Source organism: Colius striatus, chromosome 4 (genome assembly GCF_028858725.1).
Source record: "Colius striatus isolate bColStr4 chromosome 4, bColStr4.1.hap1, whole genome shotgun sequence".
Classification (NCBI taxonomy): Eukaryota; Metazoa; Chordata; class Aves; order Coliiformes; family Coliidae; genus Colius; species Colius striatus.
In genome coordinates, this window is record NC_084762.1 from 18,112,103 (window position 1) to 18,350,594 (window position 238,492).

The 238,492-nt window shown below is 39.8% G+C and overlaps 2 protein-coding genes across 4 annotated transcripts; one reads left to right on the plus strand and one right to left on the minus strand.

The window, feature by feature from the left end:
- Positions 1 to 47,896: 47,896 nt before the first annotated feature.
- Positions 47,897 to 181,156, plus strand: EXOC2 (exocyst complex component 2). Of its 2 annotated transcripts, XM_061995978.1 has the most exons (29): positions 47,897 to 47,977; positions 62,200 to 62,333; positions 66,840 to 67,016; positions 68,755 to 68,881; positions 78,952 to 79,065; positions 83,960 to 84,084; positions 96,000 to 96,080; positions 99,927 to 100,072; positions 100,172 to 100,253; positions 100,692 to 100,794; positions 103,646 to 103,764; positions 115,054 to 115,179; positions 119,098 to 119,222; positions 122,643 to 122,711; positions 122,966 to 123,123; positions 126,169 to 126,290; positions 129,495 to 129,556; positions 132,153 to 132,233; positions 133,163 to 133,222; positions 134,046 to 134,107; positions 134,977 to 135,043; positions 137,036 to 137,152; positions 141,037 to 141,178; positions 169,258 to 169,313; positions 172,443 to 172,565; positions 175,080 to 175,141; positions 177,073 to 177,132; positions 179,415 to 179,543; positions 180,435 to 181,156. In XM_061995978.1, exons 2-28 carry the CDS (start codon positions 62,216 to 62,218, stop codon positions 179,506 to 179,508), a joined length of 2,778 nt encoding a protein of 925 aa, XP_061851962.1. In that variant the 5' UTR covers positions 47,897 to 47,977; positions 62,200 to 62,215; the 3' UTR covers positions 179,509 to 179,543; positions 180,435 to 181,156. The 2 variants fall into 2 exon arrangements, with proteins under 2 accessions (XP_061851962.1, XP_061851961.1); XM_061995977.1 differs by having other exon boundaries at positions 179,415 to 181,156.
- A 31,191-nt stretch (positions 181,157 to 212,347) lies between these two features.
- On the minus strand, positions 212,348 to 227,410 carry IRF4 (interferon regulatory factor 4). 2 transcript variants are annotated; one of them, XM_061994998.1, is made up of 9 exons: positions 227,189 to 227,410; positions 225,484 to 225,761; positions 224,865 to 225,051; positions 223,958 to 224,046; positions 223,272 to 223,413; positions 221,412 to 221,519; positions 219,760 to 220,113; positions 216,224 to 216,336; positions 212,348 to 214,187 (listed from the first exon to the last, which is right to left on the minus strand). In XM_061994998.1, exons 1-9 carry the CDS (start codon positions 227,397 to 227,399, stop codon positions 214,044 to 214,046), a joined length of 1,626 nt encoding a protein of 541 aa, XP_061850982.1. In that variant the 5' UTR covers positions 227,400 to 227,410; the 3' UTR covers positions 212,348 to 214,043. The 2 variants fall into 2 exon arrangements, with proteins under 2 accessions (XP_061850982.1, XP_061850983.1); XM_061994999.1 differs by lacking the exon at positions 221,412 to 221,519.
- Between the last annotated feature and the right edge of the window lie 11,082 nt (positions 227,411 to 238,492).

Sequence of the window (238,492 nt, forward strand, 5' to 3'; positions counted from 1 at the left end):
TTATTCCTCCATCTAAGAGAATCAGACTTCAGTGTGGATTCTCCTTTCCGAAAAAACAAAGCAGAAGTATGTATACTACCTTCTGTCATCAACAAGCATCGCAAAATTGAGGGTCCATCATGAATAAAGATCAAATGCATTTTTCTATCTCTGCCGTCAGTGTCCATAAACTGGAAAATAGCTATTCCTGAGTGTTTATTTTAGGTTCTCTCCACACAAGCAGGGTGGCTTCTTTCACTCCCTGGGTCAAGGTTGGTGTTTTGAAAGCTGAAGGCTATTAGGAGTTCTGGTTATACATGGATGTCTTGTATGTGTGATGTCTATTTGTATGCTACGTGGTTATGGAGCGAGCCAACTGCATCTTGCCTGAAATGTTTTCCTAGCACAGATGATGGAGGCCAAATCATTTTGGGGTTACAAAAGAAGGCTAACCTACCTTGTAGAGTTTGTTACATACTGTACTTTAAAGTTGCTCTCAATTCAGATTCCAATAATTCAATACCTTGATAAATATTCTGTGGAATCCATCTAAGGGGCTGAAATGGATCAAGAAGCACAACTTGGAAAAACCTCTCTGCCCTATTTTTACTTTTATTAGTAATTCTAAAATGTTTTGATATCTCTGAAGGGCATTATTTTAAGTTCCTTTTTCTTGCTGCTCAAACTTCCCTTCAAAGTTACATGAGTCAAAGGAATCACTTTGGAAAGTCTGGAAAAGTAATCATAAGATCTGGAAGAAGGGCCTTAAGTAATGGAAGAATTTACCTTAAGGTAAAAGATAGAATTTTCAGTGTGCCATTTAAAAAAAAAAAAGTTGAAATAATGAATGGAACCTGTTCTTGGTTTTTAAAATGATTATTATTTATAATTATGGCTGAAGTGTATGCATCTCTAGTCAAAGTTATAAAGGAGGATGCATTCAAGATGTGCACCATGTCCAGGGCTGGACAGGTGAAATATGCACCTTGTGTGGCAGTCTCTAGTCTAACATCTAGCATTAAAGGCATCTCTTCATGAAACACCAGAGTTTTCTCCTAGAATACCTCTTAGAATCCATTGTGCTTCATAGAAACCTAGCAGTTCAGGGGCTATAACACAAAATTTCATGGACAGCAGCTCTCATAGGATCATAGAATCTTTTCAGATGAAAGAGACCTTTAAGATCATCAAGTCCAGCCTTTGTCCCAGCTCTATCAACTATTAGACCATTTCCCTAAGTGTAACATCCACCCATCTCTTAAACACCTTCAGGGACGATGATTCCATCACCTCCCTGGGCAGCCCATTCCAATGCCTGACAACCCTTTCAGTAAAGAAATTCTTCCTCATATCCAGCCCAAACCTCCTCTGGCACAACTTGAGGCCATTTCCTCTTGTTCTATTGCTTGTTACTAGGGAGAACAGACTGACCCCCACCTCACTAGAGAGCAATAAGGTCTTTCCTGAGCCTTCTTTTCTCCAGGCTAAACAGCCCCAGATCCCTCAGCTGTTCCTTACATGAGACGTGCTCCAAATCCTTTACTAGCCTGGTAGCCCGCCTGTGGATCCTCTCCAGCACCTCAATGCTCTTCTTGCAGAGAGGGGCCCAAACCTGGACACATGGTTTGAGGTGTGACCTCACCAGAGCCAAGTACAAGGGAATGATCACCTACCCACTCCTGCTTACAACAGGGTTCTCTGTTTCTGCTACCAAGAATTTCTGTCTTTCCATACTCTACAAGCTGCTGATACTCATGGTGAATAACTTACTCAATGCTTCAGTGCTGTATTCCTATTCCCTGTTTGAGATAACAACCCTCTGAAGTGTTGTTCTCAGGACTTATGATCAGTTTCTTTTTCAGCTCTTAATAAAGCCCCAGGCTGTTGGAATTAATACAAACTGTCTTGTGTAAAATTACAATTAAAAACACCACAGAAGGCTTTTTTTCCCACCCTCATGCAGTCTTCATTGATTGATTTGATTTTTACGTAGAATCCTATTTTGTTGAAGTGAACACAAAATCAAAGAGTTGCAGAGCAGACTGCTTGCTGCCCCATCCCTGTGCTGCAGACTTGCCCATGGTGGCAATCACAAGTTCTGCTTTCCCACTGTGACAGGGGCTGGGCAGGCATAGGCATTGCAAAATGTGAACTTTGCTCTGGCTGGCTCTACCTTAATAGGGTAGCCGCTCACTCTTCCTGTTCCTTCCCTTCTTCCCAGAAAATCTGTGCTGGTCATCATTGATACAAACTATTGTGTGCTGTGCCATAATGTCCCACCTGTATGAAAGCTTTGGAAATGCAAGTACAGCAGAATTAATTCTTCTTGATGTTGTTAGTCCTTTTCATCTATTTAGCACTGTCAAGGAGAGCTACTCGAAGTGCAGATCAGAGGCAAAGAGGATGTTTAGATATAGTTTAAGTCTGTCTGGGTTCATATGGTTCCTTCACAAATTCAAGATGAAAAAAAACCAGTCCTTTTGCTAGTTTGGTGGTCTTTGCAACATCATTCAGGAACTCAGGTAAGAAGATAGGTATGGTCCTGTGCCCACCTTGGAGAGCTGGGCTCCACTTTTTGGGAGCTAAGCTTGAGCATCTGCCACAAAAGAAGAAGTATTAAGATTTTAGGTGTGGTTATGGACTTTGTTGAATCAGGTTGTTGTTTTATATCTACTTTTTTTTTTTTTTCCCCATAAGAGAAGCATTTTGGTGTCTCCTACTTTGCTCAGTTTGAGTCAGAGAGCCTTTCAGAGCTGCTGAGCCGTCCTTCCTTGCAGGAAGATTCAGTAGGAACTGCAAGTGCAGAATACTTTAAAAAAGCACGTATTTCTCAGAAAACAACAACAAAAAAAAACCCAACCAAAACCTACTGGCATTTCTGAAAGTTTTGGTCTTAACAGAAACCAGGAAAAAAGAAATCTGGCAAACTCCACTCCTAATGTACAAACGGTCCCTCTGATTCCAGCCAAGCACAAATAAGCCTAAGAGGATGCGAGTTTCCTTGAAGTTGGCTTAGGGTAACAAGTGATTAATCACCATATTCAGGCAAAGTGGATTTGAATGAGCTTCCATGAGCTCAGACATCCTTTGGACTTGATTCAGGGCTTGCTGAGCCCAGGGGAAGTCTTACTGACCCTCACCAGGTCAGGTTCTCCTCCTATTAATGTCAATGGGAATTTTGCCTGGATTTAACTGGGAGCAGGTTCAGACACAGACTTACCACCTATAGGAAAACTCCCACATACATGTCCACGTACTACAAATACAATATAAATAGTAGTGAGCAGTTTAATTTCAGTATACATTTCCCAGCTCTTAAAAAACATTCTCATAAGAATAAAAAGTCCTAATTAGAGACATATGTTATTGTAAATAAATAAATAACATGCTTCAGTTGCTCTTCAGTCATATTTTAAGTAAGACTTGCCCTTTCCAGCACCCCAGCTTTCCAGGAATTTCTCAATTAATTGAAAAGAAGGGTGAGGTACAGCCTTGTGAAAGCCTTTTGTCCTGCACATCTTAGTGCTTTCCTCCGTTTCAGTGGTAATTGTGATTCCCAGATGCCAAGCTCTACTAGGTACATTTCTCCCCATGACGACATCTGGCTGCCAGGCAGAACCTCCCAGCCTGGTGCACTGACAGCTGTTAGGTCCCTTGGAGTTGCTTCATGCTCCAGTAGCAGCACAGCTTTACTATTCTTGATCTCTCAGCCACCACACTGAAGCGGGTGCCTTTTGATCCTCATAGCTCAGCTCTTGGTCATTTCCTAGTTCTCTCTAGAAGCACAAATCTCTCTTTGAAATTCTTGGGCAGCAGCTGTAATGCAAGAAATGCAGCAGCAGTCACTGTATACAAGCTGTAGTGTCCTTTTTTGTAGGGGCTTATGGATCAGCCCTGCCCATGGTCTCTTCAATCTCTAGTGCCACCGTGCTGCCCTCAAGTTCAGACTACATGGATAAAAGCAGTCCTGGGCAGCCATAGAAGGGTCCCTGTTTTTGGGGTACTGGGAAGCAGGGGTCAATCCGAAACAGAGCTTGTCCAAGGAATGCAGCTAGGAGCACTGACAGCAGCAAAAGAAGGGAGGAAAGTAAGCCCAACAGCATTTTCTTTTTAAAGAACAATTAAAATACATGCACACATACATAAATCTGTATATTTATATTTGTGCATGGATGCATTGCTGTAAGCTGACTTGCACTTCTCCAGCCTCCCGAAGGCTTTGGGTCATCTCTGCTGTTATCTTGAAGGAAAAAAAAAGAAAAAAAGAAAGTAGACTTGTCTGAAGTGCTCCTTTTCAGACCTTGATGGGCTTTTTCTCTTTGAAAGCTTCAGAGGTGCATTTGCAGCTTCCCTTTCCTCACCACCTCCTGGTTGCAATGAGCTGGAACAGGAGGGGAATGTTATAAGGAACAGGAGCAGTGCTGGTTGTGGAAGAAAGGGTTAAGGGAACTGAGAGGGAAGGTGCAAAGGAGCTGGAAGCAGAGCAGTATGGAGAAGAGCCAACTGAGTTCTCCAGCAGAAGAAAAATCTCATAACTTTTTGCCAGTAACGACTGCTGCGTCTCGTACCGTGTTTGGAAATAGAGGCACATGGCAGGCAGCAGAGAGGACGTGCCCTACCCTCGCAGCACTGCTGTGACCAAGCAGTTAAAATAAGAAAAACAAACTTTCTTCTTCAGCCGTTCAGCTGCTTCTGAACCCTGTTCCAAGCCCTGTGCACAGCAGCCCCATTGAAATCTCTCTGACACAAGTTTCTGCTCTGGCTCCGGTCCCCCAAAGTAAGAAAGCCTGCTTAATTTTATTTGAAAAGATCCTCAATTTTGAACAATTTCTTATGCAAACAACAATTCTCAATAAAGTTATGGAACCTCCCATGAAATGCGTCCTTCTAAAAATATTCTGGTCGTTTCCCTTGCCTTTGATTGGAAAAACAAAAAAAGTAGTCTGATTGGGAACATATTTGAGCCAACCCACGTGCTAATATTAATCAGCACAACTCCCCTGAACTGGCTTTGCCCCTTCTAGGAAAATATAACCTAGAACTTGGTTCCTCACCGTTGTTCCCAGAATCCAAGATTTATAGCAGTGCTCCAAGGTCACTGGAGAAATGGAGCCGCGTTTCAAAGTCTTGCCTGCTAGAATGTGAGATGCCCATGTTTTTCTGCAGGGCTCAAGCAACCTAAAGGTTGTGGATTTTCTTCTGGAAGTTTGGAAGGAAGGTATTCACTGTCTTTACTCATATACCTATGTGTGGAACAGCCACACACGTACGTATACAGACACGTCAAATGCGGAACGGCTGTGGAGGAAGTTTGAATTTGCAAATACCACAGTGAGCTGGATGGGACTTTTATGAGTGACGTCACCCCACTCTTTAACCTACTTAGTGTCGTTAGCTTTGAATTTATTCCCCATTTCGGCAGGTCGGTGCCTGATCCTACTAATCCTGTCTTTACCTTGGCAATTGCTACATTAATAGAATTATGTCTGTGAATTTTCTGCGATCTTCTGCACGCAGGGAAATTCTAGATACAGCATGAGGCTGACTCAAGCCCATATCACAACCATTACTCCTGGGGAAGAGGCAGGAATCTTTCTGAATTACAGACATTTTATGAGCACTCACAAAGACAGAACCTCACAATCTGAAGGTCATCTTTTGTTGTCTGCAACATTGAAGTTCTACAGCAATTATATGACTGGTTTTCTAGTTGAGACAGAATAAAACTGTGTGTGTTTAGATAGATACGCTATTGCTTCATCCTGTACAAACAAGCCATATAGCAAGCAATGTTTTATTCAGAGTAAGTAGATATTGTAACTGAGAGCAGAAAAAAAAAAGGTTGGATGTGGAAAAGTTCATCATATTGCAGATGTCTTATTAAGTACAGCAGCAGTGTAAATATAATAACAGTTTGTATCACAGCAAGAGGGAATATGTAAATGCTCTAAACTCTGGTAAAACTTGCAAGTAAGGTTTTTTCCAAGCAATTCTAGAGCTGGTCAGAAAATTAGAGAAATCTTATTTTGTGTTTACATCTGATTTTTTTTTTTTTCAATTTGATAGATTGTCACAAGTTGTAGTTGTGTTGTTGGACTTGTTCTTCTGATAAAAAGTTGTTGGGACACAAATCCTTCCTTAAAAATTTATGTAAGGGATAAAAAAAAAATATATGTGGAGGTCTGTTTATATGATATATTTTCTTTAGATGAAAAAGAAAACCATCTGAATATTAATTAAAATGTCCTGATTATAAAAATGCTCTAATTATTACCACAAACACTGGCCCTGGATCAGGAAAGCATTTAAATACATGTGAGGTTTTTTTATTTGGGTTGCTTTTTTTTTTCTTGTTTTGGTCTCAGGGACTTTCCTGGGTTCTAGTGCATGTGTGTAAGCCTTCTTCCCAATCTCAGACTCTCTCCTAGAATTAGCATTGGAAAAATCTTGTCTCCACATGCAAAGAGACCCAGGGTTCGCTACACAGGTTCAGGTACAATACACAACTTCTGTAGTCTGATTCTGTGACTTCTCAGGGAATGTCAGACCAAGACATTTTCATGTGATGCAAAGCTGCACGTTTAACTCACTATTGTTTTAACCCCCCTGGAAGCTCGAGCCTGAAGTCTGTTTCCTTGCTGCTGCAGAAGCTTTTCTTTTCTATTGTGTGAGTGTCCCGGGTTGTTATTGTAGGGTTGTGATCTCGGGCTGTTTGGCTAGCTGTGTTTCTTTTTTAGTTTTAGTTCAGTGAAGCATTTGATCTGAAACAAAGCGGGCTGTATGTGAACTGAATTAAAAGCAGCTCAAGTTTGTCCTCTGGTATCGCTATGTCCATAATTTGTGGATAAGCTTTTGGACCCACTCTATTCATAATTTCCAGATAAACTCTTGGATATAGACACACATTACATTGTGTGAACCTCACATAATTTGCTGGCTGGAGGGGTTGCTGTAGTTCCCACTCAGCCCAAAGAAATCCCCTGAAATGTGTTTCTCACCGGAGTTCCAAGGCTACAAGTAAAAATTGCTTTCTGGATCAGGTTGCTATCAGGCTGAGCACAAACTGAAACCCTTGAACTGCTGCACACATGCAGAAGGGATTAAAAGTATGCACTCACTCCCCTGTCAGAATACTTGTCACAAAAGTTTCCCAAATTTTCAAACTTGAAGGATGGCTAATTGCAGCCAGTTCAGTCAGAACCAGCTGGCACCAGGGATCTCTCTTACCTTTCCAGGGAATCCCCTCTGTCCATTCCCAGCTCCTTCAGACCCCTCAGGCCAGGCCTGCAGCCCCTCAGCCTGCTCCAAAGTCTTGCAGGCACTCAGTCCACTCCCTCCTCAGCCCATTCCCACTCTCCCAGCCCCTCAGCCTGCTCCCCTCAGCCCGTTCCTGCACCCTTCTCAGCCTGCTCCTGTCAGCCCGTTCCCGCAGCCCCCCAGCCCGCTCCCCCAGCCCGTTCCCGCAGCCCCCCAGCCTGCTCCCCCAGCCGGTTCCCGCAGCCCCTCGGCCCGCTCCCGCAGCTCCGCTCCCGCTGGCGGCGGTTTGGGGAGGTCTCGGCTGCCCCCTGGCGGCGGCGGGAGCTGCGCCCCGCGCGTGGGACCTGTGCTGTGTGCGTTGCCTTCCGTTTTCCCTCGCCAACACCTAAAAACCAACTCCAGACTCAATTCTTCGAACCTTTGCGCAGCTTTTTGTTGTCCCGATGGAAGGAATCTTATTATTATTTTTTAATGCTTTACAACTTCTTTTTAAACAGCTTGATATATGCAAGGAAAAAATGTTTAACATTTTAAAGAGATTGTCTCTAAACTATTCTACAGAGAAGGTAGTAATTTAATTACATCTGCTCCTAACAATTCCTATTACATAAACTCATTGCCTTCACTCAGTTTTTCTTTGAGAATACAGCAAAAATTAGGTGCTTTTCAGCACACCTAAGCTTTCTGACTCTCCAAAACAAGAGCTTTTCAGGTTTCCAACAGGTACTGTGTTTACGTTTTAAAAGAACACAAAGGAAACTCTGTCAGTGGCAATGTTTCAAAGGAAAGAAACTGATTTTGGAGAATTCTCATTGCTGCAAGTTCCTTGAATCAGAGAGGCGTTTGGTGCCCAGAAAAGGAAGAGGAAAAACAAGTTAAAGCAAGGAAAAAGAAATTAAGAGATTAAATGTAGAAAAAAGCCAGATGATTGATACAACTTGATAATGAGATTTGTTCTATGGATATGTTCTGAGTAATCTTGAAGAAAGGATTTGATTCTGTCTTGTTTTGGCCTAAGTCAGGAACGAATGGAATTACCCTGAGTGTTATATAGTGCTGGTCTCATACAAGTACTTGCAGATCCAATCCTGCTTCATTGCCCAGGACCTGAACACGTGTGTGACGCTTGGTTTTAGTTCCACATACACTAGTTTCAATGGATTTGCATACAACTTCCATGATGTGTGTATAAACAAAAGGAGAATTAAGCCTTTTGTTTATTTTTAATACAGCAGATCTGTAGAACTACACTGAAGCCAGTGGAATTCATGGTGGTTTAACATCAGTGAGCACAACAGCAGCGTGTTATATGCAAAAAGCATGTCCCTATTCTTTTTTTATTTCCCCTCAGGATTGCCAAGATACATGCAGTACGTGTAAGGAACACTTCCTCATCTGAATTAGCCAGGCCAATTTGTTATGTCACAGTCTCCCTCTACTTACTTCAGGGACTTGCTGAAAAGGAAATCCGACAATCTTGTCAGAATATACAGATAAGTAACATTCCTACTGGATTCCTGATCAAAGAGAGCAGTGCAGTTATATTCCCACATTCTTATTTCTCCTTTCAATGTATTCCAAGTTCTTTTCCTTTTTTTTTTTCCACTCTGAAAGTGTTGTATATTTTTCATGAGACCTTTCTGACCAATTCCCACTAAATCAAAAGGGTGAAGTGAACATGTCTGACTATGTTATAACCTTCTCTTAGTAGGCCATTTGAAAAATATCTGCATTTTTTGTATGAAACTTCTAGCTGTGTTAGAACTGCAGCACCAGTTACCCAATATCTGTGCTGAGTTTCCACACTGCTGCAGTTGCCTGCCTGACAGAAGCCATTAGAGCAAAGCAGCAATGGGCTCAAGCTGTAGACTGATCCAGAACTACGCCTTCTCAGGCCATGCAAGTCGAACTTAGGTTTCCACACTCCTGCTAATAGCACTGGAAAGTTTAGAGCATTTGGCACATTTTCCTCTATGGAGTGCTACCCGCTTCTTGCGTTCTCTCCCATTCCCTGGCTCGGATGCTCTAGAATCATAGATTTGCTTTGGTAGGAAAAGATCTTTAAGTTCAAATCCAACCACTAACCTCACACCACCGAGCCCACCACTAATCCATGTCACTCAGTACCTTATCTAAGCATCTTTTAAATATCTCCAGGGATGGTGACTCCACCACATCCCTGGGCAGCCTGTGCCAGTGTTTAACAATCCTTCCAGAGGAGAAGCTTTTCCTAATATCCAATCTAAACCTCACCTGGCACAACTTGAGGCCATTTCCTCTTGTTCTATCCCTTGTTACTTGGGGGAAGAGACTGACCCCCCCACCTTGCTACAACCTCCTTTCAGGGAGTTGTAGAGAGCAATAAGGTCTCCTCTGAGCCTCCTTTTCTCCAGGGTAAACATGCTCAGCCACTCCTCATCAGGTTTGTGCTCCAGACCATTCATCAGCTTAATTGCTCTAGAATTCTCTGTTTATGGACACAAGCTGGGACACAGGAAGTTCCACTTGAATCTGAGGACAAACTTCTTTCCTGTTCAGGTAAGTGAGCCCTGGCACAGGCAGTCCAGAGAGGTTGTGGAGTCTCCTTTTCTGGAGGTTTTCAAAGCCCATCTGGACATGTTCCTGTGTTACTTGATCTGGGTGAACCTGATTTAGCAGGGGGGTTGGACTAGATGATCTCTACAGGTCTCTTCCAACCTCAACCATTTTGTGTTTCTGTGATACACACTGCCAGTTACAGTGATGCAATTGACCTTAGCGTGAAGCTACCAGTCTTTGAGAGGAGAAGCCACACTGTGAACACATACCCACAGAGGTGTAAAGCTATGCAAGAAAAGCAGCCAAAATACCTGACAGAGGTTAGAGGGTTTTGTTGCAGCTCTTCCACTCTTTCAGTCATCTTTCATGCCTTCTCACCAATTCTCTTTTCTGCAAGTGATGAACTCAATCAATAGCATTATCTATTTAAATATTACTATTTAATATTTAAATATTAAACCATTAGAAAAGCTTGCTTATTGGTAGCTGTACCATTATTTTTCAATTGTTTGCTTAACAGATGGAGACAGACTTTTAGTTTCTGCAAGTTACAGAGCTTCATTGTCTTCTTGTATAATTTGTACCAAATAAGGATGGAGTAGAGACCTTTTGGGTTGATCTCTGCCAGGTGTCCCAGATGATGGGTTCCAGCTTGGTCCTTGTAAAGCGGGTAGGCTCTTATCTCAGCCATCACTTATGAGACATCACACCCACATTGCGTGGATAAAGGGTATCTTTGGGTGCTAAAAATTCTGGGTTTATAGTATCTGCTTGTCCTTTGATTTTGAAGAATTGTAATCTGTTACTTGTCTTCCTATGAATTGTATTGCTAAAATTTGATTTTCCGTATAAGCTAAGCTAAAATCCATGAGTCATGCCTTTGATTAGACTGTAGATCGTAATCACCATGTCGTTTCAAACCTGATATAGAAAAGGCTCTTTACCTCAAGCAAGCCTAAAGCTGCTTTAGCAGTAGCATTGAATAGTAGAATATGTGGTTGCACAAAAGTAAGACAATCTTCAGGTCCTTGTTAGGCTTTACCAAAGCTCATATCGGATGAAGTTGCACTCTGAGTAAAGTGGAGTGAAGAGCAGAATCAAAGATGACACGGTTCTCTCTGCTTCTTGTTTTAAACCAAATCTTCAAATAGCATGATTGAGTTGTTTTGTTGGGTTGTTTTGTTTGTTTGCTCTTGTAAGCAGCAAAAGTGGTTTGGCACTTAAAAAAACCAACAATCTGAACATGATTAGTTGGGGATCTATGTGGTGTGATATGATATGAAGAATGTCAGCTTCAGACTGAGGTGATTCCCTCTTGGCCTTAAAAAGTGTGAGAAGTTGTGTGCTCCCAGTGATCCTTGATGGTCATGATGAATAAAGTTAATAGAATTTTTAATAAAAGATACAGCAACTGGAAACGAATCCACCCCTGTTTTAAAACATGAAATAGATACCTGCCTTATAAAACTAGAATGCAGTTGGTCAGTAGCCATGGCAATTTACAGGTGTTAAATTAGCCACAATGGGGCTGCCTAGTTCCCTGATGCAACAGAAATATTTTGAGATGTACAATGAAAAAAAAAAATTAATAAAATCCTGCAATATAAAGAGTATAAAGTTCAAACAAGAACTGAGAGTGCAAAGTTATATCTGTATTTCTATGAAATTTCATAAAACAGGATTTTACACTGCGTAATACAACCTGCTGCTTCAACTGAAATAAAAGGACTTGGTTTGATATTTTCATTAAATGCAAAATATTTGTGGATAGCAGTGGCAATTAGGTGTTGCAAATACAGTCATCAGTTTGAAACTGAGCATATAAAAAAGTATTTTAATAAAATATACAGTCACCTTGGTACCTGAATCTACCCTTATTATGTTGTATGGCAGACACTCTTACCATTACACTGCAGCCACAAGTTAACAAGAGGGGAAATTTCAAGGCGCAGAATTAGCTATAGGAAAGCTCTCCTATTATTGAATGAATGCAATAAAGACACAGCAAAATTTACAAGGAAAAATTTAATAAAATATTTGACTATAAAGGCTGCAACATTTTATGTCTGTTCCGTAGCTTATAACCAAAACTGTGCGTGTTCAAAAGTCCATGCAAATTGGACTTAACCTATTTTGCTTTTTTCTTCTTCAGGAATATAAAGTGAGCACAATCATTTTCCTTTATTTTATCTGTAAATGATTTCCTAAATGGGAGCTTATTACAAAGGAGGCAGGGTTAGGCTGTCCAGGATGTTAGAGTGATTATGTCTTGGCAGGACCAGATGAGACGGAGTCCAAGGGCCTGACTGTTTGTTAGCATCTAGCCAGTACCCTGGATTCTTAATCAGCATAATAAACATATGGACAGTGACAAGTGAACTCTTTCTCAGCTTTATTTTCATCATTGCTGCCAGCTGACAGGTTTTGGGATGTTATTTATCTTTGGCTGTGTAGAGGGCTATTGGAATTATTATACTAAATTCTGCCAGGGATCCCTGAGATTATCTGTTATGCTTCCATACTAAAAATGTTAGTTTTATTGCAAATGTTTCTATTATTAAATAAAGAAGGAAAAAAGAGAGTTTCTAAGGGAGGCCATGCCTTCTGTACTCATAAGAGGCAGAGGACAATTTTAAGACTGTAAAGTTCCAATCCACAGACACAAAACCTAAACCAGTTTCATGTCACAACTCTCAGACCCATAATGAATTTAGACAGCTGTAGTTTACTAGTTGGTATAGTACTGCTTTTCCTATTGCTTTGCACAACTGCTCATCAGTGTGACTTGGACTGGACCTGGTTGTGGAGAACCAAGTTTGCCAGCTCTACCTGTGCACAGAACCACTCTCCAGTGTGCAGCTGTGGTGGAGTTTCTTCCTCTGGCACTCTTAGGAAGAGAGACACCAGCACACAATAACCTGTTGATTATGCTATTCCAGGCACTTAAACCCTAACTCTGTGTAAACACCACATACACATACACTTTGAATGTTTGAGAGAACACCTGTAAAGAGCAACAGATCCATCCAAAATGTCCCAGAGAGGTCTGGGCAGTGTTCTTATCTTATCAAAACTTTGCTCTGATTTAGTTTTCCTATGATCTCATAGTTTTCTGGAGGATTTGTACATCCAAGGACCTGCAGCTAGTTCATATCATTGTAGGAGGAGTCTTGCGAATATGAGAGGGGTCATATGTTAGGGGTAGCCATAGTACTTTGTCATCCATGGGCCCAGGTTTCAATATCTCCTTTCAGAAAAACATCCTTGGAAGACACAGGAAATTTTTGGCCCAAGGAAGACACTCGGTATGAAGTATTTCGCATGGCTTGCTTTCTGTAGTGGTTCATAGATGAATGGGGAAATAATGACAAGCAAAGCTGTATTACTTAAGTGTAGACTGGTGTGAATGTTCCAAGGGCTTATCTGCCATTTCCCTGCATCCTCGTTATCCTACAACCCATGGTGGTCCACAGTGAGTTTGTCTGTATCCTCAGCCACTAGACAAAGTAACTTTTATTTACTTTAAAACCTGTGGTGTTGGTGTGCCAGCATTGTCAGTGACTCAGGCAGTGATTAAACACAGAAGTATTTTTCCCTACATTTATGAAACATAAAGATATTTGTTTTGATTCCATCACTGTCACCTCATTAGGCACCAAGAAAGTTAGGTTATACATTTAATCAGTTTTGCACTTGGTTTTGTTTACTTTTCATAAATTAACACGGTAATTCACTGTAATAAAATTCTTCGTTTACACAAAGATATCAAAAGGCATCGTCCATTACTCTCCTTAATGTTACAGCTTTAGAATGTGCAGTGAAAAGCTCTGTTTATATTGCAGCTGGATGGAGCACTTGCTACAGAGTGTCACATCCCAGATATGCTCTGCTTTGAGAAGCAGCAGAGAAAAAAAACCCAAAACCAACAAAAAGCTACACCATCACCCCCACCTTTCCCCCCATATCCCTAAAACCCCATCTCCTCTGTTAAAATGTCCCCAATGTTACTGAATTATTTATCCTAAACTCTGCTTCCCTCAACTGACATGTGTTTTTCTTGATCTAGCAAAGTAGCAATGAGGTACACTCCTGTAGGCAAGAGAAGGCTGAGATCTATTTGCTGCAATGTACAGAAGGGCTGTCTACAGTCATTAGGGCAAGAAACATCTGCAGTGAATGCAGCACAGAGTTTGGACAGGCTCAGCTTTAATCACTGGCAAATAATTAATCCTTTGCTGTCACAAACCATGAACTGCCCTTCAGTCCCACTGTATCCTAGCAGGTTTTGGATTCTAGATGCCTTTCCCTACTAAACCAAGGTAATTGAGTTCCTTGAAGAGAAAATCTTTTGTACTGCCCCTAATCTCTGATGCTGCTTGGTGTTCTCCAACATGTTATTTCATCCTGCTGTGTAACCAGTACTGGAGTTGGAGACTATAGAAGAAATTATCCAGCTTACTCACTTCCCACATATGGAAGTGAGATATTGAGTGCGAATCAAAGTTTAGCTTAAGCTTCTGTTTCTTCTTTTCTCTCTCTTTCTTCTTTTTGGACTGTTCCTCTTTTAGGACTGTTTACATTTGCACAAGCTGCAGGGGAACTGGAAGTGCACTGGCTAATCGAGCAAGGCACAAAACTCCCACAAATATCTGTGTGCTTTGTGTGTCTTCTGAACTTTTGTGGAAAAAAAGGAAAACAGATAAAGGGAAGAGTCCAGTGGGTTAAAAATTTACTATTGTGCTTTGTGTCAGATAACATTCTGGCCTGTACTTGCACCATTCTCAGCTAATTTCATAGAATGGAGAACATGCAGGGGATCAGATCTGGCTCATTTGGAGTCCTGTGTCCAGTTCTGAGCTCCTCAGCTCAAGAGGGACAGGGAACTGCTGGAAAGAGTCCAGCGTAGGGTCACCAGGATGATCAGGGGACTGGAACATCTTTCATACAAGGAAAGACTGCGGGAACTGGGGCTGTTTAGTCTGGAGAAGAGGAGACTGAGGGGAGATCTTATTAACATTTATAAATATCTAAAGGGTGGGTGTCAGGAGATTGGGGCATCCCTTTTTTCTATAGTAGCTAGCAACAGGACAAGGGGTAATAGGATGAAGCTGGAACACAAAAAGTTCCACTTAAACATAAGAAAAAAACAATTTCACTGTTCAGGTGGTGGAGCCCTGGCACAGGCTGCCCAGAGGGGTTGTGGAGTCTCCTTCCTTGGAAGTCTTCAAGACCCACCTGGACATGTTCCTATGCGACCTGATCTAGATGAACCTGCTTCTGCAGGGGGGTTGGACTGGATGATCTCTAAAGGTCCCTACCAACCCCTACCATTCTATGATTCTCTGATTCTATGCTTTGCCATGCAGCAAAAGCACCTAGAAGAAAAGATCTGCTTCTGTGCAGTGAGCCCATGATGATTTTTAAACAAGTATTCTTTACCAGGTGTTATAAAGGGCTTTCCACATTGATATTTTAAAAATCAGGAGGGATATTTTGAAAGACCTTTTCTTTTTTTTTGTTTTTGCATGGTTCAGAAAATTTTTGCAGTTTTGTGAACATATATGGAACATATATCATTAGGAATCCATTCAAAAGTCTTGCAGGTTTAATTTGGGGATTAAAGAATAAACATTATGGCATTTAGAAACAGGTTAATAATGGAACCTTTCATCTAAAAGGTACAAAATTCTTGTCCCTTTTGTGTATTGATAGATGGCACGACAATGAACAGCAATTTTATTTAACTTTAATATTATGACTCATTCCAGATAAGGGGCAATAAATTAACTATTTTCCAGAAATCGACAAGTTGTACAAAGATCTATCACACCATTTCCAACATCTGGTCTATGGAGTGCATCAGTTACTAGCTGGTGGTCCTTCACCAAGACACAGGATTGCAGTGGCTGCAATGCAGTGTGGCTCTAACCCCTGCAGTGGGTAGAAATGAATGCAGTGGATGTGACAGACTGATGGAGGCTATCCTCACAACTGCTGCAGCTCTGCCTGTTGAGCTGCAAATGGAAGGGGAATCACTACACAGGGATCTTCAGCCAAGTTAGGAAAAACACAGAGCAAGAAGTATTGGGTTGTTACGGAGCAACTGTATCCAAGGAAAGCTCTCAGTGAAGGAAAAGGGTTAGTGTTTTGGCAAGCTCTCCTTGTAGAAGGAGCCTCCCCAGCCTTAGGGTCATGTCTCCGGGCTGTCCAGAGGCATATTAGCAGGTAGCTGGGGCTTTCCTTCTTCACTCAGATGATCTCTTATTGCCCTTCCATTTCCAGAGAGATTCTCCTTGCTATAAGAGCTTCTCATTTGACTTGAACCCAAATTCACACAGTTTATGAAAAGATTCCTGCTAAGGTCAACCATTTTGGTTTGAATCACTGCATGGAGACACTTATGAATTTTGGGAGTTCCAAGTAGTGTCCTGAGCCTCCATCAGGTGTCAACAGAGATGAGGGGGATGGTGATGGGCGTAGCAATGCCTGTGAAGGACCAGAGTTGCTTGAACTCATTCCCTACCTTCCCCCTCCTGCATTTTAGGGATTTTTATGAAAAACACATTTGTAACGTATGTGATTGCATCTACGCAGGGGAGAATTAGATTGGCATAAAGGTAAACAACTGGCAAATTATTCATAACTCAAAATCTGCCTGATGTCTTTTTGTTCCAAAACTTTAGAAATTAGAGACTGCTCACCAGATGTTATAAAAGAAATTACTAATTTAACTGCTAAACTGCTAAAAGGCTCACTCTGGTAATATTTTCCTGCAGAAAATGTCTGTGTCTTGTTAAATGTTTATTGAATACTGTAATTATATTACATTTGCTGTTAAACGATATTGACATTTTTGAATAAAAAGGAGGGTTTTGATGGTTGGTTTTCTTTTTTTAATCCAGTCAGGATCTGTAATGTGAACATCTGGTTGCAACCTAATGTGTGGCATTGAAACAAACAAAAAAAATCTCCCCACCCTCAAAGAAAAAAGCCTTCTGCCAATGTTTTTCTCTGTGTATTATTTTTTTCAAAGTAGCTCCAGCTTTTGTAGCACCAGCTATGATTAAGTACTGGGACTTTCTCCCTATCAGCAAATGTTTAAAGGCAAGTAACCAGCAAAGCTTCAGCAAACTGATGGCTGGAGAAATAAGGATATATTTAGCAACGAAACAGCTGTTTCTTGAGCAATAACCCAGCTGTTTGGCTTGGATAATACCTGTTAGAGTTATTAATCATATTAAAAAGTTTAAAAAAAAACCTGACTGTGGAAAGCATGAAACAGACATTTTAAAGGCTTTTTTTAATAAAAATGTGGCTTTGTCACTATAAGGAGTGCAAGGAAAAAAAAAAGGAGGTAGAGGAGTAAGGAATCTTTTAGAAGTATGTAGGTATTTAAGTAGATGCACTTAATATTCCTGCCGGCTACCAACCAAGTTACTTTTCCTTGTTTAGTGGAGTATGATCTTGTAAAACACTTGCAAAATGCTTTCTATTGTACTGTTTCCCATATCCATTCCCTCCCTTAACTCCTTCTGGTGAGTACTGCAAAGGGTTCAAATGTTGGCTAACTGCGCTGCTCAGAGTACATTTCTTTTTTCCTCGTTTCCTATTGGGTAATGGAAGGCAGAAATTTGGCTCCTTTTGGCCTTGGGACCTATCCATAACACAAAGAATGCAATTTCTACTGGAGGCTAGAGTAAGGAATACATATAAAATTCTAGTATCTAGCTGGAATGTTACAGACAGACTTTCTTTTATACGGTTTCCCTGTCACGCACTAGATTTAATCAAGACAATCAGTCAATTACAGTACACTTGCTCTGAACAGACTTGTGACACAACTCAAATATTTAAATTGAAGCTTGTGCTATTTATAAAGGTGTTGCTGGCTGGGAGCATCTTCTAAAGCATAAGTTTCCTTGTATGTAGATAGGACCTAATCCTGGCTGCTGTACACGCATAAAAAAACCCTAATTCTAGCTGCTTCCATTGTTATTCCAGGTGGTCCTACACTGCACAGTTGGAACCACCACAAGAAAGGCTTATATACCTACAAAGCACATGCTCTTTGGACAATGCATTAATTCACTAAAAAGTGGACAGATACATTCCTTTTGGCTAGGTTTGGGGGATTTTCTTCTTAGGGTATTTCAGTTTTCTTTTGCTTTACATCACTTTAAAGAGAAAATAAATAGAATAAAACTCATATATTTTAAACATCTCAGACCTGAGATACTTTTTCAGCTGGAAGTGAATATTGCAGTGTTTTTTAAACAGAATGGAACATTTTGGCCTCTCAAAATGAAATGTTTCTTTTAAGAGAATCTGAACCAGAAAGTAAAGGCAATCTAGGTAAGTTATACTTTCTTCTTTATTTCATCAATTTTTATAAAACCATCCATATGAACAGAAATATACCTGTCAAGAATGAAAATAGCTCCGACTTCCATCAGAGAATTAGTTTATGCACTGAAGGCTACATGGATTACCATAGCTAAAATCTGCTCCCATTTATCGTGGTTTACATTGTTCCATATTAGAGTAATCTGCCCGTTGTACTGCAGAATGACTCAAGGGTCTGGCATCGTTCCATCCCAGCCTCACGTGATATGGGATGAATGTGCATACTTTTTGCCCTAGGGTTGGACATTTGTCCGTTGTCTCATTGGACATAAGCTCACCTTTCTCCTTGCAATCCCTGTGATTTCTGCACATTTGAGAAGCTTTTTGGAAGGAAGCAATTAGGAGAGCAGGTCATAAGCACTTTTTTGGCCACCACCAGCATTAACCTGTCAATGGCTCTGTGGCATCCAGCAAATACATCGCTTCGACAACTATCATATGATTAAATTGTGGCTCAGTAATACTATGCCAGGATATCGTGTTCACATACACACAAACAGCTCGCAGTGAGATGAATCAGCACTAATACTAAGATAATTTAATAGATCAGTGGAATCATTCTTAGCTTGCAAAATATAGTTGTGTTTTCAGATTATCCTTTTCCCCCAGAACACCATAGCTTGCAGTTGTATTTTCATTGTAAGTGTTTACTGCAACTCAAAGAGATGGCAAAATCTGTATTGCAGGCAATGCAAAGGCTCACATTAACTTCAGGCATATGGATGAGTGGAGTTTAAATCTGGTCTTCATATTCAGGATGCCAAAAAGTCACAGTTTATCCAGTAGTGATTTATACATACTGGCATTATAGTACCTCATGTAAGGCTAACAGAAATGAGCCAGAGAAAATGATGCCATAGAAAAGACAGCAGTCAGTGAGGAAAAAAGCTTGTCTCAGTCACACAGGGTCTTGCTTCACATCTCTTTTCAGTTTTATGGTTTCATCTGAGGATGTGGGCCGCTGCTGCAGAGCAGAAGACATGCTTTCACAGCAGGTACTGGAGACCCTGGCAGGCTCAGTGTGAGTGTCCCACCAGCTTCTGGGAAGCTATAGGAATAGCAAAATTGGACTCAAGGTATCACCAATAGCAACAAGTCTGACATGTTGACTGTTTATCCATTTGTTTTTTCTCTCTTAGAGGAAAACTAAATGCTGGATATAATTTAACATTGTACACTGTGTTTCTGTGTCTCTAAGCACGATATGGGAGCATAAGTGGCTTGGAAAGATGCCATTCCTACCTCTACAGGTAGGTGTTCATCAGCATTGATATTCTACAATGTTTTTATTGAGTTGACGGTGAGTTTAAAGTGTGGTTTGCAAACTCAAACTTGTTACAGTGAGGCCTTACCAGGGAGGTTTTGACAGGCACCTGAGTCATCTTAACAATAAAAATGACTTCTGAGATACTACAAAAGTTCGTGGCTTATTCGTCAAGAACTACCAACCTCCTACAGACTCTTGTCTGACGTCTATGGTAGGGCAAGAAATAGATATGAAGTGGCAGGTCTGAAGTATAACCATGTTAACTGGATGATCAGCAGTGGTATGACAATCAATGAGCTGTGAAGTAGTCTGGGTCACATTACTGGCTTAGGTTTCTGTCCTCTGCATTTCGTGAAATTAATAGGAACACCATTGCCTGTGAAAGATTGAGTTGGATTGAAGATGGCTTAGGAATTATTGGGATAGGGGGAAGAAGGTGGTCTGACCAAGCAGACAGTTCATCTCAGAAGCTTAATTTCTTTAGGATGCCTCACTAAAAATACTGGGTTTTTATCAATGGCATATGATAAACATGGATGTAGATATACAATTCCATCATTTTTTTTCTTGGATTTTTAGATGTATAGGGAAAGATCTCACATAAATTCTCTTCATAGAAATTGTATTATAATAGTATTAAATTACAATATTATAATTATTATTACATATTATCTTGATTATGGTATTATAATTGTATTCCTATGTGTAAACTTATAATTATATTTTTATATATATGGATACACACATACATGCACACCAGAGATGTGTGTGTATGTATTTTATAGAAAGATACACAGAAAAATCTGGCTAACATTATCTACATAAAAGTGCTTAAAAAAAAAAAAAGAAAATATCTTCATTTACTGATTGTAATCCTTGATAAAATCTGTTGATTTGATTCTTTCAGATCTTGAGTTTGGTCCTGTCAACTTAAACAGGCCTGCCTACCTGTGAAAGAGGTAAGTAGTGGGGTTGTAGTGGAAAGATTCTCTTTGCCATCCCATGCCAACAGATGTGTTAGATACAGTGTGCCATACAAATGTGTATGGATCAGCAAGATGTCAGTCTGGCATAAAAATCCTGTCAAAAGCAACTTGTCATGCTTGACACTCAGAAAGAAGGGAGGGGGAAAAAAATTCCTATCCCCTTCAGTTTCTGGGGGCAGCAATCCCAAAACTCCATCCGAATCAGGAATTGTAACTAGGGTCTCCTCTTGGTGACACACAGATCAAGTGTCAACATAACAGAGAGGTTTTGTGCTTCTTTCTCTTGGTAAGGCTGTACAAGGAGATCAGTGATTGTAACCTTGTCATTCAGTTTTTTCCACAGTTTAGCTTGATGTGATTAAGGACATTTTATTCTTTTTACCTGAAGAGTAATTGCATGCTCTAAATTTTGTCTATTTTTTCAATTATTTTAGTCTAATAAAAGACAATACCTTTCTACACATGTGGCCTTGGTTATGCTCTTAGACCATCACAGCTACAGCACTACTTATAAAACGTAATGTATCTAAAGAATAACATGCCCGTTTTTCCTTTCAGTTTTCTTATCAAGTTGAAGTGAAATGTCAACATTTTTATAATCCATGAGTACCATGAGCAAAAGCAGGATGTAGAAATGCTGGTGGTCTGATTCATAATTGGTTTAAAAGGCAATAAAGATAAATTGTTTCTTTTAAGATACTGTAGTCACTTTCTTTTCCTAATTCCTAGTACTAATCTCCCACAATACTGATAGTTCTGCATGGGTTTGACTCCTTAAAAGGTCCTTATAAGGCTTTGTAGCTCCAAACCAACTTTCTCTTAGTACCTACTTGTTCTTGGAAGAATCTCTTTTGTCATTAAATCTCTCTTTTTCACACTCTCAGCCATTACATCTGAGTTAGGAGGACCAAGACATGTATGATATACTGTTAACTGTATTACTGTTGTAGTGTTATAAGAAGCAAGTGCTAAACAGTCCTTGAAGTTAACAGAAGGACCACTGAAAGTCCAGAGAAGTACTTGTTTTGTAGGCACTGGGACAGAGGCAAGTTTGCACCTGAAATGAAATGCAGCACACAGAGTAAGTATAAAGCAGTCATGACATCAGGAAATGTGAATGGAAACAACTCTTCCTGCTACCAAAACTAGTTCTGGGAGAACATCCTGCTAAAAGTCCATACGAAAAGTCTTTAAATTAGGGGTCACTCTCTCCTGCATCATGGCATTTGCTAGAAAGACAGAAGTAATTAAGTACTTTTGGTCCACAGTGGAAGTAATGGGAAGTTAGTGAAGGTTTAGAATGTTTGTTTGAGGAACAACTCTTCATGACAGCTGGAAGAAAAGAGCCTATTTTTTTAAGGCACTGAAATCAGGTCTGTATAGAAACTGATCTCTGAAACCATCTCTGGTTTGAATGCAACAGGTGTAAACTGAGACGACAAGAGTAAGTGAGATGTGTCTGGGTCATGCCAGGTTTATACTGTAGCTGAAGCAATAGCAGATAACCCAAAGGTAGAATTTTAAAAAATTCTGTCTTTTTTGGTTTAGGAATTTCAGGCATGAACACTAAATCTGATCTAACATTAGCCCTGTGTCCAAAGTTGCTTCCCAACTAAATCATTCTGTGATTCTAAGTGTGATCTTCTTATGCTGTAATGTCTTTTGCAACACTGGTGAGTTACAAAACTTTCTAAGTTACAGACATTATACATTACGAGGCATCAGTTTTGTTCAGTAGCCTATAGGATGGTAGCAGTAGCCTCATCAAATCCTATTTTGCTCTTTTATGATGCATGCTTCTTGTTGCAGAGTTGTTTTTTTTAAGTCTTAGAACTAAAACAATATTTTTCTCTGGAGTTTCTCATCTCCTCTTTTCTCCTGTTCCTTCTACTATGTTTTGTACATGCTTACACAAAATGAGCACCACTTACAATTATTCACTGCTGACACTGTCTATGCATAGACAGCTATCCACCAGTTTTTTAATAAAAACACAGTTGTTGTCTTTAGAAAGCTAATGCTAAGACTCATTTATTTATTTCAAGACTTGGAAGAGCGTACAAATCATCACAATGAGAGCTAGTAAAAACCATATCAAACCAGTATCAACCTGATATTAATATTTCTTTGACAAAGTCATAAGCCCTCAAACCATTATGCTTATTGCCTATCCTGTAGTATTGCAAAGCTATTTTGGGTATGTTATATGGAAAGCTACAAAAGTGCCTTTCACCTTATACTTTATGTAGAAGTGTGATCTCATGGTTCTAGCATGGGGAAAGAAGACAGAAGAGCTTGCTTCATTCCCAGACCTCACCCAGACTTTCTGCAAGACATCAAAAAAGTAATCAAATGCAGTGGAACTGGATGGTCAGTGGAGAGAGTAGACCAGAGTTCAGTATGCACAAATTCTGCAAGGGTAAGAAATGAGAGGGGTAAAATGTTCCCTGCCTTGGGCACCTACTCTCTTTCCCTTAAAAGTAACAGGATGTAGTTAAATGCTTCTAAAGATGATATTTAACGATTTCAGAGTTGTATCACTGTAGTATATACATGTTTTCTAGGTTGCACTTCATTTATGGCTTCCTATGAACTTCTGCAGATAACTACATGTGCCTTTTCCTTGTCTTTTTTCCCTTCTTTTCAAGTAATTCAGGAAACTCTCAAGAATCTTTAGACTTATGTCTCTAAAATATATTGCATTGTCTAGCATTAGAAAAATAAAATGCCTGAATCCATCAAAGTAACATTTCACCATGGACAAAATCAGCTGTATTGTTATTGGAGATTTACATATTTATCCGTTGCCGTTGCTCACACAAGTATATACATGTGGGTTTTTTTTCCTCAGTGCTTTTATAAACTTCTAAATGAGCTTGATTCCTTCTTCTGAGGGATTTAATTGTTGGTGTATGTTTTCTACAGGAACGATGAAAGCCAGCTAGAATTACTGCTGAGTGAACTGGAGCAATCCAAGGTTATGATGAATGGGGTAGTGAATGATCAGTGACTGATGTAAGCAAAACATTACTGAATTTGAAGCACCTGTAATTGGAGGGACATGATACTTCAACTAAACATTGTCATGTCAAGCATAGGCCAAACATAATATCCATCTTTTGGTACTGAAAGTTTTTGAGCAAGAAATTAGTTAATCACAAAATGGTGCATGATTCTTACACAGCAAGCTAACTCACCTATTGCATAGCTTCAGCAGAAGAGGTTGTATTTACATCAGTGCTCAATTTCATAGTCATAGAATCATTGAATCATTTCAGTTGGAAAAGACCATGATCCAGTCCAACCACTAACCTCACAAGCCCATCACTAAACCATGTCCCTCAGTACCTCAGCTACACAGCTTTTAAATATCTCTAGGGGTGGTGACTCCACCACCTCCCTAGGCAGCCTGTGCCAGTGTCTAACAACCCTCTCAGGGAAAAAAAATCTTCCTAATCTGCAATCTAGACCTCCCCTGATGCAACTTGAGGCCATATCCTCTTGTTCTACCATTCATTACCTGGGAGAAGAGACTGAACCTCACTTAACTACTGCCTTCTTTCAGGTAGTTTGAGAGAGTGATCATGTCTCCCCTCAGCCTACTCCAGGCTAAACACCCCATGTTCCCTCAGCTGCTCCTCATCAGACTTGTGATCCAGACCCTTCACCAGCTTTGTTGCCCATCTCAGGACACACTCCAGCACCTCAGCGTCTTTCTTGTAGTGAGGGACCCAAAACAGAACACAGTATCTGAGGTGCAGCCTCACCAGTGCTGAGTACAAGGAGACAATCACTGCCCTGGCCCTGCTAGTCACACTATTTCTGATACAAGCCAGGATGTTCTTGGCCTTCTTGGCCACCTAGGCATGCTGTTGGCTCCTATTCAGCCAGCTGTCAAACACCACCTCCAGGTCCTTTTCCACAGGACAGCTTTCCAGCCACTCTTCTTCCAGCCTGTAGCTTTGCCTGGGGTTGTTGTGGCCCAAGTACAGGGCCTGGCACTTGGCCTTGTTGAACCTCATACAACTGGGCTTGGCACATCGATCCAGCCTGAGCAGACCCCTGTGAAGAGCTTTCCTGAAATTTGGCAACTGAGAACTAAAACTTTAGGAAATATTCCTTCAGAGCTTGAGCTGACTGTGGTCACAGAAGGTCCATTACAAAGTTTTGGTCTTGTCACTAACCAAGAAATGACCCTTTTCTCATGTAGTTTCTCATACTTGCTGGGCTCACCTCTGAAATACCCCAGAAATATTACTCTGTGTGCCTTTTGCTGCCAGGAAGTAACTTATTTGTCCCCTTGAATTTGAATCAATAGCTTATTTTTTTATTTCTTTGCCTAGTAGAAGAGATGGTTCATAGACTACGGGGTAGTGAAATCAAGATATGTCAGGTGGCAGCTGGAAAGGTTACCTCTAAGGGTATTATTTATAGAGGTGATGATTGTACTTAAAAAGATGTGCCTCATATACAGGAAATCATATCTAAATAAATATCTATAAAGAAACTCTGTATTTCTAATAGAACTCGTTTCTATCAAAATCTAAGAGCTCCTGAGACATAACTCAAACCTGATTGTGGGCAGGAGTAGGTTGTAAAAGAACATCGCTTCTGAGACACCGAGTAGGTTAAAGTAATTGGCTTTAATTAGAGGAGATGGAAAGTGGGCAGGATATTGTTTTTTGAAGGCAGGACATCAGGAGTGCAGATCTTTACCTCCTGTACAAAGTAGTATGTATAATCAGAGTACTGGTGGCATACAGTGGACCTTAGGTTCACCTCAGTCCTCATTTCCTGAGGTTCTTTTGACACCACTGAAGTGTATTAAAGACAATCTTCTCTGGCAGTATTTCAAGAAAGAAGGGATATTATGAAATGCAGCAAGAGTGGAGAAAAATAAATGATCATCAGTGATGTCCTTTTAACACTGTGTGTGCAGAGGGGATATGTGAGCATGTCCACACATGTAAGTAATCTGGCTTTAAACTGATTTTTAGATTAAACGCTGTCAGATGCACAAAATGAGCAGGAAAAAAAATGTTTCTGTTCTGCGTTGCCCACATTTGGGTAAGCTCGGGTGGTAACAACTGTAAGTAAAGAAAAATATTAGAAGGGCAATTCATATCTGCCCTGCTCCTTTAGGACAAAGAACTGATAACTAGTTGTGGCGTATGAAATACAGGCTTTGTTACATGGCTTTTCCTTTCCCTCTCTAAAGGAAAATAGATCAGGGCCAGCACACTGTATATATTAGCAGGTTAACATACTGGGCCATACTTGCACTTTATTGTAAATGTTTTTGGTACTTCTTCTAAGTCTATGTTTACCTTGGGTATTTTCTTAGTTTGCACATGTGAAATAACAGCTGGGACTTGCCAAAATATAGCAGTCAAGTGCTGTACATGTAGTAGCTTTAAAACTAACACAGGTGTCCTAGATCCCTTACACAGAATAAACAGAAGCACACGATCAAGAGTGTGTCTAACTCCTCTCTTCTGGAAATGACGTGTCTTGAAATGCTTGATCTGACAATTGCTCTGCTTTCAAAAAAGACGCATTATATGGGTGAAATGCTGTTGATTTCTACAAAAAAAACCACATAATCTTTTTTACTATTTAATAGAAAAGTAGTATTGTAACCTGAATCTGCTGATTTCCATCCTTTCATATTTTTTTTTTTTTCAGAAGAAAGGCAAATACATTTCATGAGCATAGTTCACTCCTGGGTCACACCACGACTGGAAGGACAAGACCTCCATCACTGGAAAGACCACCCAGCAAGGAGGAAGCTGTGCTTGACCAGAAGGGAGGTAAGGCAAGAAGGTCTCAATGGCTTTCCTCCAGAGCCCAGGTCATGAGCACCAAGAGCCTCACTAGCAGAAGCCCAGGTGCCCTAGTTGTGCAGAAGGTGCCCGGGTGCCCATTTCTTTCCAGTGTGAGTATACCTCATTTCTTTTGTTCTGGCAAAGCTGCCTGTGAACAAGAAAATACAAGTGCAATAAGCCTCTCAGTTATTTTTTATGGTGGCTTTTTCTTTTTTTGAGAGTTTCTGTTTCCATGATTATACATTGTGCTGCTGCTTCTATATCTAAAAGAGAAATAAAATAGGATATAGCACAGCAATGGCAGCTACTATACACAGAGGAGAAACCACAGGTTAGTACAGTTGTAGCCAACTGGGATTGAGTAGACACCCAAGAATCCAGAGAAGTGGGAATTCAAGACAAAATTCAGGGAACTCTGTTCTCAGAGCAATTCTGTCTCCACAAAGATGATATACATAAAAGTGATATGCCTGTGGGGACACCTGTGCCATCTTGTTGCCTGCATAACTGACTGGAAGTAGATAAACAAGCCTAGACACATGAAAGAAGAGCAGCTAGTTGCTTCGACTAAAGCAGTATTGCTTTGCAAGGATACCATTCAGAATAGCATCTAAAGTATTATAAATGAAGACACTCTTTTGGCAAGTTCACTCAACAGGAAGTTGTATTTTGCATAGTAGTTTCATTGACTGAGACTTTCTCATGAAAGTGTATGATTCATATTGTCTGTAAGGATAGAAATTAAACTGCTGGAAAAGGACTGACAATTCTCTGGAATCAGTGTACTCAGCTTAAGAATTTGTGAGACTGAGGTTTCCAATACTAAAAATATAACTAATTCTGACAAATGTATTTGCATTATGAGCTCTAGCATATAAAATCCTATGGAAGCATCCAGGGTTTTTCTGTCATTAAAATTAAAGCTGGGAACAAAAATGTTTCCACAAAGAGTATTTTAAAAATACCTTACAGAACATTAATTATGTAAATGTCCAATGACAAGAGACTTGTTTTCACTGCAGGGCTGATCTAAACTAAACTTCAGGTACTGCCCATAGCAGCATAGGGTCTCCGTGCCTGAAAGGTTGTCTGCTTTTTCCAGTCTCATCTGTTGATCTGATGAAAGATACCACTTCTCCTCAGAGCTTACCTTGCTGTTTTTGTAGATATCACAGCTCACTAAATCTTATTGAGTCCTTTCGGTAGAGGTAAAAGTGTCTTGGATTCAGATCTAGATTCTTGAATACTTTTCTTGTAGATAATGCAACACATTTAGTTTTCAATATTGTGCCTTGCCAGAAGGGGATTAGCAGGGCATTAATCGATTGCAGGAGGATGAAGGAAGTGGATTAGAGCTGCTTTACAACCAAGAAAGTAAACTCCTCCACCTGGGGACATGAGATGAAGAAAGCAAGATTTAATTAACTGCTTGGAGAAAAAGGGTAAAGCCAGTCAACGTCCTGGTTTCCCAGTATATTCCAGGTATCCCTTGGGATAACTATACTTTAATACAATGTCAGCTTTCTTTTTAATATGGTCCTTGAAAATTTTTTAGGCCATCTAAAATGGCACAGCTTTTTCCTTCATCAATCACAACACATTTTTTTTTAACTGCAGGATGTTTGTTCAGTAGAGCCGACTGTTTTTCTTTCATTGATTTTTCTTTGTAACACACAGTTGTTGAAAACTTAATTTTGAGTTTAGTCAGCTTTGTTTAAGATGCATTGCTGTTCCAAGTAGAATTTGTTTTCTGCAGTCTGATGTAAGGGACGTACGACATGATGGATGGTGTTTGGAATGAAAAGCTGAATGAATGCAGGCATTACCAAAGCTGCTCACTTAATCTAAAAAGAGAAATCCCTTTCTTTGTTACTTCTTGATACGGAATTCACAGTGACAAGGTGGAAAAAATTCCCTCTGAAAAACAAGCACAACTTTAGATTTAGCATTAAGATGATGTTTGTGGGTTTTGTCTTTTGTACAAAACCCTTGTGATCATAAAAACATTTTAAAAGTATTGGTGGAGTTTTCCTGTTTTGACTTAATGGTCACTTATTAATCTTGCTGTGTAAAACTGACACATATTCCCCTGGAAAGTTTTGCTTCAGTCTATATTAGTGTTGCCCACCCAGTGTTAGTAGCAAGCACTGGTTATTGACTTTTTTTTGTTGTTGTTCCTGCCTAGGAAAGCCTATACAGTCCTCATATTAATTTGCTGCCTTAGAAAAGTGCATACAGTAACACAAAATGCAGTGCCAAGCTTTCAGCAAGGCAAGAAAGTATTATAATCATCCTGTGTGACCTGATCTAGGCAGACCTGCTTTAGCAGGGGGCTTGGACTAGAAGATCTTTAGAGGTCCAACTGTTCTGTGATCAGCTAAACTCCTGAAATTCAGCAATTTGGGGATTTTCTCTTATTCTCAGAATGGGAAAAAATGACCAGCTTTTCCTACGTCAGAGTTCAGGGATGTGTGGTCTGTGGGCAGAATGGCTCTGTGTTGTGTCAAAAACAGATTTTAGGTGATACGACATTCAAGGCTTTTGTGGGAATATTGAGTCACTAATTCATCCCATCCATCTAGTTTGGCTGCTGGGCTCTTCTTCTGGCAGTAGTTCGGAGCCAAGATCACAGCTGCAAAGGTGTTCTCTTTAGCAGTAGCAAAGGAGCACATATTCTCTGTGACTTACATTTGAGAGTTGTCCATATGCTGCTGGAAAATAAGCCAAAACTGCCCAAACACTATGCCAATGGGGCACAGCCTTATTGTCATTGCTGCTGTGGAGAGTGAGTAAAATGAATTTTAAAATAGATTTGCGTTGCCTCCATACTGTTAGCAGCTGGCATGCTCTGGAGAGAATATAGTTAATGTTCTTTAATCAGTGATTTTGATTTGATCTGTATTCCTAGGTCAAAAAGCAAGCGAGCATGATATCAGTAAGGCTAATGCTATGGTATCAGGTGTGTGCATCCAAAGAGGTGGCAGACTGGACAGAAGTAAAACTCACTGACCATCTTTGTAACTGCAGGATGGAAAAATATGGGAATCTATAAGAATTGTTTATTTTCTCCATATTCCCTCTCAGTTGTGTGGGTGTATTTGGCCACAAAAAGCATTGTAACGTTTGATAATGGAAGATACTAATGGAACAGTATCTTTCAACATCACATCAATTTGCATGCTTAATTTAAATACTGCAGTTGTCTGCCCAGTGACTTAATTCATGTGGCATGAAATTAGCATGAAAAACTGCAAGTCCCTCCTGTAAAAACAACCAAACAAATGATCTCTTGCAAACGCAAATTATTGTTATGACTTTGACAGGCAAAATTCTCAGCTAGCATGAACCTGCCTAGCCCCTGTTCTAGATGTGGTGCTACATAGGCTGAGAATCTGGCCCCAACTGCTTTATGCTTACTGCCCTGATAGTGCCAGGTAGTAAAGAAGTGATAAGAGCCTTACATCTAGGCAAAACATCAGACCATACCGTCTCAGAGGTCCTGGAGTAGAAAACATAGACTTCTAAGCAGTTCAAAGACTGGAGAAGACAAAGCACATGGATCCAACAGCAAAATCTAAAAATTACAGGGACAAATAGGAGAGTTATTTAGTGGCTTCATTCTGAATTGCTGAGCGTAAGAAGATTTGGCCTCCATACCTGGTTGTCAGCCAGTGTGATTATCTTGCTGATAACACAGAAGTCCCCCAGGGAAAAAGTTGTCCCCAAACCTACACTCAAACCCTAGCAGGTTTCACTACACCCCTCTCCCCTCACATTCACGCTCTCCTCTTCCTCTGTCTTTCCTGATGCTAGCTGACTGTGAAGGGCAGGAACATGTGAACTCTCTATTTCAAATGAGGGAGTGCTGCAAAGAGATGGAGCTTCCCAGGGATGGCACTAGTGGCTTGCTAGAGCAGCTCCTGTCATGGTTTTCAGGAGAGTCCACTGCTGATCTCCAAGAAACACATTTCTAACCCTGCAGACAAAGACCTTAAAACCAGAATTCTTGACAGCTCAGAAAACAGAGGATAAATTAAAAGACCCATTAAGTCAAAGCTGCCTTAATTTTACTTTCTTATTTTCCTTCTGGCTGCATCTGAACCCCAGGCCTGCTTCTCTATGAACAAGGGGCAGCTGCCAGGACTGGTGAGCAGAGATGAGCCTCTACTTCCTCTCCTTCTCCCTCTGTTTGCCCCACACCTGCAGGCAGGAGAAGGGGTGAGAAACTGCAGCACAAAGAAGCAGAGGACCTGAGGAGGTTACGACAGAGCTCTGTGCACCCGTGTGACAGGGACTGCGTGCTCTTGGCTGGACGTCATCAGACATGAGAACGTGATGCTTCCCAGAGGTGCTTTTGTCTGTGGATAAGTAAACCCAGTGCCTGGTTTCAGAAAAGGCTTTCAGATGTACCCTCATAAAGGAAAAAGGAAGTTTTGAAAGGTGGGATGTGAGCAGAGGAAGTGACTCATGGGCTCAAAGAGAGATGGGCAGTGAGCGACACTGAGCCGAGGCAGCAGAAGCGATCCCCAACTGTGCCGAGTCGTGGGAATGGGGGTGAGGAAGGAGCCTAAGGCTGGGGAAGCAGAGCTTCAGGAATAGCTACAGGCCTACGCTTGCCTCCTGGGCATAAGATTTGTCCTCACAATCCCTCACAGACAGCTCCCAGGTTTACCAGTGCCTGGCCATGCTACACGTGTTTTGTAGATGTCTCCAGCTGCCCTCCCAGCCTGCAGAGTATGGCGGGTCCCACGCAGTGCCAGGCGCAGAGCTGAGAGCACAGCACTCTGACATGGCAGCCCTGCTGGATTCCTCACCTGCGGGCCCAGCCCTGGCTGCAGCTCTACCCAGGAAGGGTCAAGGGGCAGGAAAGGTGGCTGCAATTTGGGTGAAGAACAAGAGATATTTGCCCTCATTTCACATTTTGCAAATAGCCATCTCTTGTCACTTTCAAGCAGCAAGAGCAGAGGTGGGATGGCTTCTATGTGGTTGCATGAGGGATGTGACATGAGAGTCATGTTTGGGACTCTCACACTGGCTCCTTACAGAGCTTCTTTGTCAGGGTGGACTTTTCTCCATTAATGGGATGTCCTTTTTTACTTGACTGAGACTTGAGCTCTTTTCCTGCACCCTCTTCCTTGTTATCTGTGTAGCCTTTAGTAGAATGAATTTTCTCTCCTAATGAGGAAGCTCAAACAGTCAGGACTTTGTGAAAACTAAACGAGGAATTTCCTGGCTTTCAAATAATTTCCCCCTTAATTATGATGTTCTAATAATTTTTTTTTAAATTAACTGATCTCTTCTTGATCCCTCACATGCGAATACTCAAATAATAATCTGGCTGCAATTCTGTACTGTGTCTCCTAGAAGGGAAGTGAGTCCAGAGAAATCATGATGTTACATTTTTCTTCTTTCATTTATTTATTTTTTATTTATCTTTAACAAGTTGTTCTGTACCAAGGCAGATCAGATGAGAGTACCCATTCTGAATGTTGAATTAGACCTTTTTTTTTGGTTGAGATCAGTAGTGTTACAAGCCTCACTCACCACTGTAGTTGAGATGTATACTGCAGGAATCTTATCAATCAAAGTTTTATTGGCTTTTGCTTTGTGGCATTGACTAGTCTATTTGTAAAGTGTGTGTAAACAGAACTGCAAATTAGTTAAGTACTTCAGGCATTGTTTAAAGCATCTTCTTTCCCAGAGGACTGCAGAGCTAGAACTGGGAAAGAACTATTTCCTCCATTGCTGAGGTCACAGGAGTGGAATTAAAACAAATGGTAAGAGTTTGCTGTAAAAGCTGAAAATAATGCTCTACGATTACGTCTGCAAAAGCTGTAGGTAATTACGTTCTGCGTGTGCACTTCGTGAACTGAAGTGTCACAGACACATAGCTTCTTGCAGACAGCTTTAGCCAGTTACTAATTGAAGCTTGGTTTGAAAAATGTTGCAATTAAGACTTGTGACTATTAGTCAAGAGAAAGATGTATGCAAGATGTCTTTTCTTGTATGCTTGTAAAAAAAATAGTACATTGTAGAGCCTTTCCCAAGAGTTGTTAAAAGTTCAGATTTAGTTTTTGCAACTGAAGGGTAGATGAAGACTCTAGTCTTCATTAACTCAGCTGGTCATTTAAACAAACGATATTTTCATCTGTCAAGTCTGGTAAGTCCCTTTGGACCAGCTGCACAGTTCCTTACTTATTTTATATTCCAGTCAAGGTAACAGTTAGTTAGATCATTCATCCACCAGTTGATTGATAGCCAAATTGATGGCAAGCATGCAGTATGTCAGACCAGGTTTTGAAGTAATTCTCCATGTCAGCAACTGTAATCACTAACATTCAAGGCCTCAGTGCTTCATGACACCTTGCTCCTCACTCTTTCATATGAAGAATCAGCTTTTCCCCAGTGATTTCCTTAGCCATCAGCATTTACAACAGGGGTAGACCCAGGCAATCATGGGAAGCAGTCTCTGAGGCCAGCTAGTAAATCATGTCACCATGTTTTCATACACCTGATGGTGTTACACAGATGCAGTAGCAGAGCTCGAAATTTTGTTCCTAAATGATTATGTATTGTGTGGCATTTGGCTGCCTACATCATTTCATTTGCATCTCTAATGTACCTTTTAGCATACCAGAACTATTATGAATTGTATTAATAATTCTCAGGACCATATCTAAATGACTCTTCTAATATATTTGCATGCATATCAAACATCATTGTCCAGAACTTCTGCATCTATGTGGATCTCGGTGAATCAGAAATTAGTGTATTTCTCTAAAATCCAAAGACAGTTTAATTCCTGCTCCACTTTTTCATTGCTAACCCCAGTGTGTCTTTACTTATAAGAGGTTACGGGCTCCCTCTGGCGGTGTTGAAAACCAGAAAACACCAGAGGAACATTATAAAAAATCCAAACCCAAACCAGTACTTTTCTGCATAAGAAGTTGTTGATTGTCTGCAGAAGGCTGCATTGCCTAATTTCTCCACTGTCTGTCACCAAACTTGTTTTTAAGCTGAGCTATTTTTTTTCATCAAGGCATGTTACTGGGGTATTGTATCTTGAGAGGAGAAATGCAGATTGATATACCTTAGAGCAATGAAGTAGATAATCCATGTTAAAGATTACTTTTAAAGTAGCCTTTTTTTTCACTGTAGCATTTATATCTGGAGACAGAAGGGGAAACAAACAAAAAAAGAAAACATTGACATCAACAAGGACTTTCTCCACAGGCTCAGGTACATGGATATGCCTTTTGCTGATGAAAAGCAAACTTATACAAGTACGTACTGCATTAATTCACAGCTAATTCCAAACATGCAGAACATGCAAGGTGAAAATTGCTTCTAATCACATTCTCCTTCTGTAGAAGTCATCAGCAGTTTGCAGGAGGTCTGGTGACAGGCTAGAGTTTCAGTGCAGGAGGATGTGTGGTGGCTGAAGCCCCAACTGTGCAACTGGGATGCTCAGATGCCAGTTGAGCATCCTCTGTGTGACTGCTGTGGGAGTGTGTGGGCAGCCGGGTGACTATCACAGGGATGTCTCTGGGACAATCTTCTCACTTTTTACTATGATCAATCTGCAGGGCAATTACATGATGGTCTGGAGAGGAGCACAGTGAACTACCTTTGATCTGCTAGAGTCCAGAGGCATCGTGGTTAAACTTCCTATAGATTTTCCTGCCTTTCAAAGTCGAAAAGCTGTTTGGTTTGGGTTTTTTTTCATTGTATCTGGAATAAACAATAGCTGTAGGGAAGAGGATTTAGAATTTAGAGTTTTAACTTTGCAAAGGTATGTGGTTGTGTTCAAAATGCCTCTGAATTACTGTAATATTTTAGCTGACTAATATGATCTTTCTGCCCTGTTTGATGTAAATTTGGGAGACAAATCAGTTGCATAAAAATAACATAACTTCCACTTTTTAATTTTTATTGTATTAAGCAGATATTATTGGATAATTTGCTCACTGGCTGTAGGAAATTGCCATTTAATTTAATATTAGAGTCAAATTAGGCATTAGAATGCTCCAAATCAGCCTATGTGTTATAATAACTGATGAGCAAAATCCTGGCCCTGTGACAAAAATGGCAATGCTCCCATTTTTGTTCCATGTAACGAGGATTTTTATCCAAATGACTTAGCTACATTGTTCAACTCTACATGTATAATTATATTTCTAAAATCTGATGATAGTTCCCATTAGGTGTCCCCCTACTTCTGAGGTCAAGTGTTAAAACAGGTGTTACTTGCATATTACCATTAGGAAATGTGGCTTGCTTTTTTTTTTTTTTAATAACTTTTATTCCTCCAAAGGAATTTGTTCAAAATTCAAAGTTTCTGTCCCAAGCACCAGCAAAGGGCTCAGTCCTGCAAGGTGCTGAACAATCTGACTCCCATGCAGCAAGGCACTTAGGTATGTCTTTAATCTGAAACACAGGTATGATCCCAAGGACTTCAGCAAATAGCAGCTAAAGAGCTCAGGGTACCCTGCATATGCAGCTCCCAAACCTCCTCTCCATTGGTCTTCTGCAGACCTTCCATAGTTTTGTTATAGTAATATGGTAAGAATTAAGCCAATGGCATTTAAGGTATTGTTTTAAAAATATTGCACAAAGATAATACATCCTATATCATCCACTAGATCAGTTTTCAAACTAGGAAAATGAAGTTTTCTGCAAGATTCATCTCCTTTATTTTTTCATACAATGGGGAACACTCTTGCAGCATCTGATATGGTTTTCATTATCGTATTTGTGATTCTTTAAATATTTATTCTTCAGCAGTTAAGAAACTTGGTAAAGGGGAACTTTATAAACATTTATAATGGATCAAGCCTTCACGTGGAAAGGAAATGAGGTGCTCTCTTCCTATATGGAAGAAGCACATTTTCATAAATGCTGTGGCTTCAATTCAGAAGAGCATTTTGATTCAGAACAACAAAGCATACACCAAGCCTTCAACAGGGGTCCAAGTAGTCTAGTAAAGTTGTTCAGACTCCCCAAAACAAATAAGTGCTGCCCTGAATTCATGCTTATTCCACTTAGTTGCCCACGAATCTCTTGAGCGATATTAGATGTGCTGTATGGCATTCACAGCATGCAGCTCTCCAGAACACAGATGAGTAAACTCTCCCGTCATCATCTGAAAGATTTGTTTGCTTTGTGGTGATTGGCAGCAGTGTCATGTGAAATACCACCGGGCAAATTCCATTTGATTAAATAATTATCACATATGACCAAAAAAATGCACCATTACATGTGAAAACAAAACTCCCCAGATTCCCTCCATTTCCTTCCTTGCTCTGTTAATTGCTCTTTCATAGGCAAGTGACACAATTACTGACTTCAAACTAAAAAGGTTCCAGGGTAGGTAGGTACAGTACTTGGAAATTAAAACACTCGGTGATGATTAAAACAGCTTCCCTGAGAAGAGGTGGGAAGTGCATCAATCAATGGACCCCAAATAGTTTTCAGCATTTTCAATCCCACAGAACTTTTCCTAGGAAAAGACTGGAACTGAAAGAACATTTCTGCCTCCCAGTGCAAATAATTAGGGTCTCTTTTTGTAGCCCAGCATTTCCAGGCTCTATCTGGGCAGAATTCCCAGTCACTTCAGTGAAATTAGGACTATTAAAACAACTTACAGGATGTCTTCCAGTTCTTTGAATGGTGAAAGATAATGAAAGTGGCATGTAGCTCTTAAATAAATATGATCTACCAGGTACAGCTGTGACTTAAATAGGTGCCTGGAGACATGGCAGCACAGCTAGGCACCACTGTCTGTTTGCTGTGCAATGGCATCATGCCCACAGTAGTAGCCTGGTAAAAACATAAGCATTGCCTGCTGATATTAAGATGGATACACAGAGAAATCTTGGCTCCACAGAGACCAGATGAAGACCCATCATCTCTTCCCCACTTCCACTCGTGGCTGCATTTGTTCTGTGTGCTCCTCTGCCAGGCACCCTTCCTAATAACAGTGGAGGAAGGTCATGGGTCTGGCTGGTGGGATGAGCGTCTCCTGTGATACTGCAGTGCCACCCTCAGCTGACAGTTGCAATATCAGTTGGACAGGGTGAAAACAGGACATCTGCAGGGAAAGGCTGGCTGGATTCTTTAGCTGGATTGGTCTTTCTCTTGAAGTTTATTTCCTTTTTCATTTTGTTCTCATGTTTTAGGCACTTGCTTTCAGGATGGAGGTCTGGCACAGCACCTTCTGCCATCAACAAGATCTCTTCCTCTGACTTGCAGAGAGAGATGTGTTGGCTTCCTTTGTGCTTTTTAGGTTTTTATTTTCTTAAGTGCTTTGTCCAACCGAGACTTCGGATATCTTCTAAATATTACTCTGTCTATTATAGCTGTGCTAAGTGTTTCATTCCTGATGCTGTGCATGTCTTCCTGATTGGACAATATCAGTAGATTTACTCTGAAAGTGGCATCACTCCACCTTGGTCAGTATCTGTTAATGGTATTACTCCGGACAAGCCTGACCTGTTGAAATCTAAAGTTTCTCATGATAGTTTACCAAACTAACAAGGCTGTTGCTGTTTCAGGTGGCTTAAAAATATGTGCCCAGTTTGTACTTTGAATGTTTAATAAGCTTAAAACATGAAATATATAATGCAGCTTGAACTTTCTAGTGTTATTTCATCACCAAAAAAGCAAAGTCTCGAGGCTCAGCAATTGCCTTTGTCAGAATGTAAATTCCAGCATGTAATACCCAGGCTGTATGTTTCAGGAAATCAGTATTAACCTATTAGCATGCAGTTTTCCTTGGAGAAGAGCCATCTTCACACTGAGCCTGTATTCCTGCTTCAGACCTTCCTGTCACTGTTCCGTATCCACGACCCAGCCTAAGGCTGCCTTTGACGGTTCTCCAGCCATTTCCTGCATACTGCACTAGCACTAATTGAAAATTTGGGTGGCCTTGCTTATTTATTTTCCTGGAATGTAGTGGGTTATATTTTCATGGCACTTTCTCAGCAGTGCAATGTTTCAATTTCAAAACCACTGCAATATGAGGAAAAGTACCCCCCAAAATTAAAAAATAACAATAAAAACCTGCATACCTTTGATTAATTTTTACAGTAGTTCTTTTGTAAAAAGATATAATAAAAAAAAGAGAATTCAGTGTTGCTTTTGTCTCTGAAGATCAGAGGCAAGAGCAGCAATTTAAATACATGTACAAGACGATCACAGGCAGACACAATGAGGCATGAAACTTTAAATGTACAGATGCTGTGGAAATGAAAAGATAATATAACGTATATTCTTTGCAAGTCTTGCAGAGTTCAATAGCTACATAAATATGTGTGGAGGGAAGAGAGAAGCAGCCACCCCTGCACTCTAGGAAAATTCCAACTATGTCTGGATGTGCCATTGGCACTAAAGCAATACTTCACCTCCGTGGATTTCTGCAGGGGTGAAATTCCACAGCAGGCAGGGTTAGTGTGTCACTGTTACCTCTGTGCTTGGAGGTGCATGTGCTTGCATATGACTATCTGTGTTACACTTCAAGTTTTCACCAAATATTTTCCCTGATCTCTCCCCAAAATTTCAAACCTACACATTTTTTTTCCTTTTCTTGCCTAATGATTTTGTCTTACTGTATTTTTTTTTCACATGTGCGCAAAAATTAAAGGTTGCTGCAACCAAGTCAACATTAACAAATATTATCCTGTTTGGGTTTCTCTTAATACACCAAGTGCAACTATTGGAGTCTTTTGGGAATCATATTCTGTTCCCCAGAATGCAGGCATAAGGACACATTTAACAATATCTATGACATCAAGATGCTTATTTGTATCTCAGAAATTATTTGGAGGAAGATGGATTCTGATTTTAATTAGGGGCATGCATCTTAAGGACAATGCAATGATCTGAATTTATACACATTTCAGAATAGTGACAAAACTGGAGGCTGAAAGAAAGACATTTTAAAAAAGGAAATGTCTGCTCCTATTGCTGAATTTGCAGGGAACTTATTGGGGTTTTACCTATAACTCTGAAATTTGAAGACTTTTTAGTCAAGCACCAAACCTTTTCTTGTAAGTGAGTAAACTAACAAAATAAGCAGGCTTTTTTTTAGTTGGTTGATTTGTTGTGGGGTTTTGTGGCTTGTTTGTTTTTTTCTTAACAGGGAGAGTCTTAAATCAAAGCATCAGCTCTAGCATTTCCTTGTGTCCATTTCCTAGCTTGAAAAGTCTAGATCTCCACACTGGGGAAGTTCAGATTTGGAGTGGACCTCTCCAGCCTGTTCTAAATCCTGTTTCCAAACTCTCTAACTATACATTTCCCAGAGAGAAGGTTGATTTTGGCAGTTATAAAGTGCCTCAAGCCAAGAGCAGTGTAGCAATCAATCAAAGTGTATCTTGCATGTGCATGTTGTGCCTCGTTACAACTAACAGTGAATTCTGATTCAGCTGGATGTTATAAATTCCCTGAAGTGGAACACAAGTGATTAAATGAACACTTCCCTTTGTATTTATGGATGGTTAATTGTGAATGTGAGCAATAATCAAATAGGGAAAATGAGTTAAAATCTTCCTCACTGAAGGTTTCTGCCCCTTGCTGTGGCACAGCATGGAACTATGTGGTGGGCACAAGGGGAAGTTTTAAAAGTGGGTTTGCTGCCCATAGAGCAAATTTTTGTTGTATAATCACCAGAGCATAATCTGCTTTAGAACATCCTTCCTCCAGGCTTTTTCTGTTACCACTGGTGAAGATACCATCAAGGGGTTCTGGGGTTTTGTGGTTATGCTCTGGAGGAGAGAGCAGATACTTTAGCTACGGACTAGATTTCTTTCAGTCGTGAACAATAACTCATGGCTACCACGTTCACAGATGGCCATCAATGTATTAACTCCTCTAATTCCGATTTTGTATTTTTCCTGCAAATAATCCTCTAAAGAAAACACCAGCATTTCTTTTAGATCGTGACCGATGTTGTCTTTGCCTGCAGCTGAAAGCTTTGGGAAATGGAAAAGGGAAATGGAAATTATTCTAGACAGTTTTTGCGTTCTTTCTGTTGCTAGAAATACTTGCACATGCCAAAAAATTGTCTAATCCTGCTGCTTGCTCATAACTGAATCAGGACACAGGTCTGAATGGAGCAAACACAAGGGTATCAGCAGCACAGAAGACCTGCTAGTACATAGTAAGAGCTAAATACAATCCTAATACTGATACTAATAGTTTGACAGGGCTAAAAGGTACCTTATGAACTTCCTGCCTCTTAAGGAAGAACTTAAGCGAGAACCAGGAGCAGGTTCCTGTAGGTGCTTTATCTAGCCAATTATTTAAGGCTTCCAGTGAAAGAGATTGAGTCTTTCTCCTAAACAACCTATGCCAGTATTTCATTGTCCCTAAAGTTCTTCCTAATGTCTCATGTGAAAGCTCTTTGCTACAGTGTCTCCTATTTATTGTCCTGCCCTCCCAGACATGGAAAACTGATTGATTTTTAAGTGCTGCTGAGGGAGTGAGTCCTTCAGAAGTGGGTGAACATTGCCCAGAAGTCAGACTTCCATGTACAAAACACAATGAATAATAATAACAATAAGAACAATAATCAGTGAGTAGAAACAGGATGGAATATTAGTTATAACAGCATTTTTAATTGGACCATGATGTATATTTTAAAATGTGTGTCTCAAAATAGGTTCTAAAAGTGCATCTGATGGGTACTTGGCCTTTTTAAATGAACAGCCCTGAAATTTGTAATGTGCTTGAGTGATTTCCCTGCTCTGACCTGTCCCATTCCCTGAACAGGGCAAGTCACGCAAATAAAGTGCATTAGGGTCTTAGCTGTGGGCAGAACAGGACTTGGGCTTGTATAAGGCTGAGTCCAACAGGCTACTTAATGTGCACACTAAATTTTAAGTATTTGAGTTCAGTTCTTTTGGTACAGTGAATAATAGACCTGAATGTGTTTTAAAGTTAATGGGAACGTGTAAGTGCTTTCTTGGATCACAGCCAGAGTGCTCAGCACATTGCAGGGCTAAACACAGATTTAACAGTCTAAATTTAGGCCCCTCTGTTTTAAAACACTGACCAACATTCTTCTCAGAAATTTTTGTGGAAATTTGAAGTAAAGATCTGAAGTAAAGGCCAAACACTTCTCTCATGTGAACGTCCTTCTGTGTTTAGGAATAAACGTCAATAAGAAACATTAAGGACTAGAACGGTGGTTCATTAAAATCAAGTATTGTCATGGATTTAATGGGTTTCAGATTAAGCTGCCTGATTTGGTACCTTTGATCGTACATTTAGGGCATAGATCAAAATCTACATTCTAATGTTAATTGCTTGCCTGATACATTAAAATGATTTCTGTCTCTAAAAGGAACTTCCTAATTACAGGTAATTGATGTCAAATTAAATCTCTTACTAATAGCATACAGTTGTGATACTAATTTGAACATATATTATCTAAAAAGTTAATTTTTGAAAGAACAATTATACTTGGCACAGATTGCATAGTATAATTAACCAATTTTTGCCGTTATTGTTCTCCTCATTATTGTTTTCCCTTCCCTTTTCACCACAGGAGAATTAGATATCAGGAAGATGGGAGGGAGAAGAGAGGAAAGGAGACAGACAGGAAAACTTAGGAAGAAAGACAAAAAAAAAATACAGTCAAGAAGAGGTTTTAGAAATAGTTGGAATCATTTGTAATATTAAACACAAAAACACCTCTATCTTTTCCTTTAAAATAAATGTGGTTTTGAGAGTATGTGTGTATGTGATACATTTACTCTGTTATCAGACCTGATTATTTATTGTTATGTATCAGTGGTAAAAAAAACAATCCCCATTGCATACTACATATCAAACAGTTGTAATGGCAAAATAAATCTGTCAATAAATTCATGTAAAATATACCATCCCCCCCAAAAAGCCACATTCCCCCAAGAAATTTTACATACACTTCAAATGGTGAGTTAATAAGCACTCTGGCAAGCAAACACTGGTGGTGGCAAAAGCCAGCTGAAAATAAGCCCAACTGATCACTGAATCATTGTTTTTTTACTCCAGGTGACTTTCACTTGGATGCACTGGGAAGTGCTGGCTGCTACTGGTGCAGAAGTATGTTTGCTTCCAGCGCAGAGGAGCTCAGGTCTGCAGGCAGCGATGAACTGTCTCACTGTTTAATTCAGAAGAAGAAATTTGATCTCGTATCATTCAACATGATTTCCAAAGTCTCTGAAAATATATCTAATGGACAGCTTTTCCCTGCTGATTCCCAAAAACATGGAAATGAAAACAGTTGTGCCAGAGTTTGGTCCTGTGGAAAAGAAGAACTGAATTTCACCTGAAATTTGAGGGACAAGAACTGTCAAATATTTTTTTAAGTTTTTAGAGTCTTTTTTTTTTTCCTTTGAGAAAGAAATGTGGCCAAAAGTTGGTTTAGGTTTCAACTTTCCCCTTCTCATTTACTGTTTTAAAACAGTAAATGCAGGTTGGTTCCAAGAAGTATTTAAACTGATGCAACTTAGTAGTGACACCCTTGACAGATCTACGGTATATAGCATTCTGTATTTTTAGCTGCATAAAGTAATTTAATAATTTGTTTCATTGGTACTGTTTAGAGAAGCAATGCCTCTGGGTCAGTAGTGCACAGATTCCTTGGATAGGCCTTGAAAGAGAATTAGAGTGGTGTTAGCCAAGAAAGTAAAAGAGTGAGAGAATTCTGTGTACTGCTGGAAATGGTTTAAAGTGCAAAAGACTGTATTTTTTGTTTGATGTGGAAAAAGTGACCGTACATGTTCTGGAAGGAAACTCAAAATATTGTGTGCGTTAATTTATATGTTGTTTCTCTTGAAGCATACCAGAAATCATCTGGGGGAAAACACTGATCAGTAAGTTGTTTCTTTCTCTCTCGCCTTTCAGCTAAGATAAATATATTTCACTTCATAATGAAGGTTTCTGGCTTAGACTCCTGGATAACAATCAAAATTGCTGCCAAGGTCAAAAAACTTATTTCTGCATCCACTTATTTAGAAAAGAAATAGAAGCATAAGATTTAAGTAGATCACTTCCTGGATGTTGGTTTGACAACACGGGTCCAGGTCATTTTCAACGCTGAAGAAAGCAGCTGGTTTTGGGAGCATACAGGAAATCTGCTTAGAAATTGAAATATCTGTATGAATTTTTCATAAATTCTATGGTAGCTGCTAGAAACCAACATCTGTGGGAACATTTCATCAATGGATCAAGAAAATAAAGCCAAGTGGAACCAATGAGGTGAAGAAAGGTTGTGCAGGGATTACAGATTTGTTAGAGCAGGCAAAGGCTTCTTGGCTCTGCTCCTGGTCCTATGGGCAAAGCTTTGGCAAGTTACTGATCTCAGGTTCAGAAGACACGTCTCATGGTCATGGAAGCAGTCCTCTTCATTTTAATCAGGCTTAAAGTTAAATACATATAGGAAAAAAGGAGCTTCTGGCGAGTTATAGATCAAGTAGCTTCAGTTTGTGGAAATCATCAAGCAAACCATCTGTAGGCATTAGAAGACAAACAGACAAGTAACAAAGAGCATGGATTTGCCAAAAACAAATCCTACTGATCTAATCTGATTTCCTAATTTTACAGTTAGATAATAGGTGTTATAAAAAGGAGAGAAGTATTAAAAAGTCGTGCATCTTCATTGTAATAAAGCTTTTGGTAATGTTTCCTATGAATAAACAAAGACAATATGGTTCAGACTGAAAATCCATGGGGTTAGAAAAAGCAAGGCTGAGGAACAGTTAGCAAAATGGAGCCACTATCAAAATGGAGAGATGTATTGAAAGAGGTTCTTTGAGGGTCTATCCCATATCTGATAATACTAGCATGGAGACTAAACTTGTTACATTTGGAGAGGACACGAAGAAGACAGCAGCTAAAAGTGTGTTACAGAACACAATTAGAATTCAGAGGGATTTTGTAAAATTGGAGATTTTTTTCTTAAGGAAAAGTACAAACGATAGTATTCAATAGGTGCAAGTGCAGTCTATTAGACATAGCATCATCACTTCCCCAGATAGAGGAAGAGGAAAAGTAAACAGGATTTCGGTTGCATAGAAAAAATGTAGAGTGAATCACAGGGTAAACACGAGTCACCGCTGCTATGCTGTTGTGAAAAGGCAAATACCATATGAGAGGGATGGGAATAGGAAGACTGCCTGAAATATAGGCAAAGCAATTATTTTGCTCTGCTAACACATGGTACAACTTCAGTTTTAGTTTTTTCCTTTTTAAAAAAATATTTTCTGCCTAGAGTATGCTTGGCTTGAGGCACTGCACTTCCAGAATGACAGTGAGTGACTGGAGAAGCATGCAGCTGAGATCAAGCTGCATCACCAGCCCAGAAAACATTAAATATCAGGATAATAATGGTACTGTTTTGATTACTGAGGAAAAAAACATACAGGGGACAGGGTCTTTAAATATGTAAAAGATTGCTACAGGGAGAGAGCAAACAGACTGTTCTCTGAGCCCAGCACAGATCTTTCACTAAGGGAATGAAATTTGCAGTAGGGGATATATTCAGAGTATACATTAGAAAAAAAAGACCTTTAGTGATAAGAGTAGGGAAACAGTGGGAAAGATTGCCTGAGGAGATGGCAAAAGCACCCTACTGGGAAGTCTTTAATAACAAGATTGAAAAAACAGTTAGGTTATAACAAAGGGGTAGTTGATCCTGTCTTGGGGCAAGGGAAAGGACTTGGAAGGGTGATTTCTTAAGGTCATTTTCAACCTTATGCTTCTTAGGTTTCCTCCGTTCCTTAGATTTCCCTGGTTATAATATTCATCTCACAAATTCAACCAAAAGTAGGGAGAGGTCTGATTTGGAAATCCACATGTCAAAAAAAGTAATGTGAAAGCTGTAAGCTTAAAGGCATTCAGAAGAGAGAACAGTTCTAGAATGGAAGTCATACAGTATAGAAACAAATTAATCCATACAGTCTAACAAGTGAAGGTGAAGGAGTAAATCCGCTTGTTTTACAAACACCTTCAAAAGGAAGATATTTTTGTTAACAAGAAGCAGGCTCCCAATGGATAGATGTTGCAACCAGATGAATTTACTTTTTCAAACACATTTATATTTTTATTTTTTATATCTTAGAGTAGCATGGTACACATTAGGGTAACTGCTGAGAACCTTCAAAAGTGAGTGCAGTGATGGATTTGCCATTTCTCCAACTCTTTAGAACAAAATGAAGATATTTTTCTATGAAACAACTACAGAAAGGTCTTGGTGTGGGTATGGCTGGAGGAAATTCTACAGCTTTCAATATTCAGGTTAGACAAGATCACAATAGTGTCTCAATTTTCAAATCCATTTACTCAACTTTGTAGACAGATTAAATGTTTACAAATCACTGACAAATCTGCATAAATAAATTAAAAAAGGCATGAATGAGCAATTACTCTTGTGACCTTTATGAGGTATAATACTATTTACCAAGATGTCATACTACAACTTGTCATTTTTTTCCTCAGTTTTAACAGAGTAGATGAATCACTTTAATGGGATCTGGAGTTCCATGGAGTAATATAGTTATATTAGCAGCATTATATGTGACAGCAAATATATACTATATATTATGGTATATACATTATAAGCTATATATATGATATACACATATTAATATCACTAGTTTTCCTCCTTTTGTTCTAGAGGTGTGTGGAGTGGTATTTCTTTTCTCCAATGGATGAAATCTACAATTGGTCACTGTAAGCTCTGTTCTAGAGTCACCAAAGGGATAGATGATGGTTACCACATGGCCACCACACTCAGAGCAGATTCAACAAAGTACAGCACACAGGAAGTTCTTCATCAACAATACTATCCAGGGCCCCTGCAGATCAATAGAGTGCTGGATGCTACTCTTGGCAATAGGAGGAGTTGCCTATATGGATGCCTGTGATGTACCTGCATACACCATTTATAAGGCTCCTTCCATCGCAGAGTTTGTGCTGATTGTGCTGTTTTTACAGGTTCCCAAGGACCAAGATCTGGATCTCAGCCACTGCTGAGTGGCTGTCTAGAAACAGCAGTGTAAAACCTCTAAAAGAAGAGGTTTTTTACTTTCAAAAGTAAAAGGCCTTGCAGCTTTTTCTCACTCCAGCTAACACTGGAAAGGATGTGTTTTCTCAAGATCAGGTTCCCTCTTAATGATTCACCTCTTTAGGTACTTTTATTTACAACAGGGGTGAAGATGCAGCCAACTATGCAACAAAACTTCAGTTTGGCACTAAAGTTTGTCACTTGAACCAAATATAAATTAATGGTTGTTTATTAGAAAATTGTATGGGTAGACAGTTACCTTTGAAGACCCTCCCACTAAAGTCAGTGGGCTTTTTGGGCACAGGCATCCACTCCCAGAGGGCATTGGGCAGGGCTGGGACCCAGGTGTGTAATCTGCTAGGTGGTGCCTTCTGTATCAAATAAACCTTTCAAGTCAGTGGTTTTACTTGGCACATCCAATGGCAGGCTTTTAATGGGAAAATGCAAACAAGCTGTCATAGAGGAAAAACAGAATTTTGAGATGCATGGCAAATAGTTAAACTTTTCTTTGTTTTTATGTAATGCCAACTTTAGTTTTCTTGGAGAACTAAAGAGCTCTCTTTCTTCATTGACAATCAGCAGAGTGACTAGTAACAACTTTGGAAATAATTACAGAATAGATAGGTATTGAAAGTTCTCATTTTCCCCTGGAGAGATGCTGTGTTACATTTTACAGAACCTAAAGGAAGGAGTCAGAAAAGTGCTGTTTCTTCATATGAAGCCATATTACAGTTTACTAATTTAACTTGGGCTACTTTAATCTCGGGGAAAAAAAAGTGAGGAAAATTGTGTTTCTTTTTATGGTGCTTAAGTTCTTTGAGATTTTATGAAAGGTAATTTGTTTTCTCACTAATGTCCTGGTTTAGGTCTGGGTTTGGCAAAACTGAGCAATGGATTCTTCCTTCTGTGTTTTTTCTCTTGTTGCTTTTCCTCTCCTTCCTACTGAGACTTTGAACTTGGCTTTCACAACTGAATTCTGAAGAATCCCAGCAAAAAAGGAGATCTGACCTTTTCCAAAAGGAAAATGAGCCTGTATTAGAGACTCCCTCAGGCAAATGGCAGGTTAGGTAAGAAATATTTTTATTTTTTTTCTTGGAAAAGGAAGGCTGATTCATGGTACTCAGTGCTAACAGCACCGCCCACCTGCTCATGTCTGGGCCTTTCTCAGTCACCTTACCTTTCCACCTTTGAGTGGAAAACTGTCTGGATGTCTTGGCTCAGGGAGTGGTAGTGAATGGAGTTGAATCCAGCTGGCGGCTGGTCACCACTCGTGTTCCCCAGGGCTCAGTGTTGGGGCCTGTTCTGTTTAACATCTTTATCCAAGATCTGGATGAGGGGCTTGAGTGCACCCTTGATAAGTTTGCTGATGACACTAAGTTAGGCCGATGTGTAGATCTGCTTGAGGGCAGGAAGGCTTTTCTGAAGGACATGTATAGACTGGAGGGCAATTGTATGAAGTTTAACAAAGCCAAGTGCCAGATCTTGCACTTGGGCCACAACAACCCCAGGCAAAGCTACGGGTTTGGGGCAGAGTGGCTGAAAAGCTGTTTGGTGGAAAAAGACCTGGGGGTGTTGGTCAACAGCCAGCTGAACACGAGACAGAATTGTACCCAGGTGTTCATGAAAGCCAATGGCATCCTGGCTTGTATCAGAAACAATGTGGCCAGCAGGACCAGGAAAGTGATTGTCCCTCTGCAGGTGGCACTGGTGAGGCTGTACCTTGTATGCCGTGTTCTGTTTTGAGTCCCTCACTACAAGAAAGACACTGAGTGGGTCATGAATGGGAAACAAATTGGTGATGTGTCTGGAGCACAGGTCTGATGAGGAGTGACTGAGAGATCTGGGGTAATTTAACCTGGAGGAGGCTGAGGGGAGACATGATCACTCTCTACAACTACCTGATAGGCGTTTGTATCGAGGTGGGAGTTGGTCTTTTCTCCCATGTAATGAATTATAGTACAAGATGAAATGTCCTCAAGTTGCACCAGGGGAGGTTTAGATCAGAGATTAGTTAAGAACTTTTTCCCCTGAGAGGGTTGTTAAGACACTGGCACAGGCTGCCCAGGGAGGTGGTGGAGTCCCCATCTCCGGAGATATTTCAAAGACACAGGTGCTGAGGGACATGGCTTAGTGATGGGCTTGGCACTGTGAGGTTAGGGGTTGGACTCAATCTTAAAGGTCTGTTCCAACCAAAAATATTTTATGATTTTGCTTCATCCACCCAGAGTGCCAACCACCCCCAGGCTGCCTTCTCCTCACACCACAGCACATGGGTCCCCCCCTGTTCTGCTGGGAGAGCTGTTGATAGAGCTCCCAGGGATGGTTTTATTATCATTTATTGTTTTTGTTGTCATTATGTTGTTGTTACCACTGTTACTGTGATTTCATTTTTCCCTTGCGCCTCCTCCAAGCGGGGAGCGTCTCCACAACCTCCACCTGGTGTGAAAGGGAGAGAGGCCTCGAGGGCGCGCGCAGCGCGGTGCCTTTAAGGAGGCGGTGCTCGGGGGCACGGCCGTGGCCGCGAGCGGCTTCTCTGCCCGCCCTTCAACTCGATCGCTCCGCGCTCCATCGATTTTCTCGGATAGCGTCTGGAGGTGCCTGTGTCCGGCGGACGCGGAGGCGCTGCCGGGAGCGGAGCTGCCCCAGGTGCCGGATACGAATGCGGCGGCGGCCGGTGAGTGGCAGTCTGCGGCCTCCCGCCCCGTTCTTCCTCCGCCGGGCTCCGTGGAGCCGGCTCGCAGCGGGGCAGCCCCGGCTCCTTCTCCTCTCCCCGGGGCGGAGGCCCTTCCTCTCCATTCCTCCTCCCGCGCTCCCCGGGGGAGCGAGGCTCTCGCCCGGCGGGCGGGGCCGAGTGTCGCTTCCCAGGCCCCGCCCCGGGAAGCAGCGGCGGAGCTGTCGTTTAGGGCCATGGGGGCGCGGGGGAATGTCAGTGGGCTCCCGCTGACTTGTTCTTCGTGGCCCCTCCCTCAGCCTCCTCGCAAGCACCTGCCGGTTCGCCGGTACAGGCCGCCGGGACGAGGGGCCGCCCCCCTTCCCGAGGCAGGGGGCCTGGGGCAGGACGGGGGCTGAGCGCCGGGCCCCACCGAGCCGCCTGCCGAGGGAAGAAGGTGGTGGCTTCCCGGCTGCAGAAGCTTGCATTTTCTCCTCCAGCTCATCTGAGAGGAGATGGGGCCCAGCCGGCGGGGCGAGGTGGGGAGGGTTTCCCCGTCACTCGTGACACCGCAACGCGGTGTCCCGCAGGCGGGCGGGTGTCTGCAGAATGACCGTGCCCGTGGGAGGTTGCTGTGGGGCCGCGGAGCACGGTGTCCCGGCCCGTCAGGGATCCCGCTGTGGTTCGGTGGCTTTTGCCTTTGTGTCTGTCCCTTGGTTGATAGCGGTTTGACGGAAGCTCCTAGGCCCGCTTGGTTATACCGTGAAATGAGGCTGGTCTAGAACGGTTTGAAATCGTTCAACTCATTGAAGTGTTTGTGTGTGGGTGGGGGAGTAGAGGAAATAAACGAGGGTGCGGCAGGATCTCACCTCTGAAGATCTGTTTACTTGCAGGTCTGATTTTATTATTTATTTATAAGCTTTGCATTCATGGTACTGCCAAGTTTCAGAGATCCTTCCCCAAAATGAGTGTGTCCTTAGGCATGTACGATGAGAAAGTTCCATGGAACAAATACAAAACCTGTATTCTAGATTAGAGTTGATTCCTAAGTGGAAGTTTTACACTTCCTCTGTGACTTAAATTATTTTATTAAAATTACTTTTTTTTACTTCGTACCCAGTTCTACATTTCTCACTCGCTTGGACACTTAGGTGACCAAATGTTTTTCCTTGTTGTCTCTTCTATGTCTTAATTACGAACTTGAAAAAGATATCTCATCAAGTGGAACAGATGTCTGAAGCTGGGGGCAATCCTATTTCCAAAGGAGAGTTTCCCGTTCTGTCCAGAATTAGGGGTTTTCAAAATAGCATTCCTTTTACATTACCAGTTTTTCCTTCTCTCCCTCCCTCCAGCTTTCTCTCCCGTGCAACTTACATGCTCATTGTGGATTAACAGATTTTATTTGTACACTCAAAATTGACTTGAAAGCCATTGAAATATTACAGTGACAAAATGTCAGATTAAAGCTAAGGTGCCAATACTCATTCTTTAAAATTTAATCTGAAATCTTAATCTCATTTCAATCTTACAGGCTTTCTGGTCATTCCTAAAATTAGTAAACTATGTCTTCTTTATTGATTTGTGTGCGTTTAAATGCTGTAAACATTGTTTTGCTTTTGATAAACAGTTGAAGGACTTCTGTTTGTTTGTTTTATTGTAAACTATAAATAAACGCATTTAGGAAAACAGGTCTATCTTCTTGCTTTACCACTTTACTCACCTGCAAAAGAAAAGCTCTGTAGTTCTTGATTCTCCTTTCTGTAGTATCTATCACAGGTTGCACTGACCCAGCAAGAAGTAGGAAAAGTCGTGTTCTGCTGCCAATTTCTTTTGCATAGACAGATTAGTTTACAGTTTTGTGATTTATGCCCAGACAGCAATGGTTTTGCTTAGATGGGATTTCTGTTGTCTTAAACACCATTTAAAAGAGGATGTAATTACTTTCATTATACTGGTATGACTTATCTCACTGAAAATACCATTAACGTACATTGTAATGGTACGAGGTTTTGCTGTATGGAGAATATAACTTTTTAGTATGTGTCAGAGTTGAAATAATTTAATTAAAACTATGTTACCAATCAAACTTGTGCGGTTTGTTTTAAATAAAATGTAAAGTTGTCTTGTGTTTCCATGACCTTTGTACAATAAATTAGAGTATTTTTACAGACTTGATAGGTTTTTAATGCTATAATTACTTTATCAGGTATTAGTGCTGAACATCAGTGTAAATTAACGGACATTTCAAATGAATTCTAAAAAAACTCTAAAGTCATGAACTTAAAAAAAATTTTAAAATAAGCATTTACAGTAAAATGTTTAACAGCTCGCCCTTTCAGCAGTGGATATTGTTGTATGGAGAAACTGTTTCAATTCAATATAACAAAGATATTCTTCAGTAAGTGTTTTTGAATCTGTAATATTTGGACTCTTTTACAGTTGTAGGATTTCTTGTGAATATAAGCAGAGGTTTTTTGCTATCGTGGAGAGCATTTGAGGTAAAAAGAGACAATAAAGATGCTAAAATATATAATCTACTGATTGTTTTCCCGTGGTCCTATTCAACAGAAACTATCCACCGATACAGTCCACTTTTTGTTATGCTCACTCCTCACAGTGACGCTGGACTAAAGCAAAATAAATGGATTCACTAGAAAGGCAGAGGCCACTGACCTCTTTTAGTGACAGAAACTTTTAGATACGTTTTGTTAAACAATACTTAATCAATTTCTTTCAATGTACTCATACATCTAGCTTCAAATCCAGTGTTAAGCACTGTACTTGAAACTAAACTGTGGTTTTGTGTAATTTTGATTTTGTTTATTCCGTACTTTTCTGCTTTCCTACTTCACTTAAAGAGAGAAAAAAGTAATGATGAGATTGGTGACAGAGGGCTGAATACAAAAGATGTTCTTAAAAACATGGATTCTGATTTTTATTGAAAGTATCTGTGGAATAATCCACAGTTAAAATTTTGTACTCCAGGTCAAAACAGCCTGTGGAGCCCATAGACACTGCCTGCATTGATTCTGAATGGTGCTACATCATTATTTATTTATATAAACAGGCGCAGGAGATCTTCCACAGGAGAAATCAGTAGTTTAACAATGAGGACCTGGAAAATAATACAGTGAATTTATTTTCTATGTTGTTGTTTTGTTTTGGTTTTTTTTTTTTCAGTAAGAGTGGAATCTCCTGCTGTACTTAAAAGTATAGTGAAGGTTCAAATCTGAGAACAGCTAAATTAACATCTAACAGAAGTCAGACATCAGTTTTTCAGCTTAACGTTGACCTTCTGTGTTGGACCACCTACATTCTGTAAATCTGTGCTGTGCAACATTGTCTTTCAAATTAATTTTCCCAGGGGAGGCATACAGTGCTTGGCAGTGGAGGAAATCTTGTTTGTAAAGGTGCTTGTAGGCTGAGGGATGATTGGACAGCACATGTATAGAGCAGTCATGTCAGATTGATGGTTCAATTTTTGCGCTGCATGTGAAAGCAGAGATCTGTGTTTACAGCTCTCAAAGTAGCAATTTAAAAATAAAGCTGATCTAAAATTTTTCTGCCTTAATGTGAAAATTATTTTGAATAATTCCTTTCAGTGTTTCAATTCAAAGGCAGTTGGATTCGTCTCCCAATGTCAAAGGTTAGAGGAGGAGGGAGAACTCATTTTTGTGATCTCTTGGAAAACAAACAAACCAATGCAAACCTGAAGGAGTTTTCCTGGAAACTGAGTACTGAGAGAAATGCCCAAAAATACGAATTGTGTGACTGATATGTTACACACTTTGAATAAGGAAAGGCAAGTTAATTATTTAATATTTTAAACAATACCAAGTCAGATGCCTCCCCTCCCTCCTCTGGAGAAATTGTTTGTACTTTTTATATTATTTTGTATTATTTAGTGCTTTTTCTTCAGAAGGAAACTGTATACTTTTTCTAACATCATAAATTTTTAATCTGCTGACAGTATATTCAGCATCTTCAGTAGGCGCTACCATGATTGCACTCAGTGATTGGTGTGAAAGCCCATGTTTAGTTTCTAATTGTATTTGGTTTGATTGTTTTTGGTTTTTTGGTTTTTTTTAAGGAAAACAGAATTTCTGAGACACCAAGCCCTTAATGGGCCTGGTTTTCTCTTGACTTTAAGAGAACTCCAGATTCCCAGATTTTCAGTTTAATTCTTAAAGGCAGACCTTAAGGCTGTATTATGCAGAAGTTGATGGGGACTTCAGCAGTGTGAAAGTGTCTGTGGATCAGATTACAATACAAATCAGTGGGGTTTTTTTCTAGATATATTTAGACTTGTATTTGTTCTTTAGCTTTGTGGCTGACCTGCAGGCAATGTTCCTTTCAATGTACCTGAGAGTTCATCAAAAAGCTTGTAGTAGTTAAAAGATTTCAGGCTATGCAAATGTTGCTTTTTGAATGCCCACTTCGTATTGAGGACAAACTAAACATTTTTTTTGCAATAATCCTAACATATCTCCTTTTAAAAAGTGATGACTTTAAATTTTCTTTTGAAGAATTCTGTGAGTCTTGTGAACATTAGATTTTTGGCAAAAGGTTCAGGAATTACATAAAGCTGATGGACTTTTCTCCTGTTTCCATCAGAGTAGAAGACAGGGAAGCTTCTGTTTCTGACAGGATGACTTCACTACTCTGAAAGCATCATAGTTCCATAGAGGAGATGGGATTTTATGTGGGTATGTGGAATTGATAAGAGTGTGCAAGACAGAAGCAGGATGGAATATGTCAAAAAAATACCTGTGCACGCAGGCTCTCAAACAGTGAAATGCTTCAGTATCTCACCACATGAATAGAGAAAGATGCTATAGCATATGTCTCAAGTGCTTCCCTGAGCAGAGGCAAAGAGGTATTGGGGAGAAAAAATGAAAAATACAGGAATCTCGGTAACACAAGTGAGCGTCTCATATTTTAAATATTTTTGAATTAAAAGGAACTGCCCAAAGAGACACATGGCAAATGGTAAATTTAGTGTTTAGGGTCCTACCTACAAGTACCCAAGTTAAAACTTCAAGCATGTGAACTGTGTAACTACGGTGGTTATACAGTGGTTTTTATAAAGGCTATTGTGTATAGTTACAGGACTTTGAAAAAAAATGTGGTGTTTCTTTTCCCTGGAAAAAAAAATCCCATCCCATGGGGATTTATTTCGTTTATTTTTCTGAACTTCTGGATCTTTCTGAATGTATTTGCATAAACACTTTGGGAAATTTCTGGTGCTTCAAGTATTATTTTAGAATTTCTGCCTGCGAATAACATAAGATAGAGGGATGATGAGAGTACTGAGACTTTTTACCAGTTTCGTAATAACTAAAATAATGCACAGAAAATTATGAATAACTTTAGAACAAGAGAAGAATGAGTGGTTTAACTGGACGACAGTTAGGAGAATGACTTGTTCATGAAGCAAACTTTGCTGGATGTCAGAGATAGCGGCAGATGTGGAAAAGCATTTGCTTTGTGAGAATTTAGAAATTAATGGGAGATTTATGGCCATCTGTGATATAGTTTTGTGTAAAGCTGAGTTGACTTTTTTCTGTATGTGTTTATATATAGATGTTCAAGGCTTTTCTTCACAATGTTGCTAGATTATAGTGATGTGTCACGTAATAAATACAGAAGCTTTTAACCAAGCAGATGACTTAATTTCTGAGGACTTGTAATGCAATTTATAAAGAAAATAGTGGAAATTTTGGGGAGAAACATCTGTTTTCAGACTTTCTGAAATTACTTTTGCTTTTACACTATTGCTTTTTTCTAGACAATTCAGTACAACCAGAACAGACCTTTACAAAGCTTAAATTGGTTTTATTTCTGTCTTGGTAATGAATAGGTGCTGTAACATTGAATATGTTAGCAAAAGTGATCATTCAAGAACTGGTATAAACCAGCACATAAACCTAATTAGAAAATTGGGATAAACCAGATTCAATTAATAAATTGGGAGAATAATTTCTTTTCAGCATGAGCTTTTGTAGCTTTAAAGCTAACTTAAAAAAATGTATTTGATAAGGTGAAACATTTTTTGCATATTTTTTTTCTTAAGGTTTTCCCTGATAAAAGTGACCTAGTCAAAATTTATAGGGCTAATGTTGACATTTGGATTATTGTAGTATCAGTGGTTTTGTTTAATGGTGGCACTTGCAGATTGTCATTGTCACTTAGGTAAATACATTTTGAGCTGAGGTGAAAATGTGACTGTGGTTCTGCGCTGTTCAGACTGTGTATGTGGATTAAATTAAATTCACGTGCTGGTGAGCTTGATGGAGGAGGTATGTGTGTTGGTGGTAGAAGAGTGGAGGGAAGGGAGTTTTAAAGTAGAGCGACTAAAATCAATTTTTTTAATTCTCCAAACATTCGGCTGCTTCTGTTTGAACAGGTGATGTAATTGACAGATGAAACAATATTCTAAACTAAAAGAAACAAAGAATTCCCTGTCCCCATTATAAAAGTGTCTGTTCATCAGTATCATACTTTTTTTTTTTTAATCTATTTTTAGAGGTTTGCAGTTTTTACTTCTTGCTGATGTATTGCAAACTGTGTTACATATAGGCTTGTTATCTTACACCATAATCCTGGAGGAAATTATAAATGAAAAAAACTTCATTTTACAACAGAATATTTGTGGCAAAATTCAGCGTTCTGTTGTAATGGCATTTGGGCAGTTAATTGTTCTTTGTGGGGAATCTCTCTCCTCTCCAAATAAATGATAAGTCAAAATTCCTGGTGTAAAAATGCATCAATATATAGGTATGCTGTATATCATAACTGATAAGATGCTGTCAGTATGTACAAGGAAATGGATTTATACTAGTCTAGATTTTTTTTTTCTGACAAGTGATAGATAGAAGGTTAATTGATGTTAAATGAGTGCTTTGTTAGCCCTTCATCAGCTACTAAACTAGTACTAGAGGAGTGCAAACCATTACTACAAAAGGCCAAGACCAGTATGTTTTCTTAGTGAGGTTTATAGGTCTTTTTTTTATCCCTCCCTTCTTTCCCTCCTTCCCAACCACACAAAACATAACCAGCTGTAATGATAGGAGGAGAGAGCAAGCAGCTTTTCTAAACACACACACTCACACTCCTGCCCCCTCTTTTTTCCTCCCTATACCTCAGCAGAGTGATAGCTTCTACATGTTGCGTGCGAGCGAGTTCAGCTGGTGCTGTGTGGTCTGGGTGTGTGGTCTCTAGCTCAACCGAGAGGCTGCTAACAGGGTGGATGAGAGAGAGCAACACTGTTTACTTTAATTTATTTCGGATGCCGGAACTGTGCCCAGAGTTTCTCCTGAGCTGGGTTCCAGTTAGTGGTGTCAATCCCTTGCAGCTGCAGCCCGAGCTGCAACGGACGCTGAACTTCTCTGCTGAGGGGCTCTCACAGCATCTGCCTTGGGTCCAGCCTTTTAATCCCTTGTGACTCAGAAATGTTAATGGCATTGCTGAGTGCTGTGATTATTTTGCTTTCACTCTGTCAAGATCTATAGCCATGAAGATGTACCTCACAGGGTTAAGGAAAGCAGGACCTCTGAGATACTGAGGAAATATGCTCATATGGCTATTGTGAAAGCAAAACTGCTGTGCTTATTCCTTGGCTACCCTAAAACCAAAATCTCGAGTATGTCCTTTGTGCCTGATGGGAATATTCAGAAGCCCTTTTAAAAGCAGCAGAGTATCCTATTATGTCATTTCATACTCCAAAGAAAGCTTTTTTTTCCTTTGTCATTTGCCCTCTCCGTCTCAAACCTTGTGCATCTTCCCAAATTGAAACTGATTCTGGCACGTAGTGCTGTCCTGTAGGTTAACGTGTTTGTCAGTGTTAATATTGGCTTGAATCAACACGCCGGATATGACAGGGCAAGACAAATGAGGCTTTGTTTTTCCTGTGTGACAGTGAAATTACCTCCTTTTTTTATGTTTGTTCATCTTTTCATTATAAGTAGCTTAGTGGTGTTTTGAAGAGTTTTTTCCCCCCCCAAATGTAAGAATCGTGAGCACTTCTTGTTTAAATTGACAAGTCTTCTTTTATTATTTAAATAAACATTCATAGATTCTTAATATCACTTGGAATTTCAGCATTGTTTAGCTTATTCACTTCCCAGTCTTTTCTGGCAGGCTTACAGGAATGGACTTTGTATTATTAATGCAGTGTTGAAGGCTGTGGAAATTCTAGGGCACTGAAGATCTCCAGAGGGGTTAATAAATGTCAGTTATTTTCACAGTGTTGCTTTTTGGACGCTTTTAAATCTTGGTTTATGTAGATTGTCTGTCTGAATTTATATTGTTGGAAAGATAAAGCACAGAAAAGGTTGCATCAGTGTTTTTCATCATTTTGTAATGGTTTGAGTACAAACATGTAGGAAGCTTTTTGCTGCGTCGTCCTTCTCGGGGTCATTTGCTGTGTCCCTTCACTGACTCTTTCATAGTGTGTTGTACTCAAGGGACTCTGGGTTTTCTAGTGAAAACAAATTATTAGATTTATTTAATAGAAGCACAAGTTTGTGTAGTGTAAGGTGAAAAGGCCATCACCTATGTTTTGGAATCCGAGTATTTATTGCTTGTTTAAAAAAGAGCGTTTCATAAATCTGTTCATTTGGAAGGCGTTTAATGCTGTGACGTTAGTGTGATAAGAATACCTCACCTACTGGTTTCTGGTTCCTTTTTTTTTTTTTTTAAGTAAACAACAACATCTGAGGCATAGTGTGATTAGAACATGGGTGATGCTTTGGTCATTCTTGCTGTTCCTGCCTCAGAATTTTAAGAATTGTATTCTGTCACACACACATGAGTGAGACCAAATAAATCTTTGATACCTGAAGACTTGTGTGCTTGCTTGGAGCTTAGAACTTCTCAGCAATAATAAATAGGCCTTTTCTTTCCTCCCAGCTTGGCAGCTTTAGACTCCCTTTGCTAGATGACCATAGCACTTGCATTGACCTTGAGTCTGTCATCTGAGAGAGTCTTAAGTTCGGTGTCCATGACAAATTACCACTGAAAATTTTAAATGTACTGAATTTTCAGTCACTGGAACCAACCTGCTGTCTTGTTTTAGAAGTCAGAAACTCCTTTTTTAAAAACATTTCAAATACCAATTTTTCCACTGGTGAAATTTCTAAGGTAACACCTGCTTGTTACTTATCTTCCAAAGTTCCATGCCATCATGGTGTTTGCACTTTTCCTTTGAGGCTTGAACTTAGCAGTATATTGAACGTTCTTAAATGCTGAATTTCCTCCAGAATGGTAAGCAGTATTCTGCTTTGCAGAAGAGATATGGTAGCTATTGGCATTTTACTTTGTGTTTCTTCTCTGCTTGCCACTGAATGTGGAAACTCGTTTGAGAGCTCTTGTTTTAAACCAACTGAAGGTATACAAAAGTCAAAAAAGCAACTAGACTTGTATTTTCCCTCATAATGGGCCATATTTCATCTCTTCATTAATTGTTTTTAAAATGTTTTTTCTTAGCATGAAGAGTGAAGATGTCTCCTCTCTAGCAAGCTTGAAATGCTCAGAATTGTCTGAATCTTTTTTTTTAACAAACTTTTGTGAGAGGACAGTTTATTTGAGAAGCTCATGTAAAGACAAAGATGATGTTTATGAAAGGCATTTTTCAAGCTGACTTTGTAGTAGGTGGTCTTTGCAGAGGCTTTCTAACATCTTGCACTTTCATAATAAGAATTATGACAGAATAATAGAATAATATGGGCAAGATCATGGGAGCAGTCAAACAAATGTCATCCCTGTTAAACCAGTGGGGAGATATTGTGAGGAAATGAAGTTTTTTAAAAAAAAAAGTATGGGGGAGTAAAGAGGGAAAGAGGCCTCTGTTAGTGTAGAAGATTGTACATTGCCAAAAAAAGCCCCCCAAAACCCAGTCTCATTAACACTTCTTTAGTGAGATTGCCTCCTTAGAGGAAGTATCTTGTAAAGAAAACTGCCTTTATGCAATCTCCCCTAGTCTGTGTAAGAGGCAGTATTTCAGTAAGAAGGCTGCTTTTTTACATTATTATTATTATTTTATACAAGAACTATGTTTTTAAAAAATAGAATTTCTCTTTAGGACAAGATATGGAATTGCAACAGAAGCTCTTAGATTATTGTAACTTTTTATGAATCAAAAAAGTAGCTTTGACTTAAATATTTTTTTTTTAATAAAAACTTTGGATTTTGGGTCACGGTAGTAAACTGATTAGACTTCCCAATCAGCCATTTCAACTACTGACGTTTGTCATAAGAAGGACAATGCTTCCAAGCATTTGTTTGATACTCATAGTAAGAACCGATTAGATAGTTCCTTCACTTATTCTTAGCAATTGGTCTCATTTATTTCAGTTTAAAAATAATAATAACAGGGCATCTCAGTGCTATAGTGCTTTTGTAATGTGTTGAGATTTACTGTGGTATTCTCATTCCAGTGAGGTATTGTAAAGCAATTCTGCAGTAATATGGAAATACTTTAGAAGAAATATTAGACCTCAGGAGGCTCAGCATTTTTATTACATTTATTTAGGTCATCATGAAGGGGAATCTAGTGCCAATTTCTGAAATCCAGAAAAATATGTTGTAATATTACTTTTGAGTTTTGATATTGATTCAAGCCAATTACCTGTGTCCCTAGGTATTTTAAAAAGAAACAATGGCTGCAATGCAAGGGAACCATAAAAAATTTGATGGGAGGGGGAGGGAGATGGGAGAGAAAATCAACCAAATAATACCAAAGTAGCTTCTGTTTTACTTGTTTTCGTCAAGATTTCTTTCTCACTATATTACCACTGAGTTCCTGAAGGTGACTTTTTTACATCTGTGTTACTGATTAACATTCTATATAAATCTTTATTAAAAATTATTTAAAGTAAAAGATGTGTTTTGTCTTACTGGTATCTACCAATGCTGCTTCCTGCAGAAGGTGACTAGGTCTGTATGTGGGGATACAAACGCGCTGCTTGTTGGGTATCTTTGAGATCTGCTGAGGATCTGTGAGAAAAGCTGCAAAGAATATATAGATAAGGAATAGATGCAGTTTGTCATCCTCACTCTAGGTAAACTTAAGCCCCAAATTCTTCTTTTTGCACAGGACTCCAGAGGAAACTTCAAATTCTGAAAGATCTGAACTTCTGTACACTCATATCTTTTAGTTATAGAGAAATAAACAAGACTTTCTCTGAAGTTTCCGATTCTGATTGCTCCAGGTAGTATTAAGTTTAGCAATGGGAACTGGTAAGCTTATTTTTATTGTGATGCCTGTTTTGTCAGGCAATGCTGTGGTAGTGTAGCTTTTAATGCAGCACAGATGAGAAGAGAGCTGATCAAGCCCTGTGACTCCAGGACTAGGGAACTTCACAGAAGACCACATCTAACATTTTTACCTGTGGTGAGGAAGTGGATCAACAGGAGTGTGGGTGGGCTATCTGGGCAAGAAGCCTTGGGGTAAGGAACAGGAGATAAGGAAGAGGAGTTACCAAGTTGTCCAGATTTGAAAGGAGAATTGGGATATCAACAGGTGTTTCCCTCCCTACTTGAGCTTACGGATAAGATTTCAGAGGGAAAATCTGCAGTATAGGAGAAGGCAAAAGTTTGGCTGCAAGACTAGGACCTGGCCTCGATTCTGAAGTGAGGCAGAGACTGTCTGCCTCCATCGGTGGAGGGGGCGAGGCGGGGAGGAACAATGCTAGGAAACAAATAGGAGTAGTGCAGGAGAGAACAAGAGGGAGGGGGCTCTGCCTGCCGGAGCACAACCTTCTCTTCCATAGCCGGAGTTGCCTGTCAGCTGTTTTCTTTGTAGACTCCCAAGACAGTCCTTCTTCAGTGCTGTTCTATCTATAAGGTTATAGACTACATCTGTTTACTACTGTTTTTCTCTACCTTCAGGTTGGCTTCATGTTAAAGATCCCAGTATTTTATAGACAGACTTACAAGAGCATCCATATGATATTATATAACTTAATTCCTTTCTCATCATTTTTTTTGTTTGTTTTGTTTTTCAAAAAAAAAAGGTAATGTTTATTTTAAAACATAATATAATCTTTAATGTTGATAAGTAAACCAGTCAGGAAATGTGGGGTTTGCCAGTTAAAAACACAAACCCTAAATCAACTACCTTAGTTTCAGATACATAAGTTGTAGTTGTTATCATGGGCTTTTACCATGTACTATTCATGTACTATATGTCAGTCATATACTACATTTATTATGTTCACACCTGTTCAACAGGAATCTGCATTTATTATTAACTGCACACTCTTCAAAGGTACTCTCAAAGGTTCTGTCAGGATACTAATAGTTCTGTGTTATTCAAATATCTAAATGTCTTTTCCATATTAATTTCTCTTCAAAATAACTTTTGAGATGTGTGATAGCATTTGTAGTTTAAGTATATGAAACTTCGAAACAGACATTTAAGATCAAGTGTATTTATAGCTTTGAGGTAGTTTTTAGGACCCGAATGTTTCAGAACACTATGCAACATTCCCTATGTTCAGAGCCCATGGCTATACCTGAAGTCAGTGTGAAATGTACTCTGGACACCCAGAAGCTGAGAAGAAAAAAAGGTTACTGTAAAGTTTTATTATAAGTGACCTGCTGTGCATCTGTAGTATAGCAAGAGACTGGATCCTCTCCTGGGAGCAGTATATGATTCCTTTCACCACAAGATCTTTCTCTGTATTCCTTTCTTTCTGATTTCCATCTTCGTTTGCACTGTGTTTTAACTGCAGAACATGAAGAAAAAAACTGGTTAATGGGAGCTTCTTAGATCTTCGTGGTTGATCTGTCTAGTAACACTGAAAAATTTTGGGAGGTTTTATAGAAGCATGGTGTATGATGGTACAAGGAATGTATTTCATAGATGCTGAAACAAAGATAGCTTACTTAGTTCTCGTATTTCCTAATTGCAGGTGCTTAGAAAGTGCAACCTTACTGCAGTTTATTGTTAGGGACGACTTACAAAGGTTCTGGATTTCATGGACTTGGCTATTTGCAAATAAAAAATAGCAATTATACCTTGATCCAAAATAAACATATGTGAGAGAAAACTTACGAAGCTCAGTTTATATTCCATTAATTTTTTTGTCAGCCTGAACTTTTAAAATTGCATATACCAAAGTGTTCTAAACGTGTATCCATATTTTTTTAATACTAATGGATTTCATCATTCCTGGATTTTCTCAGAAGTCAACCCCTTTCTTCCTATAGGTTATTTTTTGATTCCTACTTTTCCTGCAGATGAATTCCTATTAGAAACCAGTCATAGATAACTTCACAATGTTCTGGAATACCAAATGATTTTATTTTTACGAGGAATTTTTAAGGATGATATTATGTCTTAGTAGAATAATCAGGAGTCATGAAATGGAATACATGATGCAAAATTACTGTTGGAGGCCTTAAGAGAAACCTTTTTCCCTGACTAATGACTTCTGTAGGACCTGTGTACTGATGTGTAGGCTTCATGTTTAATAAGTGTAAATATGGAGAAGCTAATGGGAGCTAATGTGCTGCAGATTGTACTTACTGGCTTCTTATAGCTGCAGAGCTGCACAGAGGAAACTGCTAATAAGCCATAGGAATCAGTTGCATAGCAAACTACATGTTGTCTTTATTCTTTTGGAAATGCATCTTTGGTAATTTTATGTACATTTTTGTTGGTCTGTTGGTGTATAATCTGTTTTGTTGACATTTTCTGCTAGTGTAGTGTCTGTAAGTAAACTTCCCATTTTCTCAGTTTGGGTAAATGTTGATGCTCTATACAAGTAAGTGCTGGGGGCATCTTCCCATGGGAATATCTGTGCTAATAAGTCTAATTTTGACTGGGAAGTTACATGAAAACTTGATCATAGTCTGCTACCTAGCTTAGCAATTCTAAACTTTCTAAAGAGTACAATAACTTTCTAATAGAGTATTGAATAGACTCATTTGAATTCTGATGTAAGTGGTTTGGAGTGCGTGTATATGGTTTCATTAAACATTTTGAGGGTTTAATTATTTTTCCAAATATGCTGTTTCTTTACAGTTCAGAACCAGAGCTATGCTCATTTTTTAAAAATGGAAGTGCAAAGAAGGTACAGATATTCTTTATAGTTTTATGACTGGAAAAAAAGGCTCTGAGAGTAGTGTTCCATATCTACATTCATATTTCTCTACCATTTTAGAAGAACCACTTAAAAGATTTTTAATATTTTTTTACATAATTGTTGTTGTTAGATGATTGTTTCATGCTTTATTTTCAGTAACTGAGTAGACATCATGTCTCGAGCACGGCAGCCTCCACTTGTAACTGGCATCTCTCCCAATGAAGGCATCTCGTGGACAAAAGTGACAATTAGAGGAGAAAATTTGGGGACTGGGCCTACAGACCTCATAGGTAAGTTGAAAGAAACGCTTTGTTTTGAGGCCCTTCTTTTGTGTAGAATGTCACATTTAGGATATAATTAGAGAATTTTTTTTTTTCTTTTTGCATGTTCAGACCTGTGTTGCATATTGTGAGGACTGCCCTTTTCACCAATACACACTCAAATCCAGAAATTCGGGCATGCTGCCCAATGTCCAACTAATGAGTGACCATACTTTGTTAGATGAGCCCTTAACCTGACTTAACATGCTGTGCTGACTCTTAAGAAGGAATGCCTGTGGGAGTGTGCCAGAAGAGGGTAGATGAAACAAGATGCTCCTTTGTTACATTCCCAGGCATTGAGAATTTCAGCACGGAGACTTTCCTATCAGAAGTGTTTTCAATGTCACTGAACATTGCTATTCCCTGAATTATTGTAAAAGTCAGTTTGTGTATTTGCAACAGTTACGACAAAGCAAGATCAATGATTTAGCTACACATTTGGTGAAGAATAATTTCCTTCACTGTTTTGATTTTAACACAGTAACTTCATTTGAATTATTGTAATTCTTGCACTGAAAGAGGGAACAAGCAGTTTTCTCTGATTCTTATGACAACACAGATCTTGATCATCAGTGCTCTGATGCTTCTGTTCCAGGCTGAGTCATCATAGGACATTTTTCTACATATGTCTTTGACCCTTCTTGTTGCTCTTTAGTGAATCTTTTTTGGTTTCACATCATGAGTGAACAACATCTTAGTTACAGACAGTGTTGAGGATATGAATGCACTGTGGCATAATACTGCACTCTCACTTCTGTTTCGTATTTCATCCCTAGGATTCTGTTTCTGTGTAACTCCTACTAAACATCAAGTTAATGGTTTTTTTGTTGTTGTTTGCCTATTGTAGTCCCATGATTTAATACTCAAGGGTCAGTAGTCAGTTTGAGCCTGTCACCTGTGAATTTAAGGTTTTGCCTATGAGAATCGTATCTTCACTCATTGAATTTCACCTGCTATTTTTTAGCATCTACATTATAAAACATCCACGCATAAGGTCTATTATACATTTTTCCTAGTTTTAACTTTCTTGGTAAATTAATATTATCAGCAAACTTTGTAACCTCTTTAACTTGACATTTATGAGTATATTGACCATAAGTAATCGCAGCATATACTGTATGGAAACTTTCCTCCATGAGAACACAACATTTACTGTAACCTTGTCTTTATCCATTTGAGGATCATATCGTATAGCTGCTTAATTTTCTTAAGCCCTTTGAAAAAGACTTTGTAAAATCTTCTGGAAACCCAAGTTAATGGTAACTACTGAAATCTCCTCCTCCCCCCTGCCTTTTTTTTTTTTTTTTTTAGGAAGTTAAGCATACATATCCTTCAGTATTCATTTTAGAGACAATTTATCTAATTTGTTGTGGAATCATGACTCCTCTGAAGTCCACTGGAATTTTGTTTGGCTTTGCTAGAAACAATATTTCACTTCATGGCTGTAAACCAAGATTCCTGAATTCCATTCATGGCCACCTCCAATGAACTTTATGGCCAAGCATGAGCTACTATAATTTTCCCCTTCATTTGAGTTTGCTGTCTCTGAAAAGGGCAAGTAGCATTTTCCTGAGCTACCAGACAAGGTTCCAATACACTAATGAATCTTTATTGAGAAATAATCCAATAACTGATGATATTAGAGGTGAGTGTATTTCAGTGTATTTGTGTGTTTGATGTACTTTGATAAGCTCATTAGTTCATTGGTAGGAACCTCTTGGAAGTTATCAGTACTAAGTTCTTGGGATGAAGATGTCTCCTGAGCTATGCCTTAATACTGTGGCTGTCTGATAATATTTTTTCTAATGTTTTTTTTCAGAGTAACACATAGCTGCTAATACTATCATGCTTTGATGTAAAAATAAGTAATGGATTGCCTTATTTTTTCCTCAGCTCAATTCTCAGCTTTCTCCCATAAGTGACTAAGGCCCCAGGCATGTAAAGATTTCTTTTCATGGTTAAATTAGGCATGTAAATATTCCCTGTGACTTGAATGGAAATACTTGCAAATGTGAGCCTTTGTAGACATGTGATTTAAGCAAGTATGAGTGAGGGTTTTGTAAAGTTTATAATCTGCTATTTGAGATGCATTAGAGTAAAATGAAAAGCAAACTTTTTTTACATACATATAAACAGAATATCATGTAATAGAAGAACATGCCTTTTTGTTTCATTTAAGAGTGCCTTCTAGTAACATCTTTGTATCTTTGAAGTCAAGTAAACTTTTTATTCGTAACTCTACGGCTCATGTCATAAAAAGTCGAATTCAGGAGATACCTCCAACATTTGTGCTTTCAAGGTTTAATTTGTCTTTTAAGACATTTTCAGCTGTACAGATATCTCCAAGATCTTTATACCTTGTAGCAGATTAAAATGGAATTTTATTTAAAGCGAAGTTTTCTCTTTTTGGAGAAAAAAATTTGTTGTATCTGTACTATCAAAAGATCCTCCCCCAACATGCTCTAATTTGTTTTAGAAAGGCTTTGCTGTTACTATATTTAGTGAAATATGTAAAATTTTAATAGAGAATGACTTTCTTTTGCATTTTTAAGATTCAAAGGCCATTTCCCACCTTTGCAGAGGTTTCAGATCTTGTAGTCTTGTTTTCTTGAGAGCTTTAGGTACATCTGATGAGTAGAAAATACAGAAAGATACAGGGGTACAGTTATTCAAAAATCTTTACCCTACTAATTTTTTAGAGCTCAGATCTTGATTTCAGACCTGTTGAAATTCTAGGTTGAAAGTCTTTTATGAGTGATTCAGACAAATTCTTTCAGTTAGTCTTAGTTCCTACTGCAATCTTTTTTTCCTTCAGAGAAAACCAGGATAGATGTAGGAATACAGTCTAAGGTATCAAATATATGGGTTTTTTTCCTACTCTGAAAAAAAAAAAACCTTACCTGGATAAAATGATGCAAATAAGTAGCAATAAAAATATTTTTTTATTTTAAGGCTTTTTTTGTATGTATATATCTCATTTCTCTTCCCCTCCCCCACCTCCTCCCCCTTAATTCAGGCATCTTTTAAGAAACAAATCTACTGTCCTTGCACAAGTAAAAATAGTTTCAGTTGAAGAAAGGTTTAATGCCTTTCTGGTTTTTATTTTTCAATTTTTATTTTCAAAATAGTTTTGGCAGGGAGTAAGATATTCTTAAGTATGACAGCCATGAAAACGGCCAAATTTGTCTGCTGTTTAATCTCAGAGACTTAAATTGTGAGAAAAAGTGTGAAGCTTTAGTACTGAGCCACTTATGCTGACCTTTTTCTGTCTGTATTTTTTAAATTGGTCAGAGCTTTCTAGAAATTAAAAGCAAAAGCCAAGCCAACAGGGGAGAAAATGTTATGCCTGATTAATTTAGACTGCAGTACAGCCAACATACTTGTACATCCTTGTCCCTTTAGACATAAGACAATGTTTCTAGGTAAGGGTGTTATTTACGAAGAACCTGATGAACTTGTTCTCCAAATCAATACTATAGAAATTAGGATCTTCCCAAAACTTCAGGAAAGCACAACTCTGATTAGAAATATGGAAATTGTTCTTCTAGATCTGAGAAAACAATCCATCTGTTCCAGATACAGAGTCCCAATCCAACCAGAATTTATCAGATTGACTGGTCAGATGGATCAACTGGTTAAACTGATTTGACATGAAGCCCCAGGAAGCCTTGGACCTTATACTGCAGTTGTACCTTGATTCTTAAGTGTTAAGCTTAACATACTCTAATATGTTACAGTCTTTTCTTGCAAGAGAGGTTCATAGCTAAAATGCATGTTGTATTTTTATTTCATAGTTTGTCATTTATACTTCTGTTATGAGAAAGTCGGTGAGAATAAACAGCTGAATGTTACATGACTATTCTTTCATACAACAAGGGCAATTTATTTGGCAGAATCACAGTCTTGCACCACATATTTTGTACAGAAGAGATTGGGACAGAATATTTATCAATTAATATTTTTTTGACAAAGCCTTCTGTGTCTGAAAAAGAATTGCTAAACAAATAAGGTTGAAGAAACATTGTTCATCATGAATATTTTGCAGAGTTGTTATGCGTTTTTCTTGCTATACCAAATCATACAGGTAAACATGAAATACTTTTTGCATGCAGTTTTTGATGGAGTTTTCACCTAAGTACAATACTGAACAGTTCTCTAGTGTCTTAACAGACAGAAGATCTATTGTCTAACCTGAAGTAAAAGTTGCAGGAGCCCATAAGTAGTGAAAGAGATTAAAATAAGCTTCAAGCAGCACTGTGTGAGTCTCAAGAAGCGTCACCAGGACAAAAGACCTAAAATCACCTAGGGAACATCTGAAAAACATATTCCTAACTCTTTCAATGTAATTGACTGTCAGGGAGTGGAGAAGGGTCATATATTTCTGTAATATATATGGAGCATCATAAATGTATTTGCGTTATGGAAATTTCAAGAGATACTTCTGTTCACAGTAGGGTATTTTTTTCTTTTTCCCAGGTTTAACAATCTGTGGGCACAACTGTCTGCTGACTGCTGAATGGATGTCTGCCAGTAAAATTGTGTGTCGAGTCGGACAGGCTAAAAATGACAAGGGAGACATTATTGTTACTACTAAGTCTGGTGGCAAAGGAACTTCAACTGTTTCCTTCAAACTGCTTAAGCCTGAAAAAATAGGTATATTTTTCTTGTTCAAATATCCATCTGTTTTCCTTGCTAAACTAATTTATGACTGAGCACCTCTTTAAATAAAATTTATGTTTAAAATGGGTCCACCTCAGGAAAATCCTTTGTTGTGTGGCAAAAGTGGAATATATCAGTAAAATACGCAAATTTATTAATAAATTTATTATATATGCAAAATTAATCCTACTTCAATACCCTGATAAAATTCTCGAAGACTAATGAAAAATAGCCCTTTATTTTTCTGTAAGGAGTAGCACTAAAGTTCCAAAATATAAAAAAATTCATGACAGATTCAGTAATTACTCTCAAATGTACAGGTTAAGTACAAAATATAATCCATCTCATGAGCTTTACACGTAATCTTGATCTGATAGTTAATCAGTTAAAGATAGTTGAGTCCTCCATGCCATTTCTTGTCATTCTAACAAGATGGAAAGTCTGAAGTATTTCTCATGAGGTGCTTAACCATTGAAATGATGTTGCCAAGCAGTCTAGGACCTCTGCTTCATCCAGAATCCAGTCTAAATACCTTCTAGGTTGAAAATGTTTCTTTCTGAACACCTCATTGATGAAGCTGGATAGTTATCTTTTCTAACATGGAAGCTCCCACAAGGACAGTTTTAAGCTTTTGATCTCTGCAGTTCAGTGACCATTAAGTAACACAATTTCTCCTAAGCTGTACTAAGATCTTAATAATAGAAAAGTGAATCACAGAATCTTAAGGAATGAAAGGGACTTTGAAAGATCATCTAGTCCAACTCCCCTGCCATAGATGGACCAGCTGGACCTGTAGGTCATACAGGAACTCAGCCAGGTGGGTTTTGAATGTCCTCAGAGAAGGAGACTCAACAACCCATCTGGGCAGCCTGTTCCAGTGCTCCCTCACCTTCACAGTGAGGAAGTTTTTCCTTGTATTTCTTTGGAACCTCTTATGGTCCAGCTTATACCCATTGTCCCTTGTCCTGTCATTGGACATCAATGAGAACAGCCTGGCTCCATCCTCCTGACACCAACATCAAGTGCAATACACATTGAAGGTTTTGGTGATGAGAGAGGAGAATTGTTATTATTTTTATAAGCTAAGTGTGGAGATGAGGTAATTTCTGGTGTTCAGCACCAGAGTATCTGATGGGTGTGTTAAAAGAAGGGCATGGCTTAAAGAAGAGTATGGCTGGTTGCATTTTTATCTGAGGGCCAAGACCTATTGTGCCTCACCTTTATGCATTGTCTGTGTTAAAACTTTGGAAACAAAGTCAGTCCTGTGTCCTTCAAGTCATCTGGCTTGGCATGTGACCAAAGTTCACTTACTTTTTGGTTAGTGAGCAGCATAGAAAAGGAATCTTCTCTAAAATATGCAAACAAGAAGACCTCCAAGTAATTGCTCATTTTGAAAGCAATAGATTAGGAGATTTGGACATATAGCAAAATACTTAGAAGAATGAAAATTACTAATACTCTGTGATTTAGTAAAATACTTTTAGTGTACATGAAGCTGTTCACTCTGTAAGAGGGTAGTGATTGATGCCCGGCCACGAATACCTTTTCAGCAGCTATAATAAAATAATTTAGCATAATTGCATCCAGGTTGTTTTGCCGTGTATCTTCCAATATATTACCTAGGCATGCATTTTATATTTATCAGGATTTTTCAAATTAATTCAGTATGTTAGAAGTTGATGGTGCTGGACTACCCTTGTTGTTTTAAGGATCTGCACTTTGTTTTCTCTAGGTATCTTGGATCAGTCTGCTGTCTGGGTGGATGAAATGAACTATTATGACATGCGCACTGATAGGAACAAAGGGATTCCCCCCTTGTCCTTACGTCCAGCTAATCCACTTGGTATTGAGATAGACAAGTGAGTACCAAATGCCTTTAATCCACTTCTTTAGTGGTTTTCTCTGTATTTGCCTTTGTGAATTCCAGAAAAGTTTAATGGTTTACAGGGCAGGGAAAGATTTTAAAAATACATGCATCTGTTAGTTGTTGGTATGCTATGTGGTGCTCAGAGGACTTGTTGATGCAAATTCTATCCTGCTTCATAATCCTTATTTTTGGATCATCAATTAGAAGTGTAGATAATCTAAAAGCCTGGTATATTGAACCCCCATGATGTTTAGATTTTGAGGATTGGTAAATAACCTAAGGCTTTGGATTTATACGTTGTAGTTATGGAATACTTACTGTTGCATTTGAGTTTTATGGGGCTTTTAAGGATGTTTAGATTGCTATCTGTTGCTAAAATTGCACTGTAAAATGTGATTTATTATACCACATCAACGAGTTTATTTTATTGAAATATTAATCCTGTTTTCCAACCCACAGACTTCTTTAGTTTTGTACGTAAGTATGGTGGAATTTATGACATTTTTTTCTGAAATAGAAACTTTATAGTGAGTGATAAATGGAATTAGAGGGATTTAAGTGGGACAATCTTAGGGCTCCAAACCTGCTCAGTCCTAGACATAGCATCAGGAATAACATTTCTCTTGATCAAAATACCAGCTCTGCCCAAACCAAAGGCTATTTAAAATAAAACTATTTCTAAGTTTTAAATCAATGTTATGGAAGCAAGTCTCCTTTGAAATGATGATATATTCATTTTGTCTGTTTTTTTTTTGCAGTCAAGCACTTAATCTCAAAGCCCATGTAATATGTTCTGAAACACTGTAAGAAACAGTTGTGATGAGCTGACATAAAACCTGATTTTCTTTGCTTTAATTTTGTATTTGTTGAACCCCGTAAGAGCTATTGCAGTATTTTTTGAGATTTAAGTCAAGGTAATTAGTTCTGTTGTATAGTCCACTATCCATAGGTTTCTTGCAATACTTCTGTTTATGTAAATACAATGGTTATGTCATAATTACTTTTAATTTGTTCTTATTTTAGCAAAACTTCAAATGTAGTACTTGACTTCATAACCAAAATTTATAGTTCTTACAGTTAAGACAGTGTCTATGAGATAGATAATTCTTAATCTTCCAGAAACCTAAACAGCATTAGTTTAGGATTTATTTAATTTAGAATTGTCTGTTTGGGTGTTTGTTAAATAGGAAACCAATGATATTGTATTTTGAATATTGAAAGCATTAGAAAATATATTAATGAAACATCAGATTTTGTTGAAAATAAGTCAGAGAAATATAAGTACAGGTAGGAAATACCTTTTTTTAGTGAGGGTGGTGGAAATAGAGAAATCTTTGGGCAAATGTAATAGAAAGACTAGTTCGTTGTTCGTTCATATCCAAGTTACGGGAGATGGAGCATGAAGATTATGGTGGGCATAGTTGTTGAAAGTGATCAATTTGAGAGGAGTGCTAATCAACGGAACAAGTAAGTGTGCAGAGGGAGTGAGGGATAAGTTGTGGAGAGGGCAAAAAGGTAGGGGGAGAGACAGGAGAACCTAGTCTGCCCTTCATGCTATGGGTGACAGCACAGTGTTAATAGTTTTGCCTATAGATGGAACATTCTGTGTTTAAAAAGTGCCTCCCCAATAGAAAAGCTCTCATAATTTGCTTGAAAATTGAAGCAATGAGATTAATTTGTGAAAGTAAACATCACTAATACCATGTGGTTTAACTAAACTGACATATTTGCAAATACTTGATGTATGGCATGGGTGAGTAATGAGAACTTGTACATGGTAGTGAAAAAAGGCAATTATAAATGAAGAAAGAAAGTGGATACGGAAGATATTAGCATTAACCATTACTAGATATGGGAATAATTTGTCACTAGAAGTGAGAAAATTGTTAGAATTTTGAGATGCTTTAAAATAGAAGGAGGCCTGGTATGATAAACAACAGCTGTGCATACAAGGAGATAGGACTGAACAGAATGGATCTGTCCTTTATTAATACCTTGAGCTTCTTTAAACTATTGTTAAATGTGTGGAAACTGGGACGTATTTTAATTTTGAAGCTAAATGTTCTGCATTGATCTGACTTGGTGGGATCTACAACACTTGCAGCCTGATGGATGATAAGGATAGGAAAGGAGGACCTTTTATTGGTTATGTAAATTGTGGTAAACAAAAAAAATTTTTAAAGAGAAGGCCAGGGAGAAAAACAGTGGAAAAACTGATATGAGAAAATAGGATAGGAAGAAGTTAGATGGGAGCACACTGAAGAGAAGGTGGGAAGTGGATAGATTACAGACTGAAAGAGAGAATAAAATCCTCCCTCTAGATGATTGTCAGTCATCAGCAAATGATACAGAAAGACAGTCTGCAGCATGGAAAGAAATTAGATCCACCCATCTGTTGTGTGGAGTTGGGATTTTTTTTGTTTTTTAAATATGAGTTATGCTTAATTCCAAGAGTTCCTTTTGTGGCTTTTTTTAAACATTGTTTCTAGTATTTCATCCAATTAAAATGTGTTTAAAAATTAATCAGAGCTTTTGAATCATTCAGCTAGGTACTTTCTAGGTATTACAAATGAGACATTGAAATACCAGAAATAAAATCCTTTAACTTTTGAAGGGCTTTAGTACAACATTTCCTTAAACTGGCACAGGGACAAGAAAATATTCTGACTCAGTAGACTGAAGATTCGAGTTCAATTGGGAATGACTGGGATTTAAGTGAACAAAAGGTTTGAACTGTGAATTAAGGGAAATGGATAGTACTGGGTCTAACATATTCTATTAATAACTAGAATACTGCCTGTAGATTTGATAGTATTTGCTATATTGCAGGAGTAATATATATACAATCAAAATATGCACTGGAATTCTCCTATTTTATTCAAATGTTGCAAGGATGCAAAGAAAGAACTATGGATATACAGTCATTCTCCAGGTTCTTTTTCTGTCATCAAGATGATACTATGATACTTAAAATGTTATGTGTATACACAGTATGCAAGCCATCATCTTCCAGCCTGAAAGTTTAAGAAGAGTATAGCTAATTTCTGACTGATAAGTTCTTGCTGTTCGTGTGTCATAGAACAAACTAAGAATCTCAGTTGCCAAATAACCAAATTAATTTATATTGTAATGAAACTTGAATGTACTGGTTATTATGTTTCAGTGGTGATCCTTTTAAGTCACAAATGTTTTTGTAGAAGACTGTTAGTATACACTTGTTCTCCTGCCTTGCTAACTGTTGTTTGTTCATGTTCTAAAACGCTTAACTTGTCCAATAAGAGTTTCTTGCTACATTGCTATCATACATAGCATACACACAATATGCACCATTTCATTCACTCCAGAAAATAAGTATTAAAAATATTTCATTTTTGAGTGAAGACTGATGTAAAGCTTTAGTTTTCTCTCACCATCTTTATGTGAGCTTCAAGTGCAAAGCAAATCTGTGCCACCTTCCTCCAGGTATACAACATTCCTGGCTGTGGTATTATGCAGATGTAGCCAGAAACCCTTAAAGAAGGCTTAAATAGCTTGCTGCCAGAAAAAGAGTATACAGAGTAGTTGACCCAGTCTGAGAAATGTGGGAACTTAGAATTTTCATATCCACACCAACAGTGATGTTGCAGTATTTGGATTGGTTTAGAACAAGAGGAGATTGGTATGATACATCCTACCAACATGGGACTGTTCAGAATTTTTAACAGTTCTGGGAGGGAATGTGTGATGCCTGTTTCATAAAGGCACTGCTTGCAATCTGTTGGTAGAAAATTTAGATCCATGTAAGATTTGTGAATTAATTGCTTGTTCAAATGTACCACATACTTTTCCCCTACTATATGACAAGTCCATTTTTAATCAAAGGGTTCCCTGCTTCCTCTACCGACTGTGATCATATGAAGAAAATCCATCCTCTGCCAAGCAGTAACAGCAGTCAGACCTAGTGGTGGTTAGAAAGTTTTTTAATAATGTTTGTTGTTTTGCATGTAACAGAGGTCATCATGGTGGATCCATCTCGTACATGAAAGCAAATGCTGACATGCTAAGTACATTCCACATACTTCTGTATCCACCCACTCAATGCAGATGCTTCCCTCTTCCCACGCCAGCTTCCAAAGCAGTTCATCTGGGAGGAGGGAACAGATGATACCACGCTGCCACCTAATGGTAAACTTCAGCTTCCTACTGTGAATGAGGAGGCTTTATGGAGGCTTTGATATGTATTTCTGAAGTGTTGTCTATGGAAATTCTGTCAATGTCATCCTTGAATGTTACGGGCTTCCTGCATGCAGAAAAATTGGGCAACCTACGGGAGAGAGGTGCAGTGTACAGTCCTAGTATTATGACATTAAAAAGTGTAGTAACATTTACTGCTTATTAAGGCTGATGGAGCCATTGAAGCTGCCTATAATCTCTCAGTAAATTTCTCTTATCACATTCTGCCATTTCTCAAATATGATTGTCCTTTTGTTGTCATATTTCTGATAAACTCAATGCTGCTAAGGAGTAATTGCCAGACTACGTCCTTATTGGAGTGAGCTTTGTTAACACCTTCTAATTTGTCATGTTTAGTCTACTCCAGTGTCCCTTAGACTGGTCTTCTTGCATGCATTATTTACACAGTGCAGCTGGTACAAAGCCTGCTTCTAGGAGTCTGACTGGTACCAGACAGAGCGGGAGCAGTTCTAGTTGGAGCTTGTTTATGCTGGTTGCAATTCAGAATCTATGTTTATTTAAAGTTGCTCCTTCTGACCTATAAACTCCTGCAGAACTGAGGTTCAAGTTACCTTTTGGTGGCTGTATCCTGTTTTGGGACCTGCCTTTAATCTGCAGATATTGTTATGTATGCTGAAAAACATGCTATGAGATTTAGAAACTCTGGGAGCAAAATAATCTTTGCAGAAAAACAACAACTCAATAAGCTGCATTCATAGCCAGGCTCTGTCCATTACTATCCATTGCATTCTGTTGCTGTTACTCAGTTGAGTGCTTGGAGGCTGTGATTTACCTTTTAACTAATCTTAAACTTCTTGAGAATATAAATGCTCTGTATATGCAAAAGATCTGTGGTAGAGTTTGTAAGAGCCTTTGTATGCTGTGATGTTAAATTAGATTTACTAAATAGCAGGCTGTACAGAACCTAAAGTTTGGAGTGTCGGAAAAAGGGATTTGTATTGATGGACATATGTGGTGCATGTGAGTTGATTGTACCCTATGAGTTTTGAATCTGAAGTAGATGTGTATGTTCTTTACATGGAAGCAAGGACCACTGTATATGATATTGCATGACTGTATTACATACACTCAAAATATGTTTGAGGGAAGTGGAAGTATATAGAGGCTTCAAACCAGATTTATTTTTATTACGGTTCTTATGAATATAAACAGTATGTGAATTCTTAATTATTGTTATATTTAAAATTGTTGTTGAGAGGTGACCTACTCTAGGTGGCCCTACTCTGGCAGGGGGATTGGACTAGATGATCTTTCGAGGTCCCTTCCAGCCCTTGAGATTCTGTGGTTCTGTGAATAACACTAATTTAAAATGTTAGCTAGAGATCTAGTACCTTATGTGCTTCTATTTGAAATACTGTGCCTAGTAGAAAGCATTACTGTATAAAACCAATATGCATACCTTTACTGAAATTGTAAAGGTAGAAAAATAGGTAGAGTTGTCAAGGATGGTAAACTTTTCATTTTTCTGAGGTTTTCTGGATTCAAATTTTGATTCTCATTTTCTTTTACAGCGATTGCTTTTCAATCAATGTTTAAGTGTTCAGAGTTGCTTCCTGAAGTGATTCTTTTATAACAAGGAAATCAACAGGAAAATGATGAACAATTTCATGCATGCCATCATGGTTTCAGTTTTTGCCACTAGTTGATATTCACCCCATAATGTTGAAATGAGTAAAACGGGATTACTTTCTTGAGTCACATATGTGCTTGTTTATAAGTAAAAGGTAAGCAAGTTTTTCATGAAAACAACTTCCAAAGACTTATTTATTTAATTTACTAAAGGAAGTTGATGAAACAAGCTTGTGTGTATGTGGAATCAGTGTCTTTCTAGATGCATCTGGCCAGACACAGTTGCTTTTAGTTTGAAGCTTTTAGTGAGCAGCTTGTTCTGAAGACAGCTGTAGCAAGTCATTCCAAGCTCCCCATATCTGTTAGTGGAAAAACTACTGTTGAAATTTATGATAAAAATAAAGATACTACACCATAGAGTATAACGTATTGTTAACATACCACACACATTTACATTCATGTTTCCACTCTGTTGTGACTATGTCTAAAATATGTCCTCACAGATAAAAGTACTCATAAACGCTTTGCTAATTTATAGTTCTATACAAATACATCTGCTGGAAAAAAGCTCCTAGTAACTTTTCAATGCAGTCAAACATCAAACTGAAAAAACCCTTTCCTCTCTGCCCCACTGTCTGAGGGGAGAAACTCATTTGCAGGAATTTATTACATCTCTAGCTGAATTATGGGTCTTTGGGTTTTTTTTTTTCTCTTTTTCTCTGTCTATATATATATACATATATATATATATATATATAAAGGGAGGTTTCCCTATGAGTTCTGTAGTACATGCATAAGCTTAAACTGTCATGCATGTGTCTTAAAGTCTTGCAGTGATAAGTACCATTTGGTAATGGTACACTGATAAGCACTTTTTGCATTATATATGCTTTTGGCTTCTGAGAAAAGACACTGAAGTTCTGAACAAGAGAAACAAAATTCTGCTTTTTTTGTTTGCATGCACTTATATAGTGCTTGAACTGTTCTGAGTCTCTTCTGAGGTAACTGTAAATTGTTGGGGTTTTTTGGTTTTTACAATTTTTTACATTAAAAAATGTAGTTGACCACAAAAATGCCACCTTGCATGGATTTAATGTAAAAGCTTTTTTAGACACTCATGCCATCGATCACATGGGAAGTACTATCCTGCAAATCCATGTGCCTGATGGGTGCTTTTGACTACTTATGAATGAAAAATGCCTTAAAATGTATTTAAAGGCAGGATAAATTGAAATTTTCTTCTTACATCCATTAGTATTTTCTGCTTACTAATGGGCATTCATGAAATTCAAGGTCATTGGTAATCCTGTATCTCTTATGTTGATAAATTTCATATTATCACTTTTTCAATACAGAGAGATGTTAAGACATTCAGTTTTAGTTACATTATTTCTCACACTATTTTCCCTGTCTCTCTACTTTTCATATCTGTCATCACTTTTCCTTGCATTTAATTTCTTTTTTTTTTCTTGTTTTTAAAAAGTTTTGTTTCATGCCCCTGCTGTAGTCATGTGCTACTGATGAAAGTCCTCTGTGCCATGTCATTATGTATGTAGGTCCTTTGTACCTGCTTGTGCTAATGGCCATTTGGATATGAATAGCAACTTGCAGAAAACACCTCTTGTTTCTGTATATTTGTACTTTTTAATGTGTCTGCCTGTAGATCTGCTTCACTTAATCTGTTGTTTGCTTTTTGTAATAAAAACAGCTTTAGCTATCTTGAAACATGTTTAGATTACAGAAAAACCAAAAGTAATAAATCATTACTTTTGTGTCTGTTCAAATGGCTTTTCATACATATTAAAGGTAATTTAAATTATATTGGATTGCTACCACCACCCAAGCTTGATCTCAAATGCCAAGTACTACAGGTTTGCATTAGCATACAGTGTACTCTGTATAGCAGAGTTCACCTATGTTGTCAGCATCATAGAGGTATTTTATTGACTTTTGACTTCAATATTGTGATACAAAAGTGAGACGGGGAATTTTTGGAATAAAATATTTCATTTGGAAGGGACCTACAATGGTAATCTAGTCCAACTGCCTGACCAAAAGTAAACTTGTTTTCACAGAATCACAGAATGGCAGGGGTTGGAAGGAACATCTAGAGATCATCTAGTCCAACCTCTCTGCTGAATCAGTTTCACCCAGGTCAGGTTGCACAGGAACACATCCAGATGGGTTTGAAAACCTCTAGAGTAGGACACTGCCCACCCTCCCTGGGCAGCCTGTGCCAGGGCTCCATCACCTTTCCTTGTATTCAATTGAAACTTCTTGTGTTCCATCTTGTGTCCATACCCCCTTGTGCTGTCACTAGGCACCACAGAAAAAAGACTGGCCTCATCCTCTTGGCACTCACCCTTTAGGTATTCATAAATGTTGACAAGGTTCCCCCCCTCAGTCTTTTCCAGGCTAAACAGCCCCAGGTCTCCAGCCTTTCCTTGTAAGGAGAGATGTTCCAGTCTCCTGATTATCTCAGTAGCCCTTCACTGGACTTTCTTCAGAAGCTCCCTGTCCCTCTTGAGCTGAGGAGCCCGGAACTGGACACAGGACTCCAGATGAGGCCTCACCAGGGCAGAGTAGAGGGGGAGGAGAATCTCCCTCAACCTGCTGGCCACACTCTTCTTGATGCATCCCAGAATCCACAAGGGCATATTGCTGGCTCATTTTTAGTTTGCTGTCCACCAGAACTCCCAGATCTCTCTGCTGAGCTACTCTCCAGCAGGTCTCCCAGTGCATGGAGTTGTTCCTCCCAGATACAGGACTCTGCCCTTGCCCTTGTTGAACCTCATGAAGTTCCTCTCTGCCCAACTCTCAAGCTGGTCAAGATCCCATTGAATGGCAGCACAGCCTCTGGTCAATCAGCCAGTCCTCCCAGTTTGGTGTCATCAGCAAACTTGCTGAGGGTGCACTCTGTCCCCTCATCCAGATCGTTGATGATGTTGTTGAATAAGACTGGCCTCAGAAACAATCCCTGTGGAACTTCACTGGCCACAGGCCTCCAACTTGAGTTGGTGCCATTCATCATCACTCTCTGGTTTCTCTCATTCAGCCAGTTCTCAGTACACCTCACCAACCACTCATCCAAGCCACACTGTCTGAGCTTTCTGATGAGGATTTTATGGAAGACAGTGTCAAAAGCCTTGCTGAAGTCAAGGTAGTTGACATCCACTGCTCTTCCCTCATCTAGCCAGCCAATTATACCATTTTTCGTGAGTAGTTTCTGAAGGTGGGATGCAGCTGGTGGTAAAGAATAATGTGGAGAGTTTACCTGATGTGAGTGCTTGGTGGAGTTAATATGGCTGTTAAGTGTGTGTCTGGACTGAGGGATGAAGATTGTCATGTTTTTATCAAAAAGTGCTTAAATATTTTTATTATACTGACTTAAAATAAATGGAATACATTTTCTGTATTACTATTTTAGAAGCTACTTGTAGTTTAAGTACAGTTGTAGAGAATCTGCTTTCACAAGAATTGGCTTGCATGCTATCTTTATGCATTGTAATACCAAAGAAAACCAAGCAAAACATGCTGTTTCTTACTTGTGACATGACTACTTTTCCTGTGTTTTGTGTACTATAAATGGCTAGATCAGTGTATTTTATTTTGAAAGATAATGACATTAACTCGGGATTTCTTTCTGTGTTAATATATAATGGAACTGTGCTCCTTATACCTTTCTTTATGTTTCTGGGGAACCTCTTCTGCACATGGATCAGTAGATGATGGTGGTGCAAGATCACTTTCAAGCTGTCAACCTGGTGCCATCCTGTCATTTTAGTTACTTAGATACTTTAGATATTTTTGAGATATTTGTGGCTTATAGAGTGTATTCTCATTTACTTGACTTAGTGTACTTATTTTCCTGTTTAAAAGGTAGAGTCGACTTTGAGTACATTCAGCATTAGTGGTCCAGTATTTGAATATTAGTAGTATCATGGTGAGCCTGTCTAGTCTTATTTTCTGAAGGCAGCAATTCTCTTTCTTTAGAAGCATTTTGTACAGGCAACGTTTCTGTCACTGTGTGTAATGGTAAAATCAAAAGGATAGAATTAATTTTACTGAAGTTGGATGTCAGTCTCTGCTGGTCACACTACATGTGTCTGTAATACCAAATTTAATTTCATGGTGAAGTACAAGTGTTTGTATTTACATCTTTGGAACATAATTTGGTTTTTATGGGTTTTTTTTAATGTAACACTTGTAAGCTGTTAACAAGAATATGTCTCACTGAAGAAATGAATATTCATTTTTCAGAGGCAGATTTCCTCAGAAAGATTTAGAGGCGCTGTTTCCTGGGATGAGTGCTGATTTCACTAGTGAAAACTTTTCTGCTGCCTGGTACCTGATTGAGAATCATTCAACAACAAGGTTTGTTGCTATCATGTAAATAATAGTTATAAATGCAAGTCACTTAATGATACATCTATCATATGATTAAATAACATCAGTAATTGACATTTACAGTAATAGACCTGTAGTCTCTGCTGCCGGTGATGCTTCTGCTTGGCTAGAATCATTGAGCAAAATGGCTGATTCATGTGGTTATGAGGAAAATGTTTTTAACTAGATTCAGTTTTTGGCATCTTCTCCCCCCCTACTCCCTTGGTCTGGTGGAAGTTCTCTTTTTTTAGGCTAAAGCCCTTTATGAGTCAAGAAGTCAGGCAGCATAACCTTAAATGGAGACTCCAGGTGTTAAATCACGACTACAGGCTTAGGATACGTGCTCTGAACAGATGACTAAGATTAAAAACATTAGTAGTATCAGTTAGCTTTTAGTTAACTCGTGTGGAAAATGCTGTGATAAAAAAGTTGTACAAGTAGGTAAGATCTTTGAGGTAAATCTCTTAAAATCTTGACCACTACCTTCTTCATTTTTAAATGTAGTTCATAATATGTACTTACATGAATGCATTACCTACGTATGTTTTTGCATGTGTAATTGAGTTCTGAAACTTTTATCTGCAGATATTCAGATAATACTGGGACTTATTTTTAGTAGAGATGATGAGCTTTTTTTTCTTGCTGTTTTCAGCTGAGTATTCTGACTAGCATTTTGAAGGGAAGTACCATTTTGCAGATTTATCTTTTTGTTGTTATCGGTAGAAGTGGGTGTTGGTTGAGGTTTTTTGTTGTAGACTTATTTGTTTCATTTGGGGTTTTTAGGGGGGAATGAGTGATTTTAGGATTTTCAGAAATAACCATTAATCTACTTGAGGAGAACTTTAATTTCTTCTCAAAGTGGTGGTAGATTGAAGACTCAAATCAACAGCAAATGGACATTATTCTCTAATACAACGTCTTTTGAAATCAAGTGACTAAAAAGAGGACTGATTCAAAGTGAATTCTATCAATCTGATAGCTTTGGGGATCATTGGGTTTTTAAAGAACAACAGACAGCTTTTGATACAGCTGCTACTAAGAAATTTCCTTTATGTTTAGCCCTTGGACTGTTACCATTTTGTTACTCATTCATGTGGCACTGCCAAGAGGTACGTAGGACAGATGAAAAATAATTGCAGAGCCATAGGGACAGAAGTGATGAACATGGGAGTCCAAGTATTCTGTTTGGTTTACAAGTGAAGGGGAAGGTTCAGGGAGCAGTGGATGCATCCTTATATATACACAGATGGCTGTACCCCTGATTTCAAAGGCAGAATTTTATACTTCTGCAGCCATGGATCCATTACTAAAGAATAAGGACTGCTAGTGAGAAATTAAATTAGTTTGAAAATATGGAGCAAGAGCATCTTGTCACCAAAGTGCAAGCTTGTTGGAAAAGGAATTAGGAATATGAGGGGATGGTGATAACAGCTTGCAGTTAAATGAAGGGACAGAGTGCTACATATGTAGTTCCATGGTGGCATTGAGAATGCTGTTAGAAATTTCAAAACCAGAAGAGTCTGACCTCAACTACTTCTACACACTCACATGCAACCTGGGAAACGAGAGGAGCCAGAGCTCCACATGTAGGAGTAGACAAGCATATCACTGGAAAAAAGTGGGATAGCTTATGTGCCTGATGTTCTGTGATGGAATGAAAAAGGCATTCTGAAAAAGATACCCAAGAAAGATGGGTTGACCTTTGTGCGAAGGAACAGCAATTAAATGGGAAAGTGAACAAAATCTTCCTTAAGCAACTTGAGGAAATCTCCAGAGAGCAGAGCCTGGTTCTTGTACAAGACTTTAACCTGATATTTACAGGAAGGGCAGCACTCCAGGAGGCTTGTAGAGAGTTCTGGGAATGAACTCTAGTATATCTGTTAGGTAGGTAATCACTTGTGCTGCTCTCCTGAGCCTGGTTCTTGCAGGTAAGGCAGATGACCTGGTGACTGGTGGCAGCCTTGGCTGTAGCAATCATAAAATAGTTGAGTGTAAGGCTTTATGGGGTGTGGGGAAAGCAAGCATCAGAATACACATCTGACACTGGGCAACAGAACAGTAGTACAGAAGAGAATCTGGTGTTTGTAACATGCCATAAATACTGATTGACTCTCTAGTACAATTAATCTTCTGTGGTGTATCAGCAATACTATGTTAATGTAAGATATATGGTTAATAATTCTGCTTGGTGTTATTCAAGCTGCAGTTGAAGTGCTCTACCCTGGTTTGGACGCTGCTTTAAGAACTATGAGACCTCAGCCACAAAAATAGTAGTATATCAAAATCTCTGGTTGTACAGCTTGAATGAATCAGGTGCTGTTAGAAAAGAAACAAAATTAACACAGAACGCATATTCTGAAATAAATAGCGGGCAGTTCACAGAAAGACATCAATTGCTCTTGATTTATCAAGAATAGAACAAGCTGTCTGATTTGCAAAAAGGAAGCTTTAGAATTAAGAACAATATGAGATGGTTTAAGCCCTGGAATAGCGTAACTTGGAAAGCTACAGGATCACCATCACAGGATATTACTGAGATTTGATTTGATAGTTAGGCTTAGGTATGTTTAAGGATACTGTGGATCCAGAAAATGAATGAAATTCCTTCTTAAAACTGATTAAATGTCTCTCTTCAACAGAATTGCCCTGGAATATGAACAACAGTAGAGTATAATGGTTATATCTCTAATATGACAATATTAGTCAGTAATATGTCACTGATTTCTGATTGTCAGTACTAGAAATTGTAACTTAATTGTATTGTCTTGTATGGCTCTTTGCTAACTACTGTGACAATGAGGTCAGCACCTGAAAGTCCATTCTCATGTAAATTTAAAGCTTCTTACTAAGATAAAACCCCATTTTTAACACTTTGTCTAGTATCAGCTGAAGTACTGCAATCTCTCTAAGTGTAGGAACAAAAGCTTTCATCAATCTATGTGTTTGCATGTTAACAGTTTCAAGTCACCATCCCCTCAGTCCAGCGGAATAAGAAGTATTAATTTTGGTTTTCAATGAAAGTTGAATTTTTGCATGTTAATTCAAAAGTTTTAAGTTTTATAAACCAATGTAGTGTTGAAGGTGCAAAAGCTGTGCACATCCCACAGGAAGAAAGGCTCAAAGGGTAGAGTGAATCCAATCATGTTTTAAATCTAATCATAAATAGCTTTTTAAATAAAGAAGCACCAAAAATGTTGGTTTTTTCCTTCCCAAGTCCAAATGTGTAGTCTTAGAAATATTCTGGAATTGTATCACTTTCTGTCCTATATCATTTGTGCTGTTTTTCTGGAAACACACGTAAATGGTTTAGTTCTTGTCCTCAATGTAACCTCAGATATTAAGAGTGTGAAATGTGTGGTGCACTGATGTTTTGGTTAGCTTGTGTCTGTTTTTTCCTTGAAGGAAATTCTTTTTGTGCAGTAAAAATAACATCTTTTTTATTATTTTACCCTGGCAATATCCTGACAAATATAAATAAACTATTTAAACATACTGTTAGGTCATCAGGTAACATGAAACAGTGCTTAAAGAGAGAGCTGTACAGATTTATTACTAGTTTGAAAATGCTGCTAGTAAGTACTTCTTGTATATATCCAAGCAGACCAATCCGGCTATTGAGTAATGTGATTTTTGTCCAGCAGATGGAATTGGTAAATAAAGCAAAATGTTGTGTCATCATCAGTATATAAAGGAAAATGCCTGTAAGAACAGCCTTGTGTGTTGTCTCCCTGCAGATGATAATAGCCATCTCAATGCCTGGCTGAAACTCAAATTCATTTTATTCTCTTGATGTGTCTTTTTCTACTATTGTTTAATATGGGCAAGGAATACTGGGGAAATTGGCTTATGTGTTAATTTCCTTACGTCATTGTTTCCCTCTTTTCACTGAGGTATAGTGCAGTTTTTTGTTTGAGTTTGTGCATTGGTTTGTTTTGTATTAAAGCGATGGGTTTGGCTTCCAGGTAGGAGAAGAGGCTTTAAGGATTAAAAACATGTGGTATATTTGTATTTCTGAGCTTGTTTGTGACAGTGCTTTCATAACAAATCCAGTAGCATAACTACTGAGATCATACTCATCGTCAGCAACAAAAAATGATATACAAGTAATGAATTAGTCATGACCTGAGACTCCTAAAATAATTGCAGCTGCTTGCCAAAAAAAAACCAAACAAAAAGCAAAATCAAATGCAAACTGGCAATAATCTAGAAATATTAGAAAACTAAGGTTAAAAAGACCCCCTACTGTCCAAAACCCAATGATGAATTGGTGATTAATATTGCCCTATGAAGTGTCTTTTAAAAACAATTCTGTGGACTATGTATAAAACCCCCATACTTTCATAAAGCAGAAATCTGATCAGCTTTTCTTTAGTTTTGCACTAATATTGTGTTCAATTCTAAACTGTATGTCCAAACCAATGTAAAAATATTGAAGGAATTCAGAAACCTAAAGTGAAAAAGTATTGTGAGCTAAGGTGCAGAGTTAAACAAATGTCATTATTAAAGGTAATTCTAACACCCAATAATTCATCTAGTGTACTAAGTGTAGTGAATTGTAATATCACCTATTTAACATCATAAAGACACTTAATTAAGAGCAATATTGCATGTTTAGAAGAAATTTCTTGACTAACTTGTATTATAGATAAGTCTACTCCATAACAAGCAATAGAGTCCTCCTTTTAGAATTAAAACTGAAAAACAACAACTCTTTAGACTAAGAGTAAATGGTCATTATCAAGAAGCACACTTGTTAGCAGTTATTGTTTAATAGTTGTTGCAAAAGTAGCTGGCTTTATTTTCCGGGTAGCCTTTCTGTGCATTTATTAATTGACCTTATTCGTTATTTGAGTGTCACAGGAGTTTTCTTGTTCATTTTCAGTTTTGATCAGCTCAAAACGGCTGTTGTGAATTTGAAGAAACAAGCCAATAAGAAAAATGAGGGGAGTCTAGCTTATGTGAAAGGAGGTCTCAGCACGTTTTTTGAAGCACAGGATGCTCTGTCAGGTAAAGATGCTTTGTATGAACTAAATACAGTGTAAAAGAGGATATCTGCATGTATGCTTTAATATTAAAAATATTGTTTTTCTTCACAGTCTCTTCTAGAAGTGTATAATGAGCCCAATGTCTGTGTTGTGTGGGTCACAAGCTGGGACTGGCTAGCTGATTGTTGCAGTATATTTGTAAAAGATGACACAAATGCATCTTACAGGAATTGAAGGCATTTGATGAAACTGCTTAGACCATAAATCCAGAAAAAAGAAAATGTTAAACTGATGATAAGGTGACTTATAAACTGTAGCAACATAAAAACTTGATTTTATGATGCCCTATCTCATAGTCAGACTATAATACATGAATATTCAGTACACTCTGACTTGGGAAACCAGATGTCCTTTATATTCTTCTTGCCATAGGAAAAGTGCAACACAGTAGTGAGATAAGTTTAGTTGTCTGGACTGTGGTTTTTTAATATGTCTTTGTATTTATTATATATATGTATATGTATACACACACATACATACTCTTTAAACATAAAAGTGTCTCTCAGGTGAAAGCTTACTGTGGGCTGCCATAGTCCTATCTAGTTAGGGACTGTGCTGGATAAGAAAGTGTTCTTCACAGCTACTGTATATTGCAGGATTATCACTCCTGATTATTGATCCTGCGTTATAGGTACCATGGAGTAAGAGAACTTGTGTCTACTCATAGCCTCAGCCAAGCACTTCCATTGGCTTTAGGAACAGTGCATTGAAGAAGCACCCAATTTGCTCCTAACTTGTACGCTGCTTGCTCACTGTCTGTTAGCCACTTCCAAGTATCAGGGAAAAGTGAAGATAGTGCTGTCTCACCTGGTGATCTGCTTCTATTACTGCCCCAGGCAGGTTAACCTGTGACCTGCCTTTCAGATGACAGCATTTTCAAAAGTAGTTGATAGCTTTTGTCTACCTGCAGAATTGGTAGTTTTTGAGAGAACGTTTTCCACAAATAACATAGTACTTCGATAGGGAAGACTACTTTGTGAGACTTCTGAAGGTTCTTCCTGTGAAGAATCTGAATTCCTAAATATTTTTATTACCTCACTCAGAACTGAACTATTATTTATCAGTTTTAGAAGACCTTGGCCTAAATCTAGATAGGCTCAATAACAGAATTATTAAAAGATTTAGTGGAAATACTGTGACATTAGTCATGGGAAAAGACAGTTTATTAAATTAAAAAGACATTTTATGAAATGGTAGGAAAAATGACAATAAGCTATCTGTAAATCTTAAATGTCGAAGTACTAATTTCATAGAATCATGATAGAGTGCTAGGGATTGGAAGGGACCTTTAGCGATCATCCAGTCCAACCCCCTTGCCAAATCAGGTCCACCTAGATAGGTCACACAGGAACGTGTCCAGGTGAATCTTGAAGACCTCCAAGGAAGGAGACTCCACATCCTCCCTGGGCAGCCTGTGCCAGGGCTACCTCACCTGAACAGTCAAATAGTCTTATGTTTAAATAGAACTTCCTGTGTTCCAACTTCTTCCCATTACCCCTTGTCCTGTCACTAGATACAACAGAGAAAAAAGGATGCCCCAACCTCCTGACATCCACCATTTATATGCATATAAATATTAATGAGACCCCCCCTCAGTCTCCTCCAGGCTAAACAGCCCCAGTGTTCGCAGCCTTTCCTCATAAGGAAGATGCTTCAGTCCTCTGATCATCTTGGTGACCATGCACTGGACTCTCTCCAAAACTTCCTTGTCCCTCTTGAGCTGGGAAGCCCACAACTGGACACAGCAGTAGTATTTTTTTACATCTTTTATCTGTATCAGTGTTCTTTTAACCTGAAATTAAAGTTTATCAGTCAGTACTTTAGATAAATTATGAACTCAGAACTTGGGATGTCTCCTGTGGTTCTTGGTGACAGTTTTCATCTGTAACCAAAATGGCTTGGTTTTTGTCTTCCTCCCAGTGAACTCCCTTAAGTGCTCAAAAGGAAGCAGACATGTAGCTTGTGTTGTTATAAACAGTGAATTAAAATAGTTCTAAGAAAGAATGACCTTGATGCCTAGTAGAAGAAAATTAGACTCGAAGTCTTCACATTCTTCACATCTCTTACACATTCAAAGCTTTAACACTAGGGTTTAAAGGATTTATCAGTACAGTATTTAGCTCTTAAATTCTGAAACCAAATTGTTAATGAGGCTGCAGTAGAGGTCACAGCTGCCTTCTGTAACATTTTAATATGCACGTTTTTGAAATGTCCTATTAAAAGTGTGTGCAGATGTGTTTCTGATTATTTTCAGTCAAAAGAAACCTCTTATTGCATAGGAATTTCAGCTTTGTAATGCAGAATTGCTTATTTGCCCTTTCTTCCTTGGTTTACATAACGTTGTCATGGGAAAGTAGCTGGAAAAAATTCTGTAACTTTTGGAAGACTTGAACCTGTGATCATTACAGAATGGTAGGGGACCTTTAGAGACCATCTAGTCCAACCCCCCTGCAGAAGCAGGTTCACCTAGATCAGGTTGCATAGGAATGTGTCCAGGCAGGTCTTGAAGACCTTCAAGGAAGGAGACTCCACACCCTCCCTGGGCAGCCTGTGCCAGGACTCTATCACCTGAAGAGTGAAATAGTTTTTTCTTATGTTTAAATGGATAGGTACAATCAACAGTGCAGCTGGATATGGAGAGACTTCTAGTAGTAGCAAAAAAATGAAAGGCTTTAATGCCATTATCTGGCCTTCCTGACAGATGTCAAAGCTTTTCTCCAGAACATTTGATTGCTACAGTTTCACAAAGGGAAGATGACAAGAATTAAGTGCAAGTGTTATTATACCATTGCTCTAGAGAAACAGGTCAGATGCAAGTTTAAAAATGCCCATAAAACAACAAACAACTCCAACAAAACCACCAAACCAAGGCACAAAACCCAAACAACCAAATTCCCGTAAGTCTTAGGCAGGCAATTAAACTCTGTAACAGTAAAACATTAAACTAAAAATCCTGCCATACTCTATGGTGATTGTGCAAGATAAATAGAATGACAATTTTCTGTCTTACTTATGTAGGGATTAATTTGTATCTCTGGTTTTCTCCTTGAAAAACACACAACTAGAATTTGTGTGCATTTTAACAGAGCTACATGAAGAATAGTTTCTTTGTAAAAGCTGAAAGATTGTTTTAGAATAAACTCTTAGGCACGCAGCCTGGGCCTGCAAACTTTCCTTATTTGATGCTGAGCATGCAACTGTCACAGATGAAAAGTGACCCAAGGGAAAATCATTATAGAATGCATCTAAGTCTGTCTTCCAATATGATTTAAATTTCCTGAGCTATTTTGTTTGGGATTGGAGTTTATTTCTTTTCTTTTTTGTTTTGTTTTTTTTTTTACTCCTTTTTACTCCTTTTTTTACTCCTACTGCATTTTATAAAGATGCATTTGTGTTGGTGAGCAGAAGAGTAGGCTTCTAACCCCAATGGTTGTGCTTTTAAACTGCAGATCCATTCCATTGTTGTAGAGTGGAGCTATCTGTATATTTCTCCTAAATTCCATCCTTACATTTGTACAGGATGTTACTTTTTGTGGGAGGCTCATTTTCACTTGCTTTACTGGGTGCTTCATCTATGTGCATATCTGTCTACCCCTCCTTTTTGGAACTCATACACATTTAACAATGTTACACATACATGAACTTGACCTGGGAAACCCTGAATTACTGATTATGGTGCAGCTTTTTTCTTTAGTTGGGATAAGTAACATCAGTCTGATTCGGTGTGCTATCAGACTAAATTATTCATTTACATTACTATTAATATTTTCACAAGTAATCAACACAAAATGTAAAAACTTATTCTGAGATATTTCTTGTATTTTGTGATTTGGAAACTGTTCACTAAGAGCTCAAATAGGCTAGAACCATTGCTTGCTTGGTTTAATTTCTTGGAAAATAGAATTGCCTTATCAGATCCTCATGTCTCTCTGCTTGTTAGCTTGGCTGACAGTTTGACAGTGACTTTGCTGCGGAGGAGATGTTAAACAGGAAGTTTGTTTCGTCAGCTGAAGGGAGCTGTAAACTGAGCTGAGGGGATCTGGGCTCACCTCAACTTGACCCACTTGTCAATGTCGGGGAGTTCAGCTCATTCATTTCCCATAATTCTAATTGCAACCTAGAAAGTAGCATTCCTAAAAGGGCTGCTGTTTATATGCTTGTAGACAAGTAATGTTTTATTGTCCTGAGGAGGTCATATTCAGCACAGAAGTCTTTGGAAAGTTAGCAAATTAATTTACTTTCAATATACTTTTTCCAGAAGTACTCCTTGCAAGGAGCCTTAGGCTGCAGTTTCTTTTGTTTAAGTGAAAGGAAAAAGATCAGGAAATGCCCACTTCAGTTGCTCAATTATACAGAAACATGCAAGTATGTAATTTGTACTGGCAAGTAAAGAAGATACTGTGTTGTCTTTGAAACAGATAAGTTGAACAAATTTGAGGCTTAGATTTATTTGACTTTCCAGTTTGCCGTGGCAACAGTTTGTCTTGTGCAGTTACAACTACAAACTCCCTTGACGTGATTTTCAGAAAAAATCTATGCAAAAGAAGCACTGATGACTATTGCAGCACTGTTGTTTTGGTTTTTTTTTCCTTTTCCACTCCTGTTCAAATGTGTGGCCTGTGGGAATACCAGCCTGATGAGGAACTAAGACTGAAGTTGGCTTTTTTTCTAATATCTTAATACATAAGCTAGGATGATATTTACCTGGCTGAAATACTCCTATATCTAGTCAATGCCTGGGTTGGTTTGCTTGTGTTTGTGTTTTCATTTTCTATAGAATATTTTTACACTTCATCCTCTAAGGGGCAGAATAGGATGGATATGCCAGTGATCTAGGATCTGATTCAGTATGAGTAAGTGTATTCTGTTGCTGTTATGTCTGTTAAAATAATCTTCTCTGAAAGTAAAGCAATGGAAACCACTGAATCTATGTTCAATTCTGAGTCAGAATGGGAATTTGACAAACTAGAAACTGATGCTTTATGCAAAGTATCCCTTTGCTTCTGGCTTTTTAGGAGTTATGTCATGTTGGAATTTAAAGGGAGTACATACAGGCAAGTTTTCTATCGTGATTCTGTTTGCAGACTACACTGTCAAATTTTGAAGTGGTTTTACAGTGCTAGCTCTTATCATAGTTCCTTCTCTTTTGTCTTTTTGTCTACTTTTCCAATGAAGTGCTAGTCCGTGATTGGTTTTGCTAGGTAGTGTGACATGAGACTGTTATATCAGGGTTTGCTGTTGTAAGACACCTAATTAACATTTTTGCTTTACTTTAGTCTTTGATAGTTTGTAGAGGTTAAGAAAGAACAGGGCCATGGAAACAAGCTGGCAAGGATAAACTAGGATGCTTCATGTAACTGACAGCATATCAGTCCCTTCAGAGTAACAGTTTATGGGGACAGTAGAGAGGCAGGTTAGATTACTTCAGTTTCAGAATGAAGATCATGCCCCCAGGCAGTCACGAAGCAGTAGCTGATGTGGTGTAAGCTAACTAGCTTTCCCAGTGGATGCTCATGTCTGAAGGCTTGAGTTATCTTTGTGCTACACTTAGACAAAAGCTGAATGAGAAGCAGTAACACTATCATTGCTATGTATTTTGTGCTTAGTTTATGGGTCTTACAATATTTGTGTAATTTAAAGATAGGCATGCTGATTTAAGTTTACTTGTTGAAAACTTGTCTACTGATCTTGCATTGCTATTGAACAAGGGGGACATTGCAATGAGCAGTGTATGTTGAGAGAGAAATGACCTGACAAAGGAGTGATAGTGAAGTATCTTAAGTGGTAGTAGTATCTAAGTAGGTGTTAGTCTCAGGTGGATGTGTCATCTTCATGCAACATCTACAATCAGTGTCTGTACCGTACCAATTATTATCTTAACTTTTGCTGGTTTAGAGTTGCATTATGTGAACCTGATTGATAAAAGGCATAGCCTTGTGTAGAGAATGTTTTTTGTCTCATGCAAGAGATGATCTAATTTCAAAAAGTGTGAGAGACCAGGAGTTGTCTTAGTCCAGTGAAAAAATTCTGTGCCCAAGACTACCTGGTTTTATGCAGACTGCTCATATAGCTTCTTTTAAATCAGTAATTCTTTTAGAGACATAAGCTAATTGCTAGCAAATATCTCTAAGTGGACGTAGTCACGGCAGCTTTTTTAGCTACTATGTGGCTGTCATGTTTTATCAATCTGTGTTTTTCAGGTAAATGAAAAGGTTTTTTTGTTTGCATTCAAAAAATAGTACAGCATGAAAAAGAAGGAAAATTATTTTTGCAGTTGCAGTATCTTAAGTAGCAAATACTGGAGTCGTTTGTAAATGTGCAAAAAATTACTTGTCATTGAATTTGAGCCAGACTTGACCTACAAGCCATAAAACCTTCTTAATTTCATGTTATAGCATTCTGTTTTCATTTTTGTACCACTTTTAAAATACATCTGACATTTAAAAGCTACTTTCATTTCTGCCACTAGCTTTCATAGATCCAGAAGGTTAGCACTGTGTCAATAAAAAGAGAATAGCATTTCTCATGCTCTAAAATTCTGAAGTAAAATTCTGAAGGAAAAAGCCTGGGCCCAGTCTGGGAGTTTTTAGTGGATCCATAAGCAGAATAATAAACCATGTTTTCCTGTCTATTTCTGAGATATTTGCCTAGAAATATCACACTCACTTAAATATAAACTTCTGTGAGTACAAAGTTATTGGGCCTCACAATGTTGTTACACTGTAATTTTTTGTCTCCCATTTCCATAAAACTTGCCTTCCTAGTTGGGTTTTTTTTAATCTCTGTGTCTATTGTCTTTGATTTTTTTTTTTTTTTAATTTGTTTCTTGGCTACTGTAAACAAGCGTGAAAAAGTAATTGCCAGAGAAACAAAATTCAAAATGACAATTAAAGGCAGTACTACCTTTACTTCAATATTATGTATTTTTTACTTGGATTAGCAACGTTTACCAAAATGAAGCCAAGTTTGCCATGCTATTTGCAAAAATGTCTAAAAGTCTTTGGGGAAAAAAACCCCAACCCAAACCAGAAGAAACCTTAGCAGTATTGACTAATGGCCACAGTGCAGAAACTTTAGTTTTTCTCAGTTTTCAACTTGCAATTACTACTATTACCAGCTTTGTTCATGACATGCAGTCTTTATGTATTGCTTTGCTCATTACACACAGTTATGCACTCCTGTTGGATCAATCCAGAAGAGTTTTTACCCTACATAAGGGTGCTGTCCTCATCAACAATCTTCTTATGTTTGCTTCAAGTTACAGAAAATTGTTACTCTTTTGATAAAGGAAACCAGAAGTGTTTTTATTCATGCTTTGGCATGAATCCTGGCAGCATGTTAATATGTGTTCTTTCATCCCTCTGTGCTATGGTACCAGATTCTTCAGAAATATGTTGCTGAGTCAGTCTTTAATTTTTTTATATCTTTTTCCTCTTTATTTTTGGCATCTAACTAAAAGGCTTTGGTTCATTTTGGGTACTTTTGTTCTTTAAAAGTATGTCTATAGAAATGGGTAAGATTTTCAGGTATACCAAAATTCCTTTTTAGCCATCTTTTCATCAGAAAATGGTAGAGATCTTCCATCTGTATTGCTTTGAGCTTAGTTAGGCTGAGGAAATCTTTAGAATACCACTTTTGGTGCTTATCTCAAAATATGCTATAAAAATGCCTAATGAGTAAATCAAGAGTGAAACTTAGAAGTTAAAAACTGCATGATCCTGGCAAATGTGATTTAATTAGTTAGATTTACAGTTGCCAAGTAGACAACCATATCCTTCCTCAGATTAAATAAAATTATTTTTAACGCAAGCAGCAATGAATTAATAGCAGTTTTTTACCACAAGGCCTGTGCTATGGCTTATTTGCCAGATTGAACTTTGCATGTGTTTTGACCAAAAATAACCACTTCTGAAGCATTTAGTCACAGGTTAGAGATTGTGAGCTCTACAGTTATTTTCTTTACTATTACTACTTAGTATCTTACTGCAGCTCTGAAGTTTGCAAGCCTTTAAATATTTTGGCTTATCCAGGAAATTTGAATGCTTATTGGCAAAGATGATACAAAATACAGTTACTTTTTTAGCCTTAGCAGAAGCATCTAAACCTAGCCTCTCCTCATCTGTATTGATTGAATGCTTCTTGTGGTAAAGCTCCTCAAAAATGGTCAACAGACTCTCTGAAGTTTCCAACTGCTGTTCCAACATGTATAGTTTGTATTGGATAAGTCCAGAGTAACTGGCAATTAAGGAAGAATCTTGTCCATCCTTTCCTTCAGGTCTTCAAAAGCGTAAAATGTTCTCTTTGCTGTTTATACTGCAGCCAGCAATGAGTTGAGTCTATGAGGTTGCATTTGAAGGTAATCTTAACTGCTGGCCACTGTGAGAAGTGTAGGCTGGCTTTCCACCCATCCTTGGCCATGTGCTCCTTCCATTTCCATTATTGCAGTGGTGCAGGTGAGGCAAAGTTTAAACAAGCTCACTGTCCCAGTTTTGATTTGTGCTGAATACAGAGTTGATAACAGATGGATGCTTTCATTATTGCTGAGCAGTGCTTGCACAGTGTCAAGGCCTTTTCTGTCTGTGACACCACCCTACCAGTGAGTAGGATGGGAGTGCTCAAGAAGCTGGGAGGGGACACAGCTGGGTCAGCTGACCCCACCTACCACAGGGATATCCCGTACCGTATGACATCATGGTCAGCATATGAAGCAGGGGGAAGAAGGAAAGGGGGGATACTCAGAGTGATGGCATTTTGTAACTGATATGCATGATGGAGCCCTGCTTTCCTCAGGGTGCCTGAATACCTGCATGATGATGGGAAGTAGTGAATGAATTCTTGTTTTGCTTTACTTATGTGCATGGCTTTTGCTTTACCTATTAAACTGTCTTTGTCTCAATCCATGTGTTTTCTCATTTTTACTCCTCTAATTCTCTCCTGCATCGCACTATTGGAGAGTAAGTGAGCAAGTGTGTGGTGCTTAGTTGCCAACTGGGGTTAAACCATGATGCTCACTGATCAATAAAGAAAAATCTCTTACCGATTTAATTTTTCGCCACATCAGCTGGCTATGGCTGCCTTGCAGCTGTGTGATTGCAAGATCCTGCAAAAGGAAGCAGGTGGATGCAAGAGGACTTTAAAGCTATCTTTAAAAGCTGCCAGCATGAAAAGTTATATTCTATCCTCTGAAAGGAAAAGTAGGGAATGGTATTGCTATTGTATATCCTTACCTAAAGGAGATGAGGAAGAGAACTGCTTTGAAGGAGATATGTTTTAAAACTTTCAGGAAATGGTCAATGATCATTATCCAATTTCTAAATAAACTACCTTCAGAATAAAAAACTACAGTTCACGACGTGACATTTTTTAAACTGCTAACATGGTAAAACCTGCTCTTTCAAAGCTTCTTATTCTGTACATTGAAGGAAATCTCTGTCATGTTTTACCTTTTGTTGATAAGATGTGTTGCTGTGATAGAGGCTTAGACTATAAAGTTCAGTTTTGGGAATTCTTAGCTGTCCCCTTCAGGAGTAACATTATAGTTAATTGGTCAGCAATTAATGCTGGTGGTTCCAAAATACTGAATTTAAAAATATCTGAGGCAATCTATAGATTAAGTTTTTATCCACATCTGTTTAGAAAGTATCTTTCAGAAATGTACCTGATGGAATGATTTCAAACTATGTAAATTAAAATTATTACACTTTGCGGTTCCAATAGTACTTGTAACACTTGGTTTTAAAATATCTGTGTTGTGGTTGCTGTTCTGATGAACTTGCCTTTCAGCATGTATCATTAATTGCAGTACAATAATTGACTGCCCCTGACTGGAACTAATGTGTATAAATGGAATAGTATCATTAGAACCTTTAATGCTTTTATTATAAAATTGTAGAGCTGTTCTTGTAGATAAGTGATGTCCATGTCATATATAAAATGTGCTACAGTTAACAATACACTGTCTTTTAAGCTAAACCTCTCTTTCTTAAAATATGCAGGAATCTGTTTAGCTTTAGTTCATTTCATTTGTGTTGATTGTCTTAAGAAATGTGATGTCCTAAATTAGATCTATATTTTTCCCCTCTAATGACCTTAACTAAAATAGAGATGCTCTTGCATTTTCAAGAGAGCAAAGTTTCCAGAAATTCTTTGTGTAGGAGCAAGGGATTTAAGAGTTAAATTTAGATATTTGAGAATAATGGAATTTTCTCTCTATTTCCCCCCTCCCCCTAATCACACACAACCCCTCTTCCCACCAATGAAAATTCCCTCTTTGACTATCAAGGGTAATCCTATGAGCAGCCACCCTCTCTCATAGATTACTGTAGGGCTGAGGTCACAAGGCTCTCTTCTTAAAGATAGTTTCTGTCTTGTTTGCTGTTTCTTAACTTGCATCCATGTTAGCATGAGCAAGTAGAGATGGCATCGTAGAGGAAACCGGTCAATAATGACACAGAATCATAACATCATATGCACATCTGTCTATGCACATTATGTGTAATTTGGGGTTATATTTTAGGGTAGCTCAAGTATCACCAAGTGGTTTGAATTCCAGATATCTCCTGGAGCACACTGGTTATACTCATGGAGTGTACTCTTGTAGTTTTGTTTCATCTTAAAATAATCTCACTGAGGGACTCAGGTTGCTCTGCAATGCAAGTCAAAGCAAGTTGAGAGGCTGATTTCAAAACTGCTTTTGTCTTTTGAAGGGTAAAATATATTGTCTCTTGCTTTATTCAAAGCACTCAGCATCACTGTTTTCAAGGGTAGCTTAAGCTTCACTTCACTATATCAAGAACCAGGAGGATGCAGTAAGAGGTTTTTTTGAAGCCTTAATTTTATCTAAAGCAACAGGAACTGATGTCTCTTTGATAGATACATTAAGAGATGAAAAACTTGAAGCAAAATCATGTTTTAATCTTTTTTAATGTAAATACGTATATACATAAAAACTACCTTAAATTTTTTTTAAAAAATGAAAACAAAAAAAAAAAAAGAGAGAGAAACACTGATTTGTGCTGGTTGTACTGACCAGAGAAGAAGAGGGAAGGAAGATTGTGTAAGAGACAGGAAGTAGAAGAAGGGAGTATCTACCCTTCATTCACTGTTCATATTTCCAAAGTGGTATAGCCCAGTCAGGCTATGCTGGTAAATTTCTCTCCTCTTGAAAAAGAAATTACAATAAAACAAGAAATGAATGGCTATGTTATTGGTAATTGGGAAAATCTGAAAAGAAGATTTAGGGCTTTTGGCATTTTAGGGCAGGGAAAAAATAGCATCTTAGAAGTAAAGCAAACAGGTCTCCATTTTCCTAGTGTTTTGAGCACAAGCATCATAATGCTTCTGTGTAATGATTAATGCTGTGTGTTGCTTCACGATATTCTTTAAATTGTATATATTGAGAGTGCATTTTTATTGGTGAAAATCAGGGTATTCCAAATTCCCAGTGACTCTTTCTACCTTTTTATTATTTGTAATTCCTTTTTTGTGAGATAGGTGCGAAAACTGCATTACAAAGGCAGAAGTAATTTGGGCTTAAATTATACTTTTCAAAACACTAAATTGAATTAACACTTGTACTGTAAGATAGCTAAGTGGAGTTATTCTCTGCGCATTTTCTTTTTTCCTGAGCATTACTGCCTTGTTCAAGAAGATACAGGAAGTCTGTGTCAAATTAATGGTTAAACTTCTGCAATGTCTGGCTCTAAGCCCTGTCCTCTACTACACTCTGCTGCAATGAGGCATGTTTGTGTTTTTTATGTCTAACACGAAAAATATCACTTTATTTTTAATTTTAAAAATGTTTTAAAGTGTCACTTTGATGTAATGTATTCCCACCTATTAAAATGTTCTGCATTTTAACTAGACGCTTTCTTCCAGCAATCCATCAGAAACTGGAAGCGGATGGAACGGAAAAAGTAGAAGGATCCATGACGCAAAAACTGGAGAATGTACTGAACAGTAAGTTTTGTCCTTCCAGCAGCAACTATTTATGGACTTTGGACTTTCTAACAAGCTTTAATATGTTCCTAGGAATATGGTAGAAAGTAGAAAACAGTACAGTCTCTCTTGCCTTTTCCTGTTTGATGGTGGTGTGATTTCAGGGTGTGATATTACACCTTTTGAAATAAGCAGCAGCTTTTGCTATGATTTTTAGCAGTTTTTGTGATAAAGACAATAAATGTCAAAATAATGATGTTCTAAAGCATTTATTTTAAATTAGTTTTACTGGCATCTCAGTGTTGAGTGGAAAAAGAGAACAGAGGAGCTGTAGGAATAGACAGAACTGTAGAAGGATAAGCAAAGCTAAATACCAGAATTGCAAGAAGTTTGAACAAATGAGGGGAGAAAATACCAAACACAAGCTGGTTGCAGTAACAAGGTTTATTAACTTAATGTACTGCCATTTAGACTGGGTAGTATTAGCATTATTTTTTGAAACTTTGAGAATTTGTCAGTACTTTCTTTTCTGTTTCTCTGTATTAGCTGTAACTTGCATTGAGAGATGGCTTGAATTTGCTACAGTTGGGTATGTGTTTCATCAGATCAAAAAAGTTCCTTTTTTTTTTTAATTCTGGGACTTCTGCCAAGATAATTTTACTTTGTTTCATTGTGATTTTTTTCACAGAGGAAGGGATGTTTCCCTTAGTGCTGTATCAATAAGCAGGAATGACATGAAGATAGCTGACTCAGTGTTGGAAAGTCTGAGTGTGTTTTATGAAATCAAGAAAGTGACATGGAAGTTCACTGTTTTTCTTCTCTTGTAGGAAGAAAGCAGTGACTATATGTATGTTTGTATGGAGAGCACAAAGAAAGCAAGGGGGTTTTGTGAACAACTCTAAGTCTTTTCCATACAGATTATTTAATGCTCACAATAAAGCTGTGGTTTGAACATTGTTATTCCATCATCTTGCTTAGAATTAAAAAAGAATCCCCCCCTGCCAAAAAATACCAAAATTACCTACAACCCCTTCCCAAAACCTCACACTATATGAAGACTCCAGTGTGTATTTGTGTGCAGGATTTTTGATACATACCGGTTAGGAGATAAAAAAGCACTTGCTGAAATTTGCTAGTGCAATCCTCAATGCTCTGCACTCTGTATCTATGTCATGTCATGAAGCAATTGCAGATTCCTTGGAGAGCACTTTCCCCTTGGCAAAATTGTGTGACATTTTAAATTTAAAAAGTAGAAATTGAAGTCTGTGACATTTTCTACACACAGTAATATGAGACAAATCTAGCTATCATATATAATCGCTGTTTCATCAGATAAATGGTGGCCAAAATCTGTATGCAGATAGTGCAAGCTGTCTTTTAAAGCTGAATCTGAAGAGGAACTTGTGCCAGGCACTTCAGAGTGGTATTAAGTTTGGCTCAGCTGTGAAAAGAATTGGCTTCTTTTCCTCCCAATACTCTGCAAGTCATGATGGGTGGGAGGCAGGGAAGTAGGAATACAAGGATTTAAAAAGAATAAATAATATTATGCAAAGTAGTTTAGGATCAAAGCTTTGTTTCTTGTCTGACCATTGAAAAGCTTCCATAATCCATGAGTAACAGGGCTTGCTTTCAAAAATTACTTCAACTCTTTAGTTGAATTTTATGTTTCTATGGGCTATAGATGCCTGTTTTGAGAGACAAATGATAGCGTGATCCTAAAAATAAGGATGTTTTCCACAGCATCTGAATGTATGTTAAGAGTGTGACCAATTGAAATAGCATGGGCTAGTTGAAGCACATTTTGGTGTTACAGGTGGAATTACAAATGTTTGGAGTTTGCATTGAACTACTAAATTTAAGTACTAAAGAAGCTATTAAATGTATATTTATAAAAACATATGGTGTGCTGTCATGAATGTCATGATGAATTGTATCTTAAAGGAGATCTATCAAATTCCATTATGTGGTGTTTTTGTTGGGCTCTATGGAAAACAATTTTGGATAAGTAGAGTTTTATTTTGAGGTTAAAAAAAAAAGATATTGCACAGAGTAGATTAATGCATCAATTTTGAAAATATAGTTAGTCAATGTAGGACCAGAGTCTTTATCTATGCATTGTTTAGGTTTAGATTTTTCATCAGCAATCAAAAGATACATTGTTAATGTAGAAAGATTTTTAGAGGGGTGAGGAGGGAGGAAATTTCACATTTTTTAAGTTTAAAAAGACAGACTTGTTTTGTGTGAAACATTGAATTTCATTAAGACACTAGTAAGTAGTTTGATAGATTTCATTTTCTATGTAAAATTTTAAAGATGCCCACAGAAAACAGTAAAATCATTTACTTGAAGTGAGAATTTCCACAACAAATTAATTCATAAAGAGATGAAAGCATGTAGTTTTAAAACAAACATGGAAATCACTGTTCTCTTCTTGCAGCTGTCAATTACCTTTTAAAAACACGAATATAAATTTTTTATTTCCAAGTACAGTATGTTGCTTCTTGGCTGTTAAAAAATAGACAAGAAACATGAATGCAAACAAAAACTGTTGCTTACTAGAAGGATTTACAAAACAGGCATTTGTTATAACCTCAAGAGAAAAATCATACTTTATCAGTGGTCTGTATTTAAATGTCCAGCTAGCTGTTTTCATCGTGCACTTCTCCTTAATGGATTAAAGTATTCCATGCTAAATAGTATGCAGCAGAAATAGCTATCCCAACAAAACTTTTTTTTTACATCAAGGCTTCAAAATTTCAACAAAGTTTAAACATTATTTAGATATAACAATTATTTTACAAAGACTACATTTAACATGAGCAGGCCACCCACAGTGTTGACTAGAGAAAATGGCATGCAAGCCACCCAGCGAGACTGATGTAATTTTTCTCTTTTTTTTTCTTCTTTTGCTTAAAGTATAGTCACTAGACCAGATAATGTAGAAACTTCTACATGCAATGATCAAAAAAGCTAAAACAGTTCCACTACTCTTTTTTGGTTAATTAAAAATAAGTCACGAATTGAAAAATGCAAATATTTGCACGCAATGTAAATTTTCCCTACTATAAATTAAAATTTCTTCTTCTGTGTTAGGTAATAATTTTTAGTACAACATAGAAAGGTTTTTAGTCTGGATAGGAAAGGTTTTCAAGCTACATTTGATATATCTCTTGAAAAATATTCACAGATAGTATGAAAACTTAATTACATGAAACTATTGACCAGACTTGATCTGTATGTGATGAAGCCAATTAGACTTTTGATGCAACATGAAGTCAATTCATATTCATTCTGCTACACCGACCAGCTAGCTAAACTGTTTTCACTCATACCAGTGTCTTTGACTTAATCATTGATACCTTTCAGTGACTCACTTAATATCAGATATTGTTAATAATTTTTAAGGCTTCATTTGAAAACACAAAAAACCTGTTTGCAATGATACCAGTGATACCTTTTAAAGCCATGGCATTAATTAACATAATGAAATTGCACTTTTCTAAAAAGAAACCTTTCTATGGCTTTTTCTGTATCCTGAGATGCATAATTTCGTTGTAAAATGCAGATCTAGAGCCAAAGCAAACTATAAAATATCTACAGCAAAGTTAAGCATTTGAAATAGGAAAGAGTGATTGTTTTTAATTGCACAGAGATCTTACCACATTAAAATGCTAAGTGGTTTGCTTTGAAATAGTATTTCATCAGTTGTAAAATGTTTACATAGTTGAACAAAGAAGCATAAAAATTTAGCAATAATTACTAATTTGCTCTAAAAAACTTGAAGCTCATTAAAATGAGGGAAATATGTATGTAGGTTGAACTGATTACTTACTCTGCTTTTTCTTACTGTCATCCTTTTAAAAATAGAAGCCAGTAACACGGCAGATACCTTATTCCAAGAAGTGCTGGGTCGCAAGGACAAAGCTGATTCAACGAGAAACGCACTTAACGTTCTTCAGAGGTTTAAATTTCTTTTCAACCTTCCCTTGAATATTGAAAGAAATATCCAGAAGGTATAATCTTTTAATAATATTTTTCCATTTGCTGAAAATTGTCTGTTACCTTTTCCTTGAAAAAAGTAATTTTTATTTGTATGTTTGGGTTTTTTTAAGGGCGATTATGATGTGGTTATTAATGACTACGAAAAGGCCAAGTCACTCTTTGGAAAGACAGAGGTTCAAGTATTCAAAAAATGTAAGATATGGTTCTGTTATTTGTTTTTTCTTTTTAAAATAAAGAGCTTTATGTGGATTTTAAATGGATTTTAATCCATAAAAGTTATGGGTTTATAGGAACCAATTACTCTAAGCAGTACTTCTGGCAAGTTTTTTGGGTGGAGTGTATGCTACAGTATGTGAAATCACAGCCAACTTTATTTAATAAGGCTTGGTATTACTGGACATAAAAATAAGGTTACAGTAATTAAAATGTGACTTGGGGTATCTCTTGCTTCAAAGTCCATTTTTCTGATTTTGTAGAACTGTCATACACAAAAGTTTTCAAATATGACTTGTAATAAAATTACTTATATTGATTTCCGCATTAACTCAGAAATATTAGATGTCATAGAAAAACACCATAATTTTCAGTTCACTGCTGCAGACATACAATGGATTTCTTTCCTCTCCCTAGATTATGCTGAAGTTGAAACCAGAATTGAAGCTTTAAGAGAACTTCTGTTGGATAAGCTTCTTGAAACTCCATCAACATTGCACGATCAGAAACGTTATATAAGGTAATCATTTGACTAGTGTGTTACTTTGGTATTTAAAACAATTTTAAAGCTGTAAGTGGAGTATTTTGACATTTTAGGATTATATATATAATGGCAATTCTGTTGCTTCTTCTAAACCATCATATTGCAAGCTATGTCTGAAATGATTGGTCGCAGGTTGCAGATCTCAAAGTAGGTTCTTTATTAACTTGTCTTACACTTCAGCTTGACTTGCTATTGAAATGGAACCATCCAATGGATAATAGGGAGATTTTAATCTAGACTGTCACTTAAATTTGATTTTGACTCTTTTACTACTCAGTCTAAATAATGTAGTTTCTGTATATTTCATCAATATGAACCAGGTACTCAGTTTTCATTGGCATTCCTAAGTGTTCTGTCATCAACATCAGCTTTGTGAAAATCTACTGTATGACTGCTGGCATGAGATGATTAGACCTTTTTCTGCTCATAGACCTTAACCTATTTTACAGTCCTTGGAATCAAACTTTAGAGTGCTCTGGAACATTTGATGGCTTTACTTAGAAAGATTTTGAGTTTTAGATGTCACTAGGTCTTCTGGTGTGGCTTGACATTCTCAGTACTTCTTCAGTTGTCTTAAAAGATGTATATGAAATGTACTGTGTGAGAAGCATTCTTAAAATTCTGACACCTCCGTGAAGTCTTTGATGTACATTCACCAAGCCTAGTAATACAGTAAAAAGTAAGGTGTTGGTATTTTCAGTCCCTTTAGGTTATGCTAGTTTACAAAGACAATGACTAGTGTACATTTTTGTGGACTGCCTCTCATTATTCTTAGTGTTATATAAATATTACCTGTTTATTAGAATTGTGGTTTAAGGTGAATAGTTAAGCATTTTGTGTCTCTGAAGAAGGCATTAATGTTTCCTTTCTATGTCTTGAAAGCTTTAAAGAACAGCTTCTTTATATAAGCCAAGTCTTATGACCTCTTCTAAGGATTCTATGGAAGTGTCAGAGTTGTATATGTATTTGATTCTGGGTTGAGTTTTTGCGGGTTTTTTTGTTTCGGTTGGTGTTTTGGTTGTGGGTTTCAGGGAATTTTTAGGGATTTTTGTTTTTTGGTTTTTTTTTTTTAGTTCTATCCCTTTACCTTGAAGGGTTGAATCTTTAAAAATATCCCAGCCTGTTGTTAATATAACTACCAAACGTATTCCACATGTCTAATGGTATAAGGAAAGGGAGCAAGGAGTGAACAAATGTGGAATAATTTAGTTCTAATGAATTAACAGAATTCCAGCATACAAAGCAATTAAATTAGTTTCACACCTAGATATGATAATGTGATTATATGAGTGTAAATTTTTCTGGAGGCAAAGTATGACTTCAGAGCACTTAATCTAAGAGAAAATTAACAAAATCCTAATTGTAAAATTATTTGCAGAGAAACTGCTATTTTATGCGATTTTTTCCTTCTTTTATATGTGTATTTCTGTGTCTCCAATGTCTAAGGCTGAGCAAGACCTGAAATACTATGGTTTTCCACCTCAGATATTCAATATTTCTTTTTATCATTAGACTTCAATTTATATTTTCCCCTTATTCTGTCATGCCATTTACACTGCTAATTATTTTATACTGTTCAGAAACAGTTTACCAAATCTCTTAAAAGCCAAGTAGATATTTGGGTTTTTTTTCCATGACCAGTGCTAATTTTTATTTTGCGTCTAAGCAAAGGCTAAAGTTCCTCTTAACACTGAGGAAGGATTTGAGCTCATAATTTATGAATGTCACTTTGTCAAAATGCTTGTATAATGTTGTCATCCATCCAACCAATCCTACTTTGACAGTTTATTTTTTGTTCAAATACCACAGACAATTTTCAAAGAAGACAGAATTTTGTAACGTAGTTCTAATTAACATTAGGTGATACTGTAGTCATACAGCTTTTGTGAAGGGGTTAAACAGTCTCTGCACTACTTAAGATAATAAATCAGTGTACATCACCTTAAGCATCTTGAATTTTTTAATCTATCCTGGTTCTCATTAATGCAAAACGTAATGGAGCACATTAAATAGTAGAGCAGCTACTGCTTTTTGAAAATACTCTTTTGGTAAATACTGTTGTGAGATAGTCGTGAATGCCATACCTTAGATTGCAGTACTGCCGTGTTCTCTTCGAAGTCACAACAGCTGGCTTCTAATATTTCTTTCTCCCTAAAGACAGAGAGTGTTTTGCTTCTGTGTATTAGAAGTTCTCATCCTTTTCATTATGTCTCTATCCTAACTTTTTGGGTTTTTTCAGACTGTGTGTGCATAGTATAATGCACCAAGAATACCCAAAAACCTAGGAGTTTGATTTACATTTGTTTGTGCATGTGTGTGCTAAAATTAATGAGCTGACAAACATTAATTCCTTCTCTACTTACTTGTTAAGGTTACATGATGATACAATCGGGACATATAAAGTGGGAACTAAAAATACCATATTTTATGTGCTTGAGATGTCATTACTGATTCCAAGTGAAACGTGAATTACTGAACTGCAACCTTGGCAGATAAAGAGCTTGGTTTCCCAAGTACTATACTAGAGGCAGAACTGAAAATATGTATTAATATGATATTAAATATATATGGTTTTGTTTGTTGCTACAAGTTTTTTTAATTGAATCCTTCCTCACTGAACAAGGAAGGGAGAATGCAAAGCTTGTGCTTGTAGTGGGCATGAGTGTATCTTAAAAACTATTCTTGAATTTTTTAAATTATGTAGGACGAAAAAGTATCACTTAATACATCTTTGGTCTGTCTTAATGAGATATGTGAACTTTGGTATGTGAAGTCAGAGCTGTGATACTTTGGGTTTGATTTTTTTTTTTTGGACTGGATTTTACAGATATCTTTCTGATCTTCATGCACCTGGGGACCCTGCTTGGCAGTGCATTGGTGCTCAACATCAGTGGATTCTGCAGCTCATGCACAACTGCAAGGAGAGCTACGTTAAAGAACAAAAAGGCAAGGATGTATTTTTGTTTATAAATCTATATCTATATATATATATACATATTTGACATTTAGAAATTTGGCATTGGCTTTTATTTGACAAGCTTTAGTATATGAATGATATTTCCCTATTAATTCTGATAGCTTTTTACAAAGTTCAATACTGACTTGTATTTTTTTTTCTTTATTCTATTATAAAAACGAAACAGCAGTTGGAGGTTTCTTTTTGCTTAACTTATAACTTTTAAGCTCTTTACTTGGGAAAAACATTGAATTTCAATAATTTATATGAAGTTTACTGTCCTCTCCAAGTACTTTTTTGAGGTCACATGAAGTTTGAATTGTTGTCTGAAGCTACCAGTTAGATTTTTTTTACCACAACATGCCACTAGTCTGTGGATATGCAGAGCATTGGGACGTAGTGCAATAAGTGTAATATCTTGATATGCAATGAATTATAGTACGACGTTCTCTTGTTCTTTGTTCAAGTGTAGTTTCGAGATCGCACTTTTTGGTTACAGACCTGTTAGTTGTACACATGGGATGTTTAGACAATGTTAATATTAAGACTAATATGATAACTCAGTTGTGTTCTGTCTCTGCCAGCATTGCTCCTCGTAGAAATTTGCAGGTATTGCTTTCAGATGTGGCAGCAACTTAGCTACCAGTTTACATATCCATCATGTTAGTATATTTTTCAAAAAGGAATAGATGAGAGGCTGTTGGCCTGGCAGTTCTGTTAGTAAAATCTGAAAACTGGATTTTAAAATGAGAAAGTGACAATGAGTACCTTGTTTCTCAAGAAGTCAGCAAGTTTGCTGCTATTTCTGAAATGAGCAGGCATATTGGAGTCTGGCCTCTCTTGGCTTATAGGTAACTCCCATGTTTAGTGTTAATGCATGTATATCCCAAAACAAATAGTGTCTTCTGTTCTGAGAAACCACAAAAATTTTACCGACTTTTAGCTGCTGCAGAAATGTGCTGTGAAAGTGCTGCAGGAGGCTTAAGCTCTCTCTTTAGCAGAGGTTACAGCATCAGGTATAGAGTTCACAGAGTGCATTGTATGTGACGATATTGTTAGTAAGTTTCAGCTTAAAGTGTGTATGACCATCTTTGTTCCACAAAACAGTGTGAAGTGATATGGGACCAGCTGAAGCACCAGGTTGCTTTCTTCACCTGGTTGAAATTCAGAATATTTCCAAAACCTCTCCATCTTCCCTTCTTGTCAAAAACCTAAGACACCACTGCTCCCACCCCCACAACATACACCAATCAGGAACAAAACTCACTTGTGAAAACAACCATGATTGATAATTCTAAGCTTGCTTTTTCTCCTCTCACTTGCACAATGTATAGCCATCTCTCAGCATCTTAGCAAGAAAAATAGGGGCATGAAGGTACTAAGTGCTCAAAACTTTTTTGTTTTGGTAGCCTATATAATTTTGCTATGCACGTTCCAGTAAATGAGTGGAAAGTGTGTTTAAATTCCTGTGCTCATCTTGAAAATCTCAACTTGTTTGGTGTTTTTTCTTGTGACAAATCTGCTTACCTCAGCATTAATATCAAAAGGGCTGTTAGGTTAGCAGCTTTGTTTGGCTCACAGAAGAGGGAATTTAAAACACTTGAATGCCCACTAAACGTGCGTATAAATAGTTAATGTTTAGTGCAAGTATGAAACAAATGCTAATATATTGCCACTTTTATTAAAGGGCTCATTGAATTTCAGTATTTTTCTTTCAGCCTTTTATGTGGTCCTTACCAATGTAGTAGGAGAAGGAAAAATTTGGAAGAATTAGAACTGCCAAGTAGAACAATGCTGATTGTGATCAGAAACACAGAATGTATTTTAATTTAATAGATGTATGCTTCTCAAACAGAAAAAGTGTGGGTGTTACTCATAGATATCAAATTGAAGACTTTGAAGAATCTAATCAACTTAACCAAGTTGGAAGTGTAGTTTATACATTCCTAAATTCACAGGCTATTTTTAAGAGAAAATAGTAATGCATTTCCAAACACTGAAGTCCTTCACCTAAAAAACAGTTCCAAAAAAGATTCTTTTGTTTATTAAGTATTTGGAGGAAGAAGTGGGTCACAAGGATGATACTCCAGTGAAAAAGAGCACTAAAGCTTCTAGGTTTCCCTTTTCAAGAGGGATAATAGGCATTGATTCTAGCAGATGATAGTCTTTATATTGCATTATCCTGGAATAGTCAGTCAGCGATTACAGTTACACCTTGAACATAGTAATTTCTGGCTTATTCTTAGCTTAGTTCTGCTGATTGTAAATCTGTGAGTTCAAAGTGACTGAGTCAAAACCTTTCAGCATTGTAAACTTAAACCTCAGTAGCAGATTTTATCTATTTTTGCACTTGTGGACCATGTTGCAACTTTCATCTGAGTTTATACCAAAACATTTTGCTGCTTTTCTATTAGTTTTCTAACCAGAACTGTGCTCTGAGTCACTACACACATATTTCACTACCTGAAATAGATTTGGAATTAGACAAAAGCCTTTGCTTTTCTTACCTGGAAAAGTTTTTTGTAAACTCAGACATTCCAGACGGTTTGTGTAGCTGATTGTCAAACAGTAAGTCTTCTCAAAGAATTTATTTGCTGGTCATGATGTGTTCAGAAGGTAAGGTTAACATTGCAATTATTTGTGAAACAAGCTAAAAACCAAACCTAAGGAAAACTTACTCCAAATTCTGTCACTGATATACCAAGCAAACAGTGTACTCCCTGGACAAAATTGTATTGTCTCCACACTATTAGGAGGATGACCTAGTCATTGCCACTTAATTTCGTTTTCTTATATAGAAATAGCATCTTCTCCTGTCTTTTTTTAAGATATTTAGTCACATATCATGTCATCCGGGCAACTAGTAATGACAGTCAGGACAAATCCCCAGTATCAACAAGAAGTAAATCTACTTTTCTGCATCCTCTGTATAGATTCTTTATCTTTGATGATTTGTCCTCTTCTTAATAAGTGTACTTTCCAGGCTCTTCTAAGCAGACTTGAAGAGTGGAGTGAGCTAATGTATATACTGAGGTGGTTGGAGGTGCTATCAGAAAATTTTGTATTAGAGATGTATTTAAATACATTTTTTTGTTTTATATCTAACTATGTACTTTTGATCTAAATGTGAAACCTTCACTCTCAGTATTACCATCACATGAAAAGATTTGTTTGGTTTTGTTTTTTTTTAAGTAGCAAACTTCTATGCTTGAATTTACTGGAGATTAACTCAATTGTGTAGAAATGTTCTGCAGTTGTAAGCATGCCTGAGAACTGGGAAGTATCAACATAGTACAATCTCTGATGCAGCCTGAAAGAAGAAACAGTGGAAACTTTATAGAGCTGGAGCATTAGCAGAAGTCCTGTCCATTTCAAATACCCAACTTGTGTTAATTAACACTGCCAACAGCAAATTATTCAGTGGAATGTTTAATTTGATTTTAATAGACAATCATTGGTTGTAAAAGATGCAGTAATCTGATCATTAGTTAATTGGTTGCTTTTATTTTGATGAGTACTAATAGGGTGGGGAATTTTCTCAAGTCCTGTGTATGAAGTACTTTACAGCAGCATTTTCAATAGTCTCTTGAGAAATATCTCTGTATGCATATTAATGTACTGTTTTCCCTCAGTCTAAACAACCCTATTGGTCTGCTGCTTAGTCTTGAATTAGGTACGTTAGTGTTTCATTATACACTGGCTGTTGTTACTCACCTGTTATTGCCTTTAGCCCATCTATCTCTTGCTCTGTATAGCCATAGCAGGCCTTCCTCGTTTGTGAGGCAGAAAAAATTCAGGCAGATGATGCTCATGTTATGAGAAACTGTTGGAATCCACATGTTTTAAGGAGTGAGTGAATATGCACAAATGACAGCAGATCAAAAATTCTCATGCTCTGAACTGTGAGCAGCCGGACAAAGTGACCAAACAGCATAGCAGAAGCCACAGTGGATGCATGAAGCAGTACAGTGAATACACAAATCATAAAGCTCCCTGTGCTTGTGTTCTGACATTAAGACTTTCTTCTCCTTCTCCGATGGTTGTATTCTCCCATTAAAGGTACAACTGGAGCTTTGGGACCCACATGCAACTGTTCGGAGCTTTAGCTCTGCTGACAGGTAGTAGTGCTTGTAGATGCATAGATTTAGTAATATTTTGTGTTTTCTATTTAATGCATCTGACACACTAATGGAAAAGGTAGTTGTGGTTTTGAAACATTTTTTTTTTAATGATTAGGATGTTATTTCTTGAAGCATTGATGGATTCCTTTCATGAATCTGATCATATCCCACTATTGCTCTCCACTGGAAGGACCTGAATGAAGTAAACCCAGTTTGTTGCTGTTACTTAGTATGTAAATATGTTAGAGAGAGAGGAAGATGAGTGAGGCTGAATAGACAGGAAAAAGACCATTTTTGAAGGCTATGGATATCAGGTTTAACATGGAAGACCACTATGCTCACTCAAATCATTATTTCTGAAATCTCTAGTGAGAGATAGTTGAATGATAAACTGAATTGTGCTGGCGTTTTGATGCCTTGTATTGGTTAAAGTCTGAATTGCTGCTTCTGAACTTTGACCTTATGATTTGTAGAAGTCTACGGACTTTCAGACTTAGTAACTGGATAGTAAATGGTTTCCTTCAATCAAGATTTTACATATTTGTAATTTTTAACTTTACTTGGCAATTCCCCTATTATTAGGGCATAACTGTAGCTTTTCACTGTGGTTTATGCCTCCCAGACTCATTGGAATACAGGAAACATGAGGGATATAATGACGTAAAATGACATGAAAATAAATGTAAATAAATGAGGTTTAGTTTAAAATTTGCCTGGGGCACTGGGCAGATAGCCAAAATGAGTTAAGCAATGGGATTCTTAACGTAAGTATTGAGGAAAGAAGCTGTGGAGGTTAAGACTGTTTTCTGTGTGTCCGATGGTTATTTGCTTAGACTTTAATAATGACTTAGTAGGTTTCATGATACTTTCAGCTAAAATGAATAAATGGATAGGGGCTTTAATCCAGTTATTGTAAAACTGACTGAAAAAATCTTTTCTTAACAGGTCTGAGACGTTATGTAACATTGAAATAATCTATCCGTTAATACTCTTTAGAAACTAAAACTGTAAATGGAAACACCAACACAATTGTAGTGTGATCTTTATGCTGCCCTTTGGGTTGCTGAATATATATTACACAACCTGTTCCCAGTGTGGAGACAGCACTCAAAACAGGAGTATGCTAGTTCAGTCATTGTGATTTTTGTTGTGCTTCTTACTGCTGAGAAAACAACAACAAAACATCAGAATTCTTGCAGCACTCAAGTATGAAGCACAGCTCGCCATATATTGTAAAAAACCAAACAAACAACCAAAAACCTACACGGGGTTTTTCTACTCCAAAGTAATAGCAGCTGTATATAATGTGAAGGAGAGAGATGGATGCTTCGACCATGTTGCTCTTTCTTCTTTGCCACACTGAGATTCTATTCACCTTGCAATGAATGATCCATCTTTGTTAGATCAGACAGACCGGCAAGGCTTGTGTCAAAAGGGCCTTTTCAATTTGTTATCCTAGCAGCTGGTTCTCTTCCATTGCCTTTGCTTACTGTACATCTGGAAGAAGACTTCTTGCAGCTGGGAGCCATTTCATGTCTAAACCACATCCCCTGTCCATAGCAGAAATACCCTTTTGACAGCAGATGTCAAGCAAATCCTTAATGGATTATTAATTAAAAAGAAGAAAAAAAGAAGGAATAAAAATTAATCAGTACAAAATTTGACACTGGATTTGTTTTCCTCTTTTACGACCTGTATCTGTAACTTTGCTGATACTTAGAATTTTTAGTAGAATCTGACATGTTCAGAAATGCAGACAGCATTCTTATGTTATATAATATATTCAATAATATTTAAGGTATTTTAAAAACAATAAATGTTGTGACCAAAAAGGAAACAGTAAATATTGTGAGTAAAAAGCAGCCCAAGTAGTTTTCAAATCAAATTTTAAAAGATTAGTACTACTGAAGATAAAGCAAAACTCTTCCGTGGCCAGAATTTTGTCTGCTTTAGATGTTTAAGTCCTTATTTGGGCAATTAAGTAAAAGCAGGTTGTTTTCAAAGTTGCTGAAGATCTTAATGTCCACTGGTGCATTTTACTAGTGCTAGTAAAATGACATCATTTTTATTTATGTGCTGAGCTTGAGGTGTTTGGCTCTTGTTTAAGTATTTTTTGGCCAGCAAGCTGACAATACAACTTACCCTTAGGCTGTGAAACACTACTAGAAATAATAAGTCAAATTACACTTTTTGTGGTAAACTGAAAAAATAGTTTCAGTACAAATATATTTAGTATCATGAAGACTAGCCTAAAGATTTTTTAAAAGCATTCCTTTTTAAATGTGTTCCAAAAATGGGGTTTTTTTCGATGAAGCGCAGCACTTTTAATCTTTCACGCTCGTTTTTCTGCTAGAAACATATCCCATTTTCTTCTTGTTCATTTAAAAATGTCAAATTTCTAATAAATATAAGGTTAGAAACAGAAAGTCCTCATGAGAAAAGAGTAAAATGCAGTCATTCATCTGTTGAGCAGGTTAATTTTCAGTAATTTCTCCTGCTTGCCTGATTTCTTGCCTAGACAAATTGAAATTCTCAATGCGATGTCCTTGAAAGGAATCTTATCCTGGTTGTGTCGGTGCAGGCTTCAGGCACTGTGTGTTTGGTCAACAAGCAACAGTGGGTGGTCAGGCTGTAGCACAGGACAAGGGCCTGCTGTGCACAGGAAAAAATGTTCAAAGGTGTTTAAGGGTGGTAAGGAAGTCTGCTGCCCTTCAGAGAGTCCAGAGGCTATAGATCAGCCTTCCCTCACTATTGTAGCCTGTGAGAAAAATCACTGTAAGATACATAATGGATGAAAGAATACAGTAACTGCATTCACCTGGCTGCACATCTGTAGGATCTTTTTTTTTTTTACCCCATTATTTAATCTTGCTCATATACACGTTTGACTTAACATGGAAAATAGCACTGAAGTACTGCTCAGAGTTTGGTCACTTGTTAACAATTTTCTTTGTCACGGAAAAAGTACTGGTATTATATTATCCCCTGATCAACCAGCATCTTTTGTAAAAAGCTTTAGCTGAATGTCACATAAGTGATGCACAGGGCTAGTAGAATTGCAGAGTGGCTGAGGCCAAGTTACAGAAGTGAGGCGAGAAACGTGCAACTCCCATGAGAAACCTCCGCCTGCCAGACTGCTGAGGGAACAAGAAACTAAGCAGAGTTTTGGAGCGATGGGTATTGCTCAACAGTTTTTGCACTCAGTTTGGTAACAGCTTTGAAACAGGAAAACGAAGCTGCTTTTAAAGATTTTAATTGTTGACCTGTTGGCAGATCCTGCAGAAATCTATTTTAGATAAACTTCATGTTGGTTTTCTTTTTCACTGAGGTTGCAACATACTGTGTGCAAGTAACAAAAAAAAGATGTCAAAGTATCTATGTGAGTCAGGGGTACTGCAGACAAGGACACCGTAGCAACTCCAGTACTGATAAACTTAGAGAAAACCTGCAGTTGGGGGTAAGTATGGGTGACTTGGTTTGCAGAAAGAGAAAGTACCAGTTAAAGAAATGACCTCGGAAAGCATTGCACCTTTTTTCCCAGATCCTTATTTTGGTGAGATTTTACTGCACTAGAACAGAAAAGGTCTGAACAAAACCCTTGAACTCTTTAGACTTCACATAGTATCTGAATACTTTTATTTCAGTCTACATTTAAACTATCCATGCACCAAAAGTTGAAACCCAGTAGAATCGTTTTGGAAGAAAAAGTAAAAAAAACCTGAAAGCAATGTTAAGATCTGCAGAACTTCTTATTTGATCTTCTCGTGATTTTTACAGTTGTAAATGTAATAAGGCTTTAATTATACTTTTGGTTTGTCATAACTGTTTGGTAGAAGAAGAGAATGTAGTACATTTATTTTTCCTGCATTTCCCTGGTTAAATATACACTTGGCCCTGGAATCACTGACAGATATGCTTCATGTAGATGCCATATTTTGGAAAAAAATATTTCTGTAACTTCAAAGATGCAGTGTGTTTTTGAAAAAATGAAGCTCTGCCAGGAATGTATTGTTCATGCTCTTTATGCAACATTTAAATAGCTATTACCACAGTAAAAAGTTACTTTCTTGAAACTTTGGATCGTTACTATCCTATATTCAGGTTCAAGGAATGCTGAAATAGTACACAAATTAATAATGAATAGGCAGTATATTACCATTTGGGTAGTTTATTTGGGTTTATAAATATTATTATCTACTGTCTGTACTAATATGAATTAATCGTATTACATTATGCTGCTAAATTTAAGCTGCTGGCTCCAGAGAAGGAACAAGTTGGGATGGGAGGAAAATGATTTGTAAGTTAGCTCTCACTGTTTTACAAGATTTATGCATTAGTGTGCAGTCTTCAAGCGCTATCTTCTGGTCGGGTGAAAGCAAAATCAGCTTTGCTAATGTAGTCCAGATGTTTATTAGTCCTGAGGGTATATGTGCTGTTGTAGTTCCCTGCTGCTGTGTTATACTTGCTTGTAATGCTAGACAACCAATTAAGAAATTAGTTCATGTTAAACTTTCTTTTCCTGGCACGGCTGCAAACTGATGATGTGGTTTTTCTGGTGGAACAAGAGAGTATTCTTTACATGTTTTCTGTTACTGGTGAATATATAAACCATTTGGGCGGTGTGGGGTTAGTGCATCAGAAGCAATACAGAATTTTCAGGCTTTTCAGCTACCTCAGGCAAATGGGTTTAATTGAACTAATTCACATTAAGATGTTTTGGTAAGTGTGTCTGTTTTTCTTAATTCTGAGGTTTAATTGGCACCGTCATTTTTAGAAACCTTCTGTTTACAAGAAATTCCTTATATTAACAAGGTGTTTGAAGGGTGAAAGCCTAAATTCTATGTGAAGACATCAAAGAGAGAAGTTTTGGTGTATCATGACTTTTTCTAATTGCAGTTTTTGTGAAGACGGCATTGCTGCGCTTTTGGGGGCTTTGTTTTTTTAATTACATGGTGTTTTAAGTAGCAGTGCTTCTAACAGTTCTGATTTGTCCTTGACATAATTCTTTTTTTTTTGCCTGAATAACATGCAAATATGTAGAATCTGAGAGTCAAATTCTTATTGCAGCCTAATAACTCTGTGATGCACTTAACATTTCTACAGGTCTTCGATACAATTTTCTTTTTATTTTGGGTAGGATTTCTGCATGATATCAAATGCATGCTTAAATCCAGACAGAAAGAATCTTTGTTGTTGTTTTTACTTCATTCTGCAGCCTTTCTGGAATGTTTTCACAGAAGTTAATGTAAATTTGTAATAATAAAAATATGCTTTAGAAATAGTAGTTGTTTAAACCAGATGCAAAAGATGCGTGACATTACACAGATATGTTACATGGGCAGTGGCATGGTTTATGTCTATAATTAACTACTTGCACTTGCAGCACATGTACCTGTTTTAAAAGCTTCTGATAGCTTTAGGGTTTTTCCCTTGTTCTGTATTTTAGTTCATTCAGGAGGAACAGTCTTTCTTGAAATCTGTGTTTAAACTCATTTTAGAATTTCTCCATGGTAATGCTGAACAGTATACTTAAATTGCTGAAAACTCCCTAGTTTTAAAGGTGTCATAAAGATTAGTTGGTTTTAGTCATGTAGGATTTAAATAGTCGATAGAGTCATCATCCAGGCTAAAGATAGCACAGGTGGATTGAACAAGTCGGTTAGTGCAGTGTATATCACAATTGGATTGCTTTACTTAGGTGTGTTATAAGAAGAGTAGTAAGATGAAAGGAGGAGCCAACAGCTCATTAATGACAGTGTCTTGGTTAGGCTACAGGGAAAGGCCACAGGAAATCTCTTTAAAAACCGTTAAGGAATTACTGGAGGAAGAACTTCTTTTGAAAGGAACTAAAACTCAATACTGTCACCTCTTGGAAGATTATGATATCCTGTGATATTTAATACTGGTCTTCAAGCCTCAGCTATTGAAGTGACTAGGTATATCTTTACTGCTGTATTGGTCTGACAGCATCATAAATTCAGAATAAATATTCTTCAAATCCTTTTCACTTTGTGTTACTCTTGAATCTGAGTATTGCAATGTTGCAGCTGGTGCTCTTACTGTGTGGCCTGAGCAGGGTTCCATCTAGATGTAAGACAGACTTTTTTTTTTTTTTTACTATGAGAGCAATCAATCACTGGAGCAACCTTCCCAGGGACATGATAGAGTCCTCATCACTGGAGGTTTTCAAGACCCACTGGACAGGGTGCTAGATAACCTCACCAAACCTGTTTTCTCATTAAGGTTTGTGCCAGATAATCTTTTGAGACACCTTCCAACTAGTGCTTTTTTATAACTCTCTGAATTGCGATTAAATTTTAGCTGTTGCAGCTCAGTTGGCCAATGCTGAAGTTGTTTTTGATGATTGCTTTCAGAAATGTCTTTGATGCAATACATAAAGCAGTAATTTAGACTATAAGAGAAATACTGACAGTGTTACAGTACATTTAAAAATCATCATGGTCTGCTCATTATGATATGGTTGTTTTCCAAAACATACATTAGACTCCAAGTATCCACCTTGGACTTGCTAATAGTGACCTACAATATGGATGAGCATCCAAATTAAAAAAAAAAAAAACTAATTATTTGTTACACAAAGAAATAGTTTATATCTTTTGTAGATATGTGTAAGTATGGGGTGTTTTACTGACATGCACCATACAGTGCCATCAGGTCACCTGTCACATGACAGAGTATTTCTACCTGAACTCTGTAAAGGTTAAACAGCTAAGTGGTAGTTGAATGCTCTACCCCTAAGTGCTTCAGTGGAAGGCACAAAAAACTTTTGCTGAAAAGTGTATTTAGAGATACACTAGAAGAGTGTCACTATGTGTCACTAATGAAATAAATACGAATTTCAAGCAGTTAATTGTAGGACATTAATTAAGGTAAAACCAGAAAAACATACTAACCAAAGAATGATATTTCCCACATGGTGCTTGTGGTTTTGACTTTGCTACAGGAGTCAATACTGATGATACTGAGTAACATTGATACAAATGAATAAAGAGTAAATAAGCAAGATTAAGATGGTTTTACTAGATAACTCTTGTCTTGTGTCACTTCTGAATTAAATTAGAGTTCCACATACAGCATGCAGTTTTATGTCAATTGAATGTGCAAAATCATTATAACTTGTTTTTCCCCTCTCCCTAGGCAACTCCGTGCTCCACAGCCCCATGTTAGACCTGGACAGTGATGTGCGCCCATCACCAATTGGCCATCTCAGTCAGACTGCTTCATTGAAAAGGGGTAGCAGCTTTCAGTCTGGCCGTGACGATGGTAAGCCTCTGTTTTTATTTGGAAAAACAAAGCTGCAGTTCCCTGTGTCCCATGTGTAGATTAGTGAAAAAAACCTAAACAGAAACCCACACTCTGTGTGTTTGTTTTGGTCTGTTACCAAATAAAAGTCTTTCTTTTCTCATGCATTACCATTGCTTACCAAAGTGGTGCTCTGTTTTTTTGCAAGAAAAGAGCAGCTTATAACTGAAATATGCTTCTTAAAATGTAGTCACAGTAATGAGTCTTTTTTCTACAAAACCAGATGCTTCATTTTTTTTTAAGATACTTTTTTTTTCAATGCTTCTGCCTACTAATTTCTGCCATTATGTGTGCTTGCTAAGATGGCTGTCGTTGCTTCTCCTCCTTCCATCTCTTCACAGATCTGGTCCTTGTTCTCCAGTCCTGTAAACCCAGAAAGGGAAACAAAGTATGTGACTAAGCTTGAGCACAGTGTTGACAACCCAGCTGTGAACCCTTGTGCATCACAAGTATCTTAACACCATTGTCCAAACAACTTCATCTTCAGGAGTCTTTCAATGGTGACATCACAGGAGATAGAAAACATTTTTTTAACAGGATGGTACTTTTTTGTAAAGAGCAGGCTTTTATGAAGACCTTTCTGGCTTTAGTCTGTTTTGATGTTACTCTTCTCCCAGTTCTATGGTCTTCTTTGAAAAGCCATCTATAAATATCAGATTTTTTGAGCAAAAAGAGGATTGAAGGGAAACTTTCAAGAACATAAAACAAAGAATAATGAGAATTGTACGTTCTTGTGCTGCCATGGTGTATCTTCACATGAAGACAAATCATGTCGCAGTTTGAGGTTCAACGTTTGTATTTCAAAATGTAATTTACACAGACTCTTCAAAGTATACATGTTTATCAAGTAATTACATTACTACATTACCATTACCCTCGTCCTTTCTCAGCCCACAGCCTTGCATGAAGTTGATTAACACGTGTTACAGAGCAAACCAATAAATTGTTGGTTGTTGTTGGATACCATCCACTAACAATACACATGCCACACTTAATGTAGCAAAAAACATCCAGTTTCTTTTTTCCTGGTTAAATTCATATGTTTCTGCTTAAATAGTTGCATCTACAGAAGGCAATTCCGATTTGTTCAGTTATCTTTGCTTTTAGAGTCTTAGTTATGGATCCGTAACCTTATACAAACTGGAAACAATGAGTCTTCAGCAAGCTTTGCAGATTTTGTAGCCACCAGTTTAAACCAAGATTGAAAGGAAAACTGTAGGATTAAAGCATCATAAAAAACCACTACTAAGTCCCTAGAGTTAGGATGTTGTCTGTGAGCGGAGTTTGTTGGTACTATAAGTGCCCACTGCATGCTTAGGAACAGTTGAAAGCTCTACCATACTTGCTTTTCTGTGAGTGGAGAGCCAAAGCAAACTAACCACTTACGATACTTGTGCAGGAACTGCCATTCCAAATATCATGTGAAGTGCTTTGTGTCAGGTTGTTTGTGCGTCCTTTTGGTTTTTAGCAGATTTGAGGAATGCTGTCTGTTGGATTTTTATATGTTTTCGTGTGTGGGTTTTTTTTCCCTCCAATGTAATTGGCAGTGATTGTCTATAACTTTTTTTTTTAACAAATTATTTTGACTTCAAACCTTCAACATTCAAATAACATTCAGCCCTTACTTGAGCATATGTTCATGAGGATGTGTAAACAATATCTCTAGTTTCATCTTCTGGGATGTTATAGCAGAGATTCTCACAGAATAAAATAAAATTTCTACCTTAGTATAGATTGAAGCTTTCTCTAACAATAAAGTCAAAATATACTGAATTTATGGCCAGAATATCCTTTTGACGTGCTGTACAGTAGCTAGTTCTAGTAAACATCTGCTGTCTGGGGCTAAACCTAAAGTCTGCTTCGTGGAGGGGAAAAGAATTTCATAACTGAAGTAAATCTTGCCAACGAGTTTTCAGTTAGGAAAAGACATCCCTGGTTATAACCTTGGCTGGTGCTGTACCTTTTGGCAAAGATTAAATGATTTCTCACGGGAGCTGAAATCTTTTGGTTAGAACTTGGGGTTTGTTGTTACAGAGCTACTGTTGCTATAGCAGTGTTGGCAAAGCTGGATAGGATGCAACTGTTAGTAAGAGGCCTTTTTCTTCTAATGAGTCTGTATCAGTTCTCTGAGAACCATAAAGCAAATGGGCAAAAGTAGTGCTCTGACTAGTAATGCATCCTATCTGTGTCCACACTATGAGCTTTGCTAGTTGAGCTTTGAAGTTTTCACGCCTCCTAAACAGATGCATCACCATCAGCAGAGATACACTGGAGTTTTGTCAGTCGCTCTCCAAATTTTGGGCTTCCATTGTGATTTTTTTTTTATATTTTATGTTCAAATACTAATCCAAACTCCCTAAACTTTTTGGCCATGAGGAAAAAGAACATTCTGGATTAGTGCAGTTGTTTATTTGTCTGGTGAAGAAACGGACCAATGTTTGACCTTCACCTCAACAAATGGATGTCGCTGAACTCATGCTGTGCTTCAAGACTACCAACACAGTGAAACACTGAGGTTCTGGTGAAGCCTCCTAGTTACCTAATATGCTATTAGACAGCTAGTTTTGCATAACTGGTAAATTCCTATTCTGTGAGACAATATTCTCTAGCAGAGTAAAGTCAAAAAGTACTGTTTCAATCAACATTTTTCTGCATTTTCATAGTTACGTAGGATAATATCATGTTTTTAACTTTATCGTTTGTAGAAGACCAGAGTTTATACACAAAAAAACCCTACACCAACAAGCATAGACCCCTTTAAGTGTTTAGGTTTGTTTTTGGTTTGTTGGGTTTGTTGCTGTTGGTTTTGATTTTGTTTGTTTGTTTTTTTTAAATCTCTTATTTCTTTTCCCAAATGTTCTGAAAGTATACTGTAATTCTTGAAGTGAAAAATAAGTCTCTTAATCACTCTTGTACAGTACTTTGTTAAAATATCATAATAATGTCATAAGTGGACTCAGTTATTTTAAAGGTCTTTTCCAACCATAACGACTTGATGATTCTATTCAAAGAAATTTACAACAGAGAAGGCAGATAGTTATAGAAGAGTATTTCACAAAGTTTTCTTTATTTTCTATGTAATTAGTACTCTTCTTATGTCTCTGTTCAGTTTTCTCTTTACATCTCCCCCCAACCTCCCTTTGCCCCATTTTATAAGAAACTGAGAAAAGTTATTTGCTACCAAAATGACATTTTCCACTGTTTTAATAGCTAGTGTACCAGGAGCATAAATAGGTTTGAGAGATGAGAAATGCCACAGTGTTATATGTGATGACTGTTCTTCATCCAAGAATTTCATTATGCAATTACTGATACATTTATTGAGTTTAAACAAAAATGTAATCTACTCTCTTTTTCAGATAAAAGGTTTTACCAAACAAATGAAAATTATGATGAAAAGCTGTCAACTCACCCCAGGCCACAATGGAAAATTGTTTGAGCTGGAAATAAAGCAAATATTCCAGTTTCCATTGTTTGCCTTAATCGCTAGCCCATCCCAGCAGACCCATTTCTTCAGTATCACCACCTCATCCTTTGAAACTTCTAATGTCTTGATTGCTTTCCTGTTACTTTACCTTTAAATGGTTTTAAGACAGAAGACTGAATGGATTGTTAGGTGCATTGCATTAGATACTCCTACAAAGGGACCTATTCTTTATATACTGTCATAGTGCTAGTTCCTTGTAAGCCTATGAAAACAGAAGAAAGAGCTTATATATGTACCAATACATTTATTCATTCCTACCTGAAAGATTTTTTTAATATACTGTGTAGTCACTCATATAACACAAAGCAACAGCAAGCTAGTACTAATTTTTTTATTATTATTAATTCAAAATTGTTTAATCTTGCTTTTTCCTTCCTCTCTTCCCCTTTTAGCTTGGCGATACCAAGCTCCTCAGCAAGTTGTATTTGTTGAAAAGTTGACGAAACTTGTTGTAAGTCAGCTGCCCAACTTCTGGAAGCTCTGGATTTCTTATGTGAATGGAAGTTTATTCAGTGAGGTATGAGTTCTTATATATAAATCACTTTTAAGTGACAAAGCTCCAGAATAATTATATTTGAAGTGTTCGCTGGAAGAAGTGACAACTTATTTGAATCTGAGAGGTTTATAAAACAATGTGTAGAGTGTTACACGTTTTTTGAGGTGCTGCCTTGACTAGTAAGGTATCTTGCAAATACCAACCTATAGAGATTAGATTTTTATTTTTAAAATAATAAAAGCATACAGTGGATATAATAAAATACATACAGTGCTGTGTCTGTATGTATTCCAGGTGCTGGACTCAATATCTGTGTAGCTTAACCTCGGTAGCTGGCAAGCTACCTCTTATTGGTGAGCTGAAGAATTAGCAAATTAATGAAACATAAAGATGTTTAAAAGAAAAAGACATACAGATTAAAAAAAGTTTCCTTTCTGTGGAACAAGAGTACTCATTTCTTGAGCTTTAAATAATTGGGAAGTGAGGATAGGTTCAAAACCAGAGTGATATCCACAAACATACTACAGGGAATCTAGTCTGGAAGTACAGTCAGGTGCAATCACCTGTTCTCCTTGCTCAGGTGATCTATTTTTTCAAATAGTATATATGTAATTGTGATAATCCAAGAAGCAGGAAAAAATATAGTAATAATTCATGATATGTGGGGTTTTTTATGCACACTGTTAACAGATTTTGAAAGGATTACATTTCATAATTAATTGTATGTGGGTAGTATACAGCTTACTATCCTGATCATTACCAGATAAATATAATAGCTTTGAGATTTGTGTTATTGCTCAAATTTGGTCACCAAATTACCTTATTTTTTACAGAGGGTTCACTTCACATCCTCAAGCAATATTTTTCCTTTATCGGGAAGAGAACTATAGTGATTCATAGAATCACAGAATGGTAGGGGTTGCAAGGGACCTTTAGGGATCATCTGCCAGCACCCTGGCAGAAGCAGGTTCACCTAGATCAGGTCACACAGGAACGTGTCCAGGCAGGTCTTGAAGCCCTCCAAGGAGGGAGACTCCACACCCTCCCTGGGCAGCCTGTACCCGGGCTCCCTCACCTGAACAGTCAGATGCCCAGGGAGGGTGTGCAGTCTCCTTCTCTGGAGGTTTTCAGAACCTGCCTGGACACGTTCGTGTGTGACCTGATCTGGGTGAACCTGCTTTAGCAAGAGGTTGAACTGGATGATTTCTAGAAGTCCCTTCCAACCCTGACCATTCTGTGAAATCTTAGTACTGTTGACTTTCACAAAAATATTTACAACCTTTATCTTTGGCAACAGTACCACTGGAAATTAGACTTTATGAAGTTACTGTGGTATTTTTTTCTCCTCTAAGTGCAATGAAAAAGAAAGCAATTTCTAGAGAAACAGACTTGAACTGTAAACAATGTTGAGAAATTCTGCTCATGAAAATGACTGCAAATGGAAAATGTAATGATCTTATGTCATGTCTGAAAAAAACCCATTGTTTCCATGTACTGAAAATAAAGAGAAATGAAAAAAAAAAAAAGGATGTAGTTTTCCTAGTTTCAGGTATATCTATTCTTGTGTTAGACCAGATTCTGAGCTTATGAGAAATTAATCCCCACACATGTGATCCCTAATGTTCCTTTGGTACTTAGAGAAGCCCCCCTGAGTTCCTTGGGAAAGAGAAGAGATGGTACTTTCAGTTCCTTTTGTGTGTTCTGCATGACACAATCAACTGAGGAAAGTGGGAGGAGGGGGTGGCATAAGCTAGAAGACAGATTTGTATGGTTTTCTGTCAGAAACCATACAGATTTTAATTGTCTGTGAATAAATTTCTTTTACCATGTTGCTTGTTATTTATTGTCATTCCAGAAGCGAGATGATTGCTACACTTTTTTTTTTAAGAGAAGTCCTGTGAAAATGGTATAGGGAGTCATTTCAGTTCTCTTATTCAAGTTTTCAAGGCATCTTTAAAATGTGGGAAGAGAATCCCCACAGCCGAATTTCAAGTTGTATTTTCTCTGGTTCGTTTTGTAGGTTTTTGGGGGGCTGTTCTTAGTTCTGAAAGGTTAGCTATATGCCTAAAAATGTTTTCAGTTAAAGATTTACGTGGTATTTTCAACAGTTTAAAGAGTTGAGTTCTTTGAATCACTCTAGGTGAAGTTGCATATGTGAGTAGTAACCGTTGGTCTTACCACAAGATAGTTTTGGTCTGTCTGTGCAGGAAAGGTTTAAGATTGGTGTTCAGCAAAACCACTAAGAAAAAAAGATATCAAAGATCTGTAAAATTTTTTGTTATTCTTTAATCCACCTGTAAAACATCATGAATTTTGAGTTGTTATCTGAGGTTTAAAGGAGCACAGCTTACTTTCTTTTTAAGATATTAGAAGAGAGAAGTGAGTATTATACACAGCAGTAACTCAAGTCTTGTTCTTTTTGTCTGAAACTGTGTAATTCAGAGCTTTAAAGTACAAGAGTTACATAGCTATGCATTTTTCAAAACTGTGAAGCAGTTTGATTTTTCTTTAAGTTTTGCTTATTCAGATTATTTATTTTGCCTTAAAAGTCTGAAATGCTTTAGCTAAAGAGGGACTTTGAACAGCAGTTCAAATTAAGACTTGAAAGTAAACAGGTTCTCTTTGAGAATACTCTTGTCATGTTATTGCACGTCTTGTCCAGTAGATGTTGCTGCACAAACATAAAATAGGAGATTTTCATAGTGTGAAATTCCACATCTGCACTTAAACCAGTATTTGAAATCACTTTTTCGGCATATTTTACTCTATTGTGTTCTCAGTAGACTCCACAGAAGGCTAGAACTACAAACAGGAAGACTATTAGTCAAACCATGGTTTTCTTCAACTGTAACTCTCATGCAAAGTGTACTGAAGTCTCCTCAGTTTTCAAAGAAATGAACTGCCCATGAAGATTCTGATTATTTTGCAGAGTCTCTTTTAGTTAATTTAATTATTTAAAGATTATTCTCAACAACATGCTGTTCCTCAACCTAAAAACCCCTCAACCTTTCCCGTCATGTTACGATACCAAATTGCCGTGATGCCAGGAAGTGTCTCCCACTCCACATTGTCCTTCTCTCGGCAGCTTCCATGCTGAGAAAACAGTTTCTTCATATAAACTTGATGCACAAATGGAGTGTCAGTGCAGTGAGAGAACTTTGACCTCATGACATTTATATTGATTGAGCCGATCTTATGCTTCTCTCTGACTTTCTTAAATATATGTTGTTCTTCAGAATGAGACATTAGCGCTTTGACCTACGCAAGCAAAGTTTCTTTATATATATAGTCTTTGCTTATTGAAATGCCATGAATTGGTTTTTATAATTGCGTCATAAACTCATCAGTTTTCACTTCTTCACTTTGAAACCCCCTTTTTCATAATTATTTTAACAGTGGTTATGAGTTACTTACCCTTTTCCCTTTTCTTATTTTCACAAGACTGCTGAAAAATCTGGCCAAATGGAAAGATCAAAGAAAAATGCCAGGCAAAGACAGAATGATTTCAAGGTAAGTTATGGGGGGAAAACTTTGTGCTCTTTTCAAGTGTCCTTCTTAACAAGATGCTTTAGTGTCACCACCTTCAAAATCAGATTTCTTAAATCATCTGTGTGCCCTTATACCACCTTCTCTTCTACTGTCTACCATGTCAAGCCACCTCTAAGTCATACTTTCCAAGGTGTTGTGTATAGCAAGTACGTGACTGCTTGAGCACATTAATAAAGCTTTTTGTTTGATGTTTCTTTCCTTTCTTCTGATAACAGCAAATGATTCAGGAAGTGATGCACTCTCTGGTAAAACTTATCCGTGGAGCTTTGCTCCCATTCAGCCTCAGAGAAGGAGAATCAAGACAGTATGGTGGCTGGGAGATGAAGTCTGAACTTTCTGGCCAGTGGCTAACACATGTTATCCAGACTGTAAGGTAAATGGATCTACAAAATTATGATATTCCTAGAATATATGTACTTTCAGACAAATTGATTCTGTTTATTGCATTAAATATCCTGAGTGTTGAGATTGTTAACGTTTTCAAAAATAGGATTACAAAAAAATTACTCATGGCAGATTTAGGATTTTCTGTGCAAATAATGGCTCATAATATAGCATTATTTGTGTAATGATATGCTTATTTTTTTTCCATAGCATCTGGGAAAAACTTTCCATTAAATATTTGCTGACTCAGCATAGACACTTCATGAATGAAGCAAGATTTCATTCTTCAGGGTAGAAAGCAATTATGTGCTTCATTTGCAACACATTTCATCTCTGCCAAAATGAGTGAAAATATGATGTGTCCCACAGTATTATCATTATTAAATCATAATTTACAGTTGTTTTATGGAAGGTTATATTCTTGCTTATAATGTAATTTTACTTATAATTATGTTTGTTTATAAGCTTAGTAATGTGCACATAGTTAATTACAAAATGTCTCCTTCATATACAGGATTTGCTTCTATTTGTCTATGGAGGATATAAGAGTTTTCATTATCTTTTGGAAACCTGAGTAATACCTGGATGCGATGTTGTACTTTTTATCTACGGTTTTCCAAATAGGTAACAAGCAAAGAGGCAAAAAAGAAAGGGCTACAAACGCATACAGATATTCTTATTGTGGGTGGAGCTAACAGTGATACATACCTGTTGGCAAGCCTACTTAGGGCTTTCCCGTGTCTGTTGGCCGTTACATTATCTGTAACCATAATCTAATAACTACTTAGAAAAATTTTTAAAAGTCACATGAAGTTTCTTATTCAAACTGAATCTTATGGAAAGCTTCCAATTTAAGAAAGAACTGATTTTGCATTTGATGAAAAAAATGTAAAGGTGCAAGGGAAAAGGCTTTGGCACCAGTGTTGTCCTCTTATGAGAGGCAATCCATTCTCATTCAAATTATAAAGTTCTAGATTAACACTTGCCCATCGGTAATATTGACTTGGAAATTTAACCATCAAATTTTCTAAAAGTCAGTTGTGTTTAAGAGCCCTACCATCTGAAGTGTGATCCGGGCTGAGGTTATAGGGTATAAGAAGAGTCTTTTTCAGAGAATCTCCTCTTTCTTTCTGATCACTGCCCTGGTAATGAACAACTGAACTGAGCGCTGGGAAATTCTCTCTCCCTCCCACTCTTTTCCCCACCTCATGTTCTTACTGATACCTGGTCTGGCACTTTACTAAGTGAGATAGGTTTTAATGCAAAGCAGGCCAAAGTAGTCAATCTGGAAAATACAAACTGAACATACTATGGTGGGGTACCAACCAGTGATGACTAGGTCAGAAGTTTTTGCAAGTGCTGCAAATACTTTTTTTTTTGAGCCCCTACACTTCGACAATCTAAATTCTTGTGACTCACAACAACAATGAAGGTTGACTCTTCTCATGAAGACTATACACCATGTATAAAAGTCTTATTTGTTGCAAAGTTATATAATAGCTTAAGTCTTGTTTTTATAGTTTCTAATATAAAGTCATTGTTAAGTGTGGAATAGAATTTTACTCTTTTCAGTCATCTCACAAATAATTTACTGTTTTCTGCTTGTGTTTAAAAAGAACTTGTAAAATTAGATAACGAGGAGTTGTGGTTACATCTGTGCGATCTTAATTTTTCTGCTTGTTTTGATGCATCAGAGAGCTTAAAACATGGTGACTTCATAGTCTTTCTTTTGTACCCCATTCTGTCATTGTCCAATATGAATAGGTTTCTGAGGATAAATTATGTGATAAAGTGAAGCTGTTGTCAGCAAGGTTATTGCCTTATTGTAAGGACAGAAAGGTATGTACTTGTTAGGATGAGTTAGATGAGGAAAAAGGTGACCTTAGGGATGTGACAGCTGTTTGCTTCCTTAGAAATTGAGTCAATGAAGTACAGGACTTCTGTACAGTCAGAAGTCCCATAAACTTCTTACAGATAGATATTTACATCTGTGTTTCCTGGATGATTGAAATAGTATATTAAATAAATCTGCATTGATTTATTTAACTGTGCTGAGCAGATAGCAGTCTGGTTAAAGGAGTTTGTTAGTTTATGCCCAACACTAGGGATAAAAAAACTGGAGCCTATAGGTGGATGATTGGAAATTACTACCCAAACTCATTTGCTTGTGCCTTCCTACATCTGTTCTTTGATATCTTCTAGGACCTGTGCTTTGCTTGGTATTGGCAGTAGGGCAAACAGCAATGACTGATTTCAAATTGTCAGTACTTAAATATCTGAGAGTTGCATAAAAGCAGTGAACTTCATTTCATGCCCCTAACTGAAGTCTGTGCACAGCTACAGCCTCTTAGTTAAAAGCTGAAATGTTATTCCTTGTGAGCAGCTATTTCTATTTCTAAAGGAAAAGATGGAAATTAATGTTTCCGTCCTCAACTATAGTAGCTGGTGATTTGTGCCTGGTCAGAGTTGGGAGCAAAACAGTGAATGATTTTTCTCTTTGCTCTGCAGGTGATGCAGTAGCTGTATTTTGGCTTCTTAAATATGTATATTCTTGGCAATCTGATGCACGATTACAACACTGTTTATGGCAGATTGATGACTGTTACTGTTGTAATGTGGGCAAACAATATCTCAGAAACGCTGTTGTGAACCTAGGATTTGATCTAGGCATTCACATTAAAAAAACCCAGCAAAAATACTACTTCTGTTCCACAAGGATTAATCTTGGATCATAAGACAAGAGATGGGTGCAGAAAGACTGGCAGGGAAGAGCAAGAGGACAGTGGGAGAAGTTAGTGGGTTACTGTAATGACGTTATTGTAATGTTACAGGAAAACAAATCTGTACTTGCAAGCTTCTGAATTAAGTCAAGAATTAATCTCCTCTGAATGAGATAATCAGTTTTCAATGGTGCACTGCAGATGGTGCTACTGTATCCACACACACAGAAAACATCTAAAAAATTCAATGAAGTTGTATTAGTTTAAGTAAACTTGCAGATTTACACTTCAGTCTAACTTTATTTGCTTTCCAGGCTTAGTTCTGAGTCTCTTACTGCACTCGAGATACCCAATGATATGCTTCAGATTATCCAGGATCTTATTTTGGACCTTCGTGTACGTTGCATTATAGTGACCTTACAACACACAGCTGAAGGTAATGGAAGACTGCAGGTTTCTTTCCTTACAATAATTTTATTTTGCCTCAGATTAGGCCAGTCTGTGTTCTGGATGATAACCATGTTTATTACAGATATTGTAGTGGCAGTGGACTCCGAGTTCTGTAGTATCTCACAAGCGTTGCTCAAGTATTTCACTCTTCTGACAGGGAATGTGTGTTATGGGACTTTGTTTCCCTTAGTCTCATGAGTACAGTCATTTAGATAGATTTCCTTTGAGTTGAGACAGTCTTACAATGCAAGTGATTTATCCCGTGATGCAGCTTTTCCATAATCCACTGATTTACTTTATTGAGTTCTTCTATGAAGAATTAAATAAACAATGTCCCAACTCCAAGAATAAAAACAACTCCAAGAATAAAAAACAACTCCACAGCCCTTGATGAAGTATTTTAGTTGTGTGTTTTCCAAAGCCTTTTAGTAATATTATAATCACTGAGGCTTCCTGCTGTGAGCACAGCTTTTGCCATAAATGTCTAGATTGTCAAGGCCAGTAACACACTCTTTAAGTCTAATGCGACTCTGTTGGGCATCAGAGGCTGTTCATCTTACCATCTTGTGTGCAACTCTGAAACTTAAATGTGAATAAAGTAAATCTTCCAGAAATAAATGTGTCGCTTAAAATCAAGGCAGATTTATCTGCTAATTCACTTAGCAGGGTTTTTTTCCAAAGGGCTAATTACCTTCAATGTAAAAAAATAAATTCAAAATAGGGCTTTTTTAATCTTACAATTTAATCAGGTTTTTATCTTTAACATGGTTCATCATTATTTTGTAGGCTGACCTGAGGCAAAGTGTTTTCCTCAAGCCTTAAGCGTGCTAAGCACAGGTGGCTGTATTTCAAGGATGGTCCTATTGGACTGACTGCCCTCTATGAAGGAATTGGGAGTGATTCCTCAGATGTCCTGACTGTTTCAAAAGTTGGTGTGTAGCTCCAAATCATTCAATCTCTGACCTATCCACCTAGCTTTTCCAGTGCAGTCCAGAGAGTTCCAATACATGATTAAGGATGAAGCTCTCAGCTAAAAAGTCTACTATCTTTCTAGTTTTGCCGGCTTGCTGTATTATGACAGCTCAGTTCTTTGTTCAGAGTTTCTGTTTTTTACGTCCTGGTTGCAGGCTACATATATTCAGTGGAGGAAGGAACTCTTGTGGTAGTCTGTACATTAGATTTTTATTAAAGCAGATTTACCAGTCTATGTGTGAGTGATTTCCTCACTCTGGTCTGGACATGTTTATTCATGCTTTTCTTTCCCAAATCAAAAGAGATCAGATCCCTTAAATGCCAGTATGTTACATTTGGCTTGATAATGCATCTTCCTTTCATCTAGCCAGTAACAGCAGGATTCCTTGACAGCCACTTTGTCCCCTGTAAGTGATGCAGTTGTATGTATGGGCTGTAGCAGCAAACAGAAGAGAAAAGATGCCTGTCTGTGTGATGACTCCCATTCTGTATTGTTGTACTACATGCCTTATCTGTGGGACTCTGTTCTGTACCAGCTAAAACAAAATTACATCTCTTGAGTGTGTTATAGATAGTTTTTCTAGACAGGACTAGCTTGGAGAAACTGTTTAAGGAATGAGTAAAAGAGCAGTTAATGGATATTCTCATGGAGCTACTAAATGGATCTCTAATATGTCTGTAATATACAAGTCAAAAAGGCTCTGCCTGGACTTGAATCTCACCTCTGTAATTTCTTTGAAATATGAGCTGCATAGAGTGCTGATACAAAGTTCAAACTCATCTCTTGCTGCATGTTTTAAGTTTGTAAAAGCGTGTAGATCAATTAAAAAATTTAATAGAACTCTCTACCATTAGCTATTTAAACAGGCCAAAGCTGCCCACACTCAGGACTTTCTTGTCTTACGATAAACACCATATATGCTTGCTGGCCCTGAGAAGCGGTCTGTGTTCTTTCCCTTGTATGTGATCACTGGTCATAAAGTTCATGAAAGACAAATGGTGTGAATGCCAGACTAGATAGGGGGTTTACATTAATGTAATTGACTGGAATTTGGTGAGCAATGAAATATGAGAAAGACATTTATTTCTTTTGTATGAGCTCAGTACAAAATGCAAAAGTGAGCAGCCCTAAAAACGTGTAAATGCTGACCAAGGCAGTCCAAAGTCCTGCAAGAATATTAGTTGAACTAGGAGGTTTACTAAATATGGAAATGAATTGAATAATTTTTCTGCATAGTCAATACTTTTTATCCTCTCTAAGCCTATACTTCCATGAGATGCAGAATTGCAGGGCATGACACCGTAACTAATCTTTTTAATTTACCCAGTTGAAGTACTAAGATAGCAAAGATACATTTTAGCATGCATTCCTTATCCTCTTTTCTTGGACTTTGGGGAGAGATTAACCAAAGTTTTTGCTCATTTAAAAGGGAGTTTTCTGATATACAGACAGTTCTGATGAGCAAGTTGTGTGTGAAAAACTGTATGTCAAAGTCCCCATAAACTGCACACGGTTCACAAGTCAAGCCCAGAAAAAAGCAATGCCCAGAGTGTATGTGTCTGTTCAGGAATTATGTTCACAGTGCATGAGCTTTGGATTGATACCCTGACTTATCTCCTGTTAGGCTCAGTAAGCCTGTAGAAGTTGGCACCTTCTGGGTAGAAGAAGAGAGTGCTTTTTGCATATGCCTTCATATATTTTTTAAGAAAGTCTAGCACTATAGATCCTTGACCCTGAATGGGCACTCTGTGCCTCTTTTGTAGTTATTAAATATGAATTATATGCCATCCTTTCTGTCTTTGCTGAAACACTAGGCAGGTTTTCTTTCAATTTTAATTAAGAGCTGGAGTATAATAGAGACTTGGGTTCTTAAATGCAGCATTTTATGTTGTGATTACAAGTTTACAAAATTAAACCAAACCCAAAGCCTTCACAATATTCCATTAATTTTAAGCTTTCCAGTTAAAAGATGTGCTTCATGCAACTCTTGCCATGTATCAGATAGGCTTCTCTGTGTGGTGTCACCAGTATACCATGTATGACTTCCTTTCTTAGTCATTTGAGAATGCAGAAAGCTTTGAAGCTTTAAGTGCTCTTTGCTTGTATGCCTAGTCATTGCAGTCCCAATGTCTGTGGTTTAACTTTTCAAGTTGAAGGAGTTTTTAATAATGAAATTAATACCTTCTCCCTCCCCCCACTTCTTGTTCTGTCTTACAGATATAAAGAGGTTAGCTGAAAAGGAGGACTGGGTTGTTGACAATGAAGGTTTAACATCGTTGGTGGGTATACTAGATTGTCTTGTAGGCACTTGTTTTGCTGGATTTTTTTTATTAGTAGAATTTTTTGCAAGTGTAATGAAACTGGTTCCTGTATTCTCTATATGTGTGCATACTGGTGACTATAGTTTTATTAAAATATGAAAATACAGGAAGATAAAGAATACAATATTTTTTTTAATGAACTACTTGTTTACATCAGTGTTAACAGATCCCATGACTAAACACAAAGGTTTTGGTGTTTTTCTTTTCCAAAATTCTTATTTGTACTTCTTAATCTGTTGTATCTGAAATAACTTTAAGTAATAACGGTACTATTAGACAGCAATATTTTTGAAGATGCAAAATGGAGTAAAAAAAAAAAAGCGCAAATAAGTGCTTTGCAGAGTTGTGCCATGTATTAAGAGACAAAAATCAGTAAGAACTGGGCCTCAAGATGTACAGCATTTCTGCAAACCTCTAGCATGATTTTGCTGAGATAAACAATAATAACTTTTATTGTTAAGCATCATATTTTACAGATGATTTACTGGAGTAAAAAGTTATGTTTTTGAGGTCACAACAAGTTCAGTTCACATCAAAATGCTTCATAACTTACTAGGTGCACTACCATGGAATTGGTCTGTAGCTAAATAAATAGGTCACTTATCTGTTATAATGAGAAATTGAACTGAAAAGCAACTAATTTAGGAGATTGCCTACACACAAACAACGAATGACTTGAAACCAAGTTCAGATAAATTAGTGAGATGTTTTCTGGAAATAAACAGTAATGAGTAATGCCTAAAACACGGCAAGCACATTGTAGGTGTGACTTAAAAACAATCTGCGAAAGCAGAAAGGGCCTGTGGGAGGGAGAATTACTTTGTATATGTTGTCTAAGATAATGCTCCATAGACTTTTTTTGTTTTTTCTTATTTGTTTCTATAAATACATGTTTGAAGTTGAGTAGGAGGACATTAAGCAATCGCAGTATACACATTGTAGGAAGGAGTGTTGTTGGGCATTTGTAGTATTATAACCAGATTTACAGCTTCTGGTCTTGGTTTCAGTTGCCAAGGACTGGGCAAGTCCCTTAACTTTTCTGTTTTTCACTCTATTCATCTGTAAAATGGAGGGAGGGGGAAGGATCTTCCACAAAAGCTTTGTTTCTTTATGCCTTTGTGGTATCTTAACCCACTCTTGTTTAAAAACTGCTTAAATCTCTCTTATATTTAGAAATCACCCATGCATTCCTTGTGTACAGCATTTTCCTAGATACCTTTTGAGGCTGTGGTTGAAAGACATTTTTGTGGTAGTAGTTGACTATGTTTTGTCATAGCAGTTAATCATCTTCTTGAAGTAGAGTTCATTGTGGTAGTATAGCACAGATTGTAGCAAAAAATAACCAGTATAAACAAGGGCCAGGCAATCTCTTTGGAGACGCTTTAAGCTTAAGATAGAAAACTGTATCTTAACTTTGTAGGGACTACTGGTTGATAACTCCTTTAGTATTTATGTTCCAGGTAAAAGATACAGTAAGACACAGAACCAACTTTAATCAGTTTCGTAATACCCAAAGATAACATATTTGAACAACTTTCTTTTCCTGAGATGTGATATTTTATTATGTGGAAACAAAATAACAAGAACAGCACTTCACTGCCATTCTTTTTTTAAAAAGATACAAAATTAATGGCTTAATGTGTCTTAATGGCTTTTTTCATGATTTTCAGGTTGTTGAACCACTTTCATAATCCATCTCCAACCCAGCACTTTAAAAGTTAGTTGTAAACCTAAAGTCAGTGATGTGCCATAAACTATCTAGTGGATAAAAAGCAGATTTGCATGGCTTAGAAGCCTTTTTTTTTTGTCCACCTCTGGCCAAAATCCAATAGATGCTGTCTCTCTTTTCTAGAGCAGTGACACTTTAGTTCACGTTGTGCTGTTCAACAGCTTCCTGCCTAATACCAGCAGGCAGCCTCAATGAAAAAAAAAAAAAGTGTGACTTAACAGGGAAGAGAGAAAGACAAGGAAAAACTGACTAATTACACTGATGCTCTGAACTCATTTGCACTTTCAGAGTGAAATTGATACATGCAACAAGACGTTTGTACTTCAGGTTTGGTAACCTGAGGTAAAAAAGCCCCCCCAAACTAGTGGAAAGCAATTTCAGTCCATTTTTAATAAATCTTTTGCTGAAATGCTCTGCAAAAGTGTCATATATCCCAGGTGAAATTCTGTCCCAACTTAGAACAAGATGGGGGAGGAGGGAAGGTGTCACAGGCATCTGTAATGTAATTGTCAACAGATGCTAACACAAGCTGTAAAACTCTTTCATGACCCTTTTAGAGGAAGCTATTTGGTGTAGAAGTCTCTCATTCAGATAAAAATGTACATTTATTTCTGGTAAAAATTCTGTAGATAGATACAAAATTGCATCACTACAAGAAGGTACTTCCGTCCTATATTAATTGTTTTCCTTTTATTTCTTTCTTTTCCCCGAATTTGGGATAATTTGGTAATAAAGAGCTTACCAAACATCATGGAAGCTTTTATGTATTGGTGTGGTATACGTTTCACATGCTTACCTAAAGCTAACAAGTCATTTATCTTTCAGCCATCCCAGTTTGAACATTGTGTTATCCATTCTTTGCAATCTCTTAAAACTGTTCTGGACTGCAAACCTGGAGAGGCCAATGTAAGTTTTGATTCATGCTTTTTGTTTTCGTTCTTATTATGTAAGTTACTGTTGGGTTTCAGAACAAGAATTTTCACAGAATGATACAGGGATATGACTTTCCTCTTTTATTTTTTGCCATGTACATAGTTTTTCACTGCTGCTTACTTTTAGAATTCTGTTTGTTTCCTTTGTTAGGGGTAATTGTGTGTGCATGGGGCAGATTGGACCTATATTAGATCTTTTCTTTTGGAAAAGTACTTCTAACTTAATTTTCATATAGTAGTAGATGTGACTTCATTTACAGTTTTTTAAAGGGAGGGGGCGTTATTCCTAGGAGTTACTCTTCAGTTAGAGTTGCATACAAACAACTTTCAGAACTTTGATTCAGCTTTTTACTTCTGTAAACTTTAAATCAGGACTCCCAGTTGTCCCCATTCACTTAATACCTCAAGGCCCTGGTTGATTGCTATACTGTTTTTCTTTCAGGTTTCAGTAATCTAAGGAAGTTTAACAATTTTCTAAAGTCCCTTAGGACCCTCTCTATGGGCATTGTTTCTCTCTCCTCCCTTATTTTAATTCTGTTTAGTTTCTTAATTAACATTATTCAAGAAAAAACATTGTGCATGGTAAATCATTATTGTTAGGGTGCAAAGATCTTTGAATATCCTGGGATTTTTTACTACTTTTATTAGCCAACAATGATATGTATATCACATGTACTAGTGTGTTACCTCTTCAAGCTTGTCAGACTGTTTATTGAGACTTTTCTTCTCTCTCCTCATTTTTAGGATGGGTAAAAATTGAAAATGCTTTGTGAGAAAACCTTGTGTCCCAGCAACTGTTCCTATAATTGTGTCATCTCTTTAGGGATAGGTTACTCAGGCCTTCCTGGAGAATAAGGCCATGTGAAGCTTCTCTGCTAAAAAATAATATGCTTGCATCTTCAGGTTTTTCAGCAGCAGAAGACACAGGAGGATGTGTGCCAGCTAAGCATTGGGATCATGCAGGTAGCTCAAGGACTTTTAAGTATGAAATTGTGAACACAAGTGATCAGTAAAAATGTGTGCTTTCTACTATGTCCACTTCCCAAAAGGTAGCTTAAGTTGATGACTGTGGTATTCCTCTGATATACTCCGGGATACTTTAAGAGTATGTAGAGCTTACAGGCTGAATTTAATGATAGCAAATCCTCAGAGGGTAAGTGACATTCAAGTATTTTACCAATTGGGACTGTGTAAGATGTTACTGATTGAGACACACTTGCTGAGGTTGCTAAACATCGTTCAACTGCAGTAAAAGGAGCAACGCTGATTTTCATCAGTTGAAGATCTAGCTTGTCATTTTTATATCAGAAACCAATATCTTATTTACTTTTAAAAGATGTTTTAAGTTCAGAAATAGCATACTTCAGGCTTTTGAATCATTTTTATAGTCTTTTCAAATAAGAAATCATGAGCCAGTGCAAAAAAAAATCCAGGATTTTAGTGATGCTTCTGTGGTGCTTCCTTGGGATCAGTTGTTCATATTGACCGTGCTGTCTTTGCAAATCAGATTATCTGCATGATTTTAGCCATGCATGATGAGAATCAGTTCACAGGATTAAAAACTCCTGTGTTTTGCTACAAATAAACTGTGATGCGCATAAAATTGAAAATACACATTCAAAAGTTGCAACTAAAATGTTACTGTATTTATGTAAAGTTTAAGACAAAGAAAGGTGATGATGGTTGTTCTGCTTCTATTGAATATAGTGAAAGTGAATTAAGAATTTTATTTCTTTGGTTTTTTAATTCTGGTAGAAAAAGTAGATCTGTCTTTATTGTTTCCTAGGTCTTTATAGATTGTTTGGAACAGCTGAGCACCAAACCTGATGGTGATATAGACACAGCACAGTAAGTAAAATAAATGGGACGTAGATCTAGTATTTTATAATTGTGGGTTCAAGTCTCAAATGTCAATGGTGTGGTTTTATCCCCTCTGGTATTTCATATTTCTTGTGAATACTTTTGCCTCTGGTTAGCGATGCTTTGAAATGAGAGCAGACACATTTTATGCAAAGCAGTTGAGTGACATCATGTAATAAATATTGTATGGTAATGAATATGATATTACTTACACCATTTTATTCAATGACGGGAATTGTGTGCTGTTGAAGCAGATATGTTGGTTTTGATGTCACTTTACCTGGAATGAGTTGTCCTTGTCACTAAGTAACATGTAGCCATGGAGAAACAGCCCCTGCCTTTCTTTTCTTTTCTTTCCTTCCCTTCTATTTTGACTGGTTCTTTTGATATTTCAGCTAAATTCTCAAAAATTTGTTTGAGAATTGCTCATGAACCATCTATTTTACAGATCATAAGAAGTCAGAATAGCCTGAGTTTCCAAGGGTACCAATTATTTCTTTGTATAGAGCCAGAGACTTGGCAAATATTAGTACCTGTAATATGCATTAGAAAAATTAACTGTGTTGCCAATGCCACTTTTTTTTTCCTATTTGGATGACTTGACTGAATAAGTATAAAAACAAATCAGAACCTGTGGCAAACCAGAGAAATTATAGAAAATTAAAATGCCTTAAGAAGGAAGGGTCTTTACAAAGCTCTTGAAGGCTTTACGAACACCTTAGAAAAACTGAGCAAGCTTTATTATGTGGTGAGGGAGCTTGAAACAAAATTAGTCTTTTCTTCTAGCTGTTCATTTAAATCCACCATGTATCACATAATCCAAAGCACTGTACTCACTTTTTATCCAATATTCCTAGTCTTTCAGTTGATGTTTCATCTCCAGATTTGTTCGGAAGCATTCATGAAGACTCAAGCCTTTCTTCAGTAAGTTTGGCTTCTGTTTCTAAAACATGATGTGAAATTCAGTATTTCTCAAAGTTACATGAATGTCATCCTTTTTTTTTTTCTGAAGTGTTTCTTTCTGTTCCTTTAGAGAACAATTCCGTATTCTAGAGGAACTTCCTAGATACATGTGTATATAAGCATAGGAAAAGACAGGGATATGAATCTCTTTTTGCATTGTTAGTTTATGATATCTTAAGATATCTAGCGAGGACATTTTTTAAACCAGGTCCTCCTTCAAAACTAAAATGACATAATTGAAATCAGTGAAAACAGCACTGGTGTTAAGACAGGTGAGGATTTTACTTTTGGCTTATCAACTTATTCCAAATTATAAGAACTGGTCTGATTATTAGTCACTTTTTAAAAGTCGTGAAGATACAGATACTTATTAATGTAGCTTTTTGCCAGAAAAAGGTATTTTACTGAGAGTAAATATTGAGTATTTGGATTGTTTGGATTTAGTTTTGTTTTTTAGGAAATTGAAAAGAAAAAAGGTTTTCAATATTCTTGACACTTGGACTTTGACTAATAATGTTGCTCCTAATCTGATGGCTAATGGAAAAATGTACTTGTTCCCTGCAAGAAAGTTAGGGCAGTTAATATTCCTTGGTATAGGTTTTTTACATTGTCAGAAGCCCACCTTTGCCTCATTTACAAGAGCAATAAGCATTCCTGCTACAATAATCACAGCTTTCCAAATCAGGCCAAGTTTCTGAATTTGCAGACTATAATAATTAGTTTTTTATATCATTTTATTCTTGCAGCACAAAGATTTTCATATAAATTGTTGACAAAGTAATTTTTTGTGGGTATGACTTCCTCCCATATGTCATAGCTATGAATGTTTCAATAAAAAAGAAATCAACAGTTTTAGACAATGTTTGGTTTCCATGCTATCATATTAATTTTTTTCACAGAGCACTTTATCTTCTTTTTTCTGATTAAGTAATGGGAACAGAGAAAGTGAGTGATCAGAGTAAGATTTGTCACTATTTTTAAAATCCTACGTTTTTGAGTAGTATATATACCAACTGATTATAACTTAAAGTGGTAGGCAACTGAACATCTCAGTACTAGTCATCATATTACTGGAATACAAATCTATCAGAGTTCTTCTGAGTCTGAAAACCAACACTATTTTTAATCAGATCTGCAGTATTATGACTTCATCGCCAAATAATTTTGTTTGTCAAATATTTGCTGGTGTCGATTTTGAACTACTATCTGAAGTAGAAAAACATTTTCCCATTGAGAGAAGGATAGGGGAAAAGGGAAGATGGAAGACCAAATCTATTTAAGTAGTCGTTCTATCTTATCTGGTTCTTAGTCTCCTGGGTAACTACACCTTGTTAAACCAAGGTCAGGGAAAGGCAATTCTGGTATCTCAGGTCCAGAAGGTATTGGACCTTCTTGTAATAAAAAAAAACCAAACATTGAAGAACAAAAAAGAAATTATAACCTCTTAGAGCTTTTCCAAGATAACTGTTGAAATTTTATTATGTACTTCCTCAGAAGAATACTTCTGTATTTTAGAATAGGTAAATTTATTTGTTCAGTACCTATTTTGCTTCCCTTGTTTTAACCAGCTTCATGTGAAGGTGAAGATGATCTTCAGTTAATTTTGTGATGGTCATAACTCCTTATCTTGAAACAGAGAAAAATTGAGAAACAGCTTCCTGGAAAGCTGTCCAAACCTAATTTTCGTAAAGTCTTAACCACAGTTCTCTATTAGTCATAGCCATTCCAGTGAATGCTCCAGACCCTATAAGAATAAGTATTCATATTCAGTCATCATACTTGATACTTCGTAGCATTTCATTGACAAAAATATTTGTACAACTCCGCTTTATTTATCAGCATGTTTATCACATACAGAGAGTCAGTAGAATACTAATGTTTATAGTGCTGGTCATGTTGGTATTTCTTTTTTCTAACTATTATACTCTTTCTTCCCTTAAAACAAATTTTTAGGAACAGAGGCTTTTAATTGCACTCAGTAACTGCCGTTATCTGGAACGTCATACCTTCCTAAATATAGCTGAGCATTTTGAGAAACATGGCTTTCAAGGTGTTGAAAAAATAACTCAAGTAAGTGAGATCACTGGAATGAAGTATCATTGCTTGAAGGAAACAGTTTTTGTTTTACTTGCAATTAAGTGCAAGTGTTCAGATGGCCAGAAGGACTCTTGGGTGAACCTTCCACAAATGAGTGGGTTTCCAGACATCAGTTGGACTCCACAACAACAATATGGTTACGTCTGTTCCTATGAGGCTTAAATAGCTGACATAGAAAGTGTGACCTCCTATTCGGAAGTTGTGTGTTCAATGGCAATGCTTATCAGATTTCTTAGGAAAGCTGTTTAATGTCACTGTGTTTTCTTAAAGCAGAGAATAAAAGATTGTTATCTCAGAAATATACCTGATAAATTATTTAGTCTACCAATCTGCATTACTGATAGCTGGTTTTCATCAACTAGTTCAGGGGGTTTTGTTGTGTTTGTTTTTTTGTTGTTGGTTGGGTTTTTTCTTTTTTTTTCAAAGAACGAAAATGTCAAAGTGGGCGGCAGTAGCTGTCTCACTTTCCTGCCTTTTTGTAAAGATTAATCATTTTTTATGAGAAATGTTGTGACTTAATCCTTAGGACCATAAAGTTAGTTTATTTCCAGAAACATTTGTTGGTTGGAAGTAAAATGTTATCTTTTCCAGTACAGAGTACAGTCTTTCGCTCAAACTGATGTTTCTACTGTTTAGTTATATCCCTAGTCCCATTCTGCCAGAGTGTTGTTTGGATTTCTGTGGCTGTAGGTATTTTGAATAACATTTAAATGGGGTCAATACGTTTTGTGTGGTTAGTACAGCATACAAAATTACTCTGGCAATTACCATTCTTTGCTACTGAGACAGTTGAATGTTGAGCCAGTTTGAGTTGGCTACATAAGCAAATAAGACACCTATTTTGTATGTATGCAACACTCTGTCTTGTACAGCTGCATCAAAGTATTGCCATTAAAAGTCTGGTAGGTATATAAATGACAAAATTCACATGTTGAAGTTGCAGATTAATTTCAGATCTGTGTTAACTCCTTGAGAGTGCTGACTGGTGCAGTACTGCATATATGGGGCACGTGAATGAGTAATGCTAGCTGGGATGATTTGGATAATTAGGTTTTTTTGAAACCTTCATTAACTTTACGAGACACTGGAAGCTCACAGAGTTTTAGTGGGATTGACTGGTTGTTTCAGTTTTCTGATCTGTCACTTAAATTTCTGTAAGATTATTTATAAGATTTTTAAATGCTATAAAGTATTTATGTGATTTTTGAAAAAATAGATTTTGTTTTTGTCTGAGAGGACTGAAACAAAACTATACTTTTAAATTCTTGTAAAATTGTTAGCTTTATAAATTGAATTTTGAAGTGAATTTTTTTGTGTTTGTTGATAAAAACTATCTGTGGTTTGGTTTGTTTGGATTTTTCTTAAAGTTGCCTTTCTTAGAAGGGAAATCATTATTAGCTAACATTTTGAAAATACAGAAATCATTAAAGGGTAACCAAGAAAATGTCCTTACATTCTACATGCTTGTTATTTCCATTTTGTTATATGCTAAATGGACAAGCTTTACATTCTGCTTTAGCGCATGCCATCATAGCACATGCTTCTGGTACTCACCAGTAAGTATATTTAATTTCTACATTTCTGTTTTTCTGTGGAAATTCTTTAATCCAACTTTTTACCGTCAGTTTAGTCAATTAGCAAGTGGGAAAAAAAATTACATATCCATAAACTCCATCCTAGCTTGTTGATTAAACTTCTGAATAGAATTGTTTCCACAGTTCTGATACTCAGATAAAGCAGAGGGGTTACTAGGATAGGAGCTGTTCAATGGCTTTAATGTCTAGAATAGGAGTTTTCAAAATGCCTTTATTACAAAAATTGAAAACTGTAATTATAGGGAAGTTCACAGCAGAAAGATAACAATGAGAGAAATGCTGATTTGCATGAGTATTTACCCCACTTGAGAGTTAGGAAAATGTATACACGATGGGTGGTGTTGAGGACTTTTACTCTGCTTCACTCCCCCATTTAGGGCTCAAAATAACATTCATATGAATTGTTTGTTCTTTCTTGTAAACTTTCCACCATCTGAAAAACAAGGTTACCCACCACTACTACCACTACTGAATGTGGAGATGATCTTTTGTATTGAAGACTGTGGAAATAGAAGGGAGAATTACTTAATTCAAAAACACTTTGTTGAGGAGCAGTGAAGAAGTTGTTTCATAACCTAGTGCATGTTTGCGGGAACTTCCCACTGGAACTTATGCTTGAGGTTTGAGCTAGTGGCAAAAATTAAGAATAGCTTAAGGATAGTTTTTCTCCTTAATCATAAGAAACTGAAGGGAAAAATATCTTGAAACCTGTTCCATGTTTACAAATCTGCAGTCCTGTGAAAAGGGAGAAAGAGTGAGATATCTGTTCTTTTTTTGGATGTGAGCTTGTTTTTCAAGTTTTGAGTGTCAACAGGCTGTTATGTGCAAGGGAAACAAAAAGAAAAGAGCTTTAATCTCCTGGAGCCAAATTCTTAGTGCTTCAGGAAAATCATATCTTCTGGGTACAGATCCTTTTCAGATAAATTAAGGGAGATTCATGAGATAGAAAAGCAGGAAAGTGATTGTGTGTCTTATTTTAGAGCACCAACTTCACCATCCCAACTTTCCTGAATCTGACAGAAACTTTGACCTCAGTAATATCTCTATTTTCCCATGTACTTATGATCTCATCCCTGAAAGCTTATCGGTCTGTTCCTGACTTAAATATTACAGTTACCTTTTCTCTTCACTCAATAATAGAGGAGAACACAGTTGAGAGGTCCCTGCTCTAAGTAAGCTTCATTACTTTTTTTGCAGTTTGCAGCATTCAGCGTTTTGAAAAGAGTGATAAGATGTTAGTATACTTTTCTTTCTTCTGAATTCCTGACTTGATTTAGAGACCTTCCTTCTTCCTCACTTTTTAATAGCTTTGCTTCTATAAAGTTAAGGAAAATGAGTACTAGTTTAAAAGCTTCACTTTGCTATCACTTAAATATATTTATGTTTGTACGTAAGAGCATAGATAGAAGTCACATTACATTTTCAGCATTTTTTATTTGCATTTAGCATCTGTCATTGTCTGTTAAAACAGTTTATAATATGCATAGTGTTCCAGAATGGTTTTAGGGTTTTTAACTTTATAGTTTTAATAGTTTTAACTATGATTACAGGGGTTACCTAGGTTTAATAAAGTCTTGTATAAAATTTGAAGTGGTTCAGTTACAATGAACAAACTGCATGTATCCCGTGAGCCTTCAGTGTTGCGAAGTTGTGTGAATTACTGAAATATTACAGAGAGCGCTGTTAAAGGGAAAAATTCTACAGATGGTGAGCTGCAGCTTCTGCACCTGTATACAGAGATGCCTTAAAGTAGAACAGAGAAGTTAACATGTATGGTTTTAGAAAGGAGACGCTCCTAAATAAATCTATGGGGATTTTTTTTTTTCAAAAATAGAACAGATAATGAGAAATGGTAATATCACAATTGACAGGTCTTAAGGATTATATTAAAATCTTAATGTTTCAGGGTGGAAGTTGTTAAGGGCATATTTTAAAGCATTGACAAAATTCAGTTGTTTACTTGATGTAAGATCAAGACCTCTTGATATGAAGGAAAAAAAGAATCATGCCAGGCAGAGCTTTTCTCAAAAATACCTGTTGATGAGCACAATCAGAAAAAAAAAAATATTATACTGGGCAGGATGGACAGAAAATATGAATGTTCCTAGGTTTTCCTATCTGTAACTATGACCTAGAATGTTTAAGTAATTGCTGCTCTTTAACAAAAATTAAAGAAGACATGACGTAAATTTTTTCGGTATGTGATTTAATGCTTGTAGTTAATGACTATTTATTATGTTCTTTTTCTTTCCTTTTTTTTAGGTTAGTATGGAATCCTTGAAAGAGCTGGATCAAAGACTGTTTGAAATGTATATTGAATTCAAAGCAGATCCAATAGTTGGGTCATTAGAACCTGGCATTTATGCAGGATATTTTGATTGGAAAGATTGTCTTGTTCCTGCAGGTAAACATCTGCTTATTAAACTCTGAAATTATTTTAACAGTGATTGATAGGAGCTAAAATATACTGTACAATTACAAACTTTTTTGTAGTCTGTGTTTTTAACTTTTGACAAGTTCTTATTATAAGTTCTTTCTCACAGACTTTACTTAATTCCTAAATCATTTTTCAAATACCCCCAAGTGATTAAAGCAGCCTTTATCATTGCTAATCTCTTTAATACTTGTTTTTTGTGATTATTTTGCTTCATTGCTTATATATAATAGAAAGAATTATAAAAGACATCTTTGCTGTTTTCTTATGAAATTCATTGAGATTGTTTGGGATTTTTTTTTCCAAAGAATCTGGCTACTTTTGTAATAGATGTAATTATAGGTCTGAAAAAGTAAAATTATGAGAAAATGCATACTAGTAACAGTAGTTCAGCAATGAATGTTAAACCATTGAAGGAGGGCTGCTATATGGTATTTAGAATGACTGAGATGTTAGTCATTATTTAGATGCTTTAAGAGCTTCTGTTTTAAGGAAGAATTCTATAAATCAGTCTTTGTCTTTTTGAGTAGTGAATGCTGTGTGCATCTTAACATTTAGGTCATTGGAATATCTTATTTTCACATCTAAAACTAATACATCTAATTCACTTATCATGTGAAAGTCTGGTTAGTACCAAATAGAAATTAGTTGCAGTAACATGGTACATGGCATTTTGAAGGTGTTCTTTGATTTACCGAAAATTAATACGATTGACATGACCATTAGTTCTTGTTTCATGAAGTTGTATATAGCAAGTGCAGTAGAAGTTTTGTGGTAGGTTAGGAGATAATTGCAAAAAGCTCTGGTGCTTGCTTGCTGGACCTTGAAAACACAAAGATCTTAGGATTTATGACTTTAGAGAAAAGTATCTCTTCAATCTTTTGTTACTACTTTGTGCTTAGAATATATGAGTTGTTACAGTTTGCAGTGGAAATATATTTTAATCTTGCATGATCAGATTTATATCAATAATACATCACCTCTCATCATGTTTGAAGTATGTTTTTGCTTGGCATGTTTACATTCCCACTATCTAACAGAGAAACAAGTTGTTGTGTCAGCTTTTTACATGTATGTTTCTTGATCTAGTGCACTGGGATCTACTTACTACACTCGTGTTGCCTTTAGGATTATTCTGTAGTATTCCTTTGTTTAAAGGTAATATTGAATTTCTGTTAGGATGCCTTAGTCTGACTGTTCTCCAGTTTACCATTGGCTTTATGTACTTTCTTTGCAACCTTTTTCAAGATCAAAGTCAAGATGGTGAATGTTAAATACTACTCGTCAGGGTTACATGCCGTAGTATTGGAAAAGAGCTGCCAATTTGAGATATTAAAGTAGTTGTTTGGGTTTTTTTTTTTTTGTTAATCTCCAAGCTAGACATATTAAGAAGCAACATATAATCATTTTTTTTTGACTTCTCCATCTTGATGTACTATCTTTCTGATGGATAAATTCTGTCAAATGTAACCTGTTTACTATTGCTAGAAAAGAGTAACTTCAGTTTGGCTACTAAGAGCAATGGTTAGTTGACTTTGAAAATAGTTGGTGCTGTGAAAATTAGGAAGTGACTGGGAAAGCCTCCCACTTGGAGGAAGGAGGTGAACTTAATTATTTAAAAAGATTGGAGTGAAAAAAACCCACACCAACTCTTCATGGGGCATTTGAGAATCTGACCTTTCTGGTATTCAGTAAAGAAATAAATCACCCAACAAGCATATAATTCATTTTTTTACTGATAAATTTGTATTCACAAACATTACGTTGTACAGGAATATTATACTTGAGAAAATATACTTTCATAATCTAGAAGATGCAGTTAGTACTGCAGTATACATACTATCTTTTCATTGTCCTTTAGGAAAACAAAACAAGGCTCTACTTTACAGTTCATCTCCAAGTGCAGCATGGAAAGTGTCTACATTATTAAACTAAAGTACCATACAGATGACTGGGAGTGGGAACTGGGGCTGTTTAGTCCAGAAAAGAGAAGACTGAAGGGGAATCTTATTAACATTTACAAGTATCGAAATGGTGGGTGTCAGGAGGTTGGGGCATCCCTTTTTTCTATGGTATCTAGCAACAGGACAAGGGGAAATGGGATGAAGCTGGAACATAAAAAGTCCCATTTAAACATATGAAAAAACTATTTTACTGTTCAGATGATGGAGCCCTGGCACAGGCTGCCCAGGGAGGTTGTGGAGGCTCCTTCCTTGGAGGTCTGCAAGGTCCACCTGGACATGGTCCTATGCAATCTGATCTAGGTGAACCTGCTTCTGCAGGGGATTTGGACCAGATGATTTCTAAAGGTCCCTTCCAACCCCTACCATTCTATGGTTCTATATTCACACTGAGTCGAACACGCAGTTCACTCAAGGATTTGTGAAAGATTGACACATTGACTTGTTGAGGAAAACAAATTATTTGTATAGTAAAACTTATTATCTGTTCTTTGGTAATCTTCATGACTGCAAAATTTAGAGTCATTTGCCTCGTTTAGAAGTTGACTTTTTAAATTTAAAAAATTTTTAAAAATGTTGATGACGTTGGCAAAGCAAAACATTTAGGCCTCCCTTGTGTTCCTTAGTGGTACTACCAGTGATGTCTAATTAATTGTTGCATAGTTACATTCTTGAAATGTTGCATAATGAATGTTACTTGATGTTCCTTTAATGCATATAACTGTGCCAAATTACTGGCACGTAATAGTTTGGCCTGAAGTTGTTTTTATATTGTATTTCTGCATTACCTTTCAAATAGTATTTGTAATGGTAAAAATAAGTTTTGACAAGAGCAGTTCTGTTTTGAAAAGGAAGAAGAGGGCAAAGACATCAATTTGTCCATATGTAAAAGATAAGGTAAAAGGCAATTAATTTCCCTGATGCAGTCTGAAATTTTCAAGCATTCTATCTAGCGATGGAAAATTTGACCAGCGTGGAAGCATGTTGATGCTGTAGATATCTTTTACAAAGGATATTTTGGAAAAATGTGAAAATGAAAATACTCCGGAATTCATTAGGAATAACAATGAGACTTTTCTGAAGTTAGTCCAGCACAAAGCTTTATGACTGCCACTCTTTTGAACAATTGTACCAGTCAAGCGTTAGCAAGTATACTTTTATTGATTCTCCCCCTGCTATTACTGAGCAGAATGAAGATGCTAGAAGCCAGAATAAAATGCAGAAAACACCTAATCTGGACTGTCAGGAATACAGTGCTTTTGGGTAGGTGAAATTGTTCATGTGGAAGATACCAATGCTGACAGAAAATAGAGTAACTGCAAGAGAGGGAGCAGACTGAAGACTGAAGAGCTTGTGCTGAAGGCTGACATCAAGTAAGGAGTGAAGGTAGAATGAAGACAGAAACCAGGACTGGATGACCAAGGTAGAAATGTGAATTATAGTAGGATTTAGAAATAGAACTAACACATAACTGAATTCAAAGGAATTATACAAATAAAAGGGCAGAGAGGTCTGTTATTCACTAGATCAGTGAGCTTACCAGAAGCTGTGTTTTAGTCAAAGCAATCCCCTTAATCTTACTCTTTTGTCCTCTAGGAATGACAGCTTATTAAAGTTACTGATCACTTCCTTTGCACAGCTGGCAGATGTTATGTATATATTACAATATAGTAACACTACAGGCAGTTTTACATACTATATATAGGCAGTACCACTGAGAAACACGACAGTGGCTCAAATGTTTTGCCTTCCCAATGCCACCAACATTGTTTCCTTTTTAGAATCAAGGCTACAGAAGTCAAGCTCTACATCATACAAATGACTCAAATCCATATAAATCTAATGTACAGAAGTTACATGTATATATTGCCAATTGTGTTGTTGAGCCATATAGACGAATGCATTAGGAGAATTTTTTGGTTTTCATCATGATTTTTTGTTTGCTTTCTTTTCAATGTCAGTAAAAATTAAATACAGAAAAAAACTCCATGAAGACAATTAAGTACAATCCAATTGTTAAGAAATAACATTATTTAACAGTTCTGAAGAAGAGGTTAGAATAAAATTAAGAAGCCTGCATTTTGAGCAAGCTTCGAAAAACACAGAAAAGTTTTATGCCATGTTTCTGTCAGTGTAGAAGCAGCATGTGCCTTGCTCACATAGGTGATTGTCCTGTTATTATCAGGTATTTACTTACACGTGTTTTTTGTTACAATTTTAAATAGAAAGAAGGGCAAATTGTTTGCATGGGGCAAATTTTAATTTAGTCTATGTGCCAAAACTTTTATTGTTCTTTTTTTTCAACATACATGCTCTTTCCAATATGAAAGTTCTGAAAATCAGAAAGAACTTGCACATAATGTAATTATGCATTTGCCCCTTTATTTTGATCTCAAGTGTGACTGCTGGTGTTAGAAGGCAGTATTATTGACTTAATTAGATTTATTGTTAATAAATAACTTTCATTTAAATTCTAATCTCAATGTCAACTTGAGTCTTTACAAGACTTCCATTTTAACATGCAGCAACAATGAAATCTAGTTTGGTTCCTTTTTTCTGTTGGAAATGTTGTTCTAATTTAGTCTGCAGTATTAACAGAATGAAAAGAGATGAAAGGAATAATGAGAAACATAATGTTAATCGGTTGCTGAATATGTTTTTAGATTATTTTTGTATATGCTGGTCAATCTGTACACTTATTTTGTTTGTGTTCATTCTTCTCTCTTTCAGCAGTCGGTTGTGTTTTGTTGAGTTTTTTGTAAAAGGTTCTATTCTAAACGCATATATGTTGTCTTAGTCATGTGATAAAATTAAACTCTGTTATATCTTTTGGATTCCAAGCCTATAACTTTTTGGAAGGTGAACAAGGTGGTTGTATTGCTCTGACTTTGGATAGAAATTATTTCTGAGTATTGAAGCTTGTGTAGTACAAGCAAAAGTAGTTATAGTATTTGGGCATTCAGTCTTTTGGATTATTGATGTGAGCTTTTGCATGCAAATGTCAAAGTATTTTTTACCCTATGGCAGCTTTCATTATATTTTATATGTTTACATATACAACAACTACTTAAAGTTGAGACTATAATAAGTGTGGATTTCTTTACCACACATAAAGTGGGTGTTTATTTTTCTGAGGAATTCAGATCTAATGATCTCCCACCCTAAATTATTTTTTAAATGCTTGCTACAGTGCAGTCTAGCCAAGATTCACTCGAAGTTCACAGCATACAGAGTTGCAGCGGCTCGTGTAACAATCTTTTAAAATACCTGTCTTCTGTGTTTCACTGGTGTTGTCAGGTATTGGGTGATTGATTGTTTGTGGGGAGTTTTTTTGTAGCATTTACAATTTCACGTTGCATCGAAAGTTTCAGGTGATTTCGCACTTTCAGATGAAAGTTGATTGTGTTTTTTAGATACTCATTCTGTACTTGCCATCAATTGAATGTAGTAGAGTTAAATCTAAATTTCTTATTTGGCATGTTAAGGGAGCATTGTTTGAAACATTTCAAATATATCAAATGCCACTCTTTTACTATAAGATTAAGTGTGTCATATCAAATCCAGTTTAGCAGATCTACTTGTCACATCTCTTATCTGTTGTTTGTCTGATTTAAAAATTTAATAAAAAACTTCTAATGGCAGTAGCCGATGAAAAGGTACTCAACAGTTAAAAATGAAATATCAAAAGGCATATTTAATTTGTAGTTACACGGCGACATACTTGTCAACCCGAACTTTTCTTCTTTTGTTTCATTTGGGGCACCAGCACCCTGCTTACATGAAAGATGACAAGTGCATTTACATCTTAAAAACATTTGGATATAGTAGAAATCTTTTTTTTCTTTTTTGGGTTTTTTTTGAGAAATAGGCAATTACTTTTTGACTGAAATGTGCAAAATAATTTGGTTGGAAATTTCTGTAACCCTTTAGATTTCTTCTAACACTTTTAAGATATGGCTTCTTCCTAGATAGAGATGATTTCGAACTCCAACAGATCTCAAGCTATTCATGTCCTGTGTTTAGGAATTGTCTATCTTTTTATGCTTTAATAGGACTAAATTCTGCTATTTTGATGCGGGGATAGAACACGCCAGTTAGTCTTTGTATGTGAAGAGAAATAAAATTATGCTTTTACAGTTCTATTGCAGATAAGAAATAAATTACATAATATCAAACAAAAATAAATAAGAAGTGATCTGCATTCTCGAAGTTACTAATGAACTTGTCAGTTCATTATGGGCTTTTTGTTACAAAATGCCAGTTGTTTTAACTGTTCGTGACCCAGTCACAGATATATTCCATAAGCTAGTTATTGTCATCTAGCTACTGTAGTAGGAGGAAACGGTACAGGCTGAAGCCTCAACTGTCTTACATCTGGTGCATTCTTGCATTATATGGCATTATATTTTGGTTTTTTGCAGTGTTTCTCAGGTCACAGTTTAGAGTGCACAGGGCGTTCAGCTTGATGTGCCAACTTTAGCTCCTGAGAAGGGAACTTACCTTTAACTGCTAGCAATAGCAGCAGTAAAGGGATTTTTTTTTTCTTTCTGGAAGGTAAGTATAAGGTATAGCTGGGTCTCTTTTCAACATCCTGGAAAAACTGAGCTGCAGCAAGGTCATCTGGGACATGTGAAGGGAAAAAAAAAAGAGGAGGCCACATAAACATGGGGTTGCATGAAAGAGAATCAGCACTTGGAAGAAACAGCTGTGTATCCGTGCTGATCTGCTGTGCCTTTGTCAAGAAAATTTTCAAATCAGCAGAGTGTTTTTATACACAATAATCCAAGTGCTCCACTTAAATTATGCTATTTTTTTTTAATTCAAAATAACCACATTTGCAACATATATTAGTAAATTAGTACATTGTCATTGTAGTAAGTAAATACTATGTTCTATACCAACAATAAAATTTTTAAGAGAGTGAGTTATATTCAACATCCTTGAACTACCTGTTCAGCCAGCAAGTGTAACAATCTGTATGTTGTGGACTGCAGTTCTTGCATTTGGTGTACTAGAAAATTCTTTGCAGAGTAGAATCATGTACTAAAATTTACAATTCAGGTGTTCAATATCATAGCCTTAATTAATTCTGTAATACCTTCAATTGTGTAACTTTATTTTAACCTCCGATTTTTCTTCAATTTCACTTTCAGACATTCAGGTTTCAGGATATTTCTCACATCTGACAACAGTGAGATTTCTTTAACATACTACATTGGCATCTAAATTACAGATACTAAGGGTCATTCTGACTGGTCTTAGGAAACCATTGCACAAAATGAGAAGAAACTCTTTCTCTAGCTTCCTAAAGTTTCTGCCGCCAGCATATCTTTAATTTCTGACTATTATATGAAATCTCAGTAGAAACTCTCCTGACTGCATTTTTTGGTCCCAACCTGCTACATATTGAGTTGCATATAGACTTTATTAGATATTTTCTTTTGCTTCTGCACACTTCTTGCATGGAAGATTTTCTGCTGCTGGTTTTTAATCAAGTTTCTTGTTGCCTAGTCTCCACAAAACTTAGAATTCACATGTGCAAGCAAGCAGTAGAAGTTCATCTGCAACAGAACTATTTCTTTTTTTCTGCGTCCTCTTGCTTTGCACATATGTCTACCTCCACTGACTTCATAGTGTCTTCTGCTATCAAAACTAGCAGTAGTTGGTTGCTAGACTGTTGTCCATATCTCTTCCAGCTTCTCTTTGGCTTTACCAGTCAAACCCCTTCTTGCAAGACCTTGTGCGGTTAATGTCTCTGCTTTGCTAAAGACTATTTAAGCTTCATTAAGTTCGAAAATAATTTTTTCTTCAGTGTTTTTCATTAAAAGTTGGAAAACCTACTTTCTTCTCCTGCTATGAAATTAAGTGGCTGACAAAATTGTAAATTTCCTATTTAAATAAAGCAGGATGTATCTTAAAAAGGGAAATAATATGATAGGGGAAAAAAAATCTTTCTCTGAAAATTTCAAAGTCCTAAGACAAGCTTCATTTGTATTGCTTGAAAGATGGGAAGAGCATGAATGCGAAAGCCTTCTATCGCTGAAAAGAAGTCTTGCTGTGATTCCATAGTCAAACTGCCCTAGTCATGTTGTAGCTTGAGAATTATATCTGTCCACATATCTGTTCTAATTGATGGTATTAGAAATCACTGTAATACCTCAATGAGATTATAGTTATCACAACTCCAGAGGATTTACTTATCAGCGATGTCTGACAATTCAGAAGTCTTTTTTGTTGTCCAGCTAGCTGTAGGAAGATATACCATACTTGTTTCTGGTTTGACTTTTCAAAGACCAGTTTGATCTTTACCTGGGGAACTTGTCATCAGTTCAGTGTTTCCTAGTTCATGCAGGGTTAGCTCACAGTCCATCTCTCAGTGGACAAGTATTAATGTCAACTTTTTTTTTTTAATTTTTTTTTTCCAAGGAAACCTAAATATCTTTTTAGTCCCTCAAGCACACTCTTTGAGAAACAAGCTGTCTTGATATTATTAGTATTTTTATGACTGTCTTTGATAGTAGTGTTTGATCTCTACATTACTCAAAGCAGTAAATTGACTGGCAGTTGGAATCGATGATCATGCATAGAGAAGAAAGTGCAAGCACCATTTTATCTCTTAAGCTTGAGCTTATTCTCTTCCTACAAAGATTTATTTTCACAGGTGTGCTCACCATGGATGCTTTACTCTTTCTCTTGTAATATCCAATTGGGTAGTGTTTGCTGATAAAAGATCTTGGGACTCCTCTCTTTATGTACCCTGAGCTGTTATAAAGTCCCTTTTGACTATCTATAGCTAGAATCCAAAGGCATTTCATTCTTGGCCTTCTATCTTGACAGAATTAATGTTTTACTATATAGCATTTAACTGCTGAGAGATTAACTGTATTCTTAGGGCTATCTATTATTTTTATTTTATATTTATAATATGTTTGATCTATTGGAACTGTTGCATTTTTCATATTGAATTGGCCAACACATACAATTACATTTCCTGTTTTGAAGTTGTCATACTTCAGACAAGATCCCATGGAAATCAAGACATTCATTTTAAAAATTGAGTTCAAGGCAAAGTGAAATGCTGTAGAAACTGTGGAACCTTAAACTAGGGAAGAGCTTATTAGATCATACTGAGGTCTTAGCCACAGTTTTGGAAGCAAAAGTGTACATGGGAACACTGTGAGGTCAAGAAGCGTTTACAGTTCATGAATAGTATTTGTGAAACTCAAGTGTGTGTTGTTACATACTCTTAGGTAGCTGTGGCTCTCATTTAAGGCTGATCTGTAGTAGTGGTTTGTCTACTGCTGTTTGTAGCTAAGTCATAGTCCTGTAGCTCAAATTATAAGAGTTTTGTGTGTGATGCTTAAATGAGAAGTCTCAAATTAAAACTTTACTGTTGGTCTAAGTAAACTCAGCTGTATCAAAATTGCCAGAATTCTCTGTGTAGGGAACTGCCTATGTGGTTCATACTGCTGTGCTTAGAGAATGGTTTTGTCTTGTTAATCTTCAGCATGTAAGTACAAATTAGAAACAATCTCCATAACAGTGTGTGTCCTCTTCTGAGAAAGATACCTAAGGTCATTTGGTGGACTTTCTTCAAGGACCACACAAAATATAGCATTGGAGTACCTCCTGTACCACCTGTGCAGATGCAGAGAATCATCTTAAAATACCTTGGGTCTGCCCCAGACAACATATGGTCCAAAAGCCTTCATGCCCATAGTAAACCCACTGGTCAGTTCACATTCTTGGTTATGATTTGAAATGTTGCACAAAGGGCTTATGGTCAAGCATAAAGCAATACTGAATTCAAGGTGGAAGAGTGATGGAACCAGTTATTTTATGATCTCTGGATATTTGGAGTATTTGAGGATGCTGTACTTGTTAACATTTTAAAACACTGATGAAAATGCAGTCTCCAAGGTGTGCCTTCCACTTGACAATTAAACTAGCAGAGTGGGAAAATAGCTGTCTGCTTGCTGCTTCAGTGACACTTTCTGCCCAGGGGTATATGCCTGTTTTTAAGTTGAAGATTTTAGTGTAACAAAAAGTCACAGCTTTCTATACTAAATTTCTGTACGAAATTCAGCCTGGAGCATATTGTCTCTGTAGCCAAGTTATCAAGCCCTTGAACTCTTAATGTTTAAGTGGGAAAATATGACAGACTTCTAAGAGTACAGCAGATCCATTGTAATAAAAAGCATTTCATTAGCTTAAAATTTCTTTACATAATGAATAGCAATTTAAATTTAATGAAACACTTAAACTTTATCGATGTGTGGATGAAATTATAGTGTTGGACTTGTTCAGCAGTTGAAGTAATTCAAAATTATTAAAAGCTTTTACTTTGAACTGTGAAAAATCTTAAGCTTTCCAGTTATTGTGGGTCACTCCTGAGTCCAGATAGCTTCCAAATGTTAATTTTGGACTTGAATGATTTTTTTAAAGATCTATTGTTCAGGTCATGCAAAGACATTCTTCATTTCAAATCCGTGACCTTTTCAAAAAGCTTTAGGGATTCAGTGAAACTTGGAAGTGAAAAACTGTGAAACAGTAACACTGGAAGCCAGTGCAAATTCTCACCTTCAGTCTAACAAATAGGATAAATATGCAGTCTAACTGAACACTGTATCTGTCTTCTTGATCTCATTTTTTCCTTCTTCCTAGTAGAGTAGAAGGCAGTTATTTTTTTTGTTGTTGTTGCTCTGGTTTGGTTGTTGGGTTTTTGGGGGAGTTGTTTTTTGTTTTGTTTCATTGTTTGGGTTTGTTTACCGTGGGAACACCTTTAAAAGCTGCTGTGGTCTAGTTCCAGCTCACTGCTTATTTAAATAGACAAAATTCTACATGACAGTCAGTTTAAGGCACTTTTTGCAGTAAGTTTCCGCTACACTCTTGTGAGTAATTATTAGTGGTTTGCTGATTTACATGCATTTGATAGCAGTACATGGTGCAGCTTTAAACATGTACCTCGGTAGAAGTAAGGACTGGTTGAAAGTCAAAATGATGACTGCCTCTTCAGTGCCATTGTAAGTTACAAAGTCTGTGGAAAAATAATGTAGATTTTACTGTAGAATTCAAATCTGAGAATTTGGTGAAACGAAGCAGAGCATGACCTCCTTGCTATGTCTTCCAAAGAATCCACCAAATCTGTAACCAAGGTCATGTTCTTCAGTTATATTTTTCCCATGATTTGATGCTTCTACCATGCCAACAAATATACTGCTATCTATTTAGAATTTGCTTGTAAGTTAATACCTGGGCTTTCATTTGATTACCATCTTACTGAATATATTTACTAAGGACAAATAAAGATTCAGTGTGTACACAAAACAATTTGGAAGAAAATATGTAAAAAAATATTAACAGCCAGTCCTGTGGTTTCTTTCAGTGCGGTGACTGCTTACATTTTTTGAGTTAAGAATATTCACAGATCTTTCACAGAAACACAGAATGGTAGGGCTTAGAAGGCACCCCTAGAAATCATCCAGTCCAACCTCCTGGTAAAGCAGGTCCATCTAGATAAGGTCACACAAGAATACATCCAGACGGGTTTTGAAAACCTCCAGAGAAGGAGACTCCCTGGGCAGCCTGTGCCAGGGCTCCCTCACCTGAACAGTAAAGTTTTTCCACATGTTTAAGTTGAACTTTTGTGTTCCATCTTTTGTCCATTAATCCTTGTGCTATCACTGGACACTACAGAAAAAAGTGTTGCCCCATTCTCTTGATATACACCTTTTAAATACATTTAAGTATTAATGAGATGCCCACCAGTCTCTTCCATGCTAAACAGCCCCAGTTCCCGCAGCCTTTCCTCATAAGGAAGATGTTCCAGTTCCCTGATCATCTTGGTGGCCCTGTGCTGGACTCTCTCCAGAAGTTCTCTGCCCTTCTTGAGCTGGGGAGCCCAGAACTGGGCACAAGACTCCAGATGAGGCCTCACCAGGGCAGAGTAGAGGGGAAGTAGAATCTCCCTTGACCTGCTGCACCCGCTCTTCTTAACGCCCCCCAGGATGCCATTGGCCTCTTGGCCACAGGAACACCTTACTGGATCATGTTTAATTTGTTATCAACCAGAACTCCCAGGTCTCTCGCCGTAGAGCTGCTCTCCAGTGGGTCAACCCACAGCCTGTACTGGTGCATGGGGTTGTTCCTCCCCAGGTGTAGAACTCTGCCCTTGCCCTTGTTTAACCTCATGAGGTTTCTCTCTGCCCAGCTCTCCAGCCGATTGACATCCCGCTGAATGGCAGCACAGCCTTCTGGGGAATCCGCCAGTCCTCACAGTTTGGTGTCATCAGGGAACTTGCTGAGGGTACACTGTCCCCTATCAGGTTGTTGATGAAGATGTTGAACAAGACTGACCCCTGAACTGACTCCTGTGGCACCCCACTGGCCATAGGACTCCAACTTGGTGCCGTTGATCACCACCCTCTGGGCTCTGTCATTCAGCCAGCTCTCGATCCACCTCCCTATCCACTCATCGAAGCCACACTGCCTGAGGTTTCTGATGAGGATGTTATGGGAGACAGTGTCAAAAGCCTTATTGAAGTCAAGGTAGATGACATCCGCTGCTCTCCCATCATCTAGCCAGCCAGAATCATATTCCAAAAGTATTGGTGTTTTTTGTTGTATCTGTGCTGCTTGCCTTATTACCATTGTATTTCTGGTAAAATTTAATAGAAATAATTTTTAGAAAAGTCATTAATTGTACTAACAAAGCTCTACCATAAAAGACAGGAAAAATGCTACTAGTAATGTTTTTGCTCAAAGCACCACTTTTAAAGTTTCTTGCTTTAAAAAAAAAAAAAAAAAAAAAAAAACAAAGTCCCTCCTAAAACCTCTTTCCTTTTGCCATGTTTGCCTTTGCTTACCAAAGTAAATCTGTCTTCAGTTACTCTTATAAATGCAGGATCTACTTTACTGGTGTCTAAGTATTTTTCAGTAGCTTGAAGGCTACACAGTTGCAGGACATAACCGGACAATAAAGTTATTAGTGTCTGTATTGTTCCAAATACTTTCTTTGAATGATAGGACACAAGGCAGTGAGCTCAAGTTGCAACAGGGAAGACTGGAGAGTAGGAAGAACTTTTTCACCAAGAACATTAAAGTATTGGAAGAGGCTGTCCAGGGAAGTGCTGGGAGTCACCATCCCTAGAGATATTCAAGACACATAGATGAGGTGCTGAGGGTTTAGTGATGGACTTGGCAGTGTGAGGTCAGTGGTTGGATCTTAAAGGTCTTTTCCAACCGTAATAATTCTGTGATTTGTGAAATTGGTCTCTTTTGAATCAGTTGGCTTCAGTTTTCTCATTTCTTATAATAATACTATTTGAGTGACAACCAAAGTAAATTCATAAACACAGTATATCTCTAAGCCTATTCTTCATTTATGAAATTCCTGTCATTTTGCTTATGACAGCCTATCATTACAGTACCGGTGACTTCAGGAATTTTAAGAAGAACATGCAGTTTCCTGAGTGTGAGTCTGTGTTTTGAAAGGTTTTAATAATTTTAGGTTTTATAAAATCATGAAAGGACACCTTCAGGGTGCCTTAAAAATGATGTGTTTGAAAGAAATAAGTGAATATTCTTGCAGACTATGCTTGGTTTGTGTTAATGAAAGGAAATATTGCTTCAGATTTTTGGATTCAACTGTTCTCAGTTTTGATAGAGATGTTGATTTTTAGTATACCTTGCAATTAAAGAAATGACTTGCTTTTCCTATTGAATTGGTCATTCTCTGTCTTTACGGTGCATACAGCCACCCACTTTTATCTGTGGAGCACTTTTTAAATTGAGACTTCTTGCCATTACATAAACCCTCCTGTACTGGAATATGTGAGAGCAGTCTGAAGGGGTTAGTCTTTGTTGCTGACTTCAGCCCTCGTTGAAACCACTGGGCATGTGGCTGGACATTAACGTGTACATCTATGAAATGAGACGTGTTTGGGATTGGGAAGAATCACCAAATATGATGAGTTGTCCCATTCCAGCTTTTGGAAGCCTACATCAAACTTGTGAAGTACAATTGTGGGAGTCTTTTTCCCAAGTGTCTCAGTTCCGAAGGATTTGGAAAATGCTTTAGGTAAATGACAAACAGGGTACAGAACTGGAAACTAGATGAGTACCAGACTTCATAAAAATGTAGGTACTAATTTTAGAAGACGATGATACTCTTCGGATGCCCACCACCCACCAACTGCTCTGTTCCACAGTTTCTCTGTTTTTCTTAAGTCTGAAAAAATGGAAAGAGACCTTCATAGAATCGTAGAATGGTAGGGGTTGGAAGGGACCTTTAGAGATCATCTAGTCCAACTCCCCTGCAGATCCACCTAGATCAGGTCGCATAGGAACGTGTCCAGGTGGGTCTTGAAGACCTCCAAGGAAGGAGATTCAACACCCTCCCTGGGCAGCCTGTGCTCAACAGTAAAATAGTTTTTTCGTATGTTTAAATGGAACTTTTTGTGTTACAGCTTCATCCCATTACCCCTTGTCCTGTTGCTAGATAACATAGAAAAAAAGTGATGCCCCAACCTCCTGACACCTACCATTTAGGTATTTGTAAATATTAATAAGATTCCCCCTCAGTCTCCTCTTCTCTAGACTAAAAGCACTTTTAAGCAGCAGAGTTGTTTCTTGGTCAGTGTAGTCTGTTCCATGAGGAAACTGTTGATGCAGATGGCTTTTTAAAAAATATGTCAAATATATGTATCTACATAAAGCAGTCTGTCCCCTCTTATGTGCACAGTCTTGTCTCACTGTTTCTTTTGCTCACAGACATTGGAAACGTAAGAATGTTCTGTAGCCAGAAAACAGCCAATAAACTCCCACTCTGACAAATTTTGTAGGTATACACAGAAGGATCTTGATCCTGCTTTACAAAGTACTAAAATCCTGGTAGGAACCAGGGACATCTGTGCCCTGTTGATATTTCAGCACATGTTGAATATTAACACTCTCTGCTTTATCAAAGGAAAATCCTTCAGCATTAAAATTGTTCTTACAGTTGAAATCTAGTGTTCATAGAACTTACATACATAATGCTATGTCTGTTATATGCTAAAAATTATGGGGGACAGAGGGAGGGAATTCGTTAAAATTTTTCCTTGTGGAGAATGAAGCAGTGTTTGCCATACTACAGCTAATGGATCGCTGGTAGAAAAAGGCTGTATAATACTGAGGCATCTTTAGATGTATTCTTTTCATGTCAAGAAAGAGGGTTTATTATACCTAAGACTTTCATGGTGCAATGTTTTTTTCATCTATTTGAAACCAGCTACTTTAAATATCTGATAGTTGTAATTATTCAATACTGTTAGATTTCCCCTTAAGGGAAATATATATGTTCCCTTAAGGGAATATATAGCCACTTAAATGCAACCAAAATAAAATTCAACATCCCCAACACTAATGCCCAAGTATGTAAGTAGTAAAGTTTAGGGGTTAAGTGCTGCTCAGTCTGTAGGACAGCATACTGCTGGCTGTGAAGTGTTTGCGTTCTTACTTTGTCTCAAAGGTTGCATTTATATGTTACAGCAACATGTTGATGGGGATCTGTGCATGTATAGCACCATTTAGTGGCTGTAACTGTACCAGATGAGGTTGTTTAATTTGTCTTCTGGTTGTTCTCATTTCTGAGTCATGTATCTCAATTACTGGGCTCAGCTAAGGGTCAGTGATGCATTTGTCTACAAGTGGTGATTTGGATGAGCTGAAACTTTTGTATGCTTAGATGAAGAGGTATGGGTGGCTATAAACTCTAAAGCAGGTGTTTTTTTACATTAATGTGTAGGCTTTTTGTTTGATTTAGAAGGGCTTGATTTCTTTTTTCTTCTTTTGCCATTTACATTTCTTGTTACCACATCAACAGATTGAAATTTCACTTTCTCTGCAATAATTCAAGTCTGAGTGGTCCTGCTCTGGCAGCAGGTTGGACTAGATGATATTTCCAAGGTCCCTTCCAACCCTTAAGATACCATGATTCAGTTCTCAGTATGATATACAGCATCCTTTGCAGTTGACCTTCTGATCAGTGTTGGTAAAAGGTCCTGTACACTTTATGATGCTTACTGTATTTGGTGGAAGAAATGAAATGAAATGAAGTCCGTTTCTTAACAAAACTGTCCTGAGGAAATACATACATATCAAATTGGCCTTCAGCTACTTGCATATCTTTTAAGTATTAGATGCTAGCAAACATCTCTTCTTCACAAGCACTATTGGGCTTCACATTTCCTGTTGTAATCTTTGGCCTTTACAGGTTTTGCTCCTTCTTAATGATAAAGCATATTATATCCTGTCCCAAGAAGCAGTAAATTCTTATGTGTGTGGTAAGGATTAGAAAGCATCAAGTATTTGGATTACAGACTTTGTCAGCTGTCCCTCAGATACTTCTGGCAGTTGCGATGGAGTACCAGTAAGTTCTCAGCCATCTCCTTTTTAAAGACATCTTCATTTAGACCATGCACAAGGGCAGAGAGGCAGTATCATTTTCTTGGTGTTCTCCTCTTGTAGACTCAAGTTCATGCATAGGCAAAGATATTAATCACAATATTGGAAGTCTTTAGAGCTCTTGCTACTCCAAGCAAGCTGAAACACAGAAACTTTCAGGTTCTTTGAACATGATGATGTAATTTCTATTGCTTGAATTAAAGTAGCTCCAAAATGACAAGTACCATAATTCTCGAAAGTCTTCATGTTTAATGTTTTTGGAAAGTAGTTTTGTGGCTACTTATGTCAGTCCTTCAAGTAACATTCAGTGCATTACATCAACATAGTATTATGGCTGAAAGTAAGAGCAAGGCAACTAAGTGAAAGATGTAGTGCTCCAGCCTTCAGATCTCAAAATATTTAGCTAGATGCTGACTCTCAGCAATCAGGCTCTGCCCTCCCTTGCTTCAGAACTGTGCTTTGTAAAAGCATTTTGCCACACAGATTGCCAGTAATTTCTTCATTAAATTTCAATTACTAGCAGTTCTTACGACTTTTTCTCTGATTCCTAAGGTGCTGTATATTTATGATTACCATAAGCTATGCAGAGAAGAATTTCAAGGAAACATTAACCCAATTCACAGTTTAATTAGTATGGAGCTAGTAAGAACAATAGATTTATCAAAACATTTTCAGTTTTACCAATAAGACCTGCTAATGAGCTAATTATAGCACACTTGTATCTATTTTTGTCAGTAGTCTAAGGACTGACTTAGGACAAATGGGTTAAAAAACAGGAAATGTGGTTAAATAAGTGGGTAATCTCTCCAGAGAGTTTCCAGTTTGCCTACACATTTACATTTTCTTCTGAATGTACTCTCAAAACAACAGTAAGTACAGTACCTTGAAATCCATCGCCGTTTAAAGGAGGGAATGTTTCCAGCAATAGCAGGAAGTGGCTAGTGAAAAATTTTACATTCGTGTTTCAATTCAAATGAGGTTCTGGAGTCATTCTCTGTAAGTGGCCTTTTCTGCTTCAATAACATTGAAGCGCTTGTGTGACATTTCAATTGGTTTGGTTATATCATGAATCCATAAAAGTCTGTGAACACTGTAACTGTGTCTTCAGTTCTAGGCTGGTTTTAAATACCTTCCTCCAGCTGTCTTTTACATGGAGGTGTCTTTATTAGTTAGTGGGCTGGGCATATTTTTTAAATACATATCATCACGTTTGGATGTAGTGAAAATAATGCTATGAATCAGACTGCATAAATCCTACTGTGAAGTAAAGAATTTACTGAAGGTGATGATATCCATTTCATTCTTTAAGAGGTGGTGTCCATATCTCTTTCTCTGGGCAAAGCAGAAGCAATAACTAAATGACAGCCATTCTTTGCACTGCTCGTTAATCATTTTTTGGCAACTGCTAATTATTAACTTTTTAAAATCAGCATGATTTGTGGGTGCAAATGAGGAGGGGATCTAATAAATAAAGCAACTTGAGTGGTGTTAAAGGTTGTGACCTAGTGAAGTTCTATTTTAAGAGGTACTGTTCAGTTCTTAGCATCCTGCAGTGTGCTAAATATGTTTTTATCCAGGACAAACAACAAAGCCTGATAGCAAATACATTTTTTAGTAATTAGAAAGAAACAAACAGGCTTGTCTAGCTACCTTAATTTAGAAAACAGGCTACGGATAGTAGCGGTATTTGAAGCCGATTTCCTATCAACTGCCTTTGAAGAGAGAAACCTTTGTGCTGTTGTAAAGGGTAGAGGTGAGCTACTTTGTTATGTCCAAGGGGAAATTCCAAGCCACATCTCTACTTTTTTTTTAACCTTTAAAAAAAAAAAGAAAGAAAAACACATCTGCAGGGTGTCAGGTTAGATGATATCACTGTGTGGGTGGGGACACTTCAGTAAAATAGCATGACATACTCATATACCAGTGCTGGAGTTCATGAAAGACTCGTGCCTGCAAACAAGTGAGGTTTCTGTCTATTCCACAATCAGGAGACTATCTTGTAAGGTGTAGGCTTCTTGGAAATGAAAACACTACTTTTCTAAATGAGGTATTGCATTCATTATAGTAATTGCAAATAACAACAAGCTTTTAAAGTTATTTTCCAGAAATGTGAAATAAGGGCATTTTGTAATGAGGCAAATACAGTTTGTTGTTCTTGAAATAGACAGTTTTCATTCATAATGGAATTTTAATTATTTCTTTTAGTTCTTACATTTGAATTAAACAGATTGTCCGTTACATAAAGTTTCCTTTGATTGTAAATGTTAGATTGTCAAACAGTTTTGGGGGACAAAGGCTTTATTCAAATGCACTTCATGTAGCTTCAAGCATGCTCTTGGTCCTCATGTGTGACAGATACCACCTCCTTTTTTCCTGTCATCCAAGTTAAATGCTCTGAAATACTCAGTAAATAAATTATTCCAAATAACCTCACAACACCAACATAATGTAAAATGGCTTTTGCTATATTGGCTCCTCTGTAGCCTGAGTCTCTGAAATACTTTACATATAAGCTCTAGGTCCAGTTTATTTGGAATGCTACATACTGCAAATAAAAATATTTTGATGTTCATTTGAATTCTCACTTTTAGTCTGTACTGCCTCTTGTTCACTTCTTGGGATAAGGTAGTTGATGGATAGAGCTTTGTCGTGCTCTGGAAGGGCACTTACAGGCAGTCACCTGGAACTATGGGAAGCCTAGAGCTATTCTGTGGATCCCTCAAATTAAACTTTGTCTACCGAGGCATGTCTGCACAGGTATGATGGGGTTTTAAACAAATTCTTCTAGCAATTTCTGCCTGCAGACACTGCTGACTACTCTGCTGACCTGCTGTGACCTCAGTGTTTCACTTTTTAGTGCCTCTTCCCCCTCCCACCCATTCTGTCTCAACCTGTTTATATTTTTAGTTTTCAAAAACAGATTGCTTGATTTTAGTCGGAAGTTATCGGTTAGGTTAGATTGAAAAGTGAAATCCTGTGGTGTGTGTCGGGCAGTCGGGCAGCTTGGCTTGTGAGGAGGCATCTCTCTCACCTTGAAGTCCCAGAGCAGACCGTGCAGGGCAGCACGGTGCTCACTTGATCTATTCTGTGTCAAAGTCTGCCTTTCCAAATGTGGAGTCACCTTCCTTGGAGGTCTTTAAGATCCACCTGGACATGTTCCTGTGTGACCTGATCTAGGTGGACCTGCTTCTGCAAGGGGGGTAGACTAGATGGTCTCTAAAGGTCTCTTCCAACCCCTACCACTCTGTGATTATATGACTGCCATTCCACAAGGTATCCTGGTACCTCATAGTACTTTTTAACATGAGTTTCACAGAGGGGGGAAAAAAAATGCCCTGACCACACTAGAAATTGTGCTAGAATAATAGTAGTTAAAACAGTTGTTCAATTCTGCTATAGCTTCAGCTGTGATGCAGCCAGAACCCAAGAGGAAATTTAACAGTTAAAATCAGGCAGTTTAAAGAAGTTACATGGCTTTGTGGATACCATTCATTAGTTTCTTTTTTAATGTGCACTACACAGCACTGATTAACGACTTGCAGCAGACGTGTGCAGGGTTTTTTTTTTTCCAGCAGTTTCATATAGCAGGTTAAAAACTTAGAGAAGAGCTTAACTGACACACATTTCAAAACACTTTGAGTGTGACTTGCTGTCGAGTTTGGTACTGTATATCAGAAGCCTGGAGTTGAACATTTCCAATATCGATTCAGTTAAACCTGGCAGTAGAGTGTAGTGTAACTGAAAAGGATATATTTCAAATAATTTTAGAAGAATAGAGCAGATTAAATATTTTTTTTTCATTTGTTCTCCTTTGAATTGGCTATCATCATAGCAAATGAAACACCAAGGAACAGTCAAGTATCAGTGCTTCAGTGCTGTGCGACTAGGTATGAAAAATATTAATCTCTTTGGATCACCAAATTCTGTTTGTTGTTATTTTTTTGAGGAAAGTTTTTATTAAAAAGTGATCAGACAAAAAAAAAGAAAAAAGTTTTCAGACTGATGGATTGTTACTAGCATAATTCACCAAACAGAACAATAGACTGTAAAAATATCACATACAATTGGAGGAGCTTAAAAATTGAAATCTCAAACTCCCAGGCATCAGTTTTCCTAGTTCTACCAAGTTATGTTCAAGCCTCAAGGCCAAGAAATTTAGTGCTCTCTTTTCAGAAGCCCTAAGAAGTATTGCTACCACCAGCAGCAGCTGTCTGCCCATGCAAGTACTGACCTCCTGCAGAGGCCAGAATGCTCTCTCTTGTTTCCTAAATTGGTGGCTCTGTGCCTACCCAAGGCTCATTTCTGTTTCAGTCCCTCAGAACTCAGATTTCTAATAAGCCAGTCAGTTCAGTCTTGAAACAGGATTGGTAGCTTGGTTATAGTATAAAGGGCTATTCATTCCTCTTTGGTGAAGCCTCTTTCAAAAAGACAAAACAAAAAAAAAAGAATTGAGTGACAAATGTCAAGCTGTAGAACTTCCTGTGGATGACTTTTTTTCCACATCTTTTAATATTGCTTCCTGGTTTTTAATTGACTCTGAATTTGCCTCAAAACCTTTTTCCTTTGACCCTTCATAGCCTCTCATCCTCATGTCTGGTGTAGTTGACTACAAATAAGCAGAGGTACCTGCTGACACCACTTACTTTTTCTAAACATTTCATAGAATCATAGGGGTAGGAGTTGGAAGGGACCTTTAGAGATCATCTAGTCCAACCTCCCTGCAGAAGCAAGTCCACCTAAATCAGATTGCATAGGACCTTTTTTATCCTCCTTTTTTGCACAACAGGCAAGCTGAAAGGTCTGTTCAGTGAGAGGCAGCTGCGAGGTTAGCTTCCCAGTTGTCTAACTCAAATAAGGTTCCTATCTCACAAGAGTTCAGGCATGTTGAACCCAAGCTGCCTGGGTTAATGCTTCCTGTGTGTTTCAGTTGTCCTAGCTGAACTTCATTCTTTGAACTCTTTTGAGTCTACAGAAGATGTAAAAATGTTTGACACTCATATCTTCTCTCTCTGTCAAGTTGCTCTAGAAGAACTGGGAACACTTGAGCTGTGTAGGCTTCTGGCTGTCATGGTTTGACATGACAGCCATTTCTAGTAAGGGGGAAGGGGCTGTAAAGATGGCTCCTGTAAGTAGTTGCTTGAAACTCTCCCCCAGCTCTGAGACAGACCCACTTCTGGGGCTGAGCCAATTAGATGCCTCCACGGTCACTTTTTAAGAAGCCAGAAGAGGAGGTTTCTTCCTCCATTTTCTTCCTTCTTCTTTTGCCCCTTCTTCTTCTGACTGGTGGTGGTGCAAGGAGTAGGAACACGGACTCCAAGAGGACTCCAAGGTCAGTGATGAAAGAGAGGAGGAGGTGTGCTGGAGCAGAGACTCCCCTGCATTCTATGGAGAGACCCGGTGAAGCTGAGATTTATTTTCATTTCTTTAAAGCCTCCGAATCAGCGGTAGAGACTCATTTTGATAATGAGCCCACATCAGGAGCAGAGACTTCTTTTGCTAAAGCTGGTCCCAGTCCAGGGGCAGTGATTCACTTCAGTTAAGGCCCCAAGCCAGGGACAGTGACTATGGCTGGAGGAGGCTGTGTCCCATGGAGAAGAACCAATCACTTCACTGCAGACCCCGAGCCAGGGGCAGTGATTTTCTTCTTTAAAACTACGGCCGGAGGAGGCCGTGTCCCAAAGGAGGGGCCCTTTATCACTGTGGCCAGAGCAGGCCATGTCCCGAGGAAGGGACCCAATATCCATAGCTGTAACTGTGGGGAGGAACCCACAACAAAGCAGCTCATTAAACTTATGCCCAGAAGAGGCCTTGTCCCGAGAGAGGGACCCTGTAACTGCAGAAACTGTAACCGTGGCAAAGAAGTCACACCAGAGATATTCACCAAGGACTGCATCCCATATGAGGTACCCCGTATCGGCAGAAGCCACAGCTGTTGGGATCAATCCACACCAGAGAAGTTCGTTAAGGACTGTGTCCCGGGGGAGGAACCCCATGTTGGAGCAGGGGAAGAATGCCAAGAGTCATCCTCTTCTGAACAGAGAGAAGTGGCAAAGCCCATCTGTGAGATGCTGACCACATCCCCCATTCCCTGCCACCCTGAGCCATTGAGGAGGGAGGAGGTAGAGATATCAGGAGCAGTGAGCTGGGCCCGGGAAGAAAGGAGGGATAGGGGAGGGAGATCTTAAAGTGCTGGTTGTAATTTTCTCATCATCCTACTCCCTTTTTGCTTTTATTCCATTCTGTTTCCTGTAGAATAAACTTTCCTACTTTCCTCTCTAAGTCGAGTACTGGAGTCTGTTTTGTCCAGAACCGTAATTGACAGGAGCCCTCCCTGCCCTTGTCTTAATCCACAACAACCTTGCTTATCTTTTTACTCCCATTTTGCTCCCATTTTTCCACCATCCTAATGAGGGTGGGGGTGAATTTGGGCACCAAGCAAGAGACTGTCGTGGTGCTGCTGTGCTAGCTGGGCCAAACCACGACACTGGCATAGAAAAAGCATCGTGATGAGTTCAGCTTTGCTGCGTGTGCAACTTCTGCTCTGTTTGTGCGTGCAAGTTTTTGTAGCCTGTCTGTGTCTTAAAATTACACATGTGGTATTGCAGTTGCAGCTTTTGCATGCTTATGGAGGTTTCATAGTGGAGCGCTGTCATCTAAGTACTTGGGGGAAACATGTCCCACATATAGTTCTCAGAGATAACTGGTAGCACTACGCCATCTGAAGATCTCCCAAATGACTCCTACATTGGCAAACTAGAAGTTTAGTTTCTGTTACTCCTCAGAACCACAACTCTTTTTCCCTTCTGCTTTTCCCATAGTTCACACAGTCATCCTTGCTGCAGCTTTACGATATGGTTAAGATTGCTTGTAAATGTAGATTTTCCTGACAGGTTTCATTTATGCAAAAGAAAAATAAATTGCTAGGTGATGTAAACTGGAGATTAAATTTAATGGATAATCTTGTTAGGTGTTTCACCAGTAAAAAGTACAGTGGAGGGCCCAAAATTGGAAGGTGCTATTTTAAAGTTTCTCTCAGGAATTGTGATAGTTGATGGCTGAAACCATCCTTCATTTTTGTCTTCAGTTTTCTCATCCGTTTTTCTTTAGAGCATTAGTGGGGCTTTGTTAGTGGCAGCTAGAATTCCAGCAAGTCAGAGTCTTTGGTGTTAAGAAAAGAGAGGGAGTGGAATGCATTTATGCTGTAACAGAATAATAACATTTTCCTGAGAGAAATTGCAAGAGCTTGTTGAGACTTTCTTTAACACATTTCTGTCAGAAGCTATGGAAAAGCATTGTATTTGCACTTCAATATGCTAAATAAGAAGTATTTTAGACTTAAGAATGTTATGTTTCACTTGATTAGCCTAATAGTTGCAACCTACAGTTATATGGTGCATTAGCTTTCAGTGCTGTATAATAGGACTGGCAGCATGGTGTCCCAAAAACTGTAATTGCGTGGGCTGCTGAACAGTCGTAGAGAAAGCTGCACAAAAATTCTGTTCTAGACAGTATTTTTTCATTTTGAAATGAATTTCACAACAAATTCACAGTTGGATGCCACTGCTTGTATTTCCAGTGAATCATACTCCAGAAAAGTAATACTTTCCTCCAACAAAGCCTGCCACAAACAGCGCAGTGATATAAATCAGAAATTGGATATTTTTTTAATTGTAATTTTTCAAAATATAGTGCAGTTATTAACTATGCCTGCAGGTCCTGACATTCACATATCTTTGGCTTTGTCTCCACATGCAAAAATGAAAATCCTTCACAAACAAGAGAAAAAGAAGGGCTGGGGGGGAAAAACTCTTTTTACTTATGCCCTGTTTGTGATAGGAAACTTAACTCCCCAGCAGCAATGATTGTCACAACAGCACACATTTAATGTCATAATCAGAACAAACTTGTTATACGGCTACCTTTTAATTTCCAGCCTAAGTTTACTGATGGACAATTCATTTACACATTTCTTTCCTGTGCCAGTATTGTTCTTCAGTTTATCTAGTTCTCCCTTCTCTCCCTGTCTGGTTCCAGTTACTGGCATTTTTGAAGCACAATTGCGTATTCTTTACGTTTTTGGTTTGTTTAGCTCACCACGACAAGGTTTTCAAAACTATCAGATGCTGCAGTTAAGGCAACTGCATTTTCATGTACATGGACCTTCTCTAAACTGCATAGCTTTTCACAGTTTACCTTGAAATATCTGGTCTTAAATGGCAAAACCTGTCTAAGAAGCTGAGGAAATACATGAGCTTGTGCTAAACCCCCTGATCCTGCACTCATAGCAGGACTGGACTCACTCTGAAAAGCCGGGAACACCTAATTAGTGCTACCAGGGTTGCAAGAAATAGTCTTCTTTGAACTCTCAGATGACCCATTTGTCCTTGTGTGCGGTGCAAGGATACAACATAAAATAAGTCCGCCTGTGCCCTTTCACTAGGTTTGAGTTAACACTCAAGGCAATGCGCCATACTAAGCTATGCTGTCATTTCATTTTTACCACAAGCTCCATCCCAATCCCATTTAGTCAACTCATTCTGAATTCTTCAGTTAGAAGACATAAATGACCATTTTATATCTTAGCTGTACACAACTAGACAGTGGTATTTAACACCTGGTGCTGATGTTGCTGACGTATTTCATGCTTGTAGAACTTAATGATACCTAGTTACAGTAACTCAGTGACTGACTGACTAAGAAATATGTCATGAAAGGTTTCCACAGACATGGTTGATAGGCAACTTTTATTAGCACAGTCAAAAGTTGTTTAATTTGGGTGCTCTCAGCAGCAGCAGCAGGCAGAATCAGCAGCTCCTATGCTGAGCCAAGTGGCATGAATACATGAGAAGAGGCATGCTACCTCGGGAGCTTAGGTGAGATGTGTGGCTCTTACACAACCCACCTGCTTTGGTCTCTATACATACCAGCTTTCCACTCATCTCCTTGATAGCACTTTTTCCCAGCTGGGCATGCTGGTCTCCTCTCTGCAGGACACACACCTGCCCTCGCTGTTTGACATAGCAGCCTCCTCTCTCTGCTTTAATTATGGTGAGAAATTTCGTTAGAGAACAATCAGTTGGGGCAAAGAAATGCTCCTTAGTTCATGAGTGAAATTTTGGTTGACTAATGAACATGCTCTGGCAGTACTCAGATATCTATGGAGAAGGGAGACCGTCAAAGTCTTAACCTGGTGGGCATTTGTGCAAACCTAAAAACACAGAGTTTCCACATGAAAGATCCTGCTGTCACAAAGTGCAGTGGTAGGCAACGAAAAGATGAGTACCACGATGGTTTGCAGACCAAAATCAACACCTTGCACCCTGAGGTTAGCTGCAAACCAGCTCCCAAATTCACCCTTTACCTCTTGATGTGATTTACATACCACCGTTTGGTGCCTGGTCAAGTTGCATTTGTTTGTGGGACGTGATACAGACTTTTTCTCTGTGATGTGACACCTGCAGAGGATTTAAATTGGGGCAGAGTGAAGTAGAAGGAGGAAAACAATAGAAGAGGAAAAAGGAAGGGGGTGTTGCATTTCCACATATACCTGTGATCTTTTGGTGTGGTTCAAGTACTGGTGTGTAGCATTCTTTGTTTTGCAGGTTACAGGGGAGAAGAAAAAAAGTCAGTTTTAAAAAACTTCTGGTATTGTTCTATTCCTCTCTCCCTTCCTTGTTGAAAAAGATCACTAAGATAACAAGAAATTATAAGCTTGCAACCTCGAATACTGTGCTGTTTGACTTGTCATTAGTTTAGTTTAAATGGAAAAAGTGACTGAGATTTTTCAAGGAAAATAATAAAACAAGAGATACATTAGAAGTGTTTTGGAATGCGTGGGGGAAAATTTATATTTTTCTTTACCTTTTTCAGTTACTTTCATGTCTTCCAGAGTGAAAACAAAACATTCCCTCTAAGAAGGTCATATTTCTTTTATACGTTCAGAAACAAAACTGGTTTTAGCAAGGGCAGTTAAGATCTCCTGTGACACTTACTGCTTCGCTGTCAGTGTTTGAAGCAGAGACTGTCTTGATAAGCAGGCCTGAGTGCAGATCTCAGCTACGTCCTGACTGCACATTGAACCAGCAGCCACTGTTCACCGTCACTCCCTCCGCTTTCCCCCAAGCACCCTTGCTTCCAACAGGAGCCCCACTATGCCCCACAAAGCATCCTCCAATCTAAACTCCAGGCTACATCATGTCACAGTGTGTAGGTGATGAAAATGTTCATACCTCATGCGAGGAGGTCTTAGCATCCTTTCATCCTACCCTTACAAAACTTTTGCCCATCATTTTTCTAAGTAATAAAGAACAAGTGTTTTGGTTTTGGATCTTGAGGTAAGCTGTGGGACCAGCAGTTAAGGAAGTGAGCACAACTGAGATGGCAGCTGTGAGACACGACTCTGTTCTTGCGTAGAGTAATTCATTTTGTTGACCTCAGGTAACTCATTTTAAAGCTGTTTTACATGGCAGGATTAAGTCACTGCATCGGTGTTATCTGAGGAAAGGTGGGGCAAATAAGATGAAGTGATTAAAGGTTCACTTTGTAATTTTTATAACAGCAGCCCTAATCACACTGTGATCTCTGAGCTGTGTGGTCTAACCAGTCCTTGTCCACACTGATCTCTTACTGTCAACTGAATACACCAAAGGGAGTGATGGGATCATTGTACTTTCTCAGATCCGTGCTAGAGTAATTGAAACCAGAAGTTGAGGTCATGTGAATCGATATCCCTCTCTCATTGCTTTCTGTTGCACTTCCAACATTTATACATACTTTCATGAGTCAAATGCTTTCTAATTTGTCTTTGCCTACAAAGTAAAGGGTCTAGAAAAGCAAAGGGGGCAATGTAAGACGTTTACCTATTTTAGATCTTGCGGAAGTGGTATCCAGATCTGGGAAGTTACTCCAGAATCACGGCAGCATAGGGAACTCAAGAGCCTGTCTTAACTGAAGTGTACTTTGTTGGTTGTCCTTTTGATTAGAATTTCTTTTTTACTTCAAAATGACAAACATTTTGTGTGCTTAGTAAATAAAATGCTTATTTTACTTCTCCACCTTTCCAAAGAGGAAATTTTTACTAAGGCATGACATCTCCTCTAAACTGCCATGAGTAATACCTTCTGAACCACTTTCACAGAAACAAGTGTCTTTGCCATTTCTACCTATAATAATAATTTACAGTCAGAGAAACTGATAAAGTAATAATATCTTCTTGAAGACCATTGCACACACAAAACACCTTGTCTTCTCCCTTTCTTCGTGATTTACCAAGCTGCAGTGCATTTCCATGCCATGGTATTGGGTATTCCAGCAAGACATCCAGAATTTATTTTTTTAGTTGTGCTAAGTTTTCATTAAATTTCAAAGTTGGTGGAATCTGGTTGCCAGGGAAGATCAACACTGAAACAGGAACCTGCTGGCTTTTTTAACCTTTTACTGTAAGGAAATGTGCCTTTCTCCTTTTGATTTGAAAAAGGAAATAGACTGGTGGTGTGGCTATGGAACTTTCTCTTTCTGCCTCTGATCGCAAAAGTGCTAGTGAAAGAGTGAAAAGAAAAAGTGCAGTATTGAATGATAGAATATTATGGCTGTGTTCAGAAAACAGAGTGAAAGTAATTAGTTTTCCTGTTTGTTTTGTTTCAGGTGTCAGAAACTACTTGAAAGAAGCATTAGTGAATATCATCGCTGTGCACGCAGAGGTGAGAGAAACTTGAGATTGTTTCATGCTCACATTCATATGAACAATTTCAGTGTACTTTGCATAATCCTGGCTTTTGTCACCCCTGAAAATTGTACCACTATGTCATTTTAGATCCAAGTGCTTCAGGTTAGGTTTAGACAGCCATATGTGCAACTGCTAACTTTTTTAAGGGCAGGAGGAGATTAACAGTTCCTGTTTATCCTCTGTAACACTCCATTACACCTTTTTGTTTCCGCTATCTGATGAAGAGTAAAGACAAAGTGTAAAGCTCAATTCTTCCCTTTTCATGCAGATGAAATTTATAGAGAGGGAAATATATAGATAGATATGATGCAGCCTTCCTCTGATTAACTTTATTTTCCACGACATATGACAATGAGCTTGTGCTTTGCTTTGGGAGAAATGTTCAATATATACCACTCAGAGTGAAAAGGCAATAGACATCCTTCTTGTACGTAGGCTAAAAAGTGAAAACCTAAAAGCAGAAAGTTTTCTAGTCTCTTTACAGCACAAGTTGTGTGTGAAATGCTTAGGTGGGTAATGGATTATTATAAGGTGTGCATATATTAAAGTTAAAATTCTAATATTAAAATAATACACTTGCAGGTGTTTGGCCTTTTGTGATAATATGCAGCAATTTTCTGTAGTCCTTTAGATTACAACTTCTGTTCCACATACTCCTTCCTTCTAATCGTCAAGAGTTGTTACCAGATTACTGTTTCTCCTGGTATAAGTTTTGGTATTAATATCACACTTACCTTTCAAAATACCAGTAGTATAGCTGCTCTGGCTCTTCCTTCTACTTAAACTCTGATGAGATTCACTTGAGGGTTTTGTTTATTGCTCTGCAAATTACAAGAATTCATACAACTGAAAATGTTTTCAGAAGCTTTAAATATCACTTGCAATATTTTTTATTCAATTTCAGTATTTACTTACAGCAGTTTTTGCAGAAACATTCCTGATTTTTACCAAATGCTTCCAAATGAGGGAATAAGCAACACAAAAAATATGTACCAACATGACATAAGTTTTTAATGTTGTTCTTCAATCTGGCAGAAATTTTTAAAGCAAAACGTCTCATTTTAATTATTGTTAAAATCAAAGGCATTTGTGTCTTACTGAGCTAGTCCTGTCAACACACATACTTGTTAGATTGCTGCAGCAGAAAGGTGCACTGCCCTGCTGACTTCATTGAGACCGATACTGATTTTGGCCCCAATAGTGTTGCCTCATAAATTTCAAGATGTGAAATGTTACAGAAATATGAAAATATGTGTCAAGATGAAACTCCCATTTCCACTGTTTTCTGGTGAAATTCTGTAAGCTGGGTTGGGTTTAGGTAGCAAGGCTACAAGTTTCTGTAGGTTGAAACAGCAAAAACAACCCATCAGCTGTACAGCGATCATGGACTGAAGTGGAAAGAAAATTGTTTCTCTGCTTTTGAATTCAAATTTAACTGAAATAAAATTATTGTCTTCTTAATTGCAAATTCGTGATGATTCACCATTGCTGAGAATTTTTTTTTCCTGGATTCTGTATAGTAACTTCAAGAGTGCTCGTTGTGGGCACAAACATGCTTTTCTCAGTACAAGATTTTGGGACGTGTTCCTGGTATGCTTGTGTTTAATTGCTCAGCGATATTTGCTGCTGAATAAGGTCATCCCTTCCCAAATCATTATTGGTTTGGTTTGGTGTTTTTTGCTTACTGTACAGCTAAGTATGTCACTTAGCTTTTGTGTGTCAAAGTAGTTAAAACAGACTGTGTGTCTGAATTAGCAGTGATAGCAGCTGATAGCTGATGTATATGTGGTGAGGGCATTTCACCTAGTGTGCAGGCCTACCTTTTGGAAGTCAGCTATATAGGATACCTGACTCATTACTTAAATTACTGAAAACTGTTAAGAATCTTGCTTTTTTTTTTTTGCTTCCTTCAATTTTCTTTTACACTTGTATATGAATATCTTCTGTCAGTTACTACATTTCCTTGTGAGACATGACATCTAAACTTCATATAAAGCAAAGGTGTTCTAAAAAAAATCATTCCACTACTTCATTTTTTAGATAATTTTAAAACAGAAATGCAGGACAGTGAGAGGGAGGAAGTGTTTAAGAACTCTATGAAGTTTATTTTCCTTCTTGTACCATTCTGGTCACATCCTTCTTCAGTTCCTTGTGTTATCTTCTCCCCTTCACCCTTTGCAGTTTTACTGCAGCTTCATTCACCTTTAAGTCTTGACCCCAGTGCGGTCTTTCTAACCTATAATCTCACTTCCTCCTACTTTCCAACCTCTTGGCCTGCATTTTCCCCAATTCTCTCTATAAAAACTATACTTTTTTAATTTTCTTTTTAATTCACCATCAATTTTTCACTTCCTTAAAGTTCCCTTTAAGGAAGACTGGTTTCTTCATGCTTTCCTTCAGGCATAGATCTAAGTTAATTTTGTGTTGCCCTTGTATTGCAGTTGCTATTTTGAACCTCAAATGGAGGATCCAAATACCACTTCAAAAAGTTGTACAAATAAGCAGTTTAAAAGATGGTCTTAATGCATGGAAAAACAGTAAGAGGTAGTGTTTTTGCCAGGAAGATAATAAAGGGCAGCAGTGGAAGAATCTAAATGAAAATCCATTACACTTTCCTACTCTCAAACCTTTTCAAAGGCTTCTCTCTGACACAGATAAAGACACTGGCCACTTGACAGTGGTCAGATACAAAGGATTCTAGAGGAAATAGTAACATGTGTGGGTAAAAACTGGATGAATGTGTAATTGGGTCAGTCAGTCATACAATGCTGAATTAAAAGTGTTGTCTACAAAACAGCCTGAGTATCTGCATCCCTCAGCTGAGAGCACACGTTTTGAAGTCTAGCTGCTTTTAGGCATTGCAAGGAAGTTGTCATTATCATGTATCTTATAGCTAACATTGCTATTAACAGAGGTGATTGGTTAAAGCACAGGGCAAGCATCAAAAGAAGTCCTTCATATTCCAGTTACACATTCAAAATATTCATTGGTAAATATGAAGTGGTCCTCTCAATCAACATATTTAGTGCTTTTTATTGGAATGTTGCTGTAGAAAATATTGCTGTTAATAAAGCTATTGTGGTTCTTCTTTCCTAAAAATCAGGTGTTTACCATTTCCAAAGACTTAGTTCCTCGGGTAATGTCAAGGGTTGTAGAAGCAGTTTCTGAAGAACTGAGTCGACTGATGCAGTGTGTTTCATCCTTCAGCAAAAATGGAGCTTTACAGGTACCTGAATACTTCATACTGTCAGACATCTTAATCTAGAAAACTGATAATAACAGAGAGAGGTATAATCTGTGTATTTGTGTGATTTATATTAGCAGTTAAAGCAAGAGGATAAAAAGGATTAGTATTTCAGATTTATGGATGAATACCCTTTGGGATACTGGTTCTTGGGTTTGATTGCATTTTAGTGTTGTCTTTGTGTCTGAAATGCATACAAGGTTACCTTTATCCTACGAGATAAAAAGCATCTTAAAGGAATCTATTCTGAAATGTCATTAAGTACTGTCTTTGGCCTGTCATCAAAAAATACTTTAGCAGACAAAACAATTTTGTGATATTTTAAGATTTAAAATATCAGATTTAATGATCCAATCACAAGCCTTATTTTCCAATTGCTGGTAATAATTGCATCGAGCAGAGAACTAATGTAGGAAGATCACAGCCAAATAAAACTCAATGGATAGCAACAAAGCTACCCATATATAATTTTTGTTTCAGTAGACCATGTGAACTTGCTGTGTAAACCCATAACTGAAAGGATTTTCTCTCCCTACTGTAAATTTGTCACTCACATTCATTTTCTGTTGCTCTAAACGTAGAAAATCCTGTCTGGTAGGAAGCAGCAGTGTTGAGGGGGAGCTGGGCCAGGTTAGACTGATCAAAAATACCCATTCCTGAAGAAAAGCCTGAAACCTGTATTCCCACATCCCATGATCCACAGTTTTACAGAGTTTACCAAACTTCCACTATGTTTGTTTAGGCTGTAGTACTTGAGAATGAGACACTTCCCCAGCGTACTACTACCTCCTAAAATGTAGGAAAGACTCCAGAGTCTTATGTATAGGTCTTCAAAAAGTCCAAGGCTATTCAGCTTGGAGTCCCATACAAAAAGAGATGTAACATTCTGTGGTGAAAAAAGCATTTCTTAAAGAATATAAAGTTGGTGAGTGACTGTGTCATATATTGTGCCAGAAAGTTCTGGCACTAAAAAACATGTATTTCAGCTGGCTTCATACCTACAGGAGAGATGAGGGGAAGATGTGAAAGCCAAAACCTTTCATTATAACTGGGATTAGTTGTCTGTGGTGAAAGATGAGTGTCACGGAATCACAGCATGGTCAGGGTTGGAAGGGACCTCTAGAGATCATCTAGTCCAACCCCTCTGCTAAAGCCAGATCAATTCACAAAGGAATGTGTCCAGGCTGGTTTTGAAAACCTCCAGAGAAGGAGACTCCACACCTTCCCTGGGCAGCCTGTGCCAAGGCTCCCTCACCTGAACAGAAAAGAAATTTTTCCTTAAGTGCAACTTTTTGTGTTCCAGCTTTTGTCCATTACCCCTAGTCCCGTCATTGGACACTATAGAATAAAATGTTACCCCATCCCCTTGACACACACCTTTGAAATACTTGTAAGTATTAATGAGATCCCCCCTCAGTCCCCTGTTCTCCAGACTGAACAGCCCCAGTTCCCACAGCCTTTCCTCTTAAGAAACATGTTCAAGTCTCCTGATCATCTTGGTATCCCTGCACTGGACTCTGTCCAGAAGTTCCCTGTCCCTCTTGAGCTGAAGAGCCCAAAACTGTACTCCAGATGAGGCCTCACCAGCGCAGAGCAGAGGGGGAGGAGTGTCATATTAGTTGGATTTAAGTGTAAATCAGTTTCTGTAAGGGCTACCTGAATTAAAGTTTATATTTATTAATTTTTTGTCTTTATGATGAACAAGAATATAAATTGGGACAAAGCTCACTTTATTTTTTAATGAAAGGATTTAAATTATTGTTCATATGGAGAACTTTCCTATTTCATGTAATACTGTGATGACAATGATAGCTTTTTGAAGTCTAAAGGATGATGTATGAAATTAGTTTAGTTTTTGAGTCCATTCTCCACAATAGTTCGCATTTGTGAAAAGCACCTGGACACACAGTAGAGTGCAGGAGTAAAATCCCCAAGCTTGTGTGCCCACCAGGTGACAGACAAGAAGCAGAGCACAACCATTCTTCTTCCTCATCCGATGCAAACAAATAAATTCAACAGGAAAACCAAGAATAAAACATGTATCGACAGATTCTTGCGCTCTTGTGTTTCCTTCCTCCCTGGCCAAGCCATGCTGTGAGAAGTTAAGCTCATGGTATTTAGTGTACAAGAAAAAAAAGACACAAGTGAAGACTGCATCCCTCTATATTTTTATCACAGTGCAGAAAAAAATGGAACAGAATGGAAGGTTTATTACTGTTACTGAGAGACAAACCAATGTTTTTAGACTGCTACATAGTGACCGTACAAACAGTTTGACTTGAATCAAAAGTATAAAGTTGTTCTTTTAGCAGCCACCTGACATAGCAGCGTGGCAACGACAGATACAGGAAACAAACTGTTAAAAGCCAAAGCTGCTTACAGCTGCAGCATGCAATACCCTTTGCCTCTAAAAAAAGATGAAGCTTTGGGATACTGGTATTTGCTTGATGGAAGACTGTTGTGTCACTGTTTCAAGATTTGTGTTTCTGTCTTTAGGCGAGACTTGAAATCTGTGCATTGAGAGATACCGTGGCCATATACCTGACACCTGAAAGCAAGTAAGATGTGCTGTAATGTCTGTTGTTTCAGTGTAAGGTTATTCTTGGTGAACATGCAAAAGCAGGTGATGTACGTTATGGATTAAGAAATTGTGCTGTGAATACAATATGTGCTATACTAGGTACATATATGAAAAAGAGATTGCTAGCAAAGTTTTATCCATTTAAAGAAATACTTTTTGGTTTTTTTACTTGAATTTTTACACAGAAACTAGTATTTGCCACTCAAAAAAGTAAACTTCTCAGCAACTGAACTGCTGTTAAGCAAAATGAGGCTAATCCAACACAAAAGCAAATGTTGCCGTGTTTTGTCCAGTTTTTCACAGCAATCTCATAAAGCACACAACAAAAAACCTGCCAGACACATCAAAGAGGCTAAAGAACTGGACACTGGTAGGATTCCTGTATAGGGATATGGTAAAAGAGAACTCTCCACAAGCTTGTATGATACCCTACTCCTTTTTCACACACCTAATCAGGGAAAGTGAATTCAGTTTCACACCGACTCTTACAATGAAAGCCTTCAAAAGGCTTTCAGCAATTTCTCGTTTCTCTGAGGTGCCAGACCAAGTGTGGGACACACTGACACATGAACATAAAGGGAGAAGGATCAGCAGCATCAGTGGCTGATGCAGTCAAGGCATGTAAAAACAAATTATTGTTAGCTGTCAGCAGTTTTGAGTAAAATTGATTGACTGAAATTTCTGTGTGATTATGTCAGGGGTTGGATATGGGCAGGTTCATTCGTTATTTTAATTACCTAAGTTTCTGTGAGGGTTGGCATTGTATCTTCTGCAGATGGCAATTTGGTCATCTTACCTGCTCAACATTTTATAGGAGAAGTTGCAGGGCCTGAGGGCCAAATATGTCTTCATAGTGTAACAGATTGTGTCCTCTGGTGTTACTACGTTTCATTTCAAAAGACTTAATTCTCTAGTCTGTCTGACAATAGTAAAGACTTCTATTGAGAGCTACTTGGTACTGGCTCAGTTGGTTCATATGGAAGTGGTATTGTCTCTAATCAACATAGGGGCAAAGCATACTGAACTCTGGAAGCTGGAGCTTCATGGCTGCTTTTTTTGTTGCCCGACTTGTCAGTAGTAATCGTTGCCTCAAGTGAACATATTCATCTTTTACTGACAGATTATACCTATCTGTGCAGGTCTTGCATATTGTCCCTGCACATCTGTTCCACATCTGTTGCAGCGAGAGGGGTAGAAGCTCATCTTGTTTGGAGTTAAGTCAAAACTTGGCAGGATAATGCCCTAAAAACTTCCTCTAACCTTGAAGTTGGGCCCATTTTGAGAGGGAGGTTGGCTCTGAACACCTCCAGAGGTCCCTTCCAACCTAAATTGTTCTATGAATCTGCTACATTACCTCAGTGCAAACCTGTTGTGCTTTGCTCTGTAGGCTCCCTTCTGTAGGGGAGAATGCAGTGACCTGTCTACTGAGCACGGAAAGCTAAAATCAGTGCTTTATCTGTGCTTCATACAGAATTGTTTAGGTTTGAAGAGACCTTTAATATCATCAAGTCCAACTGTTAACTCAGCACAATCACATCCACCACTAAACTATGTTCCTAAGCACCACATGTACACGGTTTTTTAACATCTCCAGGGATGGTGACTGACAAGCTGGCAACTATATGTAATTCCTGAGGAGTGCAGGATGTCAAGCACAGTATTAAATCAGCAACTGATTTAACATTTACTGTTGATGTCTGGTACACGTCACATTAGGACTGTCAAGAGACCTGCTTGAACCCCTGACCAATTTATGCTCAATTTGCACATGAAGGTCAGGTGTCACGTTAATTCTTTTGTTAAAAAGAATGGGCAAAATGGGGCCTTTCTCTGTGGAATTTATGCAGAGAAACTGTGAATGCTAAAACCCGTACCAGTGGAATGTGAGTATTTTTATTTTCCTTGCAGCTCAAGCTTTAAGCAAGCTTTGGAAGCCTTGCCTCAGCTCTCAAGTGGAACTGACAAAAAGTGAGTATAATGCAACTTTTTGTCTCCTTTCTGATCTGTGGAGCCATTGCTTTTTACTCTCGTATCAGGACTTTTTCATAAGAAGGTTAACATTCGCTGTATTTGACCATTCTGAATTATAGAGCGGAAACCTCTTTGGCCGGAGTTAAGAATAAGCAAAGTCCTTGTTCATCATGGCCTATTAAATTACACAGAATTGCTGGTGGCTTTGCAGCATATCTCTTTTTTCCCCATCTTGGTCTTAGCAGTTCGGTGTAGCTTTGTATTTAGTTTGTAATCTATTTTAGCCTTCCTTGTTAAATTAATCTTAATCTTGTTAATCTCAAATTTCTGTGGGATCCATTGTCTTGTTTTGCTGAATTTAGCAGCAATTAAAAAAATGACCAAGGAACAAAGTCCAAACATTTCCCAGCAGATATATGAGGAACTCTCAAAATGAGCCTAATTCATTTTAGAACAAATAAGAAGAGTCTGTGGTTCATTCTTAACATCAGAATGACGAGGTTTGGGTTCCTCCTTCCCTACTGTAGCAACATTTGACAAGCAAGCTGCTTTGATGCATCCAACCTACTATTTGGAAGTCTGCTTCACCAACATAGCTTAATGAAGAGTAGTACAGTAAAATTAGGATAGATTTTTAATGAGTATATTAGGGTAAGTATAGATGTTCCAAACTTAATATGGGTACTGTGGTGCTTTCAGGAACTGGACTGCATCAAATCAGTTTGCACTTCATGTTTAGAGTTTAGAATATTTTGTAGACACATGAAGAGACAGTTTGTGCAGCCGTCGGTCTGCAGACTGTGCCTTCTTCCAGATGTTCTCTTTCTGTTCATTCAAACCTACTCCTTGCTAGCCACAACAAGTCTCAAGATACCTCCTTGCCACATTTAGTTCTTTATGCTTTATTAAAGATAGGAATCAGTTTTGAGTAAGGAGAGTGCTTTCAACTCAGACTTTCCGAAACACCTGTAGACATTTTTTTTTTCACGTAGTCACAAGCATTTGAGCTTCATAGGACAGAAGAAAAACTGCATCATTTTTACATTTGCCTCAGAGTTCTGAGCCCTAGACAGTGCAAAACTTGTTCTTTTTCCCAGATTGTTACACCATAATTGCCTTCATTACAGACAGCTCGTTGTAATCTGCACATATTTGTGTAAAATACACATTTCTGCACTGATTTAGAGATATTCATTTCTGTTTACAGTCATTACCCTGATACTAAGTGATGAATATGACAGTAGTCGTCTTCCAGAGGACTTACTGAGGAAGCAGATACTGATTTTGTGGTTGAAGTTATTGTTCTTGGGTTTGTTTGAGTTTTTTTTAAACATGAAGTGTGATTTCTTCTGTTACTGGCTGTTCAATAGTCACGGCTTGCCAAAAAGTCGAGGTGATACACGTCTGCCCTATATAGCTTGGTTTTGAAATTGAGCAAAAAGTTTGGAGAACATATTCATCCCTAGAATATGGGGAAAATAAAACACACAGGCAAGACTGTAAAACTTAATGATGCATCTCCACTGATACAATAAACATCTCTTACAACAGAGCCATCAACACCCTTGGTCCTATAACCTGCAGTTCGTGGGTTATCATACGTATTATAATAAATATTACCTGCTACACCAAGTAGCTTCTTGGCTGTTAGCTGTGTATATGCAAATGAACCATTGTTATGCTCCAAAGTGAGCTCGTACATAGGGTTTTTACCTATGAAGGACAAAAACACAGGGTTGCCAGTGAATGTTTCTCTTGAAACAGTCATACCACCTCTGATCTTTCAGCTGTGATGCTTAAGAGAAAATCAACAAAATTCCTTCCAAAGACAAGTTTGAGAATGGGAATTTGCAAATCACCTACACATGAAAAGCCAAAACCTTGATAAGGGATGCTGGTTCTCTACTATATAGTCTGGCAGTTCCTGAATTTTTCTTACAAAGTATCTGATGATGTTCTCTACCAGTCCTTTTGCCGTTGTGCTTTGCAAATGTGTTTCTCTCAAGAAGATGATCTTTATCTGGAAGGAAAGCCATATGAAGGGCTATTTTATCACCTTGATAAAATCTCTGTGGTTAAGTTCTCCTCTGGCCACAGATACCCCGACACATTGGTATACTCCTAAACATCTGTAATATTCAGGAATTTGAACAGACCCAATTTTAGGCCCTTTATTTAAGCAGACAATGTACTTGAAGTCACAGACAGAACAGAGAAAACTTTTGGTAGTTGTTCCCTTTTCAAAATCTGCTAAGGTTGTAACTATTTTCCTTTTACAGGTTGCTAGAAGAGTTACTAAACAAGTTTAAAAGCAGCATGCACTTGCAGCTAACCTGTTTTCAAGCTTCTTCATCAGCAATGATGAAAACGTAGACAAGGACACAATGCAGGCAACTCAAAAGACAAATGTACTTAAACCTCAGCCATTTTTTCTGTGCTTCCTCAGTTCCTTTGAAGACTAAAGAAAATTCACTGAAAAAAAAAATTGAGACACAACTCATTGAGTGATGATATGGAGGAATCCTGCTGAGTGAGATTTCTGGTCATAAATATCTAGATAAAATGGTTTTCTGTCTACTGTGTTTCATTCTGTGGAGATTAAGTCCATTTTGTTTACATACACACTTCTTGGCTGTATGTTCGTAGAGACATATTCATTGATGTGCTGCAGTCTGTTTCATTTGTTAAAAATACCTTGAAATGTATTTTTAGCAAATGTCACCTTAAATTTGAGTATTACTTATGTTGTTCAGTGTATCACTCTGTTACTTTCTAGATGTAGAGTGATACTGATGTGACTGGAAGACTTAACTTGTATAAACTATTGAGAAGTATGTAACAAAATTTACTGTATACAGTTGACTAATAAGTGTTGAGATACAATATGGAGAAGGACCCTGCTTTTGCATTTTTAAATTACCACTTTTTTTTCTGTTACCATCTACAGCTTTAGTGGTCCTAAGTCTGATTTCTTGGGTGGCTTTTATTTTCGTACTTCTTTTTTTTCTAAACATGTTCCTGCCTCTTTTGTTTCCTCCTTCTTTGGCATTTTGATTCATGATTGAAATAAGCTCATCTTTCATTGGCAGTTAACAGAAGAGCACCCCAAGTTTATAAGAGTAGTAGAAGGGGATGTTTTAAAATGATCAAGTAAAATATTCTTTGGTGTTAAGGAGCAATAGTTAATCACCTTGCATAGAAGTAAGGAGGAGCACAGTATGTCATTGGTTTTGCTGCTTTCTTCTTGTCTTTTGTTCTTAAAGTTTTATGGCCACTATCTTCCTCTTCTCTCTTGTTAGTCTTCACCACCATTCAGTTACTGAATTTGTGTGGAGGAGAACAGGGATGCAGGAGGATAGAACAGTTTTGCTGCCGTTAACGGATAGTTACACAACGATCAACTACGATCAAGAACCATCTTCCCAACAGAGAGGATTTGACACTGACTTTCGTTTTGGGATTTGATATAAAATGCAGGGAGCTATAACAAGAGAGCAACTGATAGAAAGTGGTCTTGTTTTGGAGGGTGAAGATGGGTTTAATTTTCCAACTGAAATCATGACTTGCAAGTAAATCACACAGTAATGATTTATGCTGTCTGTATTTAGGCAGAATTTACATTTACATTAGAGAATTTACATTTTGAGTGGGACTTTTCAGAAACAGTGCACTGAGTTTTCAAACATTTTTTTTAATGTCAACTGTTTTCTTTTGTCAGTTCAGTAAAAATACCATGTACAGTTCCTGTAATATGAAATACTGAAAAAACAGCTTGACGCACATGTGTTTATTCGTAAAAATAAATCTGTGTAGGAAGTAATAGCATGTCAAATGGAAGTCTGAAGCTTCAAACATACATCATTATTGGCTTTCAGGGAGAACTCTTAAACACCTGGAGCAATGTTGTTTTGTTAAGTGTTGTCCATTCTAAGCTGGTCCTACTCTCATCTGCTGGTATTAACTGAAATAGTCGTCCAGTTCACTCGATCTGTAAAGGATTTCACTTCGGAATAATAAAATACCAAGAAAAATAATAATAAGCTCTTCTTGAATTCCTTACTTTCTAAGAAATGTGATTTCTTTGAGTTTTGCAAGGCTACATTTTCTACATCTGTATCAGACACGTACTCGATTATTGAAAACATATCTCATCATCTGGACTGAATTAATATATTCTGGCATCTCTTTATTGTAACATCATGCTCTTACTCATCTTCTGTTGCAGGAGCTTATTGCTTGTCTTTAAAACCTGAAGTCAGATGTTTGTGTTTAGTTACATTTCTGAAGTAACACTTCAGAACACATCATTGACAGCAAACAGGAGAATAGTATGTAAGGGATCAAAATAGTCCTTGAATTCAATTCGATATGAAGTGCTCACAGTCAAGTCAGAGCATTGGATTTCGATGGATCCGCTTGGTGAGACTGAGGAAGTCAGTGAGCATTTGTGATGCAATAGGATTTACTGGAATCCCTTGGCGTCAAAGGAGAGTGGGGACTGCTAAGACTTCATAGACAACATACAGCAGGCTGCAATTCCTGTGAAAAGAAGATTGCAAAAAACAAGAAGTGGTCAGTGTGTGGTTTTTGCAAAAGAAAAAAAACCAAAACCTCAAACAAACACACACAAAACTGTTCAAAGATCCTGTGAGGTTTAAAAAACATTATTGGAAGTGGAAAAAGATGTGGAGACCACACCAAAAGACACAATCAGTTAGGGGTTGCAGAGGAAAGAGAGGCAGCAAGGAAATCAAAGTAAGAGAAGTGAAAGGCTCTGACATTTAAAGCAAAAGGTAAATGCTGAAAACAGTACAAAAGAAACTAAAGTGAATTCTTACATGAACTTTGAACCTCTAGAAAAATCTAAAATCAATACAGACTGAGGGGAAAAAAAGACAGTTAACACTGAAATAAAAACTTTTTTTCTCATTTAAGAGAGAAAAATAGGAAGTAAGGCTGTAAAATATATCTTGCTAAAAGCTAAAAGACCTATAGGAGAATCAGCTGAAATGTGCTGTGTGGAGATACTCAGCTTCTTGAGATGTTGAGGCATTGGCCTTTTGCTGTTATTTCAAACATTTTTTTTAAATAGTCAAGAGTAGTTGAAGCGGTAGGCAAAGAAGTAATAAAAAGCAAATGATCTATCAATGTAATGAGAGGGAGCCTCCAGTAAATTGATGGGGGAAAAAAATAGGGGAAAATTCATTACATAGCTGTGTGTTAACAAAATTGACAAGTTGCAAGAAACTGGGTGTTTACAAAATAGAAAACAAGTAGCATGAAACAGCAGAGAAATCCTGGTCCTTCTCAGCCACAAAATGTTTAATTTTTAAATTGATATTCTTCAGAAAATGTTTCTGAAATGTGCTCATAGCCAGTCACTGCTGAACACCTTCCTATAGCTTTTTAAAATAAAAAGAGCCGTAGTCCTGATAAGTTTCAAGCATGTGCTGAATTTCAGGCATATGAATAGACGTCAGAGTATGTGCTTAGGAGATCTTGAAATGTTGCACACATGTGGCTGTCTTCTGCACATCAGGAAAGATGTATCCTGTGGGTGAAACTCTTCTGCATGCATAAAAAGATCCAGGACTCCAAGCAGTTTAATTTCACTGTATGGCAGCAGAGAAGGAAATGGGAAATCCATGCTGCAGTTATGCTTTGTAGAGGCTAACGTGTGATTGTTGGCTTATAAAAGTAGATCCGGTCTCCCAACCTTTGCCAATGCTATTGCATCTCCCTTATATATATAATATAAAGAGAGGTTTCTTTATATTGAAGGTGAGATTTTGTTGCTTTCTACCAAGACAGCCTTTTGCCATCCAGAACTAAGGAAACATTTCTGAAGTCGTGGTGTATTTTTAAGGCTGTATTGGTAAGTAGAGAGATGCAGAGAGAATAGAGCCATAAAAACTAGTGTGAGAACATACTGAGTGCGGAGCTGGAAAAAAGATAAACTCAGTTATTGCTTATCCTGATTCTACTGTAATTAAAAATACTCTTATGCACATTCAGAGAGGAAAAAAAAAAGATAACAAACCCAGCATAAGAATTGATTACTGATATAAAGGAAGATGATTATTACAATAGCAATGTTTCATGGAGCTCTTTGCTGACCCTGCTAGATGACAGGAAGTCTGTCACCTGCGAAGGTCTAAGAGCTGGGCATAAACCCTAGGAAATATATCATCAAAAATATCCACAAATTGAACTCCTTTTTAACTTTGAATTTAGTGAAAGGTGTCTTCTGTTTGCAATCCAAGAGGAGCTAGAAAAGTGCAATTTCCTAGATACAATTTTGGCCTTATAAAGAAGGAAACATCAAGACAAGAATCTTCCTATGGTTACACATGATTATCACAGACATTGATGCACGTGGGATTTATACTTACAAACTACTGCTGTACCATATTTAAGTCAACTCCAACCAACTTCTTTCGGCCTGCCCTTCTAAAATACTCTTGAAGTGCTGTGATTTTCCTGAGAAATAGAACATTGATTGTATCAGTGGACAGAAATACTGATCTTTATGTCCAAATAGGTGTCTGAACTCACCAGCAATGAGGAGATTTACATGTTTTACTATAAACATGCAGCTATCTTATTCTTTTCAGTCTATAATATCTGTAAAAAGTAGAAGAAGATCCTTAACCTCATTGGAATGCACCAAGACTGAAAAAAATGAATGCAGTGCTCTTGCTGAAGCCCGAGGTTCAGAATTGAGGTTAGGATCTGATTGATCTGGTGCATCACACCCTAGGATAGAAAGGGGGATTCACAAGGTATCGAGCATCTGCAGTCTGTTTGTGTTAGGAAAGCAGTAGTTCCTGCATGGCACTTAAAATTTCAGCATCAGTCAGGAGTTAGTAATAAGCTCTGATTACTGCCAAAACAGGCAACTGCACATTAATTATTTAACAAGACACATGTATGTTTTGAATTTGTCAGGCTTACAGGTAGGTTGAAAGAATTGGGGATTTCTGAAACACGATGATGGACTTTGGTCCTTCAGGGTTTTGGCATTCCTGGCCTAGCCCTGCAGCTGGAGGAGTTCTGGGTGACAACCTTTATGCAAAAACCAAAAAAAAAGAAGAAAATAATAAATCATTGTAACTTTTAGATTTGTTTAAAAGATTTTTAGGAGAGAATCTGGTGGGTTTAGAGTTCAAGGGGAAAAATAATAACATATCCCGCTTGAGCATTTAGGCCTCGTTGCATTCCATCCTGTCCGTATGCTAATGAAGAGATGGTTCAGTTTACCTGCTCTGTCCTCACTGGCAGTTTTCCTACCCTTCTGCATCAGATGTGGGTATTGTATGCACTCATTAGGGCATTTGTAGAGTTAAGACTGCTTCTACAGTGATAACACGTGATATTGTTTCACTTAACATTGTTGAAGGTAGCCATAAAGGAGTGGTAGAACATTAATTAGAGGCAAAAAGAATCTGGTACAAGCTCTGTTTCGTGTTAAGATCATTTTGGCCTCATGTGGTGGACAGTTTATTTTCTAACTTTGCAGTATCTACTGAAGGAGTGGGTTTTTTGCATGAAATAAAAGGGAAAACTGGGAATAACAGGGAATGCAGTTTCATTATGGAGTGTGACAGCCGTTTCTGCCGTTATCTTTTTTAAGTTCTGTATAGTGCTGGTGTCAGTCAAAGAGGAGATGTGTGGAATTCAGCTCCATTTCTCTTCATGCTGGTTGAGCTTCAGAGCTCTGAAAGTTTGTCTTTAATGAAGATATTAAGAGAGTATGTAAAAACTGGTATATTTCAGAACAAGGTGTTTATCATGTGAATTATGTGCTTCTTTCAGTATTACTTGACAAGCCCAAGGGGACTTTCATTTGGAGAGTCATCAGTGCACCCTTGAGGTCCTTTAAAATAATGTGTGTTGGTGAGTAACGTAAATTGCACAGTTTGCAACATTCATCATTGCGCAGAACACCGAGGGGAGCTTGCTGCTTTTGGAATAGCAGCACCAACAGATCTGCAGTGGTTTATTTTGGGGATCAAATGAGGAGACTGGAGAGGCTCCTTTGTTGCACCTCATTTTGTCGATTCTGAACATCCCAGAAGATGTCTGTGTTCCTTTTTTCTCATGCCCTCACCGTTTAAAGGCCTGTAATAGATTTTGTACAAGCCCTCTGCAAGCAGCCCTCCTAGAGGTCAAGACCAAGTAAGGGAAATCTTCAGCCAAAATCCTTTTGAATTGGAAAATTTAAACAACTTGAGGAAAAAGGAGTAAGACAATGGAAAGTGGAATCTAGCCTTATTTGTAACAGATGCTATTAACACATGCTTAGTTTTATAGCTTCTTTTGGCACCCTTTTGCCTCTTTCTTCTGAAATAACTTTAGTAGTCAAAGTGCCTTGCCAATCACAGGCAAAAGTACCTAAATAAACGGGCTTATAGTCTCATTAGAGCTCTTTAAAAATGCGTTAAATACAAGTTAAGGATGGAGAACTATCTTTTCCTTCATTCCTGAAACAGGCTCTGGGGTGCAGGTAGGAGGAAGGATAACTTTGCCTAGCACTTCTGTGCATCAGTGCCACCTGTGCAGTGACATTGGGTGCAGTTCTGATAGGACTGCAGATAACCAGCAGGCTCTGCACAGACTCAGACCCAAAGACCAGCGTACCTAGCAGTTTCTAGATAACACAATGATCTAGAAACAACCACAAGAGTCTTCATTTTGGTGGCAGGGGGTTTCACAGTACTAACTGCAGCAGACTTTTTCTGTGGCCATAGATTGTGTTTCATCCAAGTGGAGTCCCTTGCTTTGCTTAGTTCGTAAGCAGTGCTATTTATTTATTTATTTTTAGCATAGAATGTCAAATCAGATCATTTATAAAGTAAAATTAGCAAAATGAGGCAGTCTTCCTCACTGCTCATTACTCATTTTTTTCTGATAAATTTAAATCATTTAACTAAATTGTACTTCTCCTCACAGAGGGGCTTCCCCTTCCAGGCTGTCTTTTTAGATAGTTGTAGATAATTACAACTCAAAATGTTAACGGTGCTGCTTATTTTTAGAACCTGACACAAATATGGGCAGACATAGGTTTAAAAAGCAGAGACCAGAGAGCTCTGAAGCACTGGAGTAAAAATGTTGGCAGATACCTGTTATAACCCTCTTCAGTACAGCCTGTTCAGGAAAGGGAAGCTCCATCCATGTCTCTTCAGACATCCCCACCCACCCGTGCTGGAGAGCAAGAGAAGGTGATACCTCAGTGCAGGAGGTGAGATGGTTGTCTGTCATGATTAAAATACTACAAAACCGAATAAAACAAACCCCAGCAAAGTTTTCTGTCTGACAAGGATAAAATCTATTTGGCATTTTGAAACTTCAAAAGGCAGCCACACAACTGGCCTAATCTCTGAGGAAGGTGTCTGTTGCAGGAACGTCTTGCCCTTTTGCACAGCATTGCCTGCGTTATCCTTTTGGAGCAGCTACTGAAGTGTGGACCTTCCTCGTGGGTCTCCTCCATGGCAGCACAACTCCAGGCACATTCTTCTCCAGTCCTGCCTCCCCACAGAATCTCGGCCCCTCCGGGCACAGCCACCCCTGGTGTGGGCTCCTCCACGAGCTGCTGGCAGATCTCAACTCCACCATCACACTCCATGGGTTGCTGAGGGACAGCTGCTGTCTCACCACGGGATGCAGGGGAGTCTGTGCTCCAGCACACCTCCTCTCTTCTCTCACTGACCTTGGGGTCCGCATGGTCACTTCTCTCTCATCCCACTCCTTCCATCACCCTCCCAGAAAGAATAACCCTCCTCTCTGACTTCTTTAAAAAGCAACCCCTACTGGGATAGGGAGTCCCCATCCTCATGGTTTAAGCTCTACGGGGAAGGCCAAAGAAGCGGGTGACGGATCTGGAGCACAAGTCTGGTGAGGAGCAGCTGAAGGAGCTGGGGTTGTTCAGCTTGGAGGAGGCTGAGGGGAGACTTGATCACTCTCTACAGCTACCTGAAAGGAGGTTGTAGAGGGGTGTGCATTGGTCTCTTCTCTCCAGAAATGAATGATAGGACAAGAAGAAATGGCCTCAGGTTGCACCAGAGGAGATTTAGATTGGAGATTAAGAACTTCTTCACAGAGAGGATTGTTAAACACCGGCACAGGCTTCCCAGGGAGGGAGTGGAGTCTCCATTCCTGGAGATATTTAAAAGCCATGTAGCTGAGGTGCTGAGGAACATGGTTTAGTGATGGGCTTGGCAGTGTGAGCTTAGTGGTTGAACTCAATGATCTTAAAGGTCTTTTCCAACCAAAATGATACTATGAATTCAAGATTTGGTCAGAAGGAGGAAGAAAAGTGGTGTTTGGTTGCCAGAAAGTGAGACCTAAGGACAGAGAAAGACCTACATTTCAGAATTGAAGACCACTGGTTGTCACTAAGAAATGTTTAAAGATAACTTCTGACTTCTCCTAACATCTCATGTAGGTGCCTCTTCATGCAGCTTATGTGCTCCAGAGATAAACTGTTAAGGTGCTTCTTTTAAAGTTCTAGAAACAGATTCTGCTGCAGGACTGAGGCATTGCAAAGTTGTCCTCAACATATAGCCCTGAGGAGAAGAAGATGGCTGCATCACCACCCTGGCCCAGCCCTCCACCTTTCCCTCAAATTAATCAATTGCATCAGATTGCTAAGCAGAAGGTTGCCAAAACACAAGGAGTGGTGCACAAAGAGGACAGGGATTAGGGACAAGGAACACTCTGTCCAGAGCTGAGTAGGCCAAGGACAGCCCTGCTTGAGGTAAGACAAATTGTCCAGGGTTCCCCTCCTGGCTTGAGATTGGCCCTGTGATGATCACATGCATTGATTGATGCCAGAGCAGAGACATGAACCTGGAAGTCCTTCTTGAGCAAATTCACAGTATTTCTTGTCTGACACATGGGAAGCCTTTGACAGTTCAGTGAAGGCATGACTTGAACATCTTTCTTATGAGGAAAGGCTATGGAATCTGGGGCTCTTTAGCCTGGAGAAAATTGAGAGGGGACCTCATTAAGACTTATAAGTACTTAAAAAGTTGATGTCAGGAGGATGGGGTGACACTTTTTTCTGTTGTGTCCAGAGATAGGACAAGGGGTAATGGGCATAAGCTGGAACACTAAAAATTCCACTTAAACAAGGAAGCAACTTATTTGTTGTGAAGGTGAGGGATCCCTGGCACAGGCTGCCCAGAGAGGGTGGGGGTCTCCTTCTCTGGAGGTTTTCAAGCCCACCTGGATGCATTCCTATGTGACCTGATCTGGGTGAACCTGCTTTACAGACTCACAGAATCTCAAGGGTTGGAAGGAACCTTGAAAGATCATTGTGGTAGTTTGACCCTGGCTGGATGCCAGGTGCCCACCACACCACTGTATCACCAACCTCCTCAGCAAGCCAGGGAAGGGAAGAAAATGAGAGTCTCATGGGTTGAGATAAAAGCAGCTTAATAAAGAAATAGCAAAGCTGCACTAGCGAGAAGTGAAGCAAAAAGCAGATAAAGCTGTTACTCTCCACTTCCCATCAGCAGCGATGTCCGGCCACCTCCCGAGAAGCAGGGCTTCGGTACGCATAGCGGTTGCTTTTGGAAAGGCAGAAATGAATCTTGTCTCCCCTTCCTGCTCCTCTCCCCCAGTTTATATTACTGAGCTGATGTCATATGGGATGGAATATCTCCTTGGTCAGCCTGGGTCAGCTGTTCTGGCCGTGGTCCCTCCCAAGATTGTGCCCACCCACAGCTATTGGTGAAGGTGGGGGAAGGAATGCTGGAGGGACAGCCCTGATGCTGTGCGAGCAGTAGCCATAATATTGATACCAACAGTAAGCACAGCACTGCAAGAGCTGCTGTGGAAAATCACTACCATCCCAGACCCACTACAATCATCTAGTCCAACCCCCCCTGCCAGAGCAGGACCACCTAGAGTAGGTCACACAGGAACTTGATCAGATGGGGTTTGAGTGTCCCCAGAGAAGGAGACTCCACAACCCATCTGGGCAGCCTGTTCCAGTGCTCCCTCACCTGAACAGTGAAGAAATTCTTCCTTGTATTTCTTTGGAACCTCTTATGTTCTAGCTTGTACCCACTGCTCCTTGTCCTAACATTGTCCTATCATTGGTCCTATCCACTCCCATCATCATCTGGGTGGCCTTGCACTGAACTCTCTCCAGCAACATCCTGTCCTTCTTGAACTGAGGGGCTCAGAACTGGACACAATATTCCAGATGCAGTCTCACGAGGGCAGAGCAGAGGGAGAGGAGAACCTCTCTCGACCTACTGCCCACACCCCTCCTAATACAGCCCAGGATGCCGTTGGCCTTCTTGGCCATGAGGGCACATTGCTGACTCATGCTCATCCACTGTGCACCAAGACCCCCAGGTCCCTTTCCTTACCCTACTCTCTAACAGTTCATTCCCCAGCCTGTACTGGTACATGGGGTTCTTCTGTCCCAGATGAAAGACTCTATACTTGCCCTTGTTGAATTTCATTAGATTTCTCTCTGCCCAACTCTCCAGCCTGTCCAGGTCTCGTTGAATGTCAGCACAGCCTTCTGGGGTGTCAGCCACTCCCCACAGTTTAGTATCATCAGCAAACTTGCTAACAGTGCCCCTCTGTTCCCTCAGCAAGGTTGGACTGGATGATCTCTACAGTTCCCTTCCAACCCTGATCATTGTGTCAATCTGTGATTCTATAATTGCTCTAACTCAGCTGACACGCTCACATGCAATCCATCAGCATACTGAAAACTCAATTTACAAATCCAGTGTAGCTCCTAGTAGCACAACTCCTGGTGCATTTTGCAGGGACAAACACCACAACCTGTGAAAGGCAACAAACACCATCCATCAGCTTCAGTAGTCCCAAAAATCATGAGCCTGGTGCTAGCTAACTGAAATAGAAGAGCTGTCCCACCAGGTATGCCAGACTCTCCCTAGGAGGCTACATTATGATCTCCCTGGGAGCATATGCCATAGTCTGCCTAGGAGGTTGGGTGCAGGAGGTGACTCACCCCCAGGCAGCCAGTGAGTAGCCAGGCAGCCAGGGGCAGGGATGGAAATGAGACATGCAAAGCCCTGGGCCTCTGCTTTACCCAGCAGACCGCACCCTCCAAGGTTTCCTGCCAGTGGTGAATTGTGTCAAGTTTTATCTGCGAAATGGATTTAAAGAGAAGGGGGGAAAAAAGCCTCAAAAACAAACAAAAAACCTTCCCAAGTTCTCATGAATGAAAAACTATCCAGGCTTCAAAAGCTTGCTCAACTTTTCAGGGAGCAGCATATCACCCAAATAACTGAAGAAGTACCGTGGTTTCTGTCTTAGGGCCTGAAGTCTGCGTGGCTGGCTTTTGACCAAGGATAGTCAATGATAAGCGTTCACTGTTAAAAGTGGTTCTGCTGTTCTGGGGACCCTTTTTCACTAGGTTGGCCACTTTGGCTTGACAGCTCACAAGTTTTGGTCTAAGCATGACAGCTCTGGTGTGCTACAAGAATGAAGAACAAGTTAAGCGCCCCTCCCCCACATACACATTGTACATGCCTATATTTAAAGAACAGTAAAACCCATACAACACTAGGCCTGTAACAGACTTGTACACGGTATGGTCAGCCCTTACTGACCACGTGGTGGTAAGCACTCGTCAGGAAATAGGTGTTTGAGGCTTGCTGGGAGGTGTTATCAGTATTCATAATGTTACATTCTCTACAACAGAGTGTTTTTCCCATCAGCCGGGGCCAATGTGAAGTGTGTGTGCAAGATCGGTCAGGTTGCTTCACCAATGTTGTTGGTTTGGGTTTTTTTACTTCAGCTTATACGAGTATGAGTGAATCTCACTAAATGACTCCCCTTTGAAAGTGGCTGATGGCCAATCTGCCATCAAACATCCTTCCTGTGCTTTTATCCTGCTGCAGAGAGCAGGGAGGGGAACAAAGCCTCACGGGGCTGGTGGAGCATCATCTGAAGAGCCTTGCCACACCACAAAATGTTAGGCTTTTTGGAATTACGCCCCAGGCATTTATTTCCTTCTATTCTTCATCTTGATTGGTTTGTTTGTTTTTCCCACTTCTCATATCTGCATTTTGTTTAGGTTTTCATCTACCCGATTCACCATGTTCCACTGAAACCCAATTGCTGTCCTTTTGTGAGACTTCTGGGGCCTGGTCAGTCCTTTTGGGGTTTGCATTTCATTTGTTTTCAGTTTGGTTTGGTTTGCTTGGACTTTTATTGGGAAGGAATTGTTTATGTATTTGATTTATTGGACGGGGGAATGTTACTTGAGAGACATTCTGCAGTGGCAGTGTCTTTTGTAAAAAATTTGCACTTCTCTCCAATATATTATTTCAATCTTAACTTCAGCGTAATGAAGATTGTCTCTCTGGCAAAAGGGAATCTGTTTTATGAGATCTGTTATGTGACATAAGAAATGGTGCAGTTTTGACCCTGGAACAGAAGAGACCGTACAGCGCTGACACTGCAGCAGCAACCCTGGCAGGAGATAGACAGGAGTGAACAGACTTGGTCTCCTCAGATCTTTTCCCCCTTAGATCTATCTTTGTTCACAGACACAACATACTCTTCTGCTTTTACGTTTGCTGTGCAGGGAGAGAACACTAAAGAGCACAATGCTGTTGCAAGTGTGAGGAAAAATGTATGCCCCAGCTTTAAAGTCCATAGCCCATCCTTCCTACCTGCCTGGTAGAAGATTTCCCTACAGCATCCCTGCAGTTCTTAATGGCTGCATGAGACTGTATCAAGATGTTTTTTCCTCTGCTGAGCTGCTGGGCCTTTCCCATCAGCTTTATGAATGAGGAGGATGGGGTTGACTTACTAGGCTTTTAATTCTTCTGTGGAGCTATTGCCTCAGCAATACTTCATGGCAGTGAGTCCACAGGTTCACAGTAGAGAGAGTGAACAACTACAAGTTTTTCCTGTCTGTGCCCATGTGCCATTGTCACGGTTTAGCAAGGAGCAGCTTTTGCTTGGTAACGGGGAGCGGGTTGCAGTGAAGACCCGGTAAAGAGTTTTTGGACTCTCCCCCAGCTCCTGGGTTCAGACCCACCTCCAGCCCGGCTGGGCCAATCTGGCGCCTCTGCCATCACTATTTAGGGATGGGAATTTGAAGCGCTGGCAGGAGGTGTTAGAGTGATACAAGATGGAGGCGACCACGTGGACCCCACAGTCAGAGAAGGAGAAGGAGAAAGGGAGGAGGAGCACCACCACACCAGAGACCCCTCTGCAAGCCGTGGCGAGAATGCAGCTGTACCCCTGCAACCCATGCAGGGCCATGACAGGACTGAGAGCCACCAGCAGCTCCGTGTGAGTGAGCCCGGACAGGCGAGGGACTGTGTGGGGAGGCGGCCATGGCGCAGGCCGTGCTGGAGCCTGCGCGCCGCAGAGCAGCCCCACACGAGAGGCAGAGAGGAGCTGCAGCCTTTGGGATAAATGGACGTTGGAGCAGCCTGTGCAGGGCTGCCGTGTGTGTGAGGTACCCCGCAGACTCTCAGGGAGGACTGGTGGAGAGCACACCTGCCCTGAGGAGAGACAAACAGCAGAAGCCATCAGGAACAGACTGACTGAAACCCCCACTCCCTGCCCCCCTGAGCCGTTCGGGGGGGGGAGAAGGTAAGAACACCGGGATCAGGGCTCTGAGCTTGGGAAGAGGGGAGGAGTGGGGAGAAGGTGGTCTTAAAGGGCTGGTCAGACTCTTCACTGTTGTACCACTCTGTGTTTTATTTTGGTTATGTTTTGGGATTTTAAGGTTATGTTTTAGTTGATGTTGCATTAAATTATTTTCTATTTTCTTCCCCAAGCCAGGTAGCCTGCTCTGTTTTGTCCTGGACCTTAAGCAGCAATTAAGCTCTCCCTGCCCTTTGGCAATCCTCAGGTCTTTGGTACTTGAGGCTAATCGTGGTGTTTTGTTCCCTTATGGGCCTAAACCAGGACAGCCATTTAGACTATTATCCTAACCTATGCAAAGAACTACATGTAACTGGAACAACACTTTTATGAGGAAAGGCTGTGAGACCTGAGGCTATTTAGCCTGGAGAAGAAAAGGCTGAGGGGTGACCTTATCAATCCTTATGAACACCTACAGGGTGGGTGTTGAGAGGACAGGGCCAGTCTTTTTTTCTACAGAACAAGGGGTAATGGGAACAAACTGGAACACAGGAAGTTCCAGAGAAATTTATGTCTTGTTCAGGTGAGGGAGCCCTGGCACAGGCTGCCCAGGGAGGGTGTGGAGTTTCTTTCTTTGGAGATTTTCAAACTCACCTGGACATGTTTCTGTGTGACCTGATCTGGGTGAACCTGCTTTAGCAGGGAGTTGGACTGGATGATCTCTAGAGATCCCATCTAACCCCTATTGTTCTGTAATTCTGTGATTCTGGAACAGTTCATCATGTGCAGTCACATTGCTTTTCCTTCGCAAGGCTGGTGCTTACTGTATGACCAAGTACAGTTGAGTGTACTGGGATGCTACTGTGCCTGTGTCAGAGCCTCCTCTCATATATTGGCTGCTCCTGGATAAAGTCATGGAGTATTTAGCCCTGTCTCCAATATGTGCCTGACACGTCCTCTCTCTCTCTGTTGCTCACCTATGAGCATTGTGCAGATCAGACTCTATTTCTGGAGGTGCTTCTGCTTTCTTAATCCACGGGGCTGAGACTTGTTACACATCCCTTACTGCTTCCCACCATTCCCAGCAGTGCCCAGGCAGTAGCAACAAAGGGGAAGAAGATGGACTAGGGCACAAAAGGAGGTTATTGATGAGAAAAGAGAGACAAAAGACATGGTGGGAAGTGATGGAGATGAGTTAGAAAGTGTGGAGGTGAGAGAGTCTGCCAGCAGCCCCCAGGGAGCCAGGACACCCCATCAGCCTTGAGGAGGAAAGGCAAAAGTATGTGGGGTTGGACTCTGAATGTGGGGACAAGCAGCAAAGTGCATGGGAAAACTTTTCCTTGAAATGTCTACAACTTCATCATATGCCTCTTCCCAGGGCCATGGAACCCTGTCCAGGTCCATGGGACTCTGCCCAGCCCAGACACTCCTTGGCCAAGCTGACCCAGTTGGGACAGTCAGTTGTCACCCTGCAGCAAGTTCAGAGATAAGGACAAGAGGCTCTCAAATACATTTCATGGAAGCCAGCTCAGAATAGGAGGCAGTTCTTCATTTCAGGAAACCTCATTTTTCGTTTGTAAAACACTTTCATTCAGAAAAGAAAAGGGGGGGGTTGGGGGAGGAAAGAAAAGTGGAGTGCTGTTTCTTCCCAACCATAGCAAATACACCTGCACAGCAGCTTTCATTCTTTGAAAAATGTAGAAAACATGTTTTAATGGGGCATCAGTGAATCCAAGCAGTTGCCTGTTGCTTCCTAATTATGGTCACTTGTAATTTTGAAAAATGACAGCTGTTTGGGCTAGAATATCACAGGTTGGAGCCTACCCCAGTAGACCTCTGCCTGGAAATTTTAAGTGGTTGCTGATCACTTAGCTGGAAGAAAATACCCTCTTTTTTTTCCCCTCATGCTCCAAGAAATTCAGTGAGCTTTTCTTTGTGCCTCCAGGCTTTGGAAAAGGACTTGAAATGTGGCAGGATTTTGGCTTGTGTGTCAGCAATGTGCCACTTGCCTGAAAAACACCTCTGTCAAAATGTTGCCAAGTTATAAAGCCTCTGAAGAGATAAATCATCTTGCTCACAAGTGCTCGCTAATGCTGGACAGCTAATTCCTGCCATGCTTTATTTCAATCTTGTGGCTCTGTGTAAGCCCCCAGAGGCCTGCACCTGAGCCCTGCTGCATGGGGGACATACTGGCTGAGGACTAATCATGAGGATGGCAGAGTACCTCTGCAAGCAGAAGCAGCAGGCCAGAGTCCAATATAAAGTAATCTTCTCCTGCTGCAGGAGTTTGCTCTCTTCCTTCCATTTCTGCCTCCTTAAGCTAAGGGAACCACATACCCAGGCACACAAACATCACACAGACAAGTCCAGTGCTAATACTTTTGCCCATGTAGTCTTTACCATTTTCTCCCCTGTCTGCATAATATGGTACACGAAGTGCAAAATAAAAAAGAAAAACAGAAACAAGACAAAAGCAATTAAGAGACCTGAAACTTTTGTGATTAAAGAGACTTCCTACGAGAGTTCAAGACGAGGCAGCTTCATAACAGGCTTTGTAAATAAACAGGCTTGTAAATGATGAGTGCATTTGTAAAATAAAGGATTGACCTTCTGAAAAGCTGAACATCCACCTCTTCCAATAGAGCTACAGTGGTGACCAGCACCTCTGAGTCACAGGCAATGAGGCCTTTATGAGACTTGTGCCAAAACCATCCCTTATCTGTGTTCTCCATTCCTAGCTTGATAGACTTTTCATGTTCTGCAGTTGTATTTGTCAACTGGTTTAGCCTCATTTTCCACCCACTGAGATGCCACCAGGAGGAGATGCTGCATAATTCCTCCAGTCAACCCCAATCCCTGTCCAGAATTCTGGGATTTCCTTCTTTTTAGGATAATGAACACAATTACTCATAAAAAAAAAGGTTGTTTGGGTCTTGGTTTGGTTGGTTTAACTTTAGATAGGTCTGTTTTCATCCCTACAACCATACTGGTCCTTCCCTGACGGCCTCTATGTCTAAGGCATGGTGGAGAAACCTTTCTATTATGGCACTGAAAGAATGCAGGAGAGCTTGCTTTAATTCCAAGCTTTGCTGCCAGTTTTCCTCCCATGATCATCAGCAAGTTCAAAAGCAACCCTGAGCCTACACCTGCCTCTCACTGCCAGCACACAATGCTCCATCCCACCATCAGTCCAGCCAGCACCTCAGGGCCTGTGGGATATTCCCAGGTTGTAAAGCGACTCCACAAGCTCCTCACCAAGCCCACATCTCTATACACTTGTGGAGATCTCGACTGTCAATGCAAGACTGGAAAAACATCCCATCAGTACTTCCAACAGCTACATGTACACCTGATCCTTCCTTTCTCCCTGGCTCCTTCCTGCTGGTGCTGCCCGGGGCTAGCACCTGGAGGGCTGATAACAGCAGCCCTGAGTACCCAGGGACAATGCAGGTCTGGTGCCTGAGACTGCAACAAGGTTTTTGCTGTGATTTCCAGCACTTTAAGGCATGTGACTCCATTCAAAAAATGCCATCCATGCCTTCAATATTTTTTCTTTTTCTTCTTTTTTTTATTATAAAAACCTTTATTTATTTTTAGTTATCAGCTTTATCTTTGTATAATTCTTTTTCAAAGGTGGCAGTGGTTCAAAGGTGACAGTGGAAGAGGGAATCTAGTTAGCAATGCTTCCATTCTCCTGCCACTCACCACATGGATTTAGACAAGAATGATAGTATCACAGAATCACATAATGACAGAATGGTAGGGATTGGAAGGGACCTCTAGAGATTATCTAGTCCAACTCCCCTGCTAAAACAGAGTCACCCAGATCAGGTCACACAGGAATGTGTCCAGGTGGGTTTTGAAAACCTCCAGAGAAGGAGGTTCCACAGCCTCCCTGGGCAGCCTGTGCCAGGGCTCCCTCATCTGAAAAGCAAAGAAGTTTTTCCTTTCTGTGTTCCAGCTTTTGTCCATTACCCCTTGTCCTATCACTGGACACAGCAGAAACAAAAATGTTACTCCATCCTCTTGGTATTCACCCTTTAGGTACTTACAGAACTTCTGAGAACAAGAAATGTCCCTTATTAGATGCCACTGCACCAAGTAACCTCATTTTGGTTTGGTGTCTAGACAGTAAAGCAGAGGAAAGTGTTAAAAACTGAACACTCAAATGTCTGAAAGTTCTTTTCAGACAGTCTCAAGTTCATCTTCAGTGAAGATAAACCTCTGAGTTTGTGTTGCTTTTGGGTTTTTTGGGTCTGCTTTGACTTTGCCATTCAACATGAAGATGACCTGATTTGTGTGTGTGAGCTGTTTTTATTAATTGAAGTGGGAAATTTCAGACAGAGATGTGCTGCTTTTCGAGGAGTTACACTGTACCATCACAAAAAGAAAAAATCAGGTTGATTCCTTAAAGTGACCACTACATGAAGATGTCTCTAACTTTTAACTTCCCTGAGTAGGGCAGTCTCAGTGTTTAAAAAGAGTCAGTTTTGTTTATCTCTGATTATAACAATGTGGGCCAAAGACTCATGCCCATGTGAATCTTTTCTAGGAAAACGCTCCAGTGATCTCTCTCCTATCTGTTATGAATCTCTGTTTATGTTGCCATAGCTTTGTAAAAAAGCCAAGAGAGAAAGAAACTGGCCTCCTATTTATGTGTGTTTTGAATTGCTGTCATAAGCAGAGACCTTGATTCATTGGTGTGTAAATCCATGAAGTAAATGCAGCTCTAACTTACATCATTGTGAGGCATGCTGGGGAAAGGGTAATAGGAACGTTGTGGTTCCTCAAGATATTTGGTAGATGGGTCTGAGGTTCTTCTGAATGACAGACAAACTGAAAGCAGCCTGTTGCCATCTCCAACATCAAGGTGCCTGGAGGTAAGGTCAAACCACTATTGCACTCTTTCCTTCCTTTTGAGTGTAAGTTTCGAGCTGACATGCTGCTTGGTGGTGGCATTGGGCACCTTCCTTGAAAGGGCTGGAGACTAATCCAAGAGCATATGGTAACAGCTCTTGTAGCTTTGCAGCTTGGCTAGGCTGCTTAAAGGAAAAAATGATACGAGAGAAAGAGAGAAAGAGAGAGAGAGAGAGAGAGAGAGGAAGGAAGGAAGGAAGGAAGGAAGGAAGGAAGGAAGGAAGGAAGGAAGGAAGGAAGGAAAAGCTCCAATGAAAATGCTAATGGCCTTTCCCTGGGGAAAAAGAGGAGACATAGGTTTCATTTAGGGTAACATGAGCCCCACAGGTACACCAGCAGCTGCCTTTTGTGTGAAGGCTGGTCTCTGACACAGCCACTGCAGAAGGACCTCCCCATATCCTGCAGCAAACCAGCAGCTCCAGTGTGGCCAGATACCCCTGCTCCCCTCCCCCAACCCACCACTGCTGCACTGCCATTCATATAGTAACTGCTGAGGTAAAATCAGGAGAAATGGGGACTATATGTAAAGGAGCTGGAGTAAAAGGCGAGTAGCTCCTCGGTTCTGATTCTGAGTAAGTGGTCTGTTTTTAGAAGCAGCTGGCTCGGCCCTGCGGCACTGCCATGGCTTGTAAGGCATGATTTACCCTTGCAGCCCTTGCCTCATTGACTGAGCACCTGAGACAGGGCTCTTGCTGTCATTCAGGACCAACCCCAGCTCCTAGGGATGCATCTCCCATGGAGAGCTGGGCCAGCAGGGCCAAGCTTCAAAACTGCCGCTTTTGGCAAGGATGGAGGGATGTTCTCCCCACCACTGAGCTTCTCCTCCATTGAGTCTAAGCCTCCCTTGCTTGGCCTTGGCCTCTGCTGAACCACCTGCACTCTGCACAGCTGTCCACACCAGAGCAGGCAGGTGACTGGGGCTGGGCCAGCACCCACCTAATTTCCAACTCCCCTGCTGGTGTGGAGTGCTGTCCTCTTGTACTCAGCATTGGTGAGGCTGCATCTCAAGTGCTATGTTCGGTTTTGGGCCCCTTATTACAAGAAGGGCATTGAGATGCTGGAGCATGTCCAGAGATGGAAAACAAAGCTGGTGAAAGGTATGGAGAACTAGTCTGATGAGGAGCGGCTGAGGGAACTGGGTTTGTTCAGTCTGGAGAAGAGAAGGCTGAGGGGAGACATGACCAATCTCTACAACTACCTGAAAGGAGGCTGTAGCAAGGTGGGTGTTGATCTCTCTACAGTAATGACCAATAGGACACCAGGAAATGGACTCAAGTTGCACCAGAGAAGATTTAGATTGTAGATCAGGAAAAACTTATTCACTGAGAGGGTTGTTAGACACTGGCACAGGCTGCCCAGGGAGGTGGTGGAGTCCCCATCCCTGGAGATATTGAAAAGATGCATAAATGAGGTGCTGAAGGACATGGCTTAGTGATGGGCTTGGCACTGTGAGGTTAGTGGTTGGACTCGATCTTAAGGGCCTTTTCCAACCAAAATGATTTTATGATTCTATGATTTTTGAGTGGCTGCTTTTTTATCATTTATTTCTTTAATATTTTTCCTTGATTGTTGGAGGGTTTATTTTTCCTCAGGAAAAATCTTAAAGAAACTTTGCTTTCCCCTCCCTTAAAAACCCAACAAGAAAAATCCAAAACCCCAAACCCCAAATGTCACAAAACTCACTGCTGCTTCTGCAAAAGAGAATTCTTATTGTGAGCAGCCTCAACTTACTGACAGGCAGAGGCAAAGCAGACAGACCTGTGACGGCAGTGGGGAACAAAAAAGCAAACCCAAAACAAGAAAGAAAAAAAATATACCAACATTGTCCTGCATGGGATGTATCTCAATTCCCAAGAATGATACTGCTGCTGCAAGCATGGGTCAGGCTATGGAGCTGTGGAGCATGGGACCAGGAATGTTCCCATCACCCAGGACAAAGGCTTTTCACATCTCATAGGGCCAGAAAGGGATTAAGGGTGGTGCAAGGACATGCAATGCCATGGTGTTTGTTTTCCCATCCATGTGAGAGGCAATGCAAAGCCAAACCAGCACAGGTGGTGACAATGCAACTGCTGCAAAATAAAGCCAGCAAGCCATCTTGCCTGCCTCCCTGCCCAAGCCCCATCCCTCTCAGACAGTGCTGCCAAACTACAAGGAAGCAGAAGCAGTAAGTGAGAATTTAAAAACGAAGATGGGGGTGGAGGAGGGGAGAGCAGGAGGTAGCTCCATTCAAACTGGAAAGAGAAAACAACTTTGTTTTAAAAAATCACTGGTGTGAAGTTCCTGATGCCAACCACAGAACAAAAGGGACTGTGTTTATGTGCATAAATGTGGTCTAGTAGCTGCTTTTAGGGCTGGTTCACAGCAGCTACAAGGGTTTTACCTGGAGGTGAAGCATCCTGGTCCCTCCCCAGGTGTGCCCATTACTGAGCAGCAGGAACTGTCCTTCTCAGGGGTGGGAATGGAAACTCTTTCAGAGAAACAAAATGCCTGATACAGTCAGCTGTGGGCATGGTTTGGGAGCACAGGACAGCAAAGCCCCAGAGTGGCTGGAGCCATGCAGTGCGTCCACGTGAATGGCATGGCCACGCTCTTGCTAAAACATCCTTGGGTTACAATATTTTTTTATCACAAAACTACTTCAAGAGATTTGGACACTTGTGTCAGTAGTGTTAAGGCATCTTTGACTGCACAGGAGTCTCTGCTCTCATCATTCTTCTGGTGATGCTGGGGGCAGCTGGTGGCAGAGGCTGCTGCAGGACATGCTTCCAGGTGCTGTCTTCCAAGATACCCAGCAAGTCTGGGAGGACTGTGCTCTATGGTGTGTCAGCAAGTGTGTAACTCATACTTTCCAGCAGCTCATGCGATAGCAGTGCTAGTTCTTGGCTGCGTCTGTTATCTACACCCTGCTACCTTCTCCCACTGTGGCTAGTCCTTGTAGCCTGGCACCACACACGGTTCTCAGTGATAGAGAAATGCACACATCAAACAGCTTGTAGACTAATTTGAACCAAGACATAGACAAAAAAAAAAAATCACCAAAACCAACATGTGGGCAGAGGGTAGGCCAGAGGTAATACCAGTTCAAGCACGAGTTTTTCCAGCTTCACCCCAGTGTATTAATCTTGGAAATGACTGAGGTTAAGTCCAGAGCATCACCCCTTTGTTTAAATTGCCAAAATACATCAGCTGTGATGGGAGGGGAAGAATCAACATATTTATTTTGGTTTTGCTGTTCTGCATTTGAGGAGAAACGAGACCTGAGGCTGACCTACAGCAAGGAGCTTGGTACCAGCAGTCAGACATGGTAGGTTTTGGACTAGGTAAAGAGCTGTAAGTAGGAGCACAGAGCTGCAGCAGAATCCCTGCTCCAGTGCAGGAGGCATCACACGCTTGTCAGCTGGTGTCTCATCAAATATGGACCAAATGTGTGAAGAGCAAATCCTGCCCCCTCCTCTGCACATACATACTCAGTTCTCTGCAAACGTAGCAGAGGCAGCTAGCTACAGCCCTGACCTCCCTGTGTGCTGCTCTCCTGGGGTCTGAGGGGCAGAGGGTGACTGCCTGCCATTTGCAGTGCCCCTCACGCTGTGGGTAAGCGGTGAGGCAGGCTTGGCCTTCAGGCCGCTCTCTCCCAGAACACTGAATCACAGAATGGCTGGGGTTGGAAGAGACCTCTAGAGATCATCCAGTCCAAGCCCCTGCTAAAGCTGGTTCACCCAGATCAGGTCACACAGGAACATGTCCACGTGGTTTTGCAAACCTCTAGAGAAGGAGACTCCACAGTCTCCCTGTCACTTCATTCTCTTAACCTACACCACTCCATGCATCACCGAGCCACCCCCTGCCAAAACAAAGGTCCCTGCCAGTCTCCCCCTTGACTTGTGAAGGAGGGAGCCAGCTCCTTGGGAGGGCGGCACACACTGGGAATACAAAACACCCCCCATGAGAGGCAATGGCTGCCACCCTCTCATGAGCAGTGGCCAGAGGCCTGGAACTTCCCCTCTCTGGGACTGCCCCTCAGTTCTCTCTCTGGATCTGCCTGAAAGGTTAAGCTGCTGAAAGGCTGAAATTAATTATTTATGGCCAATTTTCTTGTAAAGTGAGATTTGATGGAGAAATATTTTCTCCTCACGCAAAGTCACCTGAGGTGGTCAGGAGGCAATGAACATCCTACAGGCTGCCATTACAGGTGGCCTTTTCAGCTTAATAACAAGGGGAAGATGAACAGGAGCAGAGAGAGGCAGAGTCAGAGGAAGGTGCTTATTACACATTTGGGTTATCACGTCTGATGCAGCCATCAGGCAGAGAGTCTGATTCACTTCAGGAAACTCTCCAGTCCAACACCACAGCCAGACTGCTGAGCCCGTGGCTGCCACGTGGGCCTGCAACTGCCACGAGTCTGAAGTGAATCAGCCATGCCACCAGCAGCCTTTTTCTAGGTAGAAGGCACCAGCTGTCAGCAGGTGATTGGAGCCCTACTGCAGCACCAAGAAAGAGAGCAAGAGCAACTCAACACTCCTGGCAGACAAAGGGCCATCTCCAGAATACCCTGTGCACAGTGATATTGGGGATTTTCTTCTGTTTCACCCACAGAGCCTCTGTTTGAGTACCTGCCACACAGGCGCTTGCTTTGCAGGCAGGGTCTGGGCACATGGAGGCCCCTCGTCTCTTCTTGTAAAGGAACAGATTCAAGTAAATTCTGACTCTATATTCCCACCTTTGCTTGACAAACAGAACAGGGAAATGCCATTAATACGCAAGTGTTCCTCAAACCACCTTGTTTTTGCTAGTCACTCACTGCCAGTCACAGTGGAAACAACACCACTTCCTCCCACATGCTGTCAGTGCCTAGGCTGTAGCTATTCGCTTCTAATTGAATTAGCCAGCCCCTTGCTTTTTTGCTATCCTATACAAAGCAGCTACATTCTGCAAACACCTTGCTGGAGTGACTAAATCAGACAGTGAGATAATTATTTCCACTGCACCACCCGCTTCGGTTCCAAATTGGCCATCAAAACATGGGCAGCTTGCGGTTCATAGGATGTCCTCAGCAGTTAGGTAACACCACAGACCCACTCCCAAATAACTGAAGTCATTTCTGTTTTTCAAAAACTCAGACTTCACTATCTGGGGTGAAATCTCAGCCCACAAAGTCGGTGGAATCAGGATTTCAAGTCTCCCACCCCAGTCCTGCCCTACTCCAGCTTCTCAGACTATAAGCATTTCACCAACATCTCAGATTCCACAAAAATAATTCTTATTGCTGTTGTTACTGCTGTCATTAACATGACTGAGCACAGTTCACAATATTCCTTGGAGAGAAAAGAAAACCTTTGCTTTAATCATCAGCAGGAGAAGTGATAAATGGCACGTTAACTATCTTAAAACTCACCTGCTTCCAATGTGTTTAAAAGCAGATTGAAACAAGTTCTCACAAATAAACACAGCACTATTTCAGAGGTGGAAAGGTGGCTTTGGCTAACCTTTAATCACGGACTTACTCTGGACCTAGCATAGACTTTTATCTGTCCCTTCGTGAACCACACACACCTAGGGAAGTATAACCTTCGCTCTTGCCAGACAGAGGACCTTGCCCCATGATTGTTACAAGACCCAAAATACAGGGGCTGCGGGCTTGGAGAGGTTTTACAGGTGCTGCCGACAGCGTTGAGTCCTCTTCAAGCATCATGTAGATGCCCCTTGCCCATTGCATTTGGCCTCTCTCTGCCCATGGGACAGAGGAGTAGAGGTTGCCCCTAGCCCAGGCAACAGAGTGGCTGCAAGAGGCAAGGGGGCAGATGAAAACAATGTGCGGAGGCTGATTGCCTTCTCCTGGGAAACATAGAATCATAGAATCATTTTGGTTGGAATAGAACATTGAATCCAACCACTAATCTCACACTACCAAGCCCACCACTGCACCATGTCCCTCAGCAACTCAGCTACACAGCTTTCAAGTATCTCCAGGGATGGTGACTCTACCACCTCCCTGGGCAGCCTGTGCCAGTGCCTAACAACCCTCCCCATGAAAAAGTTCTTCTTTTCTCCAATCTAAACCTCCCCTGGTACAACTTGAGGCCATTTCCTCTTGCCCTGTCACTTGTTACATGGGAGAAGAGACCAACTCCCACATCACTACAACTTCTTTTTGGGTAGTTGTGGAGAGTGACCAGAGGAGGAACAAATTATGTCTGCTGGGCTGGCTGGTTCAGAGCAGTCCCATGTGTGCTGAGTGCTTGCATACCTCCGCCCATGCTTCCTTGCACCCATGCAGCTCACAGCAATGCCATCTGTTGGGAACACTGTCGTGGCATTGCCAGTCCGAGGGGTTGGCTCTTTCCAGTAAAAGAAGTGTTGACTTGAGTCACCTCTGTGTCATTGGCAATAAAATTAATGATTAATTTAACTGTTCACTACTCAAAATCAGCCTTCCTGAACCATGAAACCCTTTTCAATCTGGACAGGATGCCCTGATGGACTGAGTAGGAATTGTTATCTTTGTTCCAAAACTAATATACTTTGCCTGCTCCCCCATGAACATGGAGCCAGAGAAAGCTGGGCAGGAGCAGGAGCACATGCATGGCTGTGGGAAGATGCTTACCTGAAGTCAAGGAAGCTTCACTTGATTTTTTTGAGGAACTGAGGAATTATTCAGCATCCCACTTTCACTAAGGCTTCACCACACCAGGACTACTTGCTAACTTTTGCTCCTCTTAAAAACGTTCTTCAGGCCACAAGCTGCTCCTTATCTGATCTCTGGGCTCTCGGTTCCTTCTCTACGGCCACCTTTTCTCCCTCAGCATCATCTTCTTGTCTCTGCCTGGCCTTGCTGTGACCTTGTCTGTGTCTGTGACCATGGCTTTGCTGCTGTTTTCGGCCTCCCTTTGCACAGCTAAGTTCCTTCAGAACTTCTCCAACTTTGAGTCTCTTGTTTTTCTCTCTCTCCAGCACTAGATCCATCCTGGTTAGCTCTATCTCAATTCAAGATCCACTTTTTCCCATTCTCCTGAAGTGGCTGAAAGCCCTCTAATAACCCTGTCCTCCAGCTCGTCTAGACCTATCCACACAGCACTGACTCCTCTAAATGCAACCAGCTCCTTATTTCTGATCACCACCACCCAGCATTCTCTACTCCAGCTTCCCATCCTCCTGCTTGCCAGAACACCAGTGGCTGGCAACATCCCTCCTGCTGTGCTGTCTTCTACCCCTTCCCTGCCTCCAACCTCTTCCTCAAGCTTCCTCCCCTATTCCAAGCACAAACTATTCCTCAAACTCTCCCTCACCCTCCACTCACACCTCCACATTGCAGCCTCACTGCAACCCTCTCCTATGGTTGAGTCCACTGTTGCCCCTTGGGGAGCCCTTTTGCTCCTTGTTCCCTCCTCTGTCCTCCTCTGGGGTGGTCTCTAGGCTTGCTCCTGGCCTATTCCCTTATGCTGTCCCTCTCTCATTCCTCACAGACCTCTTCCTGACCCCATCACAAGCTCCCTTTCCCTCCATCCCATAACTGACCTTCCCCATGCAGCCACAGGCAGCTTCTCATCCCTGCCCTCCTTTGTTTCCAGCCAGTTTTAGCTTCTTTTCTTCCCCATGTCTGCATGTGCTATTTTATTTCTGAGAAACAGCTGACTTCTCCTGCCCAAAACTCACTTCTCCACTCCAGCCCTGCTTTTCCCTTCCCTTGTGAAATGCAAAATTAATTCGCCTTAGAAGCACATATTAAATGGCCCTCATGATCCCCAGCTAAATCTGGCAACTGAATTCAACCAGCTGTCCTCCACACTTGCTCGTTGCATCCACTGGGCTCATGCTTGCAGCCACACTGCCCTGCCTCATCTACCCAAAGATGGGAGAGCTTTTCCTGAGGGAGACACAGTTTAGCTGGTATGGTAAAGAGCAATGCTGATAATCCTTGCATCCTGCCAGACTAATTTCAGTATGAACCCACCTGCAGAGATGTTCTCAAGAGGCTGGAAGGAGAGGTTGCACACAAGCACTCATCTTTCCCTGTCGGAAGCTGACAGGGGTTATTTCAGACAATCATAGAATCACTTTGGTTGGAAAAGACTTTTAAGATCATCAAGTCAAATCACTCACACTGCCAAGCCCATCACTAAACCATGTCCCTCAGCACCTTGTCCACACAGCCTTTAAAAACCTTCAGGGATGGGAACTCCACCACCTCCCTGGGCAGCCTGTGCCAGTGACTGACCTAGTCAGAGAAGAAGTTTTTCCTAATCTTCAATCTAAACTTCCACTAGTACAACTTGAGACCATTTTGTCTTGTCCTATAATTCATTAATGGATAGAAGAGACCAACTCCCAACTCACTACAACCTCCTTTTAGGTACCTGTAGAGAGTGTCTCCTCTCAGCCTCCTTTTCTGCAGGTTAAGTAACCCCAGTTCCTTCAGCTGCTCCTCATCAGACTTGTGCTCTAAACTCTTCACCAACTTGTTGGTACTAGAGCTACAGTCTTGGTTCTGTGAACAACAAGCATGTGGAAAGAGGAGAAATGGGTTTTTTGAGGCCCTCGGAGTGTGTGGTTTGTTTTCTGTATGACCTTGCAGTAAGGATGGAGTTTTGAAGCAGCACGATTAGCGGTGCAGTCTCCACGGTTTAATAAAGCACGAGGGATGGATGGACACTCCCTCCCAGCTGGAGTCTAAAAAATTAAGTGTCTAATAAGTGTTGAGCATCTGCAGCAGATGCCCATTCACACTTGCTCACTTGATCCTTTCTCTTCTCTCCCCAGCCCGATATTTTCATCAAACTTCTAGGACATCATTCGCATCTTTTCCCTCACTCACATGGGAATGAACTTGGACAAATGTGCAGAACATCATTTTAGAAGGGTGAGGGTGGCTTGCTAACTGTACACATACACACACATGCTGTATGCAAAACTTTCATGTTTTACTTAATGATTCTGGCTTCAATGTAAACTTTGCAATGAAGACAACAAAATAAAATCAGATTTCATACCAATAGATGAAGCTGAGCCCAATAACCTTTCCAAGAGGCTGCACCTAGCAGGCTGTGGGATGGCAAACAGCACAGAAACTGTGCTTCAGATGAAACAAGAAAAGATTAAAAGACCAAAAAAAAAAGAGAGGAAACCTTTCCCCCCAACTTCCTGCACGAATACTCTTTGCAACCCTCCTATGCTCCGAAGCACCCCCCTACCCCCACCTCCCAGAAGTGAGCTCAGTGGTTTCCCGAAAAGGCCGTGCCGTCCCCATGGCAGGGATCCCGTGTGCCCGGGGCACCCTCGGCTTCAGCGTGGGCACAGGTCTAGACCGCTAGACATGGGCCAGAGCCCTGGCGAGTGGCAGCACGTGGGCATGGAGGGAGGCCAGGCGGGCCGGGGTCAGGGTGAAGGTTGGGCAGGGTCCCTCGGGGGAGCTGACCTATCACAGCTCCTGGCTGCTTTCAAACTTCCTTTTTGTGGTCGGTGGTGCCTCGATTTATTAATTTCCTTGTAATTTACAGATAGACATCAGTTGCTATATTTAAACGGTGCCTGTGCCTGTGTGGGGACTGTAGGTGAGCCATTTTATTCGTAGAGTGACGGTTTTAAAGGAAAGTGAGACTTCAGAGTCACCCCTCGGGCCGGCGTCATCTCGTGCACGGGTGCAGGTGACCTGTGTCCATACTCAGGGATGCTGGGCAAAGCCCATCCTGGCCCACAGCGCCTGGGATGTGGATCCTGCAGCTCCCTCCACCATGGAGAAGGCCTGTCTGCCTCTCTGCCATCCAATGCACAAAGCCCAGCCAGGATAATTAGTGCAAACAATAAAATTGTCACAGTGGTGCAACAAAAGCTTTCAGGAACCAGTTACATCGAGGGATAGGAAAAGATCTGGAATTTATATTTTTTAAACTGTTTCATTTAAAAGGAAAAGTAGGATTTTATCCTGTTCCCATACAAATGGTTGACATTTGTTTCACTGTTTTCTTTTGGACAGTCCAAGACTGGCAAAAGCCACAACAACCAGGGCTTCAGGACAGTAATCTATGTCAAAAATCACACAGCAGCTACTCCACTGGACAGAAGGTCTCCAAATATTTGGGCAAAGGACAAGAGATGAGGACAGCATGAATTCTTCAGACCTGGTCTGGGTTTTTCAGCTCCATTTTGAAAAACCCTTCCCCTAAAGAGCTCTGACCTTTCATATTTCTTGGAGACTGACATCTCTACAGCAGATACATGATGAGGTCACTCACTCTGTTTTTGAAGTCTTTCTCTCTCGCTACTCCTCGCATGAGTTTTTTCTGTGGGAGGGGACAGTCATGAAGAGGGCTAAACCTCTTAATCATGTGTGAAAAAAGGAAATGAAAATGAGTTATTGGAGATGCAACTAGACCTGACCCATAACTTTGGTTTCTGAGGATATAAAGATCGTGAAACTTAGGAGAAGTCTGAAAAGAAAAAGGTAGGGCATCTAGCTCTCAAAGCAATTTTATCTGAAGCTAGACAATCTGCTAGAAACTGGAAATGCTCAGTCTTCACTTTTACAAGAGAACAGTGATTGACAGTAACAGGAGCGTGAGAAACATTTGATTCAATCACCTCCTTAAGAAAAAGTCATTTGAATGTGGTGGCTCAGGCTGAAATCAGTTGCACACCAGCTCCCTACAGGAAAGCCTAGCGTAAATGATTGCCACAATTTCATTCTGCTGAGCATTGCACAGTTTCTAGAATGAGAATCACAACTGGCAAGACCCCAGAACAGTCTGTTCACAATTATAGGCGTTGTGGTGTTTCCTGGAGGCTCACTTTCAAAGGTGGTGCCCCAGCACGCCTGGCACCGTGCAAATCACAAGCAGCACTGCCTGCCTTTAGATCTGGCTGTCAACATAGACAAAGATGGAGAGAGGACCCGAGAGAGAGATAGAAGTGTTAGCTGAACTCACAACAAGGTATTTAGCAATGCACATTTACCAGATGGCTGCAACCACCAATAAAGAAAAACATTTCTTCATGACGATGTTACCAAGGCTGTTACCTGTATTAGACCAGGAGGAGAAGGCATATGACTGAATGACATAAATAGTCCACTGATAGATGAGTAGGACTTGCCCATGGACAGTGGCAGGCTCATGCATTTTGGAGACAAACAACAAAAGTACTTGAACCTGACAATGTCTGACCTCCCCCTGTGCTGTGCTGGCCATTCCCAACTCAGAGAGACACTCTGCACCTTGCAGACCTGAAGAAATCAGGGCATTCCTCTAGCTGTCTGGTCGAGATTTAAACATCTGCTCCTCATTAAGGAGCAAGGTGGACAACATCAGGAAGGGAGAACGAGCAAGGTGGACAACATGGCGAGGAGAAGACGAGATGTGTTTGATACATATGATGCACGCATTGCACTAGTACTGATGGAGTTGAAAGAGCTTGGCAAGCATATTTCAGCTACTAAGATGCAAGTATCTGCCCTAACCTCACCAGGCTGATGTGGACATTCACAGAACTCCCACTGGCAGAGTACTACATGGACATCATTTCTGGCTGGCCAGAAAAGGGACTCAAAGCTGGCATGAGAAGCCAGATCAACCAGAATCCACAAGTTTTTGAGTTTCAGCACAAGAATGCAGAAGCCAGTCTTGAAACTAAAACAGAGCAAGCCCAAGGGTCAAAGAGGAAACCACTTCCCAGGAATACAGAGAACACATTACCTGTGGCTCATTAAAATAAGACACCTAAATCTGCCTGTTCTCTTAGCTTGAGAGGACAAAATTGTGCATAATCCACAAACTGCCTTTTGAAGGGAGCAGAAAATGATAGCTGAAGTCTGGGAGGTATGAAGCTACTTCTGTCTTAAGAGCTGAAAACATGGACTGGGCTCTACTCTTTCTTGGCTACTGCCTTTTTGTGACACATCACCCTATACAGAGGCACTCAGACATCAGCTTCCAGGTCAAACTCTGCCAGTTCGAAACAGAAAAACAAATCCAAGCCCAGAACCAAGGCATCTGGCCTGATTTTCAATATCCACTTGAGCACAGATGACTGCTTTACCTTCTTGACAGTTGCCAAAAGGCAACAGCAACCCATCCAATCAGCACATTCATCAGTTATTTCCTGTTTATAGTTCAAGGCACGTTATTCTCAGACACACGAGTTAGCTCCTCCTTGACCGTCCCTTCAGCAGATTCAAGGCACTGAGCATTTGGAACATCTTTCTTATGAGGAATGACTGTGGAACCTGGGGCTGTTTAGCTTAGAAAAGAGAAGACTAAGGGGGGACCTTATCAACACTTACAAGTACTTAAAGAGTGGATGTTGGGAGGATCATAGAATCATAGAATGGTAAGGTTGGAAGGGACCTTTAGAGATCACCTAGTCCAGCACCCTGCAGAAGCAGGTCGTCCCCAGTGGCAAGGCTAGGGGCAGTGGACATAAGCTGGAAAAGTTCCACTTAAACACAAGGAGAAACTTCTTGTGAGGGTGATGGAGCCCTGGCACAGGCTGCCCAGGAAGGGTGTAGAGTCTACTTCTCTGGAGGCTTTCAGAACCCTCCTCAATGTATTCCTGTGTGACCTCATCTGGGTGAACCTGCTTTAGCAGGGGGTTGGACTGGATAATCTCTACAGGTCGCTTCCAACCCCAACCGTTCCATGATTCTATGAATTTGCAGGCATTAGGGCAGCTGGGACTCGTAGCCCAGCAGTGGAGGTGGCCGTGGGATGCAGTGGCTGTAACCATTCCGCTGGGATGCAGAGATGATGTGCTTACCTGGCTACACAAATGAGCTGCACACCAGCCACTTCCCAACAGTTCCGAGTCACGGGGACCTGTGGACTTCTCCTCGGAGATGATCAAACTCACCAGCACTTGATCATGAATAAATAACTCTTAGCCTCCTACTAGCCAGATCAGAGTTCAGATTAAAAAACACCCTGGTAATCTTTAAAATCTCGCCGAGTTTGCCTAAACCTGACACATGCTTGGGAAAGGAGATTTTATGATTGTTTTAAACTACTTGGCTTTTTTGCTTCTCTTCTTTGGCAACTAGTCTTTCTCTCTCCCTCCCCCCTTTGCTGCCTCTCTACACATATACACAGACAACGATCTGAGAGCGTGCAAGAGAAAATGCTTTACTTTTTCCTGAAAGCTCTCTGCTGAAGGTGGTGTTTCCCCACCTCCACGCTGCTGACAAACGCTGATGTAAACAGCAGGCATATGCCCGCCTAAAAGGCCACGGGGGTTTTCACGTGAATCCTGTGTTTTTTCCACAAACCCTGTTACACTGTATTTCAGCTTAAAATATATCTCCTCATTTCTGGTTAACCTACAACCCCTTTAAGGCTAACGTAGTTCACAGCAGCAGGCTAAAACCACTTAGCAGAACCGAATTTTTAATACGGGCACTTCAGCTGCAGAGCTCTGGCAAAAAACCCAAGAGAGAATTCAAGAAAGAATTGTTAAGTGTGGCCATATTAAAATCAGAGAAACCCATACTGACACAAAGTGCAGGCTGAAATCATTTGAAACAAAATACCAGCTATGCCTTTGGTGTTGACGGGAGTAAAACGTGTCATTTGTAACGCCACCGAAATCATAACAGGAAGGAAGTAGACCTCAGCAACTATAAACAGAAGTTAACAGAAGTAGGAAGTACTTCAAATGCTTTCACATAGTGACTGCAAAGAAGATACTGAAAGGAGAAAATGTTTTCAGGGTTTTTTTTCCTTGTTTGCTTTTCGGTTTTTTCCACTTTACGTATCCATTGGTTATTTTGAACACTAAGAGACGGTCGCTGAAGTCAGACACAGCTTTAAAGTCCTCGTGTGCAAAATAATTCAGGGTACAATCAACAGCTTAATTTTCCTTCCACTTTTTCCCCTGCCCCATCCTTCCAAGGGAAATATCCCATCCTCTTTGCTAGGTTAAAATAAGTTGTTCATCTGCACCTCTTTGTATTCAAACTGAGCAAGTTGCATTTGGCTAGAACACAGATGGTACTCTCCCCTCTCCTCACATGACTTTAAGTCATGCTCCTTCAAGGAAAATAATTAAAAGTTCTTTCCAAAGTAAAAAATGAGAATTTTCCTTGATAGTCAACAGAGCCTCCACATAAAGAGAAAATTTCACACCTTGCTCTGTCTGAAAGCTACTTCACTCAAAGCCCCCTCTCAGGACCCGATTTCCAGCAAACAGGGGCCACCTGGTAAAATCCACTCCCATTCTTAACTTCACTATTTTGGTTCACTTGTCATCCACCTTTTCACCCTTACAGCAAGCAGTAACCACCCCCAGCTCCAGATGCCAGCCTGGCAGATACCAGGTCAGAGGGTCCCTGAGCTCTGGGCTGGCGAGGGGGATCCTCAGCCCAGTCCGCAGCCCCAGAGGCCATGGAGGGGCAAAGGCAGAGCCTTCAGGCATGTGCAGCACCAGATCCCCAGCTACAGGTCTCTGCTGCCTTTCCACAATCCAGGAAACCAACAGCCAAAGGGCAATCTCCCTGTTTTCCCTTCTCCTACGAATCACAGCTAATATTGCAGACATTTTCATAAGAAAAAAAAGAGTTACCTTTCTGACCTTTCCCTGCACTTTTGGCTTAGAACACAGTTCCCCATACACCTAGCCAGCAGTGCTGCTCAGCTCCACAGTGCAGAACTGTGCACGCCAGTTTTGCCCCACTACTGAAAACAACACATAGGAATCAAGTTGGTAGGGAATAAGGACTTTATTCTAAGATGTGAGCTGAAGCAATGAGCATATGAAGCAAGGACTACTAGGAAAAAAAAAAAAAAAAGTGAAAACCACATCAACTATTTGTATTGTACCAGTTGAGTTTGAACACAAAGTTCCCTTTGGGTAAAATGTGTGCGCGGGCCAAAAGCATATGCAGAAGTTCTGACGGCCACCTAGAGCAGTGCTTTGAATGTCTAAGAAAGAGCTCTCCCCTATCAAAAACCTTTAAGCCAGGAAAAACACTTCAAGTAACAAAGAACACAAAAGTAAAAAAATGATCTGTTGATTCAGCTTGGCACTGTGGAGAAGGAGGGGGATAATATATCCCGAAACAGTATGCATCTTTAAGATGTATAAATTCAAAGTCCCTAGAACAAAAGTCTGCTGCCAGACCAAGTACCGGTTTTCCTTTCTCATTTAGAAAGTCAAATGAAGCATGTCTGCTAAAGCATGATGAGGGGGCATGTTCTGGAGTTAAAGCTACTAAGATAACACGGTCTGCTTGCCAGTGAGGACATTTCACCGACCTGCATACCCAACAGACCTCTTCTCTTTGTCTTTAGAATAGCACCCTGTCACTAGAAGCTGCAAATCGCATCCAATTGCAACTCGGTAAAATATTTGAAGACAAATGTTAAAACAAGTATTTTATCAACTTTCTTGATACAGGAGGCCAAATGCTGCTCTCCTTGAACTCTCCCTTCACATTCATTTCAGTACTGAGGGAAGGAAGCTGTGAGTGCACACAAAGAGCAGAGCTGGCTCTGGATAAGTCAGAGATGGTGCTTGTTTTAACCTGGCTCATGCATGTGACATTGAAAAAGGGCCAGCAAGACCATTTCTGTGCTATTTTCAGGGTCTGCCAACTTGATTCTAATGCATACATTCATATATCTATATAAAATGCATAGTAGCTTTCAGTCATAAGAAAAATGTAACTTAATTTTAAACCTGCTCTTTGGGACTCTAGAATTCGAGTGGTCAATCCACTAAATCCACAGGTAATGAGCTGAATGGTCACTTTTCTTAACACAGTACCATAAATGCATCACCTTAGAAACTGCTATTATGGGGGCTCATCCAATAACAACAGTGGCAGCAACAAAATTCATTGTCAGGACGAATGTCAGTCAGGCATTAAAAAAATACGTCTCTGAAGAATTGCATTGTTTTTTAAAAATACACTGAAATGTTCTATACAAGAATATAGGCATCACACTTGGGAATCTAAATTTGTAACTACTTACATGTATCAGCTATTCTCAATAAACCATCTACATTTCCTACCCACCTAATAGTAGCTACAATTTCAAATTGGGAACACCTCAAATTTATGTGCCTTCCCTGAGATCAGTAACCCAAAATAAATAGCCCTGCCAGTGTAACAGTGTAAACTCTGGATTTAAGTCTTCGGTAAGAATCGGTCCTCGAAACCCCAGGAGAACATCAAGCAAATGTAAACACAGCGATCATTTTGTCACTTTTGAGTTACCCACAGCAACAGTGGAACCTATGTGAGATGTAGCATCCAAACGCTGAAGACCCGTCATTTGTATTATACAACATGGTTGTCCTAGTTCACTTTCCTGTCTTTGAACCCCTGAACACATCCAGCTGTGATGTGGGATCTCCAAATGTGTGAACCAGATCTGCTCCTCCACTGTGCATAATCACTTTTGCTGAGCATCTTATTCTTGGATAGAGGAATGGCGAATAGATCTGTGATAATCCTCTGGACTAGTCACGAGTTCTGGTAGATCATAGCCTCTCAGAAGATGTCCACTGTTTTGTTGAGCAAAGTAATACAGCTGCCTGGCAAACATTGGTTCAACCTTAAGAACAGACAAAATGTTAATCAGATATGTGACAACAATTCATGCTCCTCATCTTAGCTCTTTACTTTTTAAGTTAAAAACAAGGCAGGACAAAAGAGTTCTGCTTATGAGAATGGCCAAAGGATTTCAGCGGTCTCACTAATCTCTGTTTTAAACCAGGGTTTGCCTGTTTGGCTGCCAAGTGCACAGACTCCTTACCTCCACAGCCTTCCTTTAGAAAGGCACATACAAGTGACTCAAATGATGTCTTAGCAACTGCAGCCCTTTAGCCAGCCCCTGGGTGGGAGCGATGCCTTACAGGGCAGACACATCCGTGGACACACGACACGTTCAAAAGCATACACAAAGAGCTGAAAGGGTCTCATCTGCGTTGTAAAGTACTTTTGAGGACTTAACTTGAAACACTGGAGCCCTCAGATAGACTGAGACACATCACCAAATGACTCTGAAAACAGACTTCAACCTAACACCAAGACTACTCTTGTTTCAGCTCATTCAAGCTGCGATGAGGAATCTGTTCAACCACTGAGAGGGATCTGTATGATTTAGAACTGCCTTCACTTCTGCCTCCTCAAAAACCACTGTTCCCCCTCAGCGCTTTGGGCTCTGACTGCAAATATTTAAGTTGTACACTGAAAACAAACACCTGAATCTCTCCTTACTCCCAGGGGACAGACAGGTTGGACAGCTCTTCTCCACAGCCCTCTCCCTCTGGTCAGGTAGTTCCTTCATGTTAATACATAGACACTATTTTGAAGGAAAAATACACTATCTGTGGGTCCCAGCTCTGGGAAGGGACAGAGGCAGAAGGGATTGTTGCCTCAGGACAGCCTCGCTGATCTCACTTCCCTTCTCTCATTGGCATTCTAACCTTCCATCCTGCCATGGGGAAGGGAGCAGGGTGGGTGAGCCAGAGAGCTCCCCGAGAGTAGCAGTTTGGTGGGAGGGTAGAGTCCCACCAGACCATGAGCCAGGACAGCCTGAGAGGTTGAGGTACAACTGGTAAGGGGGAAACGAAGCTCTGGAAAGAGCAGGAGGTACAGGCTCACAGAGAAGCTGCCAGGATAGGAAAAGGGAGCTGGAAAGGGGATGTTAGGCATGAGTGATGGGAAGATGGAAAGACAAAATGGGGATGGAAGAGAGCTCAAAGAGAGATGGGGATCGAGAACCACCTCTAACCAGCCATTGCATAGCTCAGGATGGATTTGTGAGCTTCCCGCCTTCCAACCCAGAGACTTGCTAAACAGAGGTGTAGCTGTACAAAAGCTACTCAGCTAAGGGGAGGCCACAGCTGATGACAAAAGCCTGGCTTGAGACCTGTCCTGCTACCAAAAGGGCTTTCAAAAAGTTAAAAGAGGCAGTAGTTTTATTCTCCAGGATGCAATAAGCTAAGCCCTGCTGCTAACGTGTGCATTATCACCTCTCTTGTGGTTTTATGGGCCAGTACAGCCAATTTAGAAACTACCTGGTCTCAGTCTCTGTCATCACCCTCTCTCAGGCAGCATCCCGAAACACTAGCTTTGAGTATGTGCGAACTCTGGTCAGTCAGCCCACGAGCATGCCAGCTACCTTAACCTCAAAGCTGCATAGGCAGCCCCTGTGCCCCTCCAGGGCTGAGGTCCCTGGGATGGAGGCTGGGATTCTGGAGCAGCTTCAAGTGCAGCGAGTGTGAAACCACTGCATCCTGCACTGTCCTGGCAGCCTGAGGAGCTGCACAGCTGGGCTGGTGATAATGGCTCAGCTCTTCCAGGGTACCTTTCAGCTCTTTCAGAGGGGAAGGGATTTGCAAGAGATCAGAGGTGACACTTATGCTCTACAAGAGAGGGAAATCAGGTGCTCTGCACTGTTGAGGGTCACCACTCAGGCCTTGGCAGATCTGGGGATTCAATTCTGATCTAGATGGTGCTGCGTTTTCAAGGATTTATTGCCTCCCTCACAAGCTACATATACTGTACACTCGGAAAAGCCTGACTGGCAGATTCATATCCTCTGAGGAATACATTTCCTTTAGGTAAGGCATAAGTCCTACTTACATGGGCTGTAATTAGTTTCCTTTGCCTCTGCGGATCTGGAAATTCCTCCCCAAAGCACAGAGCAACCTGGTATCTTGGCAGCGGACGTCCATGGTGAGCAAAGGCTTGCAGCTCTGGGAAGAGAGAAGAGGCCGTACTGTGTGTTAAACTCGGCAGGCAGGCAGGCACCCACCATGCAGGCACCAGCTCACTCCCCACACTGGGATGGAGGAGAAAGTCAGAAGGGCAAAAGTGAGAAAACTTGTGAGTTGAGGTAGAAACAGTTTAATAGGTAAAAATAAAGCAAAACAAAACAAGTGATGCAAAAAACCCCCCAAAACAAAAGCAACCTCTGGCAAACTCCCACCCCAGTTTAACTGCTGACCATGAGGTCATATAGTAGGGAATAACCCTTTGGTTAGCTTGGGTCAGCTGTCCCAGCTGTTTCCCCTCCCAGCCTTACTTGCTGTGGGGGCAGAGGGAGAAACAGAGAAAGCCTTGATGCTATGCAAGCACTGTTGAGCATTAGCTAAAACATCTCTGGGTGACCAGCACTGTTTTGATCACAGATCAAATCCACAGCACCACATGGGCTGCTATGAAGAAAAATAACTCTAACCCAGACAAAACCAGTACAGGCTGGTAAGGAAGACTTTGTGGCTGGCTGAGCTTCAAATGCAGGACCCTGAAGCACAGTGGGAGAACATGAAGTAAGTCCAGAGGAGGATGACAGAGAACAGGTAAGAGGCAATGAGAAGACACTTTCCCAGAGATCAGAGGGAGCTAGTTGCAACACTGCAATCTTTCTCTTTCCTGCCTTGCCTGACGAGTCCTTTCACATGCACAAACTGGGATGTCTTCCAATTAGTATCTTGGGCTTTAACAGCGGAACCTCCTAGAGTAGACGTCAGCAGCAGCTGGGATCCACTCAAGCAGATGCCCAACAACAGCACTGAAACCAGGGGCTTAGTAGAGCCAGAGGCTCAAAGTACTGCCAGGCATGAAATTCAGCATCAGCTGCACACAGTCATGAAGCCACCATCACCACTGAGAGAGGCATGGAAAGCTGAAGCACCTTATTTATGCCATGTACCAAGCCAGCAAAAGAGCCTGCGTCTTCTGCACTCCTGTAATCCCTTCACTAACCCACACTCTTGCACAAAGGGAAAAGGTCAAATTGTACTGTTACTCCAGTAGTCAAAGTGGCCCTCATTAACCTCAGTATATTCAGCTAACATTCAGTCAAAGTACAAAAGGTAGCAGGGGAGGCCTTTGTAAGAGACTTACACTAAAACAAAAAATCGCTATGTTGTGTTTTAGACGCTGCATTTCCTTCTAGACAAGAGAAAAACCCATCTAACACAATATTCCCATTCAAATCTGCATTATGGGCAGTATTTCTACATAGTTGATTGGTAAAGATTTCACTTTAATTTACAAGCCCATTCGTGCTTTCTGGAAAAAGTCAAAATCGATACCAAAGCCAATGTCCCATGAAGCACTCCCTGCTATACTGCGGATATCAAACTTGGCATGACAAATGTATCCTTTCCCAAAATACACCCCTGTCATTTCTACTCTAACCACTCAGACCAAGGTGTGGATTCAGTGGCTACAATAGTGTCCCAGACCTGTTTTGAGACTGCTGTTCTTACAGAGAGGGTCAGTTATAGGAGTAAATCAATGTGCAGCTCACTTAAAACATGGAATAAAGTACAGTTATCCCCAGACTCTCCTTCAAAACCTTGTTTTCCTCTTTTCTTCCTACTCTTTTTTTTCCTTTTCTGTCAGAGACCATCCACCTGGTTTCTGATTTATTAACATTTTAGGCTTCTCAAGAGCACAGGTTGCTCAACACAGGCCTCAGTGCATCAGTGCAGTTTGCATGGCAGTGTAATTTCCCCTCCTGATAGAAGCCTGTTGCTTCTCTTCCAAAGGAAGGGCAGTTTCCTTCTCTGAAGGTTTTCAAGACCCATCCTGTGTGACCTGATCTGGGTGAACCTGCTTTAGCAGGGGGCTGGACTGGATAATCTCTATAGGTCCCTTCCAACCCCAACTACTCTGTGATTCAGTGAAGGTCTAGTTTCCTACAGTGGGAATGCCTAAGCTTGCTGCAGTCGGGGACCTCAGTACATTCAGTTAAGATGCAGCTGTGATACACTCATGGCATGGCACTTCCAAATCTAGCTGAGCAGCGACACATGCAAAAACCCACTTTGCACTGACTTCAGCCACAGGCTTGGGTTTGCCCAGGCATTGGTGCATAAGTAATTTAGGAGAGGGGGAAAAAATAATTATTGCTTGGGCTTATCTTTGGGGTTAGGCATCTAAAAAGAGATGTCCTGTCAACCGCTTGGAAGAACCCAGAGCACATCTAAAAAAAAAACACCTGAGAAAAGGGAAAGGGATTTCCAAAGCCATCATCAGAAACAGAATTATACATCTTTAAATTAGCATGTGATTGAAGCCCAAGCCAATACCCTGACCTCAAATTCCCCTTTCTAACTGTCACGTCCCACATCCATATGAGATTTCTCTCTTTAAATGCATTTCTTGCTCAATCATTTCTCCAGGACAGCGCGTCAACCCTGGAACATGAATTATGCTAAAGCTATTGGTTTGGGTATGGTGGTGGGGTTTTTTTCATTTTGCAAGGCATTATTCTTCTGAGAGTGATGCCAGTGCTGATGTCCTGGTCTAATGGGAAAACCACAGGGACACAGTTCACCTACAGTGATGCCACACATCTCAAAAAAGGGTCAATGTGTGCTCTTGCTGCCCAAGCTGTCCTTTGGGACAATGACTGTCTCCCATCAGTTTCTCTGGGTGGACACTTTTCCTCCCTCTAACTTCTCAGAAGTGCTGGGAAGCGAGGTTGAGACTGGCTGAGGCTTTGCCCCTTCCCTCTCTGGGCTGGAAGGAGAAGGCATGGTCCTGACACGTCCTTCTCCTGCTGCACTGACCTGTGCAAAACTAGACCTTCCCACAGAGCTCTGGAGAGGTAATGCATCTCCTTGCTCGGAGTAGCAGGCAACCCTGAAACACCAGAGCTTGTGAAATCCTTTTTATCCACAAGATATCTTTTAAACACTGGCATAGACTGTAAAGAAAGCTTTCTACTGAAATTCATACTGGCATTGTACAATCTCAGGCTCACTGTGGGTCAAGTTGAGAGCAGTGCGAGAGCAGACCACAGACCTACACTAGCAGATCCAAAATCAGGATCTACTTTCCTCTGTAACTCAATTTGTGGAAAGACTGCTTTGTTAGGTTCCTCCTTACGCTCCTTAAAGGGATGTAGGGTTTTGGGTGTCACCAGCTGAGCCTCATCTCACTCCAGCTGGTTTGTGTAGGGGCATCAAACATGCACAGAGAGTAGAATTTGAGAGGATTATTCAGGAGTCAGCTATCCCTTGACTGTGCTTGCCCAGAAGAGGAAACAGGTTATCCTTACCATAATTCATAAGGGAACATGAAGAGAGCACTCCCGTAAAGCTGATGTGGAGAGTGACTGGCTGCTGTCTCCAGAATCTAACCAAAGCCATAGAGGGAATTACCTGCTAAAAACTGCTGAGTATCAAAGAGCTTGCACGTTTGGTCCCGCTCCAGCTTGTTGGGTCGGTCACTGTAGAGAGCCAGAGGCCCGTCCCAGTAGATCCTGCTTTGGCAAAGTCTCTTAGCGTAGAGGCCATCAGGTGCCATCCACAGCACTACTCCTCGTTCCAAGTGGCTCAGTAGTTTTTCTATGTTCTTCCTCTGGCCGTTATCCTCTGGATAAGGGAAGATAACTTGGTCCAGGCTGCTGACCTCGTAACTTTGGCTATGGGCTATCCTACAACCGTCAGGGCTAGAAGTTGTCACCTCTTTTACCAGTATTTCACGGTAATATAAACAGATGTGGAGTCGACAATCTACAAGGAGAGGGGGGAAAAAAAGAAGTAAAAAAAATAATTCATTGTTGCACATTACCATGAATATTTTATGTTTTGGATCTGCAGTAAGACCAAGGGACAAGTTTGCATGAGATTCCTGAGGTTGGTGGCCCTACCACCCAGAAGACAGGCTCACATTAACAATAAACATGTAAAGAATGTAAATACTAAAACTTTTGGGGCACAGTAGCATTAGTGGCCTCTCATTTTATTATAAGGGCTACTGATGTGGGATTTTGGTGGGAACTAACATCCCACAAACTTCACATTTCTGTTTAAAAGGAAAAGCCTGCACACTAAAAGTTGTTTTTTGTCACACTTTCGCCGTTCACATCACAAATAAACCCCCTGGCTCAGTACCACTTCCTCAGATTTAACCAGGAAGTAGCTGTGTTTCTCCCCAGATTTTGCATAAAAAGAGGCTTCCGCACAGGGGACCTGCAAACTCACACTCAGCTGCCTGAGGAGAAACAACTACTGGCTCCAGCTCCAACAGAGCTGTACCCAAAATCCCTAGTCTTGCTTTCAAATGGCTGTTTGGTCAACTTGGCTGGTCCCTGAGAACTCTCACAGCACTGAATATATATGTGTGTGTGTGTGTGTCATATATGTTTATAGATATATAGAAACACACACACATACAGAACATACAAACCTGCTCAAGAAACCTGCCAAGCATCGCGTTCCAGGTTAACCCATTACTTCTGTGACAAGCGCATTCCCACACCTTTTCCCAGAGCTACTCAAAACCCCCCCAGCAACTGGATGTCTGCAAACCTGACTGAAATAACTCTCCTTTTCTTTCCCGAATGCCTTTTTTCCACCAGGAATACTGAAGCAAAGCAAAGCCAGATGGCACCAGCAGGATCACAGCAAGGTACCCAGGTAACACCGGTTTCGGAGGCAGATCCTCCCCAATGAAAAACTGACTAAAAGTCACAGTCTCCCCCAAATTTCCAGACTCCCTTAGGAAGGCCTGATTTGGTGGCTCACCAAAGCAAAACAGCACTAACACCAGCAGCCAGTGAAGCCCTTCCATTCACTTGAACCACCTCCATCCCTTGGAGCTGAGGCTACAAGTGCTTAAGTATCCCAGAAAACACAGGCTTAAGCCCACGTGCCAAATTAATTCACTGAAGGGATTTCTTTTCTTTTTCTTATTCTTTTTTGTTTCCATCAGAAAGGAGAGATGGTGTCGTGGAAAGGTAGAAGTGGTAGTCTCCTTAACAAAAGAGTTTAACAACTCCCTAGGAAGCCCGGGGGGTTACGGACCTTACCTGACAGAGCAAGGGCTTCACCAGACCTCATGCTTGGCTCAATCGGGATGCCAGGAGTCTGGGACTCAGGAGGGGCACAAGCATAAAAGGTTCCTGTCACCTGACAACCTGTTTTCACAAACAAAAGTCAGTGACAGCTGCCTAAAATCCTTAAAAGAAAAGCTTGGGCAGAGATCATAGTGATGCAAAAGTGAGTTTTTCTGGGCACCACCAGGAACCTTCTCTCTTCCTTCCTTCTTAAAAAAGGTCTTTATTTCCCCATTTTTATAGGGATGGCAACTCTACCAGTCTCTCTAGATGTTACTTGGACTACATTTTTGAGTCTGCATGAAATACTGCCTGAGCATCTCAGTATTGTCCCTAGTCATCCTTCCTTACCTAATGAGTGACTCTATTACAGAAATGATTTATATTTTTAACTAGCCTATAGTGCTCTTCAGAGTCACCTGCATAAAACAATTCAGTGAAAGGAATTTTACCACAGAGAGGTGTAACAATAAAGATGGAATTAACACTGTTTAAAAAGTAGGTAAAGAAAAGTGTGCAGCAGGAGACTATTAAGGTTTTATTACCGGGACTACTATTACAGTGTTCCGAGAGATGCCTTGCAGTAAGTGGATTATAACACGGGCAATTGATGGTTTCCTCTGTTTCTTAATGTCAGTGAAAGTCTCTGGAGAGGGATGCAAAGCGATTTGCAGACCAGCACATGCACTACCTTTCCCAACAGCTCAATCAGGAGCTGGAGCGGGTACAACACACCCACAGCTCCTGAAAAATCTCAGAGTCCAATGAGAAACCCAATGCCAGCCCCTAACAGCTGCCTCCAATTTCAGCAGAGCATCCAAACGTGCGTTTAACTGCTGTGGAGGATGGAATTCACTCAGGGCAGTTCACTCAGCTTGCTACCTCAGGAACAGCTCAACTAAAAGCAAAGGATTCTGCCTCAGAATTCCAACATACTGCTAGGCATACGTTGCAGTGCATATTTGCTTTTTAGCAGACCCAGAGATTTCTCTGCACCAAAATCTCTAGAGAGTTGTCCTCTCAAAATGCAGCATCTGCTCTAAGAAGTCCTTCCTTGCTTCCCATCCTTTCCTGCCCTTCTGAACCAGCTGCTTCTCCTCACGAAACAAAAGCCTGCATCCTCAGGTGAGTTACCCTGCAAGGCTCTACGGCACATGGTTCCCTTTCTCTTCCATTTTATCCCCTGCAGGCTTCAGCATTGCCAGTTTTCACAATTCAGGCTTTTTTTCCTAAGGATGCAGAGCTTGGAAAGCCATGATTATGTCAGGCTCTGGTACTGTGAGATCTTTGGGGAAGAGAACATCCCTTTATTCTGTTTTTGCTGTACCAGCCCCAAGAGAGACTCAATCCATGACAAGTTGTCCTGTAGCCACAGCAGTAAAATACAGTAATAACTTCAGCTTCCCTCTCGGGAGAATAATGCCATTCTAATCCAGAAGCCTGGAGGGAAAACCTCACTGATGCGTGCCTCAAAAGGTCCAAAATCAGCAAGCAAAGCCAAAGAACACATGTTCCTATTTGCAGGGTTCTAGCGAGGAGACTGGTTCCCTTCTTATCACCCAGTGCTTTGAGACAGCAGAGAACTTTAGAGGGGGGGATTACTTGTATCAACTCAGAGGACTGCACAGCCCCGACACCACACATATAGTGGTGGTGAAAGCAAGAGCCAGTACAAAGGCTCTTGCCATGGACTCCAGGGCTCTCTCTGAACCCAGCACTCCTCTCCAGCCACTTCCGTTAATTCCAGTCAAAGCCACATAATAAAAAACTTGAAATCTGTGGTCCTTCTGGGTGACCAGCCTCAGCCAGGAACCCTGAACGGGAGCATCTTACCGTTTTCACAGCCAGGCCCTTGCCAGTGGTGGCTGCGTGCTGTGAAGGGGACACTGGCGCACTGGTAAGGGATGTCGGGATGCGGCTGCTCCGGGGCAAACTCCCTCCAGTTCCGCTCGTGGGGCACCATGTAGTTCGGTATCTGCTCAGTTTGAGATAATTCTTTTACTCAATAGCTCTCAAAACTTAACGGTCTGCATTGCATCAGCTTTCACGTCTCAGCTCCTTGATTTGCTCTGCCAAAGCCCATGGAGGTCTAAGCATTGCCCGGGCTACACAGATGGCACTTTGCCACCACCACCAAATGAGGCTTTCAAATGAAATTCTCATCACTGGTGTAAATAACAAGCAGGGTGGAATAACAAAAGGCAGTCAAAGCATTGCTGGTAAATGTCTGCTTGGAAGAGCACAGCTTCATTGGGTGCTTACATTCTGGCACCAGCAGAATGGCAGTGCACCATCATCCAACAGAAAAGAGCTATTACTGAGGGACAAACAACATCAAGGGAAATCAACTGCCCTGTGGCCTCATATGACATTAGAGAAGCTGCTTCAGTTTTCATAATAAAGTTTCTTCCCAGAGAGAACCAGAGAGCCATGCCAGCAAAGACAGACACAGCACACAGCACAGAAATGATGCTGCTCAACACACGAGCATCGAGCGAAACGCACAACTAATGTCATACCTGAGATGGTAGTGAAGTGTAAGGTGATGTTACAGGAAAGGGATGGTTCATCATTAATGGTTGCTCCTCCATGCTGATCTGTTTTGCACCTATATTCAGCAGAGGGATGAAAATACATAATGATAATCAAATCTTAAGGAAATCCAAATTTGGCACTCTGAAGGCAAATCCATACAACCTGCCTTTGAACAAGCAGAGGACTAAAATGCCCTCCAGTACCTGCTTGGGACAGGATTCCCAGTTCCCCTATCCCTTTCAGACAGCTCCCAGAGGCAGCCTGTCCTGCTGGGCTCCCCTCTGTCCTGCAGAGAACAGCTCAGCCATATTCAGTGTGCCACCATGTCCCCCCAGGGCTTTGACAAGCCTTTGCCTCCCACAAGCTCTGCTTGGCACCAGAGGCTTCTTGGAGATCAGGCACGGCCTCAAGTCTCTGTCTAGGAGGCTACAGGCTGGGCATCTCTTGCTCCCTCAGCTCTTTCACCCCTCCAGCAGCTACCAACTGTCCGGCTCAAACCACTTCTGCTCTTCCCCATATTCAGAACCTACATACAGCAAGTACTTTTTTCTGGAGTGGGGAGGTTGGCCTGTGCCTTGAGCCTCTTGCTTGGCTCCCTCTACACAGAGCTGGCAGGGAGGCTCCATGAGCAGCTCCTCCAGCAATGCGCAGGGCGCCCGCCTGCATCTTCTGTGAGGGCTCCCTCTCAACACTGCGACTCAAGCGCCAGGGCTCCTCCCGCAGACACAGACCCTTCGGGCATCAGAACAAGCTGCACTTGAGCCCTGCATTTTGGCTCCTTAAAAGACTTTCAAACACCACAGAGCCATTGCAGAAAAGCACGCTTCAGTCCTCACATGCTTGCAATGTATGCTTCACACTCCATTACATGGGGGATTTGAGACACTTTACCTTTTTTAGCCCCTTCTGGCACTATTCTGTACACTTTGTAGGGATCTGAGATGTCCAGCTGGCTTCTCTCCACCAGTTCTTCAAAGTCATTGCTCTTGTTCAAAGCACACCTTAATCTTGTCTTCCAGGTAGGGGGATCTGGTTTATCAATGCCCTCTCTGAACTTTCCTTTAAAAAGAGCCCAAGCCTGGAAACATTTCAGATAATCAAAAGAATGAGAGAAGAAAAAGAATCAACTACAAGGTGCAAGTCCACAATGACTGAAATAGCATATGTGTGTGTGCTTATATGTGCATGAATTTACTCCCCACAGGTTTAGGCTGAGAAAAAAGCAACAGAGAAAGGTAGGAAAAACAGTTTAGCGAGCACAAGGAAAGGGAGAAAATGATCCAAGATGAATGTGGAAATAGATGTGCCACAGTCCCACAAGCATTTAGCTCCACGTGGAGAAGTGGGGAAGGGCGGCTGGTCCCATCGCACAGGCACAGGGGACACCGGGGCACAGCCAGGACCAGCGGGCAGGCAGCCAGCAGGCAGGCAGAGCTGAGCCGAGCCAAGCTCCCCGGCAGCCTCCTGCCCCAACTGTGTCCCACAGCCTCTAGCCCAGGCTGAGCCCTACCTTGAAGAGGGCGGCATCCTCCTCGCGGTTGTAGTCCTGCTTGCCGGCGTGCTTCCAGGGGATGCGGAAGATGCTCTTCTCATCATTTTCCCACACCAGCCCTGGGTACTTGCCACTGTCTATCTGGTCGATCAGCCACTGGCGGAGTTTCCCGTTGCCACAGCTCACTGAGTTCATCCCGCACTCACCCGGCTCCAAGTTCATGCCACTCGTGTCAGAGGCCCTGCCTCGCCAAGCCCGCCTCTCCACACTCACCCTAGCACCGGCTCTCTGAGGGGCTGCAGAGGAGGGGGAGAGGGGCAGGATAGGGGTCAGAGGTCAGGCAGTGGCTGCAGTCGCCACGTAGAGCACCCGCCAGCAGTCCCCAGTCCCTGGTGCCACGGGTATCGTGCTAAAGGGCAGCTATGGCGTGCAGGGAGGGCCCGGAGGGGGGGCCGGGAAACACGGTACAGAGCCTCAGGAAACCAGGCACAGCCCCCCACTGCCCTCCCCGGGCACCACTTAAGCTGCGGGCTCTGACAGACTTCCCCCTGTCCCGACACTGTTTTGCATGAACATACGGAGGCTGTTGAAATCTCCACCGCAGGTGACTTAAGGCATAACTCCCCTGTCCCGCTCAGAGTGCAACTGGGATTTTACTTTTTAATCAAAAAAGAAACGCACAAAACTGTATCTGCACATGACAGCCCATGTCTGTAACGTCAGACACACGCATATGGTTTGGAGGGCTCTGTGTGCAGTTATGACATACACAGCATCTAACTCTTAACAGCCAAGCAGCTTCCACATGCTCACTTAAGCGAGACACCTTCCAACACATATGTCCTACACACATCTACCCCTCCAACTGCTCCCAACATGCACATATAGTAACAGTCACATCCATACATTGCTAACACCTAAAAAGACAGCAGCCCATGGAGCCTGGCAGCAGGGCCATGTCCCCAGGGATGTGAGAGCCCACAATCAACCAACCCAGTGAGAGCACTGGGCACACAGCCAGGCCAGGTTTGTCCTCCCCCCGATCTGAAAAAGCACTAAAATGCCACCAAGCTTCATTTGGTGGGGTTTTTTTTCTTTTCCCCCACCATAGCATCTAATTAAAAAAGTAGTACCTCACCCACGGTCTTTGCTTCTGTACCAAGGGAAGCTCTCAGAGACCCTTGTTAGGCAGGTGCACACTGCCGTAGGCAAATTGGCAGCTCTTCACCCCTTACACCCCTTCTCAGGCAGCAGCATCCCTCCAGACACCAAACCCGGTGTCCCTCAGCTCTGCTCTGGGCACAGTGTACCTGGGCGGCCAGCGGGGGCTGTGGTTCCCCCACACCTGACCCGCAGGAGCCCGTGTAAAGACCCCAAAAAGGTCCTTTTCCCCCCTTTACAACACATGAAGTAGATTCCTCCTACCCTTTCCCTCGACCCTCCCAGGGAGCAAATAACAGGGTGAGTATTATTATTTTTTCATTAAATTGGGAAAGGGGGGAATATTACCAATAAAAGAAAAATAGATGGGGGGAAATGTCTCGATGAGGTGTCGATGGCATCGGGAGAAGCCCAGAGCCGGGAAAGCCGAGGTGCCCGCACCGCCCACCCGCCAAGCCCGCAAGTCCGCCGGGTCCCAGCCTCTCTGCCCGGGGGGACGAGGGGGTTGCCCGGGGGGACGAGGGGGTTGCCCGGGGTAGGGGGCTGCTCTGCCGCCGCTTACCTCTGTCGCGGCGCTGGAGCGGGCAGAAGCCGCTGGTCGCCGGGCCGGCTGCCGAGACGGGGCGGACAGCGACTGGGCCGGCGGCACCGGGAAGTTTCTTTATATGATGGAGGGCGTCGTGCCCGGGTGCGGGAGGGCGGGGGGAAGGCGGGCCCCTGCCCGGAGGTGGAGCCGGCGGAGGGGAGCGGGGACTTTGCGAGCTGGAAAACATCTGAGGCAGTGACATATGCCCATTGCTGGTAAACACAGGCGGGGGGGCTGGGGGGGCGCAGCCCGGCGCCCTCTCTGAGTCCGCGTTGGGCTTTTTTTTTTTAAATGTATGCAGACAGGCACATATACATAAATAGCACGGGGAAACTCCTACCTATGATAGCCAGGCGGCTTTTACTGTAAAAGACCCAGCCAGCTACACCCACCAGAAACGTTCTAGACGGCGCCGGCCGGGTAGACGGCGGGGGCATCCTCTCCCCCCCACCCGCGCACCCACGCTGCTCCTGGGGCCAGTACCCGCTGCCCTCACCCACTGCCCCTCAACTCAGCTTTGCCCGGGCAACCGAGCCGGGATGGCAGAAGGGAGCGAGGAACTCCCCCGGAGAGCCTGCCTCGTCCCGTGCGGCCCGGCGGGTGTGAACTGGGGCTATACAAGGCGGGGGGCAGGAGCGGCTTCGAGCCCGCGGGCAGCGAGTCCCGACGGGACGGCGGCGGCGGGAGCCGGGGGCAGCTCCAGGGTCGGGAGCCTCCCCCTCGCCGCCGAGCCCCGGGGATGCTGCCCCGGGAAATCTCGCCTTAAGAACCAGAACTGAGGCTGGGCAAGCCACTGCTCTCGCCTGCCTACCAAAGCCCTAACGTGGCGGGAGCCGGGGAAGGATGGAGGAGCGAGGTCCAGGCTCGCATGAAAGTCTTTCTTACCGCCATTCGGGGTTTCAAACACGTGTTTCACGCCACGGCACTTTCTTGTTGTTGTTCTGTTTTAACGTCTCCAACACACATCCACATCCTTTCGGCTGTAACGTATCAGATCAAGAGAGCAGCCACCGCGCGCCGCGCTGGCAGGCGGCCGGCGGCGAGGGTACGGGCAGAGCCCGGGATAGTCACTGCAAATCTTCAACGCCATCTTCTGAAATTTACATGTAATTATTGCCACGTTTTGAGGGAGAAGTGAGAGGCGCAGGCGTTTTTAGGCACCGGATTTAAAACACACCATCCGTCCATCCTCTAAAAAGGAATTGGCAGTGCCCACCTGAAATCTTTACAGCCTTGAGTTTGAGGCACCTCCAAAACATTAAAATACATCTTAGAGATTGGAGGCGACCGCCATAAATCAAGACGAGCAACCACAGCTTTACCAAAAGGCATCTGAAAGGCTTTCTAAAAATCCAATTTTGATTCCTAGGGGTGAGACTGTGAGGTACTCAGGGTGCCAACTGTAATTTCATTAAGTATAAAACTGTCTTGAAATATGTCACTATAAAATGAGCTCCTCTAATGCCGCCTCTCTTTTGCAGCTCTTTTAAAAACAGCAAATTCTAGGACAGTGTGTAACATGCAGATTTGGTTTCCATTAGGTCAGATCCTTAAGAGGGGGAAAAAATTCCCTAAACTAAACCCAAACATCTTTCTCAAAATGCTGGAGAATATTTGGGAATAAAAGAAAAAAGTTGTTCCTGTCCAAAGAAGTCCATGTACAAGATTGAGAGACAGATGGGTTACACGTTCAGAAATCTTTAGGAGAAGACAAAGTCAATCATGAAAATCCTGGACAAGTGCATATATGGGACATCATCTATCCAGGCAATGAGTTGCTATCTCCAGTTGCCTCAATTTTAGAGGGGATGCTTAAAGCCAGAGCCCTACATGCACGCTCAGCCTTTGCAACTAAGCTTTCTCACGAGTAAGACATGCTAATCTCATTAGCTTTGCTGAGTTTGTTACTCAGGTTTCTGGCCATTTCCATTTAAGATAGAAAAAAAAAAAAGTAGGACCACCCTTTTGGTCTGTAAAGTAGCAAACTGATCAATAACACAACTGTGGTGTCTGCATTAAACACTGCAGCAATGCACTGCGTAAACTTTCGTTGGGTGCTTTTTGCGTATGTGAAGAGGCAATTCCTCCCTACCCAGCCTTGCTGGTGGGCTGATCACTGACACCACCTCAACACTGTTCGTCTTTTTCTAGTGGTTTCCTCACCATCGTGTGTGCCTGACCCTACAAACCTTACCCAAAAGCTTCTCTGCCTTCATGGAAGTTTTCTGTGTTGGTGATTGAATTGAAGCCCTTTTGTGAAAATGCTCTTGCTGCTCTTTAACCACAGCAGTCACCACCAGGCCCCCTGTTTTTCACACTCTTAATGTCACACTGAGTAAAGGCATGCCAGGAAAAGTGACTGTTTCTTCTCAACAGCCACTCACAAGCCCTCAGGACACAGAAAGTTGGCTTCTGCTTTCACCAAACCCCTCTGAAGTCCCAGCTGACTCACCTGGGAATTGCACACCAGGCAAAAAAAGCAGAGAGAAGTCAGCTCAGATTGGCTGCCAGGGGCTCTCTGAAATGGATCTCTATGGAAAAGTGCAGTGCTGAGGCAAATGGCACACTTATTTCACTCATGCACTCAGGAGTTTTCCTCTCCTCTCCTCTCCTCTCCTCTCCTCTCCTCTCCTCTCCTCTCCTCTCCTCTCCTCTCCTCTCCTTCAGAAAGGTTGCCCTTTGTTGTCCTAAGTTTAAAGGCTCTCCTGCCTCCCAAAAAAAACCCCACTGGTTGAACCAGTCCTCTAAGCCAGAGGAACTGTTGGAAATACACTAGAGGCACTATGTCTGGCAGCAGAGGCCCTGTGAGGATTGCTGCTCATTCAGGGGCTCTCCCCACGTCAGAGACCACAAAATCCCCTTGAGCACTGGCACAGGGGGAGTTCCTCAGCACAGAAGAGAAATCTTCTAAGAGGGAGGGACACCAACTTCCTTGCATTGATCCCACCAGAGCTGGGGGAGCTGCCCTAAGTGCACCAGCCATCCATCTGCCTGTGGAGCTGATGGGAACATGCTCGTGACAGCAGGTCCCAGTGGGCAGCAAACATTGGGCCACCCACGCACCCATTGCAGCCCAGAGCAGAGGCACTGGCGAGCAGGAGTGCAGCAGGGAGTGAGCCCCTGCCCCAAGCAATCTAGCTGTAGTCTTGGGAGAAGGCCCTGACCAAAGCTCTTCAGAATGCCAGCAAATCTCATGCTGAAGCCTTTGACAAATGACATCAGTAAATGCATTTTCAGAAGCGGGTTAAGCCCCTACAAGTGGTTTTGAAAAGCCCACAGCTACCTGTCTGCATCTTTACCTGCCCCAAAATCCCTTTCCTGAGACAGAAGTGTTTGAATGGCTCAACACCTTGCTGTTGGCACTAGTTTCCACAGGGTCTCTTCTACCCTCAGAAGTCCTTACAAATCCCCAGTTGAACATCACGAATCGCCAGTTGTGCCCAAAGCAATGCTGCAGCTCCAGCCCCAGGAAACGTTGCTCTTAAAACCCCACAACCTCAGTGCTGCTGCCTGAAGCATGGGGCTGAGCTCACAAGTCACACAGCAGAAAGACCTCCCTGCATGGCACCAACAGCCTTCAGGGACACCATGGAAATTTGGGGCAGGTTCACACCTGCTTCAATTAATTCCAGCAGAGCGCCTGCTCCGTAAGCAGCCTGACACGAGTTGCTTATGGGCAGTTTTAAGCATCCTCTGTTGTGGTAACTTATGGTGGCAAAAAGCAAAGTGCTCCCTTCTCATTTTGGGAGAGTTTTTGGCGGTTCCTTCATTTAAAATAGTGACTCTTGAAACGGTATTAGTGTATCGTACATCTTCCATATTACTCATTACAGTTATTTTAAACTGTTAGAAGTAGAACAGCAAGCGTGGCCATGACCCTGCGCTTGCAAGCAGAAAAGTCTTATGGTCCAGCTGAGATTATTTTGGGTGGATTTGGTGCACATTTCATTTTTCTTTTCACGTACTTCCCCTCTGCTTCGGAGCCAAGAATATTTCAAACTGCCTTTTACAAGGCTGCCTTCATGCCTCTGTACATCGGCCTGCGCCTGGGACTGAAACACGGCCTGTCCTAACCCCTGAGACAGCCTGCAGCTTTCCTTTGAGGAGAAAAGTTTGGCATGTGCATCCACCTGACACGGCACATGAGCCCCCTGACCCGATCGATGCTGAGTCACTAGGCCAGGAGCTTAGAAACCCTGGGTTGACACCTTCATCCCTGCAAACCAACAGCATTTTTTTTACAGGCTTCCTGCTCTTCAGGGCCTCCTGGTTGAGCAGAGAGCTGCTTGGGTGGCCAGCGTTGGGTTGGTGGTGGTTGCACTGTAAAGCAGACACTGGAAAGCCACGTTGCTGGAACTGGGGAATGAAAGCTTTCAGCAGTGTGAGCACTGCTGCCCCATCTGTGCTTGCCATTCGTGCCTCAAGGGCTCAGGTCTCATCAGGCACCTGAAGGGAAAGGTCATACCATCAACCTCATACTGCCAGAAGTCAGAGCTCCCCTGGGAGCGATGCCGTCTGCTGGATGCTGGAGACTGGTGGTGATAATATCATCAATACATTTGCACCCAATGGCACTTCTAAGCTTTTTTTTTTGTCCCAGAAATCAGAGGCATTTCCATACTCTTTTCCACCACCACACCCCCCCATACCATATAATTTACATTTCCATGTGTTTTCAGGGATCTCTGGTTATTCTTAGATCGTTCTTGAATCCTCTTCCCACCAGTACCCAAATAACATTTCTATTTTACAAAATGCCACACTGAATTGCTGAGCTAGAATCCAGAGGGGTACAATTGCACAGCCTCTTCAGAACCTGCTTCTGATGCCTTCCAACACTCCCCTTGCTGGCTGGGAAAGGAGATACAAAGCTGAGCATGTCTTACAACCAGGTTTCTGAATGAGGAATAACTTGTGCTCAGATTTATGGCCTGTTTTCTTCAATATGCAGAATATATGTGAAAAGCCACATGGTTTGGGAATAACCATGCTAAGTTGTGTATCCTCAAGGGAAAAAGCTGCTGGAGGGGCTCTAATGTGTATTTTTTTCTGTTGCAGGTACAAGAGTCAGTAAGTACCGCTGCTGTCTGAGGAAAAGGCCACGTGCCCTGAGAGGGTGCAGGGGAACTGAAAGGTAAAGACAGGATATCCCTTTGGAGAAGACAAAGTGAGAGGGATAGGATTTGGACATTGGAGCTGTGTCCAGATCACGTGTTGTGGCCACTGGGAGCCACAAAGCATGAACATTGCCAGCCTGAAACTAATAGAAGGAGTGAGCTTTGCTCTTTGAGGTACTCAAAGTTTGATTGATTTTATACGGGAGCAAACCCTTGGATTTTGTATGTCCACACACACACTCACGTGGCTGCATTTTGTAGGATGCTGGTTAACAATTCCAATTTTGCAGGGTGCTGGTTAACAATTCCAATTTTGCTACAAAGTATTTTTAAAGCTCCCTCTGCACTCCTTGAAAAGCCAAAAGGCAGCTCTGTCCAAGTAAGCCAAGGTGAAGCTTGCTGAAACTTCAAAAAAAAGCCCCTGCAGTCACGTTTGTGCTGGACACACAAAGCTGATGATTCCACCAAGCTGAGGAAAGGAAAACGTGTGAGGGAGTAGTGTTGTGAATCAAACAGTTAATAGTATGAATAAAAACAATATTGAGAGTTTGTTGCTGAACAAGCAAGTATGCCAAGGCTGCATTCAACGGGTGGCTTCTTATGCCAGAGTGGCATCCTTTCCTCATTTTCTTCTTCTATGTTAGCTGCGTTTCCAAATACAGCATCATCCTCCCTCTCTGTGTCCCCAGAGCAGTTCAGCCTATGCCAATACAGCTCTTTCTGTCGGCAAGCAGCAGTCAGTCATCAAAAATGGAAAATAAGGAAAGCGTGGTTGCCATCACTTAAGAAAATGAGTTTCTGAAAACTTCTGAAGAGATATAAAAAATTGTTTGCAAATGATATGTTTGCTTTGCCTAGAATACTGCATTTAATGGCTTGAAATAACACCTTTAATTGGCAAGCTGTCATTGCATGTGAACAGCTGCCCTTGCCCCTGCTCCAGCTTGGACTTTTGCACAGATTGCAGTCCCTGAGGGTTGTACCTGCTCTAAGCTGACCCTTACCCAAGAGCCACAGTCTCTTCAGAGCTGCACCTGCTGCAGCATGGATTTATACACAGTCAGTGTTCACTTTGAGGTGCATCTGTTCCAGAATGGCCTTCTCCATGGGCCACAATCCCTTCAAAGATAGACCTGCTCCAGCATGGCCTTACATACAGCCACACTCCATTCAGAAGTAAACCTGCTCCAACACGGCCCTACCCACGGCTGCAGTCCTTCCAGGGGTGTATCTGCTCTGTTGTGGGCTTATCCATGGCCACGTGCTTTGAAGTGCTCCACATCACCTCATGCACAGCCACTGATGCTTCAATAAAAGCATCCTGCTGCAGCATGGAATTATCTACAACCATAGATGCTTTGAGGTGTACCTTCTCCTTGGGCCTTTGAAGGTAAACCTGCTGCAGCATAGACATAACCATGGACACAGATGTTTTGAGATTTACCTGCTCTGGCATGGGCTTATTCACAGCCACAGATGCTTTGAGGTGTGCTGCTCCCATGTGGGCTCATCCACAGGTCACATTCCTTTCGCCTTGAGTTGACAGTGAAGTTCCAGCCTGCCTAGTGCAGCAGCCGTGTCCCAGCCATCCACCAGCCCAGGCACATCATTATGGCTGTTATCAAAGTGTTCCTGGGCACAGCAGGGTCAGATGATCAGTAGTGCAGCAGCACAGTGAACACAAAAAGCAGCCAACTGGCACTAGACTCCAACATACAGTAAGGCAAGCAAGCCCAACGATAGGTTAATAGGTAAAGCTAACACATAAGCAAAGCAAATCAAAGCAAATCAAGGAATTCATTCCCCACTTCCCATAGGCAGGCAGGGTTTTGGCCATCCGCAGGAAAGCAGGGCTCTAGCATGCAGAATGGTTACTTGGGAAGATGAATGCCACCACTCTAAGTATCCCCCTCTTCCTCCTTCTATCTCCAGCTTGATATGCTGAGTGTGACACTGTATGGTATGGAATACCCCTTTGGTTCTTTTGAGTCAGCTGTCCTAGCCATGCTCCCTCCCAGCTCCTTGTGCCCCTCCCAGCCCACTTGCTGGTTGGATGGGGTGAGGAGCAGAAAAGGCTTTGACTCTGTGTGAGCACTGCTGAGCAATAACCAAAACATCCCTGTGTTACCAACACTGTTCTCAGCACAAATCCATAACATAGCACCATACTAGTTACTGTGAAGAAAATTAACTCTATCCCAGCCAAAAGCAGCACACCTCAGAAAAACTCCCTTTTTGGAGTGTGTTTCAAGACTGCAGGACATGCAGGGAGAAGGCAGGGCCAGCTGCTGTGAGAGGAGGATGCAGCTGGTGATGGGGGGCTGCCAGCTGGGTGTGTGGGCTGAGGCAGGACTCCCCCCAGCAACACTCTCTTCAGGCCTTTCCTCTAGCAAGAAAGAAGCATATTTCCAGGGATCTGGGGAGCACTGAGCGCCAGCTGGCATGGTGGTTGATTCCAGGTTTTGGGTTTCTCTAGAGTCTGTGGCTGGATGACAGTCCAACAGTTGGACTTCCCATCACATTGTGACAGCCCAGTGCCCAGGGGAAAGGAGGCAATCAATGTGACCACTTCAAATATTTTTGCTTTAACCAACCTCTGCTGGCTTTCACACCAGCATAAGGTAAGCATTGTGCTTGACCTCATTGATATCCAAGTTAAAACCCACATAATTTCCTGGGTTCAGAAGACCAACTTGGTTTTTGTATGTTTTGGGATTGAGGTTCCACTTCAAAGAAACTGAGCTACAAGGAGCCCAGTTACAAATCAGAAAATGACTTGGAAAGGGAAAGGATTAGGGTGACATAAGAAGAACATTTGCTGAAGACTAAACATTGAACACTTAAAACAACTTCACAAGCTCTACACTGCATGGATGTCACCCATTCTGCTCCCACTATCTGCTACAATTCTCCATTAAATGTAAAACTGTCTGGATGTTCTGACTTTTGAATTGAAGCATCTTTGTGACAAGTGAGGCAAGGCAGGAATTTAAATGATAGAGAAAAGAACTCAGAAGAGAGAGAGTTTTGAGAAGTTTCATAGAAACCATAGATGTGGCTGCCACTTAATTTCCTTGCTTTCAAGAAACTGGGTCTCCTCTTGTCTGTGGCCCCTGGTAGGGTAAAAATCACTTGGGGCACATACATCCCTTTGTAAGGAAGTGTTTCAGAGACTGTGAGTATAATGGGCCCTGCAAAATTTCAAACATAAATTAGTTTCATCCTATCTTGATTAGTGAGGGGTAAATCCTCAGCCTGGACTTACTGAGCAGATGGTGAGGAGATGCAGATGGTCGTGAGAAGGAGGTGGTGGCGATGGTCTAGCAGTTTATGCTACCTTCTTCTTTTTGATTGACAAAAGAGGAACTCGCAGCCCCAAAGGAAAAACATTTAGTGAAAAGGGGGGCTATAATCTAAATTATTTAAAGAAAAAAAGCTCCACTTACGAATTGCTCTTCCTTGGGTAGCAATACAAATAACCTGCCTGTGTTTTTCTGTTGAGGAGAGACCTGACTCATCATTCACAGCAGCATGATGCAAGTTTGGCTGTACACTAGAGGGACTGAATGTGAGCCCTAAATGAATGTACTGTGGTATTTCACTTTGAAAAGAAGCGGGTCAGCCCCATTAGATGTGCAGAAGAATGATTTAAAAAGAAACAAGGCTTTGTAAACATGAATTTCAGTGGAAGGCAAGAAGAAGGGAGAGCAAGTATGGCCAGTCAGAATTTCTCCTGCTATCAATGATCAGTCTAGCACATACATAAACCAGTGAATGCTTTCTGAAAGTTTTCAGACCCATGAAACACCTTCCTTAGCTACAGCACCAAATGCAATCAAACATGGGTTTGCAGCACAGCACCAGATGAAGCACTGCATCCTCAGCAGCTTCAGCCCCAGTGCTTGGAGCACAGGACAGCACAAAGAGTGGGCCAGATGCCCGAGGCAGGGGCTCTGGAGTAAGCTCTGGCAGGGAGAAAATCATCCTTCTGTGACTTCTGAGACATTCGTCTTACAGTCCTCCTTGCAGGTTCCTTTATGAATGAGAGGGAATTGGGAGCGTGGTGAGTGCTCAACACTAAGAAGTTGTACTAAATTTCTCCAGGTAACCCATCTCTGCTGGAGTGTCAACTGCTTTTGGCCAAGAGCAGCTTTGGCATAGCTGGAGTAAGGGTAGAAAGGGCAGCACAGTTGGGCTTTTCCTCCTCACTGATGCTTGATCCCACCCCAGCCATAGGGCTAGGTAGAACAAAAAGGTTGTAGCTAGGCTCCCCAGGGCTTGCCTTGCTTTGTGCCTCAGGCAGGAGTTGGCCACATGCAAAGCTGCCAGGGAAGAGGTGAAAGATGGAGGTGAGATGCTTTCCAAAGAGCTCTTGGCTCCTCAGCTGACTGCTGTGCATGTTTCACCCCCTACTGCTGATAAGCCTGACCGAGGCAGGCTCAGGGATGCTGCTGCTTCCTTGGAGAGCCTGACAGCTCAGGGCTCCTAAAGCCTTATTTCCAAAGATGCTGAGAGCATACCATAATCTGCAAAGAACAAGCAAACACCTGGGTGGTGGAGGATGAAACTACTAAATGTGAGGGAAAATACACAAGAGCTGAAATGCTGTCAGAAGTCAGGAGGAAACTTTACAACTTTATGGCCACTTTAGAAAAATGGGAATGTCTCCCCAAAGAATGAATACATGAAACTATAGTAACAATATATTATACGTTACTCCACTCCAGACCACATCAGCATTGGATGTAAGGAAGGGCTGTGGCAATTGCAGCACTGCATTCACAATAGTCTCACCAGGAGAATAACATTTGGGACCCAGTGAAGTTTAGGTACATAGGTGCTGCCAGGGAGACCTCAGAAAGCCCTGCACAAGCAAGAGCATGCACAGAAACATGCAGAGGGTTTTCTTTGTGCAATGTTTATTCATTGGGCCTGGAACATCTTTCATATGAGGAAAGGCTGCAGAAACTGGGGCTGTTTAATCTGGAGAAGAGGAGATCTTATTAATATTTACAAATATCTAAAGGGTGGGTGCCACAAGGTTGGGACATCCCTTTTTTCTATAGTAGCTAGCAACAGGACAAGGGGTAATGGGATGAAGCTGGAACACAAAAAGTTCCATTTAAACATAAGAAAAACTATTTCCCTGTTGAGGTGAGGGAGCCCTGGCACAGGCTGCCCAGAGGGGTTGTGGAGGCTCCTTCCTTCGAGGTCTTCAAGACCCACCTGAACACATTCCTATGCGACCTGATCTAGGTGACCCTGCTTCTGCAGGGATGTTGGACTAGATGATCTCTAAAGGTCCCTTCCAACCCCTACCATTCTATGATTCTGTGTTTGGGTTTACACTAACGTGCTTCACAATAGCTGAAGCAAAACACTTTGAGCACCAATGGGAGATTTGCAAGGCGGATGGGGGTGATTTTCAGTGGTGATTGCAGTGCTGCTTTCGTTTTAGTGACATGGGGAAAACTTGTCTTTTAAAATGTATTATCCACCTTGCTTTGTTTCCCTTTCCCTCAGGAAAATTCTGCATGGTCTCTGAATTCCACCTGCGAGCTGCTGCTGGCCCACACTACCTTCTGAGGAGTCAACAGCTACACGGATTGCTGCCAGCTGGGGCAGCCTGGATGGCCCAACTCCTTAACTTTTGTACCAGGTTGCTCTTTTCTAGTGGTAAAAAAAAACCAAACCAAAAAGATAAAGAAATCTCTGCATGCACGGCTACCCCTGGTTAGCACGAACAGGAAGGATACTCTGAGGGTGACTTACTAGCATGGGCGAGTGCTTCCCTTTTAAAGCAAAATAAAGGTTTTCACATTGCCAGTGATGCAAGCTTAGCCATGCACACTTCTGCTGAAGGTGCTGTGTGCTAGAAAACACCAAGAAATTCCCTCACCCACTTAATGTTACTCATTTTGTTACATAATTCTCTCTCCTTTCTTTTTTCTCCCCTCTCTGGATTGGGTCACAAAATACAGTCCCCATTATCCAAAAAAACCACCAAAACTGTCTTATGTTTGTTTGTAGCCAAGTGCAATTCTGTCTCTGACTGAGCAGGAAAGGACCATGGTCAGAGCAGGTTGGTATGGATAACTTGACACCAGTTTTCCTGCAGTACCTCAGGCCCAACCCTCCTTATTATTACTTCTGAATATTCAAG

What these genes read in the sequence shown, in the direction of transcription:
- EXOC2 (XM_061995977.1), top strand. Translation starts at nt 62,216, where the DNA reads ATGTCTCGAGCACGGCAGCCTCCACTTGTAACTGGCATCTCTCCCAAT. An exon ending in TTGAAAGAAATATCCAGAAG is followed by an intron (nt 100,073 to 100,171) that starts GTATAATCTTTT and finishes GGTTTTTTTAAG; the next exon opens with GGCGATTATGATGTGGTTAT. An exon ending in CTACGTTAAAGAACAAAAAG is followed by an intron (nt 103,765 to 115,053) that starts GCAAGGATGTAT and finishes CCCTCTCCCTAG; the next exon opens with GCAACTCCGTGCTCCACAGC.
- IRF4 (XM_061994998.1), bottom strand. Translation starts at nt 227,399, where the DNA reads ATGTTTTCCAGCTCGCAAAGTCCCCGCTCCCCTCCGCCGGCTCCACCT. An exon ending in AGGATGCCGCCCTCTTCAAG is followed by an intron (nt 225,052 to 225,483) that starts GTAGGGCTCAGC and finishes AAATGTTTCCAG; the next exon opens with GCTTGGGCTCTTTTTAAAGG. An exon ending in GGAAACTAATTACAGCCCAT is followed by an intron (nt 214,188 to 216,223) that starts GTAAGTAGGACT and finishes TCTGTTCTTAAG; the next exon opens with GTTGAACCAATGTTTGCCAG.